The sequence below is a fragment of the Siniperca chuatsi genome, linkage group LG17 (genome assembly GCF_020085105.1).
Source record: "Siniperca chuatsi isolate FFG_IHB_CAS linkage group LG17, ASM2008510v1, whole genome shotgun sequence".
Classification (NCBI taxonomy): domain Eukaryota; kingdom Metazoa; phylum Chordata; class Actinopteri; order Centrarchiformes; family Sinipercidae; genus Siniperca; species Siniperca chuatsi.
This window is the reverse complement of record NC_058058.1, coordinates 2,607,988-2,839,550: the sequence shown is the minus strand read 5'-3', so window position 1 is coordinate 2,839,550 and position 231,563 is coordinate 2,607,988. Positions and strand designations below refer to the sequence as shown.

Sequence of the window (231,563 nt, the reverse complement as noted above, 5' to 3'; positions counted from 1 at the left end):
TAAAAAAAAGAAAGAAGTGGTGATCAATCACATGATGATTAGGAGCTCGTTTTTCCCCGCTCATCTTGTTGCGAACACGCACATTTCACCACAGATGTCAAAGGTCACTGAATCAGCTTCCACTGCTGCTCTTGAAATCACTCAAACCGAACATATTACACCATAAACACAAAGTAAAGAATCACAGCATGACCACCAGGCAGGGTGCAGCTCTCAGATCCCCCTGTAGGTGTCGCTCTCCGTCGTCTTTTCACAGACCTGTGTGGGGATGTTTCTACATTTAATGCATCTGATCAGCTACAAGCCCATTTATCAAAAATACATCAGCCTGATTAAATGCAGACAGCAATCTGGCGCACGGGGGACTGAACTTCCACACCTCTTTCTTTCCCACCAGAACTAGATTTCTAGATTTCTTCAGATGCTGATTTAACACGGGTGTGATGCTGCTGCAGCAGGGCAGGCTGCTGTTTGTGAGGTCAGCTCCAGGATCAAACAGGTGTTCTAAGAAAATCAGCACACTGGCATTTTCATATGTTTTTTTTTTTTTTTTTTTAAATAACATCATACATTTTATATACATTATACACAGGAATGTGAGCTTTTGCAAACATTTGACTATAACGGGCTTTAAGAAATTATAGTTAGACATTATAAAACAAAAAAAGAGGATACTATACATCAGAGCAAAACTATAAGTTTCATCAGGACTGTTGCAGAGGCAGCGTGATGATACAACTGCAGGTAAAAGTGGCTTTGCGTCGCATAAAGTCATTATAAACTGCATATCGAGCACCGCTGGTGTGCTGGAAGTTCCTACATGGATATACAGCACGGTTATAGTGATGTTTAGTAACAGCCATCCGTGCTGTAAGTCACGAAACAGCAGACCGGTGCGGATGAGGGCTGCAGGAGGGGGACAGAGGTGCGTGGCTGCAACATGCCTGCGCCTCTCCACCGCAACCCGAGCAGCCGTGCCAGCGCCCGTCTGCGCCATAAGCAAACTTTTCTGTACATTTTCACGTCACCTGGACGCGAAACATAAATTTGGCATCCTATGCAAATATATGCTGACGTAAAAGATCATGTGGTTTTTGTCGTCGATCCCCCCTATGAGCAACGAGGAGGTTTTTTTTTTTTCTCCTCTCTACTGTTGTCTTTAGGTTAGCTATGCTACAATCTTTACTGTACCCAGCGCTAGCTATATGCGCCCCGCACCGCACCACTCTGGATATCTGGGAATAATCAACTTCCAGGCTGTCGCACCCTGCACCCAAAGACTCCACACAGGTAGGACACAAGGGAAACTTCTTATTTATTTAACTCCTGTAGATACATTTTGACCAAAGTGACCGCAAAAGTGAAGTTATTAAAGACGGCTTGGTTGCAGCCAGACTAGCCGCCTGGCTGTCTCTGCCCAGGCTGCTGCTGCTGCTAGCGACCGACCGTCCGTCCGTCCCCTCCATCACAGGCTCTCAGAGTGGGAATCACCTTGCTATCACCCAGCAAACCTCCACGGCAGCCAAACTAGAATTAAAACAGTTAGACACCTGGCTGTCGGGCAACTTTAGTGGCTGTGCGACTGGTCTCGGGTTATATTTGAGGATAGTTGTCAGACAAGTGAATGTCATCCGGTTCGCGTTGTTTTTTTTGGTAGCCAACTTTTGCCGTCCCCCTCCACCCCCGGTGAAAGTGCACATAATAAATTTATTAGCCATCGGAGCTAGCCGCTAGCCAGTTAGCCCCTGTCAATGACTGGCCAACCCGGTGAAGCTAAGTGCTTTAGCTTTAGCCTTTCCCCGCTCGCAGCAGCACGAAACGTGGCTGCCCGTCTCTGGATGTTATGCTTTCATGTCGGGAAATGCATTTGTTTTGGCTGGCTCCCTCTTCCCCTCCTTCCCATCCGAGTTAGCGTTACTCCGCCGAGCCAAGTAGAAAATAATCCCGGTGTGTTTTTCCGTGACACGGTGACGGTAGAGCGAGTGACAGTTTTGTTTTGTAGTGTCGGTTCAAGTGTTGTTGCTGCCCCGCTGTATGTTAGGTTCAAACGGGGCTAGCTAGCAGACAGCCAGTCTGGCTGGATGGGTCATCTGAGGTGAAGCCGCCGTCAGCGGGCTGTATAGGAACAGACTGGCCGCTAACGCCACACTGGTTTTTAACTGGTTTTTAGAGAAACGGACCGGCAGATAATAATGGGTGCTAGATTTTCAACTGGTTTATGTATTTAAACGAACTGTCTTTAACGTTAAGAGTCGCTGTTATGCCTGTTTTGTATAGATACGGACCGTTGGCGCGTACATACTGTACGGTGGTTGCAACGAACTGCCGATTAGTTTGATATTAAACTGTTTTACGTCGAAACGGACCGTTGGTTTGTGATTTTTACGCCTTTGACGGGTTTCTATGGAGACAAATAAGTCGATTAAATTTGTTGAATTATGTTAATTAAGTCGTTTAATGTTACACAAACGAACTGTGTAGATGTGGTTCAGAGAAGGACTGGTTGCCTGTTCGGTGAGCAGACGTTGACTTCATGCCAGTTAATGGCAGACTGGTTTTCTACTGGTTTATGCAGAAATAGGCTGCCAGTATGTACAGTACTCTGTTTTTTAAACAGTCAAGACTGTCAGTGTGTGTGGCAGTGTGGTTTCTAACTGGTTTATAAAAAAAAAAAAAAGACTGTCAGTTACCCAAATCTTAGACTGGTTTCAACTGGTTTATATGGAAACCAGTGTGCATGGAGGCTGAATTTAATGAATTGTTGACTATTGGCAGTTTTGTTAATGGGGTTGTATTTAAAAGCAGCTTTTTACATTTTAGTTTTTAGGCTAACTGTTTATAAGGACAAACTGGTTTATATGGTGTGTTGATCCAGATTGTGCATACGGAAACGCGTGTCTCTTAACTGGTAAGGTATATTATCTGTGTATACAGTGTGGGAGCTCTTTTCTCATGATCAAACTTTTCCCCTTTTCCAATTTCATCCACTTCCTTCTCAGTAATGTTCTCTGACCTCATTTTCTACCCAAATCTTGTTACATAAAATCATGAATAATTAGGTGTGCCTCGCGAGCCGGTTCAGGCCATATGCATGCGGTGATGCGGTGGCACACGAAAAAAAAGCCTGGTGACCTGTGACCCCCTCCCCCTCCGTCAGACAAGTCTTCTCAACCAAAATCCCTACTTTTGTTTGGTTTTTGTGCTTTCCTTGCTGTCCTCCTGTGACTCTCTCAGTTTGATTCTAGTTTGAAGGACATACAGAGGGAAGATTTCTGTCAGGCTTAGAAGAACAGGTGTGTAAACTGAATTTGGGCAGGTTTTACCCTCCACCACATCCCTGACAGTGTGACTGAAGTGTGTCTTGGCTCTTGGAAAACACTGGAGAGGCTCATATTTGGCAGCAGCTCCTCCTCTTCCTCCTTCCTCTATACTGCCCGGTGACAGCATTAACATCCACCTCCTCCCAGCCGCTCCACTGTATGGCTCTTGTTGAAAGTGTGTCAGATTTTTTAATATTATCTCCCTCTCGCCTGTTCTGGTTCATAATCACATTTCCTTTTCCATTGACCGACTTTTTTTGTCTCATATTTTGCCTCTATTGTATCGCCGCCGTGTCAGGCTTTTTAATCCTATGATATGGATGCAGGGATCAGTCAGTCATGCTGCCAGTCTCCGAATCAGAGCACACTCGCAACTCTCTGGCTGCTATTTATTTGTCACAAACGCCAACACACACACACACACACACACACACACACGTACACACACAGAGCGCTCTCGTGCGCTTTCCCTTCCTCGCTTGGAGACTTCTACACATATTCTCGCTTTTACTCTTTCTGCTCTGACACGCTGCTATTTCCTTGACACACACTCACACACATTTTGCCAGTTTCTAGGAAGTGCAGCTGTAATTTGCTCTTGCCACCTGACCTGTCACCCCAATCCACAACCCCCTCCCCCCCACACACACACACACACACACACACACACACACACACACACACACACTCTGCAACTGTAGTAAGCTTTTATTTCACTGTTTAGACTGTTCACATCATTGGTTTTTATCACTGAAAATTGCTGCTTGACGCATGTTTTTTTTATTATTTGTGGCGAGTGAAATGGACCCCATTCTGGGTTTGTGTTGTCCTCCGTGGCATTCAGTCATGAGGGTTTATGGCAGCTATACGAGCTGGAACAAGCACACACACATACACACACTATGCGACAGCGAACGCCACACACACGCTATGTTGCTCTGTCAAATTGCTATTTATTTCACTCATGCACACACACACACACACATGCAGAAAGCATGCATTACAGCTGCATCTTGCACACACACATATTCAGACTTTTTATTTTCTCCACTCGTTCGCTTTTGCTTTTATTTCACTCACACACACACACACACACATTCATACACACATTTATTTTCAGTGCTACTGGTGCTTTATGAAATAGTGAGAGGCTGTGTGTGTGGGTGTGTGTTTGGGAAAGAGAGTACCAGCGTGCCATGTTGTGCGTGAGTGAGTGAAGTCGCGGTGATTTCGTGTGAGTGGTGAGTCAGTGGAGAGCATGGGCTGGTCAGAAACTCTGTGTGTGACTGCACACACACACACACACACACACACACACACACACACACACACACACACACACACACGGCTGTATTGGATCTGCACGGCTGCTGTTGGATCAAACCCACCTTCCACGTCGACTGGGAGGGTTTGGGGGCGAAGTTAGTGTGAACATGAACCAGGGATCCCCATTTGACCAGATTTAACTCTGTGACTCCCCCAGATATAAAAAGAGCTCTTATTTTGGTCATCTTGGTTCTTTGTTGCTGAATCTGACGCCTTTCTGCATTTTGGAAATCTGCAGAAATGAATATGGTTCTGATTTTCTTTGTATTTTCTGCCATGCAAACCTTCTGCACCAGCGTAGAAGCTTTCATTACACACCATGAAATCAGTTTTTTCGAAGTTATGTGCAAATAACCCTCACCAATACGTGTTCGTGCTGTGAAAAGGCTTTTACCCATGTAAGGTAATTTTCCAACTTGGGCCCGCTGCTCAAAAAACATTATAATCTTCCTCGAAAGTCTTGGTTATTCATTTTAAATCTAATAGGCTGTTTTCCTGTTGCATCCTATTGTCCAAAATTGGCAGTTTTATCCTTCTGAGCAACAAACTTCTGGACATCCAATCAATCACACAGCAGCTTGAAAGAGCAGATATTAAAACTACATCTTTACACATCTTAGCATCTTTTAAATCTGCCAACCAGGAGACGACGTTGCTGTAGTCATTAGGCTGACATAACAGCCGATATGAGCTTATTGCAGATATACCGGTATTGGCGTATAGTTGGTTTTTCAACGGTTGGATCAAAGGGGTAATCCGATTTTTTTCAAACTCCCAAATATCTATCTGTATTGGCTTCAAAAATCCAGTATCGGTCCGGCTACAGTTATTAATCCATCTGGATTTTCAACAGTAACGCAGCCGCACACTTGTTGCATTTTGAGTCCGGTTGTGGTCCGTTTGCCCTAACCAATCAGTAGTGAGTGATGTATCTGCCCTGCCAACGACATTTTCAGTCGGCGCACAAGCTGTGTTGACTAGGAGCCGTTAATATGAGCAGTTTATCGTTTTTCACAACAATCGAGGAAATATAAAAAAGCAGCGGCTCAATCAGTTTCACGAGCGCTAAATCCAGGGAACCTCAAAGTGGACCGGCCACAGAAATGAAAACTCCCTTCAGGCACAATACACCAAGTCAACATTGACCTCTGGTAATAATAATCAATCTGTTTTTACAGCAACCTGTACAGCTGCGTCAGTCTCATTCGTGCTTTTTGGTATTTTTGTGGCCATTTTTCTGTCGCTGTTTTTCTGGCCCTAGCAACCTCATTCTTAAACAGCGTTTAGCGCCCGTGTGGTGGAGACTGGGCAGTGAAAGCACTGTTAAATCGCTGGAAATGTATTTATTTATTTATTTGCCTCTTCTATTTTACATTTGGTAAAAACAAATTCAAGGACCACTGACTGAGTCATATCATCTGATTCTGATCAGTGCCTGATTTAAGCAGATCGTTCAGCATCATCCGTCTCTGATGTAGCTCCTTCTTTGTGATGCTGCTTGATTGCTTCTGTTGTATCATTACTCCTGTTTGTGTCTATGGGAAATATTACCTAAATATATCCTTATGATAAAATATTCATCTTGATCATATTAGTGTGGAAAAACTGTGTATAACAACGGAAATATTAATGGTAATGGAGTTTGAGTGTCCTGTGGCCTGCATGCTGCTTCAGAGGCTTCTCCACACTGCCAAGAATAACTGGGGGAAATACTTAAAAATTGTTTGAATTTTTTTGGCAGGAGAAGGCTAAATTTTAGGATATTGAATACTGGCACAAAACAGCAGATTCAGTCCAAAAATATCAGCGTTGACTTCATCGAAAACTTGCACGGGTCACACCAGAAAACGGAGGAGATGATTTCTCACTTGAGTTTCCTGTACGTCCTAATGACACGTTCCTAAAAATGTCATCTGTGCAGGGATAAAATCCAACTTAAATACAATGAGAGAAAACAATAAAATACAGGAGAAATGCAAATGAGTTATTTTTGCAGATGAGATAAAACAAGCTCAGTTGTGGTTGCGTGCTTGTCAGCTGAGAGCTCTGTAGACTAATTAATATTAATGTAACATGCAAATAAAACAGTAAGACTTCACTTCTGTCGTCTGCAGAAAGGGAGGTATGGAAAGCTCGTCTTTATCCAGCGCTGCAGGGAGCCGCGTGACTGATAACCAAACCAAAAGTAAACATGTCGTCCTCCTCCACATGAAGAAGTGTCTGTCTGGACCAATCTCTGACAAATATGTCACCTTGTTTTCGAGCTGTAACTGTAATTTCCCCTCTGGGCCAATCAGCTTAACATCGATCTGTAGCTCGGTCCCGCCCACAGCTTCATCAGCAGGGACAAACTGCATTAACATCACAGAGGCAGGTCACGTGATGTTACAGAGTCAGATGTAGTAAAAAGAACTAAAAAAACACAACCTACATTTGGCAAATTCTAAAATAAAATGTGTATATAACCCGTGTTCGAGTCAGGACTGTCTGGGGCCAAATGGGGCCATTAATGTGTTTCTATGGGGGGTCACTGCTCCATTCAATAAACAATACAGTGAAAACCGTACACTAAAAATAAACATTGAAATGATACGAGAACTTAAATTAGACAAGTTCAATTGGACATATAACTAATATAGTTTTTGATTACATATAGCCTATATTATATAATCACGTGGAGTATTAATGGTGTGATCAGAAAAAATACACCTTTTTCGTTTCACCAGGATTTAACTGTTAACTGTTTTAAACAAATCAGTGTTTTTCTTTGAGGTCAACTTCGAAGAACTTCATTTGCATCAGTTTACTGTAGCTCTTATGTAGGGAGATTAAAGACACATATGTTACTGAGATCTTTACAATATCTAAATAATCATTACATGTAGGGCATTATTGATTATTTTGCTGATTATTTTCTCAATTAATTCAATTATCAATTGCTGATAAATTTTCTGCTGATTAAATAATAGTTTCAGCTCTAATTACATAAAAAATGGTATAGTTCAATGGTGTATATTTATGGTAATAATGACAAAACTGCTGGTAAGTCACGTCTGGCTATTAAAGCTGAAGATATCTGATATCGACAGCTCTCAGTCTCACTTGGCTGCTGAGCTAAAGTCACGTTAGCTAACGTTAGCTAACAGACAATAAGCTGCGCTCAGCTCTGCTTCAGATATCGATGCGATAACGTCTGCGGTTTGCTATCTGCTAGCGTTAGCTGTCTGCCAATCATTGACTGCTATCTAGCTAGAAAATAACGTGTGCAGTCAGCTAACGCGAGAATGTTCTTCAAAGTCACCACTCTGTTGGTCTTTTTCACAACAAAGGAGACACAATTAACTTGCTGTCTTTTAAAACATACAGACTGGTGTTTCTTTCCATAATAACACACGTTTGGCCGAGCGCACAGACACCAGCTTGCGATGCGATCTTTACCAGCTAACAGCCAACAGTTTTTTGAAGTTTGGCTAACGTTAACTCTTTATTTATTATTTTCTGTAAAAATCAATTAATAGTTTTTTCTATGAAATGTCAGAAAATAGTGAAGGTATATAATAAATATAATAACATAATAATTTCACAGAGCTCAAGTCGACGTCTTAAATGCTTGTTTTGTCTGACCAACGCTACAAAACACGATTCAGTTTTATATCATTATATGAGAAAGAAAAGACACAAATCCTCATGTTTAACCAGAGAATCTTTGGCAAATGACTGAAAGGATTAATCGACTATCAAAGTAGTTGATTAATCCTTAGATTAATTTTCTGTCCGTTGACTAATTGATAATATCTAAGAATGTTTACTCCCTTGCGCAGGGACGTCTGGGATCGCGTGCTGGATCAAACTTGCAGGATTCAACCAAAGAGAGAATTTTTCTTTTAGAGGAAGAAAATCAATCATCTGAATTTCCTTCCTAAAATATATGCAGGCTCCACTCTGTAAAAGTGTGTCATTTTGACATAATTTGCTGAATGTCCTTTAAAAAGTAGCCGAAATTATATCTGCTTTATGCCATCAATCATCCGGTGAAAGTAGGTGTCACTTTTCTTTCCGGATATCTCACATCTAGAGTGAAACACTTCAAAAACAGATGCTGTGTTTGTTATCACTGCTTATATTATTTAGATTTTTCCCCCTTAAATCTCCAAGAAGTCATTTTTATTCATGAAGAGAGAAAAGAATGCTTATTTTCTCATTAAAGCCTGCAGTGTGTTTCTCAATTACTCAACACATGAGTGACCAGCAGCACTGATGGGCTCATCAGACAAAAAACGTCTTAGATTAGCTTCCCCCCCCTGAGCTGTGATTTGTTGAAGAACCCCCTCCCCTCATGTCTGGATCGTTAATTTGAACCTTGTTCCAAACCCTCATTTATCCAGAAAAAGCTTACTGAGCGCGGTTCCCCCTTTTTCATCAGCGTCCTCATTGATATTCATATGTTTCCTCGTGTTCGCACCTGGGGGCCGCCCGCTAACACCACAGGCTTGTCTCAGGATGAACTCCACGGGGAGAGGACGCTGCCTTGCTCAGGAGAACTTCGGCTGTACGTTGTTAAGGCAGACGAGAAGATTCTCATTCACGTTTTACAGTATTTCCAGATTTCGGCAGCTGGTCCGCAGTCGGAAACAGCCACTTTCCAGGCGAGAGGCTGTTTCTCTGAATCTGCCTCGGCCCATCTTCTACTTTTATTTCTCTGTTTCTGTTTGACAGCAGCTCTTCTGCTGAGCTGCCTCACACTGCAGAAACAAAGTGGAAAACTCAGCTGCTGCCACTAACGAACAGGTTAGCGGTGTGGCAAGAAAATCAAATGAGTTTCCCCAATTCACTGTTGGGCAATATGAGACTGTCAAACGTCAGAGATTTGACCATACTGTTAATACCGTAGTCACTTAAATACCTCTGGGTGTATTAGGCCAGGGTGGGCAATGTTGCAGGTAATGTAAGCAGGACTTTTTAATGGAATTATTTGATTTTTGCATCAATGCGATGAAGGATCCTGATCTGGGGTATTTATTTTGCTTGATTTTCCAAAAACAAACATTCCCATCTGGTTATTTTATTCATAAACAGCTTCTCAATTGATTTTCCGGAAAAGTCGATGTATTCCGATAATAACCTATACTGAGAATTTTATCAAAATCGCTCTCTCTGGATCTCTCCTACCACACAGTACTGTGGGAAAAGGAGTCTTTTCTATTACTTTTAAGGCAACCAAATTGCCTCTAAATAGCTGTTTTTAATCAGTATATCAGCAACGTTGTTATCAACATATCTAGCTTGGTGGGTGACGCTAAAATTTTATTTCATATCAACCTGTAGAATCTGATGTGCTGAAACACTAAACCGATTGACAACAAGTTTGATAATCGAATAATCATTTCATCATCTTTTTTTGTGATAACTTGCTGCTTTTCTCTGTTTTGATTCATTTTTGATATCAGTATCTTTTAGATTTGGACTGTTAGTCAAACAAAACAAACAATTTTTAAGATGTCACCTTGTGCTCTGGAAGACATCTTTTAATAATAAGCGACAGGTTCATTGATGATGAAAATACTCATTTGCTGCGGAGCTTTAGAGTTATTGCTGTGTCATGAGTTCAAAGCACCTACAAGGTTTTAACTGGTTATGAAACAGCCTCAATTTAATACGGATGCCTCTATATGACCTACATAAGCCAACGAGACCATCAGCAAGAAGACTGGCTGTTTCTATAAAGGTATTCTAACCACCTGTCACCGGGTCCGATTCCCCGTGAAATCAGACGAAACGATTTACGGCACGCAGACCCGAAGAGCCTATGTTTCCATTTTTCCAGGCAGAGTTTCACAGCGAGTAGTGCGTTACCCAGTTAAAAGGAAGCAAGAGGAGATTTTTCTTTAGAGAATTTTATTTCCGAAGTTATATTATGTGGTTATGGCTGATACTGGGGCCGGATCGGCAACGAGAAAAAGGGACAGTGACAGAGCACGGGCGAAAACACGAGTCCACCTGGGTCAGTCATTAAACAGATGGAGAGAACTGCGGGAATTGAAAGGTATGACAGGTATGTATATGTCTTATTTGGCTGTGTACAGTCCGTGGACGTGGACATTACTGTAATACAACTTATAACGTAACATTTTATGTTGGCCTTGCTACCGAGCTATATCTTGCTGTTGGCTTACTATTACGAAGACGTAAAATTACTAGTGAACGTTGATAACTTTAGCTTTCTCAACTAAGTTACTGTTACCGAGCAACTGAATCTGGTAGTTGTAGGCTTACATGTAACCATGAACGGTACTAAAGTTTACTTTGTTTCAACATTGTCACATTACAGTTATTAATCTTACATCGCCACAAATAGATACGTTACCTCATCGCTATGCGTCCTGCAAACAGTTGTTTAAAGAAGAAAAGTAGTATTAAAAATAAGTTGCGTCTTTCTTTCACTTGCCTCCAAAACAAATACAAGCGCCAGCCCAAGTCGTTCTCATTCCCAGGGCATCAAATACCGACGTTTTGTCACGCTGTTCGTATAAACAGGCACAGGGTAGCCTTCGTTAGTAGGAGACGTCTTCAGAAACAATGTAACGCCACTTAAAACTGTGGTAGGAAGGTTGGTTAGGCAGTAGGAAGTCACGTGACAAAAGACATGTAAGTCAACATGTAAGTCAAGTGACTTGTAACGTAACTTAAAACTTAACTTTTGTTTCACACGGGAGACGAACCCCCAATCTCCTGGGTGAAAGGAGACACTCTTCTTTACATTATGTCACCTGAGTTCAATAAGGCTTTGTGGCAGCCCTGTGCGTCTCATACAGACGCTAAAGGGCACCTTGTGCGTGTTTATATGACGCAGAGGGCCGTGACAGAACGTCGGTAGTTGGCGCCCTGGGAAAGACAGCGGGCTGGCCAGCCCGATGAAGATCACGAGGCGGTGGAAACACAGGGGCCGCCAGTATCAACACAAAATGAAAGTTCCTTGTAGTTGCTTTAAGAAAAATTAAGTTCTAAATAACTCGATGAATAACTTTCCGAACTCATTACTTTGCTTTGTCTATATTACATGATGCCCCATCTAGGGCTGCAAATCATAATAATACATACATTTTTGAATTAATACTTTTGATTATTAAGAATTAAAGTAAGTGGTAAGTAACTGTTTGGTCTATAAAACTTTCTGTCTCAGCCTGACGTCCAGCCAAAAAAATCCAAGTATTAAAGTTATAATAATTAATAATTATGACATTCAGAAATACGACTCAAATATCCTTTATAATGTAGCCTATTATCCAGCAAATATTTGGGTCTTTTATTACCTAATAAACAAGTAAAAATGTATCTACATTCAATGTAATAAATACATAACCTGTGGGATGTATTCGTCATTCTGGTTTGGTTTTCTTTTGATTTATTTGCAGCTTGTTCCGTCTTGGTTGCCAGGTTGGAGTGGGTCAACTGGCACTTGATTACATTTTTATTTATAAGCTGGTGGGAATTAGAAATGAACCCTAGATAATAATAGTAAATATAATATAAATGTGACGGTGGCCTGTGTATGACATCTTTTATTAAATTCTACTCTTTAATTCGAAGCGAGTGAGACTGCAGAGCACAATCTGGACAGGAGCCTCCGTTTTTGGTGTCTAATGTGAAAGCTATTACTGTAATAACATTATAATTACATGTCATTACTCAACTAACAGTATTAGATTGAATTATATGATACACCATGTACCGAAACATCAGGAGCAGCTGTTCTCTGTATGACACAGAGTGAAGCAGGTGAACAGATGTTTTTTTATTGACTCTGCCTCCTGAATTCTCCTCAGACCTGCAGGAAAAAAAGATGAAAAATGATTTAATTTTAATCAAAAAACAAAAATAAATCATAAAATGAAAGTTCATGTATATGATACATGGAAATTCCCTACTTTTCCCTCACTTAGGAAGTGCATTTTATTTTTAATGTCGCACTCTTGTCATTGTCACATTTGACTGTTTAACATAGATGAGAATAAACTCTTTGTTATTTGGAAAAACAAACATTTTCTATTTTCATTTTGAACTGATTGAATTAGTCTCATCCTGCCATCCTACTGCTCTCCAAATTTAGGAATCGTAGGAATCTGGAGCTCTGATTCTCCATCTCGCTCTCACACACACACACACACACACACACACACACACTCAGTGTAAATAGGAAATCGTCTCTTGGCAGCAGCGCTCTGAGACACAACAAAGCTCTGTTTCAAACCCAAGGAAGGTTTTTATTTAGGCAGCATTTCTAAGAATCAAAATGTAGCTATAGTCTCATCAGGTAGGACACATGGGAGGAAGGAAGCATGCAGTGGTTTCTTAGGAGGAGTGGGAAATCCCACAATGCATTGCAACAACATTGCTAAATAACAAAACTACTCCCAACGTTACGAGATCGCAGGTGTGAGGTCTCGTCTTTGAGGAAGTTTTCCAAAACTGCATGTCAAGGGGAACTCCACACTGAATTACACACACAGAAAACTGCAGTTGTGAGTTAAAACTTAAGAATACGTCCCCACAGTGATGTCACAACCGGTCTTTCCAATCAGTGGTTAAAGGCTAGCCAGCGTAATTAGTTTTTAATCTGTTCTCAACAAACAGTTTCACTATATGGGAATAAAGTGTTAAATAGAGACTCAATCAATAGCTTAAAGTAACTAAAAATTAAATGCAACAATGATTTAATAGTACTGGAAAATGTAAAACATTTATAAATGCGTTTTAATTTAGTGGAATTTTGAGCCCATGAATGAAATGAGTTAGTGGAGGTGGAAACTGCGTAAAAAGTCAGGAGTTTTTCTTTTTTCCCAACATTGCAATGTGATTCTCTGATTAATTACTGAGAAGCAAATGTACGATGTGATTGTGCAATTGCTGTCAGCTGCTGACCTGAATCAGACAGATCGTGACGCATCTCATCATGTTGTCAATGTAGTTACATAGCCACCTCATTCTAAAATACGTAGCCTTTGCTGTGTGATGTAGCATTAATGCTTGTTTTTCCTGAAGTGTCATAAGCCTAATAGTATATTTTGAAAAATGTTATAATTTCTTCTGACGTTAGCGAAGGCTGTCTTTATTTCATGCGAGGTGCCCAAACTATAAAACACTATCCCTAGATCATAATTTCAACCCTGGCGCAGACCTCTCAATCACCACCCACTCGACCAATCGGAGCTTTGTTGGCGAATGGGTATGTTAATCCTTTCTTCCTGTGCCAGAGCCGGAACAACTGTGACAAAAAAATGGCCACAAAAAGCGTGGATGAGGTTGACTCTGAGGCTGAACAGGTTGTCGACTTACAAAAATAACGACTCTTAGGTTATATTGATAACATTTTTATGTAGACGAATATTTAAAAAAAAAAAAAAAAACATCCACAGAGCTTTTAGAAACTTGCAGAATAAAAGTATCACTTTTCCTAAAAAAAACCATTATGATTGTGAATGAATTGTTTAAAAGATTTTGACGGGTCCAAAATGAATGTTTTGTTTATCTCTGTGTGAGATGTCCGACGTGTGGTTCCTGCTTCTAACAAGGCTTGTGAGCCAATAGTATAACGACGTTGGTATCACGTGGTATAGTTGGCAGTTAGTGTGGAAAAAGCACTAACTGCGTTGAGCTGGCTGAATAATAAAGTCAAAACAAAATGAGAATTCGGTGTGGCTATCAGGCTGTATCATTAATATTATTACTGCCTCTTTTCACATAAAAACTGGAAAACTTCCAAAAATATTTTTCCCAAATGTTTTTTAAATTGCACACTGTTTTAAGGAGCCAGTGGTTGTTAAAAATTCCCTCAGAGAAAGAGCTGTGGTGGAAATCTGCATGTTTTTCCATGAAATATCCAGATTCCCTGGATAATTTGGACATTTTCGGGACACAATAGAAGAATCCATCATCGTGTACTTTTATTTTAAAACCTGATTGTTTGTACAAACATCAGTTTTTTGCCCCCCCTGCGTTACCCCACCCCTACAGCTGTACCTAAAAGAGCCATCAGGGCCGACATTACTCACACTGTCCCTTCACTCCGAACGAAACCCTGCTGCTACTGAGGCCGCTATCACACCAAACGTGCTGAATGTGATACTCCCCGACGGAGGCTTATTCATCTCTGATGAAAGAATCTGTTTCAGACGCAGGCATTGAAGACGTTACTCTACTCACCAAACTGTCCCATCCACCTTTTTGGAAAGGAAGTTGTTGCGAAGACTAAAATAATATCAGGGGAATCCAAGTTGGGATGAAAACTGATGCTGCAGTTCCTCAATTGATCGCCTAACCCGATCAGTTTCATCTATGGACATTTGAGCTGCAGGATCCCTGAGTATGACTCTTTCCATCAACAGAAAAGGATTAAATGTGAATATGCTGTGATCAGAGAGCTGCTGGTTTGAATCCACAGATCCATAGAGATAGCGAATGAATGCACCACTGCCAGAACTTGCAAGGATCAGAAACTAAAGCAAAAATGGCCCGGTATGCTCTCCATGTGTGAAATGATTTAGAAAAAGATCTCTCATGTAAACCGGTTTTTCTGAGCATGGAAAGAATTGAGGAAAACGCTGTGTGTTTATATGAAGACAGGGTTTACGCTCAGGGACCAGTATGTGGAGTAGAAATGAGTCAGAAATTAAAGATGGAACCAAGTCCAGCCATCATCAACTGCTGGTCTTCGTCAGGACACATACTGCTGAAGTTCCCTCGAGCTACGAGTCCAAACTTTACTCACGCTGTTGTCAGGTTTAAAACAATATATTTACATTTTCAATTCTGAATCTAAATTGACATTTTGGCTTTGAGACTTTTGAATAGGATAGATAGGATACATTTACACATTATAGTTCAGCTTTTATTTCTGAGGAAATACGGTAAGTTAGTGGACTGTTTTGGTTGATGCAAGGGGTTAACGTCAGTCCTGCCATAGATACGTATGCTATGGTTTTGATTTATATTTCGACATTAGATTTCACCTGTGTCATATACGTGCAGGCCGTCAGTTTCATTCACCAGAGTAACTGTGCTTACAGTCTTTGATTCGCGGTGAAAATGAGACTGTTCTGGTCAGTCGCTGTATTTATGTTGTTTTATTCAGAAATAGAGAGCAGTCGTCTTTAACTAGGTGTGTCACTGAAAAGATAATTAAACCAGCATTTAGTGTACTGTCAAGGTAGAAGAGTGTTTGAGGATTATGGATGTGGTTAGTTTTGTCAAACAACCTGCTGCATTTCACTTCTCTTTATTTTTGATGAAAACCATTTTTTTGTGATTTTGAATATAGTTAATACAAAGTGATTGTTACATGACTAGGAGCTGGGTCTTTGTCTGAACATGGCCTGTGTGTTGAGCTGTGTTTGAAATCAGCAGGGCAGAGTATTTTTCTTTTTCCAGCTTCCGCCCTGCAGAGTTGTACTGTATGCAGGTCAGTGTACTGCCGGTATTTGTCATAGTGACCTCTTTCTCTGTCTGCAGAGCCACTGTTACAGAAATCTGAACAGACAGACTCTGGGTGTGTGTAGAGGGTCGAGCCCCTGCCGTTTGCTACCTAACATCCACATTAATATTTCACACTGAGTTTGTGCACGTTGGGAATGTGTGAGTCTGGATAAAGAGCAATTAAAGCACACCGGTTTTCTCACTTTATTTCAGAGCAAGACACTGTCAAGTGTGTGAATGCTCTTCAAAATAAGAACAAGCAGGAGTGTTTTTGTCATTAAAAACATCTTCTAAAAGTTTTTCAAGGGATTTCTCTTTTGTTAGATGGTGTAAATCTTAAAAAGGATTCCCTAAAACTTAATTGCCCAAAAAGCCTTTTTTAATGCCTTATGTGTCGCCTTTTGAAGTATGTTTTAAATATTTTTAACTGGTATGTTTACTTAAATTCACAGTATACACAGTGGAGATGGAACAGGAAAAGTTCAGCTTAAAGAAGTTGAACACGATGACATTTTTTAACCACTTTTGCTGCCTTACATAGCATTTCTGCTTCATTAGACAGTGTATATACAGTGGAAAGGTTACGGGAAAGATGGGGGAGGAAGCAAAATTTAAACTTGGAAAGAAAACTAGTCCAACACAAACACAAAGGCATTTTTTACCTTTACTGCCTTTTGTTCCTGTTCTCTCTGTGGCGTGTGTGCTGTTGTCAGACAGTATACAGAGACACAGGGAGGTATAAACTTGGGAAAAGAGCTGCTAATGTCAGGCTCGTTAGTTTCCCACTTTACTTTTTAATGTGGTAGAAAATTCCACGTTTTGGTGAAGTGTAGACAAGGCGTAAACCACGGGGACTATTTTTAGGCGTTGATGGCACAGGGCTTGCACCATCCTGCCATTTCTCTGCCTGACTCATCACCACGACAGGAAATGAACTGCTGTCTTTCTCCACCAGTCACAGCAGCAGATGGTTTTCCAAATTCAGCAGCCACTCCTTGCTCTTTTACTAGCCAAAGTCATTTGATGTAAATCTTTTTTTTCCCAAAGACATATTGGTTTCTTGCCAAAATGACAGAATCACCAGTGAAGCAGAGGAATCTACCAGATTGTTGATGGTCGTAACATCACTTCCTGCTCAACAGTCAAGTTACTAATTTACACAAAAACCAAATTACTGAGTACACCTTCAGTTAAACGTTAATGCTACTGTTTAGATGCGCCATTGCATGTTTGTTGTATATTTTTTAATTGTTGATTAGTGGAAGATATAAAAAGGGTATTTCAGTTATTGTCTGGGTAAATGTATTTTAGGTCATTTCAGCCCGATCGATGCTGGATTCCTGAGGCGGATACGTCAGCTGTAATTGAGAGTTAACAAGACTACGTGTCTACAGCTGCTATGCTAGCAGCTCTGTGAAGCTGTACTTCGCAGTGAAAATGCTAACATGTTGATGTTTGGCAGGTTTAATGTTTACCATCTTAGTTTAGCGTGTTAGCCTGCTAAAATTAGCTAATTAGCACTAAACACAAAATGCAGCTGAGTCAAAAAAGTTTTGACCTGATGATGGCGCTAGATGAAAAGTCAGAGGATCACCAAAGTTATTACAATTCATCCTGAGGAGAACATATATCTGTGCCAAATTTCATGGTAGTCCATCCATGGATGTTGAGATATTTCCCTTTCTTTTCAGGCGTGGCCTTTCAGTGTTGCTTAAAAAAAAAGATGACAAATTTCTGCTGATACTCTTTTCATGGTTCCCAAACCTTCTTGAACATCAAATTCAAAGACATTTCGAGGACTTTCCAGGCCCAATTCCCTCAAATTCAAGGACCCAACATGGCATAGAGGGGGACAGAGCTTTTGCGATCAGGACCCGAGGATCTGGAACGACCTGCTCAAAGAAATGAGGCCGTCTGAGTCAGTGACTTCTCTTAAGTCTCTTCTCAAGACGCATTTTTATCAGAAAGCAGATCCTGATCTTACTTGAGCTGTCTGTTTATTGTATTGGTTTTTATGTATTTTATCATTCACTGTGAAGCACTTTGTACTTTGTTTTGATAAGTGCTCTATAAATAAAGATGATAATGATGATGATGATGATGATGATTATTATTATTATTATTATTATTATTATTAGAGACACAGATCAAGGTTAATTACTGTTACAACACTGAGAATCTTTATAATGAGAACTAGCAGGCTTTACAGAAGAGAGAGAGGCTTGAATGTGCTACAGAGATGTTACTTTAAGTTAAAAAAAAATATCAAAAGAACTGAAATTTCTATTCTTGCACAAAATATATAAATTCAAGCACTTTCAATGGCCCATGTCTATTTATGTCTCTTTTCAAAAACTTTCAAGGCCTTGATCTCCCCCCCCCTCAAATTCACATCTTTCATCCGTTGAAGGATTTCAAGGACCCGTGGGAACCCTGTCTTTTAGTTTTTCATAAACTATTATAAGCAAACAATTTAGTGGGGATCCATTGACTTGTAATAATACTGAGTATGTTCACTTTTCTTTGGACAAGACGAAATGTGAAGATGTCAGCTTGGGCTGTAGGAAAATTATAATGGGCAAATAATCTGAAGGTTAATCGATGATAAAAAAAAAAATAATTAGAGCTGAAGCAGTAAGTTGATTAATTGATTAGTCAATTGACAGAAAACTGATCACCATCAACTTTCATAATAAGTTAATCGTTTTTCGAGCCAATCATTCCCTTGTTCCAGTTTCTCAGATGTAAAGATTTGATGCTTTTGTTTGTCTTATACGATATTAAACTGAATATCTTTGGGGTTTTGAACTTGGCTTTGGGAATTCTAATGAGCATTTTACAGTATTTTCTGACATTTTATGGACAAAACTATTAATCAGCATTAAAAATAATAATGTTGTGCTCTCTTGTAGACAAACTGTGGCTACACTCTTTCTAAATTACCTTGAACATATCTTTCTGTACTGCAAGTACTTGCTGCTGATCGGCCAATCCAATCACCTGTACAATATATCTGATAAGCTAAAATTGACCTGTTAATTGGCGATGTTGATGTTTCTTCAGGTGATTGGCGATAAAATTGTTACCAGTCACTTTAATCTGTAGCTGGTCACAGATCTTATAAAACTTGACTTTTCTTCATCAGTTCACCCCAGTCCTCCCTTCCCCTCCTCTTCCTCCTGTCTCCTCAAAACTGAAATGACCTTCCCACTCCAGTCAGAACAGCACAGTCACTCTCCTCTGAGTGTCGGAGGCTGAAAACTCATCTGTTCAAGAAGTACCTCACATCCTTGTCTTCTTCCTCTTCAATCATCCTCCCTTCTCCGGTTTCTTCCCCCTCTCCTCCACCCTGCAGTAAAAATAAAAAACCTCCTCCCCTCAGCTCCGGTGTTTCTACTTTCCTATCACTTCTTTGTGGAGAGCTATCCTTTGACCTTTTCTAAAGCTTCTGTAGGAGTTGGGCTGCGGTCGAATAGTCTTTTTTTTTTTGCTTAGGAAGGTTCCTAACTGAGTGAAATGACCCGGAAGTTGTAGCAGCCGCCATGATAAGAGCTGGTCGAATTCTCTAAAGGCTAAGGAAAGGTGCTTCAATGCTCCCTTTCTTATCTCCTTTAGCATAGCATACACTGGGCCATCCTTTACTACAGATACTGCCGTCCCGCGGTTCCTTGTAGTTTCACCACGGCAGACCCATGTAAATGTAGAAACAACAGAGCACCTATTTTATGCTTGTGACACGATCCAACTTATGGAAATCCTTGCATGATTGGCTGAGTTCCAAATCCATAGGATCCCCCCCCCCATTGTGCACTAAAAAATTAATTACTTAAATGTATAAAAAAGGTCAAAAGTGCCCAAGCCAGGAAACTCTATATACTTACGTCTGTATATTATTTACTCTGGTCCCTTGCTCAATTCCCTAATTTTATTGAATTATTATTTTAATGGCTTAACTTTCTCTACTTGTAATTCCTTTTAAGTTATGAATTATATTATTTCAACATTTCAATCCTGTTTGTTTTTGTTTTTAACAATATCTCTTCTGTTGTTTACTTCCTTTAGTAACTGATGGTTAAATGTACCCTATGTATACAATGAAAACATCCAGGAGGTTTGATTCTGTTTTGGACAGGAAACCTTACTTGAATTGTAAAGTACTGAGTTTGACAAGGTACAAGGTAATTTATTGATCATTTTACAGCACAAGGTTGTCTAGTGAAATGAAAGTTTGTAGTCCCTTCATGCTACACACATTACATAACAGATAATTAAATTCAAATTCAAATAGGGTAACATATATAAAATAAATATAATGAAACAATATATACATTATGGATATACATAGCCTACACATATACACCCAGGAAATAATTCTACAGCAGATTTTTTGAATTTGCGTCACATAAAAAGTTGGACATTTGTGAGACAGTGTCCGTCCACTGCCTGCGTTTGAGCACCAAGCATCATTGATGTAAACACAGAGTCCTCCTTTCGTCTTGCGCTTCTTCAGCTCAGAACGCGGTCCGCCCGTCCAGTGCTTGATCCAGGATGTTGATGGAGCAGGTCTCTGTAAAGATGTGGGCACAACAGCCTCTGGTTCCCGTTGCTTGGCCAGCCTGAATCCCCTTTCGTCCACTTCGTGGACATTAGCCAGGAGCAGCCTTAAGTCCACGCTGGGCCAGCGTGGCTCCTCTCCCGGCTCTTTCCTCTCCTCCTGAGTGATCACAGCGGCGGCCGTGGTGCCTGCCTGGTCCGGTTGATCAGGCTCAAGGTCCGCTGCTCTTTAATCCAAACCACGGCTTCCTTTTCTGTTGACGATGATGTATCACTGTCATAGGTAATACGTGTTTCAGCAATAAAAATGAAGAAAAAAAACAAGAATGCAGCTAGCGGAGTTTGAAGGAGCTACAGGCCGCAGCATCTGCACACGCAGCCGTTGCCATAGTCAAAAACTTCGGATCCAGTCGATTTGAACAATTTTGGCTTAACCTTTAAATCAAATCTAATCAGTCATCATTCAATGATGTTTCAGCACTAAAGCCAAACAAAAAAAACAGATTAAAACAAAAATGTAGCGAGCGTTTTGAAGGAGCTACCGGCCGCTGCATTTACATGAGCAGCCATTTGATCTTGGTTAAAAATAAATAAATAAATAAATAAAGTTGGTTTCTCTTAGCACCGTGGTTGTCTTCTCCTAAGTCCTTATGATTTCTCCTTCACATTGTTTTCCATCGAGGTTTTTCGAAGGAAAAGTGTTTAGGAAACGACATAGGACGTAATTTTTTTTTGACTGTTCGACCGCAGCCTCGGTCTGGTCTTGTTTTTAAGGACTGAAAGTAATCTGGATGTCAAAAAGATCCTCTACACGTACTAAAACGTAGCAACCGATAATGTATCTGGAGGTTAATGTAAAAGAATGATCCTTATTTGTAAAAATATAGTGTGATGATAAATAGAAATGTATAGACTAAGTACTAATATAGAAAATGTTTTCATCTAATAATGATGTTTTGATATTTGTGAGTGTGATATTCAGCTTCTAGATATATCTGTGTCGGCATATATGTTGGCCGATAAGAAATGTAACTAAGTGTCTGACAAGTTTCTTTTTAAAGGTAAAATATCTTGCTTACTACATGTTTTACTCACACTTTTTATTAAGTCTATTTGAGTTTATTAGTCTTTTATCAAAAATGTTCACATCATGCGTTGAAGTTCAAAAATGAATATCTGATATCAAATATCAGTAAAATCGAGTGTTGTTCAGCCTCCAGTCCTGAACTTTGGGTTCAGTCACAAACACGTCATTATGAGTTCTTCAAAATGGCAGCCTCTGATCTGTTTAACCGCACTTTGGTTAATTGGCAGCTGCTGCTTGTAAAGTCTCCTTCCTGATTGGATAGGTCACTGGACGTGTCCAGTGTGACCAGCTCGTGAGATAGTTTGCTGGTCCAGCCTTTATTTTTATTGTCTGGGTTTGCAGCGGCCAAATTCAAATGAAGACATCCACGTGGCTGTTTCTTTCATACTTGTACAATGTAAACCTTTTTTCTTTTCTGTGTCAACCTATCGGCAGTGTTGGCTCCTCTGTGAGTCTCTGCAAACTACTTTACCCATAACACCCTCCTCTGCGTAGGCGCTCATGTGTGTCTTTGCAGAAGCATCTTGAGACGACTCCAGCCTGTCTCAAGTTTAATTCATGTCACTTGACTTCACACCTGTTATCCTGCAGCTTTAATATAACCAAAGTGTTCTCTTGGTCTTTGAAATTTGAGAAAAGTCAAAACCAAGGTTTGATTGATTTATCATATAGGAATATTGCACCCAAACTAATCAGTAAACCTCAGCCACGTGCGGAGCAGCTTGTGCTCAAGAGCTGAGGATTTCGAAGTGAACATTACCAAGCTAGACTTTTGAAAGTCATTGAAAGGTCTTGAAAACGTCCTTGGAAATTATTGGCAAGATCGATTTGAATGTTGGCCTGTGATGGTAAGAGTTGTAACTTATTCTTATAGGAAATGCCTCTGCCTTCTGATTCGTGTCTCCTTCTCTGGTTTTCAAACATGCATGTTCGTGCCACTGCTGACACCCCCCCGTTTCCCACAGTTCCCTGCTTCACCTATTGAACCCAGCCACCAGCCCAGGAATGGAGCAGGGGGAACGGTAGGAATGTGGCTCCCATTCCGAGCCAAAAACACAAAACAAGGAAGGCAGAACTCGAACGCCCCGCCTCCTTGGAGCTAAAATCGCGTTTTCATTGGCTGACTGCGGTAGGCTGACCACTGATTCTCTCCCCCAATTGGCTGCTTTTCCATGTCCACTCCCTGCTGCTCTCCGGCCTATCAGAGCACTTTCATGCTGTTAAAGTATGTGTGTGTGTGTGTGTGTGTGTGTGTGTGTGTGTCATCACTCTGATCCTTACCGACAGCACCGTCTTGAGTCTTGCCTGGTTTCAACAACAACATTGTGGGATAATTATTCTGCAGCTCAGGACATTGTTCTGTATTAGCTCTTGTTAGCTTCTGTGCAGCCATAATAAAGCTGTCTCACGCACATTAGTGTCGTTGCATTATTGCCGTCATAAAAAAGCAACGTTAAAGTATATGAGGCAGGAAATATGGTTATTGTGATGCTTTCTTTTTCGCCGTTCTGTTCAGTGCGGCATCAAAACCAGGCCGAATGTATGGCTATAGGCCAAGTTTCTACACAGCTATTATTAGACTTCCCTTCACCCTACAGGGGAGAATGATAAAGATAAGTCAGGTCAGTCGGCTGTGTCATCTGGGACGTTGGTTTTTAATGTCACAATGCAGAGACTCTTGCAAGGTTTTGCAACAGGAGAAAAAGCTGGGAAACCAAATTCAACGACATGACAAGTAACCATGATGAGAGGAGGTCCAAGGTTAGAGGGAAAGTATCCTGACAGCAGAATACTGTTGTCACTTAGTTTCATGCATGTTTGTGTTGGCAGAGTTGTTAGTTGAAGGAGTGGTTTAGGGCTGGGCTGTCTTCTCCAGATTAAAGTCTCTGTTTTACATTTATGTATTGCACGAAAACAGAAATTACATACAGGTTATTTGTAACATGTTTCTCAACAAAAGCATCCCTAAAGTATTGTGGAGGATATAAAGGCTTGGATAGGAATCAGATGGTCTATAACCCTAGTAATGAAAATCATTTGGGAGCACAGCATCACATTTTGTTCAGATGTAGGAATGTAAGTGTAGTGAGTAATAGGAAAATAGACTTAGCAAAGTACAATTTAAACTTTATTTAAACAGTTTGTTTTGTCATATCATATATGATTGGCATTTTGCAGCCCTGATTAAGAGTTATTACACAGAAACTACCGCAAGGGTTTCCAGGTAATCAGTATGCCTCTTTACGATGAACTTAAATAGAAAACAGGTTGTTTAGCATTTTGCAGCCCTGATTCATGGTTATTACACAGAAACTACCACAAGGGTTTCCAGGTAATAAGTCACAGCATTAAACATATCATTTAGACAGTATTACCTTGAAACAAAAAGGAATGCTTGGAACATAAGGGAGGATGGATTTCAGCATTATAATATGGTAATTACCAATTTTGACTGACGAATTTTCATGTGATTTTGAAGGTATTTCGCTGATAGTAGCCTATAATATTGTGAAAACATCAACCTATATTACCTCATTATTATCAGGTTATTACCCCATTAATGTCACCGTATTACCATTTTTTTATCCAAATATTGATATAACCATTTTACAGTTTAAAGGTTACCGTATTGTTACCAAAATATTACTATACTATTACTAAATAGTTTTGCTTTGTTGCTAACTTTAACGTGTTATCCTTTATTTTTGTTACACACATTTCAGTGTAATATTACTCAAATAGACAGAATGGGTACAGAAATGGTCGGACAAAGCCCCCCCCCAATCCGGAAACTTGGGAAGCTATTTGACCATCCAACAAGCTCTTCTCATGAAGCAAACTGTCCCCTTTACTGTTGTTGTATGTTAAATATTTTAGATTAGGTAACCCACTGTCAGTCATTTTCCCCCCTTTGTTTTATTTGACCCAAACTTAAAATTATATAGTAATTTGCAACAAATAAGCAAAGGTTACACGAACATATGAAAAAATTACTTAAACATACTTTTGTGTTTTTCTTTTTATTCTGCTTTCCTAACCTGTGAATTGTACCCTTTGACCCCTGGTGGGACTTGCCCCCCAGGTTGGGAACCACTGGTCTAGATTCAACAAAGTACAGTGACTGTGTGGCCATGTCCACCTTTTAACCCTGAAGAAGAAAGTGTTGACGTTTTCTGGTTCAAAGCCGTGTAAAGCCAAAAGCTTTGCCATGTAAGTCGTATTACTTCATTTGTCTTTTGGCTGTAAAAGCTGGTTGTAAAAGTTAAAAAGCACTTAAAAATTATTCATTTCCTTCTGGAAACTTGCGCACATATTCTGGTTGAGCAACAAGGAAGTGCACACTGCTGCGATTAAAGCCAGCACGACACATTGTTTTGATCGTAATGCAGCACGCCAATTTAATTTTTGTTCCTAGCGAATTTCCATTTTGAGTTTTATTAACTGTAGAGGAAAGAGTCCACCTTCCTTCCCTCTTCGGTTATCGCCTTCACAGTAATCCAGCAGATCTCTTGTCAGATCCATCGCGGCGGATCATCATATAAAAAGCAGAGCAGACACTGATGGAGGCTGACGGTGTTGTTGCTGATGGTGTCGTGTGTTTTAGATTATTAATTTCTCAAGATGAATGTGTTGATGATTAAATGGTGTGAAAACATTACACATTTTCTATTTAAACAGCCACACTCTTTGCCTTCTTTCAGCGCCAGGAGGCATTTTGTCAAAGGCGGTGGCACTTACAGTAGATTAATTAATGGTATTTATTTTACTAATGTTATTTAGAGAAACAAACTGTTGAAATGATAAGAAGTCGCCGGACTTGGAACCAGACTGCAGGGCCGGGTTAAGCTGCAGTCTGGAGGCTCCTGTCAGATTTCTTTTTTCTGGTGAGGGGAGAGGTATTTGGTTGGAGCCTGGCTCTTCATCTGCATCTTATTTGAATTTCCTGCTTGCATAATTCCTTGGTTAATGGGGAACTGCTCGGCACTGCCACAGCTGTTTTGCCTTTCCTGCCTGGCTAGAACGCCGCTCACAGAGCGAGAGGAGGGAGAGAGGGGAGGAAAAATGTTTAAAAAGAAAAAATCTGCAAGTCATGTGGTGCGAAAATACAGTACACACAACGTGTGATCCCCCGAGGACGGAGGAAGAGGAATGGAGTCAAACACCCACCCACTCCCTGCTTCATTCCCCCTTCTCTGCATGTACACACACACACACACACACACACACACTCTAACAGCACCACACCCCCTTCACCAGAGCCACACTGAGCATGTGCAGTGATAGTGATGAGTCTTTCCTCTTCCTCCCCCTCCTCCTCCTCCTTACACAGTCCTCAGCTCTGCCATGCTTGTCCTGTAACTGGTTGGTAACAGGCTTGAGCAGCACCACATTGCACCAGGCGGACTTCAACCAACCGCATTAGTCTGTTTACGCATTCACAGCCCTATTAGAGGCTGTTTGTTCGCTCATTAGCAAATCCAAGCTGGAGTTTGAACCCTGCCACAGCCGCTTTAATCACTAAAAAAAACAGCGAACATGCGGGAATTTGTGGCGGTGACTTTGGCACCGAGACATGTTGACAGCTGACAATGTTTCCCTGATGAACGGAGGCCTGTGGTACAGTTTGTCCTGAGCGCCTGGGTATTTAGATCCTTTGTTTAAAACAAGTTTAAGGCCCAAATAAGTACTATAACACTTGATAGATTTAGTTGTTGAATGTTTTTTTCTCTATGTGATGTGTGTTTTTAGATTAAGTCTAATCAGGGTCAGTGGTACAGTCTGAATCCTGTGTGCTGAAACACAGTAGGAATATATCACTAAATAATTCATTTCCTTCGGTTATTTATCTCATTTTGCCCATTTGTAGTTTGACAACTTTTCATTATTTGTGTTCAGTTAATATTAATCAAAAATCATTAATACATTAATCAATACAATTATAAATAGTTTAATCGATAATAAAAAATAATTGTTATTCACATGTGCAGAGTTTAGGAAATATTTTTCTATTCTTCAGGCAGTCATTGGTTTCGATTTCCATTCATTTCACAATGGTTTAAAAGTCAGCTTTTGACTTTGACTTAAACTTGAAACTCTCGAGTTTGGATCTGTCACACTGAACATCGTGTCTGCTTTTGTTGTCAAGGCTACGCTCATGTTGTGTGGTCTGGCAGTTGTGAATAAGTGCAGATTGATTTTAAAAAGTCTGCAATGAATGGCCATGTAGTGATGTGGTGTAACGTCAAACCTGCATTAACTGATTTTTATTGGACACTTGGGGGCAGCAGACACACGCTGCAAACACAACATTGATATATTATCTCCCCTTATAAAGTTGATATAGTGGACGGAAACGACACTGATGAGAGTGGTGAGACTGAACCAAAACATTGAAGTTTTGTGTAGGGCTGTAAAACCAAAACAAGGAGCTGAAAGACGCTAGAAGAGCTGAGGGGAACTGCTGATCATTCTCAGTGAGTTTGTCAGTACGTGTAACTCCTTTCACATATAAGCTGCAATTTTTGGATAAAGGTAAAATGTGTGACAAAACAGCATTATAATGAAGTAGTGTAGTGCTGCAGCGACTACAAATCTTGTTCTTGTTCTCCAGATGTAAGAAAACATGTTTTTTTGTTTGGTACAGACCTCAACAAATGTCACATCGTCAGGATTTTAATAGTTTTTTCAGTGAAAATGAAAATTGTAATGCAAAAATGATCATTCCCACTAATCGTGAATCATATTACAATCGTAACATCTGTCTAAATAATGGCAATATATATTTTTTTTTACCATATCGTGTTTACACCTCGTGTCCGCACTCCTCTGGCGGGGACTTTTCGTTTGAAAACTCTGGGATTGCGTTTTAGTTTGGACGGGCGGAAATGGAGACTTTTGAAAACGATGACGTAGACACCCACGTTTGCTTCCTGATTGGGTCTTATCAGGCACGAGGTGTGCTTCCCAATCTATGTTTTCCGCTCTGTTGACCGCCTTATACTGGTGTTACTTTCAGTACCGGTTCCACCTCGTCGTCAGTCCATGCAAAAAAATCTCTGCTCTTACTTTTTGCCATTGTTGTTCTTCGTTCATAGTATTTTCTGCAATTGAGCAACCAGCGGCAGAGTAGACAATCTGCTTCCTGTTTACACCAGCATGTGCATGTCCAGTGTACGTAAATGGTCACGTGATATGCGTTTTCTGGAGTTAGTATGGACTGGGAGATTATTTCTGAAACAATGCTAAAACGCTTGTGTGTATCGTTCTCATTTTAAAATGCCGCTTTAAATTGGAAACGTATCAGTGTGGACGTAGCCTATGGTCCTTTTTAAAACCAAAAAATTGGCACAGTTTGCATCAAAAATCGTACTCCTTCTTTTAGTCATAACAGAGTCAAATGTGAGCAAAGACATGATACACATCTTTTTAGATTCAGCGTGACTTAGACTTTCCGAGCATATCATTATCTCCAACGTCCATTGAAAATGTACCTACATGAATCTGCTTAGAAATCATAGAAAAAAGACGCTCCTTCAGAACTTGCCAGAGAATCATCAGCTTTTAAGTTTTCTTCAGTATCAAAGTAATCCAGTGATAGTTGTCTGTGCATCCATGGGTACATTGCAAAGAGTAACTGCTACTAACTAATTCAGCATACTTTTAATGCTGCCATTTTGCTAAAATGTAAACAAATATAGGCTAAAAAAAACCCTCAAGCTGTAGCCCACAGTGTAACTCACTGCACTGAATCCATAACACCATTATACATCTTTGACGCATTAAAACTCAGCATAATTTACGGCTGAGTCATTTAAAGCGAAAACCTGACATTTTAAACTATTATTGTGGACATTTCAAAATAAAATACTTTATTTCTTTTTTGTCATTACGCTGTTTCTCTGATAAACAGAACAGCGTTCTGTTTATAAATGAATTTAAATTCATACTGATGCATAAATAACAGAAACAGACAGGATGCTGACAGGACTGCTTATCGTTTTATTGTTAACTACAGAATTAAAGCTGAACTCAAAATGGCATCAAGAAACTCTTCCCGAGGAACTGTTCGTACTGTGTGTCTGTATGTGTAAGAGTTCGAGCTTGTGCCCTAATACAATCAATGAAATCTTATTAGATGTTTTTACTCTCCCTTTCATTTTTTCTGTGCGGGTGTGTGTGTAAACCTGATGTTTCCAGATCTGTCACAGCTGTTGTGTCTGTTTTTTATTACTTTCTCAGTAGGTGGGGAGACTTTTTTTTTTTTTGTCTTTATTCATCTCTTCGTCTCTTTGTCCTGTCCTGTTATTAGCTCGGTCGAGCACCGGTCATCCTGACATATTGAGTCCTCACCAACACGAGATTTCTGGTATCCTGCATCAATAACTGGGGAAGAATTTACCGCTGTCCAGATCAGTAATGAAATCTGTGGTGTCTTTTTGTTATTCAGCAGCGGCCATTGTTATGATCCGAAGTCAGAAAGTGTAAATTGAACTCTGTGAGAAGCTCTAATTGTCACAGCACGTATGTGAAGGACGTTGCATTTGTTTTAAAAAGAGCTTGTACTTACTGTATTGTGCTGCTTGTATTTGTTGATCTTTGCATTCAGGTTAAACAAAGGTTTGCAGGTGTTTGCAAAAAATTTTATCTTTCCCCATTTTTAAAAAAAAATGTATTTATGTTTTTGTTAATTTAGATGGTTTCAACTCCAACATGCACATACGTTTGGTTGATTCTGGATTAATTAAGAGTTTTAGTGTTTTTGTGCATTAAAACAAAATAGTTGTCTATCATTGACTAGTCGATCAACAGAAAATAAATCTGCAGCTATTTTGATAAAAGATTAATCGTTTAAGTCACTTTTTAAGAAAATAATACCAAAAGACTTGATGGTTCCAACTTTTCAAATGTGAGGATATCATATTATATCGTTCATGAATATACCGGTAGAAAAATCTTTATGTGACTGAAAATGTGTTATCCCATGATATTAACAATATTGCAATTTGTTGACAAATTTACGTCATGATGCTGCTGGCGCCGCTGTGGAGGAGGAGCGAAGGTGGTTTGATAACATTAACCACACAGTAACACTTAGAGGAAGGAAAGACAGCAGAGGAGCTCCTTCTCACAACAAAGGCCACACCCTGTACACTGTAATCTATTAACTAACTTGACAATGTTAGAAAACTTGTCCGGGACATCCCTAATTGTTATTGCCAAAATTCCTTGCAAAATCATGATATTATTTCTATTTCGCCCCTGCCTACTCTTAATCTCAGTGGGATGATCTGGTTAAATAAAGCTGAAATAGTACATCTTAAAAATACTACATACTACACTACTACATACTACAAAATTAGTGAGACTTAAAATCTTAAAGTCCAAACACCGTAACCTTTTTTTACATCTTATGAGGCATTAGGCAAATTCTTAGGACTGAAGTGTACAGACAAGCTTCTTTATATTCGACAGATATTACGATATGATTTTTAAAAGTAAAATAACATGCCGTCCATCATCAACAGCTCAAAAACCTTCTTGTTGTCACATGCTGTGGAAGTTGCTTCGGTCACATTTGTGGTGGTGGCAGCCCTGATGCAGCAGACTGTGATTCAAAACTCTTCAGCTCCATCTCAGAGCAAACAGGAGGAACTAAAACACATTTGGCCACCAGGCGCTCTTTAGCAAGGCAGGAGGGAGTGCAGAGTCCCTTCAATGCACCCTGGATGAATGAAGTTCATTGGACGAGGCCTTTTTAGCCCTCGTGCGTTTATCTGCGTCAGCGTCTCTGCTTCTGGAGCATCAGCACACAGCCTCGCTCAGATTTCACTTATAAATTCTGAGCTCGTTGTCTCTCTGCGTGTCGCAGGTTGCTGTTGTTGTGTGGAAATCCCCACAGTTCCAGTAATGTGTTGTCATTAAGCCAAAACAAGCAAGCAGACTTTCTCAGTTGCTTAAGATTTGATGGAACACTGGGTTTTGTGTAAATTGAAAGGTTAAATAGCGAGATTTTGTGATAAATATGTTTTTAATGTTTTGGCACAATGTGTGAAAAAGGTTCATATCTGAATGAAGAAAATTGTGTGAAGTGTTAATCCTCTGCAGCTGTTGTGACTGTTGGTCATGTCAAGTGGCTTTTCATAACACATATCTAAATGTGTGCTATCAACTCTTGGGGCCAGTGTGCCAGTATTTCATTCATACAGCTACTTCCCAAACCAGCCAGTGCAGATGAATGCATCAGGCTTTAAAGATAAAATAGTTTCTCAGAAACACCCAGCGGTCGGCTGCTGGCACGGCTGTCTGTGAGCGCCATCTTTAGCTATTAGCCGGTGGCTAATGGCCAACTGCTTTTCTCTTCTGCATTTCCATGTTGATACATGTATAATTTATTTTGCCTTCCTGTACGTTCTTTAAGTGGATCAGAAATAATGGGCTGAAAAAATACCCAAACCAGCTGAGATTGAAACTAAACAGTAAACAGTTGACAAAACAATTTCACTACCAGATCCACGTTGTTCTGGAGCTTTGCATCTTATCACATGATCTTCCTCAGCAGATGGAGTAACTTTAAATCTCAACTTTTAAGGAAACAAGTCCTGTGCTTAAGTGCTTAAAAAATGGGCCAACTCCATCTGCTGGGGAAGATCGTGTGAGTGAGGTTGTGTGAAAGCTCCAGGTTTCAGTCGAAAGCTCCAGAACAAATCCAAGTCAGTCAAGACAAGTCCAAATCTAGTCCTCACAAGCAAAGTCTTTTGGGTCTCTGAATTCTGAATGCTGCATTTGAGCATTTTCCATTCAAAGCGGTATATGATAGTACTTTCTTGCATAACTGATCTTTGGTTTATTTTTTTTATTCTGTCATTTTAACAGGTTTAACAAAAACTTGAGACTTGAATGTGAGCCTTAAGGTACTCAAGCCCCAATGAAGTCTCAAATCCTTATTATTGTAACTTAAAGGCACCTACAGACTGTGTGACAAGTTCAATGCATGACTCACAGGGCTTTCACACCAAATTGCGCAAAGTAAGGCCATCATTTGTCTAAAAAATATTAAACTGTCGGAGAGCTGCCTGCGCTGGTCGCTGCGCCGCCATGAAAGTAGGGCCCGCAGAATATAAAGGGGCTGTTGCTTGGCGGTAAATGCTACTCAAACCTGCCACAGGTCTCCATCACACTCGTATTCTTGAACATGTTGTGTGACGCTCTGTCAGTTGAATTAAATTTCCTCCCCCAAAAAACTGAACTTTGAGTCCAATATTCACTCTCCTTCTAGAAAAATATCTGGCTCTTTAGCTGCTAGATGCTCCACTGTGTTCGCCAGCTGCTGCTGGGCAGGCCGTGTTCAGTGGCTTTATCAGGGCTTGTTTGATGAATACAGCTGCCTGCTGCCGCAAAACCAAAACTAGGAGCTAAAAGAGGCTAAAATGTGTCTGCAGAGTTGGTGAGACTTCTCTGTGATTTTATGACGATGACACAGAGTCATTTGATTCATTGTTGATATAAAAATTTACGAGTGGGGCTGTAATGAAAAAAACGAAAATTGAGATTCAAAACTGTCACAAAAAGACTTTTGTCTACATCACCCAGCCCTGCAGCTTCAGATCCGTTCTGCTGACTATCACTGTAAACAGGGATCCTGCTTTTAATTGACCTGTTTGATTCATTTCAGGTTAGGACAAAAAAAAAAGCAGACAGACAGGCAGGCAGACAGACAGACAGACACCCCCTCACCACTGCCACTTAAGAAGAAAACCCACAAAGCTAATTAATTAGGGCCGACTGGCTCATTTGCATGTTTTGTAAGCACTAATTAAGATATGCAAAATATCCAGATGAGCACTGCAGCCAAAATGTATTTTAAGCGACTCGTCGACGCAGAGGTATGGACAGGAAAATCGATTGAGGCCACATCCTCCGCCGTCGCATTAATCTGAGGCTTCCCTGCGTCAGAGTCAGGATGTGCAGGACGTACAAGGATTTGTCTCGGTGACTTTGGCACTTAAATATTAATACAGCATGTAGTGACAGAGAGCAGGGACTGCTGGACCTCACATATGCCACAAAAGGACTGCAAGACCTGGAACGCACAGCACAGTACATATAGACAGGAGAGGACACGCTGGGACGGTTGTGAAGCTGTTTGACTCACAGTAGATTTGTCCTCTTTGGGCCATCACACTTAAAAAAATAAAAAAATAAATAAAATGTCAGCATTGTGTTTGGTTGTTTGGACTGTTTGTGTTTATTTGGGCTCAAAGCCAGTGTGGATAAATCAGGGACAGATTTCTTTTTAAAAAATATTTAATTTTTATTCAGAATTCATACACGTCCTGCACTTCCTTCACGTCTCCAGAAACAAAACCAAATCAGTTACAGTCTAAACAAAAAGAACTAAACATCGCTGCCAGCATCACTGGCTGTTTTATTTATTTATATTTTTTTGTCCTAACCTGAGTTTAATCAGTCAGGTCAACTAACGAAGGGATTCTTGTTCACAGCGACAGTCAGCAGAATGGATCTGAACCTAAAGGGCTGGGTGATGTAGACAAACGTAGCACCAGAATGATGAGAAGTTAAATTAAAGTATTTCAATTTTGATACATATTACACAAACAAAACAATAAAGAAGCTCAGCTCATATGTGCTGTACATCTTATGAACATCCTCAGTGTTTCATGTATATTAAATTCCATTACATTACATTCATTTAGCTAACGCTTTTCTCCAAAGCGACTTTCAATAAGTGCATTTAAACCATGTGGATACAATCCAAACATTGCAAGAATCATGCGTGTACATCAACTTCATCAAATATGCTGAACTGTCAGTGCTACAGTTAGAAACAAAAAGATAGAGAAAGGCTTTGTCAAATAATAACAAAGACAAATAGTGCTAGTAATTAGTAACAGTAATTATTACCAACATGATGTAGAGTTATGTGACGTGATAATATATAGAATATAACTAGGGCTGGGTGTTGAAACTCGGTACGTTTTTGTTTAATTAGTCTGTGATAATGGAGTTCCTAATTTATATCAGAACTTTGCCAATTTTAGACTGCTTTGCTCGGACAAAGTTATTGTACAGCTGCTTGAGTTTTACATTTATAAGAACTTTTATTCTTTTGTTAAATGAAAGAATGAAATATATTTATATTTCTCAAAGTAAGGTATCAAAAGCATTGTTCTGGTAACCGCACTGACACTCAGCTATGGCAACGTAACGCGATGTAACGTAACAATCGGAGATCTCAAAACCCAAACTATCTGCGTGGCTAAACACCACTAGTGCTAAGTGAAAATATATATTTTTTGTAATTTAGGTGAACTGTTCCCTTTTTAAAATGAAATACACAAAACACACATATGGACTCAAAAGCTGGGACAGCGACAGGCTGGTGAATGGGACCTGGCGTTGCAGCCCGGCACACTGAGCTGCGGAGATTTACGGGGGAAAGTTGAGAAAAGCTCAACTTCATGCACATGCGAGCGGCAACCAGGCGAGAGCCAATCCCGCTCGCTTTGATTCCCACAGAAACTGAATCACACAGTAGTTTACTACTTGGGATCAGTTCCAGCGCAGATACAGGACTGCGATGCTAATCAGTCTGCCCGCTCTGGGGTCATTGTTGCATTAAAACCGTTTAAACAAAGCGTACCGCAAAGTAAAAATAGACAGAAAACAAAGCTATTCTGCAAACCAACTTTGCAACAAGAAATGAATTACTTCCTTGTGTGTGGTACGGCGGCTACGTCAGAAAACAACTGTCCGGTCAAGCAGTGTGTAAATTATAACACACACACAGAGCTACAGATTTATGACAGGCCAAAGACTGCTTACTATCTGTGTGTGTGTGTGTGTGTGTGTGTGTGTGTGTGTGTGTGTGTGTGTGTGTGTGTGTGTGTGAGAACGCAGCATCAGACTCTCTCAGTAGAGTGACGTACTGTTTAATACAAATATTCACTGTTGGATTTTATCTGTAATAGTTTTGTAGTGATGATCACCTCCGGGCCTCAGGAGCACTGTGAGTACTGTACACACACACACACACACACACACACACACACACACACACACACACACACAGTCCCAGAGCAGAGCTGGTTAGTATCAGGTTGGTGATGGATGGAGGATGAGGTCAGTCCTGAGGGGGATCCAGACTCTCTTGGAAAAGACCTGTTGTTCCCTCTCTCGCTCTCTCACACTGTGTGTGTCTCTCTCCCTGCTGTGCTGCAGTCCTCTGATGATCTCATACACTCACTCACAGAGCCTCAGTAACCTACACACACACACACACACACACACACACACACACACACACACCACATGCACTCATCACATCCTGGGGAAAACACTGCTGGTGATTCCCTCTTGAAAGGAGCTTCATAATTTTTAGATCATAGACTGTTTATAAAGATAGACGACATGACAGCTCCCCAAAAGTGAAGCCAAAACATCTCCATCGCCCCCTGGTGGCTGGCTGCAGTACAGGTCATAAACCCCGCCCCCTCTATTTTAGTGGATGGGACATGAGCCAAACAAAAAAATCAAAGTACACGTCAAATATCGAACACTTATCACGTTGATGTACGTTCAAGTTTTTCTGATAAGTTTGCTTTTAATTAGTTATTTGATGCTATAAAAAGGGGGCGTCACATCATGATTGACAGCTGAGGCCGGCTCGCGATTGAGTCGGCCGGGTGTATGGGCGGGACCTCGATACCGGCTCCAACTCTGATCTCTACTGTGCCGACTACGTCACTTTTGTACAGTGGGAGGAAGTGGAGACGCTGAAGGTTGACAGGAAAGGGGCAGGGAGAGGTGATGACATGCAGCAAAGGGCCACGGGGCTGGATTCAAACCCGGGGCGCTGCGGTTAAGACGGGCACGCGCTCTACCAGGTGAGCTACCGGGGCCCCCGACAGTTTCTGTTAAAGCTGCTCTGGATTGGTTGGGTTTATAAAATGAGTGCGAGCTCTTCAGGCTCAAACAGGAGGAACTACTGACTCCTAGAAGAAAGTGTTAATAAAATATTATACAGACACACTGAAATGCTGTCGTTTCATGCTTGATTTCCTGAAAATAAATGTTATTCAAGGTTTTGCCTCCCTAGATGTGGCACTAACAGGTATAGGAATAGTGATCATACATCATTCACTGTCATTCACTGACAGAAGGCCTGTGTTTTATTCTGAAACAGATTTCAGGATAGCAGAATAGATGAAAGCAACCAGATCTGACTGACTTTACTCAAACTATGTAACAGCTGACAAACCTTGTTATTTTTACTAAACTGAAATTAATCAGCTGGTATTTTAGTCTCAATTCAAGAACATAATATTGATTTCACATTTCCTCTGTTGTACATCAAAAACCTAACGGGACCAAAAATGTCAGGGACCTGATAAAATCTCCTCAAAGACATGAAAAAGAAACAGATGCTGGCAGGTTTGACTGCAGGACGTTTTTACATTGACAGCAGATTAACAGCGTGGACCTATTAAATAAAACACTTGACTTCTGTTTGTTTTTTTACGTTATTTCATCAGATGGGTAATGGATTGTTAGAGCATTGATCCACACAGCAAAAACACTGTTTAGTGCAGCAGCTTGTAGTGAAGGTTGACTTTATCTCCTGTGTGTGTGTGTGTGTGTGTGTGTGTGTGTGTGTGTGTGTAGTTGCACACAGCTGAATCATGTGCAGTCCTTGGGTGTGTGCTTGTGCCTGTGACACCTCAGGTTAGTGCTGTACTCGGGTTTCCATTGACTTCAGTTAATTCTCAACTTTAACCTTAAGGCAATGTCTCACAGAGGACACACACACACACACACACACACACACATTTTCCAGGTGTTCAAATAACTTTCCTGATTTTTCTTTTTCTTGTCTTTTGTTCATTCTCTTGCTCTCTCTGTCTTTGTCAGTCTCCCATGTGTCTGTCTCTCTTTTACGCTTTGTTCATACATATATACACGGATTTAAAAGCGGTCGACTGTTAGCTGGTGTTCCTGTTAAAGTAATTCTTCTTCTTCTTCTTCTTCTTCACATACTCTGCTCTGATTGGTCAGTTATTTTCAGTATAGTTACTCCTCCAGTATGTGTTGTTGAAACTGTCTCATACGACAATAGCACACAAGCTGCCAAGATTGGCTTTGCGGTTTTGTATCTGCACTTGAGCTGGTCCCGATCCCGATGTTGTTCTGGTTTGGGTTAACAAGTGCAATCGGTTGCTGCTCAGAGGACATTTGCATGAAGTTGGAACTTTCTCAACTCTCCCACGTCGCACTGCTGGGAGCCTTCTGAGTATCTGAGTCTTGCGTCTGGCACCAGCATGGGTATTGAGATTCGGTTCACAATGGCTGTTGCTTCTCCAACCTTTGAGTCTGTACGTTTGAACTGGGCTTACTGTCTCTCACTGTCTCACCGTCTCTTACTACCAAAAACAAATGCAAAAAATGCAAGAGGCTGAATTGGTACGGTTAACGCCGATTGGCTGAAATACAATCCATGACGGCCGGTTTGAGTAAAAGATCAGCGATTCTGTCATCTGTCTTTGTGGCCGCTTGGGACTTGGGGAATGGGATGGGGCTCATTCATGTTTTGTCTTGGCCACCCCTAGACGGGGCGTAACAAGAATTGGCATCATCACTTTGATTACATGTAGCCTTTGCCATGTTACGTAACGTTATGTTAGGGGTGGTCCCAGGCTAGATGTAATCAAGTGTGGCCGACTGGGAGCAGAGAGAGACGAGTGTTTCCCCCCTGCACAGAGCCGACGCCATCTTTCCTCCTTAGGTAGTGGTCATCCAGAAGGAGCCAATCACCTGTGGGAGCCGTAGCTGGTGAACCAATCGCGTCCTCGTCCCGGCAAACACCTATTTACATACAGACACACGCGTACACCTGACGCACATCTTTCATGCTCTCACACTGACAGAAAGAGACACGCATACGCAACAGAATGCGACCACAGTCGTAACGCTTTGAATGTTTGTGCAGCGTTTTGGTGTCTGATAGAGGTTTTTAAAACTTCTTTAATGCTTTTTGTCCACTGTCTTGACGATTGTGAGGTAACCAGTAGAAATATCACAAAGTAATCTTCAGCCCAAAATGCTCTGTACGTGTAGTGGACTGTATGATGTGGACTGTGAGCATGAACGTGTCTCCCTGCACTACAAGACAATGTAGTATACACAGAAATGTGTGTGCGGCCAGTGTCCACGTCCATTTTGGGGGGTATATCTGGCCTTTTAAGGCAAAGTGTAGTGTAGGTTATGTGACCAACGTGTGCCAGGTAGCCGCTGAGTGCCACTGTTTATCTGCTTATTTACAATCCTAGCCTCGTCTGATTACTGACAGTCCAGCAAGTCTTGAAGCCAAGAAGGCGGTGTGATTTTTAAGGTGCTGTTTTACAGTTCTGGGAACTCTAGCTGTGTCCACTCATTTATTCCTCCTTTTATACTACACTCTCAGTAGTTTATTCTATATTGAGCAGTAAGTTCAGATTTTGGACACTAATGAATCTTCATCACTTGCAACTGGGAAGGCACACAAAAGTACATTTCACATCTATAAAATGGGACAAATTGCAGGTTAATACAGTGCAATAGGTAGCAGTTAGGGAGTGATTTTGGACAGAACACGCTTTCCATCCATCTTGGGTCACTTTCAGGTAACATTAAGGGCAGCTGTTAGCTCATCGGTTCTGCGCTGAAAGGTCAAACTTGAATCTGGTGGAACTTTTCAACACAGTGCCGAAGGTGGTGCAACTGCAAGGTTTGGTTCACGCCTGCCATAAGACGGCAATGGCCGACACCAGCGCAAAGAGACTCTGCTGCTGATCATGTGTTTCTCTCACTGTCACTGTGTCTGTCTGTCTTCCTCATTGTCTTCCTCTCTTGCTGTCTGTCTCACTCTTTGTTTCTCTCTCTCTCTCTCTCTCTCTCTCTCTCTTGTGCGCGCGCACTCTTTGTCACTTCCTCCCTTCTCCGTTTAGGCGCATGTTGCCACGGTAACCACTGCCTCTTTTTTTGGCCAAGTTGTAGTGGTGCAGTTTTTAAGGCCCGTACTGGGTTCCACTGCTCCTTCATTTACGCACACACACACACACACACACACACGCTATCCTGCAATTATACACACCCACTCACACACACACACACACACACACACACACACACACACACACACACACACATCACCATCAACACCTCTTTGTACTCTGTCCGCATCCGTCTCTCCAACACACACACCATCACACCTACACACACACTGTCACACCTACACACATGTACAGTAGATCCGATTTGTCTTTGATTTTTTTTTTTCTTCTGTTGTCTCACACACTCTTCGTTGACATCCCTCTCTTTCAGATTTCACAGAAGATTACCCAGAGTGCCGCTGGCCTGAGGATCATCCAGAAGGGAGAGAGAGGAGAGGGAGAGAGAGAGAGAGCGAGGAGGACGTACCGTGATTGGAAGAGGAGGTGGAGCCTCAGCAAGACCCCCCTCCCCCTCTAGTGAAGCCCCTCCCCTCCGAGGAAGTGCAGTGAGTAGCAGCTTATTTTTTTTTTTTGGGAGCCACACTTGTTGTATACACTTTGTCGGTATCTGGGAGCAAAGCAAAGAGCTTTTATTTTGAAATATGTACATGTACAAATATGGGTAAATGCCATTTTGGCATTCGGCGTTTGCCAACAGGTCTTGAGTCGTGTTCGTTTGATGGCCCTGCAGGATAGCGGAGCTTGGGATTTGTGGTGGGAGCAGGAGGAGGTGTGACTCCTGTGTTCCTCGATGCAAGAAGTAAACAAGTAACTGGTCGCAAGACGTTGTTGAGCTGTTGCAGGTGAGGTTGTGTTGTGCCGTAGTGAGCGAAAATATATGAAGTTTTGCTAAGTTGGGCAGGCGAGCCTCCACTTGTTGCAGCAGTGGAAGCTCTCTCTGTCTCAGGATCTACTTTTTCTAGTGAGATGATTCCATCACTGTAGTGGTAAAGTGCATTTTCCAACTAATAAATATGCCTTGCATGTGATCCAGACGAGCCTCTCAGTTCCACAAGAGCATTAGCAAAGAGAGCCATAGTGGTGCCTGGAGTAAGAATGACGGTAGCTCAGAAATAAAGACCATCCGGAGGTTTTGTTAATCTGTAGCTAAACTGACTTTGGGTGATAGTTTGACATTGTTGGGGTCTCTGTTCTAATCCTGCCGCTTCTCAGAGGCTTTCCGTGCATCCAAAAGCATTCAAATGCTTTAGAAAGACTTTACAAAGTTGAGGGTGTGTTTCTTAAATTGGAAAAGCAGTTGTTAATGTGGGAACCCGATCCATATGTCATGCTACAAAGGTAGTCAGGTAATCAAATCACCTGCAGACCACAACACAATAGTTTAAGTCATTATCAAGTAAAAATGCAAATGTTCCAGCTCATCAAATGTGAGGATTTGCTGCTTATCTCTCCTTTTTATTCTTGTGAGTTGGATATCTTTGGGTTTTGAAGTGTTTGGTTGGACAACATAAGTGATTTGAAGACGTCTCCTTGGGTTTTGTGATGGGGATTTTATTCTATTTTATGACATTTTATCTCTTTCTAAGCGATAATGGAAATATTATAGTCCTAGACCATTTAGCTACAAGGTAAACATTACACTGATTCATTTTTAAGTGCTGCTTCTGCCACTATCATCCGCTTTCTCATAGTTATTCAAAATAATACTTAGCTGCAGTGCAACTTTAACATATTTGCAGCCAAAAACGTCAGAAATTAATCATGAATTCTGTGCCTGCTTTAATTAGCCAACTAGTCAGAGATCACTTGTAAAACAAACAGTTTGCAGACCCTCAAACTCAGGCCAGACCTGAACAGCTTGGATAAACACAGAAGGAGATGAGGTGTTACTAGACTGAAACCTCATGACAAAATGTAACCAGGAGAACGTCCAAAAGCTCAGTGTGAAAACACATCACGAGTATAACATTTAATCCCTAAAATATATTAGATTATAAGACAATTTTGTCAGGTTAACGTTGGCGTAGAGAGATATCTGCTTTTAAATAGTGGTACAGGACATCCTAATGTGATACAAGGACAAGACAAGTTTACATACAGTGCATTAACAAAGGTACAAAAATACTACAGACTCATGAAAAACATCACTTTATCTCTTCATCTTTCTTTCATATTCGTATGTATATCATGTCACCCAGTACAAGCAGCTGTATAAGAATGTGGGAGAAACAAACTGTCGGAAAGTCTCCACATTTTGTAGTAAAGACGAGTGAAGACTGTAAAGCAAGCTGGTGTAAATCCCAGAGATTTGCTCAGAGACTCAGTCGGCAGCGATGAGTCAGTCAGAGAAGGATCTGATCAGACACCTCACAGGAGAAAATCCAGGAGGAGAAATGGAGAACCAGATCCTCAGTGGAGGTCTGGGAGGAGGAGAAGAAGAGTGGAAAGTGGAAACACAGAGAATTTTTCATGCCAACTCATATTTACTAATAGATAAAATCTCTCCCAGTGATCCTTGATATACATGATTAAAGAAACAAAAAAAAAGCCATGAAAGTGTGTGTATGAAATGACAAAAAGCATCATCTCGTCTTCACTGAGTGAGACTCCACAGGTGTTTGCCCTGTTTTTACCGTAATTATACACTGGTGTCGGGTACAATCACTTTTCGTCCATCAAGAAGAGAAAACTTCAAAAGTGAAATCAAACCCAGCCTCACATCTTTGGGCTCTGTTGTCCCTTCAGTGCCCTTCAGTCCCTCAGAAAGTAGGAAAAGAGGATGAAAAACACAATTTGGCCTTAAGAAGTATTTACTCGTCTTGAATTCAGTCAGTGTAGGTCTTATTTTTTCAGTTTGCATTGGGAGTTTTTAGTATAAAATGTGCTTATTTTTCTCTCCCTCTCTGTGTCACCAAACACAATTCCACATCACTTAGCAATTAATTTCCCGTTTTCTTATCTGATGGTTATCCAGTGCTTTTCATAATTTTAAGGAGGTAGGAAGGTAAGGAGGTAAAGAATAAATGTAAGGTCCTTAAATGTTAAATTGGGGTTTCAGCATGCTGTTAAGGCTGTTGATAAAGTAGAGTACGAGACAGAGAAGTGGCATTGTAAAGGTAAAGAGAAGAAATGGAGTGAGAGCGCTGGACGAGAATTGGATAGTCACACCTGGAAGGCAGCGAGATTTCCGGATGAGTAAGAAAAGACCAAGACACCTTTTTGTACAGAAAGTGGCTCCAGAAAAAAGTCAGAGGGACACCTTTTAAAGATGTGACATTTCATTTCCAAAATTTAAAACACAGGCCCAGTTTTCTGCAGATTGGCCTTTGTAGAGTTAGAAAGTGTAGATGGAGTGAGGAAGAGCTGGTTTGAGGGAGCTGAGGCAAATGGGAGCAAGTGGAAAAATCACATTTGAGAGTGAAGTATCAAATGATCCAACAGCAGAGAGAACAAAATGAGAAGCAGAGTTAAGAGAAGAGGGAAGGTGATTTGATACTTGAGGAAAAGAAAAGAGCAGCAGAAAGAGGACTAATGGAAGAGACACGTACTTCAAACTGTATATACAGTCAGAGCCAGGATGGGCGACGGAAAGAAGAGAATCTGAGATGGTTTTTGAATCAGGTAGAAATGTGTGTGTGCTAGGTTGGAAAACAATGTAGATCCCTCCTCAGCTGGAACCAACATGCTCGGTTCAGCAGGTTCATGTAGTAACAGTTTAAACATGGCAGCGTCCACACAGCCTCTGGTGCCCCCGCAGCACTAAACTAAACCGACTTTGTAGTCCAAGCTGCCACGGAGGCTGCTGCTACGTTAGACAATTGTGTAATTTGGGACAGCGCACATTTGGGGAACTTTTCAACAAAGCTTGTCTCAGTAGAGGTTCAGCAGTTTGTGTTAAAAGTTTTGGTAACCACATCTGGAGCTGTCATGGAGGTCCAGTGCAGAATATTTGTTATATGGAGAAATGTATCACAACCAGCTTATAGCTGACCGAAAAAAGCTTGCTGACGATTTACAGTAGATTCATTTAAAGTGAACAGTCTGAAATGTACATTTGTTTGCTGCATGGTGAATGGTAAATTTGTTTGCAGTCATGTTTAGGAAAATGCAGAAAATATAAAATGATTCAACATTTCTTTTAAACTGTAAAAGTCAATGTTCATTTTTCACCAAGAAACGGCGTGTGTTCTACCTCCGATGGCAAAGAAACAACCACACCAGTTGCATTTCAATAAGGCGGCAGTAAACGGTCTTTTCTGTAGACGAAGTCTTGAGAACCGTGCAAACTAGTCAGTAGGCTCATTTGGCTTTAATTTTAGTATTCAGTATTTAATATTAACATGCTAAATGTAGCTTCTGACACCACAGCTGAGTGGTTCTTAAATATCTTAAGCTGCAGTTCCTCTAATGGCCACTAGATTTTGCCTCCAAAAATAAATGACTTTACTGAAAGCTACTCCGAAAATCTGCACATTTCTTTCAAAATACAACAAAATACAAAAAGAAGAAGTTTGAGTCTTGATAACTAATTTGAATTCTGGTGATTTGAATAATTGTTGCTAAGGAGATTATTGAGGCTTGAAGGTCACATCCAGCCTCGATGCTTGCCATGTACTTGTCCCTCCTCAGCTCCATCCAGGCTCCACCACCTTGACCAAATTAGCATTGTATGGCCCCAGATGACTTACGAATATGGCAGTGAGCAAAAACCCCAGAACTCCAGGCTTCAAAGCGTGCTATTTTCACATTTTCCTACAGCCTGGCTTCTACTAGCTATGAATACACGGTGCTATTCAGATTATTCTACAACCGGTCAGTGATGGTTAGTTGAGCAGATACTAGCAGGACAAGCAGCCATTGTACTAACACGAAACTAATAAATATCAGTGAGAAACCAGTAGCGCCGCTCCAACTAAAGATTTTCCTAGTCGACTAGCAGTCGTTAGTTTAAGCCATTAGTCGACTAGTCTTGAACGTTTATTATATTAAATTAATTATTTCAATTTATATTTTTGGGGCAGCAGTAAATGGTTTGAGCTCCAGGGCTGAGAAAGAAACATTGTTAACACTGTGCTACATTACAGATGAATACAAAACTGTAATAATGAGCCTTTAAAATATACATTTTACAACGGGCACGAAGCGAGCCGCCGCGGTAATGATTCTGAATGACTGAGCATTTTGTTAATTTATTTCAACACAGTATAACGTCACACAAGTCTCGTTGTTCAAAACATGGGAATAAATAAACTTCACAAAAACAAATACTCGTAGACTTGTTAATATGATGCCACTTGAGTTAACATTTTTTTTTTAACCCTTTTATCAAGTACACCTATACCTTATTTAATGGAAATTGTTTAAATGGACATTGGATACAAAGTCAGGTAGATAATGTTCCTTAACAACATTTTTGTGTTTGCGTTGAATTTGGATGTGATTTGCCTTTATAGTAGCTTGTCTATTCATTTGTACAAATCTTCTGAATTGATTATTTGATTCTCTGTAAACCCTTTAAAACAAGTGGCGTATAAAAAGCCTCAAGGTGACAGCTGTTTGGATAACATCAGAACAATTAAATACTCAGTCCATTAAATACCGACTGATGCTGGAAACACTGGTCTGCCATAGTTACATGACTTGTTAGAGTGTAAAATTTGTGTGAAAGTGTAAATGTTTTAGAACTACTGAAAAATACCAACAAGTGCTTCCAATCCAACAATGTTGAAAATATTATATTAATTTTGTAAGCGTGCATCTCTGAACCCATCACCACCTTTATCATTTTTGCTCGCATATAAGATCTTTCCACTGCAGCACCAGCACAAAATCATAGTCACCAGTCTGAGGGCTCACTAGCACAGAAAACCTTACCAACCAAAGCCAAAATTTACCAGAGTTTGGCTGCTGTCCAGTCAGCTTTTTCAGTGTTTTCCTGGGTTCCAGCCAGCCTGCAGGCCGGTGCCAGCCCCACTGGGTGCTCGGGAAGGTTTATTTTCAAGGCCCTTCTGCTTTATTGAATGGGCTCTGTGAAGCTCAAGAGGTGGAGCACCATGCTAACACTGCCAGGGTGATGGGTGCAGTTTGCACATGGGTCATCCCTGCTAAAAATATTTGCATCGAAGGTGCTATGAAGCACCTATAATGTAAGCATCCACCAAAAGGCACATGGCTGCGGTTGCAGAAACGGCTCTGCACCTGATAATTTGGTGGGTTTTTCTCATCTTCTTACTTGCATGGAGACTTCCTCGGTCGCTTCCGTGCTGAGTGAGTTTCATGACCCTCAGGCCTGAAACCTGATTAAAAAGCTACTGTATCATTAAAAGAAATGAATGGGTATTAAGAGAAGATAATGCTGTTTTCTTCTTTCCTGCAAAGCTTAGTTTTTGCAGATATCACCACTGAGATATATCGCTGTATGTATGACTTGCAGCTTCACCTATTGTGAATTAGATTATTAATCTTAATTATGTGAAAAATCAAAATATTTAACTGCACATCACATTTCAGCTGCAGCAGATCTAAATGTTTGAGTATTGCTGGTATGTCTCGTTATTAATTGTGGAAAACAAAGACTGCACGATTAATGTGATGCCCTTATGTTGTGTCACTCTCTGATCATACTGTTGTTAATAAAATCGCCATCTGTTACCTCCAAATGCTGCTGCGTTAGTCTTAAATCTGAGGGGCGGTGGTGTTGTTGCAGGAAGCGAGCAAGGGTCTGCACCAGCGGTGGGAGTGTGAGGAGGGGTGCAGGTACTCTATGAGGGCTGATGGGATCTCCACAACCGCTGGTGGAGGTATCGACTACGTGGGAGAGAATGACTCACCCTAAAAATCCACACGCATACACACCTGTGGAGGAGGTGTGTGTGTGGGCAGTCAGTGTGGCCGGGCAGATTGCTGCTCGCCTCTCTCGCTGAGCTGTAGTATAAAACTGTAGCCTCGCTACTGCTGAACTTCACCACCACCACCACACTCGATTTCTTTGCTCTGTTTTTTTTTCAGTTGTGTTTTCCCCCATCACACCTGCACCGGAGCTGTTGCAGTGGCTGGTTGTAGCAGGAGACATTTTACTTGTGGTGATTCACTTGTTTTGCTTGGTGGTTGTGTGTGATGAGGTCTTGGGTGTTAGGTTTTTAACGTTGTCTTTTTTTTTTTTCTTCCCTCTGCTGTGAAATGTTGTGTGGTTGTGGGTGTTCTGAGTTGAGAAATTTGTCATCCAAAGTCTGTGTACAGAGCCAACCCCCCCCCCTGTTCTTCTTTTGCAAAGTTTTGTCCAGATCCTGAATTTCTAGAAATGTGCACAGCAATTTCAGCAAATACACATGAACACTATCCGAGTGAATTTCAACACATTAAAAGTGTATATCAGTCCAAACCAGAGTGTTAATGTCACTCCCTCTAATTAGTAGAGTAACTGTTGACTCTTTTTGTAGTTAAAATGTAACACTCCTCGACACGAGTGTACAGTGTTACACGTGAACTCCCTCGGTGTCATTGTTAACTATACAGGTGTTGCCTCCACATTAACACTGAAAGGTGTAAATATGGTAATATACAAATATCTCAGATATCTAAAACAAGCGCTCCACTGCGGTGCTATTAACGTTTTGTCTCCAGCAGTGAGGAGCAGCCTCTACGCTGCAACGTTAGTACGAGTGAAACTCGTCGTTATCCACAAATCTGTTCAGACGCAGGTCTTTTGAAATGAAACAGACTGTGGACTGAGTTGCCTGAAATGTTGCAGTGTGTGTTAGTTGGTCGGCTCAATTGTTAGCGCCAGAGTTTGGTGCTCCACTTCGCTAACATTAGGCCTAGTAAGTATTGCAGACTAATGATATTATCAGTTTACAGAAATAAGAAATAATATAGATTCTTCTTCAGTCTTCTTCTTGTGAGATTAATGTATGCTTTTGGTTCAAAAGTGTCTTCTCTTTAACAAAAATTCCAAGTTCAGCAGCAGAAAACACTTTAGCGCTCCATCGCTCTCCAGATATGTGCAACGTGTGTCACATGCTTAGTAAATACCCCCCTGGGGTAACAGTCAGGTTAGGACTTGATCATTAAACTTCACAGAGTTAGAATACATCATAGTGACACTGTCAGAGTTAATATAGAGAAACCATCCCTGAATCTGTGTTTTAACACCAACTCTTTCTTTAAAAAAAAAAAAAAATGAATCAAACTAAAATCACTCAAACCAGAGTCAGATTAACTCTTCATAGAAGTTTGTGAAGGTTCTCATCAAAAACAAATGCAACTCTGTTTGTTGTTTTTTTAAATCTAAAAATCAGCTGATTTTCAAACTTTAATCAACTTTAGGTCTCTGGAGGCTTAAAGTGGCTCCTTGTGGGCCTCTCCCTTGCTCAAAGACACTTAGGACCCCCACCCACAAAAGATAAGGAGGTCAGGATTTAAGCCGCAGTGAAGCACTTCTCTTCCAGACACAGGATTTTTAACACCGGCCCCCCCTCCGTTTGGCGAAAGCAGCTCAGTAACACTGGAGTTTATCCAGCAGCACATAATTGAGGCCATGATGAAGTCAAGTGTTTTTCAGAGTAATGAGTGTTAGACTGTTTTAGTCTGGAAGGTAGATCCGCCTCACAGCTCCCCTCCAAACAGCGCATTTGTTCAATTTTGCTAAGTGCCACTCAAGAGATATTCCTCAAAAATATAAAAAAAAAACATTCTCAAATTGATTTTGGGGGGGGGGCAGATTTTACATGTTTTAAAGGGCTAAAGTGATAGCAGAGATGGAGATTTTAAAGGTAACTAATCCAATTACAGCTGAAGAAAATGTGGTTGCTGTGTTCAGAATGGAGAAGGGAAACAAGCTAATTGCAGCAGAAGAAAGCAACCAAATGACCCAGGTTAACCCGCCTACTAATGATCAGTATTCAATTTTTGGTGTTTGTCGGAAATCACACGAGCCTGTGGCCGAAATTTGGTTTGAAATTGGTAGAAACTGGCACGTAATGTTAGAAATTAGGGGACAGAAGTTTGACAGTGACTTTTCAAGAACGTAGGTTTGGTTTCAGAAGTGCGGAGACACAATTAAGTTGGAAAAAAAAATACTGCTAATTCCTGCATTTATATAAATTACATTTGTTATTGTGATTTCAATAATAAATGGTAGTATAATAAAGGTAAATCTGTATTGTTAAAAGGGCACCACTGATTTTTACACCTAAAGATCAGTTTACCCTGATGATGTCACTGTGATGTCATCAGGGTTATCTTGGCTTGAGCTTGAGACTCCAAATTTGTAATAAAAAGTCAGCGTTATGAACTGGGGGTGTGGAGTTTGCAAGACATGGACGTTTAATGGTCAGGGAGGGTCTAACAAAAGATGCCGTGAAGTTGCATTATGGGAAATGTAGGATCCAGTGTTAATGGAGCTTGACCCAAACAAGGGATTAAAAGTCAGGATATCTCTGCTACACAGATTTTCACCATTCTTTTTAAATATTTGTCTCTCGCAAAGGCCCCAACTTTATAGAGGTGCGATAATAAATCACCCTTTAATGCGCTAACCCTACTTAAAATCATTTTTACTTTAGTTTCCTTGATAAACAGGTTGGGAATGACATGCAACACATGGGGATGCTGGGATTAATGGTCAGCACTTTAAACCCACTAGGCCACCAGGGCACCCAAAATTATTATTGTTTTAACTTGAATGACATACAGAGAAAGCGGAAGTGCTTTTGCAGCCCAACGTAAAGCCTGCAGGTACCTCTCAAGCTGCATAAACAACCACCACCAATGAAAGAGAGCAACCTGAATTTAACCTGAGAGGCAACATTTGGCAGGTGGACAGTGAAAGCACAATGTTTTAGAGACATTTTAGTAAGAAAATCAAACTGAAACTGTAAAAGTGTGAGTTTACCTGTAGTGATAATGGCAGGTATGCCCTGTAGTTATTAGAAAAAGATGTGATATGGTGAGATTCAACTTGGCTCTAAGCTGATGTAACACCAAAAGAGCTGGAACATTTTGTCATATTTTTTGCATGTTTGTCTTTACAGAAACACCTTCATGTTAGTGGTGTCAGCGTGGGTCACATGTCATAGCAGCATACACATTTAAAAAAATGTGTCAAGATATCTTAAGGTGTTAACATTGACTGAGGAAGAGAAACCTTACTGTGGTAACTAACTGGGTTTGAATAACACAGATTTTAATGTGGCTCTGGTGTTTTCCTGAAAAGTAGTGTAAGTGTTTCACAGAGCTGAGATCATATTTCTACTGTTCAGAGGTGGTACGCTGCAATACTTGATATCAAACAGTCCTCCCAGTGAAGGCCAATTGGAGATAGACTGCTGGGAAATTTCTAAAATTACTATTCCAAATTTACAAGGTGGAGCGCTGCCACTGTTAGACAGTTTAGGGAGAGCCGCGGTGCGTAAACCGTTTCAGTTCGTCTCCTGCTGTGATGCAATCTGTTACAAGCATCAGTCAAATCACCCTCCCTGTTAGAGGATAAGAAAACACAGCCGTCAGCCAAGTCGGTAAACTTGGTAAACATTATGGAGGATTCCCTAACCTGCGTTTACGCTGCAAATCGAGCTGCAGCATTTCTGCTTTTTCACAGGGAGGCTGAAGCAGCAGGGAAGCATTTAGAGAATACCTACAGGTACTTTTAACACATGCAGAGGTCTTTAATGTCTAGATTTAAGGATTTAAGATTAATATAGTATGGTCATCAGAGATCTTATTTTTCACCATGTAATTGGAGGCTTCTTTATGTCCACTTTGATTAATCCAGAACAGAGTTAGAAGCACAATCTGCTTCCTGTCTGCTTTACTGAAAACAGATGAGCTTTATGTCCCCAGTATTTAATTTCCTGGTGTTCTTTTTTTTTTTTTCGTATTCTGCCAATTTATGGTTTCACAGCTTTCATAACAACTGCAGCGGATAGCATGAATATCTTCAGAGGAGATGGGTGTTAAATTAAAGGAACAACCTTGAATAAATGAGTGAAGAACCATAACAAATGCAGATGCTTCCGTACAGGGCACGAGGGCTCGCTGAATGGTTTGATGAGGATGAAAATAATGTGAATCATATGCTGTGGTCTTTACAGTCACCAGATCTCGGTGTTAGACAACACTCTCCACCACCTTCATCAAACTCCAAATGAGGAAATATCTTTTTCAGTAGTTCAGAGACTTGGAGAATCTGTGACAAAGAGAAGTGAAGTTGTTGTGGAAGCTCGTAGTGGAACAATACTAACACACTTCACGTTTGTCACCAATTTGTATGTCTGAATGTTTACCATTCATTCATTCAACAGGAATAATGAACAGTAACCTCGTGCTCACACATGCAGATACAAAGTGTCAGGCAGTCTCCTTTTTTTATTTCAGTACTTTGGTTTATGACCAAATACCTGAAAAACTCCCATTAGCCTCAGCTGTTCTTTATGTTTGCTGCTAATTAGCTAATGTGAGAATGCTAATATGCTAAACTAAGATGAACATGGTAAATATTACACCTGCTAAACATCAGCATGTTACCATCCGGTTCTTAGCATTTAGCTCAAAGCACCGCTGTGTTTAAGTACAGCCTCACAGAGCCGCTAGCATGACTGCAGACTCTTAGTCTTGTTTGAGGTTCAGTACAGAATGAATGGCTTGCTGTCGCGTCTCCAGTGTTTGGCCCATATGTGTGAACAGGGACAATGATACAAACAAGGTCATGCTCACAAAATACAGATAGCATTTAAAAAATTACAGCATGAAGTGTATATTACATCATACAAGCCGTATACTGTGGAAGGCTGGATAGCATTAAGTGACTAAAGGTCGCACAGCTGGTTTAATTTTCACCAAAGTGCCAAAGTTAATTTAGTTGAGCTTTGTTACTTCAGGGTGTTGAGGTCCAAATGTTTCACTTCACAGCTGTAGGATTCTCCGTTTCGCACGATGCTGTTAGAAACGATGTGACAGTGATTACTCATTGTTGTTTTGTCACCCTGTACATACAGTACAACAGTTTTGTACATGATTGAGGATTATTGGTCCTGCTTGGGAAGTGGTGAGACAGCATGACAAACGAGTGAAATTATCGCACGCTTGCACAGTTTATTCTATCATCTCTCTGACAGTTGGTTTGTGCAGAATTATGCCTCTGTTGCTGTATTAAGTAGTGTCCAAAAAAGGTCGTTTTTAGAACAGTTAAATTTGGCTTTCTGAAACCATGTCCCTCTGAGAGACTGGAGACGGAGATGGAAGGGTTGAGGATGTCGAGGATGGGAGGAAAGGATGGGAGGAGCAGAGAGACTCTCTGATTTAAAATGAATGCACCATCAATCCATTTGTACTGCAGGATTTTCCAAACAATTCCCAGATGATGGAGGTGGTGTAACAGAGAGAAAGAGACAAAAACGGCAGTGCAGCCATAAAATTGTGTCTTGTGTCAGAACAATTTCTGTTTCTGTTGTTTATGAGTACAGTACTTTATTCCTGATGTCAGTTCAACACTCTTTTCAAAGCAGTTATAGTTATCTATATATATAGTATTTGTTGTATTGTACAATCCTGTGAAGATTAGAACTTGTTTGGGTCGACACTGGACTCGATCCCACTCCTGCTCGCTTGGTTTTCCTCTTGTAGCACAGAGAAGTGAGACTTGGACCGTGTCTCCATCTGTACAATACTATACTTGTTGATTCCCCCTTTTGTGAGCTTGATTTCTGAGAGTCTATTTTGCATCAGTGCTGCATGAATTTTCCACAAAGATCCTCCTCAGGGGTCAGAACAGCAGAAACAGTCGGACCTGGACCAAGTATTTGTGTGTATGCCCGAAGGAGAAATCCACCCTGAACACTGTTACACAACTGCTGGCAGCGTGCTTCACATGTTTGAGTCCTTTTAGCAGGTTGACGTGTATTTATTCTTGCTGTGGATATCCAGCCAAAACATATTTGATGTGCAGGGCTGGGTATCGAATACTTTTTTTTGCTACCAACCAAATGTGTCTGTAGCACAGAGCACAGAGTATCAAAAACTTTCAAGTACCCAAAACTGGCACTGAATGTCTAAGAGATTTGTAAGATTGCTTTCTTATTCTTTGATCTCATAGTTCCAGAGTCACATCAAATTTTTGCCAGTTTTAAATTATTTTACTTAGGCAAAGTTTTTTGTATGACTGCCTGTGTTCAGATGACATTTAACACGTCAGAACTTTGGCTTCTTTTGTTAAATGCAAATTGTACAAACATGTACACATATCACATATACCACCACTAAAATATTTACATAGTATTGCTCTATCCTGCATTTATGCACACACTTTATATCCTGCTCTTGCTTATTGCACTTCTGGTTAGACCTAAACTGCATTTCGTTGCCTTGTACTTGTAGATGTGTAATGACAATAAAGTTGACTCTAATCTAATCTAATATCTCAAAGGTATTGAAAGAAGTGTGAACAATGAACAATACATGTCATATCCAGATCTGATTCATTAATGGCAGGAAAACTTTTAAAAGTTGGCTTTCAAAATCAAATTTGCTGTGGGGGGAGAAATGCTTCTTTCAAATAAAGGCAAAGAGTTCAAGCACTCGTCATTGCATTTGATGAAAGGGATTCTGGGAAATGTAGTAAACCTGTAGAGGAGGAATAGATGAGGCCGGTTAGGGAAATCACATTTTAAGATAATTCCTGACGTGCGATGAACACCACAAACTGACGCTCCCTGACAGTGTCAGAATCTGTATGAACTAGTTGATTCGTAGTGTTTGTATATATGTTACATTGATCCTTCCTTCTTCTTCACCGTAGCAGCAGTGCAGCGAGCAGAGAGTGGGAGTTGTACTGAGCTTACATCTGTACAGCATTACACTTGTTAATCTTCTCTGAGAGGCCAGAGCCTGTTTTCTCTGTAACAACATCTTGATTCTCTCCAAGTAATTCTTCCCCGGGGGGTGTAAAGAGTCGCAGCGGAGCAGCGGTGCATGCACAGAAACTTTGATATCTTCCAAGCACTTCCTCCTGGGTCGGCGGGTTCAGTTCAACCTTTTGGTGCAAGCAGGTTAGCAGTGCTTTATCAGACTGTCCAGTAACCGAAAAGTCAGCCGTTATTTTGGTCAATTGGCAGGGTGTGTGCTGTCGAAGTGTCCTTGAGCAAGACACTCATCATCTTTGTGCAGGGAGTCGTGTAAACGCTCCCGGGAAGGTCGGGTGGTGCTGAAATGACTAGTCGCTGATCAGTCAGTCGACAGCTGAAACTGCTAACATTAATGGATTAGTGGATCAACACAAAATTAACAATGTTGGTAATCGATTAAGTTATTTCTCAAGCACATTCTTTACACATTTGATGGTTCAAGCTTCTTAAAGGTAAATATTTTCTGCTTCATTGCTAACTAAATATATTAGTTTTGGGCTGTTGGTGGGAAAAAATAATTTAGGATGTTACATTGGGCTCTGGGAAACTGATTGGCATTTTCCAATATTTTCTGGTGTTTTGTAGATGAAATTACTGTTCAATTATATAGTATATATTTTTGGTTAATCAAAGAATAACATTATTATTTGCAGCCCTAATCGACAGTAACTTAATTATCAAGTTTGATAATCTCTTAATAATAAATAAACTACCAAACATTTCCTGCTCACAGCTTCATAGGGAACTGCTTATTCTTATTGTCTTTGACTTTAACAACAAAATATTCGGTGAGTCTTGTGCCACGTTCACGTCATATTGGAGAGACTGAATTATCAACAACTGAGCGGGAAAAAAGTTCACGTCAGCCTCCGAGTTGAAAATTCTGTCGGAAATTATTCCTATTATTGGGAGACTTGGTCAAAATATGACTCAACAAAAAAAAAAAGTCAACAAAATGGTTGCATCTAAACAAAAATAACAAATAATAAAACAGTTGATTTGCTCATTAAAAAGGAGATATACACCGTTTGTATCTAGTTTCACTTGTTTTATGAGCTGCTACAAATATGCAACGTGATAAAAATGAGCTAGTTTGGGATTCGTTCTTAGTTCATCGTTCTGGTGTGACTACAAGGCAAGTTCAAGTTGGAATAACGAGAGGTTTTCCTGTTCCTCTCAATCTGCCGACATGGCATGAATGCAGCATTAGCCTTTAGCATTATCCACCATCAAAGCCTTATTGGAGCTATAGTTGTTGACAAAATAATCTTTGTTTGTCTGTTTTAAAATGATTGCTTCACTGTCACGTACAGTTGTTATAGACAGTTTATCTTAGAACACGGAGTAAAACCTCTGGGAACATGTTTCATGCTTTACACAAAGACCAGTTAAAGAGGCAAATGGGAAAACCCATTGCGTTACAGATGCTAGTGGAACAGATGCTAACTTGGCGCGGGTTGGGGGTTTGGCTGCTTAGTTTTAGTGCCAATCCAGGCCGTAGCCGTGGAGACCAAACAGTTGGACCGAGCTAACGGATACCGGGATGACAGCCGGTTTCCAGAAAACACGACTGAAAAATCAAACCAGTAAAAACTGAACACGCTGGACGTGTCACTGCAGGCTTTTCAGTCAGCAGTTCTGTTTGGGGAATCCTCCGTCATATCACACATTGACTACACCGACTGATATTTGATATTTACTACAGAGCAAATGTATCAGCCTTCATGCAATATATCGGTGAGTGTACAACTACAGCCTGGAAAGTAAAGGCCTCCGATCGCCCCTACATCTGTGCAGAATTATCTTGTTTTCTGCTCGTCTCTGTCCGAGGCCGGGGGCTCAGAGGAGTTTTGTTTGACGCTGTTGCAGGAATTAACAGGATGTTAGATGACATGAAGTTACGCCGACACACAGTGGTCTCTCTGTCTGCTTCTTCGAACGGTTTGTGTTTGTTTATGGCAACAGGAGATTAAGACCCATCTGGTGTGTGTGTGTGTGTGTGTGTGTGTTTGTGGGTGGGTGGGTACTGGGTTTGGTGTGGTTGGGAGGGCGTGCGGAGAGAAGAAGAATAGATTTGGCGAATGAGTGTTTTTTTCCTGCTTCACGTGTGTGTAAACGAGAGCGAAAGAAGCAGTAAAAAAGATACAGCAAGATGGATATCAAGACAAAAGCTCTGTGTCAGTGTAACAGAATCTGATGTGTGTGTTTTGTGTGTGTGTGTGTGTAGGATGTGTTGCAGATTAAGTATTGTTCAATGTGTGTGTGTGTGTGTGTGTGTGTGTGTGTGTGTGTGTGTGTGTGTGTGTGTGTGTGTGTGTGTGTTCGGCGGTGTGTGAATGATAATGACCTCTGACTCTGTCGGTTTTCTGTTACTTTACTGGATTAGCTTCCCTTCACTGCACTGCCTCTGGACACACACACACACACACACACACACACACACACACACACACTTGGTAAAGATCCGACCTTACAAGCAGCCAATATTAAGCAGCGTATTGGTCGGCACCACAGTGCCCTGAGAACAGATACTACACAACAAATACTCGGATCATGCTTAAAGTATTCAGGTTTTGACTCACTGTATTGCTACTGAAACAGGTTTTGACTCACTGTATTGGTACTGGATCAGGTTTTGACTCACTGTATTGGTACTGGATCAGGTTTTGACTCACTGTATTGCTACTGAATCAGGTTTTGACTCACTGTATTGATACTGTATCAGGTTTTGACTCACTGTATTGCTACTGAATCAGGTTATGACTCACTATATTGATACTGAATATCATGACTCACTATATTAATACTCACTTGATCCAACTGTGACTCACTGTATTGATTTAGATTCATATTCAAACTCACTGTATTGATCCTGATTCACACTGTGACTCACTGTATTGATACTGAATCAGGATGTGACTCACTATATTGATGCTGACTCAGGTTATGACTCACTGTGTTGATTCTGAATAATATCATGACTCACTATATTAATACTCACTTGATCCAACTGTGACTCACTGTATCGATTTAGATTCAAATTCTAACTCACTGTATTGTTAGTGAGCATGATTTGACTCACTCTATTGATACTGACTCATTCTGACTTACTGTATTGATATTAATAATTCTGGGACTCACTGTATTGATGCTGGATCATATGTGACCCACTGTACTGATATGGAATTGCACTAGGGCTCACTGTATTGGTACTGAATCAGGTTTTGATTCACTGTATTGATACTTAATCAAATCATGACTCACTGTATTGGTACTTGATCAAGTTGTGACTCACTGTATTTATTTAGATTGATATTCTAATTAACTATATTGTTACTGAGTCATGTTGTGACTTACTGTATCTGATGCTGAATCATGTTTTGACTCATTGTATTGAAACAAAATCATATTCTGACTCACTGTACTGATACAGAATTATTTTCCTACTCACTCACTGTATTGATACTGAATCATATTTTGACTTAGTGTATTAATACTTAATCATGTTTTGACTCATTGTATTGATATTGGGTCTTATTTGACTCACTGTATTGAAACAGAATTATCTTCCTACTCACTGTAATGATACAGAATCAGGTTTTGACTCACTGTATTGATACTGAATCTTATTGTGACTTAGTGTATTAATACTTTATCATGTTTTGACTCAATGTATTGATATTGGGTCTTATTTGACTCACTGTATTGATACCGAATCACGCTATGACTCCCTGTATAGATACAGGCTCATATTTGGACTCGCTGTACTGGACATTCAATCATATTGTTATTCACTTTATTGATACTGACTCATTCTGACTCACTGTATTGATACTGAATCAGGTTCGGACTCAGTGTATCACTACTGAATTGCAGTGTGACTCACTGTATTGATAGGGAAGGATGTTTTGATTCCTTTCATTGAATACTGAATCATGTCCTAATTCACTGTATTAATGTTTTGATACTGATTGATATTGTGACTCACCATATGAAACACATTTGAACTCACTGTGTTGATACTGAATTGTAGTGTTCGGACTCTGTATAGATAAGGTATCATACTGTACTGTTCTGTGATTCGCTGTATTGATACTGCGTGGTTTAATAAACACATATACACATAAACTGACTCATACGTACATTACACATTCATAACACACCCACCAACTGGCAGGCTCTCACATACACACAAATGCATTATAAACTCACACACATCTACACATTAATAACATTCACACACACACACACACACTCTGGGCAAAGATAGGAGTGGGTCTCTGCAGGAGTCTCTGGCTCGGTAGGACATGTCCACATGTGGAACACCAGCTGGTCAACACACAGCACACACACACACACACACACGCACACACACGCACACGCACACACATGCATTCATCTCCCCTGCTGCTCTAACACACCTCCTGCTAAGATTCTTTCCTTTTTGCATGTGTAATAGTACTCACACACACACTTTGTCTTTCTCTTTCACACTTGTTTACACACTCGCTCACGCACCAACAGTACACACACATTTGCTGTAGTACAGTACACTCTCTCTCTCTCTCTCTCTCTCTCTCTCTCTCTCTCTCTCTCTCTCACACACATCCCCGCTGCCAGTATGTCTGTTTATTTGAGTGCGTAGCTGCTTTCTACTGGCTGTGCTGCATGCACATTGCATCATACTGTACGCACACTTGCATATATACACACATGCTGTATGTATACACAGACACAATCTATAGACACACAGTCACACACACATTTAATTCATAATTGCATCATATTAAGAGGTTGCGTGCACACACACACATACTTACACACAGATTGCATCACAGTCTGGCAGTAAACGTTCTGTATTGTTCTGTAAACTTTCATCAGAGACTCAAACAGGCAGCAAATGCAACCAGCCAGTCAGTAAATCTGAGTAACAGTAATAACCAAACTGAAGCCAACCTCACCCAAAATATCAGCTGCCGACATCAGTCAGTCACTTCAAATCTGTCAGTAAACCACTCAGTCAAGCTTGAAATAAGGTTAAACCTCAAAACAAGTCACAGCAAAAAGAAAGTCAAGTAAAAGTTTAAAACAGTCACCAAAAATACAGTCAAAAGAGCAAACATAAAAATCAGTATTTATTTCTTAGACTGGAAAACCACTCAAGAAAAGGCAGTCAAACCTTAAACGTTGGTTTTGTCAGACACAATCAGGCGGTAAACCTAAAGAAGGTCAGTCGAACTCAAAATAAAGTCAGTTAAACGTTAATGTCAGTCAGCCAGACCAACATCAAAAAAACGTCAATAAAGCAAAGACAATAAAAACAGTCAGCCGTTCTTACCCACAAAAGGTTGGTAGGCCTTTCCATATCTAAAAATGGGTTTGACTGACTTAAAAAATTTGCCAGTAAACCTGAAAACCAGTTAGTCAACCATGAGAAACAGTCAACAAACTGACCTGACTGACTATATATAAACATAAGCAGACCAAATTTAAAAATAGATAAGTTGAACCGTAAAATCAGTTAGTCATACCAAGAAAATGAGGAAAACAAGTCACCCAACCTAGAAATCTGTCATCCACATCTCAAAATGAGTTCAAATACATCAGCAAGACACATCTTAAAACCGCTCAGGCAGCCGGACATGAAAACCAGTCAACCCAGTTTCAGCCAAAAAGTCAGCCAGGTGAACACCTAATCCTGGCCATCTTAAAACATCTACAAATAAAACCCTCAAAGCGTCCTGTAAATTCAGATCTGGATCAGCTCCTCAGCCTCATTGTTGAGTTTCACCAGCAGGCCGAGCCGCTTGACCAAAACCTCCACTGAATGAAGGCTTTGTCCACATGGAGAGCAGTGTGTGTGTGTGTGTGTGTGTGTGTGTGTGTGTGTGTGTGTGAGAAAGTAAAGTGTGTGAAAGAAAGAGGGACAAAGAGAACAAAATAGAGTGAAAAAGAGACAGTGAGACAAAGAAACAGAGAGAGAGTTTGGTGTTTCTCAGTGTGGAGCTTAAACAAGCAGTACAGGATGTGCAGCCAAACTATTTTCTCTGCTTGGCTGCAGCTTCTCAGTGTGTGTGTGTGTGTGTGTGTGTGTCGTTGGATATGGGGGTTGTGGTGAAGGGTGCTGATGGGATGTCACTTGTTCTCTTTACTATCACAAGTGGGAGGGACACACACACACACACACACACACACACACACACACTTACAGTTAATGATACACAACATGCACACATGTACCAGTGTGTCTACAGTCACCCACACACACACAAAGGCCAATCCACACTAACACAGCTTCCTCACAGAACAGAAACACCTCACCTGAAACACCTTCATTACATTTCAAATTCTGAGTTTGTTTGTTTTGCTCTCAAAAACACATTTTGTGAGTGTAAAACCATGGAAACAGCCACTCTAATAACACAAATATGCTCCATATACATTGCGATCTACTGTGTGTGTGTGTGTATATATTTTTGTGTGTATATATATATGTATGTATATATGTGTGTGTGTATAATATGAGTCTACATTGACTGGACTGCTAACTCCTGAAAATCCGACTTTTTAAATACCATTGAAGGCACATGTGGCACGGAGGCAGGTCCCGGCCACCACCATCGGGATCTGGGGTTGAATTCCTAGTCGTGGTAACCTCCTCCGGCTTTGTCATTCCAACAAACACAAATGGCTGTTTTCGCTGGTGGGAAGCTGGTGAGGGATCCTGTCATTGTTGCTCACTAGTGACTCCCACTGGATGGAGGAGAGGTGGAACCGTGGATGTATTTATAGAGCTGAGTATGGGGCAGCTGCTGCCAGTTTGTCCCTTTGGCCAACCACGAGACTACAACTATGCATTTTCCTCATAGACCACCATTATACAATGTTTGATCTGTGAAGGCTTTATGTTTGTAAAAGCTATTTTTACGTGTGTGATGTTATCTCAATGTGACCAGGGAGAGAATCACTACTGCACACGTGCAGTGGGCCACACAATGTGGAAACAATCCAGGAAGAGAGAGAACCTTTTTGGCTCATGTGCTTGGTGAGCTACTTTCAATGAAACGCCATCTTTGAGTCCGGTATCCAGTTCTCATAATACATCGGTGTTGTAACTGTGCAGGATAGAGTAACCTCTCATGTGCTATACCCTCCAGATGAAGCGAACCACTGGCAGCTGACTTTAATGCTGGCGAAGTACATCGCCTTTTTATTTTTATTCCTGGTCCAGGACTTTGGTCTTTCCCCTAATCTTACCTGGGTGTTTTAGTTGCTGTACCCTAACCCTAACCTGTTTCCAGGAGTACTACTGCATATGTGAAAAAAGTTGTTTAAAGCCTTTTGTGTCTCACGAGGGAGCTGTTCCCGCCGAGCCGCTGCTAGTATAACACACTTAATTCTCCCACTGAGCTGTCGCCGTCGAGCTGCATTGTGGATAATGTAGGCGCCGGGTTTTGACAAGGAAGAAGAATGTGTGGAATAGGAAAGATGATATCTGTATTTTGATCCTTTTGGTTTAAAACTGTCCATCGTGTCGTGAGTCCGACAGCGCTATAGGAGTGCAATCCATTTAGTTTTATCATCATATGTTCTTACCCTGATGTCTTGATTTAAAAAAACTACAGAAAGTATCAGTGTCTGCAGATACACACTGTCTTTTTCTTGGACACACACACATTAGCATCACTCCTATTATAATGTTTGTTTCAAAGACTCACAGAAACTTTTTGTTGTAAACATTTTATTTCATTAAATGTATTCATTGATTTATTTCTTTACTTTTTGGAGCAGTCCAAATTTTAATAATTTTTTTTATCCTCCTTTGTCTGATTTTTCAGTGGGGGGGGGGAGTACATAATTTTATCTCAACCAACAACAGAAAAAGAAACTTGACATCTACCTGTCGAAAGCAACTGCTCGCTCTCCAAAAAAAAAAGAAAGCGAAAATGAAAAGAAATAAGAAAGTGAGTGTGTCAGGCTTCAGGTTGGCATGTGAGCGATGAAAAGGCCGCCGTTTGTCACCAGAAATTATTGATGTACAAACAAATAGACACTGCGGGAGGACGCAGGAGTTTGGGAGGCTTTTGAAAAAAGAATCACAGAGCAGAGAGAAGGAGGGAGAGAGGGAGGGAGGAAAATGAATGGGTGAAGATTATGAGACAAAAGCAGGAGAAAAGGGATTAAAGAAGAGACGAGGAGGAAAAGTTGCAGGCGAGAGGACGAAAATGAAAAGGGAGAGAAGAAGAGGGGAGGAGGACAAGTGAAGAAGAAAAAGACCCATGACAATGGTTGAAGAAGAGGAGGGGAGGAAGGGGGAGATGAAAAAGAAAAGAAGGCTGAGGGGAAAAGAGAACAGAATGAGAAATATGAATAAAAGAAAAAGAAAGATGGTAGTTTATCTTCCTCCTTTTGTCTCATTTTCCTCTACCTGTTCCTTCTCTGTTATCTCTCTTTTTCTTGTCAGCTGTTCTTCATCTTTTCTTTCACCCTTCTCTTCCTCCCCCTCTCTCACCTTTCTGGTTCTCCTCCCTCCTATCTCCTCCTTCCCTTGTTGCCCATCTCATCCCTTTCTTTTTCCCTCCCTTCCTTCTTTATCTTCTTAGTTCATCTTTCACTCTTCTTTCCGGTACTTCCTTTTCTTCCTCATCTTGTCTCCTCCCTCGCTCCCCCTCCACCTCTTTCCCTCTCCATTTCTTCTTTATCCATCCTCTATTATTCTTCCTCCTCCCTCCTTTCCTCACTTCTCTCTACCTCCATCCTGCTTTTCCTTTTGCTCTTTTCTTTTATTCACTCCTCTCTAGCTTCTTTCTCTTTCTCATTTCTTCTTCTATCTTCCTCCTCCTTTTTCGATTCTCTTCCTCCTCCTTTTTTTCTTCTTCTCCAGCACTGTTTCCTTTTCACTAGCGAAGCACCGGTTGTGAAATTGTGGGCCGATACCGATGTTTATTATGTTTTTGCTGTTATTTATTCCCCCTTTGGTGCCAGGGAAACAAAGAAATCTTCACTCAGCTCTTCACCACACTATCTTTGAATGAGCACAAATTTAAGCATACAAATTTATGAAACAACCTTTTATATAAACGTCTTTCACATGGAAGCTTCAAAAGCATTCTAGACAGCTACCAACTCAATGAGAAGAATTTTCAGTGCTTACGTAGCCCAACAAATCAGATGCTCTGCTTGTCAACGACTGAGTCTTTCTGGTGGTGGTTTGTGCTTTTCTTGGTGTCTAGTTCATCTCTCCGTTTTTTTTGTTTTTTTTTATCGGCTTTCAGGTAATCGCTGTGCACTTCTTCATGTCTGTTTTTCAAAATGGGTTGAATGAGATTAGAGGTGTTAAAATTCTTGCCTGTAGTAACTGCTCTGAAACATGTCTTACAAACTGCCCGTCGCTGATCTTTCTCCGAGACATGGCCGACATTTTCTTTCACTTTCATTTGAAAACAACGGCACCCGTTGCCTTCTTGCGTCGTCTCCAGCCAGCGGCTTCTCCTCTCAGAGGAGCAGCTGCGAACGCTAGCACTGTTGTCCGAGTCCGACCGCAAATAACCGACACGACATTTAGCCAGCGCGAAACTGACACAGCGGATCAAAACGGCCGCTGCCAGTCAACGAGGCAAATATCGGCCGATACTGATGTTTGGCCGATAATTCGTGCATCCCTAATTTTTACTCTTACTTTTCCTTTTCCTCCCTGCCACCTTCTTCTTCTGTTTCTCTTCTTCTTTATCTTCATCCCTCATTCTCCTCCTCTACTCTACCCCTTTATTTTCACTTCCTGTTTCTCCTCCACTTCATCCTTGCCACCTTTTTCATTTTTCTCCCCCTCTTCCCTCCATTATCCTCCATTTCCTTTTCATCTTCATCCTTTACTCCCTTCCCTTCTCTTCTTTTCAACCATTTTACCACCCATTTCCAACTTCTTTACAGCCATCTCTTCTCCTTTTTCCCCTCTTTCTTCGTCACTTTAGCTTTACCCCCCATCCTTCTCCTCACCCCCTTGTCCCTCTTTCCCCTCTCCCACTTTCATTTCTTCTTTCCATCCCCGTTCTCTCACCCTCTTTCATTATCTTCACCCTTCTACCCTCCTCTCCTCTCAGGCTGCCTGTTGAATGAACAGATGAATAAAAATGAAATAGACGACAGGCGATCTGCAGCCATGTTTCTACTGCGGCAGACACAACCTCCTCCTTTTTCTTTCTTTCTATTTGATTTCTTTATTTCATTCATTTTGTATTCTTTTTAACTTTGTTTCTTTTTTTCATGCCTAGAAAGAGGCATATTCATTAACATTTTAATATTGATTATTATACACGAAATCATCCATAGTAGCACTTAATCACCAGTTTGATATTAACTCGAGGCAGATAATGGCATTTTCTTTAATTAAATCCCCCGCAGTCAATATGTTGTCCTTTTATTCCTCTTTATGTTACTAAATTTGTCAATTTTCAAGCTAAAAACTAATTTACTCTTCAGAATGTTTTCCAGAATTTTCTCCTTGTTGGGGTGTGAAGACCATCATGAGACCCTAAACAGAAAAACAGGCCGTCGATGATAAAAACATTCATACATAAACATGAAATCTGATCAAAATGTTCATTAGATCAGTCTGGAGTTCCTAATAATGTAGATTTGATCAGCTTGTCACGAAATGCTTCTAATGTACTTTGCTTAATTATATTAGGCTTGACTGAGTGTTTAATGTGTTGATAATAATGGTAATAATGTCTGTAATAACCCAGAGTGAGATTAAAAATGTGTGTAAATCAATAATCTATTATTATCAATATCTAAAGCAGCACAGAAGTATCTGTTTCTGTGTCTCACAAAGACAAAGACTGAGGCAGACAGACTGAAATTGGTGTTTTTTGGTAGCTACTCCAATCATTTGGGAAAAATAAAACACACACACACACTGATAACACACACATGGTAGTAACGCACACACAGATATTGTAGTCCACAGTTTGAAGGAGTGTTTAGCAGATTTTTTTTTTTTTTTTTTTTTTTGGGCAGGACAAGCGGGGTAGCGCTCTCTCCCTCCAGCGACCATGGGACTCGGCGTGTTGCCATGGAAACAGCCCAAACTGCACCGGAGGAGTGATTGAGAGGGAGAGAGAGAGAAAGAGGGAGAGAGAGGTAGACAGAGACAGAAAGAAAAAGAGAGAGAGAGAGAGAGATATTTTGTTCCAAGAAGAAGGTCTTCTGATGGCGACTGTTGTTATTCTCCACTCAATGTGAACAGTTTAGTGTGTGTGTGTGTGTGTGTGTGTGTGTGTGTGTGTTGAAGAATGAGGCTAGACAGAGGGGGGAGAGAAAGAAATGCAAGTGTGTGACTGTCTGCATTTAGGTGATTTTGTGTGTATTTGTGTGTCCTGTCTGATTTTTGGTGTGTGTGTGTGTGTGTAATCGTGTGTGTGTGTGTGTGCTGTATATGCCGGCATGTGTGTGTTTCTGATTTGTTTTAGTTGCTTGTTAGCGTGTATGCATTACTGTGTGTGGGTGTGGGGATATACATGCATAGAACAACATGTTTATATATGTCTGTGTGTGTGAGTGTGTGTGTGTGGGCGATTATTTGTGTCTGTGCGCATGTACGTGCGCATGTATCACTCCTTCGCTATCCAGTTTAATTTGTTGCTGTGTGTGTGTGTGTGTGTGTGTGTGTGTGTGTGCTCCTCCCTGGGCCAGTATCAGTGGTAAGCTGTGATTCAGGCTGTGAAAACACTGATTTGGCAGCCAGAGCGTCTTCCTCCGTTTCCGACCGGCACAGCCAACAAAATCCATCTCTTATTAACTGACGCTTTATTACAAAAGAAATTTTGTGTGTGTGTGTGTGTGTGTGTGTGTGTGTGTGTGTGTGTGTGTGTTTGAGGGTTGGTGTCCTTAAATCCGGGGGTTCGGGAAGGAGGTGTGTCTCTGAAGCGCTCTCATGGTAGATTCTTGCAGTCGGGCTACAGGTTTTCATGATCGATTTATCATTTAGTCTGTAAGATGTCAAAAATGTCAGCTGGAAAAGGTTCGTCTAGCTGGATCTTCGGTTTTTTTGAGCTGGAACGTTTCATAAAAATGTACAATTTGTACCAAAACACAGAGGGTGTGTTTCTTTGAAGCCTGAATGGAACGAAGGGAGCGTGTGTTTTAAGGGAGGGGGTGTGATCTTAAGTATTAGCAGGAAATTAAAGAGGAGCCACTTTTGTCTTAGAAATTGGTCACTTTAACTGTATGTCAGTGACATTTCTCATGTCAGTGGTTGAAAACTGAATTTTATCTTAAGTATTTGGTGCATGCTGTAGATGAAGAGGCTTAAACCTTTTTGCCACAATATTTTCATGGTGGCACTCAGAGGACACTATAGAAAACACTACAGGAAACTATACACACTAGGGCAGGGCGATCATCTGCGTTTTCCGATTTCCCAATATGATCTGGCTGTGGAGGGTTCCCCCCGCCCACAGCTACAGATGACGGCGCGGTCTCAGTTGGATTAAACGGATCTGAAAGTGTGAGAAGCAGAAAGTGTAACAAGCGAACACAGCAGCCCTGGATCGGCTTGGTCCAATGATTAAGCAACAACACAAAACAATTAACAGCTCAGCGTTTCTCAGTTTCTCGGCCTAGTTAGCCGTCCCCTGCCCAAAAAGTGACCTCGCAGCAGTTTGTAACAGGAGTAACAAGCAGACAGAGCTGAGTGACAGCTGCTGCTGGAGGCAACAAGTCCTCCAAATGAAACCACAAAACATGTTGTTGGTCCGGGTCCCACAGAACGACTCATAGAAGAGTTCAATCAGCAGGACAGCATCGCTTGTTTGTGCCTTCCAAAACCGGTAGAAATAACAGTTGAAAAATAAATCTGTTTTATGATGTGACAGCGCTGTGGTTAAGGTTAGGTTGGGCTTGGGCACAAAAATGACTTAGTTTAGGTTTGGGGAAAGATCGTGGTTAGGGCTAAAATAAGTACTCCGTTAAGGTTAGGGCATCTTCGTTGTCATGGTTACAGCAATAAACCTGTGGTTAAGGTTAGGGAACGATAGTAGCCATGGTTTAAAAAAAACAAAACAATGTTGACTGTTTGTTGGAAATAGGGCCGCCGCTAGTAGTCGACGTAATCGATGACAAGAAAAACAATACGTCGACATCAATATTTTTAACCGACATGGTTTTACTTCAGTATCACTAAGTAATTGCTGCGTCATAACAACAGCGCAGCGGTGTGGGCATATTGTAACCACTTACAAACAATCAGAAAATAACGTCTTTCTCCGGCGTTCATTCTCCTTAGTCACTCTCTATGTCGCTCAACTACAGCTGTCTCTCACAAATGAACACAAACCAAAGGAAGGTCCTTGTTACCGCTATTTTTCAGCACAGACGCAGACGTCGAAGCTGGGTACACGAAATAAACCAAGTGAGGACACAGCTGTGGGAGTGTCATAGTTTGAACGAACAGATTTTTCTCTCATTTGGTGGGTGTGCCAGAGGTGTATATAAACCCCGCCGTATTAAAAAGGCAGTGCGTTTGCATCTGATGGGCGGATTGGCCACCGTAGCATGACGTCGGGTTGCGTTTCTAAAACCATGGTGTTGTCTATTCATTAGTAAGGAGAGCTTTTTAATATCTTTTGTCCTTGCTACTGTTTAATACACTCATACAGCCATAAAGTCTTCTCCCTGCTCTTCCATTGAATAAGTGTTTGAGGACATGTTCAGGTTAGAATCTGGGCTTATTTTATGCTGACTGACGGTGGAGTTTATTTTTATTTAAACCTACAGTTTTGCACTTTAATATGTAAAGCTTTGTTTACATTTTGTTTTGTGCTGCACTATACAATGACATACAGGGAAAAGATTGCTTTATTTGTTTCGTTAGCAGTGGAAAGTGGCCCCATTGCTTCAAAAAACAAAGAGGCATCAGCAATTAATACGTCAATTGTCGATATGTTCATCAGCACAATCTTATAGGACACCACAGAAAACCATTAGGGGGAAGCTGTGATGCAGGTTATATTTTCATATTGCACAGCTAGTGTCAAACATATGTGTCTTTCATGAGATGGATTGGCTTTATCAATCTTAATCTTAATATTAAAGTAGGCCTGTTTTTCATATGTGCAGTAAAAATTAAAGTATTAGATGATTGGGCTGTGTACTGGCAGATGATCAGAATTAAGAAAACAACATGAGCCAGTCATCTCAGTATCCTGCGCATACGAACGATAAACCTAAATGGTGTAAATTAAGCAGTTAAAGCTCTAATGTTCAAGCCAAAAAAGGAAGGAAGGGACTCCCCCGTCTTTATATTAAGTCTCTTGAAGACTTTAGGCAGCTACCAGCCGAAACTCCATAGAATTCACAAATACAGCAAATTTTCTTCTGACATTTTTCTTTTAATTTAATCGGTACTACACACACAGATGTTTCAGGCTCTGCCTTCCCCAGCGCGTGTGTGTGTGTGTGTGTGTGTGTGTGTGTGTGTGTTAACCAGGTGCCTCGTATCAGTGATTATATTGACCTTTAGTCCACCCCTCAATCATCAATCAAAGCCTTCACAGCCTATAATCTGTAACTTTCCACATGTTTAAACTCCAGCAGAGATGACAAAGCATCTAGAGTCACATTTCAGAAATAGTATAACCACAGTGGACCATATAATGAGCATTTATTTTTTCAAAAACTGTATATTTATAATGAATTGATAATTGGTTGATTTCATATGTTTCTGTGTTTGATTGTTTCTCGTCATCAGATGGTAGGTAGATGGGTGTCTGGACAGAAAGAAATCAAAGGAGTTGAATTCTATTTTCTGCCATTTAAAAATAACTGAACTGACATTTAACGATATTTCTGAGCCAAATCAAGTCCTTTTCATCAACATAAATGCCTTTCTTGTGGCCAGATTACATGGACAGTGCCCTTTTTTCAGGGAAAAAAATTCATTAAATGAAACTTTAATAACTTGTGGTATTCACCCAAAAATTCTGATCTTTGATAGAGTATTTATTCCCGCAAAAAGACATACTCTCCGTTTAAGATACGAGACACGACCTCACGGAAAGCTGGCCCTGCCTCAGCTGTGGCACATCCTTAGAAAACGATGAGATTTCTAGAAAATGTTTGTAATTTAACCATATGAGGCGGGCTGACGTGTGTCCACTGTTTAAATGCACAGATGCCTGCCAGCAGCTTTGTGGACGGAGAATAAACCGCAGTGAAAACCACACAGTTTGACGAGCTTGTACACACTCGTTATTGGCTGGTTCATTAGGTCATGCACATGTGTTTCACTGTACGGGTGTTTGTGTGTGTGTGTGTGTGTGTGTGTTGCTCAACATGATTCGGCGGACTCGAGGAAGAATCTGTGGTTTTTACACTCCCACATACAGTAAACAGCAGTCAGTCTCATTGCATAAGACCTTCGAAAGTTCATCTGGTTTCGATGAATATTTTCCAACCTCACCTCACCTGCCAGCTTTGAGATGTGTGCTTTTTTTTTTTCTCCTCTGTCTTTCTTGGAAACTGTTTTTTCCACTTGAGCCAGTGCAGTAATCCTGAAATATGTGTCGTCTTATGCGTTTTAAATGATGCTGCCACAGGAATTTACTACTTAAATTCTAAGTGAAACAGTATTTTGAGAACGTCTTTTTTCTTTTTTCTGTAGAAACATGATGTGATCGGAGCAGAGGGCAGAAAAATAATTTACAGTTTTATTAGTTGTTGATATGAAGTCAATTATGATTGTACAGCTCGATATTACATAGAATTAAGGGATTAACAAGGACCAACCTAGTCCAAGAGCTTTAAGATGACAATGAAAACAAGAAAAATAGGAGAAACCAGGTGCTGTAGTTCGAAAAAATGTCACTTACAGAAATTCCTACAATTAGATTATATAAAAGACAAAAAGGTGTTTTTTCTACTGGTACTGATTACCTTCAAGTGGCTTTCAGTGTAAAACAGAAGATTGAAAATATGTATAGGCAGACATTTTGACATGTGATAGCAGGAAAAGGTTCATTAGGGAGTAGAGGAACTCCACCCTGATGGTCACGAGGTTGGGTTCTGATAGCCGGTTCTTTTTTGGATCCTGTTCCCAGTTGGCAAAGTACCCAGGTTTAGCTCTGATGCAAACAAATCTCTCATCGAACCGTTTATTTCTCCTCATTCTTTCTTTATTAGCATTTTTAGACGGCACTGACCGTCACTTTCGCCATTTAGATGACGAACATCATCGGCGCCAGATTATGTCAGCTGTAGATAAGTTAACGTTGATTCCTTAATGGCTAAAAAGAAACCTTTGTCTGTTTGGTAAATGTGCTCTATGCAGGCTGGATCATTTGTGAGGGAAAACAATCACTCTGAGTGTTTTTGTAGTTCAACAAGACCAACAGAGTGGTGTCTCTTCTGTGATCCAGCTGATCGTCAGTTTCAGAAGAATCTCCCAGTTAGAGACTGAACCAGACAGGAAATGTGCCGCAAAACCAAACATAGGAGCTGCAGAGTTGAGTAATAACTCTCTGTGGGTTCAGAAAAGTGACCCCGTTCACACTACAGTCATTAGATCCATTGTTGATCTTCTTCTTTTCCTTTCGGCTGTTCCCTTTCAGGGGTCGCCACAGCGAATCATGTGTACAGCTTATATTGTATTTCTAAATATGTGATTCAAAATAAAACGACTGCAATGAGAAGAGTCTTACATGGAAAGTGTGACTAAACAAGATTATATCAAGGGCAAGAAAGTTAAAACATCTGGTTTTGATGAGAGGGGGATTTTTCCCCCTACATTGTCTCTCCTTCGAGGAATTCAAAGAAATTCTCTGACTGTTGCTTTTCGAACTTGTCAAACATCTGACGAGTCATCTGGTTATCAAACACAGACTCGTTGGTTGTTGTGGATGGAAGAATTTCATAATATAAGTAGGAATAAAAAAAAAATAGATTAGAGGTTTTGACTCATCACTTCCTATTTGCAGAGAAGGTGAAAGAAATGTGTGTCAGTTCTCAGCTGCAAATATTTACAACTTTACATCAAATTTTTTACCTTAAACTTAAAACTTAATTGACATGACGTTCTCACCCTGCTGTTGTTTCTTTACTGAGTGCTTCTGCAACGTACAAAACCTCTGTGGAGTCTCAGCAGTGTTTGTTCTTTGTATTGCGAGCCCTCTGAGGCTCTGACCTTTGACCTCTCCATTGTTGGTTGTTGGTAAAGTTGTTTTCTTGAGAGGTTTTTTCTGCTGTAGCACTCATGTCACATTTAGTGGCTCAGGATAAGAGCTCCAAAGGTAAATATGCGATTTGTGGAGTGACCTCGACAGGCTTTTAGATTCTGCTCTGATATAAAGACAGTCAACATCAAATAAATTGTACGATATTAACTTCACTTTTGCTCCCAATGAAATCACTATTTTCTCCCATAAATATAAAAGTAATGTGTTTCAGGGCCAGCAGCTATTCATTTTTTTGCCATTTCCTCAGGGTTTGATGTGACATTTCTGAACAAATGATAATTAGCTGTTCCGTACAATTTAGTTTGTGAAAAAGGTTGAGAAAATGTTGCTGTGTTCAGGTGCGACCTTGCCTTTTCTACCAGTCCACTTCTGGTATACACCTCCTGTTACACAGCAGTTTGGTGCTACAAACCTGTTGTTAAAGCTAATCCAAAGTAGAACTACTTAGCATCACTCTCTCCACATCATGGATCATGACCGACTCCATCTGTGTTACTTATTTTACATTTAAAAAGTACTTTCTTACTCTTTTTTTACCTTGAACTTTTCTCTTTTGAATTATGACACGTTCCTGAACTTCACGTCCCGTTTCATGATTAGAATTGTTTGTTTTTTTACGGTGGTTTAGTTTAACTGTATCGATGTGACGACTGCAGTCCAGAAGTACCAGACTCTCATTGGCTGACAGCAGCAATGCTGTATGCCAGATTTTAGCCCTATTCACATAGAAACGTGTCACTCAGGTGAAACCCTGTTGTTTCTTGTGCTTCTTCAGTGCAAGAGAGTGATTGGTAGCGTTCTGGACGTAGCGTTCCTTTTTGACGAGTAAGAGTAAGGTGAGAAAAGTTTTAGTATAGTTTTGAAGAGAAAGCTTTCGAGAAGAGACAACGCAGATCACTTGGGGTTTGGGAATACCAAGGTAACCAATGTATCCCTGAGAATTTAGTTAATGATTTTGTAGTTTTGATTTGCGACCAGTGCCAATGTACAATGTAGGTGGAAAGTAAAGATTTGGAATTCGGGGTGGTGCATGGGCGTGTAGTGCATCGACTTTCATGCAGGAGACCGAAGTTTGCGTCCTTCCCTCAGTTTTCTGATGCTTTTCCAGGCCCAGGTCACGGTGACAGCAGCCTAAGCAAGACATCCCAGATATCCTTCTCCACAACCACGTGCTATAGCTTCTCCTGGGGGATCCTCAGGGGTTTCAAGGCCAGATGGGATATGTGTGAGATATGTGGGATCCAGTGTGTTCTGTGTCTGTATCATAACAATGACTTTTCAGTGTAGTTACCATGCACGGATATTGAAGGAATAAATACCTATAAAAGTGTTTGTACCAAACAAGAACAAAATGCAAGAAGTCCTCCAAATTCAACAACAAAATTCATTGTTTTCCATGCCCAGGGCTCTGCAAGTGTTTTCCAAAGGAGTACATGTGCTCCTAAATGAAAACATTTAGGAGCGCACAAAGAAATTTAGGAGCACAGTGAAAAATCTTCACAGAGCTTATTAACAAACAGTTTATTACTTACATATTTATACTGCACATGCGTGTGTGTGAGGACTATGGAAGTGGACTATCCTAATATCTAGACACTAAGCACTGGACTTGGAATATTGACAAAGCTTTTTAAAACATTGAAACCCTGACACCGTTTTTTTTTTTTTGTGTGTGTGTGAAAATTTGACACAACTTTTTAAAACACTGATCACTCATCATTGCTGCTTGTGGAATGTGGGACTTAGACCAGCACCGCCCAAACAACCCACGCCGCGCTTTATATAAACAAGATTACTGAACAATATTTATAACAATAACTTAAAGTAAAATAGATGTCAAGTAGAACGAGGGGAACGTGTTGCTCTTAGAAGGAAGCTGGCTAGAAGGAGCACATATTGGCACGCTGGCATCCTTCCTGGCTCTGGCTAAATCTACATCTGTCCAATGCAGATGCACTCTCCGCAACCTGGATGAGTAACTAGTATAAATTAGTGTATTAGTATAATATTATAACATTAAATAAAAAGTGTCCATCCAAGCTGTGATTGGTCGGTTTACGAAAGGGGGCATTGACGAACACATCGACTTTATGAAAAGTTGAACATGTTTCAACAAAAGACACCCGATATAGCTAAATTAGCCAGCTAGCCAAACCCAGACCTTGTTTATCTTATCCCTATTGTCTTCTGTCTAATGGCTTCAGCTGCAGAACCTTGAACAGTTGAACTGGTATTAAGGATCTTGAGGAGGAGGAGGAGGAGGATGTGGGCTGGTGCATAATCAAAGTGGGCTGACGACGCATCTCTCTCGCTCTTGCTCAGGGCGACCGGACCACCGGAATTTCCCCCGGTGCTCCCGATGGCCAGTCCGACTATGTTTTGAACGATTAGCAGCGGGGAGAAAAAAGATTGCAGTAGGTTGTAATCTTAATAATTTTTCCGGTTTGCACGTATCTATTTTTAGGGGTAAATGCGAGTGAAATACTCGCCCTGATGCCCTCTGGAACAACACATAAAAGTGTTTACTGATCTGACGCCTCTATCAGCAGGACGGCGTCGTTTGCGCCTTCGAAAACCGTTACAAATCGCTGTTGAACAGTAAATCTGTTTTATGATGTGACAATGCTGTGGCTAAGGTTTGGTTAGGTTTGGGCACAAGAACAACTTGGTTAGGTTTAGGGAAAGATCATGTTTGGGTTAAAATAAGTACTTTGTTAAGGTCAGGGGTCCCTCGTTGCCATGGTTACAATAACACTTAGTTAAGGTTATGGAACGGACTTCCTCCTTTCCTCCTGTCATAATTACTACAGCTGCTAGGGGGCGCTGTCACTTGATCATAAACGTATGCCATGCTGGGGCTCTTGCTGAAAGGACTGATGCTGTCATTTGTCTCGGGGGGACATTCTCACGAAAGTTGCTGAAGATAATTTGGGGTTTTGCAGAACCGTCCCATATCAGCGATGTGGGTAAGTGTCATGTCTGAATATGAAGAATCTTCTGCTTCAGTATTCAAAGTTATTCTTCAGGTTTCACGTAAATACTTACAGTAAATATTGAACCCAAAACAAATAAAATCCATGTTTTGTTGCCTTTGATGCCTACTGAAAGGCATTTTGTGACTAAATTAACTTGACTTAATTTACTGCAGCCAGTGATTCCCTACATTTCCCTCAATACTTTTCACAGATAATTTCAGTAGTTTCCTCACAGAACCTTGGTGCATTCAGTTGCTGTCTGTACATGTAGGTGGAAAGCAAGATGCAGTACTGTCTTCTGACTGTTGAATGTTAAGTCTAGAAAGAAAGAAATGTTTGTTTATTGATTCTGAGGGACTGACACCAACACCTGATGTTACTGGCTGAATTGCTGAAGCAATTTCAACTTTCAAACTTCAAGAGAATGTCACGTCCCTTTTACGTTTGTCCAGTTATCTGCAGGAATGAAAAACAAACACACCGATATGGCCCAGAAAAGAAAATTTCACTCAAAATCCTCAGCATAAAATAAGAGAAACCTGCATCTCTTCGGATGGCTTAGAGTGACACACTAGGAGCCATAGGTTTAAAAAAAAAAAAAAAAAAAAAGCAATTACAAAAGCTATAAACAAAGTTATAACAATGATAAGATACAAGGCCCAGTGTTGATAGAAGTCTAGTAGACAGCGCCAGAAAAAACCCTGTGTTTATCGATTCTGAGGGAGTGACACCAAAACCTGATTACCTTAGTTACTGACTGAATCACTGAAGCAGTTTCTGCTATCAAAGTCACATCCTGTGCGTTCGTCCTGTTATCCACAGGAATGAAAAGCCATCACACCAAAAACGACCAATAAGGTCCAGAAATGCAGCCTCCCTCCCTCACCAGTATCTGTATATTCGGGTGGAGTTTTCCTTTCCTACCCGTCGCCGTCAGAGCAACAAAACAGTTATTTATTGATAGAAAAATGTTGCAGACTTTCCCTTGTTTTGTTTGGAGTGTGTGAGTTAGTGTGTGGAGCCTATAACTCACCCGCCATCTTGTTTAGAGAGTGTGTGTGTGTGTGTGTAAGTTTTTGGCCACAGTCGAGTTGTGTGTGTGTGTGTGTACATTTCAGCGTGAGTACGAGGAGTCGGTGCTGTAAAGCTGCTCATCCTGTCGCAGCCAATGTCAACAGCCGAGCGCATAACTTCCCATGAGCCTTTTCCCCTAGAAGGTAACTGCAAGGCTTCTCCGCTAGTCCGGCTCCATACGACTCTGTGAGTGTGTGTGTGTGTGTGTGTGTGTGTGTGTGTGTGTGTGTGGAGGAGGTGTGTGTCTTTTTACACCCATTCGCCAGTGTGTCTCCATGCTGCGTGTGTGTGTGTGTGTGTGTGTGTTTTAGCACCCACGGGTGTGTGTTTACATGCTGTGTGTGTGCTTTAGCCTGTCATTTGTTACTCTTTGTGTGTGTGTGTGTGTGTGTGTGTGTGTGTGTGTATGTGTGTGTGTCTTTACATGCATGCTGTTGTCTTGCTGGTTTGTACTCATAGGGGCATTTCTTCACGCTGTGTGTGTGTTGTGGTTTTAATGCACGTGCACACACAGCGTGAAGTCACACACACACACACGCACACACACAAACACACATACACACACACATACCACCATGGCAGCGTGCTCACCAGTATATGCACAGTGTGTGTTTGTGTGTAAAAAGCAGCACATACCAGCGCAGGTACTGTGTATCTGTTGGTTTAGTGTGTGTGTGTGTGTGTGTGTGTGTGTGTGTGTAGCAGAGCGCAGTAGAGCAGAGTGGCGGGTCTAATGCGATTACGTCCCTTGTCTCCGTGCAGAACTGATAAGGTATTAGAGGGCGGGCCGTGATGAGATTTAAATTAATTCAGCCTCCATTCAAATTCACCATGAGATGAGCTGCTCCATTATTTGGCCTTCCAGCCCAACACTTCTCCCTCCTTCCCTCGCTTCTTTCTCTTCTTTTTCTCCCCCATCTTCTTCCTTCCTCCTCTTCCTTTTACTCCTCTTTTACTCGTGACAAACCTCCTTTCTCCCCTCCCTCCTTCGATTCTCCCCTTAATCCTTCTTCCTTTCCTCCATTCCTCTCCTCCTAATCTTCTCCATCCCTCCCTTCTTTTCTTCCCATCCCTCTATTTCTTTTACTCCTCTTTTATTTTATATCTTGACATACCTCCTTTCCTTCATTTTTTCCTTCCCTCCCATCTACTTTCCTCCCTTTCCTCCTTCATTTCTCAGCTCCTTTCTTCCCTTCCTTGCTCCCTCCTGAATCATCTCCTTCCTTCCTCTCTGCTCCATCCTTCCCTTCTTCCTTCTTGCTTCCATTTCTCTCATCCATCTAAATCATATGCTCCCTCCCTCCTTCCTTAATTTCTCCCTTAAAATCTGATTCAATCCAGTCTTCTTCTTTACCTCCATTCCTCTCCTGTCTGAGTTGTCTGTCCTTCCCTCTTTCCATCCTTCCTTCCTCCCTCCTTTTTCTTCCTTCCTTCTCCTTTCCTCCATTCATCCCTGTAATTTCTCTTCCTCCTTTCCATTTCTCTTCTCCATCTGAATCATCTCCCTCCCTCCCTCTCTCCCTCCTCCATTCATCCTTTTAATCCTTCTTCCTCCCTCCTTTTCTCTCATCCTATCTGAATCTTCCTTTCCTTCCCTTCCCTCCCTACTTTCTTCCACTTCCTCCCTCCTTCTTTTCTCTCTGTTCTTTCTTCCTGCATCCCTCCATTCCTTTCCTCCATCTGAAAATCATCTTTTCCTTCCCTCTCCCCTTACTTCATTCTTCCTTACTTCCATTCCTCTCTCCTATCTGAATCTCCTCCCTTCCTTCCTCGTTCCTTCATCACCTCCTTCTTTTTCCCTCCTTCGATTCCTGTTCTCCTGTGTCAGTCCTCCCTCCCTTCCCTCTTTCCCTCCTTCCTTTCTTCCCTCCTTCCACTGGAGTAGCTCTTCTTTAACAAAACATTTAACCAAATGGAGTAAAGCTTAGCCTGTAAGAATGGGCAGCTTAACGTACGTGTGTGTGTCTGTGTGAGTGTCTGTGTGTGTGTGTGTGTGAGTGTGTCTGTGTGTGTGTGTGTGAGTGTGTGTGTGTGTGTGTGTGTGTGAGTGTGAGCATCCCTGTGTGCTTTCCATTGCTCGTGCATATTAATGTGTACATGCTTGTGTTTCTCAATGCCTCCCTGTGTGTGTGTTTGTGTGATTAAAACCAGCCACCGTTCAGGGCCGTCCTCTGCTGTGTGCAGCCTGCCGTTTTCAGCCAAAATTACACAAACCGCTCAGTAAATAAAGTCAGTAAGTGAGTCTCAGTAACAGCCGGCAGCGACCCTCCATGTTAGAAGAGACTCAGCAGGTTGTTGTAGTTTTTTTTTTTTTAATTTACAGCTTCAGTGAAAATATTCCAAATGATTTCATTAGGACAGTGATCCACCTTTGCTTTTTATTTCAGCGGACGGGTCAGAGGCCGCAGGGCCTGCAGGAGGGTTCAGCGTCTGGCTCAAGGACACTCGGCAGGGACTGACACACAGTCTATGGCAGCCATTGAACCTTTGACCCTCCAACATCAGTGTAAAAGGCAGCATTCGTTCTTGCCTCAAAATGAGTTTTTCCCAAAATCTCGGCTTAATTTAGGAGGGATTGGCTGCGACAATTAGTAAATGACTCAATTTGCATATTCATAATCACTTTATTTTGATTAAAATAGCTGCAGCAAGCCCAAACTGCAATAGCACGCGCGAGGAAACCCTCACAAACCTCCAATCCCGACCGTCTCGAGTGCCAGAATCCAAGCAAGAGAAACCTGAAACAACTCATCAGCACAGACACCTGGAAATCAAACATTTCCAGAGCAGGTTAAACTGTCTCATTACGTAGCAGGAGAACGCCAGGTTCTGCTGTTCTCCCGAAAGAAGAAAACAAACTGTTCTTTCAGAGAACATTAACCTCATTAAGCTGAACCCCACGGACCCATCGCCATGAGTCATGACAAACACACTTTAACTTTATTTTATGTCAAGATACAAAGGAAATGTGTATAAATGATGCCCAGGCTTGAGAGAGAGAGACGGTGGTGTAGAGCGATGTCTAACTCTCTGAGCCCTCGTGGCCTGTATGGAAGCTTCCTCGCACGTTTATTCAGCTTTTTTGTGTCAGTTTGAAGACGTGTTGTTGCGATGCAGGTCGGTCTGTCATTCATAGCTCCGTCTTTTATCGTTAGGCTGATAAAAACACAACCGCAAACATGTTTTTTGTTTGCTTTTATTCCAAAACAGGCCAGAAGGTGAGTTTTCAAAGCCACCTGTTCAGGAAATGAAGTCATCTGTATTGATCACCCCCCCCCCCTCCCTTGCAGATGTGCTGTGGTCAGTTTGTGTTACGGGGCGGTACAAATCTCATTGATTGGCCCTTTAATGATGGTGTTCCCTGCTGAGCAGAATCTGAGCCAGCTGCCAAAGTTACCTATTCCACCTTAAAAATCAGCTGTCTGCGTGTCCACAGCTGCAGCAGTCGGTTAGCTCTATAGGTGATCGCTGTAACAAGGTTCCTGGACTCTGCTTCTAATTTGGTGAAGTGTGGAGTTTGGTTATTATGACGAATGCTGTTTTCGACCTGAACACGTTCCTCCCTTTCGGATTGGTCTTACTTACTTACAATCTTACTCAGCATTGCACCAGCTTTTTTTGTGAATTGGTCATGCTGAATAACGTCATAATAATGAACAAAGACAACATTAGTAAAATATTTAATGCTGAGTTTCGAGGAGCAGCATCAGTCCTGCTGCTGAGTGTTTCCTCCTGTTATCAGATGGCGATGCAGGCGTTTGCTATGAGCAGGAGGAGCAGCCTGTCAGATTAAAATGTAATGGGGATAAAACTAAGTGGAAAAGAGCAAATGTGTGTATGTGTTGTGTCACCGACCTCGTGTTTCTCAATTTGTCTTCTCCTTCGCCTCCTCCTCCCTGTTTCCCTTAGCCCTCCCCGTGATTCCCCCCCAACTCTCCCTCTGTTTCCTAATCGCTCTCCTCTCTTCTTCGTGTGGTCCCAGCTTCCACCTCGAAATAAAAATAAGATCCGTTGAGATGCAGCTCCATGCGCCGCTCACCGGGATTGTTTATTCTCCTTTCATTTTCTTTATTTAGCCTTAATTTCCCCTGGTTAGTTGTTAGAGATTGAGTGGGGAACATGGAGAGGGTCTTCCACTGGAGGACTCAGGCTCAAGCCCCCTGCACTGGCAAACCTCCTTGCTCTAGGGCCCTTCAGCCAAGGCAGTGAATTCCTACTTTGACCTCTGTGCAAGATTAGGGTTAGCAAAAGAATAATTTTGTCCTGTCTATGGACATGTTTTTGAGAAGAGGCAGAAAAGCAGCAGCACAGTTTGCTACAGGGATAATGATAAACAAAGTTTTCATAGTAATGAATACAGAATCTCTAAAATAAAAAAATTAGAACAAGGCAGAAAGAATAGATGAGGGAGACGGGAAAACAAGAGACAAACAAAGTGTTTTCATAAATCAGTGCAATCAGAGCATCGGCAATATCCGATTGATTCATACACAAGTTAACAATATTCAGAATATTTCAGCATGGAATAATCCTAATATTACCATGGAAACAGAGCGTAGGCAGACTGCAGAAGCCAAACAGTAAACAAGATAAGGTGTGTGCGTGCCTCGGCATCCCGGCTAATCTCGGGCACGCATCTCTCTCAGGTTTCTCATAAGTGAGATAAGAGCCTGTCCAGGTTATTGCCAATAAGATACTATGTTCACATGCAGCCAATCAAATAAAAAATACCTGAATGTCTCAGGTTATAATTGGATATTGATGCGAGTTAATACGTGTTGCGGTCTGCTACTTGTTGAGAAATAAATTGTAAGTGTAAAGTCACTCAGGTTTTTATGAAAATGTTTGGAGAATGAACTTAATCCTTTCCAAGTCTTGAAATGTTCAGAATTTCAATCAATGTGCACGAGCATATGTTTGTGTCAGTTTTTCCATTCAACTCTCTGTGATTGCAACAGGAAGTGGTACACTTTACTTTTCAGTTTGTCCGGCTTTAAAAGACAAAAAAAAAGAGCGCCACCTACAGAAACCTCAAAGACATCACATTACTGCCCAGACTGTTTTACTACTTCAACTACTTCCTGCTTTGGCTACTATGACTACTACTTCCTGCACCGAACGTTGACTTTGGATGTAAATTGTGTGCAACAGTTCAATATGATATGTATGGTTACGTGTAATCTCCTGTTTCAGTGTTGGGAGTAACGCGTTACTTTAATTCCACGTCTTTTGGCGGTAACTAGACATGTAACTGATTACTTTTTCGAATTAAATAACACAATTACTGAAATTTAAATGGACTTGTTACTCGTTACTTTTGTCTTACCTGAAAATAGTGGACAACTGCAGAGGACAGCAGACAAACCTGTTTTTTTCCGGTTTCTGACCTAACGTCACCCGACCGCTTCATTCAGACCAAATCAGGCGACAACATTTTATTTCTCAGATTCACCGGCTTTCTCACTACCGTTCCCTCTCCTCATTCACTCTCTATGTTGATCAACCACAGCTGTCTCTCACAAACGAACACAAACCAAAGGAAGCTTCTTCTCGCTATTTTTCAGCATAGACTGTAAGCCAGACACAGAAGTCGAAGCTGGCTACACTAAATAAACCAAGCGAGGACAGAACTGACAGAGTATCATAGTTTGGTGCATGAACTCCGCCTGGATAGCTCCTGGTTTCACTGATATTTCAGGCTGACTGTGAGCAGTTTGTGTGGTCTGATCGGTGGATTGACCACTGCAGCGTGACGTCGGGTTGCGTTTCTCCAAAAGCTGACTCTGTTTCGACTGTGTGCCTTAATAAGAGAATTGAAGCAGACATTTAAAAGTAACGCAAAAGTTACTTTCCTCAGTAACTATTTACTTTTATATGGAGTAATTGGTAAAGTAATTCAATTGCTTTTGAGAGAAGTAACGAGTAACTGTAATTACTACATTTCAGTAACTTCTTCAGTACTTCAGACCAACATGGTTGATGAGACAGGGAGGAACTTTTTGTCAAACTGTTTCATCCGAGCAAAAATGAGTTACTACTTCTTGCACTCATTAAGCTCTTCCTCACAGCCACTTTCACAGCTGAAAGATTTAAATTAAAAAAAAAGAAGCATCTAAAGAGATGAACATACTGGAAGACACACATACAATACTTAACAGTGGACCTTTGTGGAGAACAATTACTGCTTTCAGATTCATGTCATTAAGTTACTCAAGCTGCAGGATCATGTTTAAATTTGTCTAGGTTGCGTTCTTAAAGTGGAAGATGTTAGACATAGTCGTTAACAGCTCTGACTGGTCTCAGGATCAATTGAGATGCTAGATATTTGAATCTTAGTACCCCACAAAGCACAAGATAACTTCTTCTAACCCGTACAGATTCTCACAGCCGAATCAAGGTTTTAATCAGGCTTTAAATCAGAAAAAAATCTCAAATCATCCAGGTGATTTAACTCACATTCCTTCTCTTGTCTTGTGGACATCGTCCATAAGCAGTGTGGCCATGAACCGCTTCAGGTCCAGGCCCACAGCGGCTATAAAAGACAGAGTGGAAATACAGTAACGTGAAAGAATAAATCTGGTCTGGAGCAAAGCACTATAACTGATAAAAGTTTATTAGAAGTCCTTTTGTGGAGTCCTGAGCTTCTTTTTTTTTTTCCTCAGCAGGGCTCTCTCCACACCCGGCTCTAGAAATATTTCTTGGCAGGCCGTAAAGGCCCTCTAAGGCAGCATTACAGCCCATGTGACAGTAAAACCCTCCACAGAAACCAATACTAATGGAATTCTCTTCGGCGAGGTGGCCCATCCTGCCTATTCAGTGGAAGAGGAGGAAGCCTTTTCTTTTTCCCCCCTCACCGCGAAAGAATGCATTACACCCCCAGCAGCGCTTTTATATGCACAAGTACCATCGCTGGACGGTTATTTACATTTACATTTGCATTTGAGGCAGTCTTATCCAGAGCGACTCACAATGAGAGCGGTGGTAGATGAAGCTTGAATTCCTCAAACAGCGATGTTACAAATAAGCAGCAGGAAGGAAACAGTGAGTGATATTCCTGTAATCCCCGAGTGAGCGTGTCAGAGGGAAGTCCTGCATAAAAAAGACGCAAAGAGAGATGGATGAATAGGTTTGTTTTAGATGATGATAGCAAACTTGACTGAGTGTATCTAAAAGATGTGGATAAAGTAACTGGAGTCCGCTTTCCATCTGAAAAGAGACTTTTTTCGTCCTGAATTGAGCCTCACAGGTAGTTTCTCTCAGGTTATGTACTGCTCCTAACTGGTGCAACCTATCAAATGTTTCCGATTATACACTATATGTCCAAAAGTATGCGGACAGCTGAACATTACATCCATATGTGATAGTTGAACATGTCTTTCCAAAACCATGAGCATTAATCTGCTGCTTTAACAGCCTCCATCCTTCTGGTTTCAGGCCTTCAGCCAGAACCTGGCTGCAGGGATTTGCTCTCATTAAGCCACATTAGTGAGGTCCAACACTGATGTTGGGTGATAAGGTCTGGCGCACAGTCGGCAATCCAGTTCATCCCAAAGGTGTTGGATGGGGTTGAGGTCTGGGCTCTGTGCGGGTCAGTCTTCCACAACAAACTGAGAAAACCATTTCTTTATGGACCTGGGTTTGTGTACGACATAGTTTTGTTAGTTTGTCATGCATTGCCAGGCAATGTTGGGATTGAAAATGTCCTAGTTGCAAGCTTCAGTCAGTGTGCAGGACGTTTTCTTGTTGTTCTCCCTAGAGTGATTGTGGCAATGCATCTTTCTCTCAAGAGTTTTGCAGAAGGACAACTTTCAAAGATAGAGAGCATTAACAAAGATGGTGAGAAGTAGGTTTGCAGTGCAACTGACTTTACTAGCGTTACTGAAAAGGAGATTTCTTAGTCTGCCTTCAAAGTTCTGAACAGCATTCAGCACTGTAATCATGTAGGAGAAGATAGAAGGCTAGTCAAAGTTGTTATGGTCTCAGCATTGACCAGGTTTCTCCAAATGTAGTTAAATTTCAAAGTTCATCTTGCCATCGTTATCTCAGATCACAAGAATTACAGTATATACATTGTTTGCTCCCAATGTGCAGACATAGATGCAAACGAAAGCTTTCGTGTGTTTTGCTCCGGCCACATGGAATAATCTGCAAAATATATCTGGCAGAATTCAAGACTAATGTAAATTATATGGTAAATGACTCCTGTGTTAATTGTCTCTGTTCTTAGCTTATTTTGTCACCGTAATCTGTTGATAGTTTTGTTTTATCTGTTGCCCGATTTTGTATTGTTTTGTTTGCAACTTTTTATGAGGCGATCTTCACCAGGTCTCCCTTGCAAAAGAGGTCTCCAACCTCAAAGGAGCTTACCTGGTTATACAAAGGTAAATAAGTAACAGTTGTGATGAGGTACAAGTCAGCTACAGTGGGAATCTGTGTATATGTACAGCCACAATATGCAGATACAGAACAACTTGATGCAGAGGAATAATTCAGCAAAGAGAGCCAATAAAACGTCAGTTCAGCAATCACTTTGCTATTTTGTGTGTTAACTTTTTGTGGTTTAACAGTGTGTAGCATGAATAATGAGAAAATTCTATTGGTGCAGCAAGATGTTGAGGTGACAGTTAACAGTCATGATTATTGTTTTCAAATGGCACAAAAACTCAATATTGTGACAATTTAAACTCAAGCCAGAAAACATTTAAGACAGCACATGACAGTATTTCACAAGTATAAATGAAGAAACCAAAATTTAACTGAAAAACATGATCGCTTGATTGTGTAGCTCCGTGTGGATATAAAAACTGCTCGTTCTCATGGCTGTTGATATGTCTCCACTGTATACTGTGTAAAATAACTGAAATACCTCAAGAATAATCTTTCATCAGTATAAACTGCAGGTTGCCTATGGCTGAGCTTATCCTATAAAAGTCAGGCCAAAAATAAATTATTATTTTTTTAAATAGAAGGTTCTAAGTCCTTTCACTAAATCCCCATAAAGGATTTAACTTGTCATTAAAATGTGCCATTTGGTGGAACCTTTTATCCAAAGCGCCTTACAGGACCCTGAGTGCATACATTCTTAGTAATGGTAACCCTGGCCCTGCAGTTCGCGGAAAATTGAAAGTGCAGGTAAAACTTAGTGGCCTTATTCACATGTTCTAACCTGTGGGAAAACTCCTATAAATAACATAACAATAACTGCATATATTTTGTACCTTATGTATGCACCATTTTGGACATTGGTAGACACCAACTATCACACATCAAACTGAATGCTAAAGGTTTAGCTTAGAGTCTGCTATCAGGTTTTAGCATCTGGTCCACTGTCACTCAACAAAGTGAATACTAGTGTTAATATGGAGTCTGCTATCACTCAGTAAAATCAGTGCTAAAGTGTTAGCATGCAGTCTATCATAACTCCACATAGCTTATGCTACTCTGTAGTGTTAGCATTGAGTCTGTCATCATTCAACATAGCTATCACTCAATAAATTAATGTTGAAGTAAATACTTAAGTGCGAGCAGTGAGTCTGCTATCACTCAACATAACGTACACTAAAGTGTCAGCCTTCAATTCACTGTCACTCAATAAAGTAAACTCTAGTCTTAGCATGGAGGCTACGACTCAACATAGAGCGTTAGCATGGAGACTGCTATCACTCAACTAAGTAAATGATAAGGTTTTAGCATCAAGTCTCCTATCATAACATTAATGCTAAAATGAATGCTTGACTGTTGGTATGAGGTCTACATTTACTAAATTAATGCTAGCATAAATGTAAAAATGTTAGCCTAAAGTTTACAATACTCCAGCTATGTGAAAGCTGACATTTCAGTCAGAATTCTGATTCTGATTCGTGATAGCAGACTGAAAATGTTAGGCTAACATTTTTACATTTATGCTAGCATTAATTTAGTAAATGTAGACCTCATAGCAACAGTCAAGCATTCATTATAGCATTAATGTTATGCTAGTAGACTTGAGCATGTTGGATGCTAAAAATATTACCATACAGGCTGTTATCAGTCACCTCAGTGTATGCTAAAGTGTTAGCAAGTAGTCTACTGTTACTCATTATAGCTTATGCTAAAGTGTTTGCATAGATTCAACTGCCACTAACCTAAATTAAGTGTTAGCATTGTGTCCACTGTCAACATAGCATGTTTAATGTTACATTGTTAACATTTAGCCTGCTGTCAGCCATCATATTTTAAATTTAGCATGAGGTCTACTATTAGGCTACTCAAAATCAAATCCAAATTGAATGCTAAAGCAGGGAGTCAACATAGCAAATGCTCAAGTGCTTGCATTGAGTCAGCTATCATTCAACATAGCCTGTGTTAAAAGTGGTATCAAGGAGTCTACTATCACTCATATAAGTGAATGCAAAAGTGTTATCAGTGAGGGGACTGTCACTCAAGGGAATATCAATGTTAGCATTGCGTCTGCTATCACTTAACATAGTAAGGCGTTAGCAATGAGCACAGGAGTAAATGATCTGCTTAAAACACATTACTTGATGTGTATGTTGACCGATGGGCCTGTCTCCTTTTAAACTAAAGTATTTCTGTTCCTTTAAAACACGTTTTATTTTTTCATTGTGACATCTGCTGCTAAATGATGTGAAGTTGAGGCCGTGAGGCGGCGCAGTGACTGTTAGCATGGACGGGCTGCACTGACCTATATACAACTGAATGTAAGTCTGTGTCGGAGCACAGAGTCTCCCAGGCTTATAGCAGCTCATGGCTGGATGGAGACAGCGCTGTGTTAGCTGAGGACACACACACACACACGTGAAGACACACACATTCACATATGGAGACATTCATGCACGCGTACATTCCGAAATACTTACACGTGACGTGAGGACACGCATAGACACGAGAGGCAAAGTCAGACACGCTAAATACGACTCGTGCATAGGCGGAGACGCCCACAGACACACAGACAAGATGACGACACATAAGCTAAGGAGGCAAAGACACGTATAGATGAAGAAACTGTAGAAGAAGAAAGAGGAAGACACCTGTAAAAGGACAAACATACAGATGAACACACACACGTATATACACACACATGCAAATGGAAACACACACACACACAGATGTACACAGAGCGACTGCCTCATGCATGTTTTATTGACCCGGCTCGCTCTCTTTCTCCACTGTCTTGCCTCCTCTCATCCCTCTCTCTCACTCTCTCTCTCTCTCTCTCTCTCTCTCCCTCTGTAAATCTCTCTTTTCATCTCCTGCTCCACCTCTGCCTTTAATCTTCCTCCTGTCCTTTGTTTTTTCCTCTCCTCCCTCCTCTGTCTCTCCCTCTGTCACCTCCTTTGTCCTCCTCTGACCTCTCGGAGCCGAACAGATCAGCCTGACAGGCTCGGAGAAGACGAGACTCCCATAATTCTACTTCGTCTCCTCCTTATCTCGCCTTCCTCTCCTCCTTTTTTGCACTTTATCTCCATCCTCTCCTCCTCTCTTCTTAAGTCTCCCTCCTCTCCTTATCTCCTTCCTGTCCTCTTTTCTCCTTATCTCTTCTCCCTCTCCTCCTTTTTTTCTCTTCATCTCCTTCCTCTCCTCCTTATGTCTCCCTCCTCTCCTTTATCCTGACCTCTCCTCCCTCTCCTCTTTTCTCATCATCTCTCCTTCCTCTTCTCTTCTTTTCTCCTTATTTCTTTCCTGATTTCTACACATCTCTCCCTCGTCTCCTCCTTATCTCTCCTTTCTCTCCTTACCTCAGGGAGAAGGGAGAAGAAGGAAAGCTGCTGTCCTTTGCCTCTCCGAGCCCGGGGAGGGTGTGAGGGGGAAGCTTTTATGTGCAGAGTTAGTGAAGGCTAAGAACTTACCAGCGCTAAGGGAGGTCAGGGAGCAGTGTTACCTGGGGGGGCAGACCATGGCAGGGTTTAGCTGGTGGGTCCTCCAAAGAGGTCAGGGGATCTTCAGTGGAGGGGGGACCCTGGCAACAAACATGTTTCTGTCTAAAGCGGATCCTAATGTGGGGATGTACGTCGTGTGATTATTGAATGTCAGCGCGTGTCGTCTGTATTGTCTGTCCTCTCTGCTGTCTGCTGTCTGCGGGCAGGTGGCAGTGGGTTTCCATGTGCTGTGGCCCGGGACAAAAGTCCTCTGATGATTTTCTCGTTCGGGCAGGCTGAACTGGCTGCTTGTGTGCAGTGTGTCGTACAGTGCTGTTTTCTCCTCATCTTTCCTTCCTCTCCTCCTTCCTCCTTATCTGTCCCTCCTTTACTCCTTTTTTTTCTTCTTTTCACCTTATCTGTTCCTCCTCCTTATTTTTTGTCTTTCTTCTCTTTTCTCCTCGACTCTCTGTCCTCTACTGTTCTTTTTTAATTCATCTTTTTTAACCTCATCCCTCCTTCATCTCTTCTTCTTAACCTACAGAATCTCTCCGTGGCCTCCTCTTTTTCTAGTTCTCTCCCTCCTCTCCTCTTTTCTCCTTCCCCTTCACCTTTAATATCTTTTTCTTTTCTCCTTACCAATCTATTTTTTTTATTCTATCTCCTTTCTTTACTCCAGCGCCTTCCTTCGTTTCCTTTCCACCAGATCTCTCCTTCCTCTCTTTTCACCGTAATCTCTTTCTGTAGTCATTTTTTCCTCCTTCCTTTCTTTTATCCCTCCCTCATCTCTTTTACGTTATCTATCCTTTGCATCTTTCTCGCTCTCGTCTTTTATCTATTTCTCTTCTTCCTCTCTCTCTTTTTTCCTCTCTATCTCTTATTCCTGTCTTCCGGTCCCCATATCTCTCTTTCAGTTTTTCTTCCACATCTCTCCTCCCCCTAAATTCTCCTTATTTGTCTTCATTAGTGTGGCTCTTCATAGATATTCATACAGTGTGTGAGTGTGTGTCAGAATCAGTGCAGATTTTGTGATTGAACCAAAGCAACACTGTGTGTAAAACATGATTCACATCAGTGTGGTGGTGCTGACCTTAACTTCTGACCTCCCTGTTTCGAGTGTGTGTGGTGGAGTATGTACATTAATTGTGACATTGTTATCATTTTATTATCGGTATCTACTCATAAGATGCAGTGTCACACACTTCTCAAAAATCTGACTTTTGTCTGCTTCTCCTGACTGTTTTTTTTTTTTGTGTCTCTGTCTACTTTTATTTATTTAAATGTCAACAGAATCACAACTGAAATGAAAGCTAATGTGAAAATGAAATTAAAATGACATCCAGGCATCATCTCTTCATAATCCGACAGCAGCAGCAGATTTATAATGTCAGATGTACATAATGTGGCTGTGAAGGTTCGTAGAAATGTTGGCATTATAAATATACAATGTTTTCACACTAGAGCAGCAATAAGGACTCAGATATGGACTCCTGACATGAAACTGAACGTCATTATGAGTCTGTTTTTGGAGTCATTCGTTTACAGTTTGTTAGTGTTTTCTGCAGGGGCCATTTTTGCCTTTATTTTGACAGCGGACTGTAGAGAGGTGACAGGAAATGAAGGGATGCGAACGGAGGGATGTCACGCAACAAAGGACCCTGGCTAGACTCGAACCACAGACGCTGCAATTACATGGTCAGCGTCTTAAACCACCACTTTTTCTTTTTTCCCTTATTCTCCCTCCCTTGTCTCTCCTATTCCTCCCCCTTTCACCTCACCCCTACTCTTTCTCCATCAACCCTCCTCCTCATTTAATTTCTCCTCTTTTCTCTCTTTCATTTTCTCCTCCTCATCTGTTCTTCTCTTCATTTAGCTTTTTTCACTCCTCTTTCTCCCTCTCTCGCTTCTCCATCCTTTTCCTGGTTTAGTCATCTCCGCCCTCGACTCTCACTCCTCACTCCTCAGCGCTCCCTCTCTTCTACCTCCACTTCTGCATGTCACCTTTTCTCCTCCTGCTGCCCCTCTCCTTCTCTGTGACCTCCTTCCCCTCACCTCTTCCTGCTTTCTCTCTTTTCTCTTCACCACTGCTCTCTTGTCTCCTGCTTACTTTCTCTCCTTCCTCCGTTCTCCTAAATCCTCGCCTTCTCCTCTCCTTCCACCACTCCTCGTCTCCCTCCTCTCATATCCTCTCTTCTCCCCTTTTTCTTTGTCTTTTCCTCTCCTCGTGCTCCCTCTCTCCTTCCCTCCGTCTCATCTACCCCCTGACCTCCTCCTGTTCATTCTCCTTCACCTCTTCCAAACCTTCTCTCCTCCACTTCTCCCTCTTGTCCCCTCTCCTCCTCTTCCTCCACTCACCACCTGTTCCTCTTCCTTGCTCCCACTTCTCCTCCTCCTCTTCATCCTCTGCCCCCTCCTGACCTCCTCTCTCTACCTCTCCCTCTTTTCTCCTCTTCCTCCTCCTCTCTCTTGTCGCCTTTTGTTTAATTTCTTTCCCTCCCCTACTACCCCCTGCTGACCTCTCCTCTTACTCTCTTTTTCTCACTCTCGTCCCCTCTCCTCCCTCCTGACTTCCCTCCTCCCTCACTTCCTCCTCCCCCTCCTCTTCTCCTAATTAGCACCTGAGCATACAGGCCTGGTTAATATTCGTCGGCAAGGCGCTGCGACGGCAGAAGGGCACCTCGCCGTCTCTCCTGCGCTGCTGTTGCCATGGTAACGCCATGGAAATGAACCACCGCTTTCACTGTCTCTCTCTGTCTCTTTCCTAATTTTTTTGCCCCCCCACCCCTTCACTTTTTAATGAGTCACTGCATCCATTAAATTTTAGGATGGAAGGATGGCAGGGGAGTCACGAGGGCAAAGCGGCGTGCTCCGACACAGAAAACTAAAATTTAAGGGGTGGAAAAAAGTTTTATTCCTTTAAAAAAAAGAAAAGCCAAAAGTCAATGTTAGTAAAAATTTACAGCCATTGTGAGCTGTGATTACTTATCCGTTGCTCTGACAGATGTTTGGGATTTGTCGCTCTGTCCAAGGATGATGTCATTTTAATTTATTTCTTTTATTTTCTGACAGAGTTCACTGAGGTGTGTGTTTGTGTGGGTGTGTGTGTGTAGGGTGGGTGGGATTGCAGGGTTTTTAGGGGTGTGTATGGACGGAGGCCTTGGCCTTGATAAAGTTCTTTTAAAGCTGCTAATTGTGTTTCATTCATATTTCATGGTCGCGGAGGGCAGACAGTTTGCTGAGGGAGAATTGATAGAATATCAGGTGTGTGTGTGTGTGTGTGTGTGTGTGTGTGTGTGTGTGCGCGTGCTGCATTCCTAAACCATGGCCATGTGAAGCCGGTGGGTGTTTGTGTGACTGTGTGTGTGTCTCTTGCATTTGTCCGTCATGACAGCTGGAGGTCACAGGGATTTTGTGTGTGTGTGTGTGTGTGTGTGTGTGTGTGTGTGAGTCAGCATATTTGTGTGGCTCTTCATAGATATTCATACAGTGTGTGAGTGTGTGTCAGAATCAGTGCAGATTTTGTGATTGAACCAAAGCAACACTGTGTGTAAAACATGATTCACATCAGTGTGGTGGTGCTGACCTTAACTTCTGACCTCCCTGTTTCGAGTGTGTGTGGTGGAGTTTGTACATTAATTGTGACATTGTTATCATTTTATTATCGGTATCTACTCATAAGATGCAGTGTCACACACTTCTCAAAAATCAGACTTTTGTCTGCTTCTCCTGACTGTTTTTTTTGTGTCTCTGTCTACTTTTATTTATTTAAATGTCAACAGAATCACAACTGAAATGAAAGCTAATGTGAAAATGAAAATTAAAATGACATCCAGGCATCATCTCTTCATAATCCGACAGCAGCAGCAGATTTATAATGTCAGATGTACATAATGTGGCTGTGAAGGTTCGTAGAAATGTTGGCATTATAAATATACAATGTTTTCACACTAGAGCAGCAATAAGGACTCAGATATGGACTCCTGACATGAAACTGAACGTCATTATGAGTCTGTTTTTGGAGTCATTCGTTTACAGTTTGTTAGTGTTTTCTGCAGGGGCCATTTTTGCCTTTATTTTGACAGCGGACTGTAGAGAGGTGACAGGAAATGAAGGGATGTGAATGGAGGGATGTCACGCAACAAAGGACCCTGGCTAGACTCGAACCACAGACGCTGCAATTACATGGTCAGCGTCTTAAACCACCAGGGCATCAGGACGCCCCTATTGAAAAATTCTAAAAAATTGAATGTTTCCTGATGTGTTTCAGGTTACAATAAATTTAAAAAATGACATGCAGAGTTTCTGAGAGAAGCAGAATTCTAAAAAGTAAATGAATAAACAAAACTTGCTGGCCGAGTTTACATATATTTTAAATGACAGATTTTTCAAAGCATGTTGTTGTATTTTGGATTTCTTAAGGTGTTTCTACCTCCCAGGTAGCCGCTGGTTTCCATTCATTTCACTTCAGTATGAAAACAACTTTCAACACAAACAGCAAATCAACTTTCTGAGACATGAAACTTGCTTCAGATAGATAATCAACCACAGTGAGCATCACATTGTTGTCAAAGTTATGTTATCAGTGTTTGAATTAAATGCAGGTTGATTTGAAAAGTCTGCAGTCCATCAACACGTAATAATAATGTGACTAAATGCAGATATTTGCTCTTCACTGGCCTCAAGCAAGTTTCAGGTCTGTACAAGCTGAAGTCATACAGAACAGAAATAGATGGAAAAACACATTTAAAAAAACTTAGAATACGACAGTAATGTATGTTGCGAATATTAATAAAGTAGGGCTGCAGCTAACAATTATTTTCATTTTCATAGAAATAATCCATAGACATACTTTTTAAATGAATAAATTAAACTTTTAGTCTATAAAATGTCCAAAAAAAATATTGGAAAATGCAATTACATTACAATTTCCCAGATCCCAAGGATGACGTCTTCCAGTGTTTTGATTTGTCCGACCAACAGTCTAAAACCCCCCAAAAAAGAGGAGCAAATCCTCACATAGGAGATGCTGGAACCAGAGAAATGTTGGCATTTTTGCTTGAAAATTAATCTATTAATTTAATTAATAGATTCATTAATTGATTGATTAAACGTGTGTGTGTAAATGTACACTAGTAATGCCTTTTAAAAGATCTGATGCTGCTAAATGTAATGCTAAAAAATTCCGTTAAATATCACTAAGACTGACAGATAATTATCTACAGTAATAAAAAAAATTATTAACCGTCTCTCCATCATTATCTGTTCTTATCTCTGTAAGAGCAGTTATACCTGTCTCTTCACACACAGTGAACATACAGAGCAGAGGCTTCAGTGATGTGAAGTCAGGACTCATGGAAGAAAAGTGCGTAAATGAGACATTAGCGATGGAGGGTGGCAGTGATGGAGGGATGAATAGATTGATTGATGTAGTTCATATTCAGCTCTGCAGGCTCGACCTTGAGATACTCAACGATACAAGAGTTTGGCCATCTCGACACACGTCGTCTGCGTGAGGCTGAGAGCAGCGCTCCAATTATCCGGCCAATCACCCGAAACCTAAAACTCTCTCAAGGCTCTCTGCCAATGAAAAGCCAGCTTTGTTCTCATCAGCACATCAACTTGCCTCACAAGATCCATCAGTCATTTAGCTCTGCTGCCATTTAACGCTAAGTTATCTAATGCTATAAGTGCCATTTGGCCTTGGTCTGTGGTTCCCAACGTGGGGCGCTGGCACCCAATCAGAGTCCCTACAGGGCTTCCAGAGGGTCCTCAGTGAAATAATATACACCCCTGCTTACTGCTGCTATTCTCTGACTGTCTGGTGCCAGAATTTTTATTAGCATTTTCATCGTAACAAGATCGTAATTTCAGTCCCATGTCAGTAATTCCTACAGAGTGCAGTTACCAGTTAAAATTCAGGCCTCTTTCCCCTCCTGTAAAAGGGCCAGCTAAAATAACCTGAGGTAAAACTAGTCATGACGTCCTTTCAGTAGGTTTCGCAGAACTCTTATATAACACGAGTAAGATTTGGATCTCTATAAGCTTAAGAGGAAGCTGCTGGAAATAGCCTGGCACTCTCAGAAGAGCTGGGTCATACTACCAGCTGTGTTAATGATGCATTAGCACCACGAGGTGCCCACACAAAGGCATCCTTTGATCAATCATTTAGCATCCCCACACACACTTACATTGAAACACAGACACACATACACACACACACACATGCAGCTGGCAGTTTCTGTGCATGATGACTGTGTGCCTGAGGAGGGGGGTCACGGGTACTCCAAAACAAGGACGCTTTTAGTTTCCAAGCGACACCGCCTAGAAAGAAAGCTCATAACCTTCAGTCGTTCCTTCAGTCCCTGGTTGTTGTTCTTGTTCATTCAGTTACACGTCACCGTCCTATCCTGACTTTTAGTCACTTTACGCAGGAGGACTTGCAGTGAGATTTGTAGGTAGGGTTCCAATGTCTTGCTCAAGGGCTCATTAGCAAGTCAGGGGCCCATATGCAGGCTCACCAGGCGTTTCAGCAATGAAATCTGTCTGAAATCCGCCAGACTTGACCGTTCCACATTTAGGGCTCGAAATGTACTTTTTTCCTCAGTGTCCCACAACTGTCCCAAATTCTGCTTTCAACCGTCCCAGACTTAACCATTGTCCCAAATTGAAGTTCTTTTTTTTTCCATTCTACATAATATATTTAGTTTAATAACTTTGTTTCAGTAACTCGCATCACTTCATTGACTAACTCTGGTCCGCCATGGAAGTCCTGCTAGTTGTTCTCTGCACTTGAAATCACCCTAGGCGTTTGGCTACAGTCAGTTTTCATTATTCTTTCAGTCATTGGTTGAGTTTGGTCAATAAATGCATCACTGCAAACTGCAGTGCAAATGCAAACCTGTTTCTGATTGGTAAACGGTGATGGAAACTTACACACACTTCGAACATTATTATTATTATTTAGCGAAATAATCACAAACTCACTACAGGCACATCAGATGTTTGAAATATAGAATTAAAAAAAAATCTACAAAGGGAGAGAGAAGATCAAACGAACTATTTAAATATTTACAAGCTAAAGAAACACTTTAATCGAGAGATCTGGTGAGATAGAGTGAGAAGCTCGAACCTGACTGACTCAGACGAGCCCCGGCGCTGTTGGCAGAGAAGCCGAGGACTGCGATTACACTGAGAAATTACATTTCTTGCGTTTTCCTTGATGGGTCTGAGTCACTAAATGTGTAGCTAGTCGCTTTTTAGAAATAAAGTCGCTAAGAGGGTCGATTTAGTCTCTAAATCTAACGAGAAGGTCGCCGAGTTGGCAATACTGGTCTCTGATTGATTTTGTGTGTGTAAGCGCGCGTGTGACGCGACATAGAGCTCGCGTTTTTTGAATTTGAACACATAACAATTAAAATGATATATATTCCATGACGCATAAACGTAATAATTTCATTTGTAAGTTTCTCTAGTGCTCCAGAATTGTCCCAGACGCCGTATCTTTGTGTCCCAGGTGCTAATTTTATTGTCGCCGGGACAACGTGACATCCTTCGTTTCGAGCACTGTCCACATTAAATACAGTTTTCTGTTCTGCCCCGTTCATTTATTGTTGTGAGCAAATGATTCGGAAAGGTTTTGTACGTGCTTCACAATAAATGCATTTTAATGTGAAAGCAGTGGCAGGCCTTTACTGTGAAACCGGAAGTGCTGACAACTAGCGCTGTCACTTATTGTCAACATTTGTTTGATGATTGTGGGGGGAAAAAAAATTAATTCAAACTGTAATGACCTGTTCGCATTCAAAATTTACATTCTATAAGCGCAACAGATAGTTTGAAGTAGTTTGCCTTAAAATTCACTCTCAGCCTGAACTATTGCAGCCCTATTGACCATTCAGTAAAGTGAGCCAATAAATATAAATGGAGGAGGACACTAGCGAACAAAACCATGCTGATCTATAATTACTACACAGAAGCATCTGAGAGGCAGTGTGTGGAAATATTTTGGGTTTTACACCGTAGATGGCAAAATTGCCAACAAAGATAAGGCTGTTTACAGACTTTGTAAAAAGCAGCAGTCTTGCCCTGCAACCACAACAAACCTGAGGACTCGCCTGCTCGCTGCTACCTGGGTGAGGCAGCGGAGGCACCAGAGACGAGTGGAGCAACGTCACCTGTGCAACCTCTGCCGCACTCATCCTCAGCAGCTGCGTCAGAAGCTTGTAAAAAGGCCATCATCGATAAGAGGCCACCGATAAGGCCCATTGGCACTGTTTCGGAAGACGGTTTTCAGGATAATGACAGAACTGGAGCCATGATATGAAAGTCGCACCAACTGATGTTTACATCTAATCAACAACAAACTTTTAGGAACTGGAGTTAAGAACATGACAAAGGAGCGAGATTGTTACAGGTCGGTTTTGGTTTGTAAGGAGCCACTCACAGCTGAAGTGGTTTGGTAAAGAGATTAAAAACATGTAATTACGTTCAGTGAGGCGTTTTCCACTCTGATCTGTCTATTCTGTAGACTCTCTGTACACAACACCAGCAGTCCTAATGCAGTTGATGCATTGTAACATGCAATTTCAAAAACCTTAGGCTATAATTAAAACTTGCACAAACCTAAAGGACAGTGTATGAATGACCCCACTTACAGTTTGATGTGTAGTTCAGCCTTACCTTACCTTACACATAGAAGTATGATGTTTCTACGTTCGACACAGAGACACAGTTTACAGAGTCTACATTTCAGGGGAAAAAAGAGCACTGGTATTGGATCGGTACCCGATATAGGATGATGAGTTTGGGTATTGGAATTGGTATTGGGGGAGAGAGAGAGTCAGATTGGTGGGTGCATCCCTAAGCTTTTGGTTGCAGGATGATTTATGAACTGCCAGGCCACCCTAATTCAGACCCCCTGGTAACCACAAAATGAGCATTGGTGGAATTTGTTTTCAGTGGCTCCTTTTCTGTGCCGAAATGTACACTGTCTCCCTCCCTGTGAGCCCTCGTCCCCTCCAGTTTGCCCTTGTTCCAGTAAAACGTCTTTAACCCCTCCTATTAGCACACTTGGCTCCTTCCGATCTTCCTTTTGTCCTCCTAATTTGTCATTTCATTTCCCAAGATATTTCCTCATTACCTTCTTTTTTGTCTCCGAGTTGTTTTATGGCTTCCTCGACACCCTTTTCTCTCCGGTATGCCCTTGTTTGACTCGACATGCAAACTGAATTGCCTACAGTGCAGTCAGATAGATGGATGGATACAGTTTGTGGTTAGACTGATGGTTTGCTTTGCCCTTGATGGAGGAGAAAATCTGATATGTTTTTCCTCATCAGTGTCTATAAAACCTGCAATGAACCCTCCCTCACCCAGGCCTATTCACTCGAGTTACTTTGGTGTCACTTTCACAGGGGAGTTTTGGTGTCCCATCCTGGTCTGAATTTGGCTTCGAGAGGATTTAGAAGAGGGGAATACTGGGGGGAAATCTTTACATGGCAAAAAAAAAGAGGAAATAAAAAGTTACTGAATGTCACATCAATCTATAATTATTGGTGCTAACCTTGAAAAATCATGTCAGTGAAAGAAAGGGACAGAGGTTTGGGTTTTTTTCGGTTGAGGGACCAATCTCACCTGCCTCTCAAAAGGAAAATGCTTTGCAATTTGCAAATCACTGTTATCACTGCTGCAGTTTTATTATTTTCTACATAATTACGGAGTTCTACCGTGCTCTGAACAATCCCCTGTACACAAATACTGTACAAGTAATTACAAGGATGCGTGGAGGCGAGCTGAGCCCGTCAAAATTGGACGCAGCCAAGCGGCATATGACTCCCTTCGTCAGAAGTTGGCCCGGAGTCCTCGAGGCCGATCCAGTGATGCAACAAAACATGACACTGTTGTGGTTTTTTTTCCCCTTTTTCTTCCCTTTTCTTTCTGGAGCTGGCAGAGGCAGCGCTGCTCCTCATCGACACGAAGCGAGGCCGGCATCGCAGCTCGAGTAAAATGCTTCGGCCTGCAGCTCCGTCTGCGTCTACGCTTCTTATTTGACATCATCCAGTCTGTTTCCTCTATCTTTCTCTGTTCATTTAAACTCTCTTTTTCAGTTTCCTCTTTTCTTTTCTCTCCTTCCATCTCTCTCTGTACGTCTGATTTCTGTCTCTCCTCCTACACTCTTGTCCTTTTCCTTCAACCTCTTTCCTGTTGATCTGCTGTATTTTCTTCTCTTTTTCTTTGGCTCCTACACACTCGTCTCCCTCCACGTCTTCCTATACATGTACTCTCTTCTCTTCAACTCCTTTTACACTCTTTTCTTTTTCCTGTTGTTTTATCTTCCTTTTTCCATTGGCCTCTCTGCCTTTTCCCACTTCACCTCTGGCAGCAGCAGGGTTTCAAAAATATGAATGGAAATTGCATTATTTGTTAGAATTTGGTCAGTATTAAGGCTACAGGCAATGATTATTGTTATTAGTTATACATTTAATTTTTTTTTAATTGAGAAATCAGTTGGTTAGAGTTTCTCCGAGCCCAAGGTGACATCTTTAAAGAGCAACTTAACATCCATTTTAGCTTGAATACGCCCCCTTTGACTTCAAAATGTACTGTCGGTTGCATTGACCACAAAGAGTTGCATATGTAACTATGGTTTTATGAATTCTGAATGTGTAATACCTGGGTTTCCACCTTCTGTGGAAGAAAGAAATAAAACTCGGCCACACAACCGAGAGTTAAATAAAAATAAATTTTATGTCTTGAAAGGGGGGTGTGGCCCAGATTGGACTGAATATTACTGGCTTGTACTTTGGGGGGCGTGGAGTACAAAGCAACGTCAGATTTTTTTTGGTGGTCTGGAAGATAACATCACTGGATTTTGGCTGGATAAAGTTAAAGAACTGCTGTAGCAATGAATATGTAGACTATAAACTACGACCATAATCAATTGATAGCATAATAGTGACTATATATAATTTACTAACTCATAAAAAGGTTACTTACTGTTAAGTAACTCTTTAAATTGCTTTGTTTTAGTCCAAAACATTCAATTTACAATTATACACCAAGAAAAGTAGGACATCCTCATTTATTAGATGCTGGAACCAGCAAATGTATCAGTGTTAAAGGGGCACATCATCAATCTCACACAAAGTTTTAGAAGATGGAGAGCTTGGCCTGTGGGAACTGTTGTATAATGTCTTCTATGTCAGGAAGACTGAACAAAAAAGAGGATGTCATCAGGGTTGCATTTTGGGAAATGCAGGATCCAGTGTTTATGGTGCTTGACACATCCTGGGGACTAAAGGATATAGAAATAAAGAACTTTGTCTAACTTTTTTTTTTTAAGTTAGAAAAGTAAGCCTAAATATCTGGCAAAACATTTGATGGCAACTTTCCAGCTTTCCAGACAGTTTTCAATGCCCGGTGCTTCTGACTAGAGGTCTTCTCGGGTCCTCTCGTTTCCTAGTAATGACCTGACTCAGGACCTGAGTTGGGCCAGGTCCAAAATTATATTCCGTTTACTGTATAAATGATCAGGTCGTGTAGGGTCCTGTTATATTGCCGCAGGTTTTTGGAGAGAGACGGAGAGTGTGAACTGTGAAGTGCAGGAAAAATGACAGGTGTTTCTTCTGTTTTCGACTGCTTGTTAATTGATGGAGCATCATGCTGCTTCCAGTGTTGGTGTTCTCTGTTTTTGGGTCTGTCCAAGTCCACTGCATAGTGGATGGGGTTCAATCGCCCTAATGTCTTTTCGGATCGGGGTTGACTGCCTTCAGGTCCCAGGTTCGGGTAGGTTTTACATGTCTGTTTCAAAACGGGTGAAGACCTCACAGATGCTTCTCAAGACATCAGTCGCTTCTCAAGAATTATTGAGGTTCAATAACCACACCATAAATGACTTGAACAGTTATTTTATTTCCTGTCAATCGATTAATCGATTTCAGCTCTTGTCGATCACATTATTTATATGCTTACCTGCTTAGGGAATCTCATTAGTTGAAGTGTGCAGTAAACAGCAATGTAAATGCATGAGATAGATAATAACATAGGATTAGTTCAGTCTCATTGCACAATGCAACAATTCAAACAGGACTCTGGATACTCTGAAGCTATAAAATATGTCTCCAGTGCAGGCGGTGAAAAGCTGATCAAGGCAGTGAGAGCATGAAATATGTCCAACATTAAGTGACACTTGGGACAAATAACAGCTTGCCCAATACTAATTAAGTGTTGAAATACTCTCAATTTTTCTGGCAAATGTGTTTTTTCCCCCCAAATGATTGGGACACCTTTTCAAAGCTTCAACTTTGCTGATTGAAAATGCACCAAAACCTCATTTTATCTTGTTATTTTTTTTAATATTTCAGCTTTCCGTTTAAAATTTTCTGTCAAATGGAAATGCTTTCTTCCTCCTCTTCTCTCCTTCGTCCTCTTCATCTACTTTCGATTCTGCCTATTGTCCTCTTTTTTTTCTCTGCTTTGTTTATCTTTTCTCTCTCACTGTCTCCTTTTTTCTGCCTCTTTAAACGCTCTGTTGTCCCTTTCTCCTCCCTCTTTATGTTTATCTGCTTTCTTTTCTCCCTCGTCGTCGTCTTCTTTCTTTTACTGTCTTCTCTCTCTTCTGTCTGCCAGGCCATGGCCTAGTTAAAACGTCTTCTGCTTTGTGCCTGTTATGTTTCATCAGCTTGGAAGTTTTTAGACTCTCCCCTCTTTCTCTTCCCCCTTTATCTCTGTGCTTCTTCACCACTGTCTTTCATTCTCTTTTTATATCAGTTTTTCTCCCTCTCTCTCTTTTACCTGCTTTCTCCATTTGTCCTCTTTTTATTTTTACCCTTTTCTCCCTCTCTTCTCATATTTATTCATACCTGTCTTTCCCACTCTCTCTCTCTTTTCTCTCTCCATCTCTTTTTACCTCGCTCTCTCAGTTCCATTGTGTAGATGATAGCTGTCAGGAGATCTCATCACTGAGTCTCTCTTATTACATGATTACAGGGTAATTATCCTGTGAAGTTGTCTTTGCTCGAATCTATGAAAGGCACTTAATGTCTTTTTAATGGGGTTTGGAGTTTGGAGACTTTTTTTGCCTTTTGTAGTTGCTGTGGACTCTTGAATGTATTGTATTTACATGTGATTGGCCTGGAACAGCGTGCCCTGATTAAGTGGCACTCGGATTCATCGTAATTTTCAGGCACGGCGCCTCACTCCAAGTTGTCTGTCAGACTCGCTTTATTTTTATCTTCTGGCTTTGGCTTTGTCAGCAAACGCTGTGATCTGCCAGCGTCTGATTAAGCTGGACCTGATGAAGCTCCTGTGATGTTTAGGACGAGCGCCGAGACAGAAACCTGGCTTGGACTTTAGAGGAGAGAGAGAGCGTGCAAGCAAAATGTCATGTTGCTTATCCAGAGCGAAACCTCCCATCTGTGATGTAGAGTTGCGTAACAACCAGAACAGCGACAGAGGCTATATTTGTTATTATGGACAATCACTTTATCAATATCTTTCTTATATGTGCTCTCTGTTTTTCTATACAGACATATATACGGTATATCTTAGATACAGTATATTTCCAAGATTTCCCCATTTGTGACCTTCTGAATTTATCAAATACAGCCTAGCAGATACATGGACACACTGATATTATGAGTATTATACAACTGATATTTAAGTAAATTACAAGGTTTAATATCTAAATTGTTGCAGATCAATTTTTTGTTGATTGACTGATTAATCGACAAATTGTTTCAAGTCTAAAGTATGCTGTTCATCTGTGAAATATCAGTACTTATTACACGGCTTTGTTGAATACTAGATTCTGATTGGTCAATTACGGCATTCTACTGTCTGTTATTTGTGAAGAGCAGACCGCTGTTATGAATAACAGACCGCTGTTATGAATAACAGACCGTTGCTATGGACACAGTTCTGATCATAGACTCTGGAGTCTAATTTTTAAATCAATTAAATTAATATTTGGTGTCAAATTATTGATTTTTTTAGTAAATATATGTGTAATAAGTCCTGCATCACCCTGTCGGGGTGAATTTCGCAATGATGACTGGCTCACTGTACATTACCCCTTACATATCTTTGTCACAACTCTTTAACAATCCAATTGGATCCATCCAATTGGATGGAGCCTTGTCCAAAAAGTCTACATTTGTGTTTGTTTTAAAAAATACAAATTCACCTTTTTTTAAACCCCCAAATACTGATATTGGTATCAGCCTCTGCAATCCAGTATTTATCCAGTTTTTAATCTTCATTTCCAAAAATACTTCTCATCCAGTCAAGTCAAGACAATTTTGTGGTGTGTTAATAAATGCATGCATCCGAGCAACAAGACTGTGTAGCTTTACCTTCTGTTTAACTCACCTAGTTTAGACAGGAATTATTGATGTCACATACTTCTGTGCACCAATCAGGATTTACAATATTTGAATCAACATCTGATGTCAGTTTTGGGGTTTATGTTATTCTTATGTTGCCAGGCCACTGTCAACTAAATCTGTTAAAACTGCACCCCAGTTCTGATGAAGCAGATTAACTGCGTTTTTAAAGCTTCTGCTTTATGAATAATACCTAAAGATGTTTTTTTTTCTCTTGAAACTTTAGGAGCTTTGTTGCTTATTTAGTCATATATATTTAATGTTGTAGAGAAATACTTTAAATCAGATTTTTTTTCAGGGGCTTTAAGTTTATTGCTTCATATCCAATTTACTGTCTTTGAAGGAACATTTGATCCAAAGCAGATAATAGTACAGCACAGTGCATATATTTTCAGTACAAGTGACTCCAATAAGAATAAAAATCTCTGTTGATGTTGTTGTATTTTATCCTTGGTACTATGTTGATCTCATATCTCTCAAATAAATAGAATGTTTCAACCAAAAGTGTAGTTTGCTTGTTTACAAAAGTGCAATTTATCTATTTTTTCCCCTTCTGTCATTGCCCATCATGCATTTTTCCCATTCTTTGTCTTAGTCTGAGTGAATTCAGCACAACACTTCACCCACAAACAATATCAATATGACTTCTCGCTCTGTTTTTTTAACATGTATTTTTCTCTGCTTTTAGTGTTTCCCCTGTGGTTTGTGTTCAGTGGCTGCAGCTCACTGAACACAAACAATATTAACATGTAATTTTCTCTCTCTGTGTTTGTCTCTACGCAGCTTGAGCACCGCTGCTGTCTGTGATGCCCTCCCATGACGCCCAGGTTGGTAGCTGACACTGCCAGTGAGCGGGAGACGCCACTGCACAACCGGTCCTGGGCCGGCGCCGTCAGCCGCTTCACGCCCTCCCTCTCGCACGCTGGAGACTCCACCTCCACCCACCTACCAGTATCCACAACCATCGGCTCCGACCCACCCCAGTAAGGTCCACGCAAAAACTGACACACTGACGTCCTCAGCCAGCACCAGCAGCAGCAGCCAAAAACCACAGTATCTTAAACACAATCAGCAACACCAGCACCACCATTATCACCACCACCAGCAGCAGCCATCATGTCCAGTCGTAGAAAGTCCTCCACCCCCTGCATGGTCCGGGTCATTAGCGACCTGCCTGAAGAGCAAGATGACCCAGAGGAGGTAATGGACATGGGAATATTGACTGACAATGATGTGACAGAAAAAGAACAGTCAGAATCTAAATCTGCAGAAAAGAGTCAAGACCCCCAGCAGGAGAATCCAGACCAGCAGACATTTCCAAAACCAGTGGAAAACCAGAATCCTGAGCCATTAGAACAAGAGGAGCAGTTGGGTAAAAAAGACCAACCCCCTGTCATTGAAGATGTAGAAGCCAGAGATGAGAAAGACAGGGGGGTTGAATCTGACCCGGCATCCCAGAAAAAGCAGCCCAGAGGCTACGAGTGCAAATACTGCCCGTTTTCAACGCAGAACCTGAATGACTTTAAAGAGCATGTGGACTCCAGCCACCCTAATGTCATACTCAATCCATTGTACCTCTGTGCTGTATGCAACTTCAAAACCAAGAAGTTTGACTCGCTCACAGGGCACAATGAGAGCCAGCACCCAGGCGAGACAAATTTCAAGTTCAAGAGGATAAAAATGAACAATCAGACTATCTTAGAGCAGACAATCGAAGGCAAAGACAATTCAGTTGAACGCGAAGTGACAAATGAACAGGGTGAAAGCAACAGCAGTTCTATGTTTCCACCTTGCATATCTACCACAGTGAAAACCCCGAACAATATCCAGTCGCTCTATCGAGGGAGCGAACTGAAAAGCCAGCTGGACGGCCTGATCCAGAAGGATCAAATCACAGCAGTGAACATCAACGGAACAGTCATCATCCCTGAACCTACCATCCTCCAAGGGCTCTCCCATGTCACCCCTATGCTCCAGCGCCCACCCAACTTTAACTCTGTACCAAAAATAGCTGTTCCCTTGAACACCACCAAATATAACCCTTCTTTAGATGACAACTTGACGTTGATCACCTCCTTTAACAAGTTTCCTTACCCAACACATGCTGAGCTGTCGTGGCTGACAGCTGCCTCCAAGCACCCGGAGGAACAGATCAAAGTCTGGTTCACCACCCAGCGGCTGAAGCAAGGCATCACCTGGTCCCCAGAGGAGGTGGAAGAAGCCAGGAAGAAGATGTTCAATGGCTCCATCCCTCCTGCCCATCACACGTTCACCGTCCTGCCTACAAGCCGCATCTCTCAGCCATCTGCCAAATCCTCCCAGCAGCCCGTTGTCCACACTACAGTCGGGCATCCAAGTCATGTCCGGACAACTGTGTCCAATGGGTTAAGTGTAGTCACCACCACACACACTCCTGCTGGAGTTGCCATTGGCTCCAGCCTTAAACGATGCCTGCCAACACACCTGACGACAGTGTTCGGCCCTGAGTCTAAGCGGCCCGTCATGGCAGTCGCCCCCCATTCTGGCGACCCTAAAGACAGGGGACTAATGGCTCCTCCTCCACCCCCTCCTCCTCTGAAAGACCGCCTCCCAATGGCTCCGCCTCCTGTTCCCATGGAGATGAAGAGACCTGTAGCAGTTCCTCTGGTCACTGCAGAGATGAAGAGGACATCCGCTACTGTGCCTTTAATGCCACCACCATCATCGTCGTCATCACCATCTTTGTTGTCCAAAGGGAAGATTCTCTCAACGTCAGGAAATCCCAAAACAAAGCCAGTGGTGTCGCTGCCCTCCATAGTCTTTCCAGAGTCTTTAACAAGGCCAATGATAGTTCCCCCGCCTATTTTTGCCCCTTCATTTAAAAATCCGTTACTTTTTCCTCTTACTTCGCCAATCACTTCCAAAGAAAAGCACCCGAATACACACACTTTGTCAGCTGCTGATTTGAAGCTGCAAAACTCCCCTCCACTTATTACCCCACAGATAAGGAGGCCAACCATTATCCAGTCCATTCGTGCTCCTGCTAAAGCCTCGTCCCAGATTCCTGGGTTCCCTTTGGATAGCAAGAAACTAAAGGAGCAGCAAGGAGTGGAGCTGAAAGCCAGCTACCCCAGAGGAGACAAGGTACTCACTCCTCTGGCAGAGGCCAATGGGACATCTCACACAGACAGCAAATGGCTCCACGATCAAACCTCCCTTACTCATAACAATGGAGTCATGCATATGGATGGTGGTGAGCCGCCAGTATCTCTGAAACCAGACTTTCAGCAAAAGTCCTCAGTGCTGACCCAATTCCCCTTGCTGGAGAGAATGAAAGGAAAGACGGCGGAACAGCTAAAGATCTTGGAGGAGAACTTCTTGAGGAACAGCTTTCCCACACACAGCGATGTGGACAATCTGGCAGGCACCACCCACCTGTCTCACCAGGAAATCGACAGCTGGTTTGTGGAGCGCCGTGCACTACGCGACAACCTGGAACAAGCCCTTCTCAACTCCATGGGCACTAGGAAGATTGGTGCCGGTGGCATCGCTGCCATCACCAAGAAACGACTACATCAGCAGCAACAGCAACAGCAACACCAAACTCTGCAGCTGAATGGGATTCACAAGCCAAGCACCGGTGTGGGCCATCTTAAAAGCCCTCTTCCACCCTCTTCCACCCTGCCTATCATTGCTCCCAGCACCACTTCTCCCTCCATCCCAAACCCGAATTCCTGTTCAGTGCCTCCCGACAGCCGATCCCTGGCACTCCTCAAGGACGATTTTGCTCAAACACGGTGGCCTTCCCCTGAGGAGTTCAGCCAATTGGAGGGTCGGACAGGACTGGCTCGCACTGACCTCCCTCGCTGGTTCAATGATAGCCGGCTGCAGAGCGGCAGCATGGAGCTGACAGAACTTTTTCACAATAATGGAGTGAATGGAGGGCAGGGGACACCTGTGCGCTCTCCTGAAAACGCTCCCCCCAGCATCATCCAACGCTGTCAGGAAGGAGACCTAACAAACAACAACAGCAGTAAGGTGTTGGAGGTTGAGTTGGGCTGGCTAATGGAACAGCGCGCTAACAGCCTCAGCAGTCAACAGCACGATGAGTTCCAAGACAGGTTTGCTGGCAGGTACAGTATTCATTTTCAGGCTTCCACCATATTTATTTGAAAGTTTTTTTTCTACATGTATTTTGTTTTAATGGGCCTTCAAAGGGCCTTTAAGTGGCATTAGTGAAGGCGTTTTAAATTTGAGTGGGAAACAATCCTCTTCCATTGTTAGTCACACTTGATCCATTAAGAAGACAGAGTACTTAAGGTAGAATTTGGAGATTCTTATATACTGAATAATTTACCACCACTGGCTAAGGAACACAGCAAATCAGACACCAAACCGCATAGTGTCATGAATCCTACACTGACAACTACAACATGTTGGATCATCTTCATGATATTGAAGTGCAGCTGCTCTTTTACTTTCAATATTTCACCTATTTCTCTTTATCACCATCTCCTCTTCCATGTCTAATATAGAGATGGAAATGAATATGATACAGTGGGTTTGACCAACAATTGAGCAAAGAGTCAAGTCAAATCAATTTTATTTATACAGGCCAGAATCACAAATCACAAAATTGCCTCAATGGGCTTTACAATGTGTACAGCATGTAACCACCTCTCTCCTTAGACTCTCTGTTTCGGTTCTACCCATTGACACCTTCTGTGGTGACCTGTGCATCCAAAATAAATGTTGGCTTCCCCTCAAGGGGTTTGTGCTGTTGTTTTGTAGTTGACACATTAACATTGTTTTCAGAACATTAACCTACAAATGTACAGGACTTTATTTAGTCTGCCTTCCCTTCCAGGAACTTGGGACATCTTTGGCCAAATAACAGAGCCATTAGGTTGGAAACCAATATCTCCACAATAATTTGGGCAAGAGTTTTATTCTTCCCATGAGTCAGCTCTGGGTTCATGCTCACTCTTTGAAAAGCACCACAGTATGAACCTGCACTGACGGCACATTGAAATCCTTCTGGCTCTCGTTGGTTTTATGAACACAACAAAGCTATGTGATGTACAATGTACAGACAACATGAGAATTAATGCAAAGTTTTTGTTGTTCATTTGCGGTAAATGCAGTGAAAATATCTTATACCTGCTATAGACTGTCAGCAGGGATCAGATTGGGAGGGTTCACCTCTCATAAGAGTTAACAGTTAAATATTATATTTAGTCCCAGTTTTCATCACAGGGCTGTTTTCATCTATGGGCTCCTTTTTGATTGTTACAGTTGGTTTAGTGTCTCAGAGTTCACATTACATGAAGAGAATGTCCTCCTTCAGAATTTAATTATTTTGATTATTAGGTTCTCCTCATTATAATTTTTAAAAATGTCCCACTTATGACCCACTTGTGTTAAATCTGATTGTGAGCAATCACCTCAGTCGCTTAAATATCAAAAAATAATTGACAGTTCCCTTTCATCCTGAAAAACAAAATACCTTTTAAAAAAACAGATTTCAGAAATGATTTGTGAATCTGTGATTTTTAGTAAAGTCAAGTCAATTTTATTTATATAGACCAATATCACAAAAAAATGTTTGTCAATCTGTACAGTATACGACACCCTCTATCCTTAGACCCTCGATTCGGATAAAGAAGTCCTTATCCTATTCCTTTATCTGTTAGAATTAAAGCAATGCCAAATTAGTTACACCTTAACTTCATTATGTTGTCTCATGTTTGTCAGCAAAAACATGGTGGTCCGAGAAACGATTCATAACTGGGGATAGACTGCTAGGAGACTAAATGTATAATAAATACAACTTTCCATATAGACTGTGTCTGCTGATACATTATGTCTTTTCAAAGGCAAAATTAAATACAAGAGCTGTAAGAACACTACAATAAAAATGTGACTTTGTGCTAGGAGAGCAAGAGATACAAACAAATAAATATATTCATAGCCAAAAAACAAAAACTTTTCTCCATAGCGCCACTAATGATCAAAAACACAGGGAACCTTTAAAACGAAACACCAGCCAGTGTACCCAGTGTAGCGTTCATATGGGGGTTTTCAATTATCACCAGTAATGATTCAATACTTGAATGTTGGTCGGTAAGTATCAGTGTACCTTATCTGAACACCATAATTGCACAGTTTAAGTTTCCCTTACTGTAACTGTTCGTTCACCTGTGACTTAACAGACTGAGGCAGCAGAACACGGCGGAGTTAAAGAACGGGGGACAGAATGGGGGAGTCATGGGAGGAGCGCGGGAGGTGTTCGGGAGCTGGCTGCAGGACGGACACTCGAGGAGAGGACGGGAGCTGCTCCTGGACAGAGAGAGGAAGATGGCGGAGGACAAGTCTGGCAGGCTGACTGGATAAACGGTGAGAAAACGGTCAGGTTTGCTGTTGTTGATGTATTCTGTCATGGTGCATTGTCTGCTGATCAACAGATGTCCTTGGGTTACGTCCCTCTACTTCTGATCTTCGCTAAGGTCTGTGTTACTTTCTTGTGTTTTTCTTGTGTGCATTAAGTGTTACATTTTTGTATTGTGTGATGAGAAAATGTGTGATGAAGGCCCAGAGTTCACTGAGCACACACAATTCTCTGAAAAGGTACATTCATGTCAAAGATAAAATTATTTGCACACGTTAAAAGGGCAGTGTCTTTTAATTAGACCTGCGACTGAATTACATTCACTATCAATACAAGTGTTATTTTTTTCTTAGTTAAATGATTAATTGCTTATTCTATAAAATGTCAAAAATGACAAATGACCTTTCAAGCAATTAAGTGAAGCATGAATTAAGTTTTTCAGTGGGGCATCTCTGATTGAGTAATATATCTGTAGTGAAAGAAGCATGACTTAGTGAGAGCTGCACATGCTCATTACTTTTTCTCGCGCTGGCCCCGCCCGTGCGTTCCCGCTCTGCCCGTAGACTTTACATTGGGATGACATCACATGCTTTAAAATAGCTTTTGTTTTACAAACATAAAATCTTAATGGTTTAAACATTCAGAATATAAAGAGTAATAATTGACCTTGTTTGCAGTTGGAGGTGTCCTGTCAAAAGTTTTACAGATGTCGTAAAAACGTTGCTCCATAGCGCTACTAGTGGTCAAAAACTCCACAAAGTACCTTTGATAGAAATCAAAAATAATACTTACATTTCTAGAAACAAAATTCGTATTGATTGCCAGTGCATTTCTAAAATTTTAAAACCCAACCCTGTCTTTAACTTCTTTGTGTTTTACCATTTAAAAAAAGGTCCTAACGTATAAAACCCAGCTCTCTAAAAATCTGTAGACTATTCTGTGTAACTGAATCTGTGGCTGCAGGTTTTCACATGTAGAACGAGTGAAGTGATTTAACTCAGCGAGGCCCTGATGGTTCCCAGTGTCTCCCTTCCTCTCCCCAGTCTGTTAGTGTCGAAGCCAACACCTCGATCCCAGGCAACAAACAAAACTCCAGCCAGTCACCGTCTGTGTGTGTAGCTGTGTGAGTTTTGGCTACAACTGCTCAGCAACAAACACTAACTTCAGGAAAATTTAGGGGGGAAAAAACATTATTGGAGGCCTAAAATAGCAGCAGACCCCCTGGTGTGGTAAAGTTTGATAGATAAAAGACTCCGCCTGGGGCAAAGTGTGACGACAAAGTCTGCTGCTTCTTCCCTCTACTGTGTGTTCTGACAGAAGATTGAAAGTTTTAATGTTTCTACACAGCTTTTGCTTATCAAAATAGAATCTGTTCAAATGATTTCCTCAAGACAAACAGCAGTAAACAAGGTGGAGACTCAACTTCTGACATCGTCACATTTGAAAGATTGTCACTACATTTGGATGTCTTCAAACTCAACACTTGACAGCTAAAATCAATAATCAATATGCAGCATTCTAAATAACCAACAATAACTGTAGATTTTGTAAATAAAAATCATCCTGTCAGTGATGTCTGATAATGTTTTTTGTTGCTTTTTCCTGCCAGAATCTGACTTAATGAACGCCTTCAGTTCAGTTCAATTCAAAAATACTTTATTTGTGTATTCAGGCAATCTGGTTTGCAAACATAAAAAACATAAAATCAGTTCATTCACACACATAATAACAATGTAAAAATAGAACATATTTTGCTTTATTTTAATTTTATGTGAACAAAAGTACAAAAGGTAACGATAGTGTTAAATATAAAAGTTAGAAAAAAACAGTAAGCAACTGACGGCACACTATGTTGCACACTGAAGTTATGTTATTACACTTGGAAACAAGGGTCCAGTTTACATTGATGAATTAATATGTGGAGAATTATGTAGATATCTGATTTTCTAAAAGACGAAAGATCCGTTTCGCTCATATAAAGTGACATTTTGACTTATTTTGGTAAGACAGTGATGCGGGCCCGCCTGACGCAGAAACTGGGACATTTTATCACATGAGAGGGGGTCAAACAAGGTCAAGTCAGCTATAATAAAGATGGATCCTAATGCCAGAAACTTGCTTTCAGGTATAAAAAATAAGATCAAATACTAAAGTATTGCAGTACTACAGGCGCCTTCCAGCGATTTAGTGTTGCACTTTCATAAGGTTGGGTGAGAGACAGATTTAAAAAAAATAAATTAATTAATTAAAAAAAAAGGTTCAAATCAAAGCAGCTGAGGCTGAGATCTCCTAACCTTCAGCAGGCGTTCAGACTGAAAACTGCGTTGGTGGGTGTGTGCTGCTTCAGGTACCGGAGAGACAAAGACAATTAAATACAGCGTTCATGTTACAAAGTAATGTACCAGGAATGTGTCCATAGTATGTGTTCAGCTCCAAAACACTGAATCCTACAGTTCCCACAATGCAATAGGATAGCATCTATTGTTTTAGCCTCCCTACCTGGTAAACGCACACATCTTTCAAACTCCTCATCTCCAGACTTTTGGGTACAATTTTGGCCTCTTAACCCAACCCAAGACAACTCTGATGACATCACTGTGACATCATCAAGGTTACTTTCAGTACTACTTTCAGAAATCAGTACAAATATTCTGACTTTCTCTAAAAACACAAAAACAGATTGAGTGTTTATCTGCCAATTTTCTAAAGTCTGCTGCAGCTGCTCTCATGAACTCCTCCTCCTCTCTGCTTGGTCCCACACATCTGACTTACAAACACTGAGCACACCATCAGTGTGGTGTATTTGCATAGCAGTCATTCTTTACAGAAATTCAAGAATTTAACTTTTAATGTCAAACATGACATGCGACAAGTGACATGCTGTCACTTTAAGCCAGTTAATGACATTAGCAGCAGTAAGAAAAGAACTCCATGTTACAGTAGATTTAACAGGCGGTGGAAGAGTGTGGTGAGTTGTTTTGGTAGATCTGATTCAGTTTGTGAGCAGGGTGATAAATTAACATGAGCTGCTATCTAAACTCTGGCAGTTTGACTGTGGCCACACACTCGTCGGCTCTGCCAGACGCTCAGTTCAGGTGCCAGTTATCATCGGAGGCTGAGTTCTGCTCTCCGAATCGGTTTGGCTCGCAGATTACTGACTGTGGCAAGGTGAATGCTGGAATCCACCGTTGATGGAAAAACTGCTCCAGTTCTGCTTCAGTCTGTTTAGCACTCATCTCTGCTGGACTAGTGACTCAAGTTGTGTTTGTTTTAAGCTCCTCCAGTGCCAGACGGGCGGGGTTTGCTACACTGAATGCCAGTAACTGAAGACACAGAAGTAACAATCAGCTCACCTGATTTCAGTTATGCAGCTCTGATGTTGTTAAGCCCATAAATCAAACATCAGGTATTCTTCTGAGTTTCTATTCAGTTCAGACTCCCTGAGGTTCCTGCTTCAGAGGTGAAAGAAAATGTGAGAAATTGAATAGGATTTGTTTCGTATAGATGTATAAACGAAAGACTGTTTTTGGTGTGTACCTTTTTGTGTGTCTGTGTGTATGTACCACACTAACCTTGTCTTTTGCCACAACCTCAAAGATTATATTTGTATAAAAAGAAAAAAAGACATTTCTCCTTTCAGCTCTGCATTTTTCTGTTTGTATTTGACCAAACACAAAATTCATTCATAGAGTAGAACTGTACGGGAAAAAAAAGATTGCTACATCTTTGATATCAAAAGTTATACAGTAAAAAAGTCACATTACAGGTTTTCAAAATGTTAGCAATATCTTAGCGTAAATAAGGCAACTGTTAGCCACATCGTCTGTGTTGGAAGGCTAAGATAAAGAAATAGAACATATTATTCAATACTTATTTTATAATAGCCATATAATGTATATTCAAAACAGCATGTGTAAGCGATTTTGTGTTTTTTTTCTTGCCATTTCAGGGCAGCAGAACAAGCTGTAAACACAGCATCACCATACTGTATAAAGTTGTTATTGTAAACATGTTAGCAAACAGCTGCCCATTTAAACATCCAGCAGACACAGAACAACATTATCATCCCAGTGGAGTCGTTTTTGTGTCACCTGATGAATTTAAGTTCAATATTCGCTCTCTTTTAGCTCCAGTTTGGTCTCCACCAACTCCTGAGAAAAACATCTGGCTCTTTAGCTGCTAAACGCTCCACTATGTTCTCCAGCTGCTCTCTGACGGTGTCTGTCTGCTGTCTGCTGCTGAGCAGGCAGTGTACAGCGGGTTTATCACTGAGAACAGCTGCCTGCTGCGGCTGGTAACCAGGTTGATGAGAGCAGATTTTGTGGGACAGAAAACCAAAACAATGAGCTTAAAGAGGCTAAAATGCTCTGTGGAGCTGAAGGGAAGCGCAGAGTTGGGTGATAATTTTCTGTGGGTTCATCACTACAAGGACGCCTTTCACATTACACATTATTGTCATTTGATCCATTGTTGATATAAAAATATTGATTAGTGCAGCTTTAAACAAACAATTAGCAGTAGAATATAATAATTTATATATAATATATAATACAAATAGAATATAATCAAAACCTGATATGAGGAAAAAGTAGAAGTGCAACACAAAATATTGATAACACTAGAAGTTAAAAGCAGTGTCTTAACAATACAAAAAGAAAAGATCATTTCATACTCAGCTCTCATAATTGGAATTAAAACTTCATAACTTATCCTTATGTTATTCAACCATTATGCAAAACATTATCAAAATGAAATATACATCCCCCAATATTATTCTGTATTAATCTTTTAGGGAGAAGGCCAAGGTAAATGGTAGATAAAAGACATGAATATCTGTTGAGAATATTACAAATAAGAGCACTGAAATGAATAACCAAGAGGTGGCTGCAAAAAAAAATTACAAAATAGAAAGAAGTGATGATGCATATTAGGTGAATGGAGCAAATAAATCATAAAATAACCAGGCTTTGTATGAAAAAAGATGGATTAAATGGTTGAATTATGTTAAATCTAAGCATCTGGGTCTAAAAATTAGGCTTGTTTTACTTTACTGTACTTATTTAGTCTTGAGTTTTTTTCTTCTTCAGTTTTAGTCAAAGCCAGGCAGACACTGTACGGATTCGGAGACAAATTTTAGAATCGGGGTGAATTTCAGCAAGCTCGGTTGTCGTTTAACGTGCAGATTGAAGTCACGACGCCTGATTAATCATCTGAACGATCAGCGATCTGGCTCTCAGACGATCGGTTGGATTTCTGGCAGGTCAGAAATTTTGGTCGGCTGTCTTCAGTTTGAGTAGTTCCACGGTCTGGTTTCCCAACACGAATGCTGTCAAGAGATCCGTTATAAACTGTAGTGAGCTTGTTTTAATGTTACATGAGTGACTGAGCTGCGATGTAAAACTGATGCAGCAGAACAAATATTATCTCCATCTTCCGCCTGCGGCTCCACGTTTTTCTTTTTTTCTCGTTACTTTCCGTTCATAGTAGCACCTTTTCTTTTCTTTTTTTTTTGCCTACACATTGGGTGGGTCAGGTTAGGGGTCAGAGGTCACAGCAGCAAGATGATGCTGATAAAGAGTGATGGTATCGCCCAGATTATATTAAGGAGTCATAAGGATTGATGGAGCAAACACAAATTCCTGCAGCGCAAATTTATGTGGTACGATGTCTCCAGCTTGTCTGTGTGTGTGTGTGTGTGTGTGTGTGTGTGTGTGTGTGTGTGTGTCATCCATTGTCCTGTCTCACTAATCACAGCAGCTCGGGGCTTCATTTAATCAGCAGAGCGCTGCGCAGCGTCCCATAATAACTTATCAACAGTCGTAGCTTATAGATGAAGGCTTAATTGCCAAAATGCTGCAGTGCTTCTCCCTCCCTGTCATCATTACAATTTAAAACACAGAGGCAGCAGACACTGAAAGATACCAGTTTCCAGGTCACCACGATCTTAAAATGAAAATTATAATAACTGGGTTTAATTGTGTACCATCGGCTTTAAGAAAAAGGAGTTTTTTAAGTTGTTGTTTTTTTTCCAGTAAAAATATTTGATTTGCAGCCAGAAACATATTCTCAGGGCATCATCATCCAAAGCTGTCCTAATGTTACACCAGACCTGTATTTTATTCTACCAAACTGTGATGTCAGTGCCGTGCATTCAAATGGCAGAAAGATCAGTACATAAAACTAGAAAGCGCCGAGAGAACTCATGCCTCCTGTAAGCCTGCACAAGCCTCTACATTTAAATTTATTACATTTTAATTAAAAAAAAAAAGGTGTTCAGAATATTTGTATCTATTTTTCTATATTCTTCATATATGTTTACAATTTATCTAGAATTTTGTCATCCTGATTGTCCATATTGTGATTTTATTTTGGTGTATTCTGTACACACCACATCTCTTTCCTGTCAGTCCGTCCTGGGAGAAGGATCCCTCCTCTGTTGCTCTTCCTGAGGTTTTGTTTCATTTTTCCCTGTTAAAGGTTTTTTTGGGGAGTTATTCTTTATCTGAATCGAGGGTCTAAGGACAGAGTGTAAAGCACCCCGAGGCAAATTTGTAACTTGTGATATTGGGCTATATAAATAAAAAAAGACTTATCTGCCGTTCTGTATCAAAATACACACCGTGACAGTCATGACACAGATGTTTTATGTCCAAATCAGTGCAGTAGTTCATGAGAAAATAGTCCTTTAAAAACTGCTGGACCTGCACCAAAAACGAAACACTTCATACTCCAAATTTCATTGAAACTTGTTAATGGCGGCGTCACTGTTGCTATGTCAGACAACTTTCTGTCGACAATAAGGCGACTTCTGTGACATTTACTTTTAGTTTTTACCGTTGCGTTTTAAACATGAACCAAGGTTAGTTACTTAAGCAGAAGAGTTTATTTCAGTGTTACCTTTGACCAGACCTTTATGATTGTACAGACTATGAGGTTTTCCACACAGCTTAATCCACTTTTGACATTTAACCAGATTTGTTTTAGGCTTTGGAGATGGAATGAAGGCAACACTGTCCACAGCGACACTCAACATATAGCATTAACGTAGACACAGCAGCCAAGGCTTTGTTCTGGAAAGATGACCGAGATTGTCTGAGTTTAGTTGTGATCGGTGCATTGAAGGAAAGAGGCAGTGCTTAGGATCGGTCAGTTGACCTTTGGTCTGTGTACGGGCCGGTAGCACTGTAGCAAGAGCTGCTAGCTGACGGTGGCAAGCTAATTCGATTTTTATGAATTGTGTTGTGCGTTCTTTGATATGTTGTCTGGGTTTTTTTTTTTATGTTTTTGCAGCCTTGAACAAGTGAATTTCTTTTGGATCATGAAGTTAAAGTTGAACTTGAGTCATGAACTTTGGGCCAACTAGAGTCCTACTTAAGTCTGAGAAGTCTGGGAATTTATACATAAAATTCAGTGTAGTAATTGTTTAGGTTACCTCGGATTCACGAAATGTTTGGAAATCTGGAAAAATATTGTTGAATTTTGTGGTTTTAGACCTCCGTCATCTTGTATACTCTGCTGTTTGTGTATGTGAGGGTAATGAAACGCACCCTCTGTCGGCCATATTGGCCCATCAGCTGTTGTGTAACAGTGTCTGCTTGTACAGCTGATTGAACAGCTGTTCACAGCTCATCCAGCTGAACGGAAATGGCTAATTTTTTTCTTTAAGTTGGAGCCGATGATTTCATCACTGCTGAGTTTGAAAATATTAACAGTTAGTTCAGAGGAAACGTTTTAGGGGCCTTAAATATAAACAGGGAGTGTCTGTTAATGTCTGGAGGAAGGCTATAATTTTGAAACTGACTGCAGATAAACTCTGGTGACGTCAGAATTTGTGAATGTAAAACATGGGAAAGAGGTGAGAGATTTGAACAGGAAGAAATATATAGCAGAAATTCACCCACAGAGGGACCAAGGCAGATTGTAAGAGAAAAGATCTTCCTTACTGAGCTTTTGCCAAACCTTCATTATAATGTATCACTAAACACTTCCTTCAAGCCTGAGTCTGAAGCCAGAGTGGTGAGTATAACATGACTCTGTTGTTGCACTGATGGAATTAGTGCTGTGGAAATGTACATACATTATACTGAACTTACTATTATTTGAATACAGGCCTTTATTTGACAAACGAAGGAAATCTTCCAGACATTGAAGAAAACTCCTTGCTTTATTTTAAACCTGCAATAACTTTTTGGCCACTAGTTAGCAAACAGTCGCTTATTTACACATCCAGCAGTTACAGAGCAACGTGATCATTTATAAGGAGTCGTGTTTGTGTCACCTGATGGACGTCAGTCCAGTCTTCTCTCTGTCAGCTCTGTGTTTGGTCTCCAGCAGCTCCTGAGGGAAATATCTGGCTCTTTAGCTGCTAAATGCTCCACTATGTTCACCAGCTGCTCTCTGACTGCGTCTGTCTGCTGTTTGCTGCTGAGCAGGTAGCGTACAGCGGCTTTTTACAGCTTTTTCTCTGAAGACGACGCTCTGAGAGCGCTGAGAGGGAACCAGAACAGTAAAGTTGTAGCCGGACAGATAAACAACGAGCTGAAACTATAAAGCTCCGTAAAGCCGAGGGGAGCTGCAGATTCAGCTGATAATCCTCTGTAGGTTCATCACTACCTGAGACACCTTTCACATTGTTATTTAATACATAGTTATTATTAAAATATCGATTATAGACACTTTTAGTACCCAATAGATCTCCTAATCATTTCCTCCGAACTTACTGTTGATGTTGATTTGAAATATTGAGTTTGCATCAAATTAAAACAGAAGCACAACAGAAAACAAGGATGCTTCTTACTAAAATATAAGATAAACTTCTAAATTAGGAATAAAGGTTCTCTCTGCAGTTGAGGTAACTAAAGGTCCAAGACACTATTTGAGAATTTACAGTAGTTTGTATGTAACAAAGGGAATTCATCTGTGTGTGTGTGTGTGTGTGTGTTATCATCCATTGTCCTGTTTCTGTAATCACAGTGACTGCCTCGTTTAATCACTCCCACACAAAACACAACTTTAGCACAGTTTCCCTCTTACACGGATTAGGAGAGAGAGCGCCGGCTGGTCAGGTCTGCCGTCGATGAGAAAGCCGTTATTTCACAATGTGTCCCAGTTCCCAGCAGCACCAGGCGACCAGGAACACCGGCTCCTGGCACAACAATTGCTTTTTAATCCCCCTCTCTTTGTTTTTTTTGTTTCCTCCTTTTTTTTTTGCTGGGAATGATCTGAGTTCTTGTGAAAATGACATTTCTCTTGTGCCGAGAAACGTTTGACAGTTTTTAATGCATTTTCCCCTCCCTCTCCCTCTCTCTCCCCTCCTGTCCATGCAAATAGGATTTAACGCCATCGCCGCCGCTGCTGCTGGAAACATACAGGAGGAAAGAAAACGAGGTGGACGGAGAATGGAGCAACAAAAGAAGAGTTTTTAAATTTCAGATATTGTTTTGTTGTTTTTACTTTTTTTTTTTTTTTTTTTTTTTACCGATTTTTATCTCTTGATTGTCGCATCCCAGATCACGCACAACATCCTCATCCGTCATGTCGGAGGTAATCTCGTCAGTGTCTCGACCTGAAGTGACCCCTCCACAGATGAGTTTAAATAAGATGGGGGCTCTGCGGTGGCAGATTTTATTTTGGCAAGACGTAAACATGCTCCCAAATTAAAATCAGAAGAGTGCAAGGAGAAATTCAGGGTCACGATCTGTGAAGATAATTGAAATTGCCCTCCCTTACAGTGAATCTCAAATTGCTGCTTTCTTTTCATTTCTCACACTAATATGAGTTTTACAATAGTATTACAATACGGCCCAGGAGCAAATCTTCACCTAGTATATGCAGAGACAGCACACAAACACCATCACACATACAGCTTATAGGTGAGGGGCTGGTTTCCAAAATGCTGTAAACAGTCGTGGTTAGTGATCAAACACACGACAGCGCTCTCAACATGCTGGAGCTTCCTTTTGAGGTGAAATTTGGTTTTTCTTCAGTACGACTCACTTCTTAAACTCCCAAACTTCCCTTTAAGATTAGTTGTACCTATACTAATCAATAGTACGAGCCCTGAACTTTCCCATGATGTCACAACTGAAAGAATAAGCTGTACTGCCAGCCAATCACAGTAGCAGTTTTTGAATAATGGGTTGGACAACCATCACCTACGTGCTTCACAGACATTAACCATCCCTGTAAGTTTCAATGGGATTGGTTCCTGATCATTTCCTCTTGGTCCCCTGTGTCCCAGTTTCATATACAATACTAGCTCACTGTGTACTAATGTTGACACTGTTTGTGCAAGGAGTTAAATGAGTCCTCCACTGATTTAGCATTGCACTCCTATAAATGGACGCGGGAAGTAAAACCAGGCATTATAAAAACCATCAACTGAGAGAGAGCGCGAGAGTCTTTATCCTCACTGCGCTGCATTATTACAAACTATGATGAAACTGGTCGTGGGTCACATCTCTCGCCCGCTTCATCTCCTTGCCGTTTTCGTGCATTAGTTCCTGTTGTTGACTGTGTAGTTGCAGTGGCTGCTTTGACATACAGTATGTTGGCGTTCAACATACTGTATGTCTGCTGTCTGCTGTAGAACGTTCTCAAATTGTTGTAAACTGCTGTTAATAACTATTAGATATATCCTGGCCATTCAAATTAATACAAAAAACACAAATATTGCGCACCATTTAGTATGATGTCATTATATAGACTGACCTTCTCTCAGCACCCCCAACAGACCTCTAGCGTGCCCGTTGTCAGATGGACAGTTTAACAAAAATCGATGCAGCGGAACAAGAGATATCCCCTTTTTTTTATTCCACACATTCTTCTTCCTTGTCAAAACCTGGCGCCTACATTACCCACAATGCAACTCAACCGCCAACTGTTCAGTTGGAGATTCAGGTGTGTCATGCTAGTAGCGGCTAATGTAGCCTGCAGCCTGTAGCCTGCAGCAGAGATGAGCAGCTAGGGAAGCTCACTGCTTTCTAACTCAGCACCAACAGATTGTTTTCATCTTCAGACTTGTAGTCTTCAGGTCAAACCAACGCCGACTCAAGTGACATCACTTGAGGACATTTATCAGACTTCACACAGCTCCCTCTGGAGATACAAAAGGCTTTATACAACTTTATTCACATATGCAGTCGTACTCCCCAACACCTGGAAACAGACTGATGTGGAAAATCAGTGGAGTTCTCCTTTAATAGACTAACAAGAAATTAAACATGGCCGTTTGAAATTTAAGCAATTTTTCAAAGTTCAATCTTGACTTTGGAGATAGTAGTTTGACAAAACAATTCCAACACCCAACTTCTTTCTGGAGCTTTCAGCCCTATCACACGGTCTTCATCAGCAGAGTTAACTTTTAAAAGTGAATTTCTGATGAAATCAGCTACTGAGCTCGCATGTCAACAGAGCCATCAATGACAACTGAGCAAACTCATTCCGCCGATGAAGACCATGTGATACAGCTGAAATCTCTTGAAAAAGCTAGTAAGTGGAGTAGCTGATCTTTCTTTATTTCAATTTCAAAAGTTACTGAAGTTATTTCTTGATTCTCTGAGTTGAAGCTGGAGACTTTCTATCACTCATGACGGTTTTTAGAAGTTCCTCTATTTCTGTTGCGTTTTGCATTGTGGGATCTACTGTGTCCTTGAACACCGGAGTCAAAACTGAGCAATTTTGTATGCTGGCATTTTAAATTAGTATGTAATATGAAATTGGGACACAGTGTTAGTTAGTAATCAGTAGTAGGGCAGGCTTTATGAATGGTTAATATAATTGGTCTCTCAAATGTAACTTTCCTTTTTAATAGGTGCTTTGTTCAGTTTGACTGGTTTCAACGTACGCTAAAACTTTCCCTTTAAGATGAGACTTTGTTCATGGAGAACAGGACTAGTTCATTAACATCCTCAAGCTGAAATTTAGGTTTGACAAATGTGATTAGTTCCTAAACATGTTGAACGACCAGATGTGGTTAATAATTAATTGGTTCCTTAAAGACACACTCCCTGATTTAGTTGAAGGGTTGAGATTCAAAGCATCAAGAGTGAGAAGGGAGGACATTTGCATATTTTGATGCAGAGTATCTTTAATTTCTTCAACCTTCCCTTTAAAGTGTTGGCCCAAATAATGAGCGTATTGGGGAATCCTATTGGTTGAGTGTCGCTGTTGGGTGTGGTTACAGGTGCAACCGAGCTCATTTCATCAGTGATGCTGCTGGTCAGAAGTCAAACAGGAGTGAAACTTTCAACCACACAGGACAGTGAAACACTGCTTTTAAGCCCGGTGCCAAGTTACACTTTGAAATATTGAACCTTCTCTTTAATAAAAAAAGGGCTTTGTTAAATGTTGACACCTTCCCTTTAAGAGGAGGCATGATTATTATTTTAAAGTGTGTTTCCATCCAAATGCTGTTATCCACATTTTCAGTTTCAGTAAAAATGGTATATCGATAAAATAAAATGCAAAAAAAGTGCAAATGGAAACAGACTTAGTGAATAAATGATGACGTACATGAAGCATGTGATGATGGTTTAATGGCACCTGACGCTAAATTTGGATTGAAACTTGACTTTATAGTCCTGAGCTTCCCTTTAAAGAAGAGGTTTGATTTGTATGTTGAAGTCTAGATAACTTCCCTTAAAGAGGAGGACTTGTTATTGACAAAGAGGAGTGGCTGCTTATCATCATAAGCCTTCCCTTTAAAAGAGCCAACATTTCCCTTTCAGTGGGAGTTTGATGATCAAAAAGATTTTTACTCTTGTAAATTTTCGCCTCTTTCGGAAGCTTGGTTTGGTTTTGTTAACATCCTGAACCTTAAAGAGCTGTGTTTCGAACCATTCTGAACTTTCCCGGTTTCATAATCAGCTATTTACTGTAAATTCCTAAAACCCCTGAACTTTTCCTTTAAGTCACTCTGAAGGAAGCGGCATCCGTCTCGTGAGAGGGGGATTAGCAGGTTGTGAACGGACGGATGTTTGTGGCTGAGGTGATGTTGTGCGTGACCTGTGTTGCCATGGAGACGGGAGGAGGAGGAGGAGGAGGGTGAACCGGAGCACTGAATGTGTGCCTGCAGCAGCAGTCTGACTGTACACAGCGGCCGATCGACCGACAGACAGGGTGGATTTAAAACAAACAAACAAACAAGAAAAAAAAAACAACAAACAAAAACGCCGAGTGCCAAAGCTGGGATCTGCTGCATTCTCACTACACTTTAAAAAAAAAAAAAGGGTTCTTCTTCTTCTTGTTGTAAATAGGATATATATGTTTGTTTGTTTGTTTTGTTTTTTCCTGCATTGCTACAGATTTGTAAAATTTTGCGGAAAAAAAAATTTGTTACATTTTGTAAAATGGGAGCAATTCGTCCCCCCAAAACCCTCCTTGTTTTTAGTTGTTTTTTTAAAACCCCTCTCTCTCTCTCGGTTTATCTCGGCTCTTTTACTTCTTTTTCTTTTCTTTTTGTTTGTTGCTGGACTTTTTAAAAAACGGTGCCAGCAGTGGTATGCGTGTGCAACATTTTTTTTTTTCTCTCTTTCTCCATCTCTCTGTTTTTGTACTGAACCAGAGTGGAACCACTACAAAAAAAAAAAAAAAGACGGACCAGTTGGCAATACTTCAGTCACTTCTTCTTCATCTCACCGGCACTGGACTTCCGCCCGCCACTTCCCCGCTGAGAGGAGAGGTGGGAGGCGAAGGAGGGAGGAAGAGGGGGGACTTCGCTTCACATCAAATCAGATTTAAAAAACAAAACACAAAAAAGCACCGTTGGACCTTTTTTCTTTTTTTACTGTGCTGAAGTGAAGTCAAGTGCTATTATTATATTATTATTATTATTATTATTATTGTAGCCACTCTGTCTGGAACCCTTTTTTGAAGAAAAGCTAAGGAAAAAAACACACACACAAAAAAAAAAGAAACTTAAGCCAATCTGCACTTCTTGTTCCGACGAACATGCTTGTATGACCAAGTGACTGTCGTGGATCTTTGTTTAAAACCGATAACGAACAAACAAACAACATCAAAAAAACAACAACAACAAAAAAGGCAGTTAAGAAACTGTCAAAATGGTGGCAAAGCGCAGAAGGATACAACGGTAACGATCACACAACACACACTCTTGACAGTCAAAACCCGCAATCCAGAATCATGCTGCCTGAATCATACTTTAATATCTCTCTCTCTCTTTTTCTCTCTCTGTTTCTCTTCCTCGCTCTATCACTCTGTCCCTTCTCTTACTTTTCATCCTTTCTTTGTCTTTCTCTCTTCGTCTTTCTTCCCTTTCTTCTGTTTCCCTTCTTCGTTGATTGATTTTTTTCTCCCTCTGTCTTTGTCGTCCTGCACACCATCATACACAACTGTAATAAACAAAAACAAACAAAAAAAATATAAATAGCCTTTTATTCAGTACATAACTACATGTTGGCTTGGTAGGCTTAGTTGAAACTAGTTCCATTCCGACAAAAAAGAATAATAGTAAAAACAAAATATGAGCTTCTTTATGTATTGCTTCTGCCGCTGTAGTGTCCTGGTCAGATTTAAAGATGATAAGACTACATATATCTGAAATACTGTATTTACAAATGCATACCAGGGCTGGTCTCAACAAACAAACAAACAGGGGGAGGGTTTTCAACTCCGTCCACTGGGTGACTGATCAAAAGCAGTCAGAGTTTTTTTGTACGAAGCTCTGGCTGCTGGTTTGAGTCGTTCGAAATGCTTGTTTCTTCGCTTAAAGTCTTCATAGTTTTTTAAACTCGTAGCGTTCAGCATCACTAAAGCTCTCGGTCGCGCTGCTGCACGTCCTTCTGCAAACTCCTAAAAAGAAAGCAGCGCTGTAAAGAGAGGCTCCTGGTGGACGCACAGCCTTAGAAAGCTTCCAAGAGACTTTTATTTTTGCAAGTGTATAGTTTTAATTGAATATTTTTCTGATGAATGATTGAATGTATTTGCTTTGAGGAGTTACGTAAATGTTGTGGGTTTAATGTCTGAATGTTTGAAGAGGAAAGAGTCGAGCACAGTAGTACCAGAGTGCGAAACTGTGAGAACTCAACAGCCAACAATTTTTTAAAAACCATCTGTCAGAGGTGTTAATATTCTGTAGAACTTTGTCAGTAGTGAATGGCAAAAAGTGGCCATTGAATTTTGAAACAGCAGCTTTTGGCCGCAGAGAAAAAAAGCTAAGTTTCCGTTTTCCTGGAAGGGACTTATTTGAGAAGAAAATCTGTCTGAATAATTAGCGAAGTTGCTAGACGGCAGAAGACAAGAGGTTAGATCTCAAACATCCAAAAACTGCAACACAGGATCTGACAAAATGGCCGCTGGCATCAAAGTAGAGTTTAGTTTTTAAATATTACACATGTTTTTCGCTGTCTTGAGCCCTTTACTTCGAAACCAGTAACATTTTAGAAGATGGATCATCTTTGTTTTTTAAAGGCCCGGTCACACCAGCATCTAAAACAGCAAAATGTTGCGGCAAAATCTATTTATTTCCATGGTATCGCCACGATCAGTGGATTTTTTTCGTAGCAGCGAAGAAAATCTGCACGAGTTTTGTGTGTCAAGTTCAACTTTGGTGAATCTGACACGTGAATTTACACTGTTGACCAACAGCAAACTGTTTTGGTCTTTCTGGCTCTCCTTTCCCTCAAAGGTTAGCATGGTCAAGACAGAGGAAGAGCTATCATAGCTTATTAGCTGTGTTGCATCAGTCACTTTGTAAACTACTCCACAAAGAGGAATGGTTTGTTGACAGTTATGAGACAGGAGTCAAAATATTTCTCTTGAATTAAATGTGTGAACTTACTGTCCTGTTAGCGACCAAGCTAACTAGCTTGAGAACTGACAGTTAGCAAGCAAGCGAGTTCAGGGACCTATTGTGACTGAATAGCGCCAGCATTGTTCCGGTTAGCTAGCTTGTTAGCGGTTAGCTCAACAGCTACAGTAGTTCACCAGTTGGTCCTGTGAGTAGTCACTACGTCACCAAGCTTCTAGCAACACGTGTTTTGTGAGGACGAGCAGATGAACTTCGTCGTGACACTTTCTGATGTGGCCGAGGGCTCGAAGCAGTGAATGTCTTGTCACAGTTTTTGGATGAACTTGTAGCATTTTTGGAAACAAACCTTCCAGATTAATTTACACTACAACAAAACTCTTTGGCTCACCTCTGCTGGTTCAGTTTTTGTTGCCACAGGCTCCATTTTGGAGGAATATACAGTACAACTAGTGTGCATGAGTCTTTCCTTTGTTTCATGTAAAGTTGCTCTGTTTGCTCACTTTGAAATGTATCTGTTGTGTGCGCCTGCCTTCCCCAAAAACATTTACAGTGATCACCTGACAGGATCAACTTTCACGACTGGATGACGGCATTGAGGCTGAACTGTTTTTCCTTTACTCTGATTGGACAGGTGGTCAGAACTTAGGTGGTCGACCATTTCCAACTCCAAGATTGGCTTACTTTAAAAAATACATCTTGAGAAAGTGAGAACATGAAATGCATCTTTCAGTTAAGTTTGACATCTTACCACCAATTAACCCTCTGAAATGATTGATTTAATGTAGATTTCAACCTTTATTTACAACCTAAAAACTTCCTTTTCTGTCCAAACAACTCCATTTTTGATTAGTCTATAGACTTTCCTGCTAAAAGTTTGGAGTCTGCCCTGTCAACTCTTTTTATTGTGTCTCTTTTTAGCTCAAACAGTGTTACATCTATAGCTACAAATATAAATGGAAGCGAGGTTTTATGGGGAACGCTGACTCCCCAGGATTTGTACTTATTGTACTACATACTTGACTTAATCCCAACTGTAACTACATAGGGCCATTTGTGCCACAAACTGCAGCGCTATTGTTGTTGTGCTCTTGTTTGATCCATCCGCAGTTGTCAAGTAAACTTCAGGGGTCTTTATCCGTCCTCTGTCTTCAGTTTTTAAATTGCACTTTGGCTCTTAGATTTCATCATGTGTCACATGATTTTGTCACATTGATTTTAACACTTTATAAGCTTGAGGGCTCGAGTCAATCAAAACATGACTTATACAAAAGTGTTTCGTCATCAGAAAAGAGTTCCATATATTTAGATCACTCTGTGAAAGGTTGATTCAACCGATAAGTGCTCGGGCTGTCATGCTGGATTCAAACACAAACTTTCTGCAATGCAAATCCACATGCTGTAGGTACTGACAGGGTTCATGCAAGCTGAGCACAAGCTGCATTTTCAAATCAATGTGGATAACTGATGGACAATCTATTGCAAAATTACAATCATGGACCAACATCCCAAACAAAAAAGAACCACAAAATCTTTTAGTATCTTAGTTCTTGTGGTTTGATCATACAGCTCAACCTCTTCAAAAGGCTCACCATCAACGACAGGATAAAAACAACCAGTCAGGAGGCCTGGATTTGGCCATATTTTAATTAAAAGATACTGTGGTTTTCAGAGCTCTCTGAAGTCAGACATGTTTCCCTTTAGATTGGATTGTAGATTAAAACGCTGACTGATAAAGACACAACCAGCAGACTTTTCTACACGCCGACAACTGCTCATGAGGAGAGAATTTCACCGAGATATTCGAGTTAACTGTCCGCCGTGGCTGTACGAGCAGAGAAGCGTCTCTTCTGCTGCGGTTTTACCTCAAACAGCAGAAATAAGAATCACATTTGAGCCGCAAAGAGTTAACAGATCGTTTATGATTTCTTTTTGAGAAAACCAGGTGCACTAAATGTCTTTTTTAAGGGGAGTTGAGGCCAGCCCTGCTTCATAACTGAGGTTCTGCTTCTTCTACTACTGCTACTATCAAACAACCAGCCCTGGGCACAAAAACAGGCCTGAACACTGTTTCAAATCCTCCCTCCAGTACTTGAGGTGCGTTTGATTTTTAAATTCATATACCAGCATTTTTGAAAGTCAAAGTCAGAATCCAAAGTGGAGCACCGGCTTGTTTTCATTTAGTTCCCGACGTGACAAAGACACTTCTGTTTATCAGCTTGTGGCCCAAAATGAGGCTGCGTTTCCTCAGTTTGGGCACCAAGTTGAAAGTGTCAATAGTTTTTTGACTTCTAATGACAAAAATAGCCATCGATATTTGTTTTTATGTTGATATGAAAAGTATTCAAGCTTTGTTTCTGTTGCCCAGGTCAGCAAAACAACCTGTTGATGTCTGCTGTATTTCAATAAAACACAGCCTTTTTCAAAGGGTACACCTCTTCACTTTGTGTGTGTTTCTGTGTGTGTGTTATGTGGTACATGCACATAAACCCAACTCACCCATGTTATTATTTGTATATTACAGTATTTTAAACCAACATTAAATTCAAACTACACCTTCTTAGTTCGTGCAATCAAACTGTGCATTCCTCATTAACATTTTTGCATTTGAAGTTTGTTGGCTTCATTCTACCTTGCTGGCTTGTTTACTGGTTAGTTTTTTTTCTTCACTAGCTAGTTAGCTTATGTGCTAACTTGTATTTTGTGTGCAATATTTACCTCAAGTTTTGGTTTGGTACCAATAATTTCAGCCTTTCAAAAACTCCACTCGTGTGATTAGGTGATTAGCCTAGCTTAGCAGCAGGAGGAAAATCACCCTACACAAAGAGAAATGTAAAAAAAAAAAGTGTTTTTAAGGGGAGCTACGTGCTGGAACTATTTCTTGACGAGCAAAAATGTATCCATCCACCCGGCACTTCTATGCAGCTTCTGCACTGGTTTCCTGGAAACCTCACTGAGACAACAAAGCTCAGGGAAGTGACCACGCCCGGCTGTTGTTCTTGCAGAAACACTAAAACAAACAAAACAAACTTTTATTTTTTTTTTACATTTATGATTAAACAAGATACAACATATTAATTAGTGAGCTTTAAAAGTGTTGGTAAGTTTGTTTCTTTGAACTTTTGGACAGAGCCAGGCTAGCTGTTTCCCCCGTTTCCAGTCTTTATGCTAAGCTAACTCTCTGCTGGCTGTAGCCTTATATTTAAAGTCCAACTGATATTACATTTAATCATCCCTTTGTGGACTCAAAAATAATGTCAACATGTTTTTTTTTTTTACTAGTTTTTATTATTAAAAGGAAGAATAAAAGGTCAGAAATGCGCCTTTTTGTCTCAGCCGAATGGAGGGGCGTGTCCCTGTCTGTGTTTGATTGACAGCAGCTGGCAGAGTGCCGGTGTTACACCTTACAAAACAAACTGCTGTACATTTCATGAGCAGACGGCATGTTGTTAGTGGTATTAGTGGAGTAAGAACCACACCAGCATCTTAATGGACCCAAGTGACATTTGCAGGTATGTTTACATGCTGTGTAATGCGCTGCAGCTGAGCAGCTAATTAGCTAACTAGCCTGCAAACTGACGTTAGCAGTGCACTTTTCACCGGTGACTGTTTGTTTGGTGGCTCGTTCAACGAGCTGAGGTGCAGGACAAGATGTGTGTTCGTGTTTGTACGTTAGATAAACAGGAGGCTTTAGCCTTTAGCGTGAAGCTAATGTGGTTGTTGAGTCTGTGGCTCTTGTGTTTTGTAGCTGCTGATTGGCTCAGTGTGACCGTCTGCTCTGCCTATGATACTGAACACTGACATCACTGCTTTATGCAAAGATTTGATTGGTTATATCTGCTTGGATGGAGAACTAAAGGTATTCTGACAAATGAATGCAAAAGTTGCAAAAAAGGGCGCCATCATGAAACCAAAAAATATAAATTTCACTCTTTTGGTTCCTGATTTATTTTCTCAAAGGACAAGTGATATACAGAGCAGAGAAGATTTTAATTTCTGTTGTACTTTAACGGACAGACATGAGAATGGTATCGATCTTCTAACTATTCTAAAAAAAGTGCTTATTACCCCGAATGTTGAACTGTCAGCTGTTCTGATTTGTGGGTACCAAGGGCAGCTCACTGTATTTGTGTGTTGTCAAGAATCACTGTTAGGCACCACCAATCCTTTTGTAATCAATCAAACTTTATTGGTATAGCGTCTTTCATACAGGTTAGTGCAGTTCAAAGTGCTTCACATATGACTGACAACATGATAATAAGACAGCAGTGTAGACCATAATAGAGTGAAATAAAATAGATTAAAAGACAGCAAGGATAAAAATGAGAAAAGGATTAAAAGCTATAATAATAATAATAATAATAATACAGTCGAGTTAGATAAAAACTAGATCAAATATTTAAAAAGACAGCAAAATAAAAACAAATAAAACCAATCGTAAATGACAGCAGTGGCCGATGATGTGTCCACACCAACCAGATAAACTTTCTTTAGAAACACAAACACAGAAAAAAGGAAACTAAAGTAAAAACCAAAACACCAGTTGGCGTGATTTCGTCCAGTGCCCAATCACTTCTTACAGGATAAGAAACTCCAAGCATGTTTGACCTCCTGCTCTCTGCACCCACAGTTCAGCCTGATCCGCCTCAGCTGGCTTTCAGGTAAACCCACTTCAGACCCGAGCAGAGGGAGATGATGGAGATGAGAGGAAGGGAGATGGTTTAAAGAAAAAAGGCGTGCAGCCTTGGAACTGTTGACGCCTGATGCAACTGTAAGAGATGAGGCGTTTCCTGCCTGCAGCTCGGCTGTTTAGCATTTCCCCATCCCGTTCATTCTGGATGTTCTCCACGTCGCTGAGCCCATCGCAGGCAAGCTGTAATATCTGGTCGGTATTCTCAAAGGTATCACGGTGCTGGTGTTAATTTAAGATAAGCTCTGCCTTTGGAATCACAATGAGAATGAAGGGGGCTGTAAAAAAAATTAAAAATGAATAAGAATAAAGGTGAGGAATCACATTTCGGGCTGATAGCAGCACAGAGCGGATTGAAAGCTGTCGTGTCCTCAGAGCGCTCGGTGTGTGTAAGTGTGTAGTTCTTCTAGTGATGTGTGTGTGTGTTTGTGTGTGTGTGTGTGTGTGTGTGTGTGTGTGTGTCTAAATATTCATATTGTGTGTCGGGTGTTTGGGGTTTGAGCTCGTGTCTCAGCAGATAAATCGACCTGCAAAAGATGAACATTTCTACAGAAAACACTTTTTGTGTATGATGCTGCGTTTGTGTCCCGTGGGAAATCAGGTAAATATGAGTTCTCTACTTGAAACACTGCTTTTGTCAGCTTCCCAGTGGTAAATACTGCTTGAAAATTCAAGCCTTGATAAAATTTGTATTTCCTCGTGGAAGGAAACGTGTATTTATTACATATTATATATTAGAAAACATGAGAAAATAAGTAATTTTTCTGTCTCACAGGTGGTTTTGTACACTTAAGCTTAAAAATATCTTTAATATGTTTTTGTTAACAATGTATTTGTTTTTTACATTGTGATGTTGATGTACATTAGCAGTGGCACACATGCTTTCAAAGTCAATATTAAGACACAAACTGAGCGCAGTAACGTTTTTTTGTGTGTGTCCATAATTTCCAAATAATTTTCTTGTGTTTTCTAATAACTGTCCTGGAAATAACTATGTAATGTGCTACTAACTATAGAGACAGTGATCAATTGGTACACTTCCGAAATCTTTCGAAGTCTTTTAGTCTGTGCACAGCAGGTGAGCTGAAAAAACATGCAAAAATGTGAAATGGTCTACAGGTAAGGTACAATGTCCACAGGTAAGCATACAGTTCAACATATACAGAGAATAAAGTTTCCAATACAAACGATTAGTTAATTGATATTTACTTGGAGCTTTTTTTCCCAACCAATTTCCTTTTTTCCCTGTAATTGATACCAAATGGTTTTTTCCAGTAAACTAGTTGTTATTAGAAAATTAAAGACAATATCTAGCGTTACCAACCTGAAGCGGTTCGAGTCCACCTGGGAACGTGGAGCACAGCGTTAAAAGGAAGCTGGTTGGTGTGTGTGATGTTAGCTTTCTACAATGTCTTACTTTGAGAGCGCACACACATCGAGGTGTAGACCAGAGTGAGCTTCAAGGCAAGTCCATCAAAATTACATTGCGCCACACAACTCTTCTCTAGTACACTGTGCTTTATCCTCCAAACGTTTTCGGCTGCCGTGCCTTCGTCAGGGTGGCGTCTGAGGCTGTTTCTGGTTTCCTTATATACAACACACTGATCTGTCATGTAAACAAAACCTTTTCTTCAAAATACTATTTACAAAATCTCATTGTGCTTAGTTTACACAACCATGAATACAGAGTTTAACACCACATTCAGCTTTTCACATTATTCCCTAACAAATACACTTTTTCATCTTGACCCGTCAGTGGGTAAAACAGCTGAACGGCAGTTTTTCAGTACAAGTAAATCATTTCTGTATTCTTTCAACCTAATTATTCAAGTACTTTTCCAAAAGACAGTGTATTTAAATGACCTCCATCACTTAACATTTACAAATAACCAGAACTAATGTCCGGGTCCATCTACGTTTGAACTTAACACATCCATCCAAGAACTACGCTTCCAATTGTTCTCAAAGAAATCCTGTTAATTCAGAACAAATATAAAGCCAAGTCTAACTCAGCTAACATCTTTAATGTAACATTCTGTTTGAGATGAATAAATAGGAGCTATAAATACACAACTCTTAAGAGGAACGCACACTGGTTACGTACCACAGTTGTTATTTTCTATATAAGCCAACACACTGGTGGCACCAAGACAGCAAGATATGCCGCTGTCCTATTTCCCAGCATTGACGCACGTCGATGCTCCAAAAAAGCAGCAGTTGCATCACATTCACTTGCTGCATCTGGACTTCTTCTGTCTCACACGACGATGCCAGCGTGCTGCCCTGTAGATGTTCTGGCAGTTTGTTTCAGATCCGTGCTGGAGAGTAACTGACAGCAGCTTCACCGTGTTTGGATGTTGTAGGTCTCTGTAAGTTTAGAGATGTGTTTTGGTCTAAAATACTTTGGTGATTTATAAATGAGTAGCAGTATTTTAAAATGAACTCTGACAGGCTGGTTGAAGGACCCGTTGAAGGGATGTCCTAGAGCTGAAAATTGATCCCAATATTAACTAAATGTGATTAGTTATGATAGCAAGGTTTTATTCTCCCTGTCCTTCTCCAGAAATCTGACATCAGTTTCTTTGAACATGTTTAGACTGAAGTTAGGTTTTAACTGAGGAATTTCTCAGCTTTGTATTTTTCAGTTTAGTTTTATGATCTGCTCGTAAAAATTGCTTTAGTTTTTAATCTTATTTGCATTTTACACTAAAACCTATAAGACAAAAATATCTTTTACTGTAAAGAACGGTAAAAACTGGCAGCAGTTTTTGCAGATTTTAAGCATTTAAAGGCATAAATACAGAATTTTGAGTTTGTTTTCTTTCAGATTTTGTTTTAAAAATGTGGCTGGTGTATTGAGCTGTGTCCTCTTTGTATTGTCCCATACCATGAGCTGTATCTTTACACCTGCAACCCACAGGCATAGTGGGCTGCTGGACTACTGGGTTAAATCCCCCATCTGCCTCGGGAATCTGGACTCTCTGAGCGAGGCCTCCCCTCCATTTTCCCCTCTGAGGCTTTTCAGCAGCAGACTGCGTTTGTACTCTGCAGCTCCCAGGTGTGAGCAAGTGTAACTGTGTGAATGTGAATCAGGATGTTGTTGAGAAACACAGCACACGCTCAGATAAGCTTCCCGGCATGAATAAAAACTAAAGAGAAAAAAAAAAAAGAGTCCCGTGAGAAATATCCGCCTAGATTTCCTTGGCAAACTCCAGGGATTCGAAACCAGCTTCTTTACGCTGCTGTATCTCTTAAAATGTTCAGCACAAGCCCAGCTGTGTCAGGATGTACGGTAAGTATCACATATTTGAGTTCTGAAATCCTGCTGTTGCACTTGAAATCAAAAGAGAGTCGACACATCACCGGTCAAATTACTAAACAGAAGCCGACTCGCTGGGCTGCATCTGCTGCTGTAAACACCATTACATAACATGTCTGTGTCTTAATTGGGCCATGAGACACAGCCACCATTTTCTTCGCATGTCAGATGCACGCAGGACGGCGGCGGGAGATGGCCAGAAATTTTCAGAAAGGCTTATGCAATTCGTCATTGTGTAATTGTGTCTCTTCGCGCTGCTGCTCGGCCTATAATTGGAAGTTGTTGCATCAGCTCAGCTTGTGCAACCAGCTGCGTGGTTTCTCTGTACATTATCCGCCTATAATCCAAACCTCAATGCATGTCATTCACACAGCCTAAACAAAGGCTTCATGAGATATTTCACACCTCAATCTGGAATAACTTGACAGCAAAAATCACATTGCTGTACTGTGAAAAGAGACTGAAACTGAACAGAGGAATTATAACCAGAGAGAAGTCTGCAGGTGGGAGAAAAGAGCGTGAAGAGGTTTGTTTTTTCGCTGCTGAACTTTAACCTCGATCTGAAGGGCAAACATGAATCAACATATGAAACGTGGCAGCTTGATTCGCTGTCTCAATGCCTTCAAAGACATTAAAGGAGCTGTTTGTACTTGTGACCAAAGCGCGTCACAAAACAAATGTGCTTCAGTGAAACTTGGCAGAGACACAGTGTGTGCGTGTGAGGCAGGAATCATAAAGCAGTAAAAGGCGGGTGTTCATCTTTATCCTCGTATTAACAGGGGCACAACCCCCTCCCCGTCTCCCCACAGATCTACAGTTCACACTCTGAGCAGAATAATAACCAGATACTTTATCGATCCCTGCAGAGAAATGCTCTTTTTGGGCATCTTCCACGTGGAGGTCAGAGATCGTGTTCAGCAGCCCTGGAGCTCCTGAGGATTTAGAGTCTCGTGTCATTTTTGGGGGGTTTTTTCACTAGCAGGTCGTCTTTCACACGATTGCTGCATCTCCATTCAGGACCAGATCCTTTGGAGAATGCGGTCCAGTATGGCATGACCTTTTAGACAACCTGAAGTCTCAAATGAACCGGTGCTTTCAGACAGTGAAGCCAAAAGCACAGGTTTTACACACACTCTGATTAACAGCAGGCCCAGTCTTCTAACAGGAACAGCGGAGTTTATGTCTGGCTCTATAATTTCATCAGTGACCAATGATCACCTGAATGCAAATATTTGGTTCATACCACTTGGTCATGATGATGAAGGTGTTTGCTGTGTTCCCAGGAAACAATGATTTGGTGATTTGTAGGACAGAAGACGTCCGGACAGTAAAGTGAAAATTGGGCTGAGTTTGGAAAAAAAAGTTTCTCGATGTCTAAGTCACATACAACTATTGTTTCAACAGCATTTAAATGAACTTACCAGAGACTCTGGTTCTTTCTGTTGTTTCTCTCCTTTTTCCTCTCCTCTCTCTACGTTTATGAACGTACGCGTGAATTTTTGCTCGGTGAGAATTCGCATCTTTCCACTAACTTTGTATGCAATCACAACCTTAAAAATTCCCTTTGCTGTCTGTCTGAACGCCACTTTTGGAACATAGCTAAGTACATTTACTCAAGTACTGTACTTAAGTACAATTTTGAGGTACTTGTACTTTACTCGACTGTTTCCATTTTATGCTACTTTCTACTTCATTAAAGTGATGAACACATTAATGCATCAATAATTATAATATACTATTCTGAAATCGATCATTCTGCATATTAAGTACTTTTACTTTTGATACTTCAAGTACATTTTGCTGCTAACACTTGTACTTTTGCTCAGGTACAAATTTGAATGCAGGACTTTTAGTTGTAACAGAGTATTTCTACACTGTTGTATTGGTACTTCGATATAACAGAGATCTTTGTCAGGCATTGTCAAATCACCATCACAAAACAGAGCAGACAATATATAGGCACAAACACATTCATCACACAGGTGATCAGCATGATTGAGAGTCAATCTACTCAAGCTGGACCAATCAGCACTGTCTGATACTCCCACATGGGGGACGTAGCATGCCTATAAGAGGGCAAGAACAACTAGAATCAGCAGGATCAGTATTATACAGGCACATATCAAATCCAACACATCAGAAGCTGATTCAAAAATGACGAAGATCTCTGTTAGATCGAAACGTTGCTCAGTAAACATCAGCGGGAGCTATTAGTAAAGTGTGCAGAGCTTTTGTTTGCTTTTTGATCCAGCACCTGTAAAAGTTTTTTTTTTTTTTTTTTTTTTTGATGTGCGTACCCTGAACCCTTTTTGTCCTGAGTACTTCCATAGTTTCCATTTCTAGTATTAAAGGAAAAGTTTAGACTTTTTCAAGTTTGTGTTAATACATGAATCACATTCCCATAAGTACATTAAAATGAGTTATTGGTGGCTGTAATCATTCTTCTTGTCCATACTGGCTGTGAATTCAAATATAAAGTTCCCTCTTTCTGTTTCCACAGTGATTCCTTGCTGAGCCGCGGTGGACGGATTCGTATGCAGGTTTGCTGCTGGCACACAACACCGGCCTTTGTCTAACTGACTGCTGAAGCCTCATACTGTATTTACTAAACTTTAGAGTGCGTTTTTGCACAGAGAAAACCAGTAACTCTTCCAACACACATGACATGTGTGTGTACTGTTGTTTCCTTCCTTCAGATTTATGTGCAGTGATGAAATGTTATGCATCTAAAGTTCAATCACAATTGAATCAATTCAATTTTTTTATCCAAGTAGATTCTTACGAAGTCAAAGAAAAGATTATTACATCAAGAGCAGCATGACGTCCCTCCCCACGTTGACAGGTCAGTAGGTACTGTAGGCTTTGTACACCTCACTACTACCTGAGATTGTAACTCTACCACACCTGTTTAAAATACCATTTAACTCTGACAGAAGGCACAGTGAGTCCAGCTGTTTCACATCAGCTTGATGTCCTGATGTGGTGACACGCACACAAACTGCACACGTATCAGTCACCCAGACTTTAAATATTACGTTCAGCCTGTGCAGGCTGGGATCCAATAGTAACTGTAATAATAACTAATCTGAATCTTTGCGCAGCTTGAAGTCGACCCTCTGTGGTTTAATGGCATCGTGGGACTTGTGCTCTCTGAGTTTCCAGTTTTCAGTCTCATTCAGCTGTTTGAAGACGAACTGAAAGCTTGAAAAACCTTTTGTGGTGTTCTTACGTCAGTAAAAAGACAGTTTTCTCTCGATACGAGGCCGGTCTGCTCTCTCCCTTTGAGCTTCCGCCTGCTGTTCGACCAGCGAGCATCACAATTTGTACAAAATGATGAAACACACGTCACAGAATAACAGAGGTACAATTTAATATGAAAAGAAACAAGGACAAGTTGTACAATTACTTTGGGCAATGAAGAAAGAAGAAAAGGAAAGAAAATGCTCATGTTGTGATTATCTGAATAAATTCAACTTTATTTAGAATAAGAGTCACAAAAACAACTCATATTGAGCTCACATCCAGGTGTTCCAGCTGTTTGATGACTCGTGCAATTTAAGATGCTGCTTTTGATTAATAGGTAAATAACTTGTTTCTTATCTGGAGTTTCTCAGTCGCTTTTCTTGTCTTGGACTGGCAATCAAGGACGTGTGTTATGAGAAATGTAATCAAAAGTTGAACCGACACGTGAATCATGCTTTAATGGGCGGCTGCTCGTCAACAGAGGGGCGGTTACTCCGAACAGAAAAGATATTGGGCCTCGCCAGTAAACCTACAATGAGCCATCCTGCTGCACTTTATTATTTTTTAACCTTCGTGCACAGCAGGTTTGTGAGTTTCAGCAGCTCAGCTCACATTCACACAGCTCCATACTGGGAGCTTCCCATTATAACCACAGCTTGTAACTGGTCAGCACTGAGCAGATCCACTGAAGCAGACTTTAGTAAGCCCTGAAGTGAAATCCCTGCCCTGCATTTAACCCAGCATAAATATTTTTATGAGTATATATTTATATATGAGTGTAATAGTTAAACCCTCAGAACCTGAGGCTCATTGTTTTCAGTTATCAGTTTTCACAAAAAATTTTAAGAAGAAGGTTTTGATTGATTTTTAATGCAGATTTAAGTTTTTTTTGGTCAATCAGAAGTCGTTTCAGCTGCCAGAAGACAGCATTGACAAATAAAAATTTTGACCTGATGGTGGCGCTAGATGAAATGTCAGAGGATCACCAAAGTGATTTCAATTCACCCTGAGGGGAACATGAATGTCTGAAACCTATCCAATAGGTGATATTTCATTGAGAACCACAAATGTCAACCTCCTGGTGGCGCTAGAGAAAGAGTCAGGGGATCACCAAAGGCATTAGGATTCATCCTCGGGGCACCATTGTCACAGCCTGTCATGTTCTCACCTGTCATTAACCACACACACATCGCACTCCCTCATCTGAGCACTAATCCAAGACACCTGTCACCTTTCACACACCTGCACTTAATCAGCCCTCCACTCCCCTATAAAACACCATCCCTCACCTCAGGCAGGGTCCGGTCTCGTTTGGAATAGGACAGATCACTGTATCCAACCTACACAACGTCACGGACTCTACCTCGCATCTGCAAAACGTCTCCTGAGCTCCCGACCCCAGTCTCCAGTGTGTGTCTCCTCTACCCCAGAGCTTCATTCCGACCAGTCAAAGGACGGTAGCATTATCATCTACACTATCGCGGGTTACTTTGTGCGTAATAAATACTATCAGTCTCATCTTGGTGTCTCTGGCCTGCTCTGTCCGTAACAACCATGAGTGTCTGTACAAAATTTCACAGCAATTCATCCAATAATTGTTGAGACATTTCAGTCTGGACCAAAGTGGTGGACCAACCGGCCAACACTGCCATCCCTAGAGCCATGCAGCTAGCACGGCTGCAAAACGATGAATGCATGAATTACATAGTATTAACTTAGTACTGTCCAACCACCTGGATGACGGAGAATCGTAATAAACATATATTAATTTATGTATCTGCTGTCTAAACAAACAGGACTGCAGCTACAAGAACTGAAAGAGAACATAAAATAAAGTTATCTGAGTGATAACTTTGGCCTGAAATTCTGTCCCAGTGTCTCTTTCTTTTCCACTGAAGGAGGATAAAAAACAACAGTTTGATGAGGATAAATAAGAACTGGAGTCATTACACAGAAAGGGAGCCTTCGTCCCCAAAACTAATAACCTCACCTTTTCAAAGATGGTTCCCCTGAGAAAGATGCTTCACTTGGAAAAGCTTTGCAGAACACTTAATTACATAAAAACAAGAAAGTGAGTGGTGAGTTTTACCAATCTGAAGATCTTTGACTGAACTCGAGTGGGCAACAGGCTCAGAAAAAGTTGAGAATGTAATCACATTTGATTGTGAACAGTTTGAGCCACTGCAGTTGAACAGCAGTTTGCTTCAGAATGAGCGAGTTTATTCTGATTGATCACTTACTGTGATCACTAAGACTCCGTGTAAACACACCCAAATTTGAACAACTCTTCTCAGGAGGATTTATTTACCTGGGGTACTTTTACTAAGAGCACTGCTGACACTCAGCTCGCTCTCCACACATTCACACCTGCTCAGTACGACCGCAGTCTGATCTGTTGGTCTATGGAGGGGCACGACGCAATAATAATTTCAATATGAGATAACGGTACACGCTTTTGGACCATCTTTCCTGGAAGACATTCATGGTGTTGCACTCAGCTGTTCACAGGAAAAGTGGCAGAAGTAGCTGTGTGAAGAATGGAAAAAAAAAGAGAGCTAGAAAATCAAAAACCACCCCCTTTTTCTCAGCTGCCCGCATCTGGCCAATCACGGTGTGAAGCGGGTGTGAATGTCGGAGTGTCAGTTTCAGAAAGTTTGAGAAATTGTCAGAAACAGCCCCCTCCGAGGTTTTGGATGCTGTTCTATCATCTGACAAGCACTTCAGTTTCACTTTTTTCTACCTAGATTTATCCTGCCGGTTTGATGGTGATCTTCGGGCAACAAGCGGCTAAAATCGATGTTTTACTGTTTTGGTTATAAAATATCGATTATAGCCGCTTTAAAAGCCTACTGGGAAATTTCAATAACAGGTGTAGAGGCGGACGAGTGGTTCGACCTGATAAATTCCAGAATCAACAAACAACTCCAGGAATTCACTGAATGCTTCAAATCAATGATATTATAGAGTTTTGAGTTTCATCTTTGTGCACCTGATGGGGGTGGAGCACATCAGTCCCTAAAAAATCCCGCTCAACCTCCACCCTCAAGTTTCCCCGCTGGTGTTTGTACAGATTTAACTTAACCTGCGAGATGTCAGTCATGAGCTGCTGATGAGCGAGTGTTTGTTTGAGAGTTTGTCAAAGGAGCGATTTCACCAACAAACCCCGGAGTATCAGCACCCACATGGGAGCAGAGTGTTACTGCATCTGCGTCGCCGCGGAAACACGCTCATCTGAAGCTTCCAAAAACACACACAAACACATACACACACACACACACACACACACACACACACACACACACACACACACTTCTGTTAAATGGAGCAATTCACAGGAAAATCTCTGGCTCGGTGTGGGAAACACACACACACACACACACACACACACACACACTCTGCATGAATATGGAGCTAAAAGGCAGAACGATAAACACACTCTGGAACACTGGAAGCACTTAGGCGAACACACACACACATTCACAGCTTTTTGGGGGCACAGCAGCTTTCATTCCTGACTGCAGCTCTATATATCGCACGGAAATGTAATTTCACACTGAACTTTTCAACCCTTTCTTTCAGGAGAAGAAGAAAGACGGAAGGAGAGTAAGAGGAGAAAAAATTTCTGAACACATCAGTATTTTTGGCAGCTGGTGAGTGAGGCGAAGCTTCGACGTGGAAACCCTCCTCCCTCCCTCCCCTCTCCTCCCCCCCTCCCCTCTCCTCCCCCGACAACAGCCTGAGATGTTTTTAGACTCCGTGCAGGATATCAAGGTGCTAAAATGTGAGTTTTTATGAGACAAAGTAAATACATCTTTTAACTAAAAACTTATTTTTTAACTGCTGCTTGGGGAGTTTTTCTGAAATGTAACACAAGAACAATTGAAGGTTTTTGTTCCAAAATGCTGCTGTTTATTTTTGCAGACATGATGCAACTGAATTTTTCAACACGTACACACAATTACATTTTCTAAAATATTGACATGATCACAAAAAACTAATGAGCATCTGGCTCCTCAGTTTCATCAAATGGCAATATTTGATTGATATTTCTTGTGATATTTTATAGATAATTTCCCCAAATTCACCTTGACATATTTGGTATCTTTGCAAACATTTGAATCTACTAGAATTTAAAGTAAGGATCAAGATTTTCATTGACCTGCATCAGGTTATTTTAAGGGAATGTAGTTAAAAATTAATATGTGGGTGATTTATAACCATCAAAAAATAAAACCCAGACAGAAATGAAAAACATTTTTCTGTTAGACAAAACAATTTTATTCTGGCATTTCTTTAATCAATTATAGATAAAAGTGATTCAAATGAAACAATCTAAGAAGAGAAAATCATTCCTTGTTTCACGACTCATGGACATATGCTACCTGTGACAAGGGGGTCACAAGAAAGCACTTCAGTTCTAAAGTACCTTTAGACCCCATTCGCACTTCATGTGTCTTTGGCGGATCAGATAGACATCTGATATCAACGACGTTAAGTGTAAATGCAACCAAGAAGCTTTTGAAACAGACTGAAAGCTGATTGCTAGGATTCTCACCAAATGTTGAAAAGATGTGAATGCATCTGTCTCTTGCCAGTGATTCACACCAACTCTTCAGAAAAGCAACAGTTTGATCATATTTACTCCCTGGATCGACGTATCCCGGCCACTGTGCCTTGCCTACTTCTGTCTGTCTATAGACCTTTTTCACAGCAGACATTTTGGCATGTAAAGCACAGGTGTAATTGATAACATTAAAGACGACTGCATTCCATTCAGGTGAGCTGGTTCCAGAGTCCTAATATTGTGCATGCAGGCTCACTGTGTTGGCTTACTATGGCACTTAATGGAACACAGCCATTGTTAATGAAATTTGTTTCACCTGTGATTTTTCTGCTATGACAAGTCAAAATGAGAAAAAGGTTTATCATTGGTGCTGATATCTCAATCATCATTATTAAACATAAGATGATCGATAATTCGTTTATACAGCTCATACTAAAAGAGACTTACAATGGAGGCTGTACACGATATTGTCTTACTGACTTGTCTGTTCGGCACCTTGCGTTGCCTGGTTTGGCCATCTGTTTGCACACAATGAATTTCCTCAATTTGCTTCCGGTTGCAGCTGCACGTTTCGCCATTTTACAAAATGACCACTTCATTCATTCAACTTCACCTTGATGCTTTAGTTTTGTCACATTGTTTCATGAACATTGTAATATAAATCATTTCACCCATAATTTTTTCTACATGCTCACTGATTCACTCTTGTACATACGTACATATTTAACTAATACGCAAGCCCTAGTATTACAATATTAAGCCCTAGTATTTGCTGGTTGCTGTAGGTATTAAAAGATCATGTAGTGGAGTTAGCGAAGGAGAGGGCTCCTTAGGTCTTACTGACTACAGTCACTTTGAGTGACTTGGAGGGAACAGAACAGAAGGACATTGAGGAGATGTTAACACCGTACACACAGTTATATTCTCCTTGGTGTTTATAATCTATTGGAGGGAATTCAAAGTGTGCCTGGTAGAAGACAGAGTGACCCAATGCTGGCTTTGCTTCAGTGGTGCTTGTGTTAGGCTTTGTCAGATAAAAGAAACCTCCAGGATATCTGGAATGAATAGAGCAAGTGACGGAGAATTTGTTGCCTTGGGTGACTAATATATTGTTACGGCTGTCGATCATCCATGCATGAGATGTCAGGTAGATGCTGGGCGTCTCCAATTTCACTGCAGAATAGAGATAGATTTTTACACACTCATATAGATCATAAAACATGTTTGCAATCTTGCACAGTCAAATTTCCAATAATTGTGTTTAACTGGACAAACAAAACACACAATTATTGACCTGTGACAGAGAGCTCAGCAGTATTTCCTTGAGGGTAATGGATGATTTGATTGTTAAATTTCTTTTTATATTCACAGAAGTATGACCCATTTTGGGTGAAGTCCACTGTAGGGAAGGTAAAGGTTACAGCTTCGTGTTCAGAGTGTTTTTCCATTTTAAATGATCCTTGGCTCTTTTTCAGGACAAATATCCCACCCAAGTGTTCTGTTACTACAGTGCAGGTGATTTCAACTCTGTCACCCCAGTTTACCTCTGGAGCAGGACTCAAACTGATTTGGGGCTTCTGTAGAACACCTGAAACAGATAATACGTTGTAATAAGTTGGTTTTGTCATAACAGCCAACACAACTTGCAGCAGTTGGGAGGTAATGACTTCATTCATAGATTCAAAATGAGCCAGGCATCTTACCTAAACAGATAACGCCGGCATCTTCACCATGTCCACAGTTATTTTCTCCGAGGGTGGGATGCGTACAGTGTGTGAGAGCAGACTCTTGGCCTGTACACTTTACATTATCCAGCCATATTGGACCAGTGCCTCTTCCGAAGCGGGCACTTGTGGGAGCAGAAACTGCCTGACCGCAGCCGACCTGTCTACATACCACCTCGGCATTGCTCATTCCCCATTCATCATCACACACAGTTCCCCACTGGCCTTTATATAGGATCTCCACTCTACCAGAGCATTCACCTAAGCCACCGACCAACCGGAGCGGTGCTGCATATGACAACAGAAATTAAGTGAGTCCAAATGTAAAGGACAGTCAGACATGCATTGACATACAGTTCTGAAAGTTTTAGATTTAAACCAATTTTTGAATTGCATATGTGTATTAATACTCATACATTTTCATTTTAAAACACAATGTAAATACATTTACTATTATTACTAAGTATTGCTTGTACCACCATCATTTCAGAAGCTAATTCGCTTTCTTGCTGTGCGTTATATTCGATACCTCTTTCACGTCTGTACGATAAATGTAACTCAAAGTCACTGTAGCGGTTAGCTTAGCATAAAGACTGTAAATGGGGAAAAAGCTAGCCTGGTAAAATTAACAAAACCTGCCTACCAGCACCTCTAAAGCTCACTAATTAGCACTTTATATCTAATTTATGATTAATTTAGGGTAGCTGTTTCACCATTTTTTATGCTAATGTCTTTATGCTAAGCTAAGCCAACCAGTGCCTGGCTACACCTACATTGTTCAGACTGTAGGCAAATCAGATTTGTTTCTCAAATCAGATCTTTAAGACAGACTGTCCGCACTGTTTGCAAGTGATCAGATTGTATTTATGTGTCCAGACATCACCAACCTGTCTGCATGGGTTGCTATGGTAACAATGTACATGTCAGTAACTTCGCATGCTGGTGATACGGATTTCCAACACAGAAGTATGAAAAATGGAGATCCTTCCAGCTTTGCCACCAGACAATTGATTTCTGCGTCTCTGTTGTACTCCATACCCAGAGGTGTAGTGCTATTTGTTTAAGTACTGGAGTGCACCTATGATGTGCACGCGCACGGTTAAGTTGTGGCCCATTTTGAAGGTTATGTAACCGCTGTTTCTATGGTAGCACGTTTACATACATTAGTAAACTATCATAGAAAAGTAGTATCAGTCGTAGTCATCTGGACACTGTTTTCAGAATCAAGACGTTTCGGCTCCCACCCGGAAGTCATTCTCAATTGTGAAAAATGGACCGGGAACTCGGAAATTTAAGCTACTCTGTGTTACTTAGGCCCTGCCCTCAGGAAGGAGTCTTCCTGAATATCTGCTAATTACTCTGCCTAGTTTCACCTGAAACTATTGTTTTCTGGCTGCACCTCCCTCATCACTGTTAAGTACCTGATTAGCATATGATTGGAGTGACCAAGGTGCTAATACACTGTGGTAAACGTTGGGCAGATTAAATCTCAGACCACCATTTCTGTTCAAAGAGGGGTTTTCTTTTTTCACAAAAATGGATTCTTTGACACCTCTTTCAAACCAACTCTTCTCTCTACTTAGAATCTTCACCTCACTGTCTTCAAATGTGTGGTTTGTAGCTTTTACATGCAAATGCACGGCGCTCTGCAATCCTGAGTTAGCGTGTCGTCTGTGCTGATAAAGTCTTTTGTGAAGTGGCTGTTTAGTCTCACCTATGTACCGTTCTTTGCAGTTTTCCTCACTGCATTGAATTGAGTAAACTACATTGCTCTGTTTATGTGTGGGCATCTTGTCCTTAGGATGAACGAGTTTCTGTCAACACTTTAAGACAGAAACTCGTTCATCTGTGCATTTGCATGTAAAAGCTACAAACCACACAGTGAGGTGAAGATTCTAAGTAGAGAGAAGAGTTGGTTTGAAAAAGGTGTCAAAGAATCCATTTTTGTGAAAAAAGAAAACCCCTCTTTGAACAGAAATGGTGGTCTGAGATTTAATCTGCCCAACGTTTACCACAGTGTATTAGCACCTTGGTCACGCCAATCATATGCTAATCAGGTACTTAACAGTGATGAGGGAGGTGCAGCCAGAAAACAATAGTTTCAGGTGAAACTAGGCAGAGTAATTAGCAGATATTCAGGAAGACTCCTTCCTGAGGGCAGGGCCTAAGTAACTACGACTGAAACCTTTTCTACGATAGAACACTCCTGGATGAATGAGGGACTACACCGTATTAGTCAACTATAACTAACCACACAATCAAATGTCAGACTGACTAGACAAATAGTTTCATCATGTTGGGAATATTACGCAGCAGACTTTCTGAAATCAATCTGGATACAATCTGGATATGCTAAAAAACGGATTTGGGCTGGCAGTCTGAACAAGGCCTTTTTTACCTTACAGAAGTGAGAGTGGTATCAATCTTCTCATCTAATGCTTAACAAAGCAAATTAGTGTATTTCCTAAAATGTTGAACTACTCCTTTTAAACATTTTGCACTTGATTGAATAAGTAAATATAATAATTTCCCACGCCACTGTTTTTACTTGTGTGTAAACAGAATACAATTGTGAAACAAACGCTGATGATGTTATATTATTTGTCCAACTGCATGGGACAATTTTGAACACATCATTTAAAAATCTTTACCTGCACAGAGAGCACCAGCATCATGTTCATGCCCACACGTTGCTCTTCTGAAACCTTTGAGTGAGCATTGCTGAAGAGATGTCACATTGTCAAAACATGAATCGCTAGCCTCCACTACTAATCCACTGCCCTGGCCAAAATGGGCACCGCCATAAGCGTTCACTGCATGTCCGCATTCCAGCTGCTCACACACCACCTCAGCTTTACTCAGGGTCCAGTCTGTGTCACACACCGTTTGCCACACCTCGCCATGACAGGACCTCTACTCTGCCAGAGCACTCATTCTTACCATCAGCCAACCGAACTTCCAAACTTTCTGTGAAGTCAAGTAAATTAAAATGATCATATGGTATCAGACATTTCAAATTCATTTTAATGTAGTCAAAGATATGGCAGATAAATGAAAGTCAAAGAAAAAGTGAAGTACTTTATTGTTCCCTACATTGCACACAGTTCATATTTGGAACACAACACCTTTACCAATAAGGACACAAGAACCTGTGACGTGTTGATAAAATTTCAACAGAATTGTAGAATTGCGTAAATAAAATGAAAACTTATCAATTGCAAGACAATTAACCTGCTCCAGTTCTATTAATTTAGTCAAGCATAGCTTTAATATGGCGTTAACAGGCGGAGTGAGAAAATCTAGATTTTTTTATTTCTTTTCTTTCATATGATCAATTATGAATTTAGTCATGAGCTGAATGAGGACACTGAATGTCACACTGAGAGCAAAGTAAAAACTGTGTGTTGAGTTTGAAAGGTCATTCTTGATTCTTAAACAACTGCAGGAGTAACGACCCCCAACATATACAACCACCTGTTATCACTTGATTGAAATTCCATACTACGGTCATGTGATAACGACTATCCACATAACAACTGAGCTAGTTGCGCACCATACACCAAGTATGTGGACCTTTTGAGTTTTCCTGTCAAGCTATGTGTCCATGAAATGAAAGGTGTCAAAAAAGCTTAGAATAGACCTAAGATAATGCAATAAATAGGAGCGATTCAACTGAAGAACAACAAACAAGACTATTATCTTTTGTCATTTCTGTATGTGCTTTTTCTTACCTGTGCAGACAACATCAGCAACTGAGATAGTGTTGCAAGTTTTGTGTATTTAACAGGCCTGAAGCTTGTTAGATGCTATTTCCACACATATGTCCAAAAATAGTTTAATCTTTTTTTGAAAAGTGGAAAGATATGCAAAATAACTGCGTAATCATAGGTTGTTTCTCATTACACAATAAGTTGGGGTAATTCAAATATCAATTTAACTTAGTCTTACCTGAACATTCGACAGATGCCTCTTCAGTATGATCGTGGCTGGTCCTGACATATTCTGTCAGTGTGCACTGTGTGAGAGAGCGCTCTCCACCGCTACAGGTGATCTTATATCCTCTCAGTGCTCCGCCTTGACCAAATGATCCTGACACCTTGACAGGATCTCCACAATTCATCTCTCTGCACACCACTATAGCTTCATTCATTCCCCAGTCAACATTATATGCTGGTGACCATCGGCCACCATGGTGGACCTCCACCCTGCCTGAGCACTGGTCAGCCCCATTCATTAGTCTAATGGTAGCTGGAAAGCAAAGGAAAGAGAATCAGCAATTAGTTGGTTTTTGGACATGTTTGAAAGAAATATCTGGTTAATTCAAATTGTATGCGATATTCTGATTGATATGCTGTAGTGGAAATAACTGTGATATAACAGTTTAATTCTTGACAGAAAAATATTCATTGGAGGAATTAGGGGCGACAGATAAATGTAAGCATAAAAACACTGTAAAATAAAGTAAATAACTTTCTAATAAAGAGGAATGAACAAAACAACAGAGTAATAATCGAGATGATACCTGAGCACACCACGCCGGCATCTTCACCATGTCCACAGTTATTTTCTCCGAGGGCGATGTCGGCAGTGCAAAAGGGACGTTTCATTACCGATGCAGTTGACATCATCCAGCCAGATGTCTCCTTGGCCTTGACCAAAGACGGCACCAGATTTGACTGTCAGAGCTGGCCCACAGTCCATGGCTCTGCACACCACCTGAGCATCTCTGATGTCCCAGTCATCATCACAAACTGTTCCCCACTGGCCGTCATGCAGAACCTCCACTCTACCAGAACATCGGTCAGTGCCATTGACAAACCTTATCAATGGATTACCTGAGGACAGGTCCGGTCATGTTAAAAGTACTCACAAAGTAACGTCAAATCATGAAATATTGGAGTTTCTATGGACTGTCAAATGTACTCCGTTTAATTGTGAGCTCTGTCCAAAAGCAGCGTATTAGTATTTTAGCAAAAATAGTGTTCTCCTGAGGCATTTATGTTTGGTACCGACTGACAATGTGTGTACTGTAATTTGATTGGTGCAATAACTGTGTGAGCAGGCATAAAATATAGTTTGTAAATATCGCTTCAATTCCAACTGCAACACGGGCAGTTAACCAGCTGGGGGGGGTCAACATTATTAGTCATTGCTTAGTTCCATCTGTGGTTTGAGCACTCCTTACGTTATTCTGTGACTGTTAGTTACTCTGTTTCATGATTTTTATCACGAGGTAACGTACGGAGTAATGAAGTTACTGGACTACTCATTGTTTTGACCTTTGACAGTATGGTCATTTGTCATATTGTCACCATATTTTGACCCATAAAAGCGAGACAGTTAATGCTTGCTAGGCCCCCCTCCTTTCGGAACCTGAGCCAGTAGACGTTAAAATAACATGAATGAAAAGTAACACCAAGTGGGAATCAATGCCAACATTAGCAAGCTAGCTTAACTGGCCTAGCTTCCACTTTCCAAGTGATGTACAAACTGAACAGCATGATGACGAATGTTGTAAAGGTACGAATGTCTTAACGGTACATAATCAGCACCAAGTGGGCTTGTTGAAAGGGGGAGGATCTTGTATCTCAGTTCCTAGGCTACATAGCAGGCCTGAAGCTTGTTAGTTGCTGTTTCCACATGTATGTCCAAAAATGGTTTACTCTTCTTTTGAAAAATGGAAAAATATGCAAAATAGCTGGAGTATCATTGTAGTTTATATCTCATTATGCAATAAGTGAGAAGAATTCAAATTTCACTTCAGCTTTGTCTTACCTGAACATTCGACAGATGCCTCTTCAATATGATCGTGGCTGTTCCTGACATATTCTGTCAGTGTGCACTGTGTGAGAGAGCGCTCTCCACCGCTACAGGTGATCTTATATCCTCTCAGTGCTCCGCTTTGACCAAATGATCCTGACACCTTGACAGGATCTCCACAATTCATCTCTCTGCACACCACTACAGCTTCATTCATTCCCCAGTCAACATTATATGCTGGTGACCATCGGCCACCATGGTGGACCTCCACCCTGCCTGAGCACTGGTCAGTCCCATTCATTAGTCTAATGGTAGCTGGAAAGCAAAGGAAAGAGAATCAGCAATTAGTTGGTTTTTGGACACGTTTGAAAGAAATATCTGGTTAATTCAAATTGTATGCGATATTCTGATTGATATGCTGTAGTGGAAATAACTGTGATATAACAGTTTAATTCTTGACAGAAAAATATTCATTGGAGGAATTAGGGGCGACAGATAAATGTAAGCATAAAAACACTGTGAAATAAAGTAAATAACTTTCTAATAAAAAGGAATGAACAACACAACAGAGTAATAACTGAGATGATACCTGAGCACACCACGCCGGCATCTTCACCATGTCCACAGTTATTTTCTCCGAGGGTGGGATGCGTACAGTGTGTGAGAGCAGACTCTTGGCCTGTACACTTTACATTATCCAGCCATATTGGACCAGTGCCTCTTCCGAAGCGGGCACTTGTGGGAGCAGAAACTGCCTGACCGCAGCCGACCTGTCTACATACCACCTCGGCATTGCTCATTTCCCATTCATCATCACACACAGTTCCCCACTGGCCTTTATATAGGATCTCCACTCTACCAGAGCATTCACCTAAGCCACCGACCAACCGGAGCGGTGCTGCATATGACAACAGAAATTAAATGAGTCCTAAAAGTTTATTTGGATTTAAACCTACTTATCTGTAATAATACTCGTAGTTTTTCTGTTGATGTTGAACTACTCCTTTAAGCATTTTGCACTTGATTGAATAAGTAAATATAATAATTTCCCACGCCACTGTTTTTTTTTCTTGGTGTGTGTAAACAGAATACAATTCTGAAACAAACGCTGATGATGTTATATTATTTGTCCAACTACATGTGACAATTTTGAACACATCATTTAAAAATCTTTACCTGCACAGAGAGCACCAGCATCATGTTCATGCCCACACGTTGCTCTTCTGAAACCTTTGAGTGAGCATTGTTGAAGAGATGCCACATTGTCAAAACATGAATCGCTAGCCTCCACTACTAATCCACTGCCTTGGCCAAAATGGGCACCGCCATAAGCGTTCACTGCATGTCCGCATTCCAGCTGCTCACACACCACCTCAGCTTTACTCAGGGTCCAGTCTGTGTCACACACCGTTTGCCACACCTCGCCATGACGGACCTCTACTCTGCCAGAGCACTCATCCTTACCATCAGCCAACCGAACTTCCAAACTTTCTGTGAAGTCAAGTAAATTAAAATGATCATATGGTATCAGACATTTCAAAGTTATTTATTGTAGTCAAAGATATGGCAGATAAATGAAAGTCAAAGAAAAGTGAAGTACTTTATTGTTCCTTACATTGCACACAGTTCATATTTGGAACACAACACCTTTACCAATAAGGACACAAGAACCTGTGACGTGTTGATAAAATTTCAACAGAATTGCAGAATTGTGTAAATATAATGAACACTAATTGCAAGACAATTTACCTGCTTCAGTTCTATTAATTTATTCAAGCATAGCTTTAATATGGCGTTAACAGGCAGAGTGAGAAAATCTAGATTTTATATTTCTTTTCTTTCATATGATCAATTATGAATTTAGTCATGGGCTGAATGAGGACACTGAATGTCACACTGAGAGCAAAGAAAAAACTATGTGTTGAGTTTGAAAGGTCATTCTTGATTCTTAAACAACTGCAGGAGTAACGACCCCCAACATATACAACCACCTGTTATCACTTGATTGAAATTCCATACTACGGTCATGTGATAACAACTATCCACATGACAACTGAGCTAGTTGCGCACCATACACCAAGTATGTGGACCTTTTGAGTTTTCTTGTCAAGCTATGTGTCCATGAAATGAAAGGTGTCAAAAAAGCTTAGAATAGACCTAAGATAATGCAATAAATAGGAGCGATACAACTGAAGAACAACAAACAAGACTATTATCTTTTGTCATTTCTGTATGTCCTTTTTCTTACCTGTGCAGACTATATCAGCAACTGAGTTAGTGTTGCAAGTTTTGTCTATAAATGTTTTTTGTGGACACTGAGTCAGTGTTGACTCCAGTCCATTGCATTCAATTTGATCAATCCAGGTCCGTCCTGTGCCATGACCATACTCGGCCATGGTGGTAATCTTATGAGCCCTCCCGCAGTCCAGCTGTCTGCACACCACCGCTGCATCCTTCACATCCCAGGATTCACCACACACAGTCCGCCACTGGCCTTGGTCATAGAACTCCACTCTTCCAACACATCGACTGCGCCCATCGGCCAACTTCACATTGCCTGGAAATGACAGCTGTTGTATGAATGTACAGTACACTCAGTCCAACTTGAGTGTTTGTTTTTATTTGTATACTTTTTGGGTCAAAATCGTAATAAGTATTTTTTGTTTTTTTTCTGCCGTGAGAGCGCCCCTTACATTCTCTGGAGGCAGAAATGTTTGGTACAATGTGTGTACTGTAATTTGATTGGTGCAATAACTGAGTGAGCAAGCATAAAATATAGTTTGTAATATCATTTCAATTCCAACTGAAACACAGGCAGTTAACTAGCTGGAGGGGCAACATTGTTAGTCATTACTTAGTCCCATCTATGATTTTAGCACTCGTTATTCCATGAGTACATTAGTTACTCCGTGTCATGATTTGAATCACGAGGTAACGTAAAGAGTAATGAGGTTATATTATCACCATATCTGGACCCATAAAAGAGAGACAGTTAACGCTTGCTAGGCCCCCCTCCTTTCAGAGCCTGAGTCAGTAGGCGTTAAAGTGGTCATTTTATGCTCATGTTCACGTTCATAATTTTATTTTGTGGTTAAACCAAAAAAAAAAAAACCTTTTCAAAAAACATCATATTTTTGCTCATACTGCACATTGCTGCAGCACCTCTTTTCACCCTGTGTCTTGAACGCTCTATTTTAGCTACCAAGTGAGATGTCCCACTTCTATTTGATCTTTGTTGGGAGTTGCACATGCGCAGTACCAAGGTGAGGACTGCTAGCCAATCACAAAGGCAGTGTGATCCAAAACAAATCCGCTTCAGCCGGTAACTATGGCTTCGGTTCAGCCGTACATGTTGCAACAACCCTAACCAGCTTCACAACCGAGACTAGAGCAAGACTTTTCAGAGTGGTAAGTTATTCATTTGTAACTAATTTATCTTTCATATGTAACGTTCTAACTGCGCACTGTCTCTACATCACAGTAACAACTTAATATCCATTGGCTGCCTGGAGGGTATCTAACATTAATTTAATTTCATATTTAGGTGTACTTGTGGAAACTGTTCAATTGGTGCATTATGTTGCTGTTGAGTTCATATCTCATTATGCATTAAGTGAGGGGAATTCAAATTTCAGTTCATCTTTGTCTTACCTGAACATTCGACAGATGCCTCTTCAGTATGATCGTGGCTGGTCCTGACATATTCTGTCAGTGTGCACTGTGTGAGAGAGCGCTCTCCACCGCTACAGGTGATCTTATATCCTCTCAGTGCTCCGCTTTGACCAAATGATCCTGACACCTTGACAGGATCTCCACAATTCATCTCTCTGCACACCACTATAGCTTCATTCATTCCCCAGTCAACATTATATGCTGGTGACCATCGGCCACCATGGTGGACCTCCACCCTGCCTGAGCACTGGTCAGCCCCATTCATTAGTCTAATGGTAGCTGGAAAGCAAAGGAAAGAGAATCAGCAATTAGTTGGTTTTTGGACATGTTTGAAAGAAATATCTGGTTAATTCAAATTGTATGCGATATTCTGATTGATATGCTGTAGTGGAAATAACTGTGATATAACAGTTTAATTCTTGACAGAAAAATATTCATTGGAGGAATTAGGGGCGACAGATAAATGTAAGCATAAAAACACTGTAAAATAAAGTAAATAACTTTCTAATAAAGAGGAATGAACAAAACAACAGAGTAATAATCGAGATGATACCTGAGCACACCACGCCGGCATCTTCACCATGTCCACAGTTATTTTCTCCGAGGGCGCGATGTCGGCAGTGCAAAAGGGACGTTTCATTACCGATGCAGTTGACATCATCCAGCCAGATGTCTCCTTGGCCTTGACCAAAGACGGCACCAGATTTGACTGTCAGAGCTGGCCCACAGTCCATGGCTCTGCACACCACCTGAGCATCTCTGATGTCCCAGTCATCATCACAAACTGTTCCCCACTGGCCGTCATGCAGAACCTCCACTCTACCAGAACATCGGTCAGTGCCATTGACAAACCTTATCAATGGATTACCTGAGGACAGGTCCGGTCATGTTAAAAGTACTCACAAAGTAACGTCAAATCATGAAATATTGGGGTTTCTATGGACTGTCAAATGTACTCCGTTTAATTGTGAGCTCTGTCCAAAAGCAGCATATTAGTATTTTAGCAAAAATAGTGTTCTCCTGAGGCATTTACGTTTGGTACCGACTGACAATGTGTGTACTGTAATTTGATTGGTGCAATAACTGTGTGAGCAGGCATAAAATATAGTTTGTAAATATCGCTCCAATTCCATCTTCACCACGGGCAGTTAACCAGCTGGGGGGGTCAACATTTTTAGTCATTGCTTAGTTCCATCTGTGGTTTGAGCACTCCTTACGTTATTCTGTGACTGTTAGTTACTCTGTTTCATGATTTTTATCACAAGGTAACGTACGGAGTAATGAAGTTACTGGACTACTCATTGTTTTGACCTTTGACAGTATGGTCATTTGTCATATTGTCACCATATTTTGACCCATAAAAGCGAGACAGTTAACTCTTGCTAGACCCCCCTCCTTTCGGAACCTGAGCCAGTAGACGTTAAAATAACATGAATGAAAAGTAACACCAAGTGGGAATCAATGCCAACGTTAGCAAGCTAGCTTAACTGGCCTGGCTTCCACTTTCCAAGTGACGTACAAACTGAACAGCATGATGACGAATGTTGTAAAGGTACAAATACGGTACATAATCAGCACCAAGTGGGCTTGTTGAAAGGGGGAGGATCTTGTATCTCAGTTCCTAGGCTACATAGCAGGCCTGAAGCTTGTTAGTTGCTGTTTCCACATGTATGTCCAAAAATGGTTTACTCTTCTTTTGAAAAATGGAAAAATATGCAAAATAGCTGGAGTATCATTGTAGTTTATATCTCATTAAGCAATAAGTGAGGGGAATTCAAATTTCAGTTCAGCTTTGTCTTACCTGAACATTCGACAGATGCCTCTTCAATATGATGGCTGGTCCTGACATATTCTGTCAGTGTGCACTGTGTGAGAGAGCGCTCTCCACCGCTACAGGTGATCTTATATCCTCTCAGTGCTCCGCCTTGACCAAATGATCCTGACACCTTGACAGGATCTCCACAATTCATCTCTCTGCACACCACTATAGCTTCATTCATTCCCCAGTCAACATTATATGCTGGTGACCATCGGCCACCATGGTGGACCTCCACCCTGCCTGAGCACTGGTCAGTCCCATTCATTAGTCTAATGGTAGCTGGAAAGCAAAGAGAATCAGCAATTAGTTAGTTGGTGTTTGGACACGTTTGAAAGAAATATCTTGTTAATTAAAATTTCATGCGATATTCTGATTGATATGCTGTAGTGGAAATAACTGTGATATATCACTTTTAATTCTTGACAGAAAAATATTCATTGGAGGAATTAGTGGTGACAGATAAATGTAAGCATAAAAACACTATGAAATAAAGTAAATAATTTTTTAATAAAGCGGAATTAACAACACAACAGAGTAATAACTGAGATGATACCTGAGCACACCACGCCGGCATCTTCACCATGTCCACAGTTATTTTCTCCGAGGGTGGGATGCGTACAGTGTGTGAGAGCAGACTCTTGGCCCGTACACTTTACATTATCCAGCCATATTGGACCAGTGCCTCTTCCAAAGTGGGCACTTGTGAGAGCAGAAACTGCCTGACCGCAGCCGACCTGTCTACATACCACCTCGGCATTGCTTATTTCCCATTCATCATCACACACAGTTCCCCACTGGCCTTTATATAGGATCTCCACTCTACCAGAGCATTCACCTAAGCCACCGACCAACCGGAGCGGTGCTGCATATGACAACAGAAATTAAATGAGTCCTAAAAGTTTATTTGGTTTTAAACCTACTTATCTGTAATAATACTCGTAGTTTTTCTTTTGAAATCACAATGTAAATACATTTCTCATTGTATTTTAAAAGTACTGCTTTTCCCACCATCATATCAGAATCTAATTTCAACAGCAAAAAGGGGAAAATGGTTGACTTGTAGAAAATTAATGATGTGTAATATGACTCGTTTGTTCTAGATGTCACTTTTGTCATGCAAATGAAACATTAAAGCAACAGTTTGACATTTTGGGAAATACTCTAATTTGTTTTCTTGCTGAGCGTTAGATTTAAAGATCAATATGTTGCAGTTTTGGTGTTGTCACTTCCTGTTTTATTTTGTAGTAGTCTCCTTCCCTTGTGTGTCTTGTGTTTTTACTTCCTGTCTGTGTTTTCCCTCCAGTTTTGATTGTTGGTCCTCCCTTGATTGTTTGCACCTGTGTCTCGTTGTCTCACCTCCCCTTGGGTATTTAGTCTGGGTCTTTTCTTTGTTCTGTGTCGGATCATTGTTGTACACATGGTGTTGTTCCTTGCCGAGCCTTTGTTTGTGAGTTTATCTTGGATTCTTTGTTCTCCGGTGGACCTTGTTTGGATTTTTGGATTTTGGATTTTGTCTGCTCATTACCTGTCTGCTCACCTCTGCCTGTTCTTGCCTGCATTCCACCCAACAATAAACACGGTAGTCATCCGGCAAGACCGCTTCCTTGTCATCTGCTTTTGGGTCCACATACTTCTCTATTTAGCACCTCTCCTTACAACACAATACCTCTTTCACGTCTGTACAATAAATGCAACTAGAGCCAGCCGCCAGTTAATGCAACCGCAAGGGGGCACAAGCCAGTGTCTTCTTGTGCCAGTCCCAAGTCTGAATAAATGCAGAGGGTTGTGTCAGGAAGGGCATCCTACATAAAACACATGCCAAATTAAAAAGGCGAATCATGAAAATGACTTCCATACCGGATTGGTCGGGGCCCGGGTTAACAACAACTCCCACCGGTGCTGTTGACCTACAGGGTACCGGTGGAAATTGGATTACTGTTGGTCAAAGACGAAGAAGGAGAGGAGGAAGGTGTGTTCGTAGGCAGAGAGAGAAGAGGAAAGCTAAGAATGTAGGACTGACAGTAGGGACTTTGAATGTTGGGACTATGACAGGAAAGGCTAGAGAGTTGATTGACATGATGCAGAGAAGGAAGGTGGACATACTGTGTGTCCAGGAGACCAGGTGGAAAGGTAGCAAGGCTAGAAGCTTAGGAGCAGGGTTCAAGTTGTTCTACCATGGGTCAGATAGGAAGAGAAACGGAGTAGGAGTTATCCTGAAAGAGGAGTTTGTGAGGAATGTTCTAGAGGTGAAAAGAGTATCAGACAGGTTGATGAGTCTGAAGCTGGAAATTGAAGGGGTGATGTTCAATGTTGTCAGTGGTTATGCCCCACAGGTAGGATGTGAGTTAGAAGAGAAGGAGAAATTCTGGAGTGAGTTAGATGAAGTGATGCAGAGCATCCCCAGAGGTGAGAGAGTGGTGATTGGTGCAGATTTCAATGGGCATGTAGGTGAAGGGAACAGAGGTGATGAGAATGTGATGGGCAGGTTTGGTTTTCAGGACAGGAACGCAGAAGGACAGATGGTGGTAGACTTTGCAAAGAGGATGGAAATGGCTGTAGTGAACACTTTCTTCCAGAAGAGGCAGGAACATAGGGTGACATATAAGAGCGGAGGTAGAAGCACTCAGGTGGACTACATCTTGTGTAGACGTTGTAATCTGAAAGAGACCAGTGACTGTAAAGTAGTGGTAGGGGAGAGTGTAGCCAGACAACACAGGATGGTAGTGTGTAAAATGACTCTGGTGGTGAGGAAAATGAAGAGGACAAAGGCAGAGCAGAGGACGAAGTGGTGGAAGTTGAAAAAGGAAGAATGTCGTGTAGTTTTCAGGGAGGAGCTGAGACAGACTCTGGGTGGTCAGGAAGTGCTCCCAGATGACTGGACCACTACAGCTAATGTGATCCGGGAGACAGGTAGGAGGGTACTCGGTGTGTCATCTGGAAAGAGGAAAGCGGACAAGGAGACTTGGTGGTGGAACGAGGAAGTGCAGGAGTGTATACAGAGAAAGAGGTTAGCTAAGAAAAAGTGGGACACTGAGAGGACTGAAGAGAGTAGACAGGAGTACAGGGAGATGCAGTGTAAGGTGAAGGTAGAGGTGGCAAAGGCCAAACAAAGAGCATATGAGGACTTGTATGCTAGGTTGGACACTAAAGAGGGAGAGGTGGATTTGTACAGGTTGGCCAGACAAAGAGATAGAGATGGGAAGGATGTGCAGCAGGTTAGGGTGATTAAAGATAAGGATGGAAATGTATTGACAGGTGCCAGGAGTGTGATGGGAAGATGGAAGGAGTACTTTGAAGAGTTGATGAATGAGGAAAATGAAAGGGAACGAAGAATAGAAGAAGTGACTGGTGTGGAGCAGGAAGTAGCAAAGATTAGCAAGAGTGAAGTGAGGAGGATGTTGAAGAGGATGAAGAGTGGAAAGGCAGTTGGTCCTGATGACATACCTGTGGAGGTATGGAAGTGTCTAGGTGGTGGCAGTAGAGTTTCTGACTAGTTTGTTTAACAAGATCTTGGAGAGTGAGAGGATGCCCGAGGAATGGAGGAGAAGTTTACTGGTGCCAATTTTTAAGAACAAGGGAGATGTGCAGGGCTGTGGCAACTACAGAGGAATAAAGCTGACGAGCCATACAATGAAGTTGTGGGAAAGAGTAGTGGAAGCTAGGCTAAGGGCAGAGGTGAGCATTTGTGAGCAGCAATATGGTTTCATGCCTAGAAAGAGTACAACAGATGCAGTATTTGCTTTGAGGATGCTGATGGAGAAGTACAGAGAAGGTCATAGGGAGTTGCATTGTGTCTTCGTAGATTTAGAGAAAGCGTATGACAGGGTGCCGAGAGAGGAACTGTGGTATTGTATGAGGAAGTCTGGAGTGGCAGAGAAGTATGTTAGAGTGGTGCAGGACATGTATGAGAGCTGTAAGACCGTGGTGAGGTGTGCTGTAGGTGTGAGAGAGGAGTTCAAGGTGGAGGTGGGTTTGCATCAAGGATAGGCTCTGAGCCCCTTCTTGTTTGCTCTGGTGATGGACAGGCTGACAGATGAGGTTAGACAGGAATCTCCATGGACTATGATGTTTGCGGATGACATTGTGATTTGTAGTGAGAGCAGGGAGCAGGTGGAGGAAAATCTAGAGAGATGGAAGTCTGCTCTGAAAAACAGAGGAATGAAGCTTAGCCACAGTTAGACAGAATACATGTGTGTCAATGAGAGGGACCCAGGTGGGACGGTGAGGTTACAGGGAGCAGAGGTGAAGAAGGTGCAGGACTTTAAGTACTTATGGTCAACTGTTCAGAGCAATGGAGACTGTGGAAAAGAGACGGGTGGAGAAAAGTGTCAGGTGTGTTGTGTGATAAGAGTATCAGCAAGAATGAAAGGAAAGGTGTTCAAGACGGTGGTGAGACCAGCGATGTTGTACAGCTTAGAGACAGTGGCACTGAAGAAAAGACAAGAGGCAGAGCTGGAGGTAGCAGAGCTTAAGATGTTGAGGTTCTCTTTGGGAGTGACGAGGATGGACAGGATCAGGAATGAGTACATCAGAGGGACAGCTCATGTTAGATGTTTCGGAGATAAAGTCAGAGAGGCCAGATCGAGGTGGTTTGGACATGTTCAGAGGAGAGACTGTGAATATATTAGTAGAAGGATGCTGAGGTTGGAGCTGCCAGGCAGGAGGTCTAGAGGAAGACCAAAGAGGAGATTTATGGATGTAGTGAGAGAGGACATGAAGTTAATTGGTGTGAGTGAAGAGGATGCAGAGGACAGGGTTAGATGGAGGCACATGATTCGCTGTGGCGACCCCTGAAAGGGAACAGCCGAAAGGAAAAGAAGAAGAGCCAGCTGTCAGTTAGCTTAGCTTAGCATAAAGACTGGAAACGGGGGGAAAGCTAGCCTGGCTCTGTCTGAAATTAACAAAACCTGCCTACCAGCAACTCTAAAGCTCACTAATTAGCACTTTATATCTGATTTATGATTAATTTAGGGTAGCTGTTTCACCATTTTTAGTCTTTATGCTAAGCTAAGCCAACCAGCGCCTGGCTGCACCTGCTTATGTACCGTAGAGAAGTGAGAGTGGTATCAATCTTCTCATCTAACGCTTAACAAAGCAAATTAGTGTATTTTCTAAAATGTTGAACTACTCCTTTAAGCATTTTGCACTTGATTGAATAAGTAATTCTAATAATTTCCCATGCCACTGTTTTTACTTGGTGTGTGTAAACAGAATACAATTCTGAAACAAATGCTGATGATGTTATATTATTTGTCCAACTACATGTGACAATTTTGAACACATCATTTAAAAATCTTTACCTGCACAGAGAGCACCAGCATCATGTTCATGCCCACACGTTGCTCTTCTGAAACCTTTGAGTGAGCATTGTTGAAGAGATGCCACATTGTCAAAACATGAATCGCTAGCCTCCACTACTAATCCACTGCCTTGGCCAAAATGGGCACCGCCATAAGCGTTCACTGCATGTCCGCATTCCAGCTGCTCACACACCACCTCAGCTTTACTCAGGGTCCAGTCTGTGTCACACACCGTTTGCCACACCTCGCCATGACGGACCTCTACTCTGCCAGAGCACTCATCCTTACCATCAGCCAACCGAACTTCCAAACTTTCTGTGAAGTCAAGTAAACTAAAATGATCATATGGTATCAGACATTTCAAAGTAATTTTAATGTAGTCAAAGATATGGCAGATAATGAAAGTCAAAGAAAAGCTTAGAATAGACCTAAGATAATGCAATAAATAGGAGCGATACAACTGAAGAACAACAAACAAGACTATTATCTTTTGTCATTTCTGTATGTGCTTTTTCTTACCTGTGCAGACAACACCAGCAACTGAGTTAGTGTTGCAAGTTTTGTCTATAAATGTTTTTTGTGGACACTGAGTCAGTGTTGACTCCAGTCCATTGCATTCAATTTGATCAATCCAGGTCCGTCCTGTGCCATGACCATACTCGGCCATGGTGGTAATCTTATGAGCCCTCCCGCAGTCCAGCTGTCTGCACACCACCGCTGCATCCTTCACATCCCAGGATTCACCACACACAGTCCGCCACTGGCCTTGGTCATAGAACTCCACTCTTCCAACACATCGACTGCGCCCATCGGCCAACTTCACATTGCCTGGAAATGACAGCTGTTGTATGAATGTACAGTACACTCAGTCCAACTTGAGTGTTTGTTTTTATTTGTATACTTTTTGGGTCAAAATCGTAATAAGTATTTTTTGTTTTTTTTCTGCCGTGAGAGCGCCCCTTACATTCTCTGGAGGCAGAAATGTTTGGTACAATGTGTGTACTGTAATTTGATTGGTGCAATAACTGAGTGAGCAAGCATAAAATATAGTTTGTAATATCATTTCAATTCCAACTGAAACACAGGCAGTTAACTAGCTGGGGGGGCAACATTGTTAGTCATTACTTAGTCCCATCTATGATTTTAGCACTCGTTATTCCATGAGTACATTAGTTACTCCGTGTCATGATTTGAATTACGAGGTAACGTAAAGAGTAATGAGGTTATATTATCACCATATCTGGACCCATAAAAGAGAGACAGTTAACGCTTGCTAGGCCCCCCTCCTTTCAGAGCCTGAGTCAGTAGGCGTTAAAGTGGTCATTTTATGCTCATGTTCACGTTCATAATTTTATTTTGTGGTTAAACCAAAAAAAAAAAAACATTTTCAAAAAACATCATATTTTTGCTAACTATGGCTTCGGTTCAGCCGTACATGTTGCAACAACCCTAACCAGCTTCACAACCGAGACTAGAGCAAGACTTTTCAGAGTGGTAAGTTATTCATTTGTAACTAATTTATCTTTCATACGTAACGTTCTAACTGTGCACTGTCTCTACATCACAGTAACAACTTAATATCCATTGGCTGTCTGGAGGGTATCTAACATTAATTTAATTTCATATTTAGGTGTACTTGTGGAAACTGTTCAATTGGTGCATTATGTTGCTGTTGAGATCATATCTCATTATGCATTAAGTGAGGGGAATTCAAATTTCAGTTCAGCTTTGTCTTACCTGAACATTCGACAGATGCCTCTTCAATATGATCGTGGCTGGTCCTGACATATTCTGTCAGTGTGCACTGTGTGAGAGAGCGCTCTCCACCGCTACAGGTGATCTTATATCCTCTCAGTGCTCCGCTTTGACCAAATGATCCTGACACCTTGACAGGATCTCCACAATTCATCTCTCTGCACACCACTACAGCTTCATTCATTCCCCAGTCAACATTATATGCTGGTGACCATCGGCCACCATGGTGGACCTCCACCCTGCCTGAGCACTGGTCAGCCCCATTCATTAGTCTAATGGTAGCTGGAAAACAAAGGAAAGAGAATCAGCAATTAGTTAGTTGGTTTTTGGACACCTTTGAAAGAAATATCTGGTTAATTCAAATTGTATGCGATATTCTGATTGATATACTGTAGTGGAAATAACTGTGATATAACAGTTTAATTCTTGACAGAAAAATATTCATTGGAGGAATTAGTGGCGACAGATAAATGTAAGCATAAAAACACTGTAAAATAAAGTAAATAACTTTCTAATAATGCGGAATGAACAAAACAACAGAGTAATAACTGAGTTGATACCTGAGCACACCACGCCGGCATCTTTATCATGTCCACAGTTATTTTCTCCGAGGGTGGGATGTTGGCAGTGCAAAAGGGACGTTTCATTACCGATGCAGTTGACATCATCCAGCCAGATGTCTCCTTGGCCTTGACCAAAGACGGCACCAGATTTGACTGTCAGAGCTGGCCCACAGTCCATGGCTCTGCACACCACCTGAGCATCTCTGATGTCCCAGTCATCATCACAAACTGTTCCCCACTGGCCGTCATGCAGAACCTCCACTCTACCAGAACATCGGTCAGTGCCATTGACAAGCCTTATCAATGGATTACCTGAGGACAGGTCCGGTCATGTTAAAAGTACTCACAAAGTAACGTCAAATCATGAAATATTGGGGTTTCTATGGACTGTCAAATGTACTCTCGCAGCATATTAGTATTTTAGCAAAGATAGTGTTCTCCTGAGGCATTTACGTTTGGTACCGACTGACAATGTGTGTACTGTAATTTGATTGGTGCAATAACTGTGTGAGCAGGCATAAAATATAGTTTGTAAATATCGCTTCAATTCCAACTGCAACACGGGCAGTTAACCAGCTGGGGGGGTCAACATTATTAGTCATTGCTTAGTTCCATCTGTGGTTTGAGCACTCCTTACGTTATTCTGTGACTGTTAGTTACTCTGTTTCATGATTTTTATCACGAGGTAATGTACGGAGTAATGAAGTTACTGGACTACTCATTGTTTTGACCTTTGACAGTATGGTCATTTGTCATATTGTCACCATATTTTGACCCATAAAAGCGAGACAGTTAATGCTTGCTAGGCCCCCCTCCTTTCGGAACCTGAGCCAGTAGACGTTAAAATAACATGAATGAAAAGTAACACCAAGTGGGAATCAATGCCAACATTAGCAAGCTAGCTTAACTGGCCTAGCTTCCACTTTCCAAGTGATGTACAAACTGAACAGCATGATGACGAATGTTGTAAAGGTACGAATGTCTTAACGGTACATAATCAGCACCAAGTGGGCTTGTTGAAAGGGGGAGGATCTTGTATCTCAGTTCCTAGGCTACATAGCAGGCCTGAAGCTTGTTAGTTGCTGTTTCCACATGTATGTCCAAAAATGGTTTACTCTTCTTTTGAAAAATGGAAAAATATGCAAAATAGCTGGAGTATCATTGTAGTTTATATCTCATTATGCAATAAGTGAGGGGAATTCAAATTTCAGTTCAGCTTTGTCTTACCTGAACATTCGACAGATGCCTCTTCAATATGATCGTGGCTGTTCCTGACATATTCTGTCAGTGTGCACTGTGTGAGAGAGCGCTCTCCACCGCTACAGGTGATCTTATATCCTCTCAGTGCTCCGCCTTGACCAAATGATCCTGACACCTTGACAGGATCTCCACAATTCATCTCTCTGCACACCACTACAGCTTCATTCATTCCCCAGTCAACATTATATGCTGGTGACCATCGGCCACCATGGTGGACCTCCACCCTGCCTGAGCACTGGTCAGTCCCATTCATTAGTCTAATGGTAGCTGGAAAGCAAAGGAAAGAGAATCAGCAATTAGTTAGTTGGTGTTTGGACACGTTTGAAAGAAATATCTTGTTAATTAAAATTTCATGCGATATTCTGATTGATATGCTGTAGTGGAAATACCTGTGATATATCACTTTTAATTCTTGACAGAAAAATATTCATTGGAGGAATTAGTGGTGACAGATATATGTAAGCATAAAAACACTATGAAATAAAGTAAATAATTTTCTAATAAAGCGGAATTAACAACACAACAGAGTAATAACTGAGATGATACCTGAGCACACCACGCCGGCATCTTCACCATGTCCACAGTTATTTTCTCCGAGGGTGGGATGCGTACAGTGTGTGAGAGCAGACTCTTGGCCTGTACACTTTACATTATCCAGCCATATTGGACCAGTGCCTCTTCCAAAGTGGGCACTTGTGGGAGCAGAAACTGCCTGACCGCAGCCGACCTGTCTACATACCACCTCGGCATTGCTCATTTCCCATTCATCATCACACACAGTTCCCCACTGGCCTTTATATAGGATCTCCACTCTACCAGAGCATTCACCTAAGCCATCGACCAACCGGAGCGGTGCTGCATATGACAACAGAAATTAAGTGAGTCCTAAAAGTTTATTTGGATTTAAACCTACTTATCTGTAATAATACTCGTAGTTTTTCTGTTGAAATCACAATGTAAATACATTTCTCATTGTATTTTAAAAGTATTGCTTTTCCCACCATCATATCAGAATCTAATTTCAACAGCAAAAAGGGGAAAATGGTTGACTTGTAGAAAATTAATGACGTGTAATATGACTCATTTGTTCTAGATGTCACTTTTGTCAAGCAAATGAAACATTAAAGCAACAGTTTGACATTTTGGGAAATACTCTAATTTGTTTTCTTGCTAGATTTAATGATCGATACCTCTTTCATGTCTGTACAATAAATGCAACTAGAGCCAGCTGCCAGTTAGCTTAGCTTAGCATTAAGACTGGAAACGGGGGAAAAGCTAGCCTGGCTCTGTTTGAAATTAACAAAACCTGCCTACCAGCAACTCTAAAGCTCACTAATTAGCACTTTATATCTGATTTATGATTAATTTAGGGTAGCTGTTTCACTATTTTTAGTCTTTATGCTAAGCTAAGCCAACCAGCGCCTCGCTGCACCTGCTTATGTACCTTACAGAAGTGAGAATGGTATCAATCTTCTCATCTAACACTTAACAAAGCAAATTAGTGTATTTTCTAAAATGTTGAACTACTCCTTTAAGCATTTTGCACTTGATTGAATAAGTAAATATAATAATTTCCCATGCCACTGTTTTTACTTGGTGTGTGTAAACAGAATACATTTGTGAAACAAACGCTGATGATGTTATATTATTTGTCCAACACATTTAAAAATCTTTACCTGCACAGAGAGCACCAGCATCATGTTCATGCCCACATGTTGCTCTTCTGAAACCTTTGAGCAAGCATTGCTGAAGAGATGTCACATTGTCAAAACATGAATCGCTAGCCTCCACTACTAATCCACTGCCTTGGCCAAAATGGGCACCGCCATAAGCGTTCACTGCATGTCCGCATTCCAGCTGCTCACACACCACCTCAGCTTTACTCAGGGTCCAGTCTGTGTCACACACCGTTTGCCACACCTCGCCATGACGGACCTCTACTCTGCCAGAGCACTCATCCTTACCATCAGCCAACCGAACTTCCAAACTTTCTGTGAAGTCAAGTAAACTAAAATGATCATATGGTATCAGACATTTCAAAGTTATTTAATGTAGTCAAAGATATGGCAGATAAATGAAAGTCAAAGAAAAAGTGAAGTACTTTATTGTTCCCTACATTGCACACAGTTCATATCAGGAACACAACACCTTTACCAATAAGGACACAAGAACCTGTGACGTGTTGATAAAATTTCAACAGAATTGCAGAATTGTGCAAATATAATGAACACTAATTGCAAGACAATTTACCTGCTTCAGTTCTATTAATTTAGTCAAGCATAGCTTTAATATGGCGTCAATAAGCTGTGACAACCCCTGCCCTTCCCTTCCAATCTGTTTGTTATCTGCTTGTTTTTCAAATATCTGATGGGTGACAGGGGATCATCAGTGCTGAATGGGAATACCTGGGCCCAGTGTTCCCAGTCTATTTAAGCCTGGCTGCAGCACAGCTGCTGGTCTCTCTGTCTGCTGCAGCTCTCGCTTCTTTCTCCCTTTCTCCCTTACTCTCTACTTATCTTCCTCTCTTCAGGCACCCGTTTGTTTGGTTTATTATGCTGTCTTATTCTTATACCTTGTTTTGCACCTTACAACACCCCCACACCCATCACTCATGCACACTTAGACCACTGACTATACTGATATCCACACTTCACATCTTGATAATCCTTAATTGGCCCTTTAATTGACTTAATTTGGTTCAGTTTGGTTTAATAAAATACTTTTTTGTTAAAATTGCATTAAAAATGTATTATGGTATGTCTATAGTTTGTTGTGGCATAAGAGCCAGGTCAAAACAAGGCAGAGTGAGACAATCTAATTTTTTCTTTCTTTTCTTTCACATGATAGATTGAGTGATGATGAATTTAGTCATGAGCTGAATGAGGACACTGAATGGCACACTGAGCGCAAAGAAAAGGTTTGAGTTTGAAAAGGTCATTCTTGATTCTTAAACAATTTAAATATTTGGAAAGCAAAGGAAAGCCAATCAGCAAGCAAGTTGGTGTTTGAACACATTTGAAAGAAATATCTGGTTAATTCAAATTGTATGATATTATATTCTGATTGATATACTGTAGTGGAAATAATTGTGATATAACACTTTTAATTCTTGACAATAATCAGAAAAATATTAATTGGAGACATTAGTTGCGACAGATAAATGTAAGCATAAAAACACTGTAAAATAAAGTAAATAACTTTCTAATAAAGAGGAATGAACAACACAACAGAGTAATAACTGAGATGATACCTGAGCACACCACGCCGGCATCTTCACCATGTCCACAGTTATTTTCTCCGAGGGTGGGATGTTGGCAGTGCAAAAGGGACGTTTCATTACCGATGCAGTTGACATCATCCAGCCAGATGTCTCCTTGGCCTTGACCAAAGACGGCACCAGATTTGACTGTCAGAGCTGGCCCACAGTCCATGGCTCTGCACACCACCTGAGCATCTCTGATGTCCCAGTCATCATCACAAACTGTTCCCCACTGGCCGTCATGCAGAACCTCCACTCTACCAGAACATCGGTCAGTGCCATTGACAAGCCTTATCAATGGATTACCTGAGGACAGGTCCGGTCATGTTAAAAGTACTCACAAAGTAACGTCAAATCATGAAATATTAGTGTGAGTTATCAGATGGCGGTGGGATAGTGGGGGGGATGCTGTCGTGCCCTGACAAAAATAGCTATTGTTAACTTAGCTGGCTCGCAGCCAACAGGTGCGCACATGCCCCTTGGATCGGGGTGTGGATTGCCAGGTTGCGGAAATGTGGTTGGATGTGCTTTATAGATGATCTGGCAACTTAGGTGCAGTCAGACAATCATCCATAACTTGCATCCGTGTAATGCATAGGTGTCAAACTCTGGTGCTAAATGACAATGCTAAATGACTACTAGAGCTGGCCCGCTGGTATTATACAGCTCATACGAAAAATTAACCTATCATAACTACATGCTGTTAGCACATATGCTAGCCACGAAGCATCGCTACCACTAACTCATCCTAACCCTATTAACTTGGCCTTAACTGTAAAGTTTTGTTGAATATTGGACAGTCCAAATAAATACATTTAATGGAATATTGCAGCCATTTAACATTTTTCACCCATTATAAATATATAGTTTGAAAAAAGATTTGGAGCAAGCACATTCAGAAAATATATTATTGTAAGACAGTGTGGAATAAGATAATTTTTACAACCTTAAAGCTATATTAAGAAAATGGGAAAACTGTATGTTAAAGAAATAGATTTTGGGAAATACATTTTTGCTTTCTGGCGGAGAGTTAGATGAGAAGATTGAGACAACTCTCATGTCTGTCTGTCTGCTAAATTAAAGGCTGTAGCCAGCAGACGTTAGCTTAGCATAAAAAACTGGAAATGGGGGAACAGCTAACCAACCTCTGTCCAACGTTAAAAAAATCTGCCTACAAGCAACTCTAAATCTCACAGATTAACACAATCTCAGTAGGCATGTGTAAAAATAACCATTCGCCATTTTACGGGCTGTTATGTGCTGTACTAGTATGGAAGTTACTGCTCAACGAAAAATATAGATTCAGTTTGTACGCTAATTAAGAATCTAGAACCAGAGGCACCTGAAGTTAGCTTAGCATAAAGACTGGACAGATAGTCTGTAACAAAAATCTCCATGTTATATCTTGTTTGCTTAATCCGTACAAAAAAAGTGCAGAGTTAAGCTAACCGGCTGTTGGCGGTGCCTATATATTTATCGTACAGACACCAGAGTGGTGTCAATTTTCTCATCTAACTCTCAGAATGAGAGCGAATATTATGGAAGTTTTTTTGGCCTCTTTAATCAAATGGAAATGCATTTTGCAATTGGCAGTTCAATATGCAAAGTGGCAATGCAGTCCTCAATTCAGTTTGAATAATTTTGATTAAAAATTAAAATGAAAGCTCAATCAATTGCATGTCGTATTGCCGTGTTTTTGCCATTCATTTTGGCATTGGCAACTCTATGTGCCAGCAAAACAGCGCCCCCAGTCTATTGCATTTACAATTACTTGTCTACACGCTTTTTTGGTGTCAAAATTCAAATGGAAATGAAATCTGTCAGTCCTCTCATCAAGGCGGGTCTTCAGTTCGAACGTCACTTCCTCTTTCAGTGATTGGGTAACAGCTGACACTGCCATGCTTCGACCACGCCTACACTGTTCTTCTTGATTAGTAAATTGTATTATGAAGTCAGTTAAACATTAGTTTATTACAGTAGGTAACTTAGCCAGTTAGCTAAGTTTACTGCTGGTTGCTCACAAAGCTAGCAACAACAGCGATGGGTACTCTCTGTCTGGTAGACAGATAGTAGTTATCAAGCTTGTTGATGTTTCCTGTTATATTGATCTTAATATGCAGCATTGATGTAATTGGATAAGTTGCCAAATATTCATTTCTTTATGTGTGCTGATCAAGTTTACACTTAAAAATACTGTGAATTTCTCAGCAAAACATAGACTGAAGTAATAACTAGCTACCATAACAGAAAATCCCAAGGCTTTCATATGAACAGAAGTTATGCTAGACGGTGTAGAAGTTATGCTAGAAATATTTGTCATAATTCCTATTTTCATTGCAGTTCACCTGCAAGATGTGGTGCTTTGTTGGTTGAAATGATTATCTACAACACACTAGAATGTAAAGACATAATACAAAACGATTTTTTTGTGTGCAGTACAATTTTCTTTAGGTGAGGAAACCAGGCTGAATCAGTGGGTGTTGAACATGAGGAGAAAGAAGTGGACTCCCTCTGGCACTTCCTCCTCTCACTTCACTCTGCAGCGAGCACTCTGAGGAAGATTAGCTCATCACAGGTAGATTTATCAATCTGATGCCTGTGCTCATGTAATAAGAAAGAAGACTTACTTTTTAATCAATTCATAAAAGAGTTAAGAATCACTATAAAGGAATGCTGAAGAAATGTGAGAATTGTGTCAGAAATATATTTTTAAATGGCACTCCACCAGTTTTACATATCAAGTTCAGTTTACTCGTCATGAGGTGTACCACTCAGCTTGTGAAAACAACTTTATAATGTTTTCTGTGGCCCTGAATGGAGCTTTCCAAAGTCTAAAAAACTAACCCTGATGATGTAATCAGGGGGGTCTAATGAAAAACACTACTGAGTTGCAAAATGGGAAATGTAGTATCCAGGGTTTTTAAAGCTTGACCCAAACCACGGACTAAAAGTCAGGATATCTCAGCCGATGCTACTTTGATTTTGACCATTCCTTTTTTAATCTGTCCCCCAACTTTATGGAAGTGCAATACTAAATCGCCGGATCACCCCTTTAATTTTTTGAAATACCACTCTACACTCAACACTTCTATCATAGCAAAGCATAAACACTCATGTTGCTTTGTTTTGAACTAAGATGTAGAACAAAGGTGACATGAGGCGGAAGCATGTGCACTGTGACTTTTTACCAAACATTCAGACATGATCAATATTAGGTCAGCTGGTGACTGGGAAGTTTTGGTTTATCACTCATCTACCTTCTGGACTTTGCACTTTACATTTGCAGCAGCATGTCATGTGCTGACTTTGCTATTGTGCTTGTGCTGCAACTGCATTCCCACCACAGGTAGCAATCATCTTAAAGAAGACAACAGATTGTTAACTAACAATACAATCTCTAGGTTTTGAACACAAGATGCAATAATACGATCACAGCTGTATTTCCAAATTTCTCTTGACAGTTTCACATTTCTGGTTTTGATAAATTGAGGAAGGTACTTGCAATGCAGACATTTATGATGCTTGATTTTATGTGTAAAAAGGACAATTTACCTTTTTAAATTTCCCCCCGTTTCCAGTCTTCGTGCTAAGCTAAGCTAAGCAGCTGCAGCCTTACATTTAACAGACAATCAGAGTGTCAATCTTTTCTACTCTCCGCGAAAAAGCAAATAAGCATATTTCCCAAAATTTACTACTATTCCTTTAATAAAGGTACAAAGTGTGCAATTTGATTAAGTGTCTAATTTAGTTGTATCCTACTGGTAATTCAATTTTGATTAAAACACAAGTGGGTAAAGCAAAGCAAACATAACTGAGATAAGTGATTGAACTCACTCTTACCTGAACAGACAACCCCAGCATCTTCACCATGGCCACAGTTATTTTCCCCAAGTGGACTGTGTGTGCACTTGAGAATGGAAGACTCATGACCAGTACATTGCACATCATCCAACCAGATCTCACCCTGTCCCTCTCCGAAAAAGGCCTCTTTTTTGGCCTCAAGAACTGCCCCACAGTTTAACTCTCGACACACAACGTCAGCATTGGCAGTGCTCCAGTGATCATCACAAACCGTCCCCCAGCTGTCTCTGTGGTAGATCTCCACCCTACCAGAGCATCGTGAAGGCCCGACCAGCTTAATTTTCTCACATTCTGGAAATGAAAAATTCAAGCACAACAGCTGTAGGTTGTGTCACCATGAACTGCAAAAAGTGCTCTGTCATTAGATCTGGGTGTAGAAATTTAAATATCGAAATAATATGAGGGGGCAACATAAATAGAACATACTGACCTGTTAGCAGTGATAGACTCAGTAGACCTACAACAGAAACATATACTAGATACTAGAAAAATGTCCTCATTAAGCCTGACAACCCAGAGATTTGTCATGAATATTTAAAACAATATTGTCCAATAAATACATATTTAGCAATCATTGCTGTAATTTGTCAAATTTATTATGAATCAGGATAAGCCCCTTGAGATGTGTCATTTTATTTTCATGAAGGTCCCAATTTACAAAACCCATAATTGTCCAACTTTCTCAAATGTATCATAGTGAGAACATTTGAAAAAGCACTTTCAATAATAAAATAATCCAAACTGAACAAACTATTGCCTATACTGCATTCATATGTTTTGATTTAAGAAATCAAATTGAAAAAAAATAAACTTACCTATTGACAAATAAAAAACAAGATGAAGTTTTTTAGCAGAAATGAAGATCATATTGTATCTTCAAAGAAGGTCAAATGCTGTCAAGGTACTGTAAAAATGAAAAAAATTAATTATAGTTACTCTTCATTTAAAGAGTGTTGTCTAGCTCTCTTACCTTCTGAAGCCAACAAGTCTGCTATAGCTATTAAAATTAACTCACAATTGAAAATAAGAAGTTGATCACATTGGAAACATCCAGAGCATTGAAGCCCCATGTACAGATCCAGTAATTGCTATGAATATAAGGGGCTGCCTGGACTTGGACTGTAACCTGGATGCATGTTGACAATTTGATCAATCATTAAAGACAGATGATGACATTTTGGGTTTTACAATATTAACATTATTACTAAAATTCCACAGGAAAACACACCCACATGTTGCATAATGCACAGCAGTTGTACATGAATGAATGGAGAGTCAGAGGGATACATGATAGTGACACTGATTTATGGACACAGTAAATGAACAGCTGCAGAAAAATAAATGGGAAATATAGATCAAAAGTAGAGTTGTTAAGAGGTGATTGACTACTGACTCCCACTGCTAAACCCTACCACCTGTGCCCTCCCATCTCTAGTTATCATTCACAGCAGTCCTTTTATGTTGAAATTGTACATAGCACAGCCATTTCCCCCTTTCTTTAAATTTCACAGAAGTATTATGAACTAGCCTAAATACATTTGCTGTTTATTTTCTGCATCTCCACAACATCGTAAGATCTTTAAGAAAGCCTCCACAGAACATATGACTTGGCATAAATAAAAATCTATGTCACTAAATGAAATATGTCAAAACACAAATGACACTATATAATGAATAGTTTGTGCTAGTAACAGGCTTCTTATTCTTATGCAGAAACTTTTACATCATTTTGTGTAATTTTGCAATACAGAAACTTCCTCTGTTTAGTTAAATGCACCAAATGTTTAGCTTTAAAAGGATTGTTTACCCAAAAGCATTGAAACATCCATCCATTTTCTACCGTTTATCCAGATGTCCCTCTCCCCAGCAACGTTTTCCAACTACTCCTGGGATCCTAAAGTGGTCCCAAGCCAAATGAGATATATAATCTCTCCAGCGTGTTCTGGGTCTACACCGGGGCCTCCTGCCAGTTTGACGTGCTAGTATTTGCGATCTCATCATTTCAGTCACTACCCAAAGCTCATTACCATTAGTGAGAGTTGGAACGTAGACCGACTGGTAAATTGAGAGTGTAGGAGCCATAATATAACTGATTGAATAATCAGGTTTACAGATGGAGTATCAGGTCTCCAGAACGGAATCCGCATTGCTCCTCCTGGCTCTGAGGTTCGACAATTGGTCGCACCGTGGATTAAGCTTTCCGAGGGAGGCTGAGGTGTGTGGTACCCTAATAATTGGAGCACACCTCCCTTTTTAAAAAAATGGGAACCACCGCCCTGGTCTGCCATTCAGCTTTGCACCACTGTTGCAGGACGCAGGATCTCCGTCAGATGACCTGGATAACCTCTCATCTTAAGGACTGAGAGTCTTTGAGCCTTGAGTGGGCTTCAAAGTAATTGTGGGTGATTTTTCTGTAAAAGATGTAAAAGGCATGAGCAAGAAGAACACTAAAATTAAGAACACTAAAATCTACTGCTTTCCCAAAGATATGGTCTTTGACATGACAAAGAATTCCACATATTTTGGCTGCAGACCCAACTGTGAAAAACATCATAGGGACCAGTGACATTGTAAAACTGCTATCAGAAGTCCTGAAACAAGATTTACGAGAAGTACTGAAATGACAAATACTGAAACAAGACATTTTACTGATATACTGAACATGATCAGCTCCTTGAATCTTGATTTTCTACTTTTAACTGTAACCTAGCTAAATAATAGTAGCAGTGCACCAGTTCTCATTGAGTCAGCCCCTCCAAACTTTAATTTCATGAATGTTTCTTGAGCTCACAAGAACGGTGGTGTTGCTGCTATATATATAGACTAATTTCAGTGCAAGCAGTTATCATGCGATGATTTTACTACCACTGTGGTGCCCTTGAGCAAGGCCCTTAACCCCAGCTGCTCCCGTGGAGCTGCTCAGTGGCCAGCAAATCAGACTGTGGTTATACTGGACAGATTCCAGGAGTGGATGTGTAACTATGTGAATGTGATCAGGGCTTTCCTGTAAAAGAGAGCATCTCAGTGAAACTGCCCCCGGAATAAATAAAAGGTAAAAACAAAAAGTTAACGATTTCCAGACCTCCAAAGTCCTCCACATATTTTGTTGACAACTTCACTGAACTGCTTTCTGTTATCTCAACAGATTTTGACTGTCTGGTCAGAACTGGTGATTTTAACATTCACATTGATTTTCCCAAAGATTCACTACAACATCTTTAAAGAGAGGCTTTGTATTTACAATTCTGAAATAAATAGGGCTAGACGAGCCTTATTCTCTAACATCATCATCATCATCAGGAATATCAACAATTCTCGTGCCTTCAATATTGAATAATTACAGACCCATCTCTAATTTTCCCTTTATTGGGAAAATTATTGAGAAAGCTGTTTTGATTCAACTCAGTAACTTTTTAAATGTAAATGGCCTTTTGCACAGATTTCAGTCTGGTTTCAGAGCACATCACAGCACTGAATCTGCACAGATAAAGATGTTAAATGGCATTCATCTGAATACTGATTTAGTTAAAACATTGATTTTGGTACAGCTTGATCTTAGTGCAGCCTTTGATACTGTGGACCATAAAATACTTCTTGACAGATGGGAAAAGTGGGTGAGATTATCTGGTTCAGATCATATCTCGAAGGCAGAGGCTATGTCGTTGCCATTGGTGATTAAAAATCTGATTGGATCACCATGACATGTGGAGTCCCAAAGGTTTAAATTCTTGGGCTGCCATTATTCAACCTGTTCATGCTCCCTCTAGGTTAAATCATACATAACAATAATAACGTTGCTTATCACAGCTACGCAGACGATACTCAGATTTACATAGCTCGTTCACCGAGTGACTATGGTCCCTTAGACTCACTCTATCACTGCTTAGAGCAAGTAAATAGCTGGATGCAATTAAATGTCCTTCACTTAAATAAAGACAAATTGTTGTATTTGGCAACAAGGAAGAAAGAATGAAAGTTGCTGCTCAGTTTGATTCCAGAGGTATCTTGGTGTTTTAAAGATCAGATCTGAGCTTTAGCAGCCACATCAAGGAAAAGCTAAATCAGCATTTTATCATCTAAAACAAATAGCTAGAATTAGAGTAGATGTCTAAAACCCTCCTCATGCTATTTCCTGTTCTATCTGCTTGTTGCCTCATTTGAGTACATTTTGCCAGTCTGATCACATGAGAACACAATAAAATACACAGATGATTTTCATGCATTTACTTTGTGGATTTATTTCGTGAACATGGATGTCAGTGTGAACAATCACTAAACTGTGGAGTTCATAAATCACACAAAGAGTTAACACTTTATACAGAAGCAGAGGAAGTGCTGCGGTTGCCAAAACTTATTTTACACTCGTTATTTAGAGGCAAACTTTTCTCGAGTTCATGGCTTCATCTGAAGTATACAAATGACAATTTATGTACGGACAAGAATGGATGTTTTGATTTATTTTCTGGTGCTGCAATCTGTTTTGATTTTTTGTTTTTTAACATACAGTGAAATATGACTTATCCATAAATAAATGAGGAAAAGTGGAAAGACAATTTAGGACATTTTCTCTTTTTTTGAATGAACTAAATCATTTTCAGTATTGCAATTTTTTTTATTGTCTCCTAACGTTGCACACCATCTGGCTCCAGACAATGTTTTTTGGTTTCCAGTTGACAGTGTGGGTGCGTTGGGGAAGAATTGTGAAGGTTTTTTTTTCTTAAATGAGATAAATTTATGTTTTTGATGACACATTTGGGATTATTATCATTATTTTTTTTGCTGCAGGAGAGTTTTGTTCTTCCTCCGCTGACAGAAAAAGAAGAAACAACAGCTGGAAGAGGGCAGAGAGGACACACACACACACATACACACACACGCACACACACACTGTCACGCATACAAACACACACATGCACATTAACTTAATCTTTTTTCATCCTCACAGTTTTTTTCTCTTTTCACACACACACACATACACTCTGCACACAGTCCCACTTTCACACACATATTCACACATTTCTCATTTTCACATTCTTCTTCTTTGCCTACACACACACACTAACGCTTCCATTTTTCTCAATCTCACATGAACACACTGTTACTCACTTACTCGACTCCTCTCACTTTCTTTCTCTCTCTCTCTTTCACACACACACGCTCACACTCATTCGCAGCCTCTTGGCAGATGCCGGGACGTCCTGGAGGGGGGGCGTTTGAGATGTGAATATCTCTCTTTCCTTCCCACCCCCGGGTCGAGTGGGTGGCAGACCCGAATCTTGACTCTAAAACCTGATACTGGACTTCCAAGTTGTCTGTGTGTGTGTGTGTGTGTGTGTGTGTGTGTGTGTGTGTGTGTGTGTGTCTCTGGTGTGAGTTGTATCTCACTGAACACAGTATCACACACACACACACACTGCCTTCGTGCGTGTTTGTTGTAAAGGTAAAAACCTTGGATCTCCAAAATCTCCACTTTTCAGGGACAAAGAGAATCAGCCTCATTTTAGCTTGATGATAATCCATTTTTAAGATTTTTCCAAACAGATTCTGAACCAAACCATTTTTACTCAAAGCAGTAAAATGTCCCCTGTGACTTATATATTATACATTATACTATTATACATCATGTCATCAGATTATTATTCCTCATGCATTAATGTAAAGCAGGATGTTGCTGCTGCAGCTGGTTGAGCTGGAGCTCATGTTGAACTGTTTCGTATCGGACTGCAGCCAACGATTATTTTCATTCTGGATTAATCTGCTGATTCTTTTCTCCATTAATCGATTGACTAATTGGTTTGTAAAAACTCTGAAAACAGTGATTAATGCCGTCACGACGACCCAGAGCCCAAAGTGACGCCTTCACGATGTTGCTGTGTCCGACCGACAGTCCAAACCTCAACGTTATTAACAAAACATTCAAATCATTAAAAGCAAAAGCAGCAAATCTTCACATTTGTGAAGCTAGAACCAGGAAATGTTTTACATGAAAAATGACTTAAACAATTATCAAAATAATTTCCAGTTTATTTTCTCTCAACTAATCGTTTCGGCTGAACTTTAAACTGTTTAAACTGTTGGGTAAGTAATTAGTAACTAAAGCCGTCAGATAAATGTAGTGAAGTAAAAAGTACAATATTTCCCTCTGAGATGTGGTGGAGTAGAAGTAGAAAGTGACATGAAAAGAAAAGACTCAAGTAAAGTACAAGTACCTCAAATTTGTACTTAAGTACAGTAGCTGAGTAAATGCACTTAGTTACATTCCATCGCTGCCAATTTTACATAACCTGCTCAACAATATGAAGAGCAATATCAACAAAGCTTTTCTTTTTGTGTCCATGTTGCCGCAAATGAAACAACCTGCAAGTTCTCACTACATCGCCAAACTTCCAGCTCCACCTGTTTTGTGAGGACAGGTGTGACCAGGCACTCAGGAGTTTCACTTTGATTCTGAACACTAATGAGAGGAGTTTATTTTTGCCTCGAGATGAAATCTGGATTTTATGATCCTGTTCTGAAGCTTTGAACCGGCAGAATGACGATTTATCTTATCGTCTGTGTTCAACACCTTCATGCTCTGATTGGTTGTTTAGAGCCGTGAGCTGTCTTACTATTGGCTGTTACACTGCAACTGTGTGTTAAAGAGAGAGAGAGTGGAGGAGATCGTCAGTTTTGAGTGTGTGTGTGTGTGTGTGTGTTTGTAAAGCAGATAAAAAATGGCAACATGCGTGTGTGTGTGTGTGTGTGTGCGTGCACATATAATAGTCGAGGTGGAGCAGAAACTGGACACCCTGCCAGAAAAGACACACTCACACACACACACACACACACACATACTGTCCTGTTCACGCCCCCATCAGTCACACACACATACAGTCACTGCAAACCAACTTACACTCCCTCTCTCTCTCCATCAAGGTCATCCAGCAGAAAGTGATAACAAGCTCAGAGACAAAGAGACAGACAGAAAGAACCACATTCCCGTATTAACAACCATCTTTCCTGCTTTAGTGCCCTCCAGCAAGACACTGGACCCCAACCAGTTCCTGGTCAGTGTTACCTCGGATCTCCCTTTGTCTAAGTGTGTGTGTATATTTACACTTGATAACAAGACATGTCTCTGGTTATTTTGAATTGTTTTCTACCTACATAAAACTCCTTTTAAGGTCACATTTACACTGTAGCAGGGTGCTTAAAGGGGAACGCCACAGATTTTACAACTCAGTGTGTGTTTCCAGGTGTTTGGGAGTACGAGTGCATATGTGAATACAGTTGTATAAAGCCTGTTGTGTCTCCAGAGGGAGCTGTGTGAAGTCTGATAAACGTCCTCAAGTGATGTCACTTGAGTCAGCGTCGGTTGGGGCTGAAGACTACAAGTTTGAAGATGAAAACAATCTGTTGTCGACAGAAGAGAGCTTCCCAGACCTCTGTAGCTCCTCATCCCCGCTGCAGGCTAGAGGCTCCGGGTTACATTAGCCGCTACTAGCATAACACACCAAAAACTCTGACTCCACCTCTACCAGCTGCAACACTGAAGTGATGAACACACTGATGCATCAATATTTATAATCCAGTGACATATATATTATTCTGACATGGGCCACCCTGCATAATGAGTACTTTTACTTTTGGTACTTTAAGTATATTTAGATGTATATAATTCTATAATGTAGATAATATTTGTTCTGAACTGTACTTTTACTTAAATTTTGAATTAAGGACTTTATTACTACACTGTGGTATTGCTACTTTTATTTAAGTAAAATATCTGAATACTTCTTCAACCGCTGGCTTTTACACTGTATTTAACACACATCTGATCTATCAGTATAGTGATGTCGATGTGACAGCATCTGTGAATGGCTTCCTCCAGGATTAGCAGAAAAAAAAGGGAATTTCCCCAAAAATTGCAAAACCTAAAGTGCAAAAATATTTTTTACTAAAAAGGCCGGATGCATGTGAACAAGATGACTTTCCAACATGGTCAAATAAAAAGACAAACACAAAACATATGACCTTAAATTAAACAAAAAAAATTAGAGAAAGGTATAATAGTGCATATTTAACAGATAAATACATAAATATCCACATCAAAACACCTAAAAATACTACACTAACTGATGGATCAAATAAGATTTCCACCCTTTATGAAGTCAACCTGCAACCTCTTGTCTCAGGTGACCTTTATGTCCATAAGTTGTGAGCAGCTCAACCAAAGCATGAAATTCCTTTATAACTTTCTTAGATTGTTTAAGCTAAAGATATCCAAAGATATTCCACAGAAGAAAAGCAATGATGAGAGAAAAGTCCACTGTAGTTTTGTGTAAACAAAAGTGTTTTGTTTTTTTTCAGATTTCTCTTGGGAACTGCTGGTAGAAAGCACCTGTCTTGTATCTGCCGCTGACTGGCTGATTAGCAGCAGGTGTGGAGCACCTCACTGATCTGACCTGTGTCACTGTGAGCAGACAGCTCTGGATTCACCTGAACTTTCTCTGTCTGTTGTCCTTCTTCCAGCTTAAAGGTAATATGTAGATGACTGCGTTGCAGAGTTTTAGTCTTTGTGTGTTTTGGTTTGTCACGTTTGTCTTGAACAGCCAGCGGCAGCAACCACCTTACTGTCAGCTGACAAAACAAACAGCAACGTCGGCCTACAGGGCAAAAGCCATGGTAGCTTTCCTAGTTGACAAATAATTGCCAGCATGGACAGTGATGTTCACAATATGATTTAATGTAAGCCTGAATGACATTCACCAGTTCTCCCTGTACCTGCTTGTCTGTATGGGACATGTGGTCGAGGTAGCTGTATACGCCGCTTGAGTTGTTCAAATGTTGTTGTAGTTGTTTAACATCCGGCTAGAACTGGTCTCAGATCAGACTGAAGTCTGTTTGAATCTTTGGTGCATTTACACCTTTTTCAAGTGGATAATCTCTTGTGTGGGAACATAGTACTTGTATTATTCCTTAAATAAATTAAGCACTAACTCTCAATTAGGGGAAAAAAGATAAAATAGAAAAAGTAAATATTGAGACATTATGTTACGTTTATTTAAATACCTTCTGAAGCAGATTTTATTATATGTACACATTTCTTATCATTGAAAGTTCGCTCTTGACCTTGGAAACTGTCGCTGATATTAAGTATTTGTTCTGGAGCTTTTGATTTTATCACATGATCTTCTTTGGCAGATGGAGTTTGCCCAAATGTTCAAATTTGCATTTTCTGTGCACTTTAAGGGGCATGTCTTCCAATTCCTAATAAGAAATTTAATAAGAGATTAGACTCTGATCTTAACAAATCCAGGTATTTTGCCTTTGGAACAAATCCAAAATTTTAAAGTGGTGCTGGTAGGTTTACTTTAAAATGTCCTATTTTAGTTAATTAACGCAGGATGAGATAATAAAACAATAAATCGCTTTGGAAACCTTGTAAAGGAAACAGAAAAATGAAGCGCTGCAGAGAGAAATCAATCAGGTGACTTTTTCTTCCTTCTACCTGTAAAAGCAGCAGCAGGAGAGAAGAAAACAAAGACTTGTTCAGTCCTCAGACGTACACTGTCATTAAACACAGCTTTTTATAAACTCATCATTTAATACTGTTGTCAGAACAGAGGAGAACAGGGCTGCAGCGTCTCAAAATAACTGTAATCGTACAAACAAAGTGACACAAGTACATTCAGACTTTATTTTCCTGTTTTTCACATCAGGAGTCAGACGCTCAGTCGTCCCCATGAGGCTCTTCAGCTCCGTCAGCACGTTTTTATGAAGTACCTTTGACCCAGTATTTTATTGTTCCTCCTCTAAACTTAATTAAATCAAACCAAAACTAAATTAAAAGTGAAACACAGGAAGGAGACAACGGGACCTGGAAGTGTTCAGCATGTGAAGTTGGATGAAAGTTTCTGTCAGGATGGATGTCAGTTCACCGCAGTTTCTGTCCCACTGAGGACTCAGACGTCTTCAGCTCTCATGTCAAACTTCATCTGTTTGGTTTTTACATCAGGAAGTAAATACAACACTGTGTTTCATCAGTGCAACTAAATATCAACTATCTGGACTTGTACAAGGAAGAAGTAACATGATGCTTAATTCAGCTTTATTGCAACGAAACCACAGAGGTAACTAGTTGCCCAGCCTGTTGGAGTTAATACAGTACAGAGGAGCTACAGCCTCACGAGTAACTTCTCTAGTTCATCTTTTTTTCCCTTGAGGTTTCTTTTTGTATTCATTAACTTTAATGTCTGGCTTCTCATTTATCTATTTAATTATTTTGAGGTCTATCTTGGCATATAGGTGTCCTTATTTTTAAGTAATGCAGGCTTAATGTTTACCATGTTCACCATCTTAGTTTAGCATATTGGCATGCTAATATTGGCTAATTACAGTAAACAGAGTACAGCTGAGGCTGATGGGAATGTCATGTATTGTCCAGTATAAGTATTGGACAAATTAAATGTTTGTCCTGCTGGTGGCGCTAAATGAAAAGTCAGAGGATCACCACAGTCAGTAGGATTTATCCTCTGGGAACATGAATGTCTTCAGTCTGGACCAAAGTGCTGACATTTCCATGCCGGTCCAGTGTGGCTAAAAACCAAGAACTTCACAGATTAAATGAAAAACCAAAGTATAAATGAACAATAATACAAGCAAATGGACGAAGTTATAAGTAAATAAAAGATATTACACTGGACCAGAATTAAATATGGTCAAAACTAATAAGTAAAAACAATTAAGGACATAAAATGAAAACTTGAAAGTTTGTTCTAATTAGCGATGAAATAATCCATACTGAGGTTGTGTGATGAACAGGAAGCAAACTGACCTTAACGTGTCAGCATGAAGAAATGTTTCTGGTATTTTAATTCAGTATTTACAGGATTATTTGGTCTAAATAGATTATTTTTCTTTCCTTGCAGGTGCAGAAGGCAAGTTTGTACGTTTGTGGCTCCAAAACGGCAGCGAGAGGTGAAATATTTTTGCTTCGGTACAAAGAAATCCTGTATGAAGATCCCTAAACTGCACCAACCCAGCTGGTTTTGTGCTGCCACAAAACAGGATCTGATGTTGGTGAGTTCAGCTTTCTGACAGTTTGGGTTCAAGTACTGGTTAATCACTTCCTGTTGGCAGAGAGATTAAAAATACACACCCAGCTAACAAAGACTCCTGTCTGGTGCAGCTTCAGGGCATTGGGTGCCGATAGTTGACTCATGTAACAGTTTGAGTGTGTGTGGTATTAAAATATGCTCAGAGTACACTTCAGGCTGTCAGAGAGCCACAGCAGACAGGTAGAACCGGATCTGAAGAGTTTGGCAAAAGATTTGAGTTTGTTCACCAAACACTAAACAAGCTGAAGAGCTGGAGTCAGAAAGCAGCCTGTCAACACCACTACCACGTGATTTTTCTTTCTGTTGACTCGTGTTAGTAATAACTTTAAATCAGCTGATGGTGCAGAACCAGGGACCCTTTTTTTCTGTCCCTAAAAGACAGGAGTTGAGTTTACTGCACTGAGGAAACTCAGATAATGTCCAGTAAGTCGTGGAAAAGAATGACTAGAGAATGAAATAAAGGTCACACTTGTGGCCTATTGGTCCAAGACACATCGGGGCGTCTTTGTGGCATTTCATACCCTCTCTCGCTCCACACATTTCCTTCTTGTTTTCACTGACACTGTCAAATTAATGCCAAAAAACAGTCCCAGAACTGTACATGCCCAGAGGGTGAAAAGACCCATTCGTCCAAAGTCCGTTAAATGACCCCTGACTAAACACATCAAATGTACTAAATAACTTCTAACTTACTAAACTCACAAAATAATTTCTTTTTGAAAATTATGTTGAATGCAGTCAATTCAGAAAGAAATATTCTACTCTTTACTCCACTACATTTAACTTTAGTTACTTTTCAGATTAATACAAAATATAATCAACAAATAAAAGATTATGTATTTGTTGATTATGTAAGATATGACTTCATCGATCCTGGGAGGAAATTATCCAGCAGAATATAGTAATTAAAATAAAGTAATGAAAATGAGCTCCACCTTTACCAGCTGCAACATTAAAGTGATGAACACATTCATGCATGAATAATTATAATACAATAATACAATATACAGTGCGTCCGGAAAGTATTCACAGCGCTTCACTTTTTCCACATTTTGTTATGATACAGCCTTATTCCAAAATGGATTAAATTCATTATTTTTCTCAAAATCCTACAAACAATACCCCATAATGGCAACGTGAAAGAAGATTGTTTGAAATCTTTGCAAATTTATTGAAAATAAAAAACGACATGGCACTCCAAATTGAGCTCAGGTGCATCCTGTTTCCACTGATCATGCTTGAGATGTTTCTACAACTTGATCGGAGTCCACCTGTGGTAAATTCTGTTGATTTGGACATGATTTGGAAAGGCACACACCTGTCTATATAAGGTCCCACAGTTAGCAGTGCATGTCAGAGCACAAACCAAGCCATGAAGTCCAAGGACTTGTCTGTAGACCTCTGAGACAGGACTGTATCGAGGCACAGAACAGAAAACTTTCTGCAGCATTGAAGGTCCCAATGAGCACAGTGGCCTCCATCATCCGTAAATGGAAGAAGTTTGAAACCACCAGGACTCTTCCTAGAGCTGGCCGCCCGGCCAAACTGAGCGATCGGGGGAGAAGGGCCTTAGTCAGGGAGGAGACCAAGAACCCGATGGTCACTCTGACAGAGCTCCAGCGTTTCTCTGTGGAGAGAGGAGAGCACTCCACCAATCAGGCCTGTATGGTGGAGTGCCAGACGGAGGCCCCTCCTCAGTAAAAGGCACATGACAGCCCGCCTGGAGTTTGCCAAAAGGCACCTGAAGGACTCTCAGACCATGAGAAACAAAATTCTCTGGTCTGATGAAACAAAGATTGAACTCTTTGGCCTGAATGGCAAGCGTCATGTCTGGAGGAAACCAGGCACCGCTCATCACCTGGCCAACACCATCCCTACAGTGAAGCATGGTGGTGGCAGCATCATGCTGTGGGGATGTTTTTCAGCGGCAGGAACTGGGAGAGTAGTCAGGATCGAGGGAAAGATGAATGCAGCAATGTACAGAGACATCCTTGATGAAAACCTGCTCCAGAGCACTCTGGACCTCAGACTGGGGCGAAGGTTCATCTTCCAACAGGACAAGCTCACAGCCAAGATAACAAAGGAGTGGCTACGGGACAACTCTGTGAATGTCCTCGAGTGGCCCAGCCAGAGCCCAGACTTGAACCCGACTGAACATCTCTGGAGAGATCTGAAAATGGCTGTGCACCGACGCTCCCCATCCAACCTGCTGGAGCTTGAGAGGTCCTGCGAAGAAGAATGGGAGAAACTGCCCAAAAATAGGTGTGCCAAGCTTGTAGCATCATACTCCAAAAGCCTTGAGGCTGTAATTGGTGACAAAGGTGCTTCAACAAAGTATTGAGCAAAGGCTGTGAATACTCATGTACATGTGATTTCAAACAAACTTCTTTCACGTTGTCATTCTGTGGTATTGTTTGTAGAATTTTGAGGAAAATAATGAACTTAATCCATTTTGGAATAAGGCTGTAACATAACAAAATGTGGAAAAAGTGAAGCGCTGTGAATACTTTCCGGACGCACTGTATTTGATTCTGAAATGGACCATTCTGCATAATCAGTACTTGTTACTTTTGGTACTTTTTAAGTATATTTTGATGCGAATACTTTTGTACTTTTTCAAAATTTTAAGACTTTTACTTGTAACAGAGTATTTCTACTCTGTGGTATTACTACTTTTACTTAAATAAAAGATCTGAGTACTTGTCACACTGTCACTCTTGTAGAGATTGATATGCTGTGTGTGAACATCAGAATAAAACTTTTCTAATGAGCAACTTTCCAACCGACCAGCAGCACAGAGAGCACTGACGATGTTGTAACCTCTCTACATTGACACCTGAAAGAAGGAAATAAAAGGGAGAAAAGAGACAGAGAGAGAAAAATGTCAAATCAAGCACAGGAGGAAGGAGAGAGGATTTTACTTTTACTCTGAGGTCATTCATTAGGTTTTTTTCAGAAGAAGGGAGTTGAAGAAAGGAGTTTGTTCTGGAAGGTTTTTGTTTTTCTTCCTCAAACGAAGACTTAGAAGAGTCGTATCCAGTGACAACTGGGTCAGTGTGAAGCGTCTGGTTGCAGCCGGATACAAAACATGGCCTCTTTATCTTCACTAGGCATCTGAAATCATATTCGACCTCCATCGACCCAGATACGACGCCACAGGAGGAGCTGAAATGTCAGAGGCAGCTAGAGGATGCCTTGTCCTTATTTGACGAGTCAAATTGACAAACGAGTCGTTGTCTCACTGCTTTCATGACTCCAGTGTTTACAGGCCTGCAGGCAGGTTGTCAGATGCAAACCAACACTGAGACGTATTAAAATCCACAGCCGGAGATTATCTGATGATAAATGTGAAGCCACGCGCGCTCTGCACTGATAAAAATACAGTCCTAACTTTTCATTGTTGAGGAGAAAAACGGGCCTGACAGCTTGTTGTGTTTGTTGTGACAAGAATCATAAATTAACTGTTTTCTCTTCATTATCAAATGGTTACATTTGGACATCAGGATAAAAGCTGGTTGTTTCGAGGTCACGTAGTAACTTTATTGTGATGACAAGTAAACAAATTTAACAGAAAAAATACAACCATTTGTGTGCTGAGTTTCCTCTGGAGCATAAACTGGCTGCAATTCAGGAAGAGCAGATTTTAGTATTAAAGGAAAGTTCAGGGAATGTTTCCTTTTTTCTTTTATAACTTCCTCTTTTCATAGTTTTGATTCCTATTAGTTATATTTAAAGGGGTTGATTGTACACATTTTGAATACTGTTTAACCTGTGAAAACTACCTGTGAAACGTTATCTCATCTTAGGGTTGAGACAACAAATTAATAACAGAAAGCTTGTGTTACAAACTGGAGGTGTGGAGTTTCAAAGATCTCAGCGTTTACCAGGCCAAGAGGCTCTAATGGAAGACACTATTGAGTTGCATTATGGGAAATGCAGGATTGTGTAAATGCAGCATTTTTGGAGAATTCTCTAATTTTAAGACGGCTGAAAAAGTTTTCCTTATCAAGGGAAGGTATGCGACTGTCCCGTTTTTTTTCCCTCCCCAAATGACTTTTTGTATTATCAGAATCTGATCCATTTGCCTCAATAACATTTGGAAGGATAAAATCAGGATTTTATGATCTTGTTCTGAAGCTTTAAACCTGACGATTGAATGACGAATGCTCTTATCGTCTGTGTTCAATACCATCATGCTCTGATTGGTTGTTTTGAGAGTGAGTCAGTTTTGAGTGTGTGTGTGTGTGTGTAAAACAGATAGAAACGGCAACATGCAATGACATTTGGAAAGTCTGGAAGAATTACAGTGGTGTGAAAAAGTGTTTGCCCCCTTCCTGATTTCTTATTTTTTTTGCATGTTTGTCACACTTAAATGTTTCAGATCATCATCAAACAAATTGAAATATTTGTCAAAGATAACACAAGTAAACACAAAATGCAGTTTTTAAATGAAGGTTGTTATTAAGGGAAAACAAAATCCAAACCTACATGGCCCTGTGTGAAAAGGTGATTGCCCCCTAAACCTAATAACTGGTTGCTCCACCCTTAACAGCAACAACTGCAATCAAGCGTTTGCAATAACTTGAAATGAGTCTTTTACAGCGCTGTGGAGGAATTTTGGCCCACTCATCTATGCAGAATTGTTGTAATTCAGGGTTTTCGAGCATGAACTGCCTTTTTAAGGTCATGCCACAGCATCTCAACAGGATTCTGGTCAGGACTTTGACTAGGCCACTCCAAAGTCTTCATTTTGTTCTTCTTCAGCCATTCAGAGGTGGACTTACTGGTGTGTTTTGGATCATTGTCCTGCTGCAGAACCCAAGTTCGCTTCAGCTTGAGGTCACGAACAGATGGCCGGACATTCTCCTTCAGGAGTTTTTGGTAGACAGCAGAATTCATGGCTCCATTTATCACAGCAAGTCTTTCAGGTCCTGAAGCAGCAAAACAGCCCCAGACCATCACACTACCACCACCATATTTTACCGTTGGTATGATGTTCTTTTTCTGAAATGCGGTGTTACTTTTACGCCAGATGTAATGGGACACACACCTTCCAAAAAGTTCAACTTTTGTCTCGTCAGTCCACAGAGTATTTTCCCAAAAGTCTTGGGGATCATCACGATGTTTTCTGGCAAAAATGAGATGAGCCTTAATGTTGTTTTTGCTCAGAAGTGGTTTTTGTCTTGGAACTCTGCCATGCAGGCCATTTTTGCCCAGTCTCTTTCTTATGGTGGAGTCATGAACACTGACCTTAACTGAGGCAAGTGAGGCCTGCAGTTCTTTGGATGTTGTTGTGGGGTCTTTTGTGACCTCTTGGATGAGTCGGCGCTGTGCTCTTGGGGTAATTTTGGTTGGCCGGCCACTCCTGGGAAGATTCACCACTGTTCAATGTTTTCACCATTTGTGGATAATGGTTCTCATTGTGGTTCGCTGGAGTCCCAAAGCTTTAGAAATGGCTTTATAACCTTTTCCAGACTGATAGATCTCAATTACTTTCTTTCTCATTTGTTCCTGAATTTCTTTGGATCTTGGCATGACGTCTAGATTTTGAAGATCTTTAGATCTACTTCACTTTGTCAGGCAGGTCCTATTTAAGTGATTTCTTGACTTGAGAACAGGTGTGGCAATAATCAGGCCTGGGTGTGGCTAGAGAAATTTAACTCGGGTGTGATAAACCACAGTTAAGTTATGTTTTAATAGGAGGGGCAATCACGTTTTCACACAGGGCCATGTATGTTTGGATTTTGTTTTCCCTTAATGATAACAACCTTCATTTAAAAACTGCATTTTGTGTTTACTTTGACTAATATTTAAATTAGTTTGATCTGAAACATTTAAGTGTGACAAACATGCAATAAAAATAAGAAATCAGGAAGGGGGCAAACACTTTTTCACACCACTGTATATGATTGTTTTATCCCATTTTAAAGGTAAAATTAGACATTTTTTATGTGGATGTCCAGTCAGTGTTGATGGTAAATGTAGTCAATTGAAGCAATAAATTCCTCAGTGAGCTATATTGACAGAGACAGCGGAGTTGTACTCAGAGAGGAGCCCTGCTGGCAATGCCTACATGTACCAGGGTGCGTTGTGCATAACCTACTAATGCCCACACTCACCCAGTGGGCTTTCTAATAACAACAAAGCTAACAGAGTCTAGCTGCACTACTGTGAATATCACCACAATAACCACTTCTAAACCAAAAACTTCCCACCGCAGGCAGAAACTAGAAGTCCAAGCTGAAGTAGCCTGTAGTTCTTCCTCCAATGATGCCACTGTCTTTTGGGAAATTATTCACTTTGTTGCTGAGAGTTGGGTGAGAAGATCGACGCCACTCTCATGTTGGCCAAGAGGCTATTTTTCATCTGTAGTCCCTGGACAGATGTTACAAAGTCACCCTGAACATTTGTCTCATTTTTCTATTAACAAAAACTCATTATCAAAATAATTTGAAAGGTGCTATAATCACACAAAAAGTGGTTTAGATAACTGGTGAACATGAGGATTAAAATATTAAAACTAATAAAAATGTATGGAATAATTAACAGACAGTTGTTTTGTCACTTTCTGTGAGCGGAGCAATATCCATAACCATCACCAGAATTTGTTTTGTCTCTGTGTTGCCTCCTTTTGTTGCAGCAATGTTTTGCGTCATCGTTTAAATGTTTTTAGATAAAACAAATAATTCAAACACTCATTTCCCTTTTTTAATTGCATCAAAAATCGTTTCAGGAATTAATTTTTGAAGTTTGAAGTGGCTGTATTTTAAATCAAGTGTGAGCTGCTGATCACAAGATGTCTGCACGTAATTTAAAGGAATCTGGAACAAGCAGAGTTGAATTTTTAAAAACAGTGAATGATCGCTTCTGCTTCTCACTTACATTAAACACAGCAGTAAATAACATCTGAATTTAGTTTTTTTGCAGTGCAACAAGCTGTGTTGATTTTATTTACAGTGTGACGTGGCAGAGCTTTAATTCCAGAAACTTCTGAAACAAAGATGGTCTTCAGATCCACGAGGCCTCTGGGGAAATCTGAAGAGTCGTGACGACAGCAAAGAGGTCACGCGTAACACACATAAAACACACACACACCCGAGATACAAATACATATTTTATGTTCTTTTGTCTAAACCACAAACTCTGACCCTAAATGTCCTCTGGGTCAGTTAAACTGGAACTAACTGCAGCTTTGGGCAGTGAACGTTTTGATGTTGAGTCATCTGCCTGCTCCAAAAAAAGATCCACAAAAGGAAAAAATAACCCAAATCACCAACCACTGCAGTCTGCTGTAAATTTAAACACCTGATTTCAGTCAAAACTGTTTCTAAAGCTTTTTAAATGTTAACCCCCTAGCGCGCCCACTGTTTAAGTGAAGCTTGTAAACGAACCGATTGGTCTATCTCTCTAACACAATTCACACGACCACTGGAGGTCAATATCAGATAAATTATAAAAAATAAGTTGTTTTAAGTGTTTGAACAAATGACTTAAATCTGATGTTTTTCTGGTGACGACGCTCTCGTGTTTGTTTTGTGTCTCAAAAACTGCGTAACAGATTTTAGTAAAATTTGATGGAAAGGAGAAGTAGCTCATTGTGGTCACTGGGTACCTGGCAACAGAGACTCAGGAGGTAGAGCGGGTCGTCAACTAATCACATGGTTGTCGGTTCGATCCCCACCGTCAGTGTGTTTGAATGAGCGGCAAATTGTAAAGCACTTTAGATCAAAGCACCATATAAATGCATCCATTAACCATTCATTGGCCAGGGAAGAACTGATTAGGTTTTGTTGTCAATAGTGCCATCATGCAGACATTTGATTTACTTATTTGTCTCATAAAACCTGAGCCATAAGACATAAAAGGGAAAATAAGTTTCATTTTAATAAAAATATTTTGCTAACAATCTCTCTCAACACACCACCTACAAAAGTTGTCCAATCTTCACCAAACCAGGTTCATAGTTTATTTCTATATTTTCTTTTCCTATATTCCATAACAAGTTTCTGTAATTGGTATAGTTTAGATGACAGGTGGATATAATTTCTGTGATCCTGCAATGTCATTTCACTTACGTGGCATCCTGATAGATTTAACTGGTTAAAACTCTGCAGTCATGAGTTAAACTCATTGAAAAACACCTTGGTGGAGGCGTGAGTGCTCTCTAGTTATCAGTAACTTTGGTGCAAAATTCAGAAAAAGCATTGAGTTTGGCAGTTTGCACTGACCGGAGTTGTTACTGACATCACATGAGGCTTCCACAGTAATAACGCTGCAGATACTGATCCAATAGATGTGTTTTTTTTTTAGTCTCTTTGAGCTCTTGTTGATAGTATCGATGGAAAGATTTCTCTGTTTGAATGCTGCCTTCTGGTCATGTTTGTAAATGTCAGAGTGCACATGAGCGAGTGAAGGTAAAGGTGTAAACAGGAGGTGGAACATTGATTTCTTCTTCACCTCATAAACTCTTACTTCTAAAATAGTAATTCCCAGTGAACACAAGTAACACACTCTCCAGGGTGAAAAAACGAGTAATTTAATAACTTACTTTTCTCATCGACTCACCAGTTTAATAATGAACCTGTAATGTTGTGTATTTTCCTAATAACATGCCCGACACTGGGATCGATCCTGTCTGAGGACAGAATGGCTTCACATACAGTGGGAGCGGATGGTGTAACACAGCAGACTCTACAGAGCTCTTTTCAGCCGAAACCTTCGAAGAACAACTCGGTCAGTGAAATTAGACGTCAGGAGGGAGAAAAGCATCAGGCGAGTGTTTTTTGATAAAGTAGTTTTGGCGAGACATTAGTCCTGTTGTATTTTTGGACGGTGCCCTATATTTCCTCTTGTTGCGCTGCTGGTTTCCAGGTGTGGAGTTTTATCCCCGTAAGCCTGAGATTGTTGTATTAGCTCTCATTCACCAGAACCTGAGAGAGTCTATCATTTTCATCTTTGATGACGAAGATCAATTTGGGAAACATGAATGTTCTCACAGCTGTATTTCCGCTGTTCCTGGAAACTTTATTAGAAAGTTGATGTTACTAATCGCTCTTCTGGCGTCCTGGCTCCAGGCCCCTGAATTAATGACCTTTTAACCCACGTTAAGAACAAAATGTGCGTTTCCTTAAGCATTAACATTAGAGCTAGACTGAAGAATCAGATATAATAGCCGATATGAGCTTATTGCAGATATATCGCTGTGTATGTCGGCCAATAAGTAACAAGAAGTTGCAGGACAGAAATGCCAACCTAAGTTTGAGGTATTTTAGAAACAGCGTCACCAGAGTTTGTCCACTAGAGAGCGCTGATGAGTTGTTTACACTGTAACATGTTGTGCTCAGTGTGTATCTGGGTCACAAAGTTAAAAAAAAAGACACATTTTATGGAGCCGTAAAACGATTGTGCGTTTTTAATTTGTCAGCTGAAATATCGTTATCAGATGAAAATCGATAAATAAATTTCGATATCAGCGTCTCTTTAAAAAAATCCAGTGTCTGTTGGGTTATGATTTATGTTGCGGTTTTTGATGATAGTGATCAATTCGATCAACTGGCATTGTTGAACGAATTAATGCTAAAGCCTTTTGTAATTATTTTCAATGGTGTTGTGCAAAAAAAGGCTACTCAATGAATAAATTAGGGAATGTCGCATGTAAACAACACACATGACGTTTATCAATCCACCCGACTCGTTCCAATATGGCGCCACTGTTTCATAAATCTGGTGTAGAGATGTTCTTGTATCTCCGATCAATAACGTGGATCTGGACCTTTCACTCTCATGGTATTGTAATTTAGTTTAATGTATCAAGGTTTTTAGAAACTTCTCCTGCCACCTCAATACAGTGGATGCTCAAAGCTTTGAGCTTCAAACTTTATTTTATTCACCTCCATTGTTCCGGGGAGGAGCCAGACATCTCACGGATATCTCAAAAGGGAAATAAAACAGGCAAAAAAAAGTAAATAAACTTTCTGCAAGGCTGGATTTAGGTAAGGCTTTAGCTAAGTGGGAAATGTGCACGTGTGGCTGTGGCTTAGTGATGGAGCGGGTCGTCCACCAATCGGACGGTCGGCGGTTCGATCCCTGCTTCCCCCAGCTCGAATTGTCCTTGCAAGACACTGAACCCCAAATTGCTCCTTAGGGCTGTACCTTCGGTGTGTGAGACGGAGTTAGTTTCTTTGAACTGATGAGCAGCTGGCACCTGCCATCAGTGTATGAATGTGTGTGATTGGGGTGAATGCAGTGGGAAGCGCTTTGAGTAGTCGGAAGACTAGAAAGGCTTTTACCATTTACCATTTTTTTGTGATTTAGGTGAACTGACACACTACTGCGTGATCCTACACACTGGACCTTTTAACTAAAGACACAATGCTTTTTAAAAAACGTTTAAACTTTCTCAACTGAAAGGTTTTGAAAAGTATAATATGAACTCATGAATTACAAATTTTGGAATAATTTTCCTGTCATTCAGTGCCTGATACACGTGACAGCATATTTTGTAGCCCAAGTGTCAAGTCACTGTGATATTGTCATTGTGTATTCAGATGCAATGAATAATCTTTATTTACAGACTGCTGGCCTACGGTTGATTATATATTACAAAATCACCATCGGCATACTAAAACAAGACTGATACAAGTTAGACATTCTCAAACTGTGAACGGAAGAAACCCCTGTTTTTATATATTTGATTTAGAGGCGGCAGTTTTGATTGTGTCTCCTCATCTTATGGTGTTTGACACTTTATCCACACTGATATTTTAATGTGTTTTCTATCATCTGTGTGTCTGTTTGCCGTCTCGCTGCTGTAAGCTGCAATGTTTGATTAATCTAAAGCAATGGGACACAATCGGGCCTCGTAGCTGAAGCAGATCAGCACCTTGTCAAAAACTCAGACATCGTGTTTCTGCGCCCCTCCAGGTGAGAAGGTTTTGTTTTGCAGTTGAGCACCAACCGATGCTTCAAAATAATCTCCGTCGAGCTGAAGCATCCTCCAGTTCACCGGCGTAAAAGAAAAAGCTTTTTGAAGAGCTTGAATCTGATCCTTTATATGCTGATGGTAAATGTGTGGTTGTATTTTAAGTGCCAGCATCCAAAAGAGAGAAAATGTCTGAGAATAATTACTCAGTGGCTGAACTCGAGGTCACAGGTTCAAGTTTCTTTTCAAATTCCTGATGTAAGTGTGTTTTCAAAGCTTACATGTAGTGGAAACATTGAAAAGCTTTAAGAGAAGAATGTTGAGGCTGTGCAAAGCATTAGCTCAGTGCAGAATGCTGCTGCACTGAGTTGTGACGTTTTTGGATTTGACACACCGCTTTTGACAATCGAGAGACGGCATGGAAAGGGAAAACCTGAAAAAGCTCTCGCACATGAAGACTGAATGCCTCTCAATCAGCAAAGCAGATAGGTTTAGAGGTGATGAGATCAAGCCACATCTCTACTTCTAAAAGGCTGTTTGAAAGCCAACAACAGCGTAAAGACTAAAAAACCGCCGCAGACGTGTTAAAACACTTGCAGCTCAATCAGCTGATAAGACGAAGGCTGTCGGTTTGAGTCCCATTTACAGCCTCAAACTCTGAGGACGCTGTAAAACAAACAGCTGGAACAAAGACGGGAAAGCTAGAACACAACGTCTTCTGTATGTCTAAAAAATATAATTTATTCTCCTTTACTCCAAAATTCACATTTTTGATTGTTTTCAAAAAACATAACAATGGCACTAATTTGTGACCCTAAAAATACTACGGAGGCAACCATTTTTTGTTAGCAGGTGCTATCAAAATAAAGTGTGTGATGAAGTATGATTTTAAAAACCTTTTTACAGTGGCAATACAGCTGAAATTCCCAGAATATGTTGGGTCACAGACTGTGGTGTAACCTCCACCTTTCTGGATGGTGGTTCATGGTCTCACTGGTACCTGAAACAACCACAGACAACACAATCCCAATGCGGCCCCTTGCATTATGTTGACACGCTGCTGCTTTTGGCTAAATCGTTGTGAAGATTGTCTCCCCAGACTTCATTAACATCTCTGAAATGTTTGTTTCCTCAGCAGATCAAGAACCTGTGTGTGTATGTGTGTGTGTGTGTGCGCGCACCATGCATGCATGCATCCGGCCTGGGAACCCCTCAGGATCCATCGGGAGGAGCTGATGCTGAGAAGAAGAAGGACTTCTTGGCCTGCTGCCATTATGATCTGGACCGTGGTAAGCGGAGGGAGATGGATGGGTGGATGCAGAAAGAGATGTAGTCACATTACAAGTTTCCAATAGTTAGAGGCAACACATCAAGCTATTCATCAAACAAAACCTGACAAAAAGTGGAAATTTACAACAACCAGTGTGCAGACTACCTCTCTTTTGACATCGTTTTTGTCCTTCACCTGCACCCACCTGGTGTCAAATGGATGTGATGTGCCAGGGAAGTGCATGTTATTTGAGTAGAAACTGTCTGACTGCCAGTCAAGGTCAGTACTTTAACAAGAACGAAATAGACAATCACATTTTTTTTTTTTTTTTACCAAAATCTGTAGTTTTCTTTCTTTTTCGAGTGTCTGCAGCATTTTCATGTTTTTGTTAAACTCCACCAGCAGCTCACCTGATTCAGCTGTAATGCAGTATTGATCAGATCATTGTCTGGACATGTCAACATGGATCAAAGCTGTGATGAAGACCCAGGGTTAGTCTGCTGCATATCGATCGCTGAACCTGTTAGTGAAGATGTTTTATGATTCCTGAGTGTGAGCTTGTTTCAGTTTAAATCCTTCAGTGTGTAACAGATTGTGTTGTGTTTCAGTATTTTGATCAGCTGTCACCTTTAAAAAAAAAGCTGTGATTGAGAATATATGTTTGTTTGAAATCACAATCAAACAGTCCGTCGTCGATAAAGAATATCAGAAAGTAAAGCTTTAACTCACAAAACTGACAATTTGATCTTTAATTTAGTCTCTTTAGTATCACAGCTGTGTTTAGGAGCTCATAGTAACCTGCGTTTAATGAATCTCCTCTAATGTGTGTGTGTTTTCTATTAGCTGTGCTGGTGTATTTACCCCGCGCATTAAATAACCCACCACAGTAATAACATTTTGTCCCCTGTCAGGGATCAAGCTCGTGAGGAGCGCTGCTGATGGTGCAACCGACCGTTTATCCTGCTGAGCGTTCAGAAGCTGTGCGGCTGCCCCTCTTCTTCTGTGGTAAGACTAATAAAGTAGAACATCTTACATGGGTGGGGTTTTCATTTCTTGATGTGTCCCAGGTGTCTGTTTTCCTCTCTGAAGCTTTCTCCGTTTATTGTTTTAAACATGCGTATCACCACGCAGAGTGCAAGAAGACGAACATCCAAACATTCTCCGCTTCTGTGTTGCTTTCATCAGCTGCTTCTTCATGTCGGTGCTCAGTGCATCAACACCGGAGAACGCAGTCGTTTTCAGAATTTATTTTCATTTTTAATTTGCATTTGGAGACTAATCTGCATTAAAACATACACACTGTCCAATGATTTTTTTTCCCCCACAAATTTTAGATTTATGGAAATAAAAGGGCTTTATATGAGGAAAAACTGTGCAACATTTCAAGAGTTATGACCGTTTAAAGGTAACGTGTTGCTGCAGCGCCACCTTCTTTATAAGAGCGATTCCATTCAGTTTGGCAGCATTACTTAGACATTTTATGTACACGTTTACAATTAAAAATGGTGGAAAATCCCTTTAGGTGGAAGTGGGCCGGACCTCTACTGATAGATTTCTTGGTTCAAGATAAATCTAAGGAAAATTAATTTTGGTTTTACGCCTCACAGTTCAAAATGTAATGTATTTTATTTATGGCCACATGGCGGCGCAACTGAAACAGGAGAGAAACTTCTTTTTTTTTTTTTTTTTTTAACGTACCTATTCCTTGGCCTATGACGTGACTCTTCTCCAAATGTTACGGAAATCTTTTTAAAACTTTTAGATATTCTGATATTTATCAAACAAACGGGACAAAAAAAAAACATAAAATGTCTGCTTATGTGGATTTAGGTTTTTGTACTTTAATATTATATTTATTAGCTTCCACTGCAGTGGTTGCTGATCATCTTCGGGTCCAAACAGCAAATAATTTGAGCCTGAAAGTTAATTCTTGAAACAGTGGTAAAAATCTTAACTCAAGATCCATTTACTAGCTTTTTTCCAGAGCTTTCAACCACATTTCACTGTTTTTATCAGCAGATGGAATCACTGTGCAGAACGAGACAATTACTCCATGACAACTCTGCAAACTCCATCCACGGACGAGGTGAAAAAGCTACAATGGACCTTGAGGTAACGTTGTTTTCTTACAGGAAATAAATGAATTCACAACGATTGGAAAAGAGCCGGTGTTTGTGGTGGTGACCTCACTCTGTAAAAAAAATATGATCAACACTGAAGAGCAGTGTGTTTCTCTCGCCGCCTCATCACATTCGTGAGCCGGATGTAGCTCACACACTTTTTATGTTTCAACATTTTTTTTCTTATGGGACAATAAAAGATTAATGAAATAAATGAATTCAAAATCAAAACTAAGATATAAAAAAAAAAATACATCAAGCCCATGCAGGTGTTAAACAGGAAGTTAGTTGCTGATTTGGCCGCTTATCAAGGCGGTCAGCAGTTGGAGCTGCAGCAGCAGCTGTGACTCTCAGCTCATGGAGATTAAGGTGCTTTTCAAACCCTGAGCGCCTGATTTGCCACACTTTGCGTAAAAAATCGCACTCCTCTGAGTCACAAGTCAGTCGAATCTGAACACGCAGACATAATGCGCACATATGTTTAGAGGGTTGGGAGCTGCTTGGATTTATGACCTCAGCGTTCCTAAAATCTTGGCTACAGTCCTGCTGGTTAGTTCTGATATTGTTTGCTAACTTATTTCAGTCTGACTGAGGCAGCCAATCTATTCATTTTCACACCAAATAAATCCAATCCCAAAAAATCTAAAGGAATAAAAGGAAGTAAGGAGTGATTAAACAATACAGTTGTATTCTTGTCAGAGTAGGAAAAAACCCTGCATTTCTCGCCTCCCATCAAATTGACGACAAATTGTGACCCAGTGTGAGAGAAAAGGTCCGAATCAGCACTGAGGAATCGGCCTGACCTCGAACCTGCTGCGTCAGTCATTTAAAACGGCATCACACAGCTTTTATAGCCGGTTTCCAGGAATAGACAGACACGTTTTTGTCAGTTCTGTTCTTGAGACAAATGTGGATTGATTTGAAAGTACAGTAAAGTGAACTGAGAAACATCATCTGACCTCTTCCTGTAGCTCCCTCGGCTCCTCCCCAGGTGAGCCGGGGGGGCGGGTAGGAGGGGGCGATATCCTGAGCGCTTCAAGGACATGCTATAATTTCCTTTGACAACATCTTAAATGGGTGATTTTTCGGCTGGTGCAGGGTGGGTGGGGGCGTTGAAGAAGGAGGACGACGAGGGGGGGGGGTTGATGTAACCGGGCTGAAATCACAGTCTTAACATCCCAATCTGTCAGAGTATCTGAAGACGAGACATCTGACAGGCTGCGGCGCTGCAGAGGGTGTCAGAAACACCAAAAAAAGAAAACATTTACACACACACGCACACACACACACACACACACTCTTACTCTGCCGTGTGCTGAACTTGCTGATTTTAGAGGTTTTACAGGATTATCTGTCCCATACTGCAGCAGTCACTTCTCTATATTTGGGGATTTGGTTAAATGTCTTCTGCTCTGATCAAATACTCTTTGAAAATACACTTCTTCTCTATAGTTTGTTTTATGTTGCTTGAAAAGAAGACTTCAGTCTGCCTCTGTTGGAGATCAGTGGCACAACTTATGTCCTGTAAAATCATTATAATACAGTTTTTGTCATTTGCTTTGCTTTTGCTTTTTTTTGGGGGGGGGGGTTTAATAGCGAATGCCAATCACACACTGAGTAACCAGAAAAATAGAAACACGTCCACAATGTAATGTTGTATAACATATAACATATATAACAGCCAGTTATTGTTGAGACGATTAATTTTAGTGTTGACTCCAGGGCTGCAACTAACAATTATTTTCATTATCAGTTTAATCTGACGATTACATTCTTGATTCACTGATTGGTCTCTAAAATCACAGTTCTCGAATGCACAAGGTGACGTCATCAAAAGTCCAAAATATTAAGTGTATTATCAGATAAGAAAAGAAGATATAGAACTTACTCATCCTGAGGGAAACCGCCGTGCAGCACTAGCAAAGTACAGAAGAGTACAAATATAAAGAAAGGTGCATAAGACACAAAAAAGCAGAAAATCTTTACAATTTAGAAGCGGGACTGTTTGGCATTTTTGCTTGAAAAATGAAGTAAACGTTTAATTATCTAAATAGCTGCAGATTATTTTTCTGTTTTTTAATTGTTTCAGTTCTACTTGAGTCAATTCTATGTTGCATTTCAAGGCTGTAATTTGTGATGTTGCTGTATTAGACTGCAATAGGTATGAACAAACTCATTTAAACACCTCGTAATATAATGTGGTGCAACAAACTGCAGCCTCCATTTAAAAAAAAAAAAAAAATGTATTTGTTTACAAATGTAGGTAGTTTTTGTCAATTATACTTCATAAAGACAGTGAGCCATGCTGTGATAGATAGAACAAATAGACAAAATCAAAGAAGAAGAAAATACGAAGCAATAAGCTAAATGGATGTTAACACATGACACACAAAGATGCTACAAAGACCCCTGACCCTGAAAAGACCCCGACCACACAGCGTTATAATAATCCAAGGAGCCTTTATTAAGGTAAAATACTACAAGGTTACTTTGACTTATTGCAGGACTGTTGTATTGGATTGCAGACTTTTCCATATTTATTTATTTATTTATTTATTTTTAACTCTGTTAGGAAAGTTTTTTTGGAGGCTGTTTGTGTGAATGCACCTGCACCTTTGTTCACGTTGTTTTCAGTACTTTGTTCAGAGCTGAAGTGTGTCCTTCAGATTATTTGGGTCTCGTTTTGGATGAAACAAGTTTTGGTGCGAGGATTCCAAATTGCCGACTTGCAGTCAGTGTCAAGAGGGAAAACCATTAACACCTGGATGGAAGTACGTAGAGTCTAGAGCAAAATGTTTCCTTTTTAATTGCCGTTCTTTTTAATTGTCAACCCGTTTTTAGTTGGGGGTTTGGGGATTTCGGGGGCCCCTGTTGGGCTGGGGGCCTTTTTTTTTGTCTGGTTCGTAATGCAGCCTTGCTCCTGACTCGAGCCGTGAAGTTGTCACATGAATCTCAGAATGAAATATTTTGAATAATATAGTTTTTGTTGACTAAAACTAGACATAAGGAAAAGGTGGAGCTAATTTTAACTACTTTATATACTGCTGGGGACTTAATCCATAATACATCAGTATCAGTAACAGCTGACTTATATTTTATATCAATAATCTGAATCTGCAAAGTATTTAGTAACTGAAGATGTCAAATAAATGTAGTGGAGTACAAAATACAATATTTCCCTCTGACATGTGGTGGAGTAGATGTAGAAAGTAGCATAAAATGGAAATACTCATGTAAGGTACAAGTACCTCAAAATTGTACTTAAGCAGGCTACTTGAGTAAATGTACGTAATTACTTTCACCGCTGTTTTTTTTGTGAGAATGTGTCTGTTTTTACACTTAGCAGACGCTAGCTGTAGCTAGCTAGCAACATACATGCTCTGACTGATCTTACTCCAGTTCTTCATTTTTCTCCAGACGACACTCCTTTTCTTCTTATTTCTGTTTGTTCGGGGGGGGCAATTGATTTTCAACGTGTCTTCGCCTCAGTTGAAGCTAAAAAAGGGCCAAAGTTAACACTGACTGCAGGACACATACAGCATCACTGACGGAAGTATACATTTTAGGCTTTGAAGCTCAGATGTGTTGTGATGTCCGTTGCTCACTTGTAGATCTGTGTTCAGTCTCTAAACAGTTAAAAATGGTGTCGACACTTCAGTGTGTGTGTGTGTGTGTGTGGAGTGTCTGTTTTTCCAGAACAGAATTTGGGCTGAAATTTTATTTTCAAAGTTGTCACTGATCAAAAGAATGCATTTTTATACACATCAGTAAAATCTGACGTATTGCCCCTTTTAAGCAGCAGACGGGTGTGTGTGTTTTGTCTTGGCGTGCCGAACCGCACCCATCTGCTGCCCTACCGAGGTTAAAACAAAACGCTAAGAACAGCATATAACATCACTGCACCGCCACACATCTGCAGGCAGATCTGCCTCCTAATGCAGGCTGCGCCGCGAGAATCACTCTCCAAACTCAAACTCGGAGACATTACACAGGGGAGTTTGCATCTTGCTCCGGCGACCCGTCGGCGCGCGGGGAATGTAAAGGAAAACACGTTAGTCTAGTTAGATGTGACAGACTCAAACAGCTGCGGCGTCTTTGATGAGGAGGAGTCAGGCGGTTTCTGTACGCCGCTTCATGGTGTTAATATAGGTTAATACGACACCAAAACATAAAGGTATACAGCCGAGAATAAACATGACAGCAAGAAAGGAGGGAAACGCTGACGCACTTGTCCAAACGTGGCCCGACAAGAGGAGCAGAGCTGACAGGAGCATGAACACACACTTATATACACACTCAAATACACATATATACACAATCAGCTATACACACACACTATATATATATGCACACTGAGAGCAGCGCTGAGAGAGAGAGAGAGAGTCTGTGTTGGTGTAACTGTCTGTTCCTGCGACAACACTTTCATTTCAGCTCTGACCCAAATAGACCCGCATGGCTGGCACTGTGTGTGTGTGTGTGTGTGTGTGAGAGAGAGAGAAGAGGTTTTACTCGATTTGTGAGGTCTAGCAGCTTGAGGAAATGTTTTATTTTTGGGGTCTGAGGTTAGAAACAAGATTTGTGTAAGATCAAGGTGAGGCGTCGAGGAACAAAATGCACTCACAGATGTAAATTCAGGGTCGAAATGTGTGTGCATCACTTAAAGGTGCACTACACACCAATTCCCCAGCCCGTGTACCTTTTTTATTAACAATTCTACTTTCCCAACGTTTCAAAAGTTTTGACCCTGTCGGATTTCAGTTCACGATTTGTATGGGATCTGTATTCAGGTGAGAGAGGCCACACTATACACACACACACATACACACAGCAGATGGTAAGTGCGATTCTGCACTGAGCCCGGTTCCTGAAAAATAGCACAGAGGTTTGAATACAGTCTTTGTGTACCCAAGACCTCAATAGCCTCGATACAATTGTGTAACGGACCTCCTTTCACAGAGACGGAGAGGCCGAACGAGAGACGGAGGGAGGGAGGGAGGAAGAGAGATGTGGCACAGAGGAGAAAACTGAAGAATAAGGGAGGGAGATCGCGTCAGAGACGAAGAGGGGAAAAAGTAGAAAGAAAATGAGAAAAAGGAAGAAAGGGAGGGACGGGATCAAAATTGAGGAAAGAGGGCGGATGGAGAGGTAGACAAAGAAGAGAGGATTTGGAGAAAACGAGTGCCTGTCGGGAGAAACAGAGAAAAAGTTAGGAAAAAGGGAAGAACATCATGGCCAAAAGTATGTGGACTCTGGAACATTACACCAACATGTGACTGCGACTCCATGTTCATTAATGTGATGCTCAAACAGCCTCCACTCTTCTAGTTTCAGTCTTTCCACCAGATGTTGAACCAGCTGCAGGGATTTGCTCCCATTCAGACACCAGAGGCTAGTGAGGTCCAACACTGATGATGGGTGATCAGGTCGGGCTCGCAGTTCATCCCAAAGGTGATGGATGGGTGATCAGGCCAGAGCTCTGCGCAGGCCAGTCAAGTTCTTCACACCAAACTGGGAAAACCATTTCTTTATGGAGCTGCTTTGTGCAACATTGTTATATTGAAACTGTTGACACAGTCGAAACAGTGGTGCTCAAACATTTTGCCTTACGACCCTCTGAAAATAAAGTCACGTCTACATCACAGGTTATTACCTTAGTGTGGACATACTGTAAGTTGTCAGCACTTCAACCAAAGACCAAACTCTTCAGATTGTTTAATTCAGGAGGCCTCAGGTGATGAAACTATCTAGTGTTTCACAAGAAACAAGACCAGCAGTCTGCAGCCATGCTAGCAGCTCTGTGAGGCTGTACTTAGAAAGATTGGTGCTTTGAGATAAATGCTAACAGCAGCATGTTAACATGCTCACAATGACGATGCTAACATGCTGATGTTTAGCAGATATAATGTTTACCATGTTCACCGTCTTAGTTTAGCATGTTAGCATGCGAATATTTGCTCATTAGCACTAAACACAAAGTACAGCTGAGGCTCATGGGAATGTCATCAGTTCTGCAGGTTTTTGGTCATAAACCAAAGTATTGGACAAATTAAAATGTTGACCTGATGATGGCGCTCAAGGAAAAGTTAAGAGGATCACCAAACATTAATGTCTGAACCAAAGACATTTCACTCAAAACCACAAATGTCAACCTGATGGTGTTAAAGTCGGGGTCCCCACAGTCATTTTTAGGGTTCATCCTCTGGGGAACGTGAAAGTCTGAACAAAATTTCATGCCAATCCAGCTAATAGTTTTTGAGATGCTTCAGTCTGGACCAAAGTTGTGGACCAACACTGCCATTTCTAGAGCCACACAGCTAGTGTGGCTTAAAAATATGTTACATTAAGATTTCCCTTCATTTGAACGAATGAGCCTTGTCCTAGCCTTGAAAAACAGCCAGAGACCAAGATAACTTGTGTCCACATACTTTTGGCAATATTCCATAAGAGGGGAACAAGACAACTGAGTCACAATGAACAGGCACACAAGCCAACACTCACTTTGACAGGAAAAGTCTGATTTAACTTCAAGTTCCTCAGAAAACTCCCAAAGTGTCAGTGCGCAGCATTTTTTAGCTGTAAAATTAGCAGATTGTTGTCTCACCTGAAAAGGTGTTGTGTAGCGTTTCAACACGTTTAAATCATTAACACGTTCAATTCGAAACACAGATGTCACAGTCAGGTTTTCCCCCAAATAATACAGCTGCAGAAAACACTTCAAGTACATTAAAGTCAGAGTAAAGCAGTTTATGGGAATACAGCCCTTGGTTTTCTGTTAGCGGCACATACAACAAAATTTGAAGTCATAGCTGATCTTTGTAACCTGTTGGATCGCTTTAAAAGAGGAAGACGACTGTTCTGCAAAGACAGCTAAAGATTTCAGTTTGTGCTGTGGAAGGAGTGAAAATCGGATGTTTGTACTCTTTAAGGAGGAAGTAACCGATGACTGTTAGATCGAAGTGAGCAATTTCCTCCCATTTACTCAATTATTTCAATGATGTATTGATTTTTAAACAAACGTGAGCGGTTTTCAGGGAAATTAGAAGCAAAGAAAACTAATTTGATCACTTTTCTGTGTTGGTAAAGTATGAAAATCTGTGTCGTGCCAGAGAAACAGCCAGTGAGCTGAGCTGAAATGAAAGGTTTGAGAATGAGGGCAGACTGAGAGAGAGAGAGAGATCAGGTTATAAGGAGGGAGGGAAGAGTGGAGGGCGTGAAAGAGCAGGTGATGAAAAAGAGAGGGTAGACAGAGGATGGCGAGAGAACAAAACAGAGCAGAGGGAGAGACGAAGCGAGACGAGAAACAAAAAGAATACTAATAGATGAGAGGTGTGACTGAACACACACACACACACACACACACACAAACTGCTTGTGTGTGTTTCAGGGCTTTACGTGTCATCCTATATTCAGGTCGTGGACGCGTGTTAGTGTATACAGAGTGTGTGACAGGTCGTCATCGTCGTCGTCCTGCTTGCAGCGTCCTCGGCTGCAGGAATTAGACAGCGATCCGGTGGACGGTGAACAGAGACGACAGCTTCTACACTTTATGAATTTAGATGACAGACAGGAAGCACGCTTTGTCGCCGTTTCTGTTCAGTCACATCTACAGCTTACTACAACAAAGGCTATATTAAACAGTTATTTTCATTATCAATTATTTCAGGTATATTGCATAGTGAACCATGCAGTTATCCAAAACTAACCGACCAGGTAACGCCCAGATTCAGACCTCTGCTGTTCTTTGTTTTTGTGTTCTACTTGGCTAAAGCCGGGCTCAGGCTACACGAGTTTTAGGCCGATCTATCCCCGATTCACCCCTCCCGACAGTCAGGGGAGGAATCTGGTCCGGGACCGTGGTCAGTACAGATGTTCGGCCCAGGGGTTTACAGATCCAGTCTCAAACCTCCTGAAGTGCTCGCAGACTCATCGGGGCCGCCCCGATAATTTCAACAATGTTTGATATTTAGGAATTTAAAATCTGGATGATTACGTCAGTACTCTCCGAGCGGGACCGCAATAGCCAATGAGTTAAAATCTCACCTCCGGTTCTCGCTGAAGAATACACGACCCGTGCTGACCGCGTCTCCCCAACTACTTTCTCATCCAGACTCATGCCTTCTGCTTTTTCATCGTATATGCCACATCAGTCTCCATTTTGTTTTCTGCTTCCTCACGAGATCACGTGAGATCACGTGAGGTGGGGCATCGCTCCCTCTGGCACGATAATCTTAATAATATCCTGTAGTGTGTGATGTGCCATTATTTTCAAATCTTGTAGTGTGAGCATGTTAGAGATCAGAGAGAGCGTGCGTGTGATGCAGCCTGATTGGTATAGTAAGCTACTCAGAATTGCATTGTCTTGGTATCAGTAGGGTTATGTAGGGCCAATACAATACATCTCACAGAAGCCAATTCTCTTTTTCCTCTAATTATGTGCGTTTATGAATTCATAAAGCTGCAGGATAAGAGTGAAGAGTTGAACAGATGTGTCTTCACCTCCCGTTTGCGTCGCCTACAACAAAGTTGTCTATTCGCGCCCACTCACGTCTTTCCAGTTCCTTTGTATGCAGTCGCACTGCATCTAAAATCCACTTCACAGTCTGTCTGAACACACCTTTAAGCTTCAGCCAGCTGAGCATCAATCTGCAATATATTATAATATGTAATATATGTATATATTAGTTACACTATATTTGGGTGACACCTGAATTAATTCCAACAGATTGTTTATTAGTTCTCATTAATTTGAACGTAAAGAATGAACAAAATGCAGTATGAAATCAACAGAAATCTGACTTAAATGAGGTAATTCCTGATACTGTCACTCATGAACCAACATTTGGTCCTAAAGACAAACCTGCCTGATGCATTGCTGACAGCTTGTTCACTGATGTTCCAGGTGTCTTCCAGCACTAAAAGACTAGTTTACTTGGGACTATTCATTCATATCTTGCACTGCACTGTTATTTTTATTGTTTGATTTGTCTTGTTCTATTTTAGCCTATTTTTTAATCTTACTCTTTTTACAATCCTATGTCTTTTTTATATTGTTTGTTTTACATCTTGTCTAAATGCCTTTCTGTCCTTTGAACTGCCTTTCTGTTGAAAGGTGCAACACGAACAAACTTGCCTGAAGTTTTCTCAGAGCACATAGTTTGTTCACTCTGTCTTTGAATCAAGCAGCCGGTGACGAAGGTGTCAGTCTCAACACATTTCTATTTAAAGCGGGTGCAGAAGCAGCATATGTGGGGTCACCTGAGGACACCCAGCCGGCCGCTCGCTCGTGTTCAGAGATGGGGGTTTTTTTTTTTTTCTCAGCGGGGGATCAGAGTATGTTTGTGCGCTCATGTGTGGCTCTCCGCCTGCATTCACGCATACGTGTTCGCGTGGGTGGAGAGTGTGTGTTTACTGATGCACTGACCTGAAAGGCCGAGGTGGTGAGCGGATGGTTTTTAGAGCCTGTGGACAAACAGGAGTGACGGTGTGTGTGTGTGTGTGTATATATATATACATATATATAAGTTTCTTCTGACCAGGTGACTCACTGGCTCAGGAGTTAGTTTATTTATTTGTTGTATTGTTTTTCCAGGAGGGTCATATAGCCTCGGCGAGAGCGCACGTGCCGGTCGGGAGTGTGTTTGCCCGCTCAAACGTGAGCGCGTTGGACTGCATGAGCCGGTGTGTACATTCAGCTGACTGCCTGGTATCCTGGGAAGACCCGTCACGCAGGCCGGGTTTCCACCACATCACACACACGCAAACACACCTACTGTCCTTTCTACTGCGTTAGAGGAGATACGTAGATCAGTTCTGCAGGCTTGTGTGGGTTAGAAGCAGACTTTCCCTGCTTTTCATATATGAGGAGTCTTCACTTTGACCTTTAGCTGTGGCTCTGTTTACACTGCAGCTGAAGGTTTTCCCAGATCTTTTAACTTCCTCTGAACAGAACTGCACAGAGTGAATCCTGTTTTTTAAACACGCAGGTGCATATGAACGAAATAGCTCCAGGATATACTAATACAATGGTAGTGGTGATAGACGTATTTTGACAAAACACAGGCCTTACACGAGCGATTGTCAGTGGGAGGAGCTAAATGTTAATCTGTGTTGGTAAGATAAACATCCAGCAGATTCAGCAGTTAACATGGAACTGCAATTAAGCACATCCCATTTATAAATACAGCCGAGACACAAACAGAAGTAGTTAAATGAGCCAATAAAACTTCAATTATCTCTTCAATTATCTTGTGTTGCCATGACAACGGGAGATAACAACGGAGAGAGAGAGAGAGTGAAATAACCAATTTGATTGGTATTTGTGAGACTCTGACTGTAACCAGAATGAGTCAGGAGGCCAAGTATGAAAAGTGACATCTTCAGTTACCGACTGAGTGTTTGACTGACTGTTTCAGTTTGTGCTTCTGGTATTTGGGGATTCAGTGAAGAGCTCTTCAGCTGTTGCATCGTTTCCACCGCTTTTGTCCATCAGTGGTGATGATGGTATAAGAAGCTCCAAACAACAGAGAGAGACTTGTGAACATGTCTGAACATCGGCTCGCTCTAACACACGGGTCATCTTGCACCAAAATCTGTGACACTCGCACGTTCCCTAAAATAACAATATCCAACGAGTAACCCTTTAACGGGTTTTATATGATGTGATTAATTCCTTTATTGATGGTTAATAAATCATTTATTGATGCTTTATAGATCAGTTATAAGAACGTTTGTGTTGCCAGGTTGTGGAAAATCCTTGCTTCCTCGTTTTAGCTAGCTTAGCCTTTTATCTTCAAATCCAGATTTAACACAACGCCTATAAAGCTAACTATAAGCTAACTAACTGTAAAGCATTAGATTTATTAACTATTGATAGAACTATTACAGCCTATAAATCCTTTGCAAAGGCTGCCTTATAATTATTAATTTTAAGATTTTATGCCCTCAGCTACAGAAACAGGAAGCTTTAATGCTCTGAACAGAAAAGCTTTCGTTGGTGAGACTGAAGTCCATTTTATATTTTATTGCTCATTATAAGATTAGTTCATTCTTTTTAGAGCTGAAGCAAATTAGCTGATGAATCAACTTGCTGACTGACAGAAAATTTGAAGGCAACTACTTTGATAACCGTTCAATCGTTGCAGTAATTTTTCAGATTTCAGCTCGTCGTGTGAAGGTTTTCTGCTTTCCTTGACAGTTTGATTGTAAGCTGAAGCTGAAGACGCCACGCTGGACTATATAATGTGCATTTTCCACTATTATCTGACATTTCATAGACAAAAAATCAATCAAGAAAATAATCAGCAGATTAACTGATAATGAAAATGATCGTTATTTGCAGCATTAATACTTTGTGCTTCACATCTAATGACTTGTTTTGGTTGGATGATTATAAAAGTTGTGTGTTAGGAAAGAACGTTGACAGTGTTATGGTTTGCAGTGGTGGAATGTAACTAAGTACATTTACTCAAGTACTGTACTGAAGTACAATACAAGCACCTCAATATTGTACTTGAGTTTCCATTTTATGTAACCTGTTGGAAGCCAGTATTGTACTTTTTACTCCGCACTTATTTGACATTAGTTTCAAGTTACTTTTCAGATGATCTATTAGTTGATTTTATATTTTGTGTTAATAATGATGTAATATTATGGATTAAGATACCCAACAGTATATAAAGTAGTCACAATTAGCTCCATCATTACCAGCTGCAACATTAGTGATGCTTACACATTAATGCGTCATTGATTACAATCAGAATAATTTACTGCCAAGCAGGTTTTCACACACGAGGAATTTGCCCTTGGTCAAAAGTCAAGAATCATAAATATAAAAGAAATGTACAATCACAAAATGTGAAAAATGTTTTTAAACTGAAAAGAGCTACATGCAAATGTTCACAGTATAAAGAATATGTGCAAAGATAAGTATAAAACAATTATAATCCAGTGATATAATACATATTATTCTAAAACGGGCCATTCTGCATAATGAGTACTTTTTTTGTTACTCTAAATATATTTTGATGCTAGTACTTTTATTAAGATTTTGAATGCAGGACTTTTACACTGTGGTACTTTTACCCAAGAAGTAAAAGATCAGAGTAACGTGTCATTCGGTTTCCAGGACGCCCTACAAATGTCTTGGTTTCGCACTGTAACGTTACATGTAAGAAGTTGTGGTCTTGTGTGTGCATGACACAGACTGCTGCTGCTGTTACTGCTGCCACACAAGCGATCAGATCGAAGTTTAAACATTATATATGTGCGGGGATTTGATCAGGAAGCTCGTCCGTGTGAACGCAGCCCGTCGGGGGTCTTGTGAGGATGCGGCAGTCCAGCCAACCGATCTGTCAGGGCTGAGGCATCTGAGACAGGCGGCCATTAGTTCATTTAGGGAGGGGGTTATTGATTGACACGGCAAATGTTCTCATGTTAAAGGGATTATCATAGAACAGAGGAGGGGAAGCACCACAGACTGACATTTCATCTACTCACAGAGCAGCCTGCAGGGACTACATCTCACAGCGGCGGGACACGAACCATTCCCACTGATGTAAAGAATGAAGAGAGGAATATATATAATATATATACATCTCCTCCTGAAATGACATTCAGTGTTAAAGTCGAAAGGTCGCGGCCCTCAGTCACCACATAAATCAAGCATGTAAACTTCAAGGGAGGAGAAAACACAAAGCTGCAGTGACGTGGCTGTGAGCCGACAGCGGTGAATTATTTATTCTCATGTTGGAGGGATTATCAGCAAACGGGGGAGGAGGAGAGCTGGAGCACTCTGACAGTTAATAGAAAGCTGGAGAGTCGTATTGTGGAGCGACGGAGGAGAGAAATGCTCTTGTTTGCACCGTTTTCTCCCTTTTTTTCCAACTGAATAGATATAATGAGAGGTGTGATGACTGTTAGCAGGTTGCCAGCCAGCGTGTTAGCGTGAATAATGACATCTCTCTTTTTATCTGAAATCATATCCACCTTTTGGGGAGAATAGACTGATATCTTAAAATTAAAGGGTTTTTTTTTTGTTTTTTTTAAGGGACAGCTGCCAAGTGGAGTCCTTGGTTGACCAAACGATCAGGAAGTGTTTTGGAAAAGGTTCATAAAGAGTTAAATCTGACATAATAAAGCACATTAGATCCCACATAGAAGAAGTTCCTCATGCATCAGTGTTCACCTCAGACATGCAATACGACTTGATGTATCACATTTACAGACGGCAGCGGAGGGAGATTTCATTACACAGGGAGGTCGACGGGTCACGGTCAGCAGTACAGACAGCGATCGCTGCTGAAGTGAAGTTACACAGGCAGTGACTGCAACACACGTCAGCTACAGGCCAGAGTTTAAAAACCATTTAAAAATCGAATGTAATCCTGCAGAGACATTTAGTTTGTCTGCGGTACTCCACGAGGAGTTTTAGCTGTACTTTCTCTACGATAATATTCCTGCAAAAACGTATTTCTAAAATGTATCGTTTGTATTTTTGACGTTCAGAAAGCTGCAGCGCACAGATGCCGTCTGTCAACATATTTTGACACCTTTTGGTCAGACTTTCATTAAATTTGCTGTTGATAGTCATGCTCCACAGATGACGAATCCTAATCATGTTTACTGCCTCCCGTCCTTTCCGTCTGGCTAGAGATCTGCTCACTGACTACTGTTTGGAAAAACCACAGAGCCAATCGGAGCTTTGTAGGCAGGATTAAGAAAGAGACATCATCTTCCTGCATCAGAGCCAGAAAAAATGGCCACAAAAACACAGAAGTGTGGATGAGATGTTTGGGTAGTTTTAAGTCGACTTACAGAAATAACTCTTAAATCAGCATTTCTTCAGTCGACACAACAAAAGTTCGCCTCAGACACGTTTCTAAGTATGTAAAAAGCTCTGCTATGATTGATGAGGAGTCTGTTGTGCGACTAGCAGACTTATCAGAAGCGTAGTTAGCGTCTTTTGTTTGTTTGTTAGCCTGTAACTGGCAGTGGCTGACACAGCGTTAGTGGTTATGACACATACGTAATAACAATGTGAACACACTATAACATCTTAGCAGATATTACTGTAACGTTAGCAGATAGTGGAAGGAAGCTCCAGGGTCCGATTCACATCCAAAAACTGCACTAACCGCTAGCTCAGTGCAAACTCTCGCTCTGTACTGACGATTCCGCTCTGCGCTGAAGGTTTCAGGTTTCTTTGCTGGTCGCATGGCGATTGGCCTTCGAATTTGTGACGTCCCAAATCTAGCGTTTGAATCTCAGATTTTAGGAAAGTGTACAGACATTTCCCCCCTTCAGTAGAGGAAAGTGAAAACACCTCTGTGGTGACAAACTTTGCACAGATACAAGTCAGTAAAGTCGAGGTCTGACATTTTAGGTGACCTAAACATAAGAGAAACACATTTTTGAGTGGAGGGGTACTTTAAATAAACTGCTCGTAGCAACCGCTACTAAGAATTACTCAGATCTTCAACTTAAGTAAAAGTAACACCACCACAGTGTGCAAATACATAAGTCTTACCAGCAAAATGGCCCCTTTGAGTGTTAAAGATAATTTGAACACAGACGTTATCGTGCGCAACATGATGATAAAATCATTTTTCTGGGACTTCAGGGGCTCTCCTGTTAGTTTTGTTGGGGGAAATGTGCACCTCATTTTGCACCCTTTATTAAGTACATGATGACCTCATGTAACTCCCAGCAGAGCTTCATCCTAAGGAAGTCTAATGAACAACATGTCTGAAAGTACAATACATTTTTCCTAACTGTAGCGGAGTAGAAGTATAAAGTAGCATAAATTAATAAAGTACAAGTATCTCAAAATTGTACTTAAGTACAGTACTTGAGTAAATGTACTTAGTTACACTCCATCACTGCCGCTGTGTCACTCGCTGCTGATTGGTTAAACACAAATACCAAACTATAACGTTACATCTCTATGTATGTATGTATGTATGTCTGTATGTCTGTATGTCTGTCTGTATGTAAATCATATGTTTCCTTTTAATTCGATTTTTACACTGTTTCCAGCTTATTAGGTACACCAAGCTGAAACTCATGGCAACTAAATGTATATCTGGTACTCAATAATACCCAATTTTATGTTTTTTTTAAAAAAAAATTGTTTTTGTGTTTTCTAGTCATCTGTCAAGTTGCCATTTAGAACCACAAACAGTAAATTCTCATGAGTGTATGAAACCATAGAGACCTTTGTACTTAAATTTTCTTTGGCAACCTTTATAATATTCCTGTGGGAGCAACGTGTGTCTTTATGGTAGGTTTTTTTTTTTTTTTTTTGACTGAATTTAGATTTTCTTTAGAAGTTCCCTGTGTAGCCGGACAGTTTTGCTGTGACAGTTGCAGTTTCGGTCCATCTCTCTCTTGTTCATCATAATAGAAATGAATGAATGCATGAATAAACTGCCTGAACAGCTGCATAGAAAAAGCTATGCGTTGGTGCTGCAGTCGTGTTTGCGTGCAGCCAGTCATCCAGGCGTTTGGATATGTAGGCCGACGCAGCGAGCAGGCAGGGACCGCGGGCACAAGCTTCAGACGCATGGGAGGAGGGGGGGTAGGGGTGAGGAAGAGGGGGTGTGTGTGTGGAGGAGTATAGGAAGAGAGAAAGAGAAAGGAGGGTATAGGAAGAAGAGGAGGGTGGAAAGGGAGGGAGGGATGAGGTGAAGAGAGGAGAGTTGTCCTCAGAATGACCCACACCAGCACCAGACAGCATCGGCCTCCCTCCCTCCCTCTTTCAGTCTATATCTCTCTATGCTCGCTCGCTCTTTGCTGCGTAATCGGCTGAAAGGGGGGGGGGGGAAGAAAAGCAGGCCGGGACGCCTGCTCTCTTAAAAAATCCTCTCATACAAAGGTTCAGTACAAAGGTTCAGTAAGGAACCCGAGAGTTCAAATCCCCCAAATCAAAAAAACTTTGACCACAAAAAAGGAAACTATTAGATTTGTACAAAAAATAAAACTTTTTTTTTTTTATTTGACTTTTGAACATTTGACACTGTAAACGTTTTTATACTTTATTTCGATAGGTAAGCCAAAATTTGTTCTCCCATAGTATTTAGACAGGGTGATACATTTTGACAGCTGTTAACCGAAACGCACGCACTGATAGCTGTATGTGCGTTTCCGTTCACACATTTTAGCACATTTTCAATTTGCGCGTAAAAAAACGGCAGAAATACGAGAGTTGAAATATCGCAGCAAAGTGCGATGGAGACAGACTTAGTGAATAAACGATGACGTGCATGAAGAGCTGAAAACGTCAGATCTGTGTGGAGCGATGAGGAGGCTGTAACCTTCCTCACATTAATGCATGAAACTAACAGAAACGTCACATTTCCATCATGTTTTCCATCATTTGAGCGTCGACTGGAGCTCTTTTAATGACGTCATCTCGATGCTTTAATGGCGCCAACAGGAGAATTAGCTCCACCAGCTGTTTATCTCCATCAATCAATGAACTTGTATTCACACAACAGTAGTGGATGGAAATGAGCGTTCATTTGCATTTTCTTGAGCTACATTTGAATAGAAACTTAGCTTACGATAGCACAAACGTTTGTGTGCAGGTCCGTCTGCAGAGCACTGACACCTCACCTGACAGTTGACACCTTGCTCTTTGTACCCAAATCACATCTATCCATCACATTTTTGACCTTATCTAAATACTATGGTATCACCATGTTTGGTAACAGGTATCAAAACAAAGCTTGTAATAAAGTATGATGATTCTTTTATCGTGAGCATTTCAACAGAAGATGCAAGCATGAATCCAATAACGCTCTTAGATCAGTTCAGGAAAAGACGCTACAGCCAGAAGCAGCTTAGCTTAGCATAAAGACTGGAAACGGGGAAATAGCTAGCCTGGCTCTGTCCAAAGGTAACAAAATCCTACCAGCACCTCTAACACTCTGCGATTTGTTGTTTTAACACTTTAATTTTTGCACAGACAAAACAAACAAGATGTAACATGTAACAACTTCACAGGTGGATTTTGTTCGCTGTTGATCATGGTCATGAATTTTCATAAAGTTTTAATCCTTAAAGGCATAATAACATTTCCGCATTAAAATGTGTAAAATATGACTAGACCTAAATTAATTATTTTGTTGAATTGTGTAGTTAAATTAGTTTTTCCAACAATGTTCAAACGCAGAGAAATCTGTACTTTTATTCAAGGTAACGGTGCGTTTCATTTGGTCAATGGCGTCGTATCCTCTTCACCCCTTTTGGTTGCTATGACTTCTGGGAAACACAGGAAACGCCAGATGATACGTCAGTGAGGAAGGAAGTCGGTGAACTAGCTAGCCAGCCACTCTACTGTTTACTGTTGATTGTATTGCTCACTCGTGACGATTTTTCATTGCCATTGGCTGCGTGTTCTGTCGCGAAGCGGTCTCTGTAAAACCTTAATACATTACCTCGTCCGTAAATTATGATTTCTGTCTGAATCGCATCAGATTTTCATCGGCAATGGTGATTGTTTAACAGTGAAGACAACAACTCGCATAATCCCATGCTGCTTCACGACGTCATCAAAGTCTGTCTTTTGTTATTGTTTTGATTGTGAGACCCCATAGCAGCAGAAATTACATACTGTGTATTTAAAATTTTATGAAATCATACCCCAGTTTTGTAAACTTTCGTAGAAAAGGTTTCAGTCGTAGTCATCTGGACACTGTTTTCAGAATCAAGACGTTTCGGCTCCCATCCGGAAGTCATTCTCAATTGTGAAAATGGTCAGTTTCAGGTGAAACTAGGCAGGGTAAACAGCAGACACTCAGGAAGACTCCTCCCCGAGGGCTTAAGCAGCACAGAGTAGCTTAAATTTCTGAGTTCTCAGACCATTTTCACAATTGAGAATGACTTCCGGATGGGAGCCGAAACGTCTTGATTCTGAAAACAGTGTCCAGATGACCACGACTGAAACCTTTTTCTACGACGGAACACTCCTGGACGAATGAGGGACTACACGGTCATATTTATGTAAACATTCATATTTCAGCAATATACATTAAATGTATTTACATTCTGTAATTACCTCTTTATATACATTTTTATTGTTTATTATTGCTAGTGGCGGAGTCCGCCATTCCCACGCTGGAGTCAGATTGCCTTCTCACACACACGATGGACTGAGGGGGAAACGATGCAGCTTGTGATCCAGTGTTATTGTTTGTAATTTGATCTCACTGTTAACTGTTCACTCAAGTTACTGCTAATGCTAACACAACGTTTTGTACTGCCGCTTCACATTAAAAGACTTCAACTGGTCAAACAAGGGGTGGCTTTTATTGTGAAGTAGCTACAGGAAACGCAATGTGTTTGTCACAGAGGTTAGCGATAAATGCGAATTAGAGAAATATTATTGACTGATGTCTCCATTAAAACAATGTGAGTTTGTTTGGCTGCGCTGTAAACAAATATATTTGGTCTTCTGTGTAGAGCAAATGCTGCATTAAACCGCACTTCACGCAGTATATAATACATTGTTTATATAACATTATAGTGTAGTTGTAAGCAGACATAAGGACATGTAAGTGTTTATTAATGTACAATTATCTTGCCTTCTCCTATGAAGACACACACAGTGGCGACTTTTATTAGGTACACCTGTAGAATCTAATGCAATCTAATACAACAGCACTGAGGTCATAATGGTGTTGTACTGGGCTGCATTATATTCAGAGGTGTTTCTATTATTCTGACCCCCTCATGTATGTAAACGGGGAGGACAAAAAAACTAGAAACACCTCAATATAATGTCGTCCAGTACAACAGCACCTATAACTATGACCTCAGTAATAGACATAATTCACTTTACACATTTCTGACAATGTCACCAAAAAGTTTGAGTAGAGATAGACGATATGGCAGAGCTGTTGTATTGGACTGCACTAGATTGTACAGGTGTACCTAATAAAACGGCCACGGACTGCATTTTATATTATTACAACTGTATTATATTGCCATTCATTGTCTGTTTAAACACCAGCTTTCACTTATGGATGCTTTACACAACAAGTTCAAGTTATTGACAACTAGATTATAGTGTTATAAACAATGTATTAAATGTTTATGTGGTGCTTATAAATGCTAAAGCGTGACCTTTTAATCAGATAAAAACTTATCCTGTGATCTGCTGTCAAAGAACATTTTAGTACTTTAGGTTCTTAAGACCCAACCCAGTAAAATGGATCTGTATAGAACAGTTTAGGGGTCCTAAATATGCAGTGGTGGAAAGTAACTAAGTACATTTTAGTAAGTACATGTACTGTACTTAAGTACAATTTTGAGGTACGTGTACCTCACTTGAGTATTTCAATTTTCTTACACTACATTTATTTGATAACTTAAGTTACTTTGCAGATTCAAACAAACAACAAATAAAGTATGAATTATTATAAGAGGTTAAGATGAGACTTTATTGATCCCTTTATTGGGTAAATTCACAAGCTACCCAGCGGAATATAAAGTCATTAAAATGAGCTCCACCTTTTACCAGCTGCAACATTAAAGGGATGAACATAATGCATCAATAATTATAATCAAATTATATATAGCAGCCTGCAGGGACTACATCTCACAGCGGCGGGACACGAACCATTCCCACTGATGTAAAGAATGAAGAGAGGAATATATATATATATATATATATATATATATATATATATATATATATATATTCTGAATTGGGCCATTCTGAATAATCAGTACTTTAAAGTATATTTTGATAATACTTTTGTATAAAACTTTGAATGCAGGACTTTTACTTGTAACAGAGTATTTCTACATTGTGATACTTGTTCCACCACTACATACAGTATACGTATGTACCAAGATATACAGTAGAACCTAAAAAGGTTCAATATAGAACCACTTGTTTTGAGAGTGTGCTGCCAAGATGGAGTGTGTGTGTTTTTGAGTGCGTGTGAAGCATTAAACACGAGATTTTGTCCTCATCAGCCTGCCATATAGACACACACACACACACACACACACACACACACACGTGTGTTAGTAGAAGTAGGTCAGTAGTGAAAGGGTTCTCAGCTGTCCTCACACGGCCTCTGTTCGTCCCGTCACACCACTCGTGTCGACTCTAATTTTCTCTTCCTCGTCCTCCCCCTCCTCCCTCATCCCTTTCTCTCTGCTCTGATTAGGAGGGGAGCAGGTCCCACCCCTGGTTCAGACGGGTCTTGTGTAGGTTAACTCTTCAGTTGCCGCCTCTCTTTCCCCTCCCGTCTTTTTTTCCCCTCTTTATTTTATACTAAAAACAGTCAACTTTTATCTCCTGCGAGGCCGGCGGTCTGCTTGTGTTTTCACGGAGGCCCCTGCCAGACCATTTGCGGCATGTAACTGGTGTTTTCGAGGGAGACCCAACGCCACAAAATGGAGCAGAGCTGGGTGTTGTGAAGGACGTGAATCAACCTTTTTACCCTGATGTTTCATTCACTAACAGAGGCAACAGAAAGGAGAGAAATTTGGTTTAAAAAAACCTCTGAGTGGCACCGGGTTTCCAGCCAGTGAACTTCCAGGAAGGCTGGATAATGCCCAGATCTGTGAACAAATGGTGTATTACCTAACCCCAACCAGCTTTACATGATTTACAGTAGAGGAGGAGAGGCGGGTGTTTGAGCTCACACTGCCATCTGCTGGAAAAAGAAGCAACAAGAAGACAAACCCCCTTATTTCACCACACAGACGTGCCAAAACGCCCCAACATGGCTCCCGAAAATGTCTCTGGCAACCTCACGGACAAATTCACCCCAAATCAGGACGGAGTTTAAGAAAACAAAGCCCAAAACGTAAAGCTCAGTCTGTTAAACCGACCGGTAAAAAGGTGGAGTGAGACATGCAAAGGCTGTGGTTTGAACCTGGAGAACAGTATGTTCCCTGGACTGGTTAGACTGGTTTCTATGGTGCTGCTGCTGGTTTCTATAGCATGTCACCAGGCGCACTTGGCGCTGAATTAATGATTTTGGCTCAGTGTGGGAATCGACACTAAAAGGAACGAAGCAGCTGTTTACAGGGAAATAAATGAAAGATGTTCAAACAGGACGGAGATTTAAAGGAAGGTGAATATTTCTGTAAAAATGTTTTTTTTTTAAATGATACACAGGTGTTTTTAAATCTTTTAACTGTTGTACATGTGAGATATTTAGCAGATGTGATGCAGCAGGAGAGCAGAATCACCATTTACACACAAGTCACAGCATAGAGGTCAAAGGTCAGAGCGCAAACGGTTAGACCAGCGGTAGGAGTGTGTGTGTGTGTGTGTGTGAGTATAAGAGCGATACAACAAAGTAAAAATACTGTTACAAGTAAAAGTCCTGCATTCAAAATCTTAAAGTACAGAAGTATAATCACCTTTCAGACAGTTGTATTATATATCACATTATTATTATTAGATGCATTAAAGCAGCAGAAGTTAAAAGTACTATAAAATGAAAATACTCAAGTAAAGTACAAGTACCCAATAACATTGTACTCAAGTACAATACTGGAGTAAATGTACTCAGTGACTTTCCACCCCGGTTTTTAATGTGTCTTTGTAAAAGCATAAAGATTCAAATGACTCTAAGAAACAAAACTAAAAACCCAGCATCTGAATCGAACCTGTTTATACGCCGATCATTTACGTTCCGCATTATACAGTCAGTGGCCACTTTATTAGGTACACCTGTACGATCTAATGCAATTCAATACAACAGATAAATTCCACCTTTTTTACAAAGTTTACAATGTTCAGTTTTTGCTGACATCGTCAGAAATGTGTAAATGTTTGTCGCTGAGGGTCGAGTTAAAAGGTGGCGTTGGACTGGATGACTTAATATTGAGGCGTTTCTAATTTTTTGTCCTCCGTTTGCGTACATGAGGGGGGGCGAATATTAGAAGCAGCTCTGAATATAATGCAGTCCAGTACAACACCATCGCTAACTATGAGCTCAATGCTAAAACATAGTTTAATTAACAGCTCTACTAAAACTGAACATTATAGGCTTCATTAAAGTCGACTTTATGACAGATCTGCTGTATTGGATTGCATTAGACTGTACATGTGTGCCTAATAAAGTGGCCACTGAGTGTATAGTGTATTAATACTATTGATGCATTAAAGCAGCAGAAAAGTAAATGTACTTAGTTACATTCGACCGCTGAATAACACATCATCCGTGTACTCGTGTGAGAGAGCTTGTGTACTTTTTGGGCTTTTTTAATCTACATTTTTATATCGAAATCCACCTTTGAGTGTTTCAGTTGAAATGTTTAAATGCGATAATCGGCACAAACTAAATTCCAGTTCTTAGAGCCAGATATCTCTAGCTAAAGCGATTAGTCGATCAGAAAATTAATCATCTCGTGATTTACTGATTTATTATTTTATTTTTCAATGTTGCAGCTTCTTTGATGTGAAGACTTGCTGCTTTTCTCTGTTTTATGATAGTATACTAAATACCTTTTGGTCAGGTAAAACAAGCAATTTGACTTCATCACCAATGGGAATTATTTAATTTTTTTTGGTAACTTTGAACTGTTTAATCTTAAATCACATTTTGAAGACATTTTCTTTTCGTTTCCGACCAACCAGAGGTGTTGAATGTGAACGACAAAAATGTAATCTACACTTTCTTCTAAAGAGCAGAAATCTAATTTCTCCTCTCTGGTTTCATTAAGCATCAGAGACAGGAGTTTTTTATTTATTTATTTTTAATACTGGGGTGATTACCGGGTGGCGAGCATGTGTGGTTCACTGTCACTGTAGCACAGATTCATTCATCAGATTAGAGTCAGATATTTTTTGCCACTTGTTGAATGCAACTTGATGTTGCGGGCTTTTTAGTTCAGATGAAACTATGTCAAATAAGAGAGTCCGAGCAGCATCTCAAGCCTGTTTCTGTTTCCAGATCAGCACAGAGACAGTTAGACCAGCTGAATTTGTCCAAGTGTTTCCTGTGACCTCCTCCTGACCAAAGCTGAACGCTGGTTGGACTGAGTTTTGGAGACCAGGTGTCTCTATCAGGTAATTAAATTTACACAAAAGCATGTCAGCTCTATAAGCAAAAGCTAAAAAAAGGGGGTGGGGGGGGTCTCCTATTCAATCATTTAGTCTACAAAATGTCAGAAAATAGTAAAAAAAAAAATGACCAGAAGTTCCCAAATCCTAACGTGATATCATCTCTGTCTTACTTGTTTTGTCCAGATATTCAATTCAGAGCTACAACTAGGGATGCACCGATAGTCACCACAAAGGATGACGTTCACCGATGGCAGTGGCTGATGTTTATCTGTCGTATCAATTTTGCGCTGGCTTATTTATATTTGTCGTAAAGCAGCTAAAAATGCTTATGAAGCAGTTATTTTTCCAAAAAAATCATCTTTTCCATGTGAAAGACGGTTATCTTAAAGGTTGTTTCATAAATTGATTGAATTTATGCTCGTTCAAAGATGGTGTGATGAAGGGTGGAATGACAGTTCAGTTATTTTTTTTTAATAATGAATATTTTTGTTTCCCAGCACAAAAGGGGGAATAAACATCGGTATCGGCCCAGAATTTCACAATCGGTGCATCGCTTGCTACAACAATAAAACATTATTAATTAGCAATTTTGATAATCGATTAATTGTTGAAGAATATTTCCTGCATTTGTTTTAAATCATCGTAAACTGAGTATCTTTCAGTTTTAGACGTCACCTCAGACTCTGAGAAACTGGGATTCACATTTTTCACTATTTTCTGACATTTTATAGACTAAACAAGTTATCGATTTAATTAAGAAAAGAATCGTTAGTTGCAGCCCCAATTCAATAAAAAGTGCTGGAAACAGTAAATTACTGGCGTTTAACATTTTTAATGATTTACCAGTTATCTAAATTAGTTTGTTTTATTTAACTGTCAAATAAATGTAATCAAGTAAAAAGTAAAATACTTCCCTCTTAAAAAAATAAAATGTTTGGAGCTCAAACGATTTGTCAATTGATCAGTCAGTTACATGACACAGAATTAATCAGCAACAAGTTTTGATCGTTTTTCAAGCACAAACATCATCCCAACTTTCTCCGGTTCCAGCTTATTAAATGGGAGGATTTGCTGCTTTTCTTTGTTTTATTGTTTATTGTTTCATTTAGACTGAAAACAAGAGATGTCAAGACATTTTCACAGTGGCTACTATTTAAAATATTTATTAATCTGCCACTTATTTCCTTGACCATTCAATCATTTTGTCTATAAAATGTAAGAAAATAGTGAAAAGTAGCCATAATAATGTCCCAGAGCCCCGGTGACATCTGAACATGGACCAACAGTCAAAAACAGATTTTGTTGATTGATTAATCGACTAATTGTTTCATAAAGTAGCATAAAATGTAAATACTCCAGCACAAAGACCTCAAAATTGCACCTAAGTGCAGTGATTGAGTAACCTTCAGTTTTTAAATGTCTTTGTCAAAGCACGAAGATTAAAATTAGTCTATAAAACAAAACAGCAGCTGAATCAAACCTGTTTTTTCACTTTTTATTTCTTTGCTTGCAGACATAAAAACATATCCATGACAGTCCAGATATAATAATAATAATAATAATAATAATAAATAAATTAACTACTAAAAACTGTTGGCTATTAAAGCAATTTAAAGAATGGCAGAAAGGCGTAACTTTGCAAAATTACAGAGCTCATATAAGGATCCCACGTCGCTGATGAAATCACTTAAAAAAACCCAATCGAAGAGAAGCTGATTTGACAATTCACTACCACTCTACCTGCTGATTGTTCTTTAATGTTTGCATATCCTAACAGAGTCCTACACGGTTCAGTAAACACAGGAAGAGAGAGCAGAGAAAAGCAAAATAAAAGCTTATTTCTTTTTTTACCCCCACATATGAAAAGTTAAAATGTTCCCGTGGGAACCGAGCCAAGTGCTTGTGGTTTCTCGTCCCTAAAATATCGTCTGTAATTCTTGTGGAAAACCTGAAAGATATTGTTTACTAGTTCACCCGTATTTGAGCAAATAAATGCACTAATAACTATGTCTTCTTTTTTCTTTTTAAAGATATTCACTTACTTTGGTGGCGAGGACAAAAAAAAAAAACGCCATCTGAAAGACATAATTATTATTGTGTACTTGTATTTTCATGCATACAGTATTTAATTCTCTAGAAAAAAGAAAACTGTAAATTGTAAATGTCACAATCTTACCGAGTTTGTAGCTTAACTGACTGAGGTAAAGTTGCCTGTTTCCTGAAGAAGAGCACACATGCCTTTTTTGTTTTCTTTTGGACAAGGACACAAACAGTATTTGGGTTCATCTCCCTTTCAAGCTGATCAACTCTGATAAATCTGCTTGTTGTTTAAAAAGACCCTCACCCAAATAAAAAACTATTTGGGAACGAGTCTAAAATGGCTTCTAAAAAGTCTTCTCAGAGCCTTCATGTGGAGCTGGACGTCAAAGGAAAAATCCACCTTCAAAACACATCTTTTATTTTGTAACATTCGCTGAGGGTTTTAGTTCATGATTTGTGTTTTGTTGTATTTTCCATCATTTTGGTGAACCCTGTCTCTCTCTCTGCCTATTCTATTTCCACCAGAGTTCCTACATTTCCCAGAATGCCTTTCAACAAGCCTCAGAAGACCCTTGAACTTGCTGCTTTCAGTCAAAGGAGGTGAGTGTGTAGAAAGCCGGTCATGGTGTAACAGAGAGAAACAGTAATAATTGAAAGTAAAGTGTGCCGAACTCTACCTGGATAGAAACAAGTTTCATGATCTGGACTGTTTTAGTAAACCAGTTCTGTCGGACCAAATCGGCATGTTTGGAAGTCACCATCACGCCCAACGACATCCTCCAAAATGATCATACAGTTGAATCAACAGAAACTGAACATTATAACGCGCCTAGGTGTACCTAATAAACTGGCACGAGTGTGTCCAGTGGCAAAGTCAAAAACTAAATCCCGACACTATGCTGATCATTCATCAGCTGTCGAACTTAAAGCCTGACCGATACAGTATCATTGATTATATCAGTATATATGTCTGAAGTTTATTAGAAACCGTTACAGAGTTTGTCCACCAGAGAGCACTGATACGTTTATTTTTACACTGTTAAATGTCCTCTGTACATATTTTGGTCTCAGTTCCAAATTTAGGAATTATATTTAATAAAAATGTTAATATATTATTGGATTTTAGAGTCTCAAAAACTCTAATATTAGTTTGGCTGTTTCGGAAGTTTTCTGTGCATTTATGATGGTAAATAACTGTTCAATGATCCCACAATGCAACTATAAATGTGGTGTACAATGGATGGTCGTTAACTTAAGTCCACTATGTAGTTATTAATAACTCTGGTTAGACATTTTAACAACGCTAAATATGCACCAATTGTTTAATGAAGAGTTTTAAGGTGGATTTTCCCTTTTTGTGATCTGTGTGTTAAATTCACAAACTGAACTGATGTCATTGAAACTGAATGGACCCAAACACCTGCTGACATGGAAATTATCACCATAAAGAAAATAACTCATAATAGTATAATGGATTCAGTCCCCATTATATTGTCGTTCAGACTTAACAAATCACTTGAAAAAAATATATACAAAAAGTTAAAATGTTGACGTGGAATTAATTCCAGCACAGATTTTTTTTTTTTTTTTTAATTTTAAAACAAAAACTTAGAAAACAGAATGGCACTAATTTGTCTATTCACAAAAAAAGTATGGTTTTAAAAACCTTTTTCTTTCAGAACAGCAAAATGTTTTCTGTGTTGGGTTTGGGGAGAGGACGTTCCCTTGAGAGAAAAAAGGTCTGATATTCTGAAAAAAGTTATTTTATATTCAAGAGAAATCCATGTGAGGCCTCACCTCTTAGAAATGTTTTGGATTTTTTTTTTTTTCATTGTAAGAAATATGACAAAAGGCCAGAATAAAAGCCTTGTTATTTGTACAGGAGCAAAGCCAGAACTTACTCTCGTGCTGACGTTTGGTGAGAGGCGTCGCCCTGCACGTTGGGTTGGTCCCCACAGTTCATCAGCAGAAACAAACTATATCCTGACGCTTTGTCCATTTATTCAGCTCCGTCACCTCAGTGCTTCTCAGCTGCATCAGGACCCAAAGTTCATCTCCAAGGCACAAACCTGTCGTAACACGTCATCCATCTGAGCTGTGACTCCGTCCGGCCGTCTTTGGGTCCCGACCCACAAGCTGAGAAACACTGACTCATATCGTCCTCCATGTTGTCTCCAAAGTGGGGGAAGCAACATTAATGCTGTGGAATACAAGAAAAGGAAAAACAAATTAATTCAGATATAATGCATTACTGAAATCCCTGCTGACCTGATATATACAGTGTTAACAGCATTAAACGCACCAAATAAACCTACAATATGAGACTGCATTTTATGTACACATTAAAAGAATGTAACTTATTCTATCTACTTAATCTCTCCAGCGTGTTCTGGGCCTCCTACCAGTTGGACGTGCCCAGAAAACCTCCAAAGGAAGGCATCCTGATGCCCGGACCACCTAAACCGGCTCCTTTCGATGAGCAGGAGCAGCGGCTCGACTCCGAATTCCCTCCAGATGTCGGAGCTCCTCACCCCGTCGGAGCCCAGACACCTTACAGAGGAAACTCCTTGGAGGTTTTTCTGGGCAAGTCCAACTGGTAGGAGACCCCAGAACACGCCTCAGGATCCCCTAGGAGGAGCTGGTGGAGAAGGACGTCTGGACTACGTTGCTTAGCCCGATATATCTACTTGATCACAAGATTATGTGCCTTATGTGATACTTCAGTAAATTACCTGGTGATAATGACTGTAGCTACGTATCTGAAACACTGTTCAGAAATATTTACCCTCTTAACGGATGTCAACTTCACATTCAGTTCTGCTGTATTTTAAATTTATTCCTGTTTAATGCTCATTCATAATCAATTTTATTTTTGGAATTTCCTAGAGTGCAAGTCGATGTCTTAAAACATCTTGTTTTGTCGACAAACAGTTTACGATTGCAAACAGAGAATGTTTGTTTGTTTATTTTTGCTTAATAAAATGACAGCTAATCAAAATTGTTGATCAATTAATCTACCAATTTTAACTTGTCAAAGTGCCCACTGTGTGAATGTTGGATAGCAAGAGGAAAGCTGAAATTTAACCTCTTTGTATTTGTTGCAGGAATTCAACTGCACTTGTTTTCAGTCTCTGTAGATGAAGAGCTATTTGAACAAGTTTTACCGTCCTTCTGTTAGATCAATGTGCTATATAAATAAAATTTTCTTATTCTTACATGTAACTTCTGTTTACTTACAGTTGTGTGAATCTAAATGAACTAAATGCAAACCTGCGCAGTGTAGCTGACATGCAGATCAAAGTCACTCCAGTCTGACACTCACCTGTCTGCTCATGTCTGCTCCTCTGCCTGAGGCTGTGATTGGCCGACACCTTCAGATTCCTCCTGTATCGTTTCGCCGTCCTCCACCTTCTCCTCGGCTTCCTCCTCCTTCTCCTCCTCCTCTTCTTCTTCCTCGTTGCAGTCGTCGTCAGTGGCCTCCTCTCCTTGTTCTTTCACCTCCATCTCTCCTTCACTGTCTCCATGCTCTGCTGCCTCTTCCTCCTCCTCTTCTTCTTCTTCCTCGTCCTCCTCTTCCTCCCCCTCATCACTGAAGGGCTCCTTGCCCTCCTCCACCCTCCTGGCGGTCTCAGAGAACCAGTCCCTCACCTGCTCGTAGCTCATGCTGGACTTGGCCACCAGATCGTCCAGATCTTTCTCACTCAGGGCCCGGTGTTTGAGGTAGTAGTCCTTCAGAAACGCCTTACCGGACTTCACCTGCAGGAGGGAGACATTAAAAACCTCAGCAATAACGTAAATACATACTTTACGTTAAAAAGTATAAGGAAAACTCTGACATTTAGAGAAATACGCTGTCTTATCAGGATCTAGATGAGACGATTGATATTAATTTCTGTGTACGGTGATTCACTTTGTATAAAAGCACCAAATTTGCAACGTTTCATTTGTTGTTCCAGTTTTAGTAAAATGGAGATTTTGCCATAACATATATACAGAAGTATCTGTAATAACTCTGGTTGTATTACTCCATTGTGGGCAATAATCAGAGAGCAGATCTAATTCATGGCAATATTATATTTACAAGATTTTTGCATTAATGTGATAAAATATTTTAGTGACTGGATTTGTAAAAAGTGTCTCAACTGAGTTTGAGATTTTCTATATCATGATATTGCAATTAAAAATTACATTTACCATGACTGGAAGCAGGGGAACACTACTAGCCTCTGCCCTAAATAAAAATTAAATATTGTTACAGTACGTGTTGTATCTTGTTAGCTAGCAAGCTACCCAACAACACGTCATCCGAATTTTGATCAAAGTCAATCAATGCAACTAACCATTATTTTCTTAATTGATTATTCGTTTACTCTATGAAATGTCAAAAACATAGCGAAAACATTAAACTTCCCAGAGTCCCAGGTAACATCTTCAAATGTCTTGTTTTGTTCCACCAAAAGTCCAAAACTTAGACATTCAGCTGCTTTTCTTTGTTTTATAAATCATAGTAAAGTTTCTCACTGGAGAAGTTGGAACCAGATAATGTTTGACTTTTTTTTTTCACAATTTCTGCTTGAGGAATGACTGAAACAATTAATCAATCATCAAAATAGTTGATGGATTAATCATGTCGAGTGTCTGCTGTTCATAAATTACTGTAACTCCGACATTAATGGCTACAATGTTTTGTCTTCTATTCTACACACGTTAAATACATAAGACAAAAAATGTAAATAAGACATCAGTTGTTGGAAGGCACTTTTTGTGTGACGCTGGCTTAAACACATCCTGGAACTACAGAATATCGATAGTAATTTCATTTGTGTGCCCAAGTCTATCATCATGACTTTATGTTGCTTGATTAATTTAGAGTCTCTATAATAAGTAGTAAAGTATTATGAAAAGCATTTGTAACACTTAAAGATCCCATGAAATGAGCATGTGAACTCCTAATAAACTGGTAAGGGAGTGTATATCGCACACACAGACCTTGATGGCGGTGGCGCCCCCCTGTGGAGAGCGTTTGCAGGGATACGGCCGGCGTGTCCTCCTGGACCAACCACGGAAACGCTTCCTGGACTTCTTCTGGCTCTTAGCTCCACCGTTCAGCGCCTCGTCCACCTTAAATCCATTACATTTATTTATTAATACAGTCAAAGTGCTCTAAAGAAGTGCAACTATCACTGTGACTGTTCTTCTAACAAATGTTCTACTGCTGCTCTTTAAAAATATCACAAACATTAAGAGTTCATACACAGAAAATGTCTTATGGTATAATAATTAACACAAACACTTTTACCTTTCCACTCTGGTAGAGGTAGTACCACTTCAGGTTGCTGTTCTTGCAGGCGTAGCGTGTGTCTCCGAACCAGTTGACGATGTACGTCCTCGGCAGACCGCTGTCCTCCGCCATCTGGTCGTACTCCTCGGGCGTGGGCCACTGTGTGCGGACGAAGGCCTTCTTCAGGATGTGGAGCTGCTCTGGCGTCTTCTTCATGGTCTTCCTGCCAACGGGTGGCGTTGTCTGCCTCTCCTGAGCCGAGGATGAAGGCACAGCAGCTGGTTTCCCCTTCTCGCCGTCCCCCTCCACGTCATCGTCCTTTGACTGTGCCCCTGAAGGCATTTTCCGCCTCTCAGTGAACCAAGCGTCCACCTCACGTCGCGTCAACTTCGTCTCCGCACGCAGCCGGCTCAGCTCCTCGTCCGAGGGCGTGTCTGATTTCTGGAAGCTGGCCTCCAGGATGAACAGCTGCTCCGGAGTCTTTTCCTTGAACTTCTGCGGCGTGAAGTCAGGGAAGGCATGGCGGAATTTGACCCGCGGGTCGCTGGAGGAACCGAACGACCCCATGACGTTGGCAGAAGTCGGGGAGGAATCGCTGGCGTCGTCACTGGAGTCGATGACAATGGTGGCGTTGTTGTCGCTGTTGTTGCTGTCGTTAAGGCTGCCGCTGCTGTGCCTTCCTCCTCTGCCTCCTCCTGGCGTTGCCGCTCTGCTAGACGAGGTTTCGCTCAGCAGGACACCGTGGTGATCCTTCGAGTTCCTCTGGTTGTAGCGCGTGTCGCTGAACCACTTCTTTATTGCTCGTTTGGAGAGTTTGGTGACCTGCATGAGTCGCGATATCTCCCCCTCTGTGGCGAACTGCCTCCTGCCGTAGCTCGCCTTCAGCTCCGCCAGCTGCTCCTTGGACTTCTTCGGTTTGGTTGCCGATGCATCCAAACTGAGCGCTGTGCTGGCCGACATCTCAGTCTTTGATTCTGACGTTGACGGTTCGGCGGCTTTGGGCTGGTTGCCGGGGACACCTGCGACTGTCAGGGTAATGGGAGAGGCGACCGGCATGGTGCTGCTGTTACCGGCCACCTGAGTGAGGACGAGGCCCGGCTGACCGACGATTTGGCAGGTCTGGAAGATGGACTGCAGGCCGTTGGTGGCTGCAGCGATGTTGGCGGGGATGACGGTGATGGTCTGAGGGACGGTCTGCACCGTGCCGTTAAACTTCTTCCTCCTCGCCTCCTCCACCTGCCGAGGGAAGGACCAAAGAGCAGACTGTTAAGCTTGAAGTTCACTAATACATTAATTTCATCTTAACTGGAGTGAAAGACAAATAAATCAAGAGGTTATGAAAAGCTGGGCTGGTCTATAACTGGAGAGAAGTACTGGATGCTCTCTGGAAAAAGAAAAATAACGTCTGGTGCTATGAACACTATAAAATGGAACCAGGATCAATTGATTGTGTAATAAAGTGATTGTACATATAATTTACAAACTCAAAAAAGTAGAGTTAAGTTACTCGTCTTGTACATGTTGGCTGCTGATGAGGATCATGTGACACTAAATTATTACTAATCCCAAACAACTGGGAAGAGATAAGATAAAAAGCAATGAAAGCAAGGCACCACTTTAAAAAAAAAAAGGTCACATAATCAAAGAGATCATTACATTACAGGAAGTCTATAAAAATGACTTTTATGAAGTGATCTGATAAACGACTGTGAGTCTGCCAACTTCAGGCACATTATTCCAAAGCGTTGCTTGTTTTTAAATTAAGCCAAAATAAGAAATTCATGCTGTAATTGGACTCTTTCTGGGGTTAGAAGGTCTTTGATATTACAGGCTGAGCCACATCCTATTTTTACTGGATGATCCATAAAATATATTTCAGAATACACTTTATATCTGATGCCAAGATGACTTGATATAAAAACAAATGTGCAGATAAAAAAAATGCTAAAAATCACGTCATCTTTTAGGCTTTCTCCTCTATCTCAATGACACAGAAACTATCACACTTCAAATAAAGTCACCTGCAGGCTGCACGAGTCTTATTTTTTGCCACACATGAGGAAATAAATGTGACTCCACGCATCTTTCCATCATTCACAGTAATCAGAAAATCATCACGTGCGTGCCACATGAGGTACAAAAGTGTAAATTGCAGCCTAAAACAGGGTGTGGATGTGATGTGGTGTGAAAGCATCTTGTGAAGCACCGACCTCCTCCGGCGTCCAGCTGACTCCGTGTTTCAGCCTCTGAGCAGAAAACCAGACCTTAATCTGCTCCTCGCTGAACTTTGTCTGCGAAGACAAGCCCATGATCTCCGACACCGAGGGATACGGAAACCTACAACACAAAATCAGAGTCTGACTGTTCGTTTTCTGCAAAGAGAGCTGTTAAATTAGGAAAGGAAACAACAAGGGCTGTATTACTGAAAACACATTGCTGCCGTCTTGGTGTTTAGTTCTTTGTTTCCGTTTCTATTCATTCATTTAACAAAGAGAAACCCAGTGAGACACAAGGAGTCTGTTTTGCAGTCTACAGGAGATCATATCATCCCCTGGAAGTAACTTCAAACTCATAAAAACAAGATACAATACATAAACACCAGGGCGATATGACGGTATATACCGTGCAACGTTAGAAATGTGTCCACCGCGGGACCTATCCCGTAGTGTCTCTAACGGTCATGCACCTCTGAGCTGGTTTGCCGCAGAAGAAGAGGAGAGTGACAAGAAAACATGGAGGAGGAGAGTGAAATTGTAAATACAGAGCAGGAGGAGTTGTTTTTGTTTGTTTGGAAGTTCCAAATAAAAGAAGAAAATAATCAAATGTGATGAAGTACAGACGGTTATTTTAAACCATTTCTTAATTGAATTTACAGAACAATTACTGTATTATTGTGATATAAAATTACATATACCGTGATAGAAGATTTTGGCCATTTCACCCCCCTTATAAACACCAATAAACAAGACTTTGCAAGCTTTGTGCAGATATGGATGAGTCTTTATGAAGTTATACATATTGGCCTAAAGGGACTGTAAAAAAGATGTGGTCACAAAGAAAAGCATCAAATCCTCACATTTGAAAAGCTGGAACAAGTAAATGTTTGGCATGTTATTCCATTATCGACAGAACAGAATTCTACTGAAAGATAATAAATGTCGTGGCCCCGCCCCCCCCCAGGTGCAGTTACCTGTTGTAGGCGGTGACCAGCAGGACGTTGTTGTCCATGGCCGTGTTGTAGGTGGGGATGCTGCTGATGGGGATGAGGAGCTGAGTCTGCGTCTGAGTGCTGTTCTGCTGGTTCTGCAGGGCCGACAGAACCTGAGCCAGCGTCCCAGGCGGCAGCACGGCGCCGCCACCCGAGCTGCCTTTAATCTGCAGCACGTTGGGACTGTTGACCAGGATGCTCTGCGGGACGGCCTGCACTTGCATTGGCGTGGAGACGGGGATGAGGCGAGGGGCGACTGTGGCGGGGGTCATCGGGGCGGGAGAGAGCGTAGGCGGCTCCTTGTTCTCGTCATCCTCATCGTCGCTTTCCACTTTGATGACGTCGTCGACGGCCATTTTGTGCGAGGCGGTGAACTTCTTGGGTTCCGGCCTGCTCTTGATCCTCATGATGGGCGTCTTGCTGAGGGCGATGCCTTTGCGGGACGTCTCTTCTGCCTCGTCATCCTCCACTTTGACAAAGCTGCCATCGAAGGTGAGGTCGTTGACCGTCTGCTGGAAGATGGTCTCGTTGTTTCGCTTCACCATCGTCCGTGTGAAGTTGTCCTCGCCCGGGTGGAGACGAGCATTGTGGGCCAGCAGAGTGTCATAACTAGAGGGGGAGAACTGTTGCTCAATACCTCTTTTATCACAAATAAGCATTGAAAATATAGTATAGTAACAAATATAGATTAAATAATAATTTTCTTAAAGAAACGGTTCGCCACATATTACATCATAAGCCATGATGGAACGAAGGGTCCAAAAGCTCAAAATTAATCTGGCTACGACCCGTCATTCTACAAAGATGAAAGACTAATTTCTTGTTTCAAGTCACCTGAGCAAGTTCATTCGCTGAAGAAGGCTGTGTTTCTGCAATACGGTTGAAAGTTCCTGGAAACAACTAAGTAAGTGTTCTGTGTTCAGTCAAAGAGCCACCATATTTTTTAAACATACGCCAGGAATTTCAGTTCATTAATTATGGCAACTAGGTGGGAGAAGAAGTCCCGTATAAGCTCCAGTGAATAACATTTAGGAGGAGCTATTGGCAGAAATGGAATTTAATATTTATCAGCGTATAATCACCTGAAAATAAGAATTGTTGTGTTTTCGTTACCTTAGAATAAGCTGTTTATATCTACAGAGGGAGCGGGTCCCCTTCCACGGAGGCCGCCATGTTTCTACAGTAGCCCAGATCGGACAAACTAAACACTGGCTCTAGGTAGAGCCGTTTCACTGTAGTTTCTCCTTCATGCTTGGAAGGGGAGGGCGAGGCGAGCGGTTTCCAAATGGTTGCAATCTGCAATTTCACGGCTAGATGCCACTAAATCCTCCACACTGGACCTTTAAACAGTTTGTGAAGTCACTATTGTTAAACCACAGCTATGGTGCAGAGAGAGAGCAACTCTTTCAAGTCTTTCGATTCATCGTCAATATAAAAAATATTGATTAGAGGTACTTTCACTTTCTTTTCAACAAATACACAAACTAGTGTATGTGCAAATATATTCAGAACCAGTTAGGTTCAGTATTATTTGATGGGATCTTTTTCTTTAGAAGAGAATTTCATGTTGGTTCTAGCGAATTCAGACAAGAGTTGAACCAATCAGCCAAATATTTTACTATTAATATTCTACTTTTGACTGATCAATGAATTGTTTAAACTGTAAAATACAAAAAATATTGAATATTCCCATCAAAAGCTGCCAGATACCAAAGATATTTAATTTACAATGATGTAAAACAGAAACAGCATAGAAAAGCATTAAATCCTCTCATTTGAGAAGCTGGGAATTAAATTAATTCTTTGACATTTTGGGAAATATACTTATTCGCTTTCTGGCTGATGCTGTAATCCAGAGTGATTTACATTGACAGATTTCATCTTGAGAGTTTTGGTATTTGGCATCAAAAGAAAACCGAAGTAAACAGCCTCCCCTGCCCCCACGTACTATACCTCTTGGTGTGGTAGTCACACTCCATGCAGACGTAGGAGGTGTTGATGACAACATCGGGATGCTGCGTGTCCACATGCATGGTGAACAGGTTGAGCTCTGTCGTCTGGAAGCTGCAGTATTTGCACTCGTAGCCCCCCTCTGCCATGTTCGAGTCCAGATAGTGGTCTGAGACCTGTCTGAAATCTGCGTCCTCGCCCCGCTCCTCCAACAGACCAGAAACCTCTGAGGAGATGGTCGCCACGCCGTTACTGTTCTCTGTCTCAGCTGTATCTGTGACGTCCTCCATCTCCTGATCCGAGTCAACGGTTCCTCGTGGAGGAACCATACACGGTGTGGTGGATTTCCTCCTGCTCGCCATCCTGAGGTCCGAAGAGCGCTGTTTCAAGCCGAGTATTAAAGCCGTCTCAGTTCAAGTCGTCCTGTTGTGGCTCCATAAAGTAGGATGTCGTCTGTCGAAAAGTTTCCTGTGTTATCCTTAAATCCTTAAGACAAAAAAGCAACAGAGTTAATAATAATAAACTAATATGTAAAGTTCTGTTTAAGGCCACATTCAGACGTGGGAATGTTTAAATCAGTTCAGTCAAACTCTGCAGAGGTTTCTCCTTCAGCTCATTCAGTGTGTTCAGGTGCAAACAGACAAAATGGTGACACAAAATAACGACAACAAACTACACGAAGCTATCAAATGCAAGGAATCGTGAGCGGAAAGTTAAATTAATCAAGAATCGTGATTTTTGTATTTGCTCATTTTTGTTAGAGCCTTGCCAACACTGGATTTTTGAGGCAATACCAATATCAACATCAGAGTTAAAAAATCTGATGAAATTATATTGGCCAGTATTAATTTTTAATAAGAAAAACATTTTGATCGGAATCCCTTAAGTTTGTTCAAGTTTTTAAAGAATTGTGATAAAGTTATGTACTGAGTGGGTTTCTAGATGATATCTTTGGCATGTCTGCAATGCAATTCTTTAATACATATCGGCTGACATAACTGTGACAAGCAAATATCTACCTAACAATTTATTGATCGGGCTCTAAGTTATATATTGCCATAATCAAAGCAGAATCAATATTTGTACTACATGTGTGTATGTGGTTTATACTGCTCATGCTTATATACCATTTTTATCTTAATAATCTAATCTTACATTAACATTCCTCTGGCCACTTTTCTTTTGTGGCTGGACCTTATCCATCTTTAACAATCTATAAAATCTGTTGTATGCTTTGGAAAGACTGTTGTGAGTTGTGTAAATCGCACGTGAGTGTGGTAAATGGGACAAATCAGGCAAAAATCAGGGGAATGGCCTTTTAAAGATGAACTGATAAAATAGCGTGGGTAAAAGTACTGATGCCTGCAGGCTGCAGCCGTGTTCATACTGAACAAACTGTCCCACTCCCGTGCTGTTTATTTCAACTCCTGCAAGCAAACTCTGAGGCTGCAGCAGAAAATGCACTTCCTGTCCTCACACACACACACACACACACACACACAGAGAAAAGACACAGCGCTGTTAAGCTGCACAGCCCAGACTCCAGTCATAACGTCCTGTGACTTCTCAGCTAGCTTACTGTCTTAAGAAATAAACAGAGAAAGAGGAACGACAACAGCCATACCAACATCCTCCTAGCTAACGTTAGCTAGCTGAGCGCTGTGTTGTGTTTAACGGGTCAATTCTCCACAAGTGGCAGCGGATACGAGGCTGTGTGTGACCGTGCGCAGACACCGATAACAGTCTGCTGTCAGCTCGGTGTGTGTTTACCTGGTGAATCGGCTGCCGTTTACCAGCATCTTGCAACAAATAGTTAGCTGGCTAGCGGCTGTAGCTTTATAGCATCTCTGGTTCGGTCTGTTGGTTGATACGCAGTCTTCCGCCTTTTACCCAAATACACCGAGGATCCCATCTGCTTCAGCCGGACACAGAGCTACTCTGACGGCCGGGAACAAGCTAATTACCGCCCGTTAGCTCCGGTTTCAGCTAGCGCCGCTATGACTCGCATTGTTTACTCTGTTGCTTTGTTAATAAAAAGGACAGTTTAATAAAAAAGGCACCGACAGTTCACCGCATCTGACGTTGGCCATTTTTGTACCGCCGCTAAAAGCAAGCAACGGCCGAGAAACATATCCGGATTGAACATTTCAAAATAAAAGCTTTAACTAAAGTGTTCACCAAAAAAGCAGTTTATGTAGATGAAAAAACATAATAATATCAATGATAATAACACATAAAAACACATCACAAACAACTCACTACTGAGGACAACAAAATTAAGAATGTCTTTACAAAATGCTATATTAGTTAAAAGTGACATAAACTACAATAACATTTCATTAAATACCAAAAATAAATCCCTTGTAGGAATTATGGTTGACTATGATGTTACTGTTTGTATGATTTCATGTGAAATAGCTAAAATTCCTGACGTTTACATGGTTTGTTCTCACACAAAATAATGAAATGAAACCATGACAAAATAATGCCATGTATAAAATATATAAACGACTTTAATCATACCAACACCCTATGGTTTGTCTTTATTAGACCTCAAATTTCAAAGACAATCTATGATATTCATTGAAAACAAAACAACACATTTTAAAATATCTTAAAATGTGATTATTTTAGTATATTAACCCTGCTCTTTCTGTATGCAAACATTATGTATTTATTTTATTTGTATGTATATTCTATATTTATGCATGCATTATTGTATTACATTGTTTGTTTTGCTTCATTATTTTTTATTTCCATTATGTTCTTATTTTATTGGAATATAAACCTTTGGTCTAATGGTACATTATAATTGTGTACTTTACTGGCTGTATTGTTGTATTATGTACATTTTGTTCAATTAAACAAAACACCAGCTTAGTGTTTAGATTTTTGTGCGACAATTCACTTATTTTGAAGGTAACCCTGTAAAGCGGAAACGACCGTCGGTGTACTGAGGTCAGTTTGACAGATGTATTTGAAGGTTCGTGTGCGTCATTGCGTCATAGACAGACGACAGGAGCGTGCCAACTCTGTACTATCTCAGTGAAGTAGGCCAATTCACCGTGTACTGATGTAGTTATGCAAGAAGTTACAGTAACACACTGTACCGAAGACACTGACGCCTTCCTTTATTAGTTACAGAGGTGGAAGTAGAATTCAGATCCTTTACTTTAATTAAAACTAGCAATAGCACAATGTAAAAAATACTCTGTTACATTTAAAAGTTCTGCATAAAAATCTTACTTAAGTAAAAGTGCATTAGTATCATCGGAAAATGATTATTAAAGTATCAAAAGTACTCCTTACACAGCAGAATGCCCCCTGCCAGTGATATTATAATATACATGCATTATAATTTAATTTAGGAAAAACATATTTTCATGCTCATATATTTTGTTTGTAAAGTACAATGAAATACATGCAGTACAATAAAAGATTCCTCTGTAATGTAGTGAAGTATAAGTATGAATTACCATTTAACGCCGCAAAACCATACTAACTGTAAGCAAACTGCACCATTTCACATGAAAACTAA

At 40.7% G+C, this 231,563-nt stretch overlaps 3 protein-coding genes and 1 long non-coding RNA gene across 9 annotated transcripts; 2 read left to right on the top strand and 2 right to left on the bottom strand.

Annotated features, from left to right (window-relative positions):
• The first annotated feature begins 698 nt into the window (after positions 1 to 698).
• Positions 699 to 124,754, top strand: LOC122864243 (zinc fingers and homeoboxes protein 2-like). 4 transcript variants are annotated; one of them, XM_044171510.1, is made up of 6 exons: positions 699 to 1,290; positions 39,133 to 39,307; positions 39,493 to 39,604; positions 100,960 to 104,288; positions 106,368 to 106,551; positions 115,874 to 124,754. In XM_044171510.1, the coding sequence occupies exons 4-5, from the start codon at positions 101,293 to 101,295 to the stop codon at positions 106,546 to 106,548; spliced, it is 3,177 nt and encodes a 1,058-aa protein (XP_044027445.1). In that variant the 5' UTR covers positions 699 to 1,290; positions 39,133 to 39,307; positions 39,493 to 39,604; positions 100,960 to 101,292; the 3' UTR covers positions 106,549 to 106,551; positions 115,874 to 124,754. The 4 variants fall into 4 exon arrangements, with proteins under 4 accessions (XP_044027445.1, XP_044027442.1, XP_044027441.1 ...); XM_044171507.1 differs by having other exon boundaries at positions 39,460 to 39,604; XM_044171506.1 differs by lacking the exon at positions 39,493 to 39,604.
• Positions 124,755 to 137,818: 13,064 nt separating this feature from the next.
• LOC122864727 (deleted in malignant brain tumors 1 protein-like) lies at positions 137,819 to 168,224 on the bottom strand. Its single transcript, XM_044172346.1, is given in 27 exon segments — positions 137,819 to 139,301; positions 139,423 to 139,716; positions 139,832 to 140,140; positions 142,504 to 142,745; positions 142,747 to 142,819; positions 143,801 to 144,100; positions 144,418 to 144,687; positions 145,628 to 145,927; positions 146,202 to 146,510; positions 146,789 to 147,103; positions 147,861 to 148,169; positions 149,264 to 149,563; positions 149,838 to 150,152; positions 151,086 to 151,382; positions 151,657 to 151,965; positions 156,404 to 156,718; positions 156,923 to 157,231; positions 158,141 to 158,440; positions 158,719 to 159,033; positions 159,949 to 160,248; positions 160,528 to 160,836; positions 161,658 to 161,972; positions 163,232 to 163,546; positions 167,081 to 167,392; positions 167,532 to 167,558; positions 167,917 to 168,005; positions 168,117 to 168,224. Coding segments are annotated over 26 exon segments (7,155 nt in total). The 5' UTR covers positions 167,969 to 168,005; positions 168,117 to 168,224; the 3' UTR covers positions 137,819 to 138,957.
• A 7,205-nt stretch (positions 168,225 to 175,429) lies between these two features.
• Positions 175,430 to 211,859, top strand: LOC122864242. Of its 3 annotated transcripts, XR_006375179.1 has the most exons (7): positions 175,430 to 175,619; positions 178,012 to 178,162; positions 190,257 to 190,410; positions 191,303 to 191,396; positions 192,408 to 192,503; positions 202,101 to 202,189; positions 210,603 to 211,859. It is a non-coding gene; the product is annotated as an uncharacterized LOC122864242 (long non-coding RNA). The 3 variants fall into 3 exon arrangements; XR_006375181.1 differs by lacking the exon at positions 202,101 to 202,189 and having other exon boundaries at positions 192,411 to 192,503; XR_006375180.1 differs by lacking the exon at positions 202,101 to 202,189.
• A 5,168-nt stretch (positions 211,860 to 217,027) lies between these two features.
• On the bottom strand, positions 217,028 to 230,160 carry LOC122864241 (zinc fingers and homeoboxes protein 1-like). The gene is made up of 8 exons (XM_044171505.1): positions 229,796 to 230,160; positions 228,029 to 228,511; positions 226,058 to 226,684; positions 225,078 to 225,204; positions 222,886 to 224,103; positions 222,576 to 222,707; positions 220,909 to 221,342; positions 217,028 to 219,786 (listed from the first exon to the last, which is right to left on the bottom strand). The coding sequence occupies exons 2-7, from the start codon at positions 228,385 to 228,387 to the stop codon at positions 220,917 to 220,919; spliced, it is 2,889 nt and encodes a 962-aa protein (XP_044027440.1). The 5' UTR covers positions 228,388 to 228,511; positions 229,796 to 230,160; the 3' UTR covers positions 217,028 to 219,786; positions 220,909 to 220,916.
• Positions 230,161 to 231,563: the final 1,403 nt, after the last annotated feature.

Excerpts from the sequence above, each read along its gene's own strand:
- LOC122864241 (XM_044171505.1), bottom strand. The coding sequence starts at position 228,387 with ATGGCGAGCAGGAGGAAATCCACCACACCGTGTATGGTTCCTCCACGA. Across the intron at positions 225,205-226,057 it reads CTGGTCACCGCCTACAACAG|GTTTCCGTATCCCTCGGTGT; the intron begins GTAACTGCACCT and ends TTTGTGTTGTAG. Across the intron at positions 224,104-225,077 it reads TCAGCTGGACGCCGGAGGAG|GTGGAGGAGGCGAGGAGGAA; the intron begins GTCGGTGCTTCA and ends TTCCCTCGGCAG.
- LOC122864243 (XM_044171511.1), top strand. The coding sequence starts at position 101,293 with ATGTCCAGTCGTAGAAAGTCCTCCACCCCCTGCATGGTCCGGGTCATT. Across the intron at positions 104,289-106,367 it reads CAAGACAGGTTTGCTGGCAG|ACTGAGGCAGCAGAACACGG; the intron begins GTACAGTATTCA and ends GTGACTTAACAG.